The sequence below is a fragment of the Neofelis nebulosa genome, chromosome X, assembly GCF_028018385.1.
Source record: "Neofelis nebulosa isolate mNeoNeb1 chromosome X, mNeoNeb1.pri, whole genome shotgun sequence".
Classification (NCBI taxonomy): domain Eukaryota; kingdom Metazoa; phylum Chordata; class Mammalia; order Carnivora; family Felidae; genus Neofelis; species Neofelis nebulosa.
Genome location: NC_080800.1, coordinates 13,092,318 through 13,380,675, shown reverse-complemented (window position 1 = coordinate 13,380,675; position 288,358 = coordinate 13,092,318). Strand labels below are relative to the sequence as shown.

Below are 288,358 nucleotides of genomic sequence, written 5' to 3'. Positions count from 1 at the left end.
CAGCAATATAGGTCAGGAAGAAATGATACAGTTATAATGAGCCTCCCAACGTTTTAAGTGTCAGCAACTATTCAAGTTTTTAATCTATGGGCACAAAAAAGAAAATGTTCTCATTTGTCCTTATCTGCTTAGATGTTCTCTACTTGTGTTCTTTCTGCTATCATCTCGCTGCTTTCTCAGAGGTTCTTCTACTTTTTATGTGACTTTGTTACTTTTCCAAGGCCTTTTTAATAACTACTCAACACCATAGTCTTATTCACACGCCAGATAGGTTAGCCCCCTCGTTTTAGCTTTGGCACTCCACTAGCAGTTGAATTAGGTGTGCTGGTGGAGCCAGCATATTTGTGTCTTAGAGTTGAGTTGGGGGTTAGCTAGTATGGATTTCTGATTTTAGGAATAATTACATCCTCTTCACAACTGAAAGAGGCCAGTTTTTAATTATTCTAAATCCAAGGTGAAACTTAACTTGCAGAAAATAGTGTTACCATTTTCCATTCCAAATGGGCTTTGAGAATAAATTAATTTCAAGTGGCAACTGAACCCCTATTTTTGTGCTCTCTGGTTATGTTGTATTCTGTTAAAATCTGTTGGGTGTATTAAACTAAATGACTGGTGAATTTTAATCGTAAGTGTATGTTTATTTCTTTCTTCTCACATTAGAATTTGGTGGCTTTGGTTCTGTAACAGGAAAAATCGAATGTGAAATTAAAATTAACCATGAAGGAGAAGTCAACCGTGCTCGTTACATGCCGCAGAACCCTCACATCATTGCTACAAAAACACCATCTTCTGATGTGCTGGTTTTTGACTATACGAAGCACCCTGCTAAGCCAGGTATGTAGTAATGAAATCAGGCCATTGCTCCAATACTTTTGAAACTAGTGTACTCTTTGGTTTTTAAAGGTTTAAACATTTTGGGACTCTATTAACCATCCTCAAAATTCAGTTGATTGAACAGAAGGACCTCCCGGCAGGTTATGCTCCTGGCTAGGGTTTATCACCGCAGAAGATACGGAGCAAAAAGCAGGAAGAAAAGATACATATCAGGCAGAGTCCAGAGAGGTCAGGCGCAGGCTTCTGAGTCCTTCCCCACCAGGGCCATACAGAACGTGCTTTTTCTCTAGCAGCAGACCACAGGGGCATGTGATAAATGTCTCTGCTCAGGGAATCCTGTTTGAGTCTCCGGATCTGGCGTTTTTTATAGAGGTCTGGTCACATAGGCACATCCTGCTCTGACCTGCCATGCTGAGGGAAACTCGGGACCCTAGCAGTGAAGCCAGGTACATCATGAATCGCCAAACAATCCTGCAAGTCTTGACAAGCTGCTGCCGCGTGCCTCACTGCCCTGGGCGTACACAACTTCATGTCAGTGATGACGATTTTTGTGAGGGTCACATTCCTAGGGGGTGGCTAAGGGTCAGTCATGGTTGCGGGCTACCCTGGATACGTGCAAGGGCTGAGCAACCAGACCTGCCGTGTTAACTCTTTCCTCACAAGAAAGTTGTAAACAATTTGATCCGTGGGAGGGTTGCTGCCACTCACATTTCAGGGAACAGCTGTAGTTTTCAGGGTTTTGTGTCGGAGCTAGTACTAGGTTTTGCAGAGGAACTAGTCATTTTATGGTCATGAGTCTTGGTTTGCATTGAGTATTTGCAGTGAAGCACAGAACAGCTTTTCAGGGTGGCTGGGGGTCAGACCAAGTCCTAAGTCGTCATTCATATGTGGTGTTTTCCAGGCATTATAATGAACGTTACGGCTCATTCAGTGAGGAATGAAAATCGCTTTTACTAGTTCTGATAAACAGAAAATCACTTAGTAGTTAATGTGTTTCTTTTTCTCTTTAGACCCAAGTGGAGAATGTAATCCCGATCTTCGGTTAAGAGGCCACCAAAAGGAAGGCTATGGTCTTTCCTGGAATTCTAATTTGAGTGGACATCTCCTGAGTGCATCAGACGACCATGTGAGAAACTTACTCTTCCCAATCTCCTGTCTTTAAAGACTGTCAGGGAGAGTTCTGCACTGCAGGAGGTGTTCTAAGATAGTGCTGCTGATTATTGTGATAACATTTTTACAGGATTTAGAGCAATGGTTATCATATCGCCCTGGTGGAGCCTTGGGATTCCACAGAGCTCTTTTGAAGCAGCCTTAGACTAGAAGGAAGGTGGGCAAAAGGTGTCCCATTATTTAAAAGTATATCTAATGGAAACAGTGAAGTGTGAGACCTGACAAATAGAAATTACATTGAAAAAACTTTTTTATTTAAGAGTACATTTCAGTGGGTTTTAGTATATTCACAAAGCTGTGCAATCTTCACTACTAACTCAAACATTTTCATCGAATGTCACAAAAAGAAACTCTCGACCCATTAAGTAGTCACTCCCCACTTCCCCCAGCTCCTGCCAACCACTAATTTACTTTCTCTATAGAGTTGTCTGTTTTTTTATTTTTGTAATTTTTTAAATGTGTATTTATTTTTGAGAGAGAGCATGAACAGGGGAGAGGCAGAGAGAGAGAGGGAGACACAGAATCCAAAGCAGGCTCCAGGCTCCAAGCTGTCAGTACAGAGCCTGATGGAGGGCAGGGCTCGAACTCCCAAACCTCGAGATCATGACCTTGAGCCGAAGTCAGACACTTAACTGAATGAGCCACCCAGGCACCCCTAGAGTTGTCTATTCTTGATAATTCATATAAATGGAATATGTGCTTTTTTTTCTGTCTGGTTTCTTTTTTTTAGCATAAGTTTTTCAAGGTTGATCCATGTTGAAGTATAGGTCAGTACGTCACTCCTTTTCATGGCTGAACAACCAGTTCATCAGTTGATGGACATTTGGGTTGTTTCTACTTTGGGCTTTGTTTTTTTTTGTTTGTTTGTTTGTTTTGCTTTGCTTTGGGGGTATTTTTTTTTTTCAACGTTTTAAATTTATTTTTGGGACAGAGAGAGACAGAGCATGAACGGGGGAGGGGCAGAGAGAGAGGGAGACACAGAATCGGAAACAGGCTCCAGGCTCCGAGCCATCAGCCCAGAGCCCGACGCGGGGCTCGAACTCACGGACCGCGAGATCGTGACCTGGCTGAAGTCGGACGCTTAACCGACTGCGCCACCCAGGCGCCCCGCTTTGGGGCTATTTTGAATGATGTTGGCTGTGAACATTTTTGTACAAGTTTTTGTGTGGATGTAGGTTTTCATTACCTAGGGGTGGAAATACTGGGTCATATGGTAATTCTGTGTTTAACTTTTTGAAAAACTGCCATGCTTTCCCACGGCAGCTGCATCACTTCACATTCCTACCAGCAGTGTGTACCCCAGGGTTCCAGTTTCTTCACATCTTCCTCAGCACTTGTTATTGTCTCTTTTTTCTTAGAGCCATCCTTGTTGGTGTGAAGTGGTATCTCCTTGTGGTTTTGATTTATATTTCTCTGATGGCTAATGATTTTGAGTATCTTTTTATGTTTTTATTGGCTATTTATAGATCTTCTTTGGAAAAGTATTGTATTCAAATTTCTTGTCGAATTTTAAATTTTGTGGTTTTGTTTCGTTTTGTTTTTTTATTAGAGAGCACAAGCGGGGTAGGGGCAGGGAGAGAGAGGGGGAGACCCAGAATCTGAAGCAGGCTCCAGGCTCCAAGCTGTCAGTGCAGAGCCTGACGTGGGGCTCGAACCCACAGAATGTGAGATCATGACCTGAGCTGAAATTGGACGCTCAACTGACTGAGTCACCCCGTGCCCCTTAAATTTCGGGTTTTTTCTTTTAGTGAGATGTCAGAATTGTTTTTATTCTGGATACCAGTCCTTTATCAGATGAGATTTGAAAAGATTTTCTCCCACTCTGTGGCTTGTCTTTTCACTTTTTTGGTGATGTCCTCCAAAGCACAGAAATAATTTTGAGTCCAGTTTAGTTTTTATTTTTGTTACTTGTGCTTTTGGTATCCTAAGAAACCATTACATATAATCCAACATCACAAAGATTTACATCTATGTTTTCTTCTAAGAATTGCATACTTTTAAATCTTGCGTATAGGTGGGTCCTTTATCCATTTTGAGTTTAGTTTTGTGTGTGGGGTAGGGGTTCATGTTCCTTTTCTGCATGTGATTATCCTGTTTTTCTGGTACTGTTTGTTGAGGAGACTAATATTTACCTATTGAGTTGTCTTGGCATCCTTCATACAAGTATCTTAAAGGTACCACGCAAATGCAAAGTGATCCTGTTATTATTGTAGATCAGTGTTTGTAGCATTCTTTTTTTAAATTTTTTTTTAAATGTTTATTTTTGAGAGAGACAGAGCACATGAGAGGCAGAGGGGCAGAGAGAGAAGGAAACACAGAATCTGAAGCAGGCTTCAGGCTCTGAGCTGTCAGCACAGAGCCCGACATGGGGCTCAAACTCACAGACCACGAGATCATGATCTGAGCCGAAGTCGGTGGCTTAACCAACTGAGCCACCCAGGCGCCCCCAGTGTTTGTAGCATTCTTGCCACCTGCAGCTCCATACATTCCTTCATGGAACCCATACTGTAAGCAAAACGTGTTTGCTATGACTCCCCCCAGAGTTGAGAGTAGACTTCTGGAGCTTTTGAAATCTTTTATAACTTGGCCACAGGTTCTTTGCCTTCTTCCTTAGTATATCCTCCTGCCTAGAACAGGACCTGTCACATCACAGACCTTCTTTATGTTTCTACTGGTCACAATTTCTGTTGATGTTTTTCTAAATATTTAAGGCAGATAATTGGCCCAGTCAAGATTCTTTAGCTGCAGGCAATTGAAACCAACTCTGGCTGATGCAGACAGAAGAGGAATTTATCAGGAGGACATTGGGCAGGGTAGCTCACAGAATTGCTGTAATGGCTAGAAAATGGTCCAGAACAGAGAGGAGAGGTCAGATCCACAACTCAGAGATCAGGCTAGTAGATGTTATACTCCACTCCCTCTTCCCCACGCTTGCAGTCCTGACAACAGATTTCCCTGTTGATGGTCACAGTTCAAAATCCTTGTCAGACTGCTGGAGCTGACATCATGTCCCAGTCACAAGGGAGGCTGGGAAGCAAGGTCTCCCTTAGTTCTCCAAAGGGAGGCTTTCCTCCCCTTCCCTCAAAGTGGGTGTGATAGAGTCTCCAAAACAGGGAGGATGGGTTATACTCAGTAACTTAATTACTAGTGCCTTTTGAAGACACTAGGCTGGGAGTTGCTAGTCATAATAAAAGCTGGCATTTCCCAAGGGCTCTGCATGTATGTGCCAGGCATCTTGCTAATCTTCCCAGGATCCTTCTGAAGTGAGCAGGGGAGGATGGCAAGAGCTCTGCATGTTCCTTTCTCTTCAGTGCTTGTAAATTTTGCATCTGAGTGTGTACGTATCAACAAAGGCTAAGGTGTGTGTATTATGTAAAACTACTTTTTTGTTCATGGGTAAATAGCTGCTACTGGGAAATAGCTTTGTTGCAGAAACTCTTTCAGATAAGAAAGTGATTTTTTTTTAACTTTTTTTAATGTTTATTTTTAATGTTTAATTTTTTTTAACATTCATTTTTTTGAGGGAGACCACGCAAGCGGGGGAGGAGCAGAGACAGACTGAGACACAGAATCTGAAGCAATCTCCAGGTTCTGCGCTGTCAGCACAGAGCCTCATGCGGGGCTGGAACCCACAAATCGTGAGATCATGACCTGAGTCGAAGTCGGATGCTTAACCGACTAAGCCACCCAGGCGCCTCCTCGAAAGTGATTTTAAAAGAGATGAGTCCCATGGCGCGCCTGGGTGGCTCAGTCAGTTAAGCGGCCGACTTCGGTTCAGGTCATGATCTCGTGGTCCGTGAGTTCGAGCCCCGCATCGGGCTCTGTGCTGACAGCTCAGAGCCTGGAGCCTGTTTCAGATTCTGTGTCTCCCTCTCTCTGACCCTCCCCCGTTCATGCTCTGTCTCTCTCTGTCTCAAAAATAAATAAACGTTAAAAAAAAGAGAGAGATGAATCCCATACCAGTGTCAGTGGTATTACTGCAAATATACCTTAATGGACTTACCTTTGTCTTAAATTGTTTGGATGATAATCATTGCCCTATATAGCTTACAATGTTTTTTTCATAAACAGTAAGTCTTTCCTCTTTGTGATGGTTGTCAATAGAAGACTCCACTCCCAGAGCCTGCTGATCTGTGATCTTTGAGGCCTGTGGCCTCTCCTTGGGTTCTGCTGATATTTTGAGGAGTACACTGTGGGGATCTGTCTGCAGGCCCTAAGGTTTGGCCCCTCAAAGTAGCCTAGTTGGGGTTTCTGGGCTATCCACCTGTCTCACTTTCTAATGTGCTGTAGTGGTTTCTGTAGTGGCTTCTGCTGTGAAGTGAGACTTAGCCTCTTTGCTTTTTCAAGAGGCATGTTTTAGTTTTAATTCCCAGTCTCCCAACCTTGCTTGAATTTTTAGGATGTGAATTTCCGTTCAGTAGATGTGGAATGTTGGGCTCTCAGTGTTGCATTGTGTAATCTAGAGGAATTTTAGACACTTGACTTTTAGATACTTGACTGTATCTAGGTGGAAACTCGAATGTGATTGTCTCTTGCTGCCATCATGCTCGGTTTCCCCATCCCTGTTACCATTTCCTTTCCTTGCCCCTGCATCTCAGATCATGGAAGCTATACTACAACCATACACTCTTCTGTTTCTGAAGCTTTACTTTTATTTACATTTCCTCTCCCTTGTGTTTATTTCTACCTCTTATATAGTTAAATAGTTTTCTTAAAGTTTATTTAAATAATCTCTACACCCAGCGTGGGGCTCGAACTCATGACCCTGAGATCAAGAGTCGCATGTTCTTCCAACGGAGCCAGCCAGGCGCCTATAGTTAAATAATTTTTTAACGAAGGTTATTTGTTTTTTCCTTCCTTTAGACTGTCTGTCTGTGGGATATAAATGCAGGACCAAAGGAAGGCAAGATTGTGGACGCTAAAGCCATCTTTACTGGCCACTCAGCTGTCGTAGAGGATGTGGCCTGGCATCTGCTACACGAGTCATTATTTGGATCTGTTGCTGATGATCAGAAACTTATGATGTAAGGTGGAAGGTTCAGTGGGGTCTTCGTATATGGGTGTCCTGTATGAGACCATCAGTGATTCTGGTGGCATGTGGTTTGATTTTTTTTTTTTTTTTTTAAGCTCTATACTGGCGTTAAAAACTTGAGTGAGGTAGAATTGACATACAAGAAGCCATATAATGGCTGTTTTTGCATAAAAGTTACTGTGCTATATGAATGAACATAATTTTTATTTGAAAAAAGAAAATGTAAATGTGAAGAAACGTGCTTGGTAGTGTAGTGGTAAATATCAAAATTGGGAGTCAAGGTGACTTTGAAGATGAGCGCTAAGAATGATTGCATCAGGTCACAGCCACAGGGCTGTGCTCAGTCACCTGTCATGTGTTTTATCTCGTAAACTAATATCTGAGGCTAATATGGCCAGATAGTAAAATTTGACAAGGCTAGGTTGTAGGAATCAAATTATTACATCATTCTCTACGGAGTAGTTGGCGTATGCTTGAAATAGTTGGTAATTAAGACAGGAATCTAATCAACACGAAACCAGGAATGATAGCCCTAGTTTATTTTCCGTAGGTTTAGAATATGTCCTTTAGTGGTTGGAAGTCCGATGGCAGCTCTGTATGTGGTTGGGGTGTCTCTAAAGGGGCGAGCATAGCAGAGATAGGGTGGTGTGGAGCAGTGTGGACCTGGAAACGAGTGTGAGCGTGTGACAAGCTGGGGAGGGTCGGGTGGCTTCCTCTTGTGCTGTGTGCCTTGTACCTTTGTGTTGTAGATGGGACACCAGGTCCAATACCACCTCCAAGCCGAGCCACCTCGTGGACGCTCACACTGCCGAGGTCAATTGTCTGTCGTTCAATCCCTACAGCGAGTTCATTCTCGCAACTGGCTCTGCGGATAAGGTTTCTAAGTTTTTGTATATTTGGTGTTTATGGACCCAGTTGCCTTGTTCTATAATCAGATACTCTAAAATTCTTCTGTGAAGTGGAGAAATGAATTCCTTTTTATTTATTTTTTTCTTCAGACTGTAGCTTTATGGGATCTGCGTAATTTAAAATTAAAACTCCATACCTTTGAATCTCATAAAGATGAAATTTTCCAGGTACGTGACAGTTTTCTGGTGTCTCTGTCAGGTTTTTACTAACTTTTGGATGGGGGATATTTAAAATTTTTTTGCTTTTATAGCAGACATGGTATGTATATATATTTTTAAGTTCCTCTTCTAGGTTAACTAGTGGGAAGTACCGTGGAGCTCTGTGAGATTATTACTTTAGAAGTAGAAAAGACCTTGCAAAACAGGATCAGTTTAAAAATTGAAACCCAAGGATCCTTCAGTTAAGGTATCCAGTGTGGGTGGGTCCTCTAGTGAAAAACAAAACAAAACAAAACCTTGTATGTGGTTTCAAATGGAGATTTGGATAGGCTTAAGATGCACTTCATTGAAAAGTTTACAAGATTCTGGGATGGTTATGGGGCCGAAGAAGTTTATGGGGATTTCTAGCTGAGGTCCCCTGTATTGGGAAGTGCGGTCCTCCTCGGGGGACAGGCTAGGGAGATGGGCCATTTAAGAGCACTTGAAAGGCTAGGACAAGGAAGGAGGGCCGCAGGCCACAGAGAGTATTGCAGAACAGGACATGGGAAAATCTCAAGGATTAGAAACTATCCACAAATGTAGGAACAGATGATTCTTTACACTTTCAAATCTGTATTACTTAGGTCCACTGGTCTCCACATAACGAAACTATTCTGGCTTCAAGTGGTACTGATCGCCGCCTGAACGTGTGGGATTTAAGGTAACTCACAATCTGGTGACGAGAAACTGCAGAAGTATGTTAATCTGGCAGATGACGTAATAATAAACTAGAGCGTAGTTTGCTAACCCCGGTTTAATAAGCCAAATATATTAAAGCAACTTTCATGTACCTTCCTTAAGAGTCTTTCTTCTGTGAAATAGAAATGAATCGGCAAATGGACTGCAAACTAGATTGATAAGATCAGTTTTTTTTCTGTTGATATTCAGGCATGAAGTTGGGGGGAGTGTGTGGTTTTAATATCCAGATAATTGTATTGTGGACACTCTTGCTGTAGAAAGGGGGTGTGGATTAAGTTCTTCTGAGAGAGAGAAAGAGCGAGCGGGGGAGGGGCAGAGAGATGGCGGGAGAGAGAATCCCAGGCAGGCTCCGTGCTGTCAGCGCAGAGATCATGACATGAGCCGAGATCAAGAGTTGGGCTCTCAACTGAGCCACCCAGGCTCTAGTTTCTCCCAGTGTTTAAAGTTCCTTGATTTTTGAGTAGCTATTCTGAGTTTCAGATTCCTTTATTTTTTTTGTCTGAACCTTTAGACCCATTAATAAAGGTGTTCAGTTATATATATTTCTAAGATGTCATTATCCTAAGTTTAAATCATTAAATTACCAAAAGATAACTTGTTTTCTACCTTCACTTAAATGTATTGCTTTGAAGTGGACTAAGTTGTTAGTTTATTAAAACTCAGGCCACCTTAATTACAGAGACAGGCAGGTCCTTCAGTGTAGAGGACATAAACACTGTGGAATACAGTGCTCGTATTCTAAACATCTAATGTTCTGTGTTCATGTGCAACAAACTCTGGCCATGATAGAATCTTGGAAATGTAGACGATCTTTAAAGCAGATATTTGACTATGTTCAGTTTTATTTGAAAACAATTTTAGTAGTAAAATTAGAAACTTAAAACTAGTGGTTGTATGGAGCGATGCAGCTGAATTGTCCCTATAGGTGCCCGTAATAAATTGGCAGGCATCATAAAATTTCTTCTTAAAATTCTTTCATGACTCGCATACTGTTAAAATTACATTAGATAAAATTATGGATTAAAATGGTCAGCGTTAGGGACACCTGGGTGGCTCAGTCGGTTGAGCATCCGACTCTTGATTTCAGCTCGGGTCATGATTCTGGGGTCGTGAGATCGAGCCCCATATTGGGCTCTGCATTGTCAGCATGGAGCCTGCTTGGGATTCTCTCTCCTCTGTCTCTATCCCTTCCCCGTTCGTTCATTCTCTGTCTCTCTCATTTAAAACAAAACAAAACAAAAAAGGTCAGTGTTAGCGATTGGTACTCCTGACTGGAGGATAAACAGAATTGTCTAGCAGTCCCATGTGTTTGGTTTGAGTTTAATGGGAAGAAAAAGAAAGTATCACTTGGAAGGTTGTGTATTTCGGCTGCTTTGCAGTGGTTATTACTAGCTAAGTCCACGTTGGGGCTAGATACCAGGGCTGATATTTGGTGTGTAAAGAGATTTCACTGTTGGGCCTGCTGGCAAATTCTACAAATGGAATTTAAGAGAAGGAAGAAAAAAAAAACCAAACAGCCTTCCCTTGACTGATGTGTTGTTTCACCTTTTAAATCCAATGCAGTAAACAACCACAGTTAAGACTAATGAATTGTATTTATTTGAATATTGAATTGTAAATTAACTTTTACTAGCCATTTCATTGTGGGGTCTTCAGTTCCGAACAGCTCTTAAATCATTTACAGGAAGTAAGCATCCCATCCTTCCACCAGTAATTAGTAGAGAAACCGTCATGGATACGGTATAGAAGTTGTTTCTAGCTTGTGTTTTAAGATGTGTTTTGTGGGCCGATGCTGGTTTTGCAAACATTCTTCCCATTACAAGAATGCCAATAACGAGAGCATTATATTCTTTCTTAATAGCAAAATTGGAGAAGAACAATCAGCAGAAGACGCAGAAGATGGGCCTCCAGAACTCCTGGTATGTTTTGGCTTTGTTATGCAAGATGAAATGTTATGTGCAGATTGGACAATTTGTTATTGATCCATGTATCTGGAAAATAAGTCAGAACTTCAAGCGCTAGCTCTCGAAGAGGATTTCAAATTGGAGGTCTTAAAGGTTATTGTGATTGGGTTTTGACATTTATTGAAACTAGTAAATAGAGCACAGTAGGTTTTTACGAATGTTTCACTCAGAACCAGTTGGGTTCCTGGGAAATAGTGTAATTTCTCACTGATTCCCGATGGTAATATTTCTGAGGGTTTTTTTGGGGGGTGTGGGGGGGTAGGTATTGATACTCAGCAGTACTTCCCACTAACCATATAGACATGTTTTAGTGACCTGAGTTTTTGAGGTCCCTGCCCAGAAAATGAAGACATTCTCGATCTTGTTGGTGCCAACATGGTCTACCATCTCTCTCTTACTCCTAATTGAATCACTTACATCTCCTTGGCCCTTGGGAGGTTTCTGTGGTGTGTCTGTCTTGTCGGTCTTCGTCCTTTAAGTCCCTTTCCTACTAAGCATGGCCAGACTTCACAGTGGTTCGTCCTCGCTCTGAATCCACGTTCGTTTCCACCAGTTACTTGGCACATAGTCACTCATTCCTCTGTAACGTGTTTTTAGTTCCTAGGCCAGTACTCAGTTTTAGTATACTTGTGCTTTGCCCACCACTTTTAAAAGAAGATGCTCACTAGACCTCCATGTTGCACGGACGTCCAAGATCCCCTTACTCCTTGTCCGATGTGTTCCCATGCCCACCAGCAATGGCAGAAAGTGGCAAAGGGGTATAAGGAGACTCTCGCGTGCTAGCATGTTCTGTGTCCTGCTGATTAAAGGATAGCATTTCTTAACAAACTGTTGTCCTAGACAGATGATAGCACCTAAATGGTTTATTCTGTATTGAGTGGCTTAATCTAAAGTCTGTCTTGGGATGCATGGCTTCGTGGTTTTAAAGTATTTTCTAGCTGAGTCGTTGCTACAAGATGTTTTCGCCCAGCTGTTTGTACTTAATTTTGGTAAAACCTTCATTGAGATACAGTTCACCTATTTAAACTGTGTAATTCAATGGTTTTTAGTATGTTCACAGAATCGTCCGACCATTGCCACAGATCAGTTTTAGATCATTTCCCTTTCAAAACGAACTCTGTCCACTCCCGGTCTGCTCCTTTCCTCAGCCCTTGGCAACCAGTGATCTACTTTGTGTCTCTAGATTTGCCCGTTCTGGACAATTCCTAGAAATGGAATATAACGTCTTTTGTGACTGATTCGTGCACTTAGTATGTTTTCAAGATTTCCAGCTATTTTTGGATACCCTGTATCTTCTGGTTCTAGAACAATTTTGTAGTTCTTGAGGAAATCACTAGGATTTTGCTCCTTTGACAAGAGAGCCTGAAATCAAGGGACATTTACTTGTGGTAAACTGGATACTATAATTTTAGTGTAACAGGATCTTGATTTGAGGACTCCTTCTGTATTCCAAGCCTGTGGTCTGAACGTACTTTCTCTTATGTCCCCCTTAACGTGATTTTGAAAAGCTGTTTTTCCTATTGTTTTTAAACTGAAAAAATTATTAGGTAAAATAGTTACCTTGCTTGTAACCTCATTGTCAAACGAGTCAAATCAGACTTGGTCGGGAACTGTGACTTCTTTGTTCAAAATCGTGTATTCATACTGTCCTTGTGAGAATGGTTTCTTCTGATTCTTCTGAGGTAAGGAAAGGCCAGTACTCTCTCATGAGGCTGTGTCTTGTAGGAAGTGAGCCTCTGCCCCCTTCACTTCATAGCAAAGCTCTCTGCCTGGCTTTTCTGGGGCTTTGCTTTTAGAGCCCCCCCCCCCCCCCCGGGTTGGTGGTGGTGGTGGTGGTGGTTCTTAATCCCCACCTTGAGTGATGCGCCATGGAAAGATTGAGGGTGGCTGGGAGGTGTGCCTTTCTTTTAGCAAGGGGAGAAGGGGCACCTGGGGGGGCCCTACAGAGAAGAACCAGGAGACTCCTCAGGTGGGCCAGTTTTAAGAATGTCTGTAATAGAACATTATGGAAATTTATTGCCTTAAATATTGGTACCTAACTACATACATTTCATAATGAGGCTGAATTAACGTTAAATGTATTAGGTATAGAAATGGCAGTGCGGTTGTGTAGGAAAATACCCTTACTTTTGGGTGATGTGTGGCGAATTGTTTAGGGGTGGTTCAGCAGGTGTGTCTGTGTAGGGAAACACACGTATTAACATTAGTATTTGGGAAATGTAGGTGGAGGGTGTCCAGGCATTCACTGTTCTGTTCTGTCACCTTTTCTGAGGGTTTGGAAATTTGCAAAATAAGTGGAGGGTGGGTTTACTAAGCCTGTAAACCCCTCCCTCTAAACCTCCGTTGCAAGACTGATGCTCTGGAAACTTAAGATATGAAACAAAAGCTTTATTTTTCAACTCTTGTTAACAGTTTATTCATGGAGGACACACCGCCAAGATATCAGATTTTAGTTGGAACCCCAATGAACCTTGGGTCATTTGCTCGGTGTCTGAGGATAACATCATGCAGATATGGCAAATGGTGAGCTAAAATGTTTATTTTTCCTGAATGAAAAGGAGAGAGAAACTATTTACTCAAAGTATTTCTATTGTAAGTTGTGCATATCACACCAAATACAGAAAGGAAACAATCTTAAAAGACTTTTGTCCGTTTTAACAACAGTCTTTAGTTCAGTTATGTACCTGTCAGGTCAGGAGAAACCCGTGTGTGTCCCCCCCCACCACACACACACAGCTGTGGACACGGCATCTGGTCGCTCTCCACGACCGTTGCCCACTTCACCTGGGCTCTTGGCATCACTGCTGGATGTCCGGTGTCTGCTGTGTCGTCATAGGCAGCATTTGCAGGGTACTGAGTTAGTTCTCTGGTGAGGAGTACTAAGTACCTGACCTTTCTAAGGCGCTGTTAACCAGCCAGGCTACTGCTTCATCCAAACGATGCTTGAAATACTTTTGGAAAACACTTGTTACAACAGGAATAAGCAGTACGTGGACAGCTAGGTATGGCGGTGCGATTTACACACTGGCGAATAAGAACACCACCTCAGCGTGTCCTCATTAAAGTGTGGGGGGAAAACCTCTAAATTAACCTTAAAATTTCCAACACTGAAACCCATTGACCGGCGAATCCTAAAGCGTAGACAGAATTATCTCATGCTGTTTTAGACAATTTTGTAAAAACGATGAGGCGTTTTTACCTATGCTTTTATTTGGTTGTCCTCTCCAGGCTGAAAATATTTACAATGACGAAGAGTCAGATGTCACAACATCGGAACTGGAGGGGCAAGGATCTTAAAACCCAAAGTACAAGAAACGTTTCTATTGAATGTAATGCTACACGAATGCTTGGTTTATCAAGCGCCAAAAAGGCATTGTATAGTAGGACATGTAAGTGGGATGGCATACGGCGTTCTTTACCTTCTGATTCTAGCACTTTCAAGTGAGCTATTGCGTACTGTATCATATTGTAGCTTTTAGGGAAGAAAGTTATGTTAAGAAAGAACATCACCGTTTTAAAATGCAAGTAGCAGGGTACTGCCTTTGATTCAACTATTTTAAGTCCTTGTTTTCTCAAACTAAGTGCTTGCTGTTCCCAGATATGCAAGAATAACTTTTACACTTTTTCCCTCCAACACTTGTTGATTGGCTTTGCAGAAATAAAGTTTTAAAATAAAGTCTGTTTTATTCTTTTAGAACCTGGGTAGGAGAGTATGTATGTGTGTGTCCAGTCTTGTGAGAAAGCTGGTACGTATGTGCCTTGAACTGACTTTCTCTCCAGGGTACGTGGACAATGTCCTACTGCAAAGGTAGGGAGAAGGTAGGTGTGTTCGTGGTCGATAGACTTGTAAACCCAGTACTACCCTGATCTTCCACGTCTCCCCACCCCCTCCCCCACGAAAGCTTGATTGCTTACATGGCAGGGGTCAGCAAAGCGGACAAACCCAGGTTCGCCCCCCAACCTGTTGTGTAAGACTTGCCAGCTAGGAATGGTTTTTACACATTTTTCTTAAATGTTTATTTTAGAGAGGGGGGGGGGGGGGAACGCAGAATCCGAAGCAGGCTCCAGGTTCCGAGCTGTCAGCATAGAGCCCGACGTGGGGTCAAACCCACCAACCGTGAGATGATGACCCGAGCCGAAGTCGGACACTTAAGCAACTGGACCACCCAGCGCCCTACACTTAATTTTACAAGGTTGTTTAGAAGAACAAAAATTGACTTTTACAAAGACTTTGTGGCCCATTAAGTCTAAAATAATTACTACACCTGACTTGTTTGCTGGCCCCTCTTATATCTGTATGTGCTTAAGTACTTTTTTGCTCGTCTTCATAAATTAGGTAGTTCCTGGGGCACCTGGGTGGCTCAGTCGGTTAAGCGTCTGACTTTGGCTCAGGTCGTGATCTCATGGCTCGTGGGTTCAAGCCCCATGTCGGGCTCTGTGCCGACAGCTCAGAGCCTGCTTCGGCTTCTGTCTCTCCCTCTCTCTCTGCCCTTCTCCCACTCATGCGGACTCTGTCAAAAATTGAAGTTCCTTCTCTGCCTGTTACACCTAATTCTCTTGTTCAAATAGGTACACCCTGGAATGTTCTAGGAGCAGTCAAGGCTTGGAGAGATGCACCGTTTGGTTTTTTTAGGGCTCAACAGCAGCTAAACTTCTAGGATTTTTCTAGAGTCAAAGCTAAGGTACACACGGAGGCCTGCCACACGAAGTGAGGCTTCCGCCCAGTCTCCATCCCTCCCAAGGCCTGAGAAACCAACTATCTACAGCTGTCTTTGGAATTCTCAGACACATTGTTAGACACATGGGGAACAAAAAGACAGAGAAGCCGTGAAATTTATCATACATATTTACTTCATCTATACAGAATCGAGTAGATAAAATCAGGTTCACATTAGTGAAAAATCTCTACAAAATGTCTTTGAAAAGCAAAACAAGACTGCCTCTGAACAATTCGTATCCTCATGAAAGACGTGGGCTGTAAAAAATAAAGCAGTGTGTTTAGCACAAACTAGAAGATCTCTGCATCTTTTTTTTTTTCACAGTTATTTCCATCTACAGTCTGAAAGAGGTAGATTTTTCTGCAACACCTGAGAATTGAATTGTGATAACCAGGTGTAATAAAGGCAGTTGCATACATAACTAAAAAAACACTGGTCTCAAGACTAAGAAATGTACTCCTAACAAGTCTGAGGGTGAAATGGTCCATGATCCAAGTATTCTCTACTCCTTGGGAGTCTACCGCCACTAGAAATAATACACAGCAAGATCCCAGGATGGTGCAACAAATGCAACTGAAGTGAACTCGACACTTAAACCTTTTCTGGACCAGCCTAAGAGCATTACAGTGTTCTAGAATATGGTGGACACAGGGCGTGCTACAAAGCCACAACACTGAGCTGGTGAGGCGACAGCTTGGGGGTGGGGAGGAGATCTCCTCAGAGGGTCCCATTTGTTTTGATTCACAGGGTAAGGGGGGGGGCAAGATTCTGAAAGGACACCTAGTGCATCCCAAGCAGAATCTACCTCCCTGAAATACCATGATCGCATCTAGCTACAAATACATAGTAAGCCAAAAGCAGCAGGCCAAGTACTGTTAATCACATTGCTTTCTTTATAAAGCCCTTGAAAATATGCAACAGGTCCAAGATTTACATCTTCCACACAGGACAAGCACCACAAAGAAACGTGGTGGGCTACACAAATGGCTTCAACAGTAAGAGCTGTACATCCAGCAGAGTTCTTGTGAAACATCATTAGTACTAATTTCAAAGATTATATTTGATATATACCTTCATTTCCTCTAGGGGAAACGAGTCCAACATTTCATCTAGTAGCAGAAAGGAGTATTTATAAGAAGGGGCCGTTGGAGGAGGGGTATTTGTTTTTGCTTCCGACTCCTTTTGACAGTAATGACAGAATGTGCTCTGTGCTTTTCTTTTCCTCCACTGTCTGACCCCTTGATTTCATATGACCGAGGGTGGAAGCTTCCTTTAGACAACTTCCGATTCTCTGAACCCAGTTTAGACTAGGACTGTGACAGGACTTTACAATTTTAAAGAGAAAACCTTTTTAACTAGACAGAACAAACTTCATTCAGTCCAGTGAACAATTTCAGTTTGATAGTTGTGCTCAGTGGAATGTGCTAGAGCATCCATTCTAGTAGAGCCTTTTTATTTCATAAAGTATTTTCAATGCAAATCAGAGCAAAGTCCAAGCTTTCATGGTGCGACCTGACCTCTCATTTGCATAACTCAGCCACACTCAACATGATTAAGAACAAAGGAAAGCCGAACAAATTCAGAAGTGACATGCTTCAGAGGGCAAGTTCCCCCAGTCCAAGCCAATTGCAGAGACCTGGATTAGTTAATACTGGCTTTTCTCTTAAAAGGCAGTAAGAAAAGGGGGTGGGAGAGCCACACACCAAAAGCCTAAGTGATGGATCCTGACTACTTAAAACTCTCTGCCAAGTCTTCCCACAGTTACAAATGTGAGTTCCAGTCTTTTCTGTTTTGGAAATAAAATGTTTCGGTCAGCATGATCCACAATTAAAATTCCCTTTTTAAAAACCTGGAGAACTGCTGTTGGGATTCGCGCAACTAGCTGAACACCAAATTTCAAGTAGCCAGAAGGCAGCAGAGGAGGGACTTCGCTTGATGAAAGCTACACGCGAATTGAACCCTCCCCGGCTTAAAATGACAACTACCAGTGGCTGCTTTCTGCGGGAAGTGGAGGATGTGCACCCAAATCCCAAACAAAGCCAACAAACGACCATATTCCACGGCGGTCCAAGTGTCTAGGTGGTCCAAGTTCAAACACTGGTTCTAGTTCTAACCTGAAACCGAAGCAGTAGGATTGTTTTTAGTCACAAGATTAAGCCTGTTTGTCCGATGATTTGCCTGTATATACTATTTTAAAAGTGACACCTTTATGTACATAATCTGCCGAAACTTTGAATAATTTGAGGCTTGCAGCCATGTCAAGTTGTCAAGTGATATAAATATTATCAAAAAGCTAATCTGAATCGAAGATGCTATGCTGGTTTCTGACCCAACCCTACTTTATTTTTACTTGGCATTTAAATGGACCGTTAAGACAAAGCTAATCGTCTTGATTTCTTTTTGAGTAATATTAATTGGGGGGCCAGGATGTTTAAATGAATATGGTTTTCACACCAAGGAACCATTATCAGAACAAAGTTCCCTTGTAATGATCGGTCCCATCTCGAGTGAAATGAGAATAATTCTGTGCAAGGAATAGGGAAGATAGGACAAAGCAATGGTCACATGCGTTCCAATGTAGGGAAATGAGGCAGATGTGCAACACGGCTGAGGAAAACGTATCGAAGGAAAACTATTCAAAACTGCTAAGCAGCCTCCTGTACCACGTAAGTCCAGTAGTTCTAAGAAAATACAGATATGGTAGAAAAAGTAAGAAAATTTTCACCACAAAACCAATAGTTACTACTAACAGAAAATTATACACAAAATATAGCTCTCGATACAGTGATCATACTTCATTTCAGTCGACGGACTCGATGCCTGGCCCGGCGGACACGGCCGTTCTCTCCTTCGCCGCCTTGGGCGCGGCCTCCGGGGAGACTCCCGGGGCGCTTTCAGAAGCAGTGTTCGGCTCCTTGGGGGACACCGGGGCAGCGCAGGGCCGCGTCCCAGGCAGTGCTAGGTCCGCACCTGCAGCTCTCCCCGAGACCTGCTCCTTCAAGACTTCCACCTTCTCGTTGAGCTCGTTCCGTTCCGTTTGAAGAGCCCTGCACAGCTTCTCTAACCGGTCCAGTTTTATCTGAAAGGCCTTGTACTCTTTATCACGGACAGTTTTCTGTAAGGAAAAATGATTCCTGTGACCTCGTGGAGTACAGTTTACGGGATACAAAATGTGAACAAATCGGAGTCCCGTCAGAAACTACTTGTTTAATCCCCCTCTTGCACGGGCTCCATTTCCTCAAGCACCACCTAACCGTCTAGCCAGCTTCACTACATACCTAGCTACACGCACCAAATGTATTTAACACGGTTAACGTTATCCTAGGGTCCCGAAATATCCAAAATCCACTTTTTACAACATTTTGCGGGGCGCCTGGTGTGTAGCTCAGTCGGTTGAGCATCAGGCTTCGGCTCCGGTCGTGATCTTGCTGTTCCTGAGTTCGAGCCCTGTGGCTGGCTCTGTGCTGACAACTCGGAGCCCGGAGCCCGTTTTGGATTCTGTGTCTCCCTCTCTCGCTCTCCCTCTCTCTCCCTCTCTCTGCCCCTCCCCCGATCACACTCTGTCTCTCAAAAATAAACACTGAAAAGATTTTAAAAAACATTTTGTAGCTATCAACAATTAAGGGAATTCAAGATACTCCTCACAAAGCTAAAGATTAAAAAAAAGGGCCTGGGGGGCGCCTGGGTGGCGCAGTCGGTTAAGCGTCCGACTTCAGCTAGGTCACGATCTTGCGGTCCGTGAGTTCGAGCCCCGCGTCAGGCTCTGGGCTGATGGCTCGGAGCCTGGAGCCTGTTTCCGATTCTGTGTCTCCCTCTCTCTCTGCCCCTCCCCTGTTCATGCTCTGTCTCTCTCTGTCCCAAAAATAAATTAAAAACGTTGAAAAAAAAAATTTTTTTTTAAATAAAAATAAAATAAAAAATAAAAAAAGGGCCTGATTAAAAACAGAAAATGACTCATTTCTACATACATTTCTTTTGTTAGATGAGAACAAGATTCAAGGTCGGAAAAAAAGCAGAAAGAAAGGTACTGGAGTTGTTCTCTGTACTCTACTCCCACACCGGGAGAACCGATCGGTGCTTCTGGAGGTGGGCCCTGCACCGGCAGCCCCAGGAGACTGGTTCGAAAGGCTGATTCCTCAAGCTAGTGAACCGAACTCTGGGTGGAACCTAGCCATCTTGGTCTTAAGACCAAGCTTGTTAACAAGCTGGAATCTGAGGCAAGTTCCAGTGTGAGAACTGACTCCCGTAGAAGAAAGCGAAATCCACATGCTTTCCGGCGATCTCCAGCAGAAGCCTGGACTGACTGAGCGGGTAGTAGGAAATCTGTTAAGGCCTCCCTCGGGGCCCCCCACCTACAACCCCGAAAGACACTTGCAGATTTTGCGAAGCCGTCCCCCTGCCCCCGGTTCTGGCCAGAGCCCTCGACTCCGGCCGTGGTGTCCCCACACGCCCCCTGCCCTGTTGGGGCCTGAGCTCCACGAGTCCCGGTGACAAACACCCCTTACTCACGGGAAACCACCTCACCTCTTCAGCCATTTGCAGAAGCGCTTTGTTGTTGTTTTCCCATTTGGTGCGCCATATTATTGTTTCTTTTTCCAGTTTTTTAATTTTCTTTGTCATCTGGCAATCAACACAATTGCAAATGTAAATTCTAAGTTCCATTTCTCAGCTGTACACCCTGTCCCGCCACAGAAAAGTTTGTTCCGCCCCGCCCCCGTCACTGCACCTGCCTTGCCCAGCTGACAGCTGTGCCTGTCCGTTGGCGGCAGAGCTGATCTCAGAAGCATCTAGGGCGGCAGCAGCGGGAACCAAAGTAGGGGTTTCACATTATGAGACAAACAAATCTAATCTCCTCGATTTCAGAGGCAGCAGCACACGGAGGAAGCGGTCAGACACCACACTGAATTCTCGGCTTAGGCTGGAGCGCGTCTCTCAATCCAGCTGAGAGACCTCCTCCCCAGACTGTACAAAAACATGTCCACGTTAGGAGTCTTCTGTTCATTAAACTAATTCATCTGATTCTTGGAAGCACAGGGGTTTCTACAGCTCCCCGCAAAGAAGAATTAGCGACGTACCGCAAGCCCCAAGACCGTATCAGTTTTGGAACTATCGGCAGCGTAACTTCGCGAGCACTCCAGTGAGAGAGAAGGATGAAAGTAGTTCATCCTTAGCTCTGAGCATCCTCACACCTCACGAGACTGTTCGACTTCAGGTTTTGCTAACAATAAAATGGCTCCAAAAATAAGGGGAACGTTTTGAAACTTGCACTACAGGAACCCAGTTTTCAGAAATTCACAATGAGAGTTATCTGCGCCTGTCAATGAGTCCCGTTTTCGAGATTCCTTCATGCCCTGTTGACCGTGCCCAGCCCTGACCCCAGTGAGGCACTGAGCCAGGCGCCGTTAAGGGAAACAAGGGTACGACAGAGCCAATGCCCGGGGCGGTGGGTTGTCACCCACAAAACGAACACGCAGAGTGGGACAAAGGCCATGCGAAGAGCTCGTGGAAGGTCGAGTGCTGACCGACAGTGATCTCCAAGCCACGAGCGGCGAGGACAGCGACTGGAGAGCCCGTCTTAAACGGTTCTGCCCGAACAGCGTGCTCGGGCGCACGCTGTGCAGAAAGAGCACCCCTCAACTTGAGCCCCAGCTGGGAGGACTGGCAGGCAGAACTGATCCACCGCTCACCAAATTCCCTAGATTACCGGGTCTAAAAATACCCGAAGGCGGTAATTTGAGCGCTTAACATGGCCAAGTACTGTCGGAATTACTCGGCTTTACAGAGGATAGGGATTTTTGTTATTTTTAATGAGGAAGGCACAGCAAGGTTAAACCACCTGTCCAGTCACATTACACGGGACCGGGACGCTGCCTGGAGCACACACTGCCCGCCACTGCACACGGTCCAGTCATAGTCATGACACACCCACCGGACGCTCACAAAGTGCCAGGCGCCGCCGTACTTGTCTCCAACCCGCCACCCTTTTCTAAGGACCCATTTTAAGGGGAATATGCCACGTAAAAGGAGAATGAGTGGACAGACTTAGGGATATATGTGTACATATTCTGGTTCTCAGCTTGGTATCAAGGATATCGCTTTCCTTAATGTGGGCAGGAAAATTAAACAGAAGCCGAAGACCGAAAGGGTTTGGACGAAGGAGAAAGAATTCAGTGGGGGTATAGTTAAAAGAAAACGAAAAGCTAAAAATGTAGAAAACACTGGGGCACCTGGCCGGCTCAGCTGGTGGAGCGTGCGACTCTTGATGTTGGGGTTGTGAGTTCAAGCCTCATGTTGGGTGTGGAGATTACTTAAAATAGATAATTAAATTTTTTAAAAAGGTGGAAACACTGATATATATATATATATATATATATATATATATACACATATATATTGATTACACATATATATATAAATAAAAATATACATAAATGTGTTTGCCTCTCTGTGTAGATATATAAATATAAATAAAAAAAATATATAGATATATAAATATATCTCTATATATAAAATCAACCAACCAAAATGTGTTCTGGGCTTGGATGTCTTTAAAAAATCTCCAAAAACACAGAGCTCTGTGAAGGAGGGGTGGGGTGTCACCTGAGTGAATAAAACAAGACGCAACAACAACAAAAAGAAACCATTTATGTGTAATGACAAATTGTATTTGACAGAGGAATTCACTTTAATAAAGCTAGTATTTAAGAGCACAGAGCTCACTAGCTACACGGACTACCACTCCAAGGGCAAAACGACCACACAGGATGCCACTAGAGGATAAGAACAGGGCAAATGAAGACTGTACCAGAACAGCATCAGCTCGTCCAGGCAGCGATCATGCTTAACATAGCTTCTTCTACTAATTCCCTTTTACGTAATATTCTACTAAAAATACGCAAATACCTTTTCCATCTCCTGCCGGAAGGTTGTAAACAGTTCATTGCTTTTTGCCATGGTAGTCTGGAATTCTTCAAACTTATCCATATAAAGAGAAAGCTACAGAAAAAAAGTATGAAATATTCTGAGTTCCAGGTAAACCATTTGAAATCCCAAAAGACTTTCCAAAAGAACATTCTATGTTTAAGCATTAGTTACTTGTTATAAGTGACAGAAGGAAGAGCAGACACAAAGCAGCCCTCGGGTGCTGGACAGAGACAGCTCAAGTTCCATAACCCACTGAGATCCACTGAAACTTAGCAAGTTTCGTGGACTTAAACATCTTTAGAAGTAAATGTTTAAAATGTACAAATATTTACTAGCTCCAATCCACCAATTATAATAAAAACTGCTGTGGTTGGTAGAACTGCAAATTTCATACAACTAACTGTTCCCGAACTACTCCCTCTCCTTAGATTTGAAAAACTGTCCTTGGAAAAAGAGCATTCTTTTAGAACATCACCTGCACATTTCTTAGCTTGGTATCAAGGACAGCTCTTTCCAGGGGCGCCTGGGTGGCTCAGCTGGTTAAGCAACTGACCCTCGGTTTCGGCGCAGGTCATGATCTCGTGGCTCTTGAGATCGAGTCCCATGTGTGGCTCCACATTGACAGTACAGAGCCTGCTTGGGATCCTCTCTCCCTCTCTCTCTGCCCCTCCCCCGCTCATGCTCTCATTCTCTCAAAGTAAGTAAATAAACGTTTAAAAAAAAAAAAAAAAAGGTGGGCACCTGGGTGGCTCAGTCGGTTGAGTATCCGACTTCAGCTCAGGTCATGATCTCACCATTTGAGTTCAAGCCCCACATCGGGCTCACTGCTGTCAGCCTGTCAGCACAGAGCCCGCTTCTATCTGCCCCTCTCCCGCTTATGCTCTCCCCACAAATAAATAAATATTAAAAAAAAAAAAAAGAAAGATAACTCTTTCCTTAACATATACAGGAAAATGAAACAGAAGGTGAAGCATTGGTTTGGTGGGGAAAGAAAGAATTCAGTGGGATGGGGTTTTTTGACTTACTTGATTTTGACCGGTTTGGGTCTTGAGGACCATGGCTCAAAGTACACTTTAAATACTGGAAACTACCCTGCTTGTAAGGACCATAATACTGTCCCTATTGCATTGTATAATCTCAAAAAGCTTAAAATGCATGTTCACAGCTTTTTTAAAATTCTATTTGGTTTTTTTATTTTATTTTTATTTGAGAGAGAGAGGGAGGAAAAAGGGCAGAGGGAGGGGTGGGTGGGTGGGAGGAGAGGGGAAGGGGGAGAGAGAGAATATCTTAAGCAGACCCCATGCTCAGCACGGAGCCCAACGCAGGGCTCAATCCCCTGATCCTGAGATCACTACCTGAGCCAAAATCAAGAGTTGGGTGCTCAACCGATGCCACCCAAGCACCCCCACAGCCACTGTTACTGAAGATGCAACATCCAGGTAGACTGTCCCATCCGAGAGCTCAATGCTGGCCCACACTGGGTAGTTAGTAAGTGGCAACTACCATCACACCTGGCCTTACATGCCTGGATTACAGAACAATGGGTCAACAAACACCAATTCGACTCTATCCTCAACAAATGCTGGAAACTGACATGGTAAGAACACAGAATGAGACCAACTCTTGGAAAGGACAGCCACATTTAGGGACTAGGAAAAGGAAGCCGTGACAGCAAAGGAAACTAATAATCAGATAACACGACCCAAGGTGACACAGACCGCAAACAGAAGTTACAATGAGAACAGTCCAACAGAATCAGAGCTGCCTGGGAGCTTCACAGAAGGGTCCTCTGGTGCTTTGCAGGGACTCCCACACTCAAGTCTTTTTTCCAGGGGCGCCTGGACGGCTCATTCAGTTGAGCATCTGACTTTGGCTCAGGTCACGATCTTGCAGTTCTAGAGTTCGAGCCATGCGTCAGGCTCTCTGCCATCAGTGCAAAGCCTGCTTTGGATCCTGTGTCCCTCTCTCTGCCCCTCCCCTGCTCGCTCGCTCTTTCTCTCTCTCTCCCTCAAAAACAAATATTAAAAAAAAATTTTCAAGTCTATTTTCCAAAGCTGTACACAGATAGACTTTATATACCTTTTTCATATCAATTCTCTTCTCCACTTACATGGACAGCAGAGTTTATGGAGCTAATAAGGGGTTCAAATTTCCTAGAAGCAATCTACCACAATCCTAAGTTATAGTGGGAAGTTCAAAAGACTTCTTGAATTTTCACTCTAAAAAGTTCACTCTAAAGTTAGTCTAACTTCATAGGAAATGAGTATCAATCACCACACTGTAAAACAGGCCCGAAGACAAAAAGCACTGAAAAAGAGGTGGTCATAAAGATTCACAGCAGTCTCAATGTATCAATGCATTTTGGAACTAATTTAGAGTCCTTACATTAAAACAGGTTTATTATATAATCAACTTTTAAAATAGGTAATACTTTTTTCAACTGAATATAATCTAGTTACTTGGAAAAGGGTGAACTACAGGTAAATACCTAATTTCACCTGTCCATAAAGACACAGGAAGTCTTTTCTCTTTTCTTTGAGTGGGGAGGCAGCGTCTGCTAGCCTTACTCCACAGAAGACAAACACCAAGAGAGGTTTGCATTAGGACAAAACTAAGGGGTCTGGGTTGGAAAATAGGGAAGCAACATAGAAATGCCTTGGCCCACATGGTTTCATGGATGAATTCCACCAAACACTTAAAGAAGAGCGAATGCCAATTCTTCTCAAACTCTTCCAGAAAACGGAAGAAAAGGGACACTCCCCAACTTTTTTTTTTATGTAAGGTCCGCATTTACCCTGAAACCAAAGCCAGATACGAATACTGTAAGAAAACTACAGGCCAAAATCCCTGATGGATAAACTTGCAAAAATTCTCAACAATCAACAAAATACTAGCAAACCAAATCGAAAAGCACATTAAAAAGATCACATACCATAAATCAAATGGGATTCGTCCCAGTGATGATGCAAGGATGGCTCAACATACACAAATCAATAAACGTGATATTTCACATTAACAGAATAAAGGAGAAAAACCATATGATCATCTCAATAGATACAGAGAAAACATCTCACGAAATACGACACCCATTGATGATATAAACACTCAACAAATGGGGTACAGAACGAACATACTGCAACGTAATAAAGGCCATATGTGATAGACCCACAGCTAAAGGTTTAAAGCTTTCCTTCTAAGATCAGAATAAGACAAGGATGCCCACTCTTACCACTTCTATTTAACACAAGTACTAGAATTCCTAGCCAAAGTAATTAGGCAAGAAAAGTAAAAGGCATCCAAATCAGAAAGGAAGAAGTAAAATTATATGTTTTCTGATGACACAATCTTATGCACAGAAAATCCTGAAGACTCCACCAGAAAACTGTTACCAAAAAGAAAAAAAACAACCAGAACTCCTATTTACAATAGCATCAAAATCAAGAAAATACTTAGAAATAAATTTAACCAAGGATATGAAAGATCTACATGCTGAAAACTAAGATACTGATGAAAAAACTTGAAGAACACAAAATGGAAAGATACCCTGTGTTCATGGATATGGATCAAAAGTATAATTAAAGTATCCATACTACCCAAAGCCATCTACATTTAATCCTTATCAAAATCACAATGGCATTTTTACAGAAATAGAAAAAATAATCCTAAAATTTGAATGGAACCACAAAAGAGCCAGAATAACCAAAGCAATCTTGAGAAACAACAAAGCTGGACAGAGAGGCATCACGCTCCCTGACTTCAAAGTATACTACAAGCTAAGTAATCAAAACAGTATGCTACTGGCATAAAATGAGAGACATAGACCAATGGAACAGAGCTGAAAGCCCAGAAATAAACCCCTACAAATATGGTCAACTAATATTTGACAAGGGAGCCAAGAATACCCAATGGGGAAAGGACAGTCTCTTCAATAAATAGCGTTGGGAAAACTGGACCCCTATCTTACACTACTCACAAAAATTAAGGACTTAAACATAAGACCCAAAACCATAAAACTCCTGGAAGAAAACATAGGTTGAAAAAACTCCTCAACAATAGTCTTGGAAATTTTGGTTATGATACCAAAAGCACAAGCAACACAAGGAAAAATTAGTAAGTGAAGACTACACTGAACTAAAAAAGCTTCTGCACAGCAAAAGAAACAATCAACAAAATGAAAAGGCAACCTATGGAATGGGAAAAAATATCTGCAAACCACATACCCAGTAAGAGTTAGTATACAAAATAAGGGAATTCATATAACTTGATAGCAAAAAACAAATATAGTCCAATTTAAACATGGGCAGAGGGCCTGCATAGACATTTTTCCAAAGACGACACACAGATGGCCAACAGGAACATGAAAAGGTGCTCCAACATCACGATTCATCAGGGAAACGCACGTCGACACCACAATGAGATGTCATCTCACACCCGTCGGGATGGCTATTATAAAACAGACAAGAGATAATAAACACTGGCGAGGGTATGAAGAAAAGGGAATTCCTGTGCACTGCTGGTGGGGATGCAAATGGGTGCAGCCACCATTAAATCAGTACAGAGGTTCCCCCCAAAATTAAAAATACAACATATGACCTAGGAATCCTACGTCCAGGTATACTGTATATCCAAAGGAGATGAAATCGCTATCTCAAACAGATCTATGCACTGCCATGTTCACTGCAGCATTATTCAAAATAGCCAAGATAAAGAAACAACCTAAGCGCCCACAAAGAGATGAATAAAGAAAATGCGGTACATATACACAATAGAGTGTTAATCAGCCACTTAAAAAAAAGAAATGTTGCCATTTGTGATAATATGGATGGGCCTTCAGGGCATTATGCTAGGTGAAATAAGCCAGACGGAGAAAAAACACTGTACGATCTCAGTTACATACAGAACCTAAAAAAGCTGAACTCCAATAGAAAGTGGAATAGTGTTGTCAGGGGCTGACGGGAGGGGGATACCTGAATGTGATGGTCAAAGGGCAAAAACTTTCAATTAGGAGATGAGTAAGTTCTGAGGATCTAATGTACAGCATGGTGACTATGCTTAACAATAACGTTATCGTATACTTGAAAAGAAAAAAGCAGGGGGGACCCGGGTGGCTCAGTCGGTTAAGCCTCCGACTTCAGCTCAGGTCATGATCTCGCCCTTCGTGGGTTCGAGCCCTGTGTCGGGCTCTGTGCTGACAGCTCAGAGCCTGGAGCCTGCTTCTGAATCTGTGTCTCCTTCTGTCTCTGCCTCTCCCCTGCTCGTGCTCGCTCTCTCTCAAAAATAAACAAACAATAAAAAAGAAAAAGAAAAGAAAGAGAAGTAGGAAGGACCCCCATGAAAACCACCACCTCCACAGCTCTATCTAGGAGTAGAACTGTATGGTGGTTGACAGCCAGTTTTTAAAACTGCCTGTTACGTGCTCACCGCACAAAATTCTAAAGATTTTAGGTTCACCTATGTGAAATTGCCGTTTTTGTAGGTCAAAGAAGTACCAGCAATTTTGTATAATTCATCTTAATACAAAAGAGCTACAATCTGAAGATTTCTCAGGTTTTCTTTAGTTGGAAATCAGCAGACACACATGGGAACAGACTGGGAAAGGGAGGAAATACCTGGGCTACTGGAAAGGGGGCACTGCAGACAGCATCACCAATTGTCCCCGTCTGCCTGAGACCTAAGTGTTTCCAGGGACACGGGACTCTGAATGCTAAAACCAGGAAAGTCCTGGGCAAGTCAGGATGAGCTGGTCACCCTAAGCAAAGAGGAAAACTCCAGGAGGGACACGTGATCTACTCTCAGTTCTGGCTGGGAATAAGCACGAGCATCTTAGAGAAAATTCAAGATACGTATCAAATGAACCACAGATTTTTCTTACAAACGCCGCTACCCCCTGCTGTCAAGTTACCTGCTGTTTTAGTTGTACTTCTTGCTGTTTCATTTGTTCATATTTGTGCCTTGATTCTGTTGCTTCTTTTAATAACTAGAAAACAGAAACATTCTGGCAGAATACTAATAGTAATTACAAATAGGACTATTATGTCAAATGATCAGAGTCTGGCTTAATCCTTCCACTCATTTTTTTAGCAAAAACTACAAGCCTATAGATAAACTTTGTTACATCAACTGCTCATTACCTATCGTCTTCAATCTGTTCCCCCTGTTAACACTAAGGAATGTTGGAATCATCTTTTACTGCTTAGAAAGAGTACCGCTAGAGGCCTAATAATAGGTTTACAAAACTCAGGGTTAAATTGTTATGTTTCAGGTGAAAAGACAAGTCTGGTATTAGAAAACAGGGCTCAGAATCTTGACATTTATCTAAGTGACTTAGAAAACCACTGTACTCCTTGAGAACCAAGATGAGGCAGAGCGAAAGGGTATGGAGCAAAGCAGTGAAATCAGAGACCAGTTTCTGATCACTTTTTAAAAAGCAGGGGAGAAGTGGATGAGCGCTTTAATTTATATACTTGAGTTTTCAGGAAAATTATATAGCGAAGTTGCATAGTCAACAACTGTTGAAATTCAGTCCCTGAAGTAAAATGTCACACATAGTCCAAATAAGCCTGGAAAAGATATTAAACCAATTACAAAGTATAAACGTGCAACGTAGGCACGTGTGTGTGTGAATGTACAAAATTCATACTCCTGCTTTGGAAATGACAACCGTTTCTTCCATCACGCACAGGACAGCATTATCAGTTCACACAGAAGGATCGTGCTGTATGAAAAATCTCTCTCTCCTAAGCCTAGGCTCACACTCAACATGGTAAGTTCACACCATGAGGGGCACTGACGAACCAAGTCTTCAGAGTAGGCTCGCCTCAACGCCTACGGTACTTCCGCAGAAGCTGGACGGAACAGTCCTCACTGCCATAATCATCTCCCAGTTGGTTGGTTGGTTGATTGGTTTTGGTTAAGCACATAGAGTCGAATTTGCGTGTGTTAAATGTACATACCCAGTGAGATTCCATGGTATTCATAATTACTGACGGGAAATATAGTCTGAACATACACTCTGGGAACGATGCTGAGTGATTAGGTAGAGAGAATTCTGTTAAAATTTTATCAGAATATTATGCCAGAATAAGTAGACAAATAGTTTCCCTACTTTCAAGTTACTTATTTAAAGACAAAATATAACAATATATGAGACTAGTGTTCGGTAAGCTTGATATTAAACTGAACCGCTAAATACTGGTATAATTCTGGAACTTGGTGACTATTATTCTAAGCATGGAAAAGTCAAATGAGTGCAGGTCTTTCCCCTAGTTAGTCTAAACTCTCCAGTGTATCTTCTGTATAAAAAATGGAAATAAAAAGCCAAATGCGTTCTGAGACACACATGCCCTTCTCAATCTAGAACAAAAAACCAGTTAGCATGACCCAGGTGCCGTATTAAATGTCGAATAAGTTTCAATGCTTCAAATGGCTTTGGTCCAATTTCGACAAATTTTTTGTTAAGAAAGAGAACTTACAAACTCTCTCTCTCTTTGATGTTTTTCATCAGCTTCTTTTATTAGCTGTGTCGTCTGCTGAAGCTTGGCATCCACAAGCTGCTGCTGTAACTCCTTATGTTTGAACACTTTATCAATATGCTATGGGAGAAGTAAGATTTCTTCCATCACTTAATGAAACAGGAACACAATGATGGGGCAACAACACAAGTTACGATACCACGCTCACGATCACCCTGCTCTTCCACCACAGCTGAGGACACCGGGTCCACGCGCTTGGAGAAGCGTGTGCCTTACATCACACTGCAGACCCTCCCACACTTGCAGGAAAAGTGCCTTCTGGATACTACCCTGTACCCCTTCCCTTTTGGAGTTGGGCTGTCGAGGAGCCTCATCAGCCTCACACCTGTACTTCCTATTTCTGCCCTACGATGAAAACGAGGCTTAAAGTGTATCAAGAAAAATACAGATAAAGAGATCAAAGTGTTAACGCCGTGCACCGTACACATAATTCCTAGGTATTTTTCTCTGCAAATCTTAAATTTCCCCAAATTTCTCAGATGGAGGCAGCACGCTGTGACGTGGCCCCGGTCAAATTCTGGCTAGTGTGTGGCCCTGGACAAATCTCTCCGTTGCCGAATCTCTGTTCCCTCCTCTAAGCGGGGAGAACCACACTCTGCGGCAGAATTGTAAGACCTGGTGCAATGGTTACACTACGTAAGGTGCTTGGTGCCTAGCACATACTAAAATTTGGTAAAAGGTTGCTATGGTTTCCAAATGAAATTGTCAGGTGGTTATAAAGTCATCAGAAGAACATCCCTTCTCAGATGCAGAAAGACTAACTCCTCCTGACCAAAGAACATCCGATTATATTCAAAATAAGGAAGTCTCACACGTAATGTGATTTAAACATACAGAATTTTCAAGTGTTCTACATCTATAATGTGGCAGACTGTCATATTAAACAAAACTAAAAGAATAATTTTAAGAAAATTGAGGGGTTTATAATCTAACACAAAATTTATTCTCTAAGACAAAAAAGTTCCTTCGATAAACCCCTTAAGAGGAAAAAGAGTTGGGGCGCCTGGGTGGCTCAGTCAGTTAAGCATTGGACTTTGGCTCAGGTCATGATCTCGCGGTTCTTGGGTTCGAGCCCCGCATCGGGCTCTGTGCTAACAACTCAGAGCCTGGAGTCTGCTTCCGATTTGGTCTCTCCGTCTCTCTCTCTCTGCTCCTCCCCCGCCTGCAGTCTGCCCCTCTCTCTCTCTCCCTCAAAAAATAAACATTAAAAAAAAATTTTTTAAGTAAAAAAATTTTTACAAAAAGGAAAAAGAGTGAAAAGGAAATCTTCATGTTACAGACTTGAGACCTATCAACCAGTGAAACAGACTTTATTTAGACCTTGATTCAAATAGCTTAAAAGGGGGGCGCCTGGGTGGCTCGGTCGGTTAAGCGTCCGACTTCGGCTCAGGTCATGATCTCACGGTCCGTGGGTTAGAGCCCCGCGTCGGGCTCTGTGCTGACAGCTCAGAGCCTGGAGCCTGTTTCAGATTCTGTGTCTCCCTTTCTCTGTGACCCTCCCCCGTTCATGCTCTGTCTCTGTCTCAAAAATAAATAAACGTTAAAAAAAAAAAAATTAAATCAAATAGCTTAAAAGGGGGGTGGGGGGCATGGGGGAACCACAGAAATTGAATAATGACTCAATATTAAATGTTAAGTAATTGTTTTAATTCTCTTAGGTATGAAAATGATATTGTGGTTGTGCTTGAAAAAAGCATCCCATGGGGCATCTGGCTGGCTCAGTCGGTTGAGCATCCGACTTCAACTCAGGTCACGATCTCACACTTGGTGGGTTTGAGCCCTGCTTTGGGCTCTATGCCGGCAGCTCAGAGCCTGGAGCCTGCTGTCTCCTCCTCTCTCTGCCCCTGCCCTGCTCGCACTCTGTCTCTCTCTCTCAAAAATAAACAAACATTAAAAAAAATTAAAAAAAAAATAAAAAGCATCCCTTGTCTTTTTTGAGGTACACCGTCAAATACATATGAATGGAATAAACAGGACACCTTGAAGTTGTGTCAAAATAATCCAGGGCAAGGTGATGGGAATAAAGCTGAAACTATGGTTTCACCTGCTGAAACCAGGTAATATACTCTCTACCGTTAAGTGTGTAATTCTCCATTAACAACAACAACAACAACAACAACAACAACAACAACAACAAAAAGCAAAAGGCAGAGAGAGTGATTAAAAAGAAATTCTTTTAGGGGTGCCTGGGTGGCTCAGTAGGTTAAACATCTCACTTCGGCTCAGGTCGTGATCTCACAGCTTGTGACCTTGAGCCCCACATCGGGCTCTGTGCTGTCACCACTGAGCCTGCGTTGGATCCTCTCTCTGCCTCTCCCCTGCTTGTACTCTCTCAAAAATAAACATTTAAAAAAGAAAAAAAAAAAAAAACAGAAACAAAAATCTTTTAAATAACAGCTTCTGAAGGGCTGAAAGTAAGTTAATATGATCTAAAGTTTTGCCTTCAAAACTGGATAAAGTGACCCACAGAGGTGCTCATCTTATTGTTTAATGTTAATCAGCTATTTTAATCTACTTGTTTGTGTAGGGTTACAACACACACAGAAGCACATTTCCCTAACTTCAAAGGCTTTTCAAAGGCTTTTTAAAAGCCTGATGCCTCTAGTCCTGCCCATTTGACCTCCAAAAGTAAGGAACCTTAGAAAACAGGCCATCGCCTATTTGCTTTTAACACAGACAGCACCTCTGAACTTCCCGACTAGCTTGAAAAAGTCTTAGCTGGAGGCCAATGATCAAGATCGGCAGGCATGGATCCTTCCAGTCAATTTTTTACTTTAATGGGTAGGAGAGTTGAGAAATAGGTTCTTTCTTATCCTCTCACATAGTATAAAGCCCCCATTTGAAAAGAAATGTGAGCGGTGCCTGGGTGGCTCAGTGGGTTAAGCGTCCGACTTTGGCTCAGGTCATGGTCTCACAATTCATGGGTTCGAGCCCTACATCGGGCTCTGTGCTGACAGCTCAGAGCCTGGAGCCGGCTTCAGATTCTGTCTGTCTGTCTCTCTCTCTGCCCCTCCCCCCTCACACTCTCTCCACAAGAATGTTAAAAAAATTTTTAATAAAATAGAATAAGTAAAATAAAAAGAAATGTGAGGGGCGCCTGGGTGGCTCAGTCAGTTGAGCGTCCAACTTTGGCTCAGGTCATGATCTCGTGGTCTGTGAATTCAAGCCCCGCGTCGGGCTCTGTGCTGACAGCTCAGGGCCTGGAGCTTGTTTTGGATTCTGTCTCCCTCTCTCTCTGCGCGTCCCCCGCTCACGCTCTCGCTCTCTCTCTCTCTCTCTCCTTCAAAAATAAATAAAACATTTAAAAAAATTAAAAAAAAAAAAAAAAAAAAGAAATGTGAAACACAGGTGTAATACGGTGGTAATATAGACTGTCCAGATTGTCACATATATCTGAGTTACAGCATATTTGGAGGCCAAATATTTATTATTAGTCTAGATAAGGGGAAAAACCTGCATGCTAAAAACACAATCTTCTACTATTACATGGAAGTCAAGTAGTACTTAACACGTCTCCAAGAAATTGCCTCACCTCCCCGAATCCATGGACTCTCCACTATCTAAGTGATGGTCCCCAAGACTCCTGTTCCCATGGTGGTTGAGCTTCTCCCATGAAATGTCCGGCTCCCCCTATGCATACAGAAGTCCCTAAACCTCCTGTGATGGCAGTTTTCCTTCAGTCGTGAATGGTGAAAAATCCTTGCTGATAATGAGCTGTCTACACCCAGAAAATGGCTTTACCTCCTCTCTCAGTGCGTACTGTTCAATGAGCTTCTTAAGCTTCTCTCCCAGTTCGATGTTTTCCTGGCGGAGCTTGGCGTTGTGTATGTCATGTTGTTCGAGCTGTGCTTGGATTTCATTTAAAGTAATTTGGAAGTGTGCGGTGGCTTCCTTACGTCTTTCTTCCTCCTCTCGTGCCTGCTGCATGTTTTCTTCCTTATTATCCAAAATAAGTTCTGTTAATGGTATAGACCTATAGAGAAGATGCTCATAAAAGAAGCTGCTGCCACGGGGGTTCATTTAATGCTACCCTGAAGTATTCCTTCCCTGTATTTGTGACCAGAATGTTCTCATGTAATAAGCCAGCAGCTTTGCCTGAGTAGATAGAATAATTCGCTGTACTGAAAGCTAAGTAAGGAGCTGCTTCCCCACACAGCCAGCTCCCTCCACCCTCCCGGCCAGTTACACAGCAGTATCTGAAACCAGCCTGCCGAGAGACTCCTCCTTGCAGCTTACCTTCTTGGTTACACTACTCCCTAGAAGCCAAGGGACAAAAGAAACCTGTATCTTAAAAAGCTTACTTTCAACACTTGCTAAGATACAAGTGTTAAAAGACTTCTATATGTCTAAACAGCTATCAGTCCAATCAAAATGTTGATTTGCTACAAGAAAAACATACCTCCTTTAATGATTATGTAAATACACGGATTCAAAGGCCAAAAAAACTAACAGCTCCCACAGTAGGTGAAGATCCATTTCCTGAGTGCAACTATATTCTAAGGCCTTGGGCATTTGCTGTGCTGGGGCAGTTTGATGAGAGATCCTGCTTAGTCAAAATCGTACCAAAGCTGTACATGAGGGCAGGCCTGCCTCTCCATGTCTCTGGCTCTTTTTCCTTCTTCCCCTGCTGGCACCAATTCATCTTTGGGTACCTGCTCCGTCTTCCTTTATATTCAGCCAAGATTTGAGCGCTATTCTAAAAGTACTTAGCAGCTGGGTGGGGGGGAAGCAAGGGTGGTTTGGCAATGTAGCTGATTAATAGCCCTTAAGGAGCTCGGCAGGTGTTTTCCCTTCCCAGGCTCAGTCTCTGCCTCAACTCTGTTTCTCCTCAGCTTCTCATTTCACTTCAACTTTTCATACGTGGTAATTAACTACATCAGTGCTCAGCAGAAAACTTGCAGCTCTGAGCTTCCTAGGCCAGGACTCCAGGCAGGAAAGCTGTCGTCTAAATATCAATCTCAATTAGATTCCCCATGACCAGGTATGAGGTTCATTAAGAAGCATCAGGCCAAGCAAAACAGTAGAATGTGGCTGGTATCTGTCTCCAGGCAGAGAGAAGCATTTATTTTAAATATGTACATAGTAATTATAAAGCAAGCTACGTCAGGGTCAGTACCCCTTGAAAAACAGAAAACTTAACCAACTAACCTTTAATGTCTTATTGTGACGCTGAAGTTCCCGGCAAAGAGACTCTAGTTTGCTTCTTGCCAAGATAGCCTTGCTGTGCTCACTCTGCAAATGAACTTTCTCTTTCACGATCTGGGCTTGTTTCTTCTGCAAAATCTTCATTTGCTTCTGAACATTCCTGCTTTCCTCCAGCTAAAATTAATAAGCACTTTACAATTAGGAAGTACAATGAAAACCTTTGATTTATGGCTGGGGGAAATACAGTAAGAACTATGGAACACATTTTCAAACACCAAATATTGTAGTACAAGATTTTCTTTAAATTATTTTTGTGTCATGCTACTCTGCCAACCTTGTCTCTCTTCCAGTTGTGATAGGAGAGTAAGCAAATAATTTAGGGTAGGGAAAAAAAATACATCTTTTTTTTTTTTTTTTTTAAGGTAAACTCTCCCCCCAACATGGGGACTCAAAGTCACAACCCTGAGATCAAGAGTCTTAGGCTCCACCCACTGGGCCAGCCAGGCACCCCTTAATCTAATTTTATTAAATATTTTTAAATGTTTTTGGAAAAACTTTAGAAACCAACACCATCGAGTTTTACTTTTCTGAAAAATACACACGAGCTACTCTACTGAAATGGTTACCCAAATTAGAACAAGCAGCACTCAGGATTTTTTGTGAGTGAGAGGGGAACTGCTGCAATTTTAGGTTTGGAGCAAATGAGTCTATTTCAAGGTTCAATCAACACTAACAGATAAGACAGCAACCTTACGAACCTTTCACAGAAGGAAATGATGCAGTCAATTTCAAGAGCAAGAGCGACACCTTGTGGCCTATCAAAACATACCAAGCATCCTTACAGGCCATAGGCTTACAGCTATTAAAAACAACCTTAGAGAAATTCCTCCAGGAAAAATAATTTTCTTTTTGTAAAATACTTTTGCAAAGTAGATGGACTGTGGGCTGTGACAGTTCCAAGAAGCTTCCAGTCTGCACACACTATCTGTAACTCCACCGTGAGCTGGAAACTCCCCCTGCCCTCCCGGACTCAAGGTAATCACAACAATCCTGAATCCTGGGCTCACAATTCCTTTGCTCTCCCCTCTTTATCTCATCTGTGTGTGGTCCTTAAAGAATCGTTTTGACTTTGTTGTGGCTAGTACAACTGATGTGAATTTTTCATTTTCTTGAATTTAAATTAATTTAAGCTTAAATAGCTACACGTAGCTAATGGCTGCCCCATTTTGGACAGCACAGCTGTAGATTAGATTGCTGGAACTCATCCAAATTGTCTGCCAGCTCAGGGAGCAGCAAACCTTTTCTGTAAATGGCCAAAAGTAAGTATTTTAGGCTTTGTGGGCCACATACTGTGTCTGTTGTGTCATTTTCTTTTTTTAAACACTTTAAAAATGTAAAACCATTCTTAGCTGTGGGCAGTACAAAAACCGGCCTTGCCAGATTTGGCCCACTGGTCACATTCCACTTAAAAATATACCACACACAACATATTTGATCCATTCTCAAGGCAATGGGCATTTGAGTTGTTTCCAGACTTTATTACTTACAATGATATGAACACTGCCCTATGTGTTTCCTGGTAGACACATGCAAGAATTTCTCTGGGTGCAAACCCAGGAGTGGGACTGCTAGGCAGTGATTAATGGTCTATTTCACAAGACAATGCCAAACTGTTTTCCAGAGTGGCTGGCAAATTTATTCTCCCATCAGCGATTTATAAGAGGTTCATGTAGATATAGATGCACATCCTCTCCAAAACTAAGTACAACCAGAATTCTTAAATTTATGCCACTACAATGGACATAAAATCGCATCTCACTGTGGTCCAGATTTGCATTTCCCTGATCACTAATAAAGTTGAACATCTCTTTATATGTTTATGTACCTTTATGTTAAGGCAGATCTTTGAATCTTCATGTTTTTCCACTTCTACAAAATGCCTCTTAAATGTCTCTTGCCCAGTTTTCCATCGGGTTATTTGTCCTTTTTGTATTCATTTGTAGGTATTCCTTAGATAGCCTTGAAACTACATATTCTGTTTGTTGGAAATATATTCTTCCCAATTTTTTAATGTCTTTTGCTGAACAGTAAGTTAATTTTAACAGCCAATTTTTGCAATCCTGTCTCTGATAGTGCTTTTTGTAAGAAATCCTTCCGTTAACCCCAATTTAGAAAAATATTCACTTATTATCTAAATAAATCTAAATATCTAAAATTATTCAAGCTTAATTTTTGGCATTTAAAATCCTTAACCCATTTGGAACTAATCATCGTGTATGGTGTCTAAGAACCTAATTTCTTTCCCATAAGGATACACACTTTTTTTTTTAAGTAATCTCTATACCCAATGTGGGGCTCAAACTCACCGCTCCAAGATCAAGAGTCACATGCCCGACGGACTGAGCCAGCCAGGCAACCGAGGATATATACTTTTTAAATTCCATCTACTTCAGGAGGATGGCGATTCTCCCCCAAATGCACCAACAGATTCCATGAAATGCTCTTCAAAATCCCCAACTGGTGTTTCTTCCCCCAATTTTCCCCAATAAGTTGAACTTAGAATTTTATATAAAGAGCCAAGAGTAGCCAAGATACTTCTGGCAAAAAGAGTAATAAGAAGGATACATACAACACCTATGCCACCAGATATCAAGATTTATTATCCCACTATTAATAATCTACACAAACTGACTAAGGAATGGGAAAGAACAGCACTATAACAAGTACTTAAGAAGTGTGTTGTAAGGGGCGCCTGGGTGGCTCAGTCGGTTAAGCGTCTGACTTCGGCTCAGGTCATGATCTCACAGTTCGTGAGTTCCAGCCCCGCATCGGGCTCTATGCTGACAGCTCAGAGCCTGGAGCCTGCTTCAGATCCTGTGTCTTCCTCTCTGTCTGTCTGTCTCTCCCTCAAAAAAAGAATCGTGTTACCAGCCTAAGCGTATCCACACTTAGCAAGTGAAATGTGAGGATTTCGTGAACCTATGCTATCTGGTAAATGTGGAGGCCACAAGGTCTCCCCAGTGGACAATACCGATTGCAGTGCAACACGCCACTCTACCTGCTCTGCCTTTTCTACTCATCCATGCCACGGGCACCAGTGATGGCAGATAATGCCACCCCCTGAAGGGCAGAGGACAGTGATGGCAAAAGGGAAGGTCTCTAAATAATCCTTAGGAAAATGCTACTCCATTCACGGTCTCACTGCTATACAGCCTATATACCTTTTAAAAGAAATGAGTGTTGTTTCAACAAATAAAACTTCAGTACATTTTCTGTAAACAGTATACATCTCGTCCTTCATAAATTCAGCACAAATCTAAGTCAGGTTACTCACTAGGCCAATCTCCAATGTGTTACGCATCCTGAAATGAATGCAGCTATCATTACTGGTACTTACAAAAATAACCATACCCACCTCCACACACACAAAAGCCACAAATAAAAACACCATAGACCCCTGCTACTTGAAGTGTGATCTCAGGGTTAACGGCATTAACATCATCACCAGCTGGGAGTTTGTTAAAATACAGACTCTCAGGCCCAAACCTGGACCCAGTGAATCAGAATGTGCCTCTTAAAAGAGGTTCCAATGACATGCGTGAATCTGAGAAGGACTGCCGTAGGCGACTACTTGTCCTTTCTTCTTCTAACTTATTCACAGCAGTCTGCCATCGTCACAATACTGGGGCAAGTAGCTAACCCTCTACACTGCTTTTTCTCTTTTCCCTTTTTTGACCTTGTCTTCTTTTCCCATCACTTCTCGCAGGATTCTCATGCGGATGCAACCGACAGCGACTGTCTTCTGCAGACGGAAGCATTCCTTTCCTGAAGCCAGCAATCTGAACACACTGTGTTTTCTGCCATCTTTGCATCTGTGACTGTTCTGGGCCATTTATACTGTCACACAAGGTTTCCTGTTGCTCTGAATAGAAGGTGCTAGGCTGCCGAATGCCAGCTACGTGGGGGAATACACACACCCCTTTATAAATCAAGGGAGAGTAACTAGAATTCTTTGAGTAATAAAACAATTCGTTTTTAGAGCTGGTCAATGACAAAAAGTACTATTTATGACATGTAACAACTGCTTTAACAACAGATGAAAATGCATAAAAACTGTCAATAGTTCACACTAGTTTTACAAAAGGCATTACTTTTAGCATTTATATTACAACTACTCACTCTAAAAGTTTCCCACAACCCTTACTTCAAAGGGTTCTGACTTCCCTATTCTTCAACTTAAACAGGATGGCAGGGTTTTCATGTTGAGACTTCTTTCAAAAATTTAAAAAGAGAACTAATGCTACTTGAAATAACATAGGCACAGAACAAATGAGGTCAGTGTCTTTCGAAGATGGAAAAAGAAATCTCTGGCACACAGATGTGAAATAAAGATTTCCTGAGACAGTATTGTTTTAGTAGACTATTTCATCTAATTCACAATTTCATTTACAATGGGTAGAGCCTTTATCTCTAGAATTCCCTTGGGAAAAGTTAAGTACAGGAACCACTACACCCCAACTAGCATCTAAAGCATCACAACACAGTGCTTCTAAGTCAGCCTTTTCATTCCTAAAACTGAGTTTTAAAAAATCTATGCTGTATCTTAGCATTACAATGTTCTATATGTATCACCTTATAAAATGAAGTCATACAAGCAACAAAAAGCCCCAAGAAACGACAGTCTCCTCTTCAATTTTGGAATACAATATGTTACATCTAAAGCTACATCAAGTACGTACATATTTTGCTGTATTTCATATGAACCTTACTACCTTTATTTAATACTCACAAGATCAGCATATTTCTTACAGAGAGCTGCCAGTTTCTCTTCTGGAGTTGAAAGGGTGTTTAGGGCTTGCATCAATAATAAAACTTCTTTTCCTGATGATTAACAAGATAAGAAATAAGTCCCAGAAGAGTGAGATCAAACTTAACCTGTAAATTCTATGGAACACTTCCTATGTTCTGATAGCCATAGTGAAATAATTTGTGCCTACAACTAGAAGTAAGATTTACCAGCTAAATTAAGAAAGTTATTTTTAAGTTCTGGATTAGCACACAACCCCCACCTACCCCAAATTTCTTCATTCACTAATACCACTAGCTATTTGTAAGAACTCTTGCTGAAGGCTTAAAAATTCCCTTGCTTAACCATTGGTGTCCAAGTTAAGACAAAGGGCAAGTTACAAAGGGCAGAATATTTTTAAAAGCTTCCTCACCAAGTACAAACATAGAAGCAAGTTAAAAAGAAATTTCAGTTGGTACTTTCTATCTGAGATGCACATAATCACTTGTGACATATATCTTTTCCATGAGCAATTAAAATAACTTCTGATGATTTAGTAAAAGCACATTCCATGTGTTAACCAAGTTTAATGTATATAAAAGAATGTCATCATAACTTCTTTTCCCCATGAGAGGCACTAAAAACAGTAATTTTAAAACTTTTTGGCAGGGAGAAGCAGGTGGCTGAGATAGAGGACAAATGGTCTTTCAAAATAAGTGGTAATGTTTTATTTTTAAAATCTTTTTTTTTAATGTTTATTTATTTTTGAGAGAGAGAGAGACAGAGCATGAGTGGGAGAGGAGCAGAGAGAGAGAGGGAGACACAAAATCCAAAGCAGGGTCCAGGCTCTGAGCTGTCAGCACAGAGCCCGACACAGGGCTCGAACCCATGAACCATGAGATCATGACCTGAGCCGAAGTCGGATGCTTAACCGACTGACCCACCCAGGCTCCCCTGTAATGTTTTATTTTTTAAAAAACCATTCTTATTTTTAAAAATGTTTTCTCTTATATGTAGGATATTTCATTTAGAAATATATACGTGTGTGTGTGTGTGTGTGTGTGTGTGTGTTTTAAGTTCATTTTATTTGAGAGAGAGTGAGCAAGCGAGCGAGCATGTATATGTGCTCACGGGAGGAGCAGTGAGAGGGAGAGAGAGAGAATCCCAAGCAGTCTCTGCACTGTCAGCACAGAGCCCGATGTGGGGCTTCAACTCATGAACCATGAGATCATGACCTGAGCTGAAATCAAGAGTCCTATGCTTAACCAACTGAGCCACCCAGGAGCCCCTAGAAATATATATTAAAATGACTCTGTTATGTGGTATATAGACTGCTATGAAGAAAAAATGACTTTGGGGCACCTGGGTGGCTCAGTCGGTTGAGCGTCCAAGTTCAGCTCAGGTCATGATCTCACAGTCTGTGAGTTCAAACCCCACGTCAGGCTCTGTGCTGACAGCTCAGAGCCTGGAGCCTGCTTCAGAATCTGTGATTCCCTCTCTCTCTCTGTCCCTCCCCTGCTCACGGTCTGTCTCTCTCTCTCTCTCAGAAATAAACAAACATTGGGGCGCCTGGGTGGCGCAGTCGGTTAAGCGTCCGACTTCAGCCAGGTCACGATCTCGCGGTCCGTGAGTTCGAGCCCCGCGTCGGGCTCTGGGCTGATGGCTCGGAGCCTGGAGCCTGTTTCCGATTCTGTGTCTCCCTCTCTCTCTCTCTGCCCCTCCCCCGTTCATGCTCTGTCTCTCTCTGTCCCAAAAATAAATAAAAAATGTTGAAAAAAAAATTTGAAAAAAAAAAAAAGAAATAAACAAACATTAAAAAAAAATTTTTTTAAAGAAAAAATGACTTCAAAATGGAACACCTTCCTATCCACAATACCAAAACCTCTCATTCACAGCCCAAGGCCAGTAAGAATTTTAAGAGATGGCTAAACATGATTATTAAATAGGATTAGAAGTAGCCATAATATAACCTGCAATTTTTAATCAAGATTTAAAAACCCATACTCTATCTGGGTTTTCTTATTTTTTGGTTTTTTTGAGATAAAATTCACATACCATAAAAACCACCCCTTTATTTTTTAAACCAATCTCTCCACTCAACATGAGGCTCAAACTCACAACAATGAGATTAAGAGTCACATGCTCTACCGACTGAGCCAGTCAGGCACCCCAAAATTCACCGTTTTAAAAGTGTACAACTGAGTGCATTCACAAAGTTGTGCAACCATCACCACTGCTTAATTCCAGAACATTTTCATCACCCCAAAAAGCAGCCCCGTATCCATTAACAGTCATTCCCTCTCGCTCCCACTCTAAGACCCTGGCAACCACTATTCCACTTCCTGTCTCCACAGACTTGCCAATTTTGAACATTTCATATAAAATGGAAACCTATTATATGGACTTTTGTGTCCGGTTCCTTTCATTTAGCACATTTTCGAGATTCACCCATGTAGGATGTTATCAGTACTTCATTCCTTTTTAGAACTGAATAATATTCCCCTGTACAGATTCACATTTTGTTTATCCATTCATCAGCTGGTGGATAACGGTATTGTTTCAACTTTTTGGCTATTATGAAAAAAGCTGCCATGAATCCTCGTGTACACAGTTTTGTATGGACATGTGCTTTCAACCTTTTTGGGTACATACTTAAATGTAGAATTCTGGGTCACATGGTAACATTATGTGTAACTTTTTAAGACTCCATCTGCTTTCACACAAATAATTGGGGCTGCCAATTTTGAAGAAATTTATTTGTAAGGAATTAAAATTATTTGTCTTTCTATAATAATTTTTAGGTTTTCCAAGTTGGCAGAAAATGGATTTAATAAGGATAATTCAGGGCGCCTGGGTGGCTCAGTTGGTTAAGTGTCCAACTCTTGATTTCAGCTCGGGTCATGATCTCATGGTTTTTTGAGTTTGAGCCCTGGATGGGCTCCGTGCTGACAGCACAGAGCCTGCCTGAGATTCTCCCTTTTTCTCTGCCCCTCCCTCCCTCCCTCCCTCTCTCACTCTTTCTCTCTCTAAATAAATAAACTTAAAAAATATATAAGGATAATTCTATGGAGAAAACCATACAAATCTAACAGTATTAATCTTAGGTATAGTAAGTATAAAAAACTTAGGGGCAATAAGTAAAGCTAAAATAAAAGGGGATTTCGGATTTCCTAACAAGATTTGATGCATTACCTTTTTAGTCCTAAATCTCAAACACAGCAGGAAAAAGAAAACATACCCTTGAAAGCCAGTCTTAACCCACTTTCTGAACTCCAGACATTATGTTTTCTCTAAAGTTTTAGGAGGAGTTTTCAAACAAATCAAATAAATCTACAGTTTTCACAGTAAATTCCAGTCAGACTCCATTACAGATGCAAAAAGGCAAGTCAAATACTACCTCTGTCAAGTTGGCCCCAAATTTTGTCAAGAAAGCCTATTCTTGATTATTTAGGGAAAACAACTTCCTGCTCTTTGTCTCCTACACAAAAGGCAGCAGATACAGACTGACTCCACTGCAGACAAGAGTTGTGTTAGCTAAACAACATGTGTCTCAACACCGGCCATGTTCAAGATCACCTGCACTGAAGAAAGCAGAAGTAAAAAGAGCAGCATGTGAAAATGCCCAATCACTGAGCACAGATTATTACCTAATGTTTTCTCTTTGTTTCTGTTGCATTCTGAATCTTGCTGACCGTCAGGGGGATCTGTTCGAGCCTCTCGCCCAGGAATTTCCTCCCTCGATTCTTGTGTACAGTATGCTGGGCTCATCAAACTCCTGTTCCTTGTAATAAAATCACTGCCTTCATCCTCTTCCAATGAATGCTTGTTACTCGTACCACCACAATTTGAGTCTTGATGTTGAAGAATATCATTTGATTGAGAGTTGCGCAACATGTCTGCTTTCACCCCTAACCCACACATTCCAGCTTCTTCCATTGTGCCAATCACAAACTAGACGGAAGGAGGAAAAAAGATGGAAGAGGGGTTATATCAAATGTAATCAATGTTTACATCTAACGACATACCATAGGTTGACAGCTTTTTTTGTTTCTTACTGATTTGTAAAACTGATATAAACATGGTAATTTCTTTTTTTTTTTTAATTTTTTTTTTTATGTTTATTTATTTTTGAGACAGAGAGAGACAGAGCATGAACAGGGGAGGGTCAGAGAAAGGGAGACACAGAATCTGAAACAGGCTCCAGGCTCTGAGCTGTCAGCACAGAGCCCGATGTGGGGCTCGAACTCATGGACCGCGAGATCATGACCTGAGCCGAAGTCGGCCGCTTAACCGACTGAGCCACCCAGGCGCCCCAAACATGGTAATTTCTAAGTTTCATAGACAGGTGATGTAACTATAAAGTATAAGAAAATTAAAGTAAATCACACAACTAAGTGGTACCAAAAGAAGTGAGAAATGACATTTAGTTGTAAATCTAAACTTAGCTCCATATAAAAATTCACTACTTAAAATAATTAGCATCTTAGAAGTGAAATTCTCCCAAGTTAGTGACCATTAATTATCCTGGTCTTATCCTTGATGAGATGGTGCAGCAGAGATGGCTCACCAGCTATCCAGCAAACACCCATGCTCCTCCAATATCCTGTGGAGCTGGCACTACTGGACAAATGTCCGCCTGGGACTACGTTGCCCAGGCCCCCATATGTAAGTGGAACTCCCATGTGAAGTTCCCACCAATAGAATATAAGACCAAGTAAAGACTGTCCCTTCTGCAACAAGACTTTTATTCTTAGAAGCACACATTCTTTCCCCATCATCTCTTCCCCACTCTGGCTGAATGCAGAGGTCTCCTACGCCTTGACAGATGGCACAGCCACAGGATGAAGTAAGTGACAGTCTAGGCCCCTAAGTCCCATGTACTTACAAGGGAAGGCTGCCCTTCTTACAAAGAACACCCACACTGGATTAGAGGAGCATAAAAATAAATTTCTCTCACATTAAGCCACAGAAATTTTGAGAATAATGTTTTAAGCAACTATCCCTGCCCTAACAAATATAGACAGTAGGCATGGGAGAGAAGGCAGTATTCTAGTATTTTATTCTCAAATCAGTAAAATTTACCTTACTCTCTCTTCTATCCTATTGTTAACCCCATTCATTTATGGGATTCTCCCTCACCCCTTAACACTACTTGGTCATATGATGTGGCACAAATTTGAATTCTATACATTTCCTCTCTGTATGAAGGAGGGCATCTTCCCTTTTTTGAATAATACAATTGAGGGGGTAGCTGTCTAGTGTGTTTCTTTTATCACAAGTGGACAAAGGTTTACCTTCCAGTTAATAGGAGAGCAGAGACTTGTTATTTCAAGTTACAATAGTATTTCCAACTGAACAATTAAAAACAATTTTTTTAAGTTTATGCATTTTGAGAGAGAGAGAAAGAGAGAGAGAAAATGTGTGCCCGTGGGGAGGGGCAGAGAGAGAGAGAGAGAGAGAGAATACCAAGCAGACTCCCCACTGTCAGCTGTCCACGTGGAGCTGACGGAAGGCTCAAACCCAGGAACCGTGAGATCACGACCTGAGCCGAAATCACGAGTCGGACATGTGACCAACTGAGCCATCCAGGCGCCCCTAAAAATAATTTTAAGTATCAAAGTAGCAGGGGATAGGGAGATTATGGGAACTAAATCTTTTGTAACATTGATCAATCAGGTACCGTGCTTTTGGAAGAACAAATTGGTATAGTCACTTTGAAAAACTGGCAAAACGGATACCTTTCAACCCAGTTAATTCTACTCCTAGGATTTTACCCAAGTGTGTACACGTGTGCAGCCAAAGGCCAAGAAAGTTTAAAACAGTGCTATTTGTAATTGCCTCAACATGGAATCAATCCAAATTTTTATCAACAGAAGGGATACACTGTACTATGCTCACGCCATCCAGCACCAGAACTACTTCTAGATGCAGTGACACAGGTAAGTCGTGTAGACCGAATGCTGTGCAGAAATCCATACTATAGTAAACTGGTTATATATAAAGTTCAAAAATAGGCAAGGTTAATCATTTGTGCTGGAAATCAAGTGGTTACCTTTGGGAGTAAGCTCTTCTGCGGTGCTTGGTAATATTCTATTTCTTGACCCAGATGGGGTAACACAGATGTTCACTTTATGAAAATACATTACACCTAAACATTTACAATTTGTGTACTTTATTGAAGTGAAACATACCTTCAGAAAAGTTTATTTTAAAAGGTGCAATTTAGGGACATCTGGGTGGCTCAGTTGGCTAAGCATCCAACTTCAGCTCAGGTCATGATCTCACGGTTCATGAGTTCAAGCCCCGCGTCGGACTCTGTGTTAATAGCTCAGAGCCTGGATCCTGCTTCTGATTCTGTGTATCTCCCCCTCCTCTCTTTTTCTCTCTCTGTCCCTCTCCCGCTCGAACTCTCTCTCTCTCAAAAATAAACATTTAAAAAAAAATTTTAGAAGTGCAATTTGTATACTGTTCAAGAGTTAGGAAGAACCAAAACATTTTCCTCTTGACAAAAAGATTAGAAACGTGCTTTAATCAAAAAGAATGAAATCTTGCCATTTGCAACAACATGGATGGAACTAGAGGATATTATGCTAAGCGAAATTAGAGAAACACAAATATCATATGACTTCACTCATATGTGGAATTTAAGATGCAAAACAGATGAACATAAGGGAAGGGAAGCAAAAATAATATAAAAATGAGGACAAAAGATAAGAGACTCAAATACAGAGAACAAACTGAGGGTTGCTGGAGGGGTTGTGGGTGGGGGGATGTGCTAAATGGGTAAGGGGCATTAAGGAAGACACTTGTTGGGATAAGCACTGGGTATTACACATAGGGAATCAATCACTGGAATCTACTCCTGAAATCATTATTGTACTATATGCTAACTAACTTGGATGTAAATTTAAAAACAAATAAATAAAATTGAAAAAAAAAGCAATGTGTTGCTTTCCATGATACTTTAAAAATAATGTACACATAATACTTTCATTTCTTAAAAAAAATTAATGCATTAAGGGGAAATGGGTTGTCTATTTTCAGAGTTATGATTTGAAACCACACTCTAAGCCTAAATGCTTAGAAATACTGCAAAGACTCATATTCTTTTAAAAAAGGTTTAAAATTCACTTCCATGCATAATGCATTCTGGAGAATGACGTTTCTCAAGTGTAACCCATAGGTATTAAATTTAAACTTAGAAGACATTCATGAAGTTTCAAGAAACATCTTTTGTTAAATTTCATTACTGCAGAAACCTGTAAAGCCACAAATCTGCCCAAATAACATACTACAGAAGTATTACTATCAAACTGAAATGTAAAGTGTTCATTTTAATGACACATTATACATAGAACTACTATTTCCACCTCTACTTTATATCAAATACTGAATTGCCATATACTATTGGGTACATGGATAATGTTAACAGATACTCTCTACACAAAAGCAGTACAGAGGAAAAATAATGAGTGCTATTAATATCATCTTTCCCAACTTTTAAAAAATAATTTTAAACCTGAAAACTATTAGCATAAGAATGGGTTCAAGAAATCACAATATTGGTTTTATTTTTTTAATATATGAAATTTATTGTCAAATTGGTTCCCATACAACACCCAGTGCTCATCCCAAAAGATGCCCTCTTCAATACCCATCACCTACCCTCCCCTCCCTCCCACCCCCCGTCAACCCTCAGTTTGTTCTCAGTTTTTAAGAGTCTCTTATGCTTTGGCCACAATATTGGTTTTAAATACTGATGAAAGTCTGTTAAAAGATAACTAAAATAGGGGCACCTGGGTGGCTCAGTCGGTTGAGTGTCCGACTTCGGCTCAGGTCATGATCTCACGGTTCGTGAGTTCAAGCCCCGCGTCACAGGCTCTGTGCTGACAGCTCAGAGCCTGGAGCCTGCTTCAGATTCTGTGTCTCCCTCTCTCTCTGCCCCTCCCCGACTCATGCTCGCTCGCTCTGTCAAAAATGAATAAACGTTAAAAAAAAAAAAAATGTGTAAAAGATAACTAAAATGGAAGACTGCTATATCTCTAACACGATAGAATTTCTCAGAAGTGTAATAATAATAAAATCCACATAGTACCAGAAAATGTTTTGTTAAGCCACACCAAAAATATGAGCAAGCAATTTGTTCAAAGAAGCGGGGGCAGGAATAATTTTCACCAAGGAAAACCTGAGGCCTCTTCTAGGATCAATTTTAATAAGGGTACCTGAGGAATGGAATTTGTCAATTTCTAGTGTTTGAGTTCTATTAGTGATTTTGCATAACCTTTATTGAGATATAATTCACATATATTTCACCAATTTAAAGTGTACAATTCACTGGTTTTTAGTATATTCATAGAGTTGTGCAACCATCACTACAATCAATCTTAGAATACTTTTGTCACCTCAAAAAGAAACCCTCCCATTACCCCCAGCCTTAGGCAACTAATGCATGGTGTCTCTACAGATGTGGTTATTCTGAACAGTTCACATAAACAGAATCACATAATATGTGACCTTTTGTGTCTGGCTTCTTTCACAAAGCATTTCAAGGTTCATCCATGTTGTAGTATGTTATCTCTACTTCATTTTTCTTCATTGCCAAATAATATTCCATATAGTTTGGATATTCCACATTTATCCATTCATCAGTTGACAGGACATCTGGATTATTTCCAACTCTTGGCTATTATGAATAATTCTGTTACGAACATTAATGTACAAGTCTTTATGTGGACATACGTTTACATTTCTCCAGGGTATATACCTGGGAGTGGAACTGCTAGGGTCATATGGTCACTCTGTTTAATCTTTTGAGGAACTGTGACACTTTTTCTAAGTGCACCATTTTATATTCCCACCAGCAGTGTGTAAGGGTTCCATTATTTCTACATCCTCGCCAACACTTGTTATTGTCTGTCCTTTTGACTATAGCCACTATAGTGTGAAGGTATCTCATCTAATGACTGATGTTGAGAATCTTCTCATGTAGTTATTGGCCATCTGTATACCTCCTTTAGACAAATGTTTATTCAGATCCTTCACCCATTTTTTTACATGAGTTATCTGTAATTTTATTATTGAGTTGTAAGAGTTCTTTATATAGAAAAGACACAAGTCCCTTATCAGAGGTATGATTTGGAAGTATCTATTACTGTTCTCTCGATTTTGGAGAAAAGGTGCAATATATTCACCAATTTCAAAATGTCATCAATGTAATTAAAAGTTACTCTGGCTTTCAGATTAAAAGCAATTACAACTATCAGAGACAGAAAAAAGTTTAAAGACTAGAAAGGCCAAAATGTTTACCTAACTCAAAATAATAGCCGGCGGCACTGAGCATAAATAAGGATGCGGATCTGCAGAGCACACAACCATCACATTCCACAGTGTCCTATTTCAACATTCTCTATTTTTAGTTAATACCACGTTGTTGTTTTTTTTGTTTTTCCAGACACGCCCCCTTCACCTCTCAACTGTCACACATATTACATTATCACTTATTTGGTATGCATATCCTCCTGTAGACAGCAAAAGCTTATGCATAAAAGGTACTCAATTGCCAATTGATGGAGAGCACAAGGAGCCAAAATGGCTACTGAAAACAAGCTATGGAGAGTACCTAAACATTACTACACAGCTTAGAGAAAAATACCACTATTACTACTTTATCTTTAGAAGCAACACAGTATTACATGACAAAACTGGTGCAACTAATTTTGATATATTTTTCACATGTGCTAATGAAAGACTGACTTTGGCTCTAAAGATCTTTTTTGTTTATAAATAAGCCCAGGTCCAGCTGGACTCTTGAAATAGCAGGCCCCAATTTTTCTACCGTAAGGACTATTTGTTCAAGAACTCACTTGGGGTTCTGCACTAGGCCATGGTATGAAGCAAATTCTTAGGCCAACTACTTTATTTATATTGTAAATTATGTCTCAGCCCTCATCTGCTTAAGCAGAGACCTCTATATCATACAGCGAATACAAATTCCTACTCTGCTCTAATACCTATTCTGGATGCCTTTCCTTGAGTATCATCTCCTGTATAATCAATAGCAGCAGCAGCTAGTACTTATACAGCAAATACTACATCTTGGCACTACTGTAAGCACTTTCCTATATTAACTACCTTAATCCTCACAATAATGTCACAAGAGAAGTACTATTATCTCCATTTTACAAATGAGCAAACTGACATGATAAAGTATCGTGCCAAAGGTTACAATTAGTAAATAGCAGGGCAAAGATGTGAACCCTGGCAATCTGGTTTCTGAGTCCACGTGTTTAATCACAATGATATACTGCTTCATGACTACCCTATACAAACACCCTTATCCTGGCCTAGCCACCTTACAGAAATGTATTTAATAATGGGTAAAGATGCTCCCCAAATACTATGTATATAAAAAATTGCAAAACAGTACACACCAATTTTACATACATGCGTGTACATTTATGTATGTGTATACATAAAAGAAAGTATTGGGAGGAGGAGCACCTGGCTGGCACAGTTAGTAGAGCATGCGACTCTTGATCTCAGGGTTTAAGTTCAAGCCTCATGTTGGGTGTAGAGATTACTTAAAAGAAAATAAAAAGAAAGTGCCGGGAGGAAATACATCTATATATTAATAATGGTTATTTTTAAATAGTATAATTATGGGTAGTGCTTCTTTTTCCTTCACTATATTTTCTAGTATTACTACAGCCAATTTTTATTCCCATTGGAATTGAAAAAAATTCAAAAACTACTCATGCTAATAACACGGGAAGCATCATAGAACATATGTAAATGTTATTAAAACTTCTACACAAGTCATTTAAGATAAAAATTAATTTTGGGGGCGCATGGCTGACTTAGTCATGACTTAGTTAAGTGTCCAACTTCAGCTCAGGTCATGATCTCATGGTTCACGGGTTCGAATCCTGCATCGGGCTCTACGCTGACAACACGTAGCCTGCTTCAGATCCTTTGCCTCCCTCTCTCTGCCCCTCCCCAGTTCATGCATGCATGTGCGCACTCTCTCTCTCAAAAATAGACATTGGGGTGCCTGGGTGGCTCAGTAGGTTGAGCGTCCAACTTTGGCTCAGGTCAGGATCTCACACAGTTTGTGGGTTTGAGGCCCACGTCAGGCTCTGTGCTGACAGCTCAGAGTCTGCTGTGGATCCTCTGTCCAGCTCTCTCTATGCCCCTACCCCACTCTCTCTCTCAAAATAAATAAACTTTTAAAAATAAATAGGGGCGCCTGGTGGCTCAGTTGGTTTAAGTGTCCAACTTCAGCTCAGGTCATGAACTCGCGGTTCGGGAGATCAAGCCCTGCATCAGGCTCTGTGCTAAGAGCTCAAAGCCTGGAGCCTGCTTCGGATTCTGTGTCTCCCTCTCTCTCTGTTCCTCACCTGCTTGCACTCTCTCTCTCAAAAACAAAGATTAAAAAAAAAATTTAATAAACATTAAAAAAGTAATTTTTATTTAACACAAATGGATACTCAAAGAATGCTAAGACCCACAACCCAACAAAAATGGGCAAACAATATGAAGCAAAAAAAATCACAGAAAAGAAAATACAAGTGGCTAGTAAACATATGCTTAGCTTTACTCACAATAAGAGAAGTACAACTTAAAACTATCAGATAATGGGGCGCCTGAGTGGCTCAATCAGTCAAGCGTCTGACACTTGATTTCAGCTCAGGTCACAATCTCACGGTTCATGGGATCGAGCCCCTCGTCAACTCTGCATGGACAGTGTGGAGCCTGCTAGAAATTATCTCTCTGTGCCTCCCCCACTCACACTTGCTCTCTCTCAAAATAAATACACATTTTTAAAAAATCTATCAGATGGCATTATTCACATCAAAAACATTGACCACACAATGTGGGAGAGGGTGTGGGGTACTGTCAAGCATTCCTGGTTGGGGGACAAACTGGTTTAACCACTAAGGAGTCCAATTCAGGGCCGGGGATTGTGTGAGAAGGGGCACAAGGAAACTTTCTGGGGTGATGGGGATGCTCTATAACTTGACTAGGATTTGGGTTACAGAGTTGCATGCATTTGTTAAAACCCAGCATGTACACACCTAACATGGCTTCATGGGTGAAGAGACCAATAGATGGATAGATAAATGAAAAAGCTAGTAAACTATCAATGGAAGAATCTAGATGGTGGCAATATGGTTGATAGCATCAAATTCTTTCAACTTTATGTTTGAAATTTTCCGTAATAAAATGTTGAGGAAAAACTTATGCCACATAGCTTTGACCCACCAAACTCATTTCTTCTCAATTTCTCCTATGGACAAACCAATACATCTGCGAAATAATATAAACTTACGTAGCAGTATTTATAGTAACCAAAAAAAATCAGAAATACCCTAAATGTCCATTAATAATGAACTGGACAGTAGTAACTTTGTATGGTGACAGATGGCAAACTGCAGTGGGCATTATGTAATGTACATAAATGCTGAATCACTACATGGTACAGCTGACACTAATATCGCATGTGAACTATACTTAAATCAATAGGGGCTCAGTTGGTTTAAGCATCTGCCTTCAGCTCAGGACATGATCTCACCATTGGTGAGTTCAAGCCCTGCATTGGGCTCTCTGCCATCAGTGTGGGACCCACTTCAGATTCTCTGTCCCCTCTCTTGATGCCCCTCCCCCATTCACGTGTGTGTGCATGCTCTCTCTCAAATAAACTTTAAAAATAAAGTAAAATAAAATGAAATAAAATAAAATAAGACAAAATGACTACATACACCCTACCAAAACAATGGACTGGATAGATCAATGCGGTACATCCATACAGCAGAGTACTATTGCATCTATTTAAAAAAACAATAAGGTAGTTACATAATTACTGATCTGTAAGGATAAGCTGAAAAAGGAAAAAGAAAAATGCCCTGTACTATGTACTGTATGCCACAATTTGGGTGTGGGGGGGTGGAGGGGGGGTGGTGGTGGTGGTGGTATAAGTTTATGATTGAGAATCATATACAATCTCTGGAAGGATACAAAGAAACATACTAATGGAGAGATGGCGAGAAACTGATGGGGCAGGGCTGGAGGGGAACACAAGGCTTTTACAGCATGCCTATTTTTATCTTTCAAGTTAGGGATCATGAGTTACCTTCATAACAGTTTGTTGTTTTTTTAAAAAAAATACCAAGATGAATACAGTTCTCTAACATAGTACCTATCATTAAGAAAAATGAGGAGGAAATGTTTATTGCAATTCCAATCTCAAATGAAAATGAAACCAACAGTAAGTAGTTTCAAGATAAATTTCTATACGAACTTTTCCCTGAAAATCATCAAACATGAGCTATCACATTTTTGTTTTATGAGTCTACAGTCATAAGCAGCACACACAGCTCTTGCAGCTTGAAAGACACTTGAGAGAGCAGGTCCATTTGGCCAGAGCAGTGTTTACTGGAGCCCTAAACCCTAGCAATCCTCCACCCCAGCCAGTCCCCTCCTGTCAAAGGATACGTTTCTCAACCTTCCTTCCATTGTCTAAATACTTGGAGCTAAGATGACTCCTTAAGTGAAGAAGAGATGCCTTCAAAATGATAGCCACCAGTTCACCAATCATTAATTGTAGGAGCAAAGAATCGCTATTGCTAAAAATTTTTGCAAACATGAATACACTGTATTCATCTACTATGTGTAAAAGCTTTTTCCATCAATACATTTGAAACGGAGATCACATGGGAATTAAAAGCCTGAAGAAAAAAATATTTAAATAAATTTCTTTCCCTTATACTCTGTGAATAATAAAGAGAAAGGTGAACAATTTTCAAATGTAAAACTTTCAGTTATGCTCTTTCAAATACTGCTAAAGCTAAAGAACCAGATTTCTTTGGCTTATTTTGTTTCAAGCGCTTAAATGTTTTTTAGTAATGGCTGTTCTTTTAATAAGACTGGTCTAAATAAAAAACTAAAAAGCCAACACCCACATTCACTTCCTAATTATTTCAACTACCATTTGCTTAAATGAGATCGAATGCCTTCAACCAGTGCTAGGCATGTGCTGAAAGCAGAAATCACTCAGTCATTGCCACTGAGGGCTAGGGTGGCCCTTCAGAGGGAGCAGGCGGGGAAGACGGCACATGTATATATTTTCCTGAGGAGAGATCTTAGCTAGCTTCAAGTTCCCAAACAGTCGTGGAAAAATTTATCAAGTAGGCAAAGTGAACCTTCAGAACCTGCAAGCCCCTTACCCCCATTTAACCTTCCCCTCTGACAGGCGGGGCTTATTTTCCCCAATAAGGAAAATGAAACTTAGGGAGTTAAAGTAACTTGCCCACGATCATATTAAAGTCAATAAAAGGAGCTCACAAAATTCAAAACCAGGTCAAACTCAAGAGCCTATGTTTTCTCCATTACACAACTGCCCTCATTTCATACATTAGCCTTGAAAAATGAAAGGTCAAACACATCTCTCATGCAGTTTATAAAATAAGCCTAACAAATTAAATGGATGTCTAAAAATATATGGCATGTTAGATATACTAGGATGAATTTAGGAAAACACTGGGAAAAAGCTTTAAGATTTCTAGCAGTGATTAACTCTGGGACTTAGGGAGGGGACACAGGCCTAAGTCAGAGGTAGGGATATCTTTTTTTTTTTTTTTAATTTAATTTAATTTTTTAAAATTTACATCCAAATTAGCATATAGTGCAACAATGATTTCAGGAGTAGATTCCTTAGTGCCCCTTACCTATTTAGCCCATCCCCCCTCCCACACCCCCTCCAGTAACCCTCAGTTTGTTCTCAATGAGTCTCTTCTGTTTTGTCCCCCTCCCTGTTTTTATATTATTTTTGTTTCCCTTCCCTTATGTTCATCTGTTTTGTCTCTTAAAGTCCTCATATGAAGTCATATTTTTGTCTTTCTCTAATTTCACTTAGCATAATACCCTCCAGTTTCATCCATGTAGTTGCAAATGGCAAGATTTCATTCTTTTTGATCGCCGAGTAATACTCCATTATATATATACCACATCTTCTTTATCCATTCATCCATCGATGGACATTTGGGCTCTTTCCATATTTTGGCTATTGCTGATAGTGCTGCTAGAAACATGGGGGTGCATGTGTCCCTTCGAAACAGCACCCCTGTATCCCATGGATAAATGCCTAGTAGTGCCATTGCTGGGTCGTAGGGTAGTTCTATTTTTAGTTTTTTGAGGAACCTCCATCCTGTTTTCCAGAGTGGCTGCACCAGCTTGCATTCCCAGGAGGTAAGGATATCTTTAAATAATTTTAAGTGATTATTTAAGGCATTAAGGTTTTTGTTATTTTACTTTTTTGTGTCTTAGGATAAACTAAATTATGTCTAAAAATCTCTTCAACCCTAGGTTTCTAATAATTTGCCCTAAGAGTGTCAACTGCCAAACAGGAATGTGAGGACAAGAGTACATACTTACCAGGCTCAGGGCAGGCCAGCAAAGGAAGGACTGCAGGAGGAAATCCTGAAACGTACCAAAGATACTCTGTATCTCTCCAGACATCCACTATCAGCCTTGGTTGGTTTTTAAAATATGAACCTCCTTCCTAAACATATCCATTCTGAGAAGCTTTTACATTTCCAAATACAAATTTTACAAACTTATTAAAAATGTACATTTTCATGTGCTTTTTAATTTTCTTAAATAGGTGGACGGAGTTGGTGGGGGTTTCATGTACTTTCTAAATTAGAAAAGTGATTTTGGCTTTATATAAGTCATTTAAAATAGTTAATATAGTAAAGCTATTTTAGTCTTTAAAAGAATTATTCTGGATAGCAAATTTTTCCACACAGTTAACACTGTATCAATCATTCATCTCAAAATTCTGTTTCAATCATCTTGGACCAAAGCCTTTAAGATATGCATTAGATAACTCGATACCTCCTTTAGTAGATTTACTGTGTTAGAACAAAGAAATGAAATGAAAGAGTTTTAATTTTTAACAGATAAAAGGATATATTACCGTGCACTAGAATATAAGCATATTTTGGTGTACGTCTCTATAGTATGCCTATATTCTTTAAGACGATAAACTCCTAATGTGTCAAAATACAAACTCCCACAGATGAGTCCTTATTTTTATCTCAGGCATGAAATACTTGTCTGAGAATTCCTAATTATATAGCACTGTCTTCCAAAACAGACCGTGCAGAACCATATGTGGGAATTCACTATATTTTTTTAAATGGTGTCATTTCAAATTGGTAAAGAAAATAAAATGATTGGGTTGCCTGGGTAGCTCAGTTAGTTAAGACCTCAGCTCAGGTCATGATCTCACCATTAGTGAAATCGAGCCCCGCTTTGGATCCTCTTATCCTCCTCTCTCTGCCCCTCCCCCCACTCTCTAGTGTGCATGTGCACTCTCTCTTAAAAAAAATAAAAATAAAAATAAAAATAAATCAAACAAAACAACTTTCACCAATAAAATCACTTGAAAAGAAAGGAAAAGAAAAGAAGTGATTTCCGATATTTTCCAAACCATTTGGGAGAAAAAGAATGATATCCTGTAGCATCCCTCCAGATGCACCAAGACTGAAAAAAATGAAAACCACAAAGCACTAGAAGTCCTAAGTGAAATTTTTTTCCATAATCTTGGCATGGGAAAGCCCTTTCTAAATAAATCAAGAAGCACAAAAGTTATTTTATTTTTTTAAAGGAGAGGAAGATCAATTTACTAAATAGTAACTGAAAACATTGGACCAGCCAAAAGGCCACATTTGTACAGGCTTCAAATGAGTCAGAGACCCAATTTGCAAGAGTTTGTGAACAAGCAGATCACAGTTAAAGAACATATTTAACCTCATTCAAGATCAAAGAAATGCAAATAAATAATCTTTAACCTACCACAAAACAAACCTTCATGTGGGCAAACATGTCCCTCAGTACAGTCCTGGGGAGTCTAAATTAGCAGAGTATTCATTTTGTAGGGGTATTTAGCAGTATCTACCTATGTCTGAGTACATATTCACTTTCACCTAGTGATTCCATGGCTAGTTTATTCAAGAGACATTCTCACTCAAAGGCAAAAAAGGCTATTCACCAAATTACTGACTCTTACCATGCAAAACCACCTGTCTACCAGTAAGGAATTGGTTAAATAAATAATGCTCATCCATACAAGGTAGAACTGCACAGCTTTTCAAAAGAATAAGGCAGATCCACATCAATATGCACAGATCTTCAGGGGTGCCTGGGTGGCTCAGTTGGTTAAGCATCTGACTCTTGACTTTGTCTCAAGTCATGATCTCATGGTAATGAGACTGAGCCCCACGACTGGCTCCAAGGAAGATTCTCTCTCTCCCTCTCTCTCATGCTCTAAAATAAAGGAGTAAGTAAATAAAATATGGACAGATCTCCAAGGTATAACTAAGGAAAAAGACAAACATCTAGTGCAGGATGAATGTCTCAGTAGAAATTTAAAAAGTATTCATATATTAGCCAGTATATTGGTAAAAATTTTCTGAGGATATCCTCAAAATTGTTCACAATGGATGGGGGTTTAGAAGCTGGAAAAGAAGGAAGGCTTACTTTTAATTTTGTACTTTTTGGTTCTATTTTATTTTTTATTATGTGAATGTAGTAATTTCAGTAAAAAAAAAAAACTTTGAAGTTGACTGATTTAATTTTGATTAATTTTGGGGTGACATCACAGTATTATACCTATTATTCTACCAATACACCCCACACCCCCAAGATTAGGTCTAAAGATGGCAAGAGTTCCTGTTTCATGTCATCTTTTCCCTTCACCCTGCTCTACACCTCTGGGTCTGTCCCATCTTTATACACACATCTTCTACTGGATTATAGAAGATCTACTAAGCATGAGGCTGGGTAGCAGTTCTCATTTACTTCCTTCTTAAAACAATTCTGAAAATTGGAATATCTCATTTAAACTTGGCCTCAATTTATAACTATGGCTAGGATATCTGCCAAGTCACTTTATAAGTTAAAAAAAAAAAAAAAAAAACTGAAGGGAGTGCCTGGGTGGCTCAGTCAGTTAAGCGTCCAACTTCAGCTCAGGTCATGATCTCACAGTTTGTGAGTTCGAGCCCCGTGTCAGGCTCTGCACTGAGTGCTCAGAGCCTGGAGCCTGCTTTGGATTCTGTGTCTCTCTCTCTCTGTCTCTCTCTCTCTCTCTCTGCCCTTCCCTTGCTCGTGCTCTCTCTCTCAAAAATAAATAAACATTTAAAAAATTTAAAAAAAAAAGTAGAACTACCATATGATCCAGCTATTTCTGTGTATTTATCTCAAGAAAATGAAAATACAAATTTGAAAAGATATATGCATCCCTATGTTCACTGCATTATTTACAATAGCCAAGATAAGTAAACAATCTAAGTGTCCATCAGTGGAGGAATGGATACAGAAGATGTGGTATATACACAATGGAGTTATTATTCAGCCATAAAAAAGAATGAAATCTTTCCATTTGCAACAACATGGATGGACCTAGAGGGTATTATGTTAAGTGAAATAAGTCAGAGAAAGACAAAAACCCTATGATTTCACTTATATGTGGAATCGAAAAAACAAAACTCATAGATACAGAGAACAGATCAGTGGTTATTAGAGAGGAAGGGAGTTGGAGGTGGGCAAAAGGGTAAAGGAGGTCAACTGTATGGTGACAGATGGTAAATAGACTTATTGTAACAATCACTTCGTAGTGTACGCAAATGCTGAATTATTACATTGTACATCTAAAACTAATGTGATATTACCATTTTACCTCAATTAAAATAAACTGAAAAAATCTAAGTCTACTGTTTGAGATACATGGAATTTACAAAACAGGGTTAACATAATATACATAAGGCTAAGAAAGAATAAACCTAACATTTACTAATTGTTATACGCTAAACATTTTAGGTACATTATTTACTTTAACCTTACAGTTCTAAGATAGTGAGAACATCACCCCATTATACAGATAAACTAGGGAGAAAAGTAGGAAGAGGGGAAAAGCCCATTATTTGAGACCTGCATTTACTGAGCTTGGAAGTAATGCTTCTATGGGGGGTGTTCTAAAGAATCACATTTGAAGTTAAGAATCATGACGAATACCCAAGTGTTCACGGACAGATAAATGAAATGTGGCATATAATACATACATTAGAATATTATTTAGCCTTAAACAGGAAAATTTTGACACATGCTAGAACATGGATGAACCTTGAAAATACCATGTTAAGTGAGGGCACCTGGCTGGCTCAGGTGGAAGAGCATGCAACTATTGATGTAGGTGTTAGGAGTTTGAGCCCCAAATTGGGTGTAGACATTACTTAAATAAACTTACAAAAAAAGAATCATCTTAAGTGAAAAAAAGCCAGACACAAAAAGACAAACACTGTATGATTCCATTTATATGACATACTGACAGTAGTCAAATACACAGAGAAAGAAAATAGAATAATGGTTGCCAGGGTCTGGGTCAGGGGGAATGGGATACAGAATTTCAGTCTGGGAAGATGAAAAAGTTCTGGAGATGGATGATTGTGTTGTTTGCACAACACTGTTAACGTAATTGATATAATTTATGCCACTGAACTGTATGGTTAAAATGGTAAATTTTAGGGGCGCCTGGGTGGCTCAGTCAGTTAAGCGTCCGACTCTTGCTTTCAGCTCAGGATCTCACCAGGATCCGGTTCATGAGATCCAGTCCCTGCTCTTGTCCCTACTCTTAGCGAGGAGCCTGCCTGGTGTTCTCGCGTGTGCACTCTCTCTCTCTCTCTCTGCCCCTCCCCCACATGAGCACACATGCACTCTCTCAAAATAAACATTAAAAAATGGTAAATTTTATGTTATGTATATTTTAGCCCCCCCCCCCCCCCCGCGCGTGCACACACACACTCACGAATCATGATGAATGTATTTTGGTTTAGAATGTTCTTTAAGCCTTTAGCAAATAAAACCTGACTTTATATTGGCCATTAGGAATTGTAAAAAAAAAAAAAATTCTGGTTGCTAAGGATTACTGAATTGCCCCCTTAGCAAGATAAAGCACTTGAGTCAGTAATAATTGGGATTCCACATTCCTAGAACAAGTCTTAGGAAAAGACCCAGGAAAAATAAACCTATTCTCTTCTGACAGAATTGTCTTGGGAAACAACAAGGAAAAGCAGAGCCCACTTCCAATAAAACTCATGGACAGTGGTTCTCAAAGTATGGTCCCCATGAGCCCTTCACAGTAGTGTGCAAGCTCAAACATAATTTTCATAGTAATATGGAGATATTATTTGTCTTTTGGTGTTAACATTTGCACTAATGGTACAAAAGCAGTAAATAATACCAGTGCTGCCTTCTTAGAACAAAGTCAACATAGTGGCATCAAACTCTTAAGTCATCATTTTCTTCAACACCGTGTACTCAAAGTTGGGGGGGGGGGGGCGACTAAAAATGCCCTTGAGGAAGCAGTAAAAATTACGAATTTTTATTAAATCTCAACCAATGGCTACACATCTTTTTATCTCTGTGTGACAACACATAAAGCAGACATAAAGCACTTCTGCTGCGTACCAAAGCATGAGTGGATCTTGAAGAAAACCACTAATGCGGTTGCTTGAATTATAAGCCCAACCAGCAGCTTTTTTCATCACCTTTTTTTTCTTTTCTTTTCTTTTTTTTTTTTTTTTTTTAAAGATAACCAACCCGTGCTTGTTTATTCAGACTTGGGTATTTGGCAGATGTAGTCTCCAAAATATATACACTGAGCTTGTTACTTCAAGGCAAACAACTGACAGTATTTATTGCCAATGATAACAATTGAGTTTTTAAGCAAAATTTAGAATTTCTGAAAACTATCTGCTACCATAAGTTTGACAGCTTCCCAATACTTAAGACTTTACTGTACAACATAGGGAATGTAGTCAATAATATTGTAGTAACACTGTACGGTGACATATGGAGGCTACACTTAAGGTCATAAGCACTAAGTAATGTATAGAATTATTAAATCACTATGCTGTACACCTGAAACTAATATAACATTGTTAAAAAAAGACTGCGGAGGACATCAGTGGTGATATTAACAGGATTTTGATATTATATAACAAAATGTGTCAACATTTGGAAAATCAACACAATTTGGTAAACCAATTTTTTTTAATGTTTATTTTTGAGACAGAGAGAGACAAAGCATGAGTGGGGGAGGGGCAGAGAAGAATGCCATTCTTCTCACTTTAATTCCCTTGATCTATTTCACCCATTACCCCACCCACATCCCCTCTGGCAACACCAGTTTGTTCTCTGTATTTAGGAGTCTGTTCTTTTATTGGAAAATCAATAATTTTTAATTTTCAAAAAACATTAGGTTAATATGTGGTAGGCAGCTTCTGACATGGTTCCCAATGATCCCAGTGATCCTCCTCATATTCACAACCTTGTATAATCCCCTCCCCTCGAATGTGGCTAAACCTAGTGACTAACTTCTAATGAAGAATCTGGCAAAAGTGAGGGGATGTCACTTGTATGGTTATGTGACAAAAGACTGCAACTTCCTTCTCTTGTGCTGACATTCTTGCTCATTCTGATGAAACGAGCAGCCATGTTGTGAGATGCAGATGGAAAGGCCCATGTGGCAAGGAACCAAGGGAGGCCTCGATCCAACAGCTCATGAGGAATTGAATCCTGCCAACAATTACAATGAGTGAACTAGGACATGGATCCATCCCCATCAAGCCTTCAGATGACAATAGTCCACAAGACCCTACAGCAGAGGACCCAGCTAAGCCACACCCACACCCCTGACCTATAGAAACAGTGAGATCATAAATGTTGTTTCAAGCACTAAGTTATACAACAATAGATAACTGGTACAACGTTAGTCCATTTTAAATGAATAATAATTTAAAATTTGTTTTAATATCTAATATGTGAAATACTAGCTGTAACCCACAAAAACAAAAGCACCCTGGGGTTCTCAAAAAAGATTCTGAAACCAAAAAGTTTGAGAACTGCTGTCCTGGCTGTGGCAGAACAGGAAGAGAGACAGACTAAAAGGCCAGCTTGGCCAAACCATGGTCTAAGGGAGGTCCTTATCTTGGCACCCTTAACCAAACAGATCCATCTCTAGAGAATATGGCCACAGGACCTAGTGTGAACAGAGAGAGGAGTGCCATTTCCTCTGGCTCATTCAGAAACCTCTCCAACAGTACTTGATACGCTTCTCCTCATTTAATCCTCAGAAATGTCTTACAGGCAGGAATGATGAACAAATAGGCTCACTTGATAAGGCAATTTTAGCTAGTTTGTGTTCAGTCATGAACCTAGGGCTTGGAAAGCAGAGACTGAATTCTTAGTTTTCTCTGTATCATTCCAGAGAATACGTTCTTCCAAGGTTATATTAAAAAATAAACGTGGAGGGGGGGGGGGGCGCGCGCACCTGGGTGGCTCAGTAGGTTGAGTGTCCGACTTTGGCTCAGGTCATGAACTCATGGTTCCTGAGTTCAAGCCCCACATGGTCTCCCTGCTGTCAGTGTGGGGCCTGCTTCGGATCCTCTGTCCCCCCACTGCTCACACTCTCTCAAAAATAAATTTAAAAAATATTAAAACAAAAATATGTTGAGGCACGTGGGTGGTGCAGTCAGTTGAGCATCCAACTTTAGCTCAGGTCATGAGCTCATGGTTCATGAGTTCGAGCCCTGCGATGCTGTCAGCATGGAACCTGCTTCATATCCTCTGTCCTCCTCTCTGCCCCTCCCCTGCTTGCTCTCTCTCAAAAGTAAGTATTAAAAAAAGGGGGGGGGGGAACACTTCCCAATTCAAAAAATAAAATAAATGTGGTGATGGTCACACAACTCTGTGAATACACTAAAAATCACTGAACTGTATCGTTTAAGTGGGTGAATTGTATGGTATGTGAGTTATACTTCAATAAAGTAGTTACCCAAATAATGAATAAATTAAAACATTAGTAAAGCCAGAGAAATGAGAGTTCTGAGGAGGGATAAAAATTGGAGGTAGTAAGTGCTAGTTGTCCCAACTCCTAATTTTTGGCAGCAAAAGGCTCCAGGATGATCTGTTGCAATATGTTTGGAGGACGGGGAGCACATGGAGGCGTTAATAGTAAATGAGAAAGAGGGAAACCAGTGCTGAAGTTAGGATGAGGGAACCTGATTTCCCCCACTGGTGAAGAAGCCAAGAGTGAGCAAACAGATCCGGAAAAGGTCTAGTTGCGACACAGCTTCTGTAGCCTTATGGCCTCCCTGGCAGTAGTGTTACCATCTCCAGTGGTAGGTGCTAACATCTGTATTAGAATGTGCACATCATTTGCCTTTTAAAACAAGGATGATGGAATTAGATTTTACATGTAACTTCTATGGCTATTTATTTTATAAAAATAAAGGGTGCTAGACTCTGATTTGTAAAATCACTTCTAGCTCTAAAACTGTAACCCAATGATAATCTGCAATCTGAGAGATACCTGCATTAACTTAAACACCTATCTAGGCAGCAAAGGTATCAGGAAACCCAAAAATTTTAATGCCCAAAGCTACTGAAATATGCTTGGACTTGACCGATTTTGCAGAGGGGAAGGGCCTGGGTCACAAAATTAGCATCTTCAACCCACAGACTCCTGAGATGTAAAATGATCTCCTACTTTTATGAGTTACCTAAATGGAACACCCCATCCCAATTTCATGAAGTCACACTTCACCAGCTCCACATTTACCAACTATGATGCACCTCTGAACATCAAGCTATTTCTTTTTTCCTGTCCTACTTACCGGACCACTTTAGTTCTTTGTTAACACTGTGTTGTGTGGACTTTAAGACAGGTAATTTAGGGGAGCCTGGGTGGCTCAGTCGGTTAAGCACCAGACTCTTGATTTCGGCTCATGTCATGATCTCACAGTTTGTGAGATCTGCGCTGAGCACAGAGCCTGCGTGGGATTCTCTCTCCCTCCCTCTCTCTCTGCCACTCCCCTGCTCATGTGTGCACGGTCATTCTCTTTCAAAATAAACATTTAAAAAAAAAAAAAAAAAGATAGGTTTTTAAAAAAAAGGACTTTCTAAACCCTCTTTTCATTTGTCCAAATTACATTTAGAGGTGTTTCTGCGGGGAATTAAAGCATTCTTTATCATTTATCTTAAAGTCAACCATGAAACAAAAGCTATGAAACCTGTAAGGCTCAAAACTCCCCTCAAAACTTCCTAGATTACAATAGCTTTTCTATACCCCCAAAGATCCGACCCACCCTTTATAATCTGTTTTCATTTAGCAAAAATTATTTCTCTTTTCACCCACCACCAAGTTTTGCTTACATTTAACAAGGTGGATGTTTGTATTGACTATCGAGAAATGCGCTGAAAACACAAGACATGGCATATGGGTAACAACTTCAGCCCCCCAAAAGCCTGACCTTTGAATATACCACTTACTGTTTCCCATGTAGCCACGAGATTGGTCAACCTCTCAGTTTCCTTATCTGTAAACTAGGGATGTACAATTATCTACCTTCTAGAGTTGTAAGAAGATTAATCAACATAAACTGTAGCACACACAACTGTTATAATAATATCTGAATAAAGATGCATTTGCAAATTATGCAAAATGCCTCCATTCTCACTTTTAATATGGCCCACACGTGGATCCATAAAATCCTTAGCAAAATATGCTTCTAAGCTACTGGCACATCTTCCTCGCCAAACTATTCTACACTGACCTTTCTGAAAGCAGAGGGGAAAAAAAGTGGAAAAGTGCTAGTTTAGCGATATTACTTATGGCAGACTGTAGAATGGGAAGTTGGGGATAATGGGGGGCGTTCTGGGGACATTTTGGTAATGAAACACAATGCAAATCAACACCCTGAGCAATAAATGCTAAGGAAATTATTTTGAAAAAAATATTTTGATAGCACAGGAAGACAACACTGGCCATTTTACTTATCTTTTCTTTCAAGTAATAAAATTTAAGTAGTTATAAGTACCAAGAGAGTTTCAACTAGGAAATAAACTGAATCATAAAAATATACTTTCAGGGTTCAAATCCTTAAAGGGTCACCTGACCTATATTTATTCTCTTCTGGAAATGCTCCACTTGGGAAAAATTTAAACATAGCTAATTCTCAATGCTAATGAATACTACATTAAATTTTTATGTTACTTTATACATTTAAAATACTGTCACATCTGTTATACTAACTGAAAGTTACTGATAATTAGTTTAGAACCAAGCAAAAAAGAATTGAGGGAAGGGAAAAGGACTGGGAAGGGAAGGAAAAGGTAAAGGAGTTTCTTTGGAATATTAGATTAAAACTTGCTAGGTAAGCAGAAACTGTCCATGCAGTAGGGCCTATCAGTTGCACAATTATATATCAACGCTGGGCCAACTTCACCAACTCTGAGCTATGTTATTTAAGCAAGTTTTTTTGTTTTTTGACTGAGTCTCAGATGTCGTATCTATACACCTGGGGATACCACCTACTCTGCAGACACTAGAATGGAAGCACATTTTAAGTCCCAGCACACTGCAGGAAACAGTGAGGACTCAAATTTCTTTCCTTTGAAACACACCTCTCTGTAAAGTGTTAAAACCTGAACAGAACATCTATTGAAAAATCTATTATAGTGAATCCTTCTGTGAAGAATCCCACACAAAAGCAAATCATACACACCCTGTTTCATGACATCTAGATTTGACATATACATTCCTCCATAAAATTTCTCTAATCAACTATATGGCGCTAGAGGGCATTATGGTAAGTGAAGTAAGTCAAAGACAAATACCATGACTTCATTGTATGTGGAATCTAAAAAAAAATAAACAAAAAGCACGAACATATCCATAAATACAGAGACCTGAGGACTGCCGGGGGGGGGGGGGGGGGGGGGGATGGGCAAAATGGGTGAAGGGGAGTGAGAGGTACAAGCTTCTAGTTATGGAATGAATACGTCACCAGAATGAAAGGCACAGCATAAGGAATACAGTCAAAGGTATTATAACAGCACTGTATGGTGACAGAGGGTAGCTTCACTTGTGGTGAACACAACATCAAGTACAGACTTGCTGAATCACTAAGTTGTACACCCGAAACTAATGTAACATTGTGTGTCAACTCTACTTCAATTGAGAAAAAAATTCTCTAGTCAAGACCGACATAAATGAAACACATAATATACAAAACATCTTCCAGTAACATAGTAAACAAATGTGGCATATTAAGATCTAAAAACATGGTATTAGTAAAGGAATGTGTTATATCTGGTCTGCTCTCATTACTGCTGCCTCTTTGGTTCCCCTTGAAAATGAAATTTACCAAAGTTTGATGACAGACAACAATGTTGTCAATAGAAGATCACTTCGATTCTTATTATTTAATCTCTGTGCCAAAAGAGTGGAAATTTAAATCCACAACTGGGGAGAAAAAACAAAATAGTGAAATGGTTTCTTCCTACCCCACACTCTTGCTACACCCTGACTGGACTTTTCCTCATTTCATCTATCACAGAGAGATTCTGGGAAGAGAGAAGAATACAAAGGTTGGAAGATGGATTTACAAAATTAATAGCACACTAAAAGCAAGAGGAATGGATCTTTCATATATTCTCCCTGCCAGATCAAATAAAATTCTACATGCCCAGTCCCAGGACTGTGCTGAACACTCTCCATCAACTGTTACTCTTCACAACAATCCTATATGGTAGGTGTTAGCATCATCATCACTTTACATATGATGCAATGGAGGCTCAGAAAGATCGAGAAACTCACCCAAGCTTGCACAGCTAGTAAATGGCAGAGAGTCAAGAGTCTTGACTCCAAAATCCATACTATTCACCTGGTAGTACAGTACTTATTACCACAGTCTAGATGAAAGGGTATTGGGTTCCAGACTCGGCTTCATCCCTTGGGCAAATTATTAGACCTTGTTGAGTAGTTTGTCATCTTTAAATGAGGGCAACGACAGCTGCCCAGCCTTCTCCATAGCATCCAGTAATGCTGAAAGAGTTAACGTATGTGCAAATGCTGTAAAAATTATGGGGCACTATGTAGATGTAAGATTTTGCTAATTTGAGCCTTGGTTACCTATCTTTATCCTTCCAAATGGTTTACTGACCTAAAAATAAGTTTAACAGTAGTTAAATGATTTTTAATATTCCCAAGCAAAAATCTAGTATTGGGAAAAAAAAAAAAAAACCTACCTTAGACATTCTGGAAAAATGCAAAACTACAGAGACAGTGAAAAGATCAGTGGCTGCCAGTAGTCTGGAGGGAATAGAGGGAGGGATAAACAGCGGATTTTCAGGGCAGTGAAAACTATTCCATAGAATACTATAATGGTAGATACATGACATTATACATTTGTCCAAACTCTCTGAATGTATAACCCGAAGAATGAACCCCAATGCAAATTATGGACTTTAGTTAATAGCGATGTATCAAAATTGACTCATCAATTCTAACAAAAGCACCATACTACTGCAAGATGTAAATAATAGGGGTAACGGGCTGTGTGAGGGAATGTATGGGAACTCTGTAATTTATGCTCGATTTTTCTGTAACCTAAAACTGCTCAAAAAGAGTATGAATTTTTTAAAAATTCAACCTTCTAAAACAAATACTATATAGAAATTTAGAAAGTAATGATCTTGGTGTTCTAAAAAATGCCTGGAGAAAACCGCCAGAAGACTAGCAGAATGGACTCTCCGGAGCCAAGCGTAGACAAGAGGCCCACGGAAGAGGGTAAAAAATGCCTGGAATACATGACCGCGTATATCCTATCTTTTCAGACCAATGTTGTCAAACACAATTTTATGCCATGATGTAAATATTTTTGATCTGCTCTAATACGGTAGCCACTAGCCACACTGGCTACTAAACACTTGAAATATAGCTAGTATGGATGAGGAATGGAATATTTAATTTTATTCAATTTCAATTAATATTTAAACCACCACATGCAGCTAGTGACTATCATCATGTCAGACAGCACTTTAGACAATTCAAGAGATCCCTAGAAATGTACGAGTATTAACTTCAGAAGAAAAGAGTTACCTCAAGAGACTATTCAATGAATGTAGTTATGAAACAATGACACAATTAACTGAGCTGGTGAAGGACTAAGTAGATGGTTCAAACAACTAGGAACCAATAAAGCCCATCTGCAATTGTTTTTCACTTTAAGTCCCATAATGTAACCAAAGTGACCACTTTTCCTTTAATTCTTTCAATATTTTGAAAACATGCCAATTAGTTAAACATCATTTGTGCTTCCTGAAAATAGAGTACAAGTCAAGTTATAATTAGGAATATTTTTTTCAAGTTGATAACCCAGAGAAAATAAAAAAAATTAAGGGTCATAAACAAGTGATTTTTGCAGACACAAGATAGTCACCTAGTTTTTTTTAAACGAAAATGCAAAAACTAATACTTAATCATGTATTTCAATTCCACGTCATAGTCAAGTGGAAATCAAAAGGAAAAATGATGCCCAGAAAAACATGAGCCAAAAAAAAAAAAAAAAAAAAAAAGTACATGAGATAAGTAAACAAAAATGAGACAGTACAGACACACATGACTATTCATATCCAGCTGTAACCCAGAGTGCTGCCTCAAAGGGTCGTTACCTCTTATCTTGGTCATTTAAAATGCTAGTTGATTAAACCTCAGTTCCTAATTCAGACTTCTGGTCCTTATCCCAGTGGCATAAAAGGGAACTTATGTCCTCAACTGTAGTGGCTTTTTAATCGGAGTCCTCCCCTGGGAGGCCTATGAAATCAAACACTGAGATTGGCTCCCCACTCTCAGGGAACAAATGAAGGGTCCAAAGTGACAGTTCTGAATCCCTAGAGTACATTCGGTCCACAGCTTCTCTTTCATTCCTTCAAGTACTGGATCTTTATTTTACAGTACAAAGAGAGGGAGAGAAAAAGAAGTAACTGAGAAGTAGTAACAACCTTATGCAGAAAGACATGAAAATACCCGACCTTAGAAACAGGCCCCCCCAAAGCCAATTCTTGACACTTTGCTCAGATGTAAACCAAACCTTTGTTCTTTTTCAAGATGGTAAATTCGCATTAGAAAAATATTTCGTAATTTCACACAGGGGTGATTTTTGAGAGTATTCAAACACATAACTAAGTAATATTAAACAGCCCCGAGTGATCAAGCAGGACGTCCAACAGGTTGAACGTTTCAGTATGTTCCACTGTAAGGAAAAAGAGACAGGGTTTTCACCTTTCCAGCGCCTTACCCTGCGGATTTCCACTCCTGGGTCCTGAAAGCCCTGTACCCCATTTGTTGTGCAATCTTTTTCGAACTCCACCCACTGACTCCAGAACAAGTGGAATTCTCCCATTCTGGAGGTCTCGATTTTCCTGTATCCAGGGAGACACTGAAAACTCCTTGACGTGAGTCAAGTAAGGCAAGGGGAACGGTCCAGCCTGCCTCCCAGATTAACAGAGACCAAAGGCCAGGGTGGGGGAGGCGGTCAAGTTTCCGTTCACCCCCCCCCCCCCAAAAAAAAGAAAAAGAAAAAAAGGAAAGAAAAAAAAAGGAGGGGAAATAAAGAGCAAGAAGGAGGAGGGAGGCTAAAATGGGAAGACCGGCTATCACGCGATGCTGCCCCCAACTCTGCGGGACCCAGGTCCTCCAGCATCGTCTTCCCATCGCCGGCCCCACGTGTAACCAGGCCGGTGGCGCCCAGAGATGAGCCCCAGGGCCGGGAGCCGAACGGTCCTCCCAGCCCCGCGGCGCTCGCCCGCCCGCGCAGTGGCGGGGAGCGCAGAGGGGGCGGGGGAAGGGGGGCGCAGTGCAACCCCGGCTCCCGCGCGGTTATCTTACTGCGCAACAGCCTCGCCCGCGCCGCCCCGGCGCACCCCGCAGCGCGCCCTGCGCACCTGCCCGGTAAGAGCAGGACCGGCCACTGACCCAGGCAGCCCCCCGACGGCGGCGCCCAGCGCGGGGAACACAGGGAGCACCGAGAACACGCCGAGGGCGGGGGCTGGGAGAAGGAACACCTGGCGCCCGGGGCTCCCCGGCGCCGGCCGCACGTGGCTGTCACACCTGGTGCGCCCCCGCCTCGCACCCCCTCCCCCTCACACGGGGCTGCGCCCCCCGCCCTCTCCCCGCGTCTGCCACGCGCCTCGAAACCCCAACCATCGCTTCCTCCCACCCCATCCATCCCGGTCCCAGTCCCCCCCCCCCACCTGCTCCCACTGTCGTCACCCCCGGGAGGGAAAAGGGCCGGATGTTCGTCCCGTGGCTAAAGGTAACCGGAGAGAGCGAAGATGTGGACCCCGAAAGAGCTAGCCCGAGCATTTCCCCTGCCGGCAACAACGCGGACGCCTCCCACACTGACCTTCTGCCGCGGGCTGCGTCGCCGTCCGCCCCGTCCGGTTTCAATAGCCTCCTCGGCGCCGCCGCCTCTTCCCCGCGCTGCCTCCTCTACCCGCGTCGCCATGAGGTGACGGCAGCAGCCAAACAAGCGGCCCGACAAGGGGCACGGAACCTTTCAGGGCCCCCGCGCCCCGCCCCTGAACCCCCACGGCCAATCGCCGCATGAAAGGCTTGCCACGTGACCGGAGGAGGTTGGCCCCCGAGGGGATGGAGCGGGATGGGGGTGGGGAGCATTGAAGCCTGGGCTGGGCTTTTGCAGGGCCGAAGGGCGAACACAGGCCGCGCGAGCCTGCGCAGACAGGGAGAGGGACTCTGAAGCGGACTGCAAGTCCCAGCAGGCCACGCGGCCACGGCTCACAGACCCAGCTCAGGATTGGCGCATAAGGCGGCATTCTGAAACGGGGAGACTATCCTCTGAGCTGCGCATGCAGCCTACTGGGACTTGTAGTTTTCTGGAATCGATGAATCGGTACCGGAAGGTACTCTTTATTATCCTGAGGGAAAAGTTTAGAAATATTGCAGTGTTGGGGAGGGAGCTGAGTGGGCATACGTTGTTGTGTTTTTGTTTCTGTTGCTCCTCTTCGGAATTGATGCTAAATTATTTAGGGATAAGGGGAAATCGTGACTTTCGCGGCGGGAGAGATGGACTAGCTTTCAGAATTTGAGGTCTCTGGCTGGAACACCTGCCCCGAGTCCTGCTCTTCTACCAGAGCTGTTTACCTGTCCCGAGCTGCGGGGTTGGTGCTGTGTCCTATTCACCTTGACTGAACCGCCCGGTCTTCTAACACAGTTCTCCATACTTAATACATGTTGAATGTATCCTATTTTCTCCGCTAGTCGTTTCGTTATTGAAATTTTTAAACAAGTGGAGTTTGCTGAATCGATTTTATTTTCTTGACAGGATTGGGGCGGGAGGTGCAGTTTTGCTCAGAAATATTCCCTGTTTCCATCTGATGGAACCAGATCTCTAAGGACCGAGTCGCTGAAAGTCACAGACCGTCATGAAATTCTGATAATTAACTCATTATGAAAATTTGTGTAAATCCTTTACCATTTTTTATTAGAGTTGAATACAAAACAGTGGTATCAGACGCTAAAAATTTAATAATAGACCTGAGAGTAAATTTCATTATTGTGGAAATTCCATCTATGAATTTTAATTATTTCTATAAATTTGGGGAAAAGTACCTGTATTTTCTTTCATGGGCAGAACACCTCAGTCCAGCTTTGAGATTTCAAAACTAGAGCAGTAGATAATGAACTCATACCCAGATTCTATATAAAGCTGATGGTCTCAGCCACCATGCCTCACCTTCTTAAAGGTAAAATTCCCAGCAAGATGCATAATAAATATGTGGGTAATGCTTTTTCAAACCTGTTCAGGGAATGGAATGTTAAAATGCACAGTAGTTAAATTATGGTACAATAGAACACCATGCAGCTACTAAGAATGATCAACATTTTTAAAATATGACCTAGAAAATATACATAGCATAGTGAGCTTTAAAAAAAAAAAAAAAAATTCCAGGAGCGCCTGGGTGGCTCAGTCAGTTAAGGTGCCAGCTCTTGATTTCCGTTCAGGTCGTGACCTCAAATTTCTTGAGATAGAGCTCTGCTTGGGATTCTTTCTCTCCCTCTTTCTGCCTCTCTCCTGCTTGCGCTGTCTCTAAATAAATAAACAAACTTAAAAAAATAATTTTTTAAAAATAAAATAAAAATTCCAGGGGCGCCTGGCTGGCTAAGTCAGTAGAACATGCAACCGTTGACCTCCAGATTGTGAGTTCAAACCCCATGTTGGCTGTAAAGCTTACTTAAAAACAAAAACAAAAACAAAAACATTCCAGGGGGGCCTGGGTGGCTCAGTTGGTTAAGCATCTGACTCGTGATTTCGGCTCATGTCATGATCTCACAGTTCGTGGGGGCCAGCCCCACGTGGGGCTCTGCGATGACAGTGCAGAGCCTACTTGGGATTCTCTCTCTCCCTCTCTCTCTGCCCTTCCCCCTACTTGTGCACACTCTCTCTCTCTCTCTCTCTCTCAAATAAATAAACATTTTTAAAAATTCCATTTGGGAGGGATGGGAGATGGGCAAAAGGAGTGAAGGGGAGTGAGAGGTACAGGCTTTCAGTCGTGGAATGAATTACGTCACAGGAATGAAAGGTACAGCATAGGAATATAGTCATTGGTATTGTAACAGCACTGTATGGTGACTTGTGGTGAGCATAGCATAAATGTATAGACTTGTCAAATCATTCTATTGTACACCTGAAACTAATATAACATTGTGTGTCAGTTATACTTCAATAAAAAAATCCATTTGTGTAGAATTGCCTGTATGTTTATAAACAGATATTTAGAAGGATATTGACCGAAATGTTAATAATGTGTTTCCCTGGGTGGTGAGATTTGGGAGTATTTTTACCTCATGGTTTTCTGTATTGTTTGAGTATAAGTATGTATGGGGGGAAAGTCAGTAATTATCTTTGTTAAGAAAACAAGGGGCGCCTGGGTGGCTCAGTCAGTTAGGTGTCTGACCTCGGCTCAGGTCATGATCTCACAGTTCGGGAGTTCGAGCCCTACATCAGGTTCTCTGCTGTCAGCACAGAGCCTGCTAGGAATCTTCAGTCTCCCCCTCCCTGCCGCGCTCTCTCTCTCTCTCTCTCTCTCTCTCTCTCTCAAAAATAAATAAACATTAAAAAGAAAGAAAACAAAAGAACTAACTTACCTCAAGTCTTAAAAGATGAAAAATACTGTATTTATTTTATTTATACATGTTCTTATTTCAAAAGGGATTTAGGTTGCTTGTAAACATATACACCACATGCCACAACACACGTGTGTATGTAGATGTATAGATCTATATCATGTTATTCATTCATTCGTAACTATAAAAGGGAGGGAGGGAAATGAGAATGAAAGTAGGAAAGGAAAAAGAAGATGAAGTCATGGGTGACTTGAATCCATAGAACACATGCCTTGAGGTCTTGTACACAAGCTGGAGGTGAGCCAAATTTTTATTCTGAGCTTCTTGACAGCTGAAAAAAGAGGAAAACACAATTTACAGAGTGATTCACAACACTGTAACATAAAAACAAAGTGGTTGCTCAAGAGAAACATAGCTATTACTGCTCCTGAGAGAAATGTGAATTTTAGAGGATCTATAACATCTTTAATGTAGGCAATGGTGGTTTTTAAATCTGTTCACAGTTCTTTGATGCTCCTTTCTTCAAAAGGTGGAGTTTGATTCCCCTCCTCTTGGGTGTGGGCCAGGCTTAGTAAGTGGCTTCTAAGGAATATAGCATAGCAGAGGTGATGCATAGCTTTCAACACTGGTGAGACAAATAGCTTCTGCCTGGCCCTTTAGGTCTTGGATCATTCTCATATTCCTTGGGTCAGACTAACCTGATTGTTTTCCATATACCCTTTCTTTGTTTTGATTTTTATCTTAAATGTCTTCCAAAGGGTCACTGGCAAGCCTTCGTCGAAAGCTCTATAAAGCACTTTGCTGGGATCCATTGTTGGGGTTATATTGTAGGTTTTCAGGGGCCATCATTTTTTTCTTTCTGAGTCTTAAAAAGATACCCCGTAGTCTGTCTTCATTAATTATTTTCACATTTGCTCAAGGAATTGTCATCTGTTAAGAATTGTGCCTACCTTCGGGCACCTGGGTGGCTCAGTCGGTTGGGTGTCCGACTTCAGCTCAAGTCATGGTCTCACAGCTCACGAGTTCGAGCCCTGCATCGGGCTCTGTGCTCACAGCTCAGAGCCTATAGCCTTCTTCGGATTCATTCTGTCTCTCTCTCTCTCTCTCTCTCCCCTCCTCCACTCATGCTCTGTCTCTCTCTGTCTCAAAAATAAATAAACATTAAAAAAATTCTTTTAAAAGAATTGTGCCTACCTTGGAGCACCTAGGTGGCTCAGTTAAGCATCTAACTTCAGCTCAGGTCATGATCTCATGATTCATGAGCTCAAGCCCCTCATCGGGCTCACTGCTGTCAGCTCAGAGCCTGCTTCAGATCCTCTGTCCTCCTCTCTCTCTGCCCCTTCCTCCATGCATGCGCTCTCTCAAAAATAACTAAACATTAAAAAAACAAAACAAAACTGTGCCTGCCAGGAAAGTGAAGGTCACAAGTTCCTCCTTGGTTAGGGGGTATTCTCCCCAGGTGCCCTAAGGGCTATGTATATAATTTAAATATGGGCCCATTTATTCAGATGTTTATGAAACAGCCATGATTCTGTGGCACAAAACAGTTTTTATGAATAGTAAGTTCAGTAATGCCCCAGCTCTCTGTTGTTTCACATACTCTGATAACCATGCAAGGCACTCAAGACAGACTCACCACTATTACAGAGCAGAGATTCTGTTGGCCTCATAGACATTATCAGGGAACTGGAACCCTTAGAATTCATAGCTGGACACAGGGCCATTTGGAGGTTTAGCCTATAGTATTATCCCTAAGGAAACAGTCTTCCAACTTGTTAGGTTCTAATACCCTGTCATTGCAATGTTGAGGACAGTCTCACATATTCTAAACAATATGTCTTCAATATCATTGATTTTGCCAATTTGAGCCCATCTCTCTCACCTGTTATACTAGCTAATAAACTACTAATTCCACCAATGAAAACCAATTTCTAACCTTCATTTTGCTACCTAGCAAAGCTGTTGGCTTGAGCTGTGGCTGACAGAAGCATCTGTAGGTGTAATATGGCATATGGACTCTCTGATTGATATAGCTGACCACCTGTGGTGTGTAAAGTCCTGAGCAGAGTCATTGGTAGCCCATAATTTAATGCAACACACACACACACACACACACACACACACACACACGCTACTAAGACCACACTTCTTGATGACAGTAAATTACAGACCTCATCATACTGTAAGGGCCAAGGCCAGACTGCCCCAAAATGTGCCACTTTAGTATGCAGATTATTTCAAGCTAAAAATAACCAAAGCCCAAAAATACTCAGGAAGAAACTTTGAACTTCCCCTAACTGCCTAAGAGAACATAGAGGGCCTGCTCCAGAAAGAGAGCTGGCACAGTAGATGACTATGTTATACTGTGGACTAGGTATGGTAGACAAGAATGAACCCAGCAAGGCTGTTTGACCAAATTCCTCTTTGTGTCCCATTGTTTGAGTGGCCCAGCAAACATTCGTTTACCAAACATTTACTCTTTCATCTTTGGGTAAGTTGCTTTCCTTCCCTTTGTGGTCCCAGACCCCTACCCACTTCTCCTTAGTTCTGGAGGACCTTTACACTTCATTTTGCCTCTCATGTCTGTGTGGATTCCATGTACATACATAATTAAATATTATTTTCTCCTGTTAATCTGTCTTTTGTCAGTTTGATTCTTAGACTACCTAGAACAATGTTGAAGGATAGAGGGAAATTTTTCTTCCCCAACAATACCCTATAACATAATCAAAAGTATTGACAAATCTAGAGAAGCAGTGTGTCTATTAGAAGAATAGAAACCTAGGAGCACCTGGGTGGCTCAGTCCTTTAAGCTTCCAGCTTTGGCTTAGGTCATGATCTTACGGTTCAGTTCGTGAGTTTAAGCCCCGCGTCAGGCTCTGTGCTGACAGCTCAGAGCCTGGAGCCTGTTTTGGATTCTGTATCTGCCTCTCTCTCTGCCCCTCCCCTGTTTGTGCTCTCTCTCTCTCTCTCTCTCTCTCTCTCTCAAAAATAAATAAACATTAAAAAAGAGAAGAAGAAGAATAGAAACCTAGAAAAGGGAGAGTCAGGAAAGCCTGGCTCATAAAACCATCTAGGCAATGTTTGGGGGGGAGAGAGAATCCTAGTCAAAAAAGAAAAGAGAACTTCAAAAATAATGGCCCTATTCACAAGCCTAACTACTAGTGTGGGGATGGTGGCCCCATCATCCAAATGTCTTTGAACAGGGAAAACTGTGTTGATGTCTTGCCAAACAACTTTACCATTAGAATCTGGCTCCCTCTGTGGATCTGACTACAGAGAGTGAATGTAAATATGTGTGCATTTCCATTCACTGAACCACTTCCCTTGCTTATTGTTGATAAAGGGACATTTTGACTTTGTAAATCAGGCCCAAGAGCTGTGTTCTGGAAAGAACGTATTGCGAGTGGTCCCTCCGGGAAGCCTCTCTGGTGCCCAGAGTGTCTTAGATGCACCACGTTATCCATCCCTATCAGGCTGTACTACTCATCCCGAGTCAGCCCCACTCTGCAGTATAAAGGCTTAATTGACTCTTTCCCGCAACCAGGTGATAAATGAAGTGAGGGTGAGGACTGTGCCCATCAAACTCCTGTATTACCAGTGCCCAGTAGAATGTCACACTGAGAGAAAGCTCCCATTACATACTTGAGAAAAAGAGCCTCTGAATAGATAAAATGTCCTGATCCCTCATTTTTCTGAACCTGTACAGATGAAGACCAAACCCTCAATCCCCCAAAGTGGTATTCCTTTGTGCAACCTCTTGGGGAGTCTCCTGGTAGCAACACTTCCCCCACCGCCCACCACTACACTGAGAAGACGTCAGCAAGCCACAGGACCAAGATCGGCCCAGAATAAACTTGGTGGCAATAGAAAGTTTTCATTCATCGAGTAAACATTTGGGCACCTACCACATTCTGAGCTCTTTATTAGACACTGGGCATACCACAGTTTAGAATAAGGGCTCCCAGGCCAATACTAGACAGTGACATACACAAATGATGTAATTCATAAGATACAGGTATTGCAAAGGAACTTCTTGAGGGTTATTTTCTACTGCTGGTGAAAAGATCTAAGGAAGGTTTAAGGTAACATCTAAGCTGTGTCTTAAAGGGTCAACGGGAGTTAAATTAACCATGCCAGTTTAACTAGTCCACCTCAGTATTTTCAGAGAAAGAAAAGCTCCTAGTAGCCTATAAAGCCACCAAGAGTATTACTTCATCAACAGTTAAATTTCTTGTGGCACCTGGGTGGCTCAGTTGGTTAAGCGTCCAACTTGGGCTCAGGTCATGATCTCATGGTTTGTGAGTTCGAGCCCCGCATCAAGCTCTGTGCTGAGAGCTCAGAGCCTGGAGCCTGCTGTGGATTCTGTGTCTCCCTCTCTGTTCCTTCCCCGCTCACAGTCTGTCTGTCTCTCTCTCAAAAATAAATAAAGATTAAAAAAAAAAGAGTTAAATTTCATGTTTGTTGGATACTACTGGGGCTGGAGGCAGTGGAAGGAGTATCTGCCTTGTCATAGAACAGAGAGCTTATTGTTTAATTCGATTACCCAATAGCATCCTTGCGAGCTAACCCTGATTTTGGTGCTTATAGGAATTTGGCCAATTGCAGGATTTGCTATACACTTCCACGTTGCTGGCAGACGCTAAAAGATTTAGGCAATGATTTTACTTTATACCCGGATTACTCAAGCATATTGATGGCAGGTCACGGAGTGTACTATCAGACCGGCACACACTGGGGAGCCAGCTCCAGCAGGAGGTGGATACTTCCAAAATTCTTATCATGTCTGGAATATTGGGAGAGTACATGCGTTTCAAGAACTCAAATACGTATATTGCACATTTGAGTATAGGCATTCATGAATTTTTGTTCTGATTTCCCCAAGTCTGAGCTTTAATTATATACTTTCAAAGAAATGGAAACTATGTATATAAAGACAATAAAGAGCACAAAACATTCATGGGTTAGGCTCTATTAAAAGTCACCATATAGGGGCGCCTGGGTGGCGCAGTCGGTTAAGCGTCCGACTTCAGCCAGGTCACGATCTCGCGGTCCGTGAGTTCGAGCCCCGCATCAGGCTCTGGGCTGATGGCTCGGAGCCTGGAGCCTGTTTCCGATTCTGTGTCTCCCTCTCTCTCTGCCCCTCCCCCGTTCATGCTCTGTCTCTGTCTGTCCCAAAAATAAATAAAAAACATTAAAAAAAAATTAAAAAAAAAAAAAAAGTCACCATATAGAGGAGCCCGCTGGCTCGGTCAGTGGAGCATGTGACTTTTGATCTCAGGATAGTAAGTTCAAGCCCCACATTGGGTATAGAGATTACTTAAAGACAAAATCTTTTTAAAAATCCCTCTATAAATATCAACTTTTCCTTGAGAAAATATTCTACCTGAAATATTATCTCTTTTCAATGTTTTCCAGAGTTGGTCTAAGAGCCCCAATTTAAAATTTTCCTTGGATGATAAATTACATATTCCAGGTCTCCCTCCAAGATCTAATTTGGAGAAGAGTGGCATCTTTAGGAATATTTGTCTTTCCATGCATGAATACAGTATATCTTCCCATTTATTTAAGTGTTCTTTAATATCTCTTTACATCGCATGTACGTCTTTTGTCAGATTTTTTCCTAGCTTCCTTATATTGTTTGTTGCTAAGTGGTAAAATAAAAGTAAATGAAATATTTCAGACATAACAACAAACTGTAAAGCAAATATCACTGTCTGCAGGTGATGCATCAGTCCTCTTTTGCCAAAAGAATGTAACAATGTAACCAAACCCAAGTTCACCTGCCGGATGCACAAAGAGTCACTGAGATATGGAGTGGAGTGTGCAGCAAGGAAAGGGTTTGAGAGGTAGCCAAGACAGGAGAGCAAGACTCAAATACACCTCCCTAAAGGAGAGTCAGGGGAATTTATTTATTTTTTTTTTTAATTTTTTTTCAACGTTTTTTATTTATTTTTGGGACAGAGAGAGAGACAGAGCATGAACGGGGGAGGGGCAGAGAGAGAGGGAGACACAGAATCGGAAGCAGGCTCCAGGCTCCGAGCCATCAGCCCAGAGCCTGACGCGGGGCTCGAACTCACAGACCGCGAGATCGTGACCTGGCTGAAGTCGGACGCTTAACCGACTGCGCCACCCAGGCGCCCCTAAGCGGCTGACTCTTGATTTTGGCTTGGGTCATGGTCTCGCAGTGAATTCGAGCCCCGGTCAGGCTCTGCGCTGGGATTCTCTCTCTCTCTCTGCCCCTCCCCTGCTCTCATGTGTGCCCACGCTCTCTCAGAAATAAATACACTTAAAAAAAAAATAAAGGCAAAGGAAAAAGTTCTGGGTAAAAAGCTGCACCTGTGCTTATTAGTCTGCAGCTGCAGCGCGTCCCATTAGCCACATTCGGTTACCAATTTCAACAAGACAGTTATGTCACAGATCAAATTTAATGTGAAGATGATTCATCCACATATTGGAGAGGGAAAAGGGAACCCTGAGGTCGCACTTGCCGGAAACAGCTATTGCTCCTAGGACTGGAGGAAACAGAGAAGTGGGAAGTACTGGGGTGACCAGCGTGGAGGGGGGTCCGCACCTCCGATGAGGGGGGCACTGTCGATACCGGGGTCTCTCAGGGAAAAGCTGCAAATGGGAATTAGCTGCTCCCGTTGAAACTAACGGCAGCCAGGTGAAATTGATGGGGACAAAGCTAGAAACAGGTCCTTTCCAGCACGTCCCATTGGCAGGGCCTAATGGAGAGCAGCTGGCCCAGGAGAACCAAGGCACCTGGAGGGGCGGGTGTGAAGTTCTGAGAGGGGAGCTTAAGGCTCAGCACAGGTCGTCAACTTCTGGCTGCCTGGGGTCCTGGAGGCCCTCGGCTCAAGGTGGCTATAGTGGTGTCAGTGGCTGGATCTTGGGGAAGACTAGGGAGGGGAGTCCTGGCAGAGGGGTCTGAGTGACCCAAAGGGCAGAGGGACATATTCACAGTGTCATTATCAATGCTAAATTTCTTTTTTTTTTAATTTTTTAATGTTTATTTATTTTTGAGAGGAGAGAGCGAGTGAGCAGGGGAGGGGCAGAGACAGAGGAAGACACAGAATTCGAAGCAGGCTCCAGGCTGCAGCTGTCAGCACAGAGCCCGATGTGGGGTTTGAACTTGCAAACCGTGAGATCATGACCTGAAGTCAGATGCTTAACCGACTGAGCCACCCAGGAGCCCCATCAATGCTAAATTTCTAACAATAATTTTTCATCTAATCCAATGTCCAGTCCGTTTTCAAATTTACTGTCTCATTTTTTTTTAAATTTTTTTAACGTTTATTTTTTATTTTTGAGACAGAGACAGAGCATGAACGGGGGAGGGTCATAGAGAGGGAGACACAGAATCTGAAACAGGCTCCAGGCTCTGAGCTGTCAGCACAGAGCCCGACACGGGGCTCGAACTCACACTGTCTCATTTTAGATATATGATACACAATTAATATCTAATACACATATTAGATATAAAATACATACATAATGTATCTGCTATATATTTTTAAATTTATTGAGGTGAAATTTGTATAAAAGTAGCCATTTTATTATGCTTTTTTTGTTTAAATTCAACTTAGTTAACATACAGTAGTCTTGGGTTTAGGAGTAGAACAAAAGTAGCCATTTTACAGTGAACAATTCAGTGGCATTTGATACATACACAACGTCATGTCACCACCACCTCTATCTAGTTCCAAAACATTCCCATCATCCCTGTAGTCATTAAGCAATTTCTCCCCATTCCCTCCCCCAATGAGCAATCCTTGTTCTGTCTCTATGGATTTACCTATTCTGAATATTTCATATAAATGCAATCACACATGGGGTGCCTAGTGGTCTCAGTCAGTTAAGCATCTGACTCTTGATTTTGGCTCAGGTCATGATCTCACGGTTTGTGGGTTTGAGCCCCGCATCGGTCTCTGTGCTGAGCAGCGCCCACTTGGGATTCTCTGTCTGCCTCTCTCTCTCTCTCTCTCAAAAATAAATGGATAAACATTAAAAATAAATACATAAATAAATAAATAAATGCAATCATACGTGACCTTTTGTCTGACTTCTTTCACTTAGCATGATGTTATGTAGATATCTATACATCTATATATATCTCAATACCTTTAATACCCTGAAAGAAAATTTTTTCCCACCAAGAATCATATACCCAGCCAAAGCATAGATAGGGAATGAACTCAAGAGTGGCTATGTAACCTGCTTTGGCTATTGGAAAGTAGGTAGAATAGACAATATCGCTTCTGAGCAGAAGCTTAAGGGTCATCTCTGGTTAGCTACATTGTCTTTTCCTCCAGTTTGACATTGATGTCCCAGCCAGGGGCCTCTCCATCCCCTTGGTCCTGGGAAGGAGAGGCACAGACCTACAGCCAACCCATGAGGGACACATAACACACCTGAGAAAGGTTTGTTGTTGAAGACCAGACAGGTGTTGGGATCATTTGTTACCAAAGCGTAACTTAACCTTGGGTAACATACAAAGGGGTAACTCAGAAAAAAGAAAAATATGAAATCCAGAAAAAGGGACCCAATCGAGCAAACCGGAGAAAGGAGGCCTTGACTGGAAAGAGTGAACAGTCCAGATCAGAACAGAAGGGAGTAGGTTTCCTGGAGGGATGTCTCCTGAATCAGATAAAATGACTCAATTACCTGAGGTGTTAGAATGTATTGAAAAGAGACTGCATTGAATGTATTCGTAGCAGAGACTCTAGAAGAGAACTGGGTCATAGAGGTATAGAAAATTAAGCACATAGGGGCGCCTGGGTGGCTCAGTCGGTTAAGCGTCCGACTTCGGCTCGGGTCACGATCTCGCGGTCTGTGAGTTCGAGCCCCGCGTCAGGCTCTGGGCTGATGGCTCAGAGCCTGGAGCCTGTTTCCGATTCTGTGTCTCCCTCTCTCTCTGAACCTCCCCTGTTCATGCTCTGTCTCTCTCTGTCTCAAAAATAAATAAATGTTAAAAAAAAAATTAAAAAAAAAAGAAAATTAAGCACATAAAAACATAAGGCAATAGTTAACTCAGAGACAAAAAAAGTTGAACAAGAAAACTACTATATTCATAGGGCACTATATGACTAAGTTGTAAATAATATTCACATGGAAATAATGTAAAAAGGAGATTAACAAAATTAAAACACAGTTATGTTTTTATGGGGAAGTGCGTGTGCATGTGTGTGCTTCAAGTTTCTTTAATTGTTTCATAATCTTCTCTCCATTTTGTTTTCTCTTTCTGGACTTCCTCAAGCTAGAGGTTGTACATTCTGGAATGATCCCCTAATTTTTACCTTTTCTCTTCTATTTTTCTGCCACTTATTTTGCTCTGCTTTCTAGAAGATCATCTCAACTTTGTTTTCTAATACTTTAGTGAAGTTTTGACCTATGCCATCATATTTTAATTCTCTAGACCTATTTCCTGCTCTCTGAATGCTCTTTTTCTATAGCATACTGTTATTTTTTCATGGATGCAATACTTTCTAATATCTCATTTAAGATATGAGAGTTTCGGGGCGCCTGGGTGGCGCAGTCGGTTAAGCGTCCGACTTCAGCCAGGTCACGATCTCGCGGTCCGTGAGTTCGAGCCCCGCGTCAGGCTCTGGGCCGATGGCTCGGAGCCTGGAGCCTGTTTCCGATTCTGTGTCTCCCTCTCTCTCTGCCCCTCCCCCGTTCATGCTCTGTCTCTCTCTGTCCCAAAAAAAAAAAAAAAAAAAAAAAAAAAAAAAAAGTTGAAAAAAAAAGATATGAGAGTTTCTGTTTGTTTTAGGTTCATTATAGTTTCCCATCAACCTTTCTTTTTTTTTTTTTTAAAATTTTTTTTTCAACGTTTTTTATTTATTTTTGAGACAGAGAGAGACAGAGCATGAACGGGGGAGGGGCAGAGAGAGAGGGAGACACAGAATCGGAAACAGGCTCCAGGCTCCGAGCCATCAGCCCAGAGCCTGACGCGGGGCTCGAACTCACGGACCGCGAGATCGTGACCTGGCTGAAGTCGGACGCTTAACCGACTGCGCCACCCAGGCGCCCCGACCATCAACCTTTCTTCTAATGGTTTCAGCATCATTGGTGATTATTAACTAAACCCTTACTTCATTTGGCACCTTTTGTATTTATTAGCTGGAGGGTTGTTTGTTTTTTTTTTTTTTATAAAAAAGAACTTTCCCTCATCAATTCTTTGTGTCACTGACTCTTCTTCAAAACTCCATCTATGTCCTGAATATAGTAACCAAAGGGCAAAGAATAGCCAAGACAATTCTTGAAGAATAAATAGTTTGTCTAATCAAAAGAAACCTGGGCTCTTGGAGAATTGCCTGATTCTATATCTGAGTCAGGACATATAAAAGACGAGTAGGAAACATCTTGTGTACGTGTGCATATGCCTGTGTGTGGCTGTGTGTGTGTGTGAGTGTGTGTATCCAGCAAAACAATGAAGCTATATCAAAAGCTACTAACTTGAGTCAAAAGGGCTCCGGGGCCTACTTGTAGAAGCACCTATTGAACTAAGATAAGAATTTACAAATCAGCGAAGAGAAAAACTGTAATGAATAGACACACATCAAATATATTTAAACCCATAAGTTCATACGGATACTTAACTGACCCCTGGTCTAGAACCTCAATTATCCAAGTTGAGGTTTTTGTAATTCTTTGACTTTTCTTTCTTGGTCTCAAGGAGGTCCCTGTAGCACCAGCCATCACATACAGGTTCCAGGGAGCAAGAAGGAAGAAAGAAGGAGGTTGATTCAACTTTTCTGAGGATTCCCCTAAAGACTTTTACTTGCTTCTCATTGGCCACTCTCACTGGCTAGGAATGCTGTTCTCCCATTGCTTGCTTGCTTGCTTGCTTTCTTTCTTTCTTTCTTTTCCCCAAAGCTTATTTATTTATTTTTGAGGGGGTGGGGTAGGGGCAGAGAGAGAGAGAAGGAGACAGAGAATCCCAAGCAGGCTCCACACTGATGTGGGGTTCAAACTCACCAACTGTGAGATCATGACTTGAGCCAAATCAAGAGTCTAACTGACTGAGCCACCCAGGCATGCCCCTATCCCATTTCTAATTCCTAATATTATTTGTGCCTTCTTTTTCATCTTGATCAAGTCTTTCAAAAAAATCGTTTAGCTTCTCTGATTCTTTGTCTTGTGCTCCTGCTGCTTATTATTCTTCCCTTCTAATTTCTTTGTCTTCGCTTATTATGAAATCATTTTATTTTTCTATTTTGTCTTACTATGCCCAACACAGACATTTCTGAAAATATAGACAAAAACAGAGAGTTTTTAAAAAGGCACAACCAGCCTTAACATTTTGGTGTAAGAATCATTTTGGTGTAAGAATCATTTTGGTGTAAGCATTTTTCTATGCACATACATGCGCAATGCACACATACACGTGCGTTTTGGGGGAAGAAAAAAATGTAACCTTATTAAATATATTTTTGTTATTTGCCTTTTATATTTCATCTAACATACTGTGAACATTCTTTCCTGTCAAATACAGACCTCCGACACCATTTTCTTAGGCAGTGAACAAAACGCTTTATCCCAGAGAAATCACACCCAGAGCCTCCATGAACAAACAGATGCAATAGGGTCTGGGCCGACTAGGGAGGGGGCCTTTCTCTGCCAAGCAGGCATCAGCCAATCTGGGGAGCGTTAATCTCCAGGGCGATGACTCAGCTTTGATTTGCATCACCATAGTGCACCGCAGGCAATATATTTTCCGGTTAAAAGCCAAAGGTTTCCTTTAAACCTATTATTTCAAAGAATGAGACTTTTCTTTACCCAAATGGCTGGAAGAGCTGCTGCGGGCTCTCGAGCTGGTTTTAACTTCACCCTCAGAGCACCAGGAGTGACAGCACCTGGCAATCCTCTCTCTAATGGTGCCGCTCTACTCCTGCTTCTCTTCCGATAGTACAAATCTTTTGACTTTCGTTAAATATCTCTGTGGATTGGAAACAAGCTTGAGTATCTATCTTTTTTGAGCCCTTGTACGTGCTGGGCTGATATTTGCGTATAATGGTCGATCTTGTAGCCACGTACTTTTTGCGCGGTTGTGATTTCCTGTCTTTCTTTTTCTGTCTCTCCTAAATTGTGAGAGGGCCCTCATTTTTCTAGTTCTGTAGTATCTGATTTTCATGGTGGTTGTCTTTGTTGTTGTTTTTTACTGTTTACTGTGTTTCAAGATTATGCAGACGAAGTCATTCTGCTCTTTTGGGTCTTGCTTTTTCTGCTCAAACATTTTGAGATTCATGGATTCGTTCACATTCCCGGGTGTAGCTGTTATTTATTCATGTTCTTTGCTGTGGACTCTGGTGTATATTTCCATTCTGTGTTGATGGTCCTTTGGGTTGAGGGCAGCCTGAGGCTCCTAGAACAAACACTATTATGGGTATTTTGGCACATGTCACATTGGATATATCCTGCCATTTATCTTCCATTTTACTAAGTAATGGTAACTTTCTTCATAAGTAGTTATATCATTTTATACTCCCCGGGAGGGGACTTGCTGGTCAAAGAGAAGTGCGTATTCAACTTTGCATTTAAGTAATGCCAAGTTTTGCTTTCCCTCAAAGAGATTGTACCAGTGGACACGCTCGCCAGCAGTATATCGACCGTCCAGTTGTTTGACACACTCCCCAACTTGCTATTTTAAGACTTATACATTTTTGAGCATCTGGTGGGTGTGAAATCCATTACTTAAAATGTTTGCACATCGTTCCATTATATGGATGAGCCGTCACTTGTTCAAACGAAGATTCTGATGTAGAACATATAGGTAGTTTCCAATTTTCCTCTTTTATAGCCAAAGCAGCACTTGTCCAATTTGTCAGGATAAATTCCAAGAGTGAAAATGCTGAACTAAATGTTCTGCACTTTTAACATTTTGATCCATATCATCCAACTGCCATTCTGACGGATTTTACAATTTTGCATTCTCATCTACAGTATTTGCATTCCTTTCTCCCCATACCCTGGTCAAAAGTGGCTTTAAAAAAAAGATCAGGGGGGCCTGCGTGACTCAGTCTGTTGAGCGTCCAACTTCGGCTCAGGTCACGATCTCACGATCTCACAGTTCGTGAGTTCGAGCCCCCGCATCGAGCCCTGCACTGACAGCTCAGAGCCTGGAGCCTGCTTCAGGTTCTGTGTCTCCCACTCTCTCTGCCCCTCCCCCCGCTTACGCTCTGTTTCTCAAAAATAACTAAAACATTGAAAAAAAACTTCTCTTTATAATCTAATCTTAATTTTAGAAGTCAAATGATAAAGGCTTTCAGGAGAGCAGACCCCTGACTTGCCCTGCCCTATCCCCACTTCCCAGGAGTCATCATTTTTTTTTCCATTTATTTGTTTTCCCCCAGGGGCCATCATTTTAAACCCTTAGCAGTTTCATCTGTTTGCTTCTGTAGCTCATAATATGCTCATACCACTCTTTCTTGATTTTTCAGTTGTAAATTGTGGGAAAGGTCTCTCTAGTCGCCTATGCCGATACCAATTTCCCTGTCTTTAGAGGGGGCACACCTTTGGGAATTCTGAGCCTTTCAGGGTTCTGAAACATCAGAATGTCTTCCTCATCATCTGGTTACTGTTGCCTGCTTTCCTGTTTTTGTTACTATGAATTTATACCTTTTCTTTTTACTGCTTTACTGTCATTTAGTGGGATTTGTGGGTGGGGTGGAGCTAAACGCATATACTTAGTCTACCATATTCAATCTCAAAGCCCAAGATATCGTACATTTCAGAAAACTAAAAACCACTTTGAAAACAGAATTAAGGGGCGCCTGGGTGGCGCAGTCGGTTAAGCGTCCGACTTCAGCCAGGTCACGATCTCGCGGTCTGTGAGTTCGAGCCCCGCGTCAGGCTCTGGGCTGATGGCTCGGAGCCTGGAGCCTGTTTCCGGTTCTGTGTCTCCCTCTCTCTCTGCCCCTCCCCCGTTCATGCTCTGTCTCTCTCTGTCCCAAAAATAAATAAAAAAAAACGTTGAAAAAAATTAAAAAAAAAAAAAAAGAAAACAGAATTAAAATCGTATCTATTTTACAAAGGGTAAAAATAGGGTAACATTTAGGACACGGGATGGACTTTGAAAACCATCCCATGGCTGGCTCTGTCAGTAGAGCATGTGACTCTTGATCTCAGGGTTGTTAAGTTTGAGTCCCACACTGGGTGCAGAGATTTCTTTAAAAAATGAAAAAACAAAAAACCAAACAAAAACAGGAAACAGGCAATTCTACCCTTTCATTTTTCTAAGGAAGTAACTCAGCGCTCCCCTGGTTATTTTGCCCGAACAAATCTTTTTATCCCAGGCCTCTTCCCCCTAGGCCCAGAGCTTTGCAAATCGGGCTGCTCATCAGAACGACTCAGGGAGTTCATTAAAACAAAACAAAACAAAACAAAACAAAACAAAACAAACCTACGCCCAGGCTGCATCCGGAACCAGTTAGTCTCTCTGGGGGTGGAGGTTGGACATCTGCATTTTTCAAGCTCCCAGGTAGTTCTCAAGTTCAGGGTCACTGCTCTAGGCCAATAAATCTACTGGCTCAGCCGGTTCTAAAAGTGTGGTACTTCGGACTCTTAAGACGTGCATCCCAGTTTCTTGTTATGAAATTACTTTGTGTGTTGTCAGATTTAATAGTGTCTCTTTTCATGCCTTAATTTCACAAGCACGTGTTCTGTTAGTTCAATTACCAAAGGACACTAATCTTTCTGGTGGCATTTTTTTTTTTTTTTTTTTTAAGTAAACTCTACACCCAATGTGGGGCTTGAACTCACGATGCTGAGATCAAGGGCCACATGCTCCAACTGAGCCAGCCAGGCAGGTGCCCTAATGTATCTTCTGCCACACTCTTTCGGTAGTGGGGTACTCAGTTCTCACATCACATTTATAGCCTACAGTGTCTTCATGAAAGAGTTAATATTGTTGAATGATGTGGCCATTTTGCTGCATCTGGATTTTTGCGCTAAGTGATGGCAGAGAATAATATTATGTTCTTAATGGCTATTTTCATGATTATCATGTGGATGCATCAGTAGTAGTCACCAAAATCCTCTATTACGTTGAACTGATCTGTTCTATTAGGTCACAGGCTTTTTTATTTTCTTTTTTAAGTAAGCTCTAGGGCCAAAGTGGGAAGCGAACTCATGACCCCAAGAGTCGCATGCTCTCCCCGACTGAGCCTGCTGGATGCCCCTGTTAGGTCACGGGCTTAATTTTTTCCCTCAGCTATTTAAAAAAAAAAAATTTTTTTTAACGTTTATTTATTTTTGAGAGAGAGAGAGAGAGAGACAGAGCATGAACAGGGGAGGGGCAGAGAGAGAGGGAGACACAGAATCTGAAACAGGCTCCAGGCTCTGAGCTGTCAGCACAGAGCCCGACGCGGGGCTCGAACTCACGGACCGTGAGATCATGACCTGAGCCGAAGTCAGACACTCAACCGACCAAGCCACCCAGGCACCCCAAGATCTGAGTAGGTTACAATGATTTTTTATTATGAAGGACAACCCACTGCACTTGAGTAGAAGTCTACAGTGAAAGCAAAATGTGTTCTTAAAACTCAGTACTTTCTCAAGGAAGTTTTAATTTTTTTTCCTAATGTTTATTTTGGAGAGGGAGATGAGGGCGAGCGGCAGAGAGGGAGGGAGACACAGAATCCAAAGCAGGCTCCAGGCTGTTGGCACAGAGCTTGATGCTGGGCTTGAACTCACGAACCGCGAGATCATGATCTGAGCTGAAGTCGGACTTTTAACCGACTGCGCCACCCAGGCGCCCCTGGTAGCAGTTTTAATCCTAACACAAGCTTACATACCAGATAACTTTGAAATAACCGCATGTGATTAAAGCTTCATGAATATATATTTGTCATCTGTCATGACTCATTAGTTTTCTAAGCACCATCTTTTTCGGGTATTGTAACATGCATTTTGTAATTTTATTTTCCTATCAACATAGTCTGGAGGTAATCATTTATTAAAAAGGACTGTTTCCCCCTCAATAAAACTGATTATATAAACGGTACCCAAATTTCTGCCACTTATATTTTTAAAAGCTGAAAAATAAATTTGCTAAAATTAAATGCACCTAATTTTCACAGGTGAAAAAGGTTTATCTTTACTTTAAAATGGAGGGAAAAATCTCACTATTACTGGAAAGAACTCCATCAAATTATTTAAATTATATTGGGGCACCTGGGTGGCTCAGTCAGTTGGGCGGCCGACTTCGGCTCAGGTCATGATCTCGCGGTCCGTGAGTTCCAGCCCTGCATTGGGCTCTGTGCTGACGGCTCGGAGCCTGGAGCCTGTTTCCGATTCTGTGTCTCCCTCTCTCTGCCCCTCCCCCGTTCATGCTCTGTCTCTCTCTGTCTCAAAAATAAATAAACGTAAAAAAAAAAATTAAAAAAAAAATTATAGAAGCACATTCACAGTCCTGATTTTTATACCAAAGCTGTCAAAGAGGGAAATGAAATATTGCAAGGTAGATGTGATCATGAGGGGTTTTTGTTGTTGTTGTTTTGTAAACTTTTAAAATGTCCTAAAAATCCTATTTGTAATAGTTTGAGCATGAAAAACCATCTTGGTTACTGTGAGTCACAAGTATAATTGCTGCTTTATTTCCTAAAAGATAAGATTCTTTGGTTTAACTTTTCAAAAATTACAAATGGAGATTTCCCACTTTGTAGAAGTTACCACTCTTGCACAAATGGAGTTCCGACCTTGTAACTGAGTTGGCTGCGGCAACGGTTTTCACCCGCTTGCCATAAACTGCTGGGACTACAAATAAACACAGTGCAAATTTCTGCATAGTAACACTCATGTACCGAAAATTGGCTTTAAAGACATAGGTTGATACTCTACTACCCTTTCGACTATTTTTACTTGATTTCATGTGCATAAACATGCCATACACGGCGCCACCCATCATCCTTTTTAGCCTTCAGGGGACATGAGCCCTCTGATATCGCTCAAGAACCTCAGAGAAAACTCATCAACGTGTGAAGCAGTTCGCAGAGAGCCCGATCTCTGCACTTTGTAGTGTTGTCATTTTCCTCTGGAATGTGTGATATTAGAGATATCTGACTGAACAGGAGTAGTCCTGGTCCCCCTGGAAACCTGGAACAGCAGAGGGGTCTGTAACACCAGCTAGAAAGATACCATCATCCAAGGACGCTAGTGGAAAGGGAAAAGTAAAAAGCACCAACAACCTTGGCTGCCCTGAGTGCCTTAGTACGTTAGTCCAATGTGCCTCAAACTGTAAAGTTCATCCTTTTTCCCCCCAAAGACTTATTTTTAAGTAATCTCTACACTCAATGTGGGGCTGGAACTCACAACCCTGAGATCAAGAGTCGCACGCCCCACTGACTGAAATAGCCAGGCGCCCCTGTAAAGCCCATTCTAATCCCTGAGGATCTTGGTAACGTGCAACCTGGGGCAGCAAATCTGTGGCCGGGCCCGAGACCCTGCAATCCTAGCAAACTCCCAGGGCAGGCCACTGCTGGCTCCTGAGCCGCACTCTGAGTAGTGAGGTATAATCCCCACGAAGAAGTAGGTTTCCATGTCAGCGTTCTAAGAAGCTTGCGTGTTCTTATGCTCAGTATGGCTTGTTGGCTACCCCCAAGGCATGTAATAAATACAAATCTTTCACTAAACACAGTTACAAATTATTTCTCCCTTTAAAAGAATACACTTCAGGGGCACCTGGGTGGCTCAGTCGGTTGAGCGTCCGACTTCAGCTCAGATCATGATCTCACGGTTCCTGAGTTCGAGCCCCACATCAGGCTCGCTGCTGTCAGCAAAGAGCCTGCTTGGGATCCTCTCTCCCCCTCTCTCTGCTCCTCCCCCGCAAGCACTCTCTCAAAAATATTAAAAAAAAAAAAAAAAAAAAGGAATACACTTCAGTTACCTGTGTCATTTATAAAAGCATAAGTTTACTCCTATTTGAATCATAAAAATAGAGCATAACTGTATTTTTATGCTGTGTATAAAATCATTTTATCCTTTTATTTTCATAGAGCAGTGGTAGTTAGGTTGTTTTTAAATGCAATAAGAGTATAATGTAAAGTTGACAGTAATAACTGTAACATGTCTATTGTCATTTTAAGTTTTTTTTACTTTCTCTGAAAGCTTTTTTTCTGTTTATTCAACAATATGAATTCTAGTGCATATAAGAGCTAAGTGCTATCATATTCTGATCTGCTTACATCCAGGATTTTTAGCTACTTAAGGGCATTTTACATGTTTCTTGCCCTCCAGAAAACTTGATTAAAAACAAACAAACCAAATTTTCCCCTCAATAGGGTTATTTTAGAAGTTGCCAATCACAGTCTCTGAACCCAAACTCAGTAATCAGCAACTGTGACACCGCAGTGGAAATCCCTCGATAGTGGGGTCAGTGGTTTCGTAGAGTACATGCGTCCATTGCTATAATCCAAGGGATCCTACCGAGACAGTGGTTCACTCACAAGCGTGTACACCAAGCTCCAAACAAGAGCAAAGCTCTTGGACCCAGTTCTCTCATTGACTATACCTTTGCCAGAGGACCAGGGACTAATTTTTATGGTGTCCACAATATAAATATGTACATTTTTCCTATAAAGGATTGTCATAATCCTCTTCCCTTGTATGAAATAAAGGTTCCTTGCAAAATATAAAAGTTTCAGGAAGTAAATGCCTTGGAAGTGTTGTGACATTAAGCCACCTTGTTCTTTTAAAATAACCATATTCTATGAACACGGGCCTGCTGGTGTGCTGGGATTGAGCAGTGAAGTTCCCTAAGTTGTACTCAGAGGAACACACTTTTATAAAGACTGACAGTTTAATTAAGACAAACAAAGCTGAAACATTTATATGTGGTGATGATTTTCACAAAAACAAGAGACTGTAAGGTGAATGGGCTTCTTGAAGATCATTAATATAAAAAGGACGAAATGCCCCGCTTTCTACAAAAACCGTGATGTGAAATTTAGGAAAGCAAAAATATTAAGTGTGGTATAGTTAAACAAACAAACAAACAATACAATAAGAAAGAAAGAAAAGGCCCCAGAGGGGAAAAAAAAATGTTTTTGCACAGTATTTCTCAATGTCAAATTGTGTGATGTTTATACCATTAAAATTAACAATTATCTTATCCTTAGGTTTCTAGATGGAATTTTAGAAAATATCTAGCAAGAAAATAGTCTTGAAAGTGCTTCTTTTTAAGTTCTTTGGTACAATTTGGTCATTTTGATAGTTATCAATCCGTTAAGTACTGTAACATACATGTAGCAATGAAAATGCAACAAGAAGTACAAATGTTTAGAAAACCACAATTGAAGAATAAATTATAATTCTGACCTCACGGAAAAGCGTTTCTGTGGCAAAGATACCATCCTGACTACATGAACATCTCTAACTAGATTTATATTAAAGAAATATTACATAAAACATCTCTTTTTGAATATTAGAATAACTGTCCTATGTTTTTTTTTTTAAAGCAGAAAAGGCAAGTTTCAGCTTGAAAAAAGAATAATTTTGAATTTCATAAAGTTATACCAATCTTCTCTGCCTTCTAATTCAGCGAGCGTCATCATCTAGAATTTAATGTCAGTTACAGAATGTTAAGGATTATTCTTTTATTTCAGGAAAGAGCTAATTTTCCTCCTGCAGCATTTTCTCTATTTCCTTATCCCAGTTTTCATCTCGTTTCTCTGATTCTGTCACCACTTCATATTCTTGCAATTCCTGTTGTAGTTCTTTTTCCCAATCTGCAGACTCCTCTGAAAGAAACAATTGAGAAGGTAAAGATTCATAAGGCCAGTTTTAACAATTCGGTCGCGTATAATTACCTGTGGAAGTCTCTGCCATGGTAACGTTTAACATCTCAGGTTTCCTCACTGCGTGTGCTCAGAAAAGTGGACCAAATTTTAACAATAACCAAAGGGAAATAGGATTAGAAAGATAAACTTGTTAAGAGCCCTAAGTTCAGGTGTTATTTTGCTTTACTAAAACCTCTGCTTTTCCTTATATTTAAGTGGATAATTGATAATTAATATGCGGTTGCAAATTGAGTTTTACTGCTATCAATGATGACGATGGCAGAAAAAACAGCTAATGTTTCTTGAGCACTCAGGGCCAGGCACTGTACTAACTGCTTTCTACATACCACTTTTTTTCTTTCACCCTGAGAACAATCCAGGGACTAGATATACTGCTGCACATTTTACATGGTGGAAAACAGAGGCTTAGAGAGGTTAAGTGGCTTGCCTAAGAACACACAGTTTGATAGCAACAGACATACAGACGGAGGCAGATCCGGAGGCTTCAGTCTCTGTGAAAGCACGTTAGCAGTGGTCTCCCTAGATCGGCAACAATTACCAGAACCTGAAGTCAGGAGGTCTCCTGCTGAAGCCTGGCCCCTCACACTGGGTTTATTCCTCTTCCGAGCCAACATTCAGAACTGCAACTTTCTGCTTGGACATTCAATATAGGTAGGTGTGTGTGTGTGTGTGTGTGTGTACGTACATGCATGTATGTATGTAGAAGAGAAGGCATCTGCTATGTTGTGTTAAAAAACAGAAAACAAACAAACCAGCTATTTAAAAAGCAAGGCTAAAATTGATTTCATTTTTAAGTGATCTCCTATGGCCAACATGGAGCTTGAACTCACAACCCTGAGATCAAGGGTCACATGCTCCAGTGACTGAGCCAGCCAGGTGCCCCCATTTTTATTTTTTAAAAACAAACCTTAAACTTAGTAGCTATAGAGAAAAGAAAAACCAAAACCAAATTTTTAATTTTTTTGGCAGCAGGACCTCAAGGGAAAGGACACAGTATGCTGCTTACCGGGTGCCAGACTCCATGTTGGTGGGGTACCGTGGGGATAACAAGAACAAGGTGTAACTCCCTTGAAGAACTTACAGTTTAGGTGCGGGGGCAAGATAATGAATATGTATAAGAATATTACGTGGTCCAAATTAAAAGTCGGGCAGGAATTCAGTGAAAGAACAGATTGCTCAGAGCAGCCAGCCAGCACCTAATGAATCCTGCTGCAGGGAGACTTCCAGTTTCCTGTGGGGCCTCTGCTACCAGCCATCACCGGCAAAAAGGGAAGTGGTGCACAGCCTGCCCTGGGACTGCCTACAACACGCGGGGCTCGTGGGGCTCTTGCGCGCTGTCCTTGTGAGGGGTCCGGCAGCCAGCTTTATCAGAAAACAGATGGGGGTGGGAGGGGTCTGAGGCACCTAGTGAGCCCGAGTTTTCACTTCCCCTCTGGCCTTCTCTTTCCCCCAGAAGCTCTTCCCTCCTCCTCCCTTCCCAAGCCTCTCCCCCAGAGTCCCTCCGTGGTGCGCAAACAGGGTTCCAGTTCACCTCTGGGAGGCTACTTTTCTCACGGGTGCTCTCTGTACAACCGGGTGAATAGCTGACTCTCTGGGTGCATTTGAAACCTCAGAAGGCTTCATAAACACTCTTAATGTGATGATGATTAACCTGAGCCTTTGCTTTTCATCCAGTAGAAAGCCAGTCGTTCGCCCTGATGTGCCAAAGAAAGCAGCCTCCCCTCCTTCCACTTGTACTTTGTCTCGAAATTCTTTTTGTTTTTTGAAAGCAGCCTGCTCCTTCCCAGAAGCAATGCTCTTGTGGCACGCAGCAGTGAGGAAAAGAATCTTCTATATGTAAGTATAAGCCCAAGCAGAAGGCTGGAGGGCAGTGTCTCTAAGTGAAAGGGCATGCACTGTCGCCTGTTGCTGTCCCCATGTTCTTGGGGCTCAGGTGCCTTGGACCAATCATATAACCTCTCTGGGCTCAGTTTCTCCTCTCTACACTCCGGTGCATGCTTCAGGCAGGGGAATGTGAGGTCTGGTCACACTTGCCAGAAGCTACCTTCTAACGGCAAACAGAGAAGCAATTCTGATGCAGAAGTTACAGTATGCCTGTAGATCTGCTTCAGAATGACATTTTCTACAACCAGCTTTGGAACTGGAAAAGAGCACAGCTATTTGCTTTGTTTGGTACCTTCTACTACGGCTGTCTCCTCCTCTTTTTTGTCAAGAACCAGTTGCTCCATTTCCTTCCTTAGATCCTCCTGATTTAAGTTACAGCTATCAAAGGCATCGCTGACAAACTCAGAAACCCCTGGGCTGGTAGAAATCTCCTCTTCATCCTGAAATGCAACAAACGAGCTTAGAATGGTTTTCTACGTGGCATTTAGCACAACATCACTTTCATGTCCTTCCTCCACTAGTCGGATGCTCGCTGTTCTCCGGCCTTCTACCCTACACGGCTGCATGGGCATCAGATGAGCTACCACCTGAATCCACTGTGCTCTCCCTCAGTTCGGGCCACTCCAGTCATTAGGTCCAATTCCTGAGAGCACATCTAGAATGACCGATGCCAAGGAACCGCCTTAGGTCTCAGCTACATGTCCCTAACTGTACAACTGCTGGAACCCTCTTCAAAACAGCTAAGACCCGTATTCATAAGTAGTTTCAAATGGGATCTGAGACAGTTAACACAGAGTTACTTCACTTCCAGACATCAACTACTAGGTACAATGTAAAACCGTATTACCTCTTGAGTTTTAAGCTGAGATTTGATTACGACAGGCGGTGTTTTGGGCCGTACTGCCTCTAAGAAGTGAGAATAAAAGAGATAAAAATGGCTTGATTCAATTCTGAATACATATTATAGTAACAACTAAAGTAGCCACAAATATGACGATACTAAATAATTTTCATAAATGAGCTTTTATGTTATGCTTTTAAGAAAAAGCTAGGTGACACCATCTCAACCTCTTTCTTTTGGGGATATTTTTACAGGTCATCCTATTTGATGCACCTCTTTTAAGATTTCCAAGCAAGAAATAAATTTTGACCTCAGTGTTAGCCGAAGTCAAATTCAGCAAGAGTTATACTCCTTCTTTTAGGATAATGAGAATTCAGTTATTTATCAGATTTTCCTTTTGTCATGAATGCTAGAAAGCACAAAGCAAAGTGCAATGCTCAGTCACAGCATTTTCTACCTTGTGAACCTTACTAGGTGTATAGTCTTTATCGAACCCTGTCTTAAGCCTGTTTTGTTACACAGGCAGTATTTGGTTACATGGCATTTCCCAATAAAATTAGTGAAAACAAAAAGCAAAGAATAATAGGGGCGCCTGGGTGGCTCAGTCAGTTAAGCGTCCGACTTCAGCTCAGGTCACGCGTGGGTTCGAGCCCCGCGTCGGGCTCTGGGCTGACAGCTCAGAGCCTGGAGCCTGCTTCCGATTCTGTGTCTCCCTCTTTCTCTGCCCCTCCCCCGTTCATGCTCTGTCTCTCTCTGTCTCAAAAATAAATAAACGTTAAAAAAAAAAAAAAAGCAAAGAATAATACACAACTGGGATTCTTTATATGCAAAATGCCAAATTGTGCTGTGTAGAGCAACCTCATTCCATTTCCCTGACCCTAAATGCAGTGTCAAGTTCTTTTCTAGTGGTCTGTACAGCCTGTGCCTTAGGATACATGGTTTTGCTTAATTATTTAAAATTCTATGAACAGGTAAGTCTCTAGTTGTAATTAGCACCTATACACAGGTGTTCATTAAACGTGACAAATGTGACATAAAATACCATTCTTATTTTAATTGCTATTACAGATCTTCAATTGTTGCTAATATTTTAAAACACTTCCCCAGCAATGAGGGGTCAATTGTCCCAAGAGTGCAATGTGCAACGGGATGGTGCCTCGGTCTGAGTCAGACACTGGCAACCTGGAGTGGAATGGAGCTCTACAGATTACAGTACTAGGAGAACACCAGCTTGAACAGAAGGCAGAAAAACCAAGAAAAGCGATGGCCTGAATCGGTGGAGGACACAGGGTATGAAATGCTATGCGGTAAAGGGCCAAGAAAGAGATGGAAAGAGGACTAGTGACTAAGGGAGAAATAAAAAGGAAGAGATAAAAAACCCGAAGAACAAGAAAAAGAAAGCGAAGGAAAGGAGAGCTTGGGGGAAGACGTAGGAGCAGGGTCAGAGAGAGGGCAAGGAGAATGACTCTTTCCTCGGGAAAGGAAAGAATTTTCCAGAAGATGACAATGACATTTTTGGTATACACAAGATGACAAGCTCATGAGAGTCTCTGAGTTAAAAATATTTTTACAGTAACTCTTTGTTTTACACCGAGTCAAGTCTTCTCCCAGCATACCTGTCATTGGCAAGTCTTCGTCTCTGCCGTGGCTCTTCTCCTCCTTCCCGGCAGCCTGCTGCTGGGCGGCCAGGGCGGTGAGCTGGGCTGACTGCTTTATCAGGGAGACGCGGTAAAAGTAGTTCCTCCAAAACACTTCTTCCCTCACGCTTTTCAAGACAGACAATGACACATTTGAGAATGCACGCAACACATACAAACACATGCAGGGGATATTTGTTTCAGCAGAGGTGGGAAGAGATGTTTAGGGGCGTTACTTGTCTGCATGTGAAAATCACCTGGCAGGGGGTGCTGGTGACCAAGTCTTGTAAGGTAAGGGTCCACGTGGGGGTGGCGTGGAATGGGGAGTGACAGCCTGAGCTGGGAGAGGAGTATGTCTGAGCAGGGAAGGGGGTGGTGGTGAAAATGGAAGACTGGTTACACGGAGGGGGTTGATCAATTAAGTAAAAATATTAAGGATAGTCGGAACCAAGTTTCTCACAGTCAGGAAAGGGAATGAGAAACATTGAAAGAGAAAGTTCTAGAGTGATCCCTGTTGTGAGGTAGCACTATGAATACATAGTTTTCATTTAGTAGAGATGCAAATGAGTATATGTGTATATACATGAGCACACAAATATTCCCCAGCTCTGTCCACTGAGTGAACCAAGGAGTAGTGACACCTCAATAGAAATGAGCATGCCTAAGTGCTCAGATCTTGGTGTCTATACACCATTTTCCACTAAAATGAATCAGAGTTTTTTGGGTAAATAGCCAATTCCAGGGTTACAGCAGGGAAAGAACAAGATGAGCCTAGACTACTTCATACCAGAAAGTAAGAAAGCACTCAAAAAATGAGGATGAGTCAAAAAGACACAGAAACCAACTTGAATGGGCTCCCACTGGCCAAGTTGGTGATAATTTGAGCATCAAAATAAATAATGATAGCAACAGATTATATCCATTGCATAAAACAGGACCATGAGTCTATACAGATACAAATAAATACATGAATACATTCAAAGTCTGATGAGGAATGCAGTATTTTTAAAGAGTTTCAAAGTACCTCCCCAGAAAATACTTACTGATTTCAAAGAGGAAAGAAATAACTTTATAGTCAAGAAGTCTGGCAGAAACCACCTTCATCTAGTGACCAAAGTGTAGACAGTAATGGGACAAAATGGCAGCGTACACCACTTGATAGGATGCAATAGATTGAAGGAGACCAATGAGACATGAAAACTAAATGCAACAAGTGAGCCTGTACTAGATCCTTTTGCTAGTACAGAGGACACTGGGACAAATGGTAAAACCTGAATGCAGTTGGGTGCCTGGCTGGCTCAGTCGGTAGAGCATGTGACTCTTGGTCTCGGGGCTGTGAGTCCGAGCCCCATGCTGGGTGTGGAAATTACTTAAAAAAAAAAAAAAGAAAAGAAAAGAAAAGAAAAAGGTAGATGGTGCCTGGGTGGCTCAGTTGGTTAAGCACCCGAATCTTGATTTTGGCTCAGGTTGCTGTCTCACGGTTGTGGGATGGAGCCCCGCGTTGGGCTGTGCACTAGGCATGGAGCCTGCTTGGGATTCTCTCTCTCCCTCTCCCCCTTCCCTGCTCACTCTTTCTCTCAAAAAATACCCCCCAAAACAAAAAAAACAACCCCATGAAACTTGAAAGGGGTCTGAGAATCAGAAGGTAATAATGCATAAGTGACCATTTCCTGATTCAGGTGGTTACAAGGTATTTATGCAGGAGAAGCCTTATTCGTAGGAAACAGACATTAAAGCATTCAGGAGTGATGGAGCATTAGGTCTCAAATGAGTGAGAAAAAAGTTTTCATGTTATACATCCAAGCTTTCTATATAAAGGTGTGATTGTTTAAATAAAATAATAATAAACATTGATGAGTATGCTTATCTCAGAGCAATTAAAGATCTCGAGGGTGGAAGGCAGAACAAAACTCAACAAAAAAACATAAAATGCACTCCCCTCCCCACCAGGTCACTGAACCAGCAACGGCTTTGGTGACCCGCGGAGTTGTGCAGGGGCACACGTACTGGAGGAGTCACGCATTTTGTGTTCCCAGAACATGTTGCTACAAGTCATAAAAGGGTGGGAGAATGTGTCTCTATCTCCCGGTTTACTAGAAGGGATGGATGCAGGGTCTTAGAATGGGGAGAAACCTGAGGAAGAAAGTATAACTGAAAAAGATTTTGAAGGAGGAGAAGAGTATCAATGAGAACTAAGAAAATTCTGAGACCCAGGCTTACGGATGAGGACAGGACCTGCCTTAGGGTTGCCACATCTGTGACTGGTGAAGCTGGGCCAGGAGACGAGCTTTTTCAGTGACTGGGGCAAAATACAAGATTAGCGACACGAGCTGGGGTAGATAAGAAGCTGACGTGCTGCTAGACGCAGCCCATCTTTTCTTTCATTAATTCCACCAATGTTCACCGAGTGCCACAGGCATCAGACCCCGTGCCAGGTGATTCAGGGACGAATAAGCCAGATTATCTGCCAACACAGATGGTCACAGGAATAATGACCTCTTACTTGTTAAGTTCCTACTCGATGCCAAGTTAGCATGTCCCAACCTCGTGTGGTCTCACAACTCTCTTTTTCTTAGAACATCTCCTGGAAGTAGTTTGGCGGGAGGGAGACCCAGCTTAACAGCAGTTGGCGCGGGGTTACAGTCAAGCACAAGTTTACCTGAGCAAACAACAGTATGCTGCAGCCGTGAGAACAGCTAACAGAACCTTAGGTGGCACTACAGAGCGACCCAAGGTACACTCTAGTGTGCTCTACTGCAGGCAGACAGCACTTTACATTCCTTTCGGAGGACTCACTTTTGGACCGGTAAGCACCTGCATGTTGAGGGGATACAGAGATGAAGACACCTGGGGAACAAAGAAAACAACTGGGGCTCTTTACCCAGTTAAGTTAAAAAATCTTCAACTGTTAACATCACGTTGAGACAGAAGGGAGCTTAGCTACCCAGGAGGTAGTGAGCTCCCTGAATATCTTCAAGGTCACTCTTAATTCTGACCTCTATGAAAAGTCCAAAATGAAACAGGTATGCTGGCAATCTACAACAGATTACGGGCAATCTTCGTTCTCTCAATAAAGCTAAGCATCTGGAGTTTTCTTTCCCAGACCCTCTCCCTCTTGATGGACGAGGAAGTGGTCACGGAGGCACACTATAGAAACACTACGTGACCCTCTGGAGAGTCACAATGCAGATGACATATAAAGGTTCTGAGAAGCTCTGTGATAAACAAAACCACGGGAGTTAGCAATTCCCAAATGTCTACTATCTGATCACTTAGGCTTTCATGAACTATTTTCAGGCACTAGTATGCTGTGAATACCCTCTGGGAAACAATGAGCATAGGTCACAGTCCAAGGCCGGAAAGGACTTGTGATTTCTCTGCTTTGTCAGAGTAAAGACCTCAGAGGGCGTCTGTGATGCAAGAGCAGGGCCCATCTCATGCCAGCCCTGCTGTCACAGGGAAGCGTTAACACACTAGGAGGCATTTTGAAATACAGAGCAAGTTTGTTTTGATTTGTTTTCTAAATTGTTCCCCGGTTAGTGATGGCTTCTGCTTAGAAAAAGTGTCTCAAAGGACCAAAGCAGGAGTCCTAGATTTGTGTGTGATGGCTCATGTGTTTTATTATGGAAATTTGAACAAAAACAAAAGTGGAGAGACTAGGACAAAGAAGGCCCCTGTACCTGTGACCTAACCAGCAATCACCAGCATTTTGCCAATCACACTTCATGTCTGTCCCTCTCTTTTCCACGCATGCCCTTCTCTGGGTATGGGTTGGAATATTTTAAGGCAATGCCAGATATCACATCCTTCCATCCACAAATATTTCAGTAAGCATTTCTAACGGGTAAAGACTTATAAAAAATGATAACCCTAATTTCTAAATGATCCCTAACAGAATTAGCAATAGGAAACTGGAATTATATTACTCAATAGACCATTTAACTAGCTAGCAACAAACCAGAAATACTACTTGCCAAATACCAATTCTCCCAATCTTTTCAAGACTCTAAAATTACTGTCAGCAGTAAGAAGGCATCCAGAATTGTCACTAACCAACGCTGTGGACACCTAGCCACGTGCCTGCCATGCGTAACCCTGGGCCACATGCCCCACTGCCTCGGGGTCTCGGGACTGTCCTGAGAGCATTGGCAGAGAGCCCGCTGTGTGACCTAAGGTGATTTGAATGGTCTTCAAGTTGATGGAGCCTTCAGGTACAAAGCCCACCCAAACCCCAGAGCTTTGCTACTCTTCTCTCAGAAAGAGGCAGTTATTCAGAATAGGTACAACCTCGGGGCGCCTGGGTGGCTCAGTCGGTTAAGTGTCCGACTTCAGCTCAGGTCAGGATCTCGCGGTCCGTGGGTTCGAGCCCCGCATCAGGCTCTGGGCCGATGGCTCAGAGCCTGGAGCCTGCTTCCGATTCTGTGTCTCCCTCTCTCTCTGCCCCTCCCCCGTTCATGCTCTGTCTCTCTCTGTCTCAAAAATAAATGTTAAAAATAAAAAAAAATAAAAAAAATAAAAAAGAATATGTACAACCTCAAATTCCAAGATGAAAGAGCTTCTATCAGATATATACACATGAACTGTTCAAAAGCCAACTCTCAGGGTTTTGTGAGCATAATAGTGAAAAAAAGATCAGTTGATAATTTTTTTTATATATTCTTCACTAAAAATAGCTACTTTATCTATCCACCTATCTACCTATTTATTTTTAAGTCATCTCTACACCCAACATGGGGCTTGAACTCACAACCCAGAGATTAAGAGTCATGCCAGCCAGGTGCCCCCAAAATAGCTATTTTGGACACAGTCTAAGGATTAGATTTGTAATGAGATTTGAGCCATTCTAAAATAATAGAAAAGGAATTAAGTAAATCAAACCCCCCAGGACAGAGAGAACTGGCGAGGAAAGCACAGTGGAAGGGGAAAGGCTGATGGGCCAGCAGCAATCTACTCTGTAGACCGGAGAAAGCTGTGGTAAGCCGCCTGCAGGAAGGGCGGCTGGCGAGAATGGGCCGGTTCACCCGGGGTGCGCTCGGACAGAGCCAGGGACGGGAGGCACAGGCATCTCTGAAGGCCGGGTGCAGGTCGGGCTCAAGACAGGAGGCATGGTGGTGAGGCCCCAGAGGAGCAGCGAGCTGGCTGACACCCTCACCGCCCCTTCCAGCTGGGGACTGTGCTTCCATGTGACAGAGAGCCACAGTTCACTGTGAGCTGAGCCACTCCACACTAAGGCAGCTGGCGTGGCTGAGACTGGTCAGGCAGGAGGTGGAGTCCTCTCAGGGAAGCCACCCTGCCCGAAAGGCCTGTGGGAACACACAGTTCTAAGTGCCCTTTCCGCAGGGTGCCTTCAGATACGAAGAAGGACGGATAAGGAAAGCCTGCAACATGAATCACAGAGCCCAAAACAAACACAAAAATTCAAGAAAAGCACCGAGACAAAAGGGTATTTCAAGAAAACTAGGTTCTCAGAGACCAGGAAGATACTGTACCCATCCAAAAAGAATAGAGTGCTATAATAATGGAAAGTTCACGGAGTAAGAAAGACCATGGACTAAAAATGCTATAGATTCAAAACAAGGAATTGGAATTAAAAAAGGTGAGCAAGAGCCCATGATGGCAGAGGGGAAGGGAGGAGACCCACCCACCGTGGGGGGCCTCTGCTGATCCTGGTCAGGGCTGTGTCCCTGAAGACATTATGCTTGCACAGGAACTGAAGGACAAGCAAGACTTTCGGAGGAGAACAAGGCCTGCGGGCAGAGGAAAACTTTGGGTGGGAAGGAGAACAAGAACACTGTTGCTAGAGAGCAGAGCCAGAGTGTAAAAAGGTGGTGGGCCAGGTCCTAATGAGCCCCGGGGACCTTAATTTTATTTGGAAGACACAGCACGTTGGTTGTTTCTATCGGAAACTGTGTTTTAGCTTCTAACTGGGGATAAAACAGCGCATCTTATCTCCACCCCAAATTTCCTGTTAGGCCCACTCTCAGTTTCGATTCTATGGCTGTGTGTGTGTGTGTGTGTGTGTGTGTGTGTGTGTGTGTGTGAGAGAGAGAGAGAGAGAGAGAGAGAGAGAGAGAGAGAGAGAGAGAGAGAAAGAGAGAAAGAGAGAAAGAGAGAAAGAAAGAGACAGCGCATGCACACCAGCTGAAGGGCCACAGAGCCTATTTTCATGAAGACGGAACAGGAAACTGCTCTGGCCCCCACTCCAGGATTCTGCCCCGACACTCTGCATATGACCAAGGCCACTAGAAAATGCCAATATGTGCTGTGTGAGCAGCGTAGCTCTGGCTCAGGAACACACTGCTTACTTACAGTTTAGGAACAAGGGCAAATCTCATCCTACTCAGCAGCTCGTCCTCTTGGAGCATGATCAGGGCAACAGGGTACATCTGATCAAAGTCAAAATTAAACTGCACTCCAGCTGGAGGGTCACGAAGGAAATTCCTCTTGTCCTTTGATGAAAAGGGGAAAAACATGGGGAAAAATGTAGACAGCAATTAATATGTAACAGTGCATCACCAGTTTGACAAATATTCAATTCTCCTAAAGATTTCAGCCACAAAATCCACTGAAGTATCATTAACCTGTCTGCTTAAGAGAGAGTGGAGAATGACCAATCCTGTCATGTATTTATTATTTATTTTTTTAAGTTTATTTGAGAGAGCAAGTGCACACACAGGTGCACACATGTGCACGAGAGGGAGGAGGGGTAGAGAGAGAAGGAGAGAGAATCCCAAGCAGGCTCTGCCCTGTCAGCATGGAGGCCCCTGAGATCATGACCTGAGCTGAAACCAGGAGTGGGACACTTAACTGAGCCACCCAGGTGTCCCCTGTCATGTATTTTTTTTAACAGTCTCCACTGAAGAGAGCCTTGTGGGAGGCCAGGAAGTTCAATCATGCAGTTAGTTGAAATTACAGAGTTTCAAATCATATGAATGTACATTTGTTCCAGTGAGTATCTTTATGTGAAAACTACTGTAAAATAATCTTAGAAAATTGGCTGCTTAAATAATCTTAGAAACTGGCTACTATAAGCATCAGTTTCATCATATCTTGCCCGTGTTAGATTTTAACCATATTTTTGGTTTTTGAGATGCCTACATCAATAAAGAACAAATCTGAACCTAAATAGGGTTTAGTTATTTTACCTTCTCATGTAAAAATTTCAAAGTCTAAAAAAATTGCCGTATCACGTTTCACCTGGATTTCTACAGCAGCCGCTGAAGGGGCAAGTATCTCCAGTCCCATTTCTCCCACCCAGAGCAAGCAACTTTCTACCCTGTCCCAAGGAAAACGTGTTTTATTGGTCACTAAAACCCTTAAATGACTCGTTTGTCGCCTTTGAGATGAAACCTAAACTTACCAGAATGGTACAGAAAGGTCTTCATGATGTGGCTCCATATCCACACCTCCACCTGCACCGTGCAGTCCAGTCATATCCGAATGCTTACAAAACCCCCTACCTGAATGTCAAGCCCTGCCCCACATCCCCCAAACATCCTCACACCCTCCTCCCAAGACTCATGACTCCACTCCAACGTCATCACTTCTGGGAAGCTGCCCTGAGATCATCCTCTTCCCTCTTCAAAATCAGGGACATGCCGCTTTCCTTGGTGCTTGGGTGGGTGTCCCGCACGACAGTGTTCAGCATGGGGGCGATGCTATGTGTGACTCCACTAGCAGATGTCCAGTAAGCCTTCGGGCTCTGGAGGGCAGGTCTCAGCCACCTCCAGGCCCAGGACTAGGCTGGCCCAGGGGAGGTTCTAAACACAATTTTCTGAATTGCATTCTCACAACTACCTAATGACAGCTGTACTATCAATTTCTTTTTTATGCATGATGCCCTGAGGGGTGCCCCAGCACGAGAAACTTAGAGGTCTACTCTGCTATAGGCTCTGAATTGTCCCAACTAGTGCTTGGCAAGTAGGAGAATGTAGCAACTCTGATGGAGAGACTGCTAATCATCTCCCAGTATCCCTTCCTCCCTCCCTTCCAGGATCACAACTCTTGAGTTCCAGCTGGGCATGTGGCCACCCAGCCAGAGACTGGATTTCCCAGGCTCCCCAGCATTAGAAGTGGCCATGTGTCTAAGTTGCCAAAGGGATGTAGGCCTGAGGGATAGGTGCAATTTCTGAGTCTCATCTTCCAAATGGTCTGGTGTACCCACCATCCTCTTTCCCAGTTCCCACAGGCTGGAACACAGGCACGGTCATGAGAGCTGACTTAACCGCAGAGAAGGCAGACAACAGTCTAGGGGCTGGCATAGGATAAGATTAAGACAGGAAATACTTGGGTCTATAGATGAGTTCGTGGGAAAAGCACACCTACGTGGACCATCTACCTCTAGACTCTTACATGAGGGGGGAAGAGGGAGGGAAAGTCACAGCTTGTTGTTTTTTTTTTGTTTTTTTTTTAATTTTTTTTTTTTAACATTTATTTATTTTTGAGATAGAGAGAGACAGAGCATGAACGGGGGAGGGTCAGAGAGAGAGACACAGAATCTGAAACGGGCTCCAGGCTCTGAGCAGTCAGTACAGCTCGAACTCACATACCGCGAGATCGTGACCTGAGCCGAAGTCGGACGCTTAACCGACTGAGCCACCCAGGCGCCCCTCACAGCTTGTTTAACCTACTGTATTTTTTTATTTCTTCACTATAGCAATTTAGTCTATCTCTTAAAACATTCAGAAGCCACCATAAAGGATGTACTGAAGATGGTTCAAAGCCTCTGGGTCATGCTGGTATCTTGAGTGCTCTCTTGCAGGCATGTCTGTGTGCAATGTTCACTGCATCATCCATTCAGCAGATGCCCACTGAGTACCTGCTGTGCCCCAGGCACCGTGCCACCTGCTCAGCAGGGCACAGCACAAAAGGAGTCCCTCCCTGCCTGCACAGCGTTTCCATTCCACTTGTGGGGTGGGGGAGTGGGAAGAGACAGACAAGGGTTTAGACTGCTAAGGCTATGAGATGGGGTGACTAGTAGAGGGCTGAAAGGGTGGCGAGGGAGGTGACCTTTGAGATGAGATCTTGTGGAATGGTGTAGGGTGGGCTTCTAGGAAGAGTGGACAGCAAGCACCAGGCACTGAAGCAGGACAAAGCTTGGCTCACTTGTGTTCCAGAAAAAAACAGTGGCTGGAACACTGGGATGCAGGGCAGTGGGGCACGAGGGAGGTGAGGGATGCAAAGCCAAGGGCCTTCGAAGCCAGTGGAAGGGGTTTAGATCCTAGCCCACGCGAGACGAGATGCCATTAGAAGGCTCTATGTGGGAGAGTGACACGAAGGGATTTACATCATAAATGGGACCCCTGTGGTTGCTGTGAGCTTGTAGGGAAAGGGGTAAGGATAGGACGGTGGCTGGGACGCTGAAGGCAGGAGATGATGGCATTGGGACCGCTGTGGTGGCAGCAGCAGTGGAGAAGTGGTGTAGAGGTATATCAGGAACATAGCGTTCAGGTTGCAGCAGGCCCAGGCGGGGTGGGGGTGGGGTGTGACTGAAGGAAGACTCTTGGGTTAGTGACTAGAACAAACTGGTGGATGACTGGAGTCTTATTTTGAGATGGAGAAGATGAGGACAGGAACAGGTCTGGGGGACAGAGGAGCTATGAGGACTTACTTGACTGTGAGTATCTGATGTCTGCCCTCAAATGACAGTCTCACTGTCCCAATTCTCTTCTGGAGATAAGCATTATGTGATGTCAGCATCAAGTTTGGCCATAACACAGTAAACAAAACACATGGTGTTCATGCTGAACTTGTAATGGATGCTCAGGCCTTTAAAGGGCTTACTAATGGAGGGGCACCTGGGTGGCTCGGTAGGTTAAGCATCTGACTCTTGGTTTCCGCTCAGGTCATGATCTCACAGTTCATGGGATCAAGCCCCATGTGAGGCTCTGTGCTGACAGCGTGGAGCCTGCTTGGAGTCTCTGTCTCTATCTCTCTCTCTGCCCCTCCCCTGCTTGCACTTGCTCTCTCTCTCTCAAAATAAATAAACTTAAAAAAAATCTTTTAAGGGGTTTACTAATGAAAAAGAAAAAATCTTAAAAATGCCCTGGGGGAGGACAATGGAAGCAAAGTAAAGCCCAGCTCTATGTCTGTTTTCTAGACTGAAGTTCCATTTATGACTTTGGTTAAAAAAAAAAAAAAAAAAAAGAGTAGATTAAAAACAAAGCTTGAAAACCACTGATACAGTCAAAGCCCTATTTGCTGAGTCCCCTGCCAGGCAGGCTGCTAGGTGCTGAGGACAGAGATCAAAGCCAGTCTCTCCACCCACTAAGAATCCACAGCCCAGTGGAGACACATATAAGGAGTGAGTGTCACATTTGGGAGTCACAGTCATCACGCCTGCACGACGGCAATAAAAGGCCCTACCTACCTCATAAATGTACAGTGAGGCTTAAAGGAGATAATGGGTAAGAAAGTTCTTTCTGAAAGTGTCAGGTACTGTACAACTGTTAACTGGTATCACTATGTTCCCTCTGAAATCCCAAGAGAAATCTTTGTAGGCCAGCAAAGAAAAGTTTATTTCTTTCAATTTCATTTTAAAATACATATGATAGTTAAGGAGAAAATTTAGAATACAATCTTTTCACTCATATAAACTAGAATGATATCTAGAAACTTTGTATGATAGCATATCTCAAAAGATTATCTTAATAACATAAAAGAATCCTTTTAAGGCTGAAATAATTATTTTGTGTAACGGATCATACTTTTCTGTTAAGAAAAAAGAACTTAAGGAGAAGTTAAAACTTGGCGGGAGGGGGAACTTAGGGGGAAAAACCAGCGAAAGTTGATGTGTACAGTTCTAGTATCTCAAAACATTTTAAATACTATATAGAAGAAAAACATTCTATGGATAAAGTCATGATAGGAAGAAAGTATCTCTATACAGGGAATCACGAGGTACTTACAGCAGATAAGGCCAAGATTTGCTGTTGAATTGTTTCTTCATCATTACTATCAACCCATGGTGGCACTGCTGCTTCTAAAGGTTTTAATAATAAAGAAAAAAAGAGAAAAACATGTTACAAAGGTTACACTGCAATCGTGGTTTGAAAGAATAAGTTGCCACATAATCAATGTGGCAATTTATTAGTGAGTTCCAAATATGAACATTCATCATAATTCCTAGACTTAAGATATGAATCTAAAGCATGTACGCATTTGGTAAAAAATTATTTGAATTATATGGTAGAGAAATTGGACAACACCTTGACCAAGTGACCCAAATGATCATCACCAATGAAAAAGAGATGGTCATCGTAGGCCTCCAGATGGGCTATCCTGAGAAGGACACAACATCATCTATGTAGTATTCTGGCCAAGAATGCATAATTTGAATCTAATCATGAGGAAATATCAGCCAAAGCCCAACTAGGAAAGGTCTATTTAAAAAAAAAAAAAAAAAAAAGGAGGCCAAGGGGGCGGGGGCAGAATATCCTTTGAAAACATTAATGTCCTAAAAGACAAAGGTCCTGGATTGGTGCAGATTAAAAGAGGCTAAGACACATGAGGAAAGCTATGCTGCATGCTGTATTGAGGGGGAAAACATACAAAGGACATTACTGGGTCAATGGACAAAATTAGAATATGCACATCGTATCAGTGTTCTTTTCCTAAAGCTGGTAACTGTCTGGTCAGTGATTATGTAAGAGAATACCCCTAATTCTTAGGAAACACACATTGAGTGGAACAAAAAGACACACACAGAGGGAGAAAGGGTGTAAAGGACAAGGCAGTTGGACTAAAACCAACAATCTAGGGAGAGGGGGTATGGGTGTTCTCAGTACTCCCTTTTTTTTTTTTTTTAATAAATGAAATTTAGGGGCGCCTGGGTGGCGCAGTCAGTTAAGCGTCCGACTTCAGCCAGGTCACGATCTCGCAGTCCGTGAGTTCGAGCCCCGCGTCAGGCTCTGAGCTGATGGCTCAGAGCCTGGAGCCTGTTTCCGATTCTGTGTCTCCCTCTCTCTCTGCCCCTCCCCCGTTCATGCTCTGTCTCTCTCTGTCCCAAAAATAAATAAAAAACGTTGAAAAAAAAAAATTAAAAAAAAATAAATGAAATTTATTGTCAAATTGGTTTCCATACAACACCCAGTGCTCATCCCAAAAGGTGCCCTCCTCAATACCCCTCACCCACCCTCCCCTCCCTCCCACCCCCCATCAACCCTCAGTTTGTTCTCAGTTTTTAAGAGTCTCTTATGCTTTGGCTCTCTCCCACTCTAACCTCTTTTTTTTTTTTTCCTTCCCCTCCCCCATGGGTTTCTGTTAAGTTTCTCAGGATCCACATAAGAGTGAAACCATATGGTATCTGTCTTTCTCTGTATGGCTTATTTCACTTAGCATCACACTCTCCAGTTCCATCCACATTGCTACAAAAGGCCAGATTTCATTCTTTCTCACTGCCACGTACTCAGTACTCCCTTTATACTCGCAACTGCTCTGTAAATTGAAATTATTTCCAAATAAAAAGTTCTTTTGAAAAAGTCACTGTACTTGATTCATGACAAAAGGTGATAAGCAGTTAGGAACTGAGAAGAGGGTTGTCAGGAGTGAAAGCAAATAAACGGGCAAATCAGGAAGTAAACAACAGGGCTGGGATCTACAACAGACATGTTGTCTTTGGTGCTCACAAGAAGAAGGGGATTACAACTCATCAGGCTTATACTGTTGGGTGACAAATGCAGCCACTGAGAGGTGAGTCCCAGGGGTCTTCTGCAGAGACCTGGGAGGTGATCTTGGTCTAGGAGGAGTTCAGTGCTGGGTGTGTGTAGGGGGTGTTCAGAGGGAGCAGCAAGTAGGAAATAGTGGAGACAAAGCCAGTGAGCATCCGAACTGGGGCTACCATCTGAGCTGGGGCTGTGGAGATGGGAGGTCAGCACAAAAGATACATGCAGGGGGTCCTAGTATTTTCAACAAAACACCCCTGCCCTTTTCTGTCATGTGGCAAAAGTCCAATGGAAGAGACATCCTATTGTGTACCAACTGATAGAAAAGTTATGTGTATGTGTGGATAGACATATGGACAGACAGACACCTGGCTCATTCTTAGGCTCATCTTAAACAAGCAAATGGTGGCAATTATAATCCAAACCCTGTTAAATATAAGATAAAATAAGCATATTTTCATACTTAAAAAAATTGGGGTAAAGCCCCTTGAAAACACTATTTGCTTTAATATTCTGGCCTCCAATTTAAGTCTATTCACCTTGGGTGGCCTCTCCTGGTACTACTTAACCCTCAGATGAGGTCCTCTCAAGGCTCAACCTACCGGTATGGATGAGACACTCCCTGCCTCCCTGTTCCTCTGAAACTGCTCTTTTTAGGGTGACCAGTAACCTCCTGGTTGTCCAACCCACGGACAGTGCTTAGTTCTTTTCTCTCTAGGCCCAGTTTCCTTCTTTGTGAAATGGAGATAAGAGTAAGTACTTCTGAGTTTCTGTGACCGTTAAATGAACAAATGCACAAGGAACACTCACATGGTGCCTTTCCTCATGGTCCTTGTAAATGGACTTCTTAGCCGACCTAACTCTCCTTGAAATTCTCCCCTCTCTGGGCTTCTATTGCTTCTCTCTCCTAGCTGTTGTCTCTTGGTAAGTAAACGGGCACTGGTTTTGATGGCAGATTTGTTTCATCACTTACCAGCTGAGCAACCTGCAGCGAATTAACCTTGTTGATCCTACCTTTTAGTAAAGAAGATGTTGCATGTAAACATCAGGCACTCAGGAACTGTCAATTTCTCCCATTCCTTCCTTCCTGCCAACACTGTTAGATCTCTGCTCAGCTCTCTTCATGCTCGACACACTTCTCACTGAGCTCACCTACTCTCATGGTTTTTACACAAATTGACTTCTAATCTGTATCAGTAGATGGAATTCTTCATGCATGCTTCACACAGGAATCAACTGCTCCTGTTGGACCCCGTTCAGTTAATTTAGAGCAGTGCCGACCAACAGAACTTTCTGCACGGATGGAAATGTTCTAGGTTTGCACTGTCCAATACGGAAGCCACTAGCCCCTTGTGGCTATTGGGCCTTTGAAATATGACTTGTGCAACCGAGGAATGGAATTTTCCTGCATTCCCTTCCCTGCCTTTGTACATGTTCCTCTCACCTGGGGTCTAATGGGTGTCTCAAAACTGAAAGTGCCTCTGAGCCTTTCCCCTGCTCACTCAAAGTTCCTATCTCAGAGGCCCTGACCAGCTCCTACCCCAAGTCTCCAAGCCAGGATCACTTTCTCTGCTATCCTAAGGTAGGCTAATTTGTATAGATTTTTTGTCCCCAAAGCTGCTTTCCACTTTGAGTTGCACAGGACTAACTAGCTCTTTTTGAATTTGTGGCACTGCTCAAACTGATGGAATTGTTTTACCCTTTTGCCAAATTCAAAGACAAGAGGCCGGTTTTGTGTTTGAGTACATCCAAACAGTAAAAGTAGACATTCTGAGATCCTGTAACTGCAAACATTTAAATAAGCATTTGTCAGTAATGAAATGCACTAACTTCCTCAAACACTCCATGACTTTTCATGGCCCTCTGTCACTCCTCTAGAAAGCTCTTTCGTTTTTATCTCCTGAAGAGAATGGGAAGGGAGCCAACTTCTGCTAAGTGCCAATTATGTGTATATCACACAGTGTGTTGGCCATGTTATAAAATGAGAAATGAATGCTCACTCTGTCACAGCCAGCTCCCCAGAGGGGCTGTCACCAGTTCCGTGGGAACAATTTCCTCCCTTCCTTTAAACCCCAAAGGTTTATGAGCTTGACTTCCCCACTAGTCTTTGTGCTACCTGAAGGATGGGGGCTGTTACACATTTTTGTATTCTCAGCGCCTCAGTGTGGTGTCTGGCACATTAATAGGTGCTCAATAAAATTTGGTAGGTGAGTCATGTATAAAAACCGATATCATACCTGACTTTTTGGTATGCTGTTCCTCAACAAATTTTTTCTGTTCCTTCTGAAAATCTCCTATAATGGTCTGTTAAAAAATATATAAAGAGTCAAATTACTTCGAGAAGGTTATTACATGTAAGATTTGTGAAGTCATTTGAGACATTTTATTAATTTTATTCAAATAAAAAGGTTAAAAAAGTGATACTTCACCCTTTCTCCACCAAAAGGGAAAATCAATTCAATAGTTTTGAATTTTAAGTATACAACCTTTTTTATGATGGATTATCTTTTCAAATGCAAAGATAAAATGAGTCAAAAACTGAATTTTTGTTTTATCCCAAAAAACAATAAAAGCCAGGTCAAATCTCATCCTAACATGTAGTACACACAGCAAAGCAGCTAAATAACAAGCTATCTGAAGTTTAATTGATGGCCTCCTTAGTTCAAATAATTACCAACATAAATGAAATTCCCCAGGCCTACACCCTACCACTGCAGGAAATGAACAAACTCATTCCTTAGAGTCTGAAAATGTAATTCCTAATGGGACTTTAAAAACTTAACTGAATGATGCCAAGGCATAAATATTTGGAAACAGTTACAGTTTAAAATTAAACTCACAATATAAAAAGTTCAGTATTATGCAAAAGTATCAGTGTATTTCAGAGTATATTAAAATTAAAACCAAGGTTATTTAAATCATTGCTACTTCTTATACAAAAAGAAGAAAAAAACCTCCAAGAGTCTCAACAATTAATATTTTTATCAGAATATGATATCCTACTTGGATTAATGACGTTCATAAAAAGGGATAATTATATTTAGCTGCTAATCAATTTGAAAAGATGTTGAAATGTACCTTATCAATGATGTCATCTATCTTTCCTTCTTCTACTGATTTCTTTATTGTTTGTGCTGTTTCAGCAACTGATTCAGTTATCTTTTTTGTAGCAGCAGTTGCAAAGCTAAATAGATAGTCTGTAAAGAATAAAAGACAGTCTATGCTCCATTCAAGTACAATGGTTATTGTATTTGTGATTCTTCCCTTAAAGAGCTCTCATGCGAATCTTCAACCATAGGGCATGTTTCTTGTTAACTAGGACGTGAAACGAGAACCACTGACAGTACCCCACCTTCTGGGTGGACCCGCCGGCCATCCATACCCGGCCTTTAATTCATCTCTTGCAAAGAGCATTACGCATACGCCTCCCTTCTCCCCCAGTAGTCTCTAGTTCTAACTTATCTCAGCAAGTAACCTCCCTTCCAACTTCACAAATAAGATCAAGGCTCCTTTTCACTTTCCTTCCTTTCTAGACCCTAAATATCCTATTTTATTTTCTCCTTCCCTCTTGTTCAAAGAAAAAATGTCCCTCCCTCCCTAGATTAACCCATCTCGTGATAAATCTGGGGGAATTTTTAATAAATAGAAATCTTGGCAAGCCCTAATATAAATATAAGTCCTTCTTAACTAATAATAATGAGCAAATATGTAGAATAAAATTAAAACCGGAACATATAAACTTTCACCTTTACAAAAGCACAAAATTAATGTTTCTAAAGACCCGAAAAGACATTATGTATCAAAGCTCTATTGCAACCGCAACATAAAGGCCTGTATGTAAACAAATATCATTTTGAAGTCCACAATGTATACAACATAGGCTGCAGGAAGCAACCTCAGGCAGGTCCTGAAGCTGGACCCGCTGGGGGGATGCTCCTGGGCTACTGCCTTCCAATCTCATCTAGTGGGAGATACTCTCTAAGTTAGGGCACTCTTGCCTCTACTACTTGCACGTGCTGAGGGGCAGGTGGGTTGACTCCTACAACACTCAGGGAGAAAACCCAGATAAGAATGGCAAAGGGAGCTTGGCACACCAGATTAAATCCTCACTGGTGGCTGGTATCACTTCCAGAGAATCAGGTAACTTGTACCACTACCTGGGAGCAGCAGTACTATCTCCCCATCTGAATGACCTTCTCTTCCACTTTCCATGGCCTTTACCATAAAGAGTCTACTTTCTCCCATTGCGTCTGGTGGCATTCACCTGTCCATGATGTCAACACCCCATTGTGACTATAAAACGGGACACTACTTGCCTATGGTCTCCTTCTCACCATTCTTCCCCCTCCTATTCTACATTCATATGATCCCAAGAAATTCTTGAGTATCTCCAAGGAGGTTTCAGATACATTATTCCTAGGTTTGAAACACCTTTATCTTCCCTCCTTTTATCTGGCTTAACTCTGCATATACTGTGCATCTCCACTTACATATCGCTCCTCAGGAAATGTTCCCTGGCTCCTTGACTGGAGTAGGAGCTCCTGAGATGTGTTCCCTCAGCACCTGTGTTGCCCAACCAACAATATTCATGACACTCTATTGATTACTTGGTGGATCTGTCTTCCCAGACAGACTCAGGGCCCATCCTAAGTTCCACTGGGGCAGGGACCAAGGCTGTCTGATTCACCACTGTATCCCCAGTGAGTGACCAATAAGTCCTTGTTGAATGGACAAATGGGGGGCAACACAGTAAGTTTTAGGGAAGGGTTTTAGGGAAGTCCCTCATTTCTGTTTGTTTATGATTAGTCTATTTACAATAAATTGGGTAGACAGCCAGATTATTTTGTAACAATATTCTTTGCAGAGAGTCAAAGAAATCTGAAGTTCTAAAAGAGCAGGGTTCCTTTTAAGATTTTCTCTCAGGGGGGCGCCTGGGTGGCGCAGTCGGTTAAGCGTCCGACTTCAGCCAGGTCACGATCTCGCGGTCCGTGAGTTTGAGCCCCGCGTCAGGCTCTGGGCTGATGGCTCGGAGCCTGGAGCCTGTTTCCGATTCTGTGTCTCCCTCTCTCTCTCTGCCCCTCCCCTGTTCATGCTCTGTCTCTCTCTGTCCCAAAAATAAATAAAAAACGTTGAAAAAAAATTAAAAAAAAAAAAAAAAAGAATTCTTTATTAAAAAAAAAAAAAAAAAAAAAGATTTTCTCTCAGGAAAATGTTAAAAAATTTTTTTTGATGTTTATTTTGGAGAGAGAAATAGACAAAGTGCAAAGCGGGAGGGGCAGAGATAGAGGGAGACCAGAATCTGAAGCAGACTCCAGGCTCTGAGCTGTCAGCACAGAGACCAACACGGGGCTCGAACCTGTGAACCTCAAGATCATGACCCGAACCGAAGTTGGACACTCAACCGACTGAGCCACTTAGGCGGCCCTGAGCCACCTAGGCAGCCCTCAGGAAAATGTTTTTAATTAGAATCATCATTTTTATGGGGCGCCTGGGTGGCTCAGTCAGTTGAGCTTTCGACTCTTGGTTTCGACTTAGGTCATGATCTCATGATTCATGAGTTTGAGCCCAACATCCCGGCATCAGGCTCTGCATTGACAGTGCAGAGACTGCTTTGGATTCTCCCTCCCTCTCTCTCTGCCCCTCTCCAACACAGACATTCTCTTGCTCTCTCTCTCAAAATAAATAAAACTTTAAAAAAAAAAAAAAAGAATCATCATTTCTATTCCAAGGAGTACTGCCATTTAAAAACGGTATTTTAGGGACGCCTGGGTGGCTCAGTCGGTTAAGTGTCCAACTTCGGCTCAGGTCATGATCTCATGGTCCGTGAGTTCAAGCCCCACGTCGGGCACTGTGCTAACTGCTCAGAGCCTGGAGCCTGCTTTGGATTCTGTGTCTCCCTCTCTCTGACCCTTCCCCAGTCAGGCTCTGTCTCAAAAAATAAATCAACACTAAAAAAAAAAAATAATAAAAATAATTAAAAATAAATAAATAAATAAATAAATAAAAACTGGTATTTTAGGGGCACCTGGGTGGCTCAGTCGGTTGAGTGTTTGACTTCGGCTCGGGTTGTGACCTTGTGGTTCGCGAGTTTTGAGGCCTGCATTGGGCTCGCTGCTGTCAGTGCAGAGCCTGCTTCAGATCCTCTCTCGCCTTCTCTCTGTTCCTCCCCTGTTTGCTCTTTCCAAAATAAACATTTAAAATACATAAATAAATAAAATCTGGTGTTTTAGCATAAATATCTCAATTCTCAGATTTTAATGAGGTACAGTACACTGAACACAGAGAACACTGGAGAAAGTATAGTTCTCGCCCTCAAGGAATGCCCATTTCCAACCAAATAAAAGACTCAAAGACAAGAGGAGCAAGAATAATCATTAAACAGAAGCACTCAGAGAAGGGAGTAATTAGAGAGTGGTCTGGATTGTGAAGTCAGAGGGAGGGGGGGCATGGGAAAGCATGATAGGAGATTTTCAGGTAAGAAAGCTCACGAAGATGAGAAGTGGCTTATTAGTTTTGCAAATTAACATATCGGCTGACACCAAGTTAAAGGCAGTTTTAACTACATGGTTAGAAAAAGTTGAGACTAAGATAAGAGTTAACAGGAAGTAATAGGAGTACAATGTCCATTTCGAGAACACAGGCATAAAGAGAAGGTCTCAAGTGAAGCAGCAACCAAAGAAAAGGAAGACTAAATAAAATGTGTCCAGTGAGCAAGACTAAGCAACCTTATGAAAGGAGGGGGCAAATTTCAAACACTGAAAGCAGTCATTTTACCTTCATTTTAGACTCATAATCATCCTGGGAAGAATAGGTGTAATCTGCCCAGTTTACAGATAGGTAAGCCAAGGCTCACAGAGGATAAATGATTTGCCCATTAAGATAGTGGCAGACTCTGCTGATGGCCTAGCCAATGCCTATTCCCTTCCTCCTTGGCAAAACAACCCCAGTTTGGTGGGAGCTTATCAAAGCTGGGGGTGGTCTTGGGGACTTCCGACACAATCAAGGTGGTTTTATTAAGCCTCTGTTAGATTTTCCGTAATTTGCAGCTGACTTTTCTGTAATTTGCAACTGATATCACAATAAAGACAATAGTACAGAAAACTCAAACACAGGCTATCTGCTTCTAACTGGCAAGCTTGTGCCCCAAATCCCACACTGCCTCATGTCAGATGAGCAAGTGACAAGGGCTTGAAGAACTAAACGGAATGATAAAGTGGGGGGCGCGGAGTGGCTCAATTGGTTAAACGTCCAACTTTGGCTCAGGTCATGATCTCACAATTTGTGAGTTCAAGCCCCACATCAGGCTCTATGCTGATAGCTCAGAGCCTGGAGCCTTCTTCAGATTTGTGTCTCCCTCTCTCTCTGCCCCTCCCCTGCTCGCATTCTGTCTCTCCCTCTCAAAAATAAATAAACATAAAAAAAAAAAAGATAAAGTGGGAAGGTTCTCAAAGGTTAGAAAAAGCATTAAAATTATCAGAAGAAAGAGAAGAAGGTAGAGTTTGCTCGCTGCTAGAACAGGAAAGAAAATGAGCAGATAGTGATTTCTAAGGCAAAGCTTTAGAAAATTAATATTCTTAAGGCGCAAAATACTGTATTTCATAAAATTTTAGAACCTTCATGTTGGAGGACTTTAGAGGTTACCTAATTGAACCTCTTATCCATGTAGCCCCACTTCTAGGGATAGGGAGCATGTGACTTCAATGGGTAGCCAATTATTACTGTTATCCCCTCTAATTAGGAAATCTTTTCATTTGCCTTGTCATTCCTACCTCTCAGACTTAGATCTGTCCTTTTAACTAACATAAAATGACTTTTCTATGAAAAAAAACTTTCAGAATTTTGAGCAATGCCCCTAAGTTTCTTCTTCAAGCCAAAATCCCCAGTTCTGTTTAGTATTGATCATAAGCCATGGGATCCAAGCTCTTGACCATTTGTACTGTCCTCTTCATGGTAAGCCAGAGTTTGTCATCAGCACTGAATTGGTTATTTTACTTCTGTATCAAAGCAGACGTATATTTTCCTACATACACACTAATTTTTGGAGCCCTTTTAGTCGTACACTAAGCAAGTTAGGCACCTAGAACTTGAAATGCACTTTCCCTACAGAAAAAGAGGATAGCCTAATTAACATAGTTCCACTGCAAATATTAATAGCATTTTTCTTTTTTTAAAAAAAATTTATTTACTTTTGAGAGAGAGAGAGAGAGAGAGAGAGAGAGAGAGAGAGAGAGATTGAGAACAGGGGAGGGGTGGAGAAAGAATCCCAAGCAGGCTCTGCGCTGTCAGTGCAGAGCCTAATGCAGGGCTCAAACTCACCAACTGAACCATGACATCATGACCTGAGCCAAAATGGAGTCAGACGCTTAACTGACTGAGCCACCCAGGCACCCCCTACTAATAGTACTTTTCAAAGGAGAAGAGATGATGGCCCTTCCTTCATTTCTGGGCATGGACTGACCTTAGGGATGGTTTTGAAAAAGCCAAAGCTCATTTTTGGCCACTCTCCCACTTGTTTAAACTATGCAAACGACTCACGTATTGAACGTTCTCAGAGGTATGGACTTTTCTTTAAAAAAAAAAAAAAAAGTACAGGGGCGCCGGGGTGGCTCAGTCGGTTGGGCTTCCGACTTCGGTTCAGGTCATGATCTCATGGTTTGTGAGTTCGGGCCCCACGTCGGGCTCTGTGCTGACAGCTCGGAGCCTAGAGGCTGCTTCTGATTCTATCTCCTTCTCTCTCTGCCCTTCCCCTGCTCTCACTGTGTCTCTTTCTCAAAAATAAAATAAAAACATAAAAAAAATTTCTTAAAAAAAAAAAAAGTACAGATAAACCTTCAATTTGGTCGACTTCAACAAAAACCAAACAACCAGTTTGTACTGAATAATAAGTTACTTTGAGGCATGAGGCCTTCAGGGAGGTTGGGAGGCACTTTTCAGTGAGTTCCCTTATCAACTGTCTCCTTCTGAAGCAGGTGATCCTAGGAGGCTGGAGTTTATCAGGAGGGAGGACCAAGGATGGGAACGTTTGGTTTTAGGTGACGGAATGGAATGTAGGCCTTGGGTGTCCACCACTTGTAACTGGTGAGTTGCCTACATTTACAAATAGATCACCATGAACCAGAAGTATTTAGAGTCCAGCCCTGAAGGCAGGCACTCAACAAATGTTTACAGAACAAATGGGGCTCCCAGGAGAGTCCGTGTAGATTTTAAAAGGCTAAAGAAATGAATCTACTCAGTGGTTGTCAGGCTGAGAGGTGTTTAACTTCAGGTTTTTTAAATTTTATTTTATTTTATTTTATTTTATTTATTTTTAAAAATACTTTTATTTTATTTTTGAGAGACAGAGCACAAGTGGGGGAGGGACAGATAGAGAGGGAGACACAGAATCCAAAGCAGGCTCCAGGCTCTGAGCTGTCAGCACGGAGCCCGATGCGGGGCTTGAACCCACGAACCATGAGATCATGACCAGAGCCGAAGTCGGATGCTCAACCGACTGAGCCACCCAGCCGCCCCATAACTTCAGGTTTTTTTTTTTTTTTAAAAATTTATTTATTTGAGAGAGAAAGACAGAAGGAGAGAGTGGGAGAGGGGCAGAGAGAGGGAGAGAAAATCCCAAGCAGACTCTTCGCTGGATCCCATGAACATGGAGATCATGACCTGAGCTGAAATAAAGAGTCTGACACTTAATGGACTGAGCCACCCAGGTGCCCCTAATTTCAGTTTTTAAAAAATGAGTCTTTTTAAAGACAACATACCTTTTAGGATCAGTACGTAGAAATAAGAAAATATCTGATCATCTCTCTTATCTTTCTGAAGGTTTGTGTGTAAACAAGAACCTTTACATCTTTTTAAAATCACATAAATTTCAGAACCAAAAGAGCTCTCTTATTTGGAAACGACATTTGCAATGTGCCTGTGGGTGGGGAAGTTGGGATTCTCTGTCTTCCTCGTTCTCTGCCCCTCCCCTACTCTTTCCCTCTCAAAATAAATAAACTTAAAAAAAACCCAAACAAACATGAAATTAAAACATCTCTGAGCCTGACTCCCACTTGGGTAGATTCATGGTAGTACTTCCAGCTAACCTTAGCTTCCTCAAACACCAAGAGTCTGGTGAGGAAAGAAAGAGGTGGGAGCATTAGGCTCCAAAGTAGACATCCATATTGAAAATAAATCTATTTTAGAATATTCAGGACTTTGTTACTAAATATAAACATGAAGTTTCAAGTTGATGATAAAGTCCTCACTGTTTTTAATATAATTTATTGTCAATTTGACTTCCATACAACAGCCAGTGCTCATCCCAACAAGTGCCCTCCTCAACGCCCATCACCCATTTTCCCCTCTCCCCCGCTTCCCATCATTCCTGTTTGTTCTCTGTATTTCAGAGTCTCTTATGGTTTGCCTCCCTCCCTCTCTGATTGTAACTATTTTTTCCCCTTCCCCTCCCCCACAGTCTTAAGTTTCTCAAGATCCACATATGAGTGAAAACATATGGTATCTGTCTTTCTCTGTATGACTTACTTCACTTAGCATAACACTCTCCAGTTCCATCCACGTTGCTACAAAGGGCCATATTTCATTCTTTCTCATTGCCACGTAGTATTGCATTGTGTATGTAAACCACAATTTCTTTATCCATTCATCAGTTGATGGACATTTAGGCTCTTTCCATCATTCGGCTATTGTTGAAAGTGCTGCTATAAACATTGGGGTACATGTGCCCCTATGCATCAGCATTCCTGTATCCCTTGGGTACAAGAGTCAGACACTTAACCGACTGAACCACCCAGGCGCTCCCAGCATGTGACTCTTGATCTCAGAGTTGAGAGTTCAAGCCCCAAGTTGGGTGTAGAGATTACTTTAAAAAAAAAAAAAAAAAGTGACTTTTAAAAAAATGTTTATTTATTTTTGAGAGAGAGCATGTGGGGGAAGAGCAGAGAGAGAGGGAGACAGGATTCAAAGCTAGCTCTGCGCTGCAGCAGAGAACTCGATGTGGGGCTCGAACTCACAAACCATGAGATCATGACCTGAGCCCAAGTCGGAGGCTTAACCAACTGAGCCACCCAGACACCGCAGAAGCGACTTTTGCTAGTTCCCTGAAGATCAACGAAAATGGCTCTCTATGTTGTATGAAATGGAGTAAACACCCATACCCTGCTTTTCCTAACATGGTCCCACTTGTATCCATGTCAACTACCTAACATAGCCTCTCTAGTTCTAGTCCAATTCATCTGACATCTTTTGAAAATGGCAAGTTTGTTTCTCCTCAATTTTCTACACAGGAAACAGTTATTCCCTCTTTAGAGATTTTGTTGTACAGCACTTGGTTTTATTTCCCTTGTGCACTGTTTGGGGGCCTTGAGCTGAGGTTCCGTAGTGCCATGATTTTACATTAGATCTATTTTCCCTGCCCCTTCCCCCAAACTTTTTGAATGTTACAGCCTTTCTTTCTTCTTTTAATGTTCATGTATTAATTTATGAGAAAGAAAGAGAGAGAACAAGAGAGGGTAAGCATGAGCCGGGGAAGGGCAGAGAGAGAGAGAGAGAGAGAGAGAGAGAATCCCAAGTAGGCTCTTTCGTGTCAGCAAAGAGCCTGACTCGGGGCTTGAACTCACAAACTATGAGGTCAGGACCTGAGCTGAGATCAAGACGCTTACCCAGGTGGCCGGTTTAGCGCCTTTCTTATTCTAACATGTGTTTCTCCACTTTCAGACTCCAGCCTCCCCTATGCTCTTCTTGCCTTTTAGCAGATTCTTTAAAAATGCTTGCTAAATTTACTATCTACCTTTGCCACAGTTCTCTCGCTTGTAGTGCCACCTGCTTTAGGACTCACCTTCTCAAGGATGTTTTCTTTGATCATTTAAGCCCGCCAAGGTCTCCAGAATCAGAATTACCAGAGTGATGTGTTTATTTTTCAAGCCTACTACTTTCACTGTCCTCCCTAACTAGACTGTGGCTCGCAAAGGGTACGGCCTTTCAAATGAGACAGACCTGGGTTCAAATTCCACTTCTACCATTTGCCATAGCTTTTTTTTTTTTTAAATTTTTTTTTCAACGTTTTTTTATTTATTTTTGGGACAGAGAGAGACAGAGCATGAACGGGGGAGGGGCAGAGAGAGAGGGAGACACAGAATCCGAAACAGGCTCCAGGCTCCGAGCCATCAGCCCAGAGCCTGACGCGGGGCTCGAACTCACGGACCGCGAGATCGTGACCTGGCTGAAGTCGGACGCTTAACCGACTGCGTCACCCAGGCGCCCCTTTTTTTTTTTTTTTTTTTAATTTTTTTTTTTTTTTTCCATTTGCCATAGCTTTGAGCCAGTAACTGTAGGCTTGTTCTCCCAACTCACAGAGGTGTTTAACAGATTAAATGAGAAATCGTCCACAAGCCATCCGGTACTGAAACCTGCATCCCAGACAATAATCGACAAGTACTTTCCCGCCTTAAAAAAAAAATTCCGCTGCACCTAAACCAGCCTGAGGGACGCCTTCGGTAACTCTTCCCGCAATTTACTTCAGACAACACACTCGGCGCTACAGACGCAAAAGGGCACTTTTCCAACCGACTGAAGCTCCCCAACGCCCCCCCGTCCTGGGGGTGGGGGGTGTGGAGGTGAAAGCTCAAGAAATGAATAAAAAAGATTCCCTGTCAAACCTAAAGACGTCGAGCCACACCGCTTTGCGGAGGCCCTGGCTCCCAATGTTTACACACCTCGTAAGGCGGTGACCTGTCACCAGGAACTTGCCCACAATCTGACTGCTGGATGAAGCTCCAGCCTTGCCCAGATCCTCACCAACCTTTCCCGTCCCAAGAGGACCCACAGACACACCTTCCTCCCATTCCACCCGCTCCACACCCCCCAAGCAGTCGGGCCTGCGCCCCGGGCGTCAAGAGGAGGGAGCGGGCATCCCCCTACACTCTCTGGTCCCGAGGGCTGGAAGAGACTCACTGCCGAGGCCTTTCGCCTGGTGAAGGAGCTCCTGGTCCCCCGCTTGCTGCGGCTCCCCCTCCACCGACTCGGTCACCGCTTCGGAGCAGTTCTGGGGTGGAGAGTCTCCCTCCAGCTGCCTGTCTCCCTCAGATTGCCGGCCACCCGCCGCCGGCTGCTCCAAGCCAAACCAACTGCTCAAACTCCGGAACATCCCGCCCGCGGTGCCGCTACCGCGGTCCGGGTCACCGGAGACCCTAACTAGCACCGCCGGCTAGCGACTCCACAACGCTTGTCTCCCGGGGAGATGGCCAGAAATGCGACCCGCGAGCAGCCTGTCTACCCGTCTCCCAGTCTCTATGGCAGCTCCGCCGCCGGCCGCGCGTGCGTCACTTCCACCAAAGGCCCCGCCCCCGTGGGCTGTTTATTTCAGTAACTTTATGACGTGCGTGGAAAGCGGACAAAGGTTTTTCCCAGCGTAGTCCCGCCCTGTCGTCTCTCCTCCTTCCCCAGCGTTTCTAGGTGACTGACCCTGCCGTGTAAACGGGTCTTTGTCACTCTAAGCAGCTTGGCTGCGGGCTCAGCCTCGCTTTGTCAGGCCACGCTGGGCCGTCCACGCAGAAATGGAGGTCTTTAGCCCCTTTATGAGTCCGAATCAAAATTGGCCCCGGGCCTCTAGGTCCAACGACCAATTTACAGGGAATACAGCAGACTAAGGAAAGCGTTAGAGGACCCCATGGGATGCGGGCAGCAGAATCTAAACTGTGAGAAACCACAGGACAAACGACCTTGTTTCTTCAAATAAATTGCAACAGAGGGGAAGGGGAACCTATAGGTTAGAAATGAATTTAGAGACATAATCCATGACAACCAGTGGATTTTATTTGGATACTAAGTCAAGCAAACATTGGGAGAAAAAGTATGACGTTTATAAGAATTGGAAATTTGAGCAATGGATAGTTGATGAAAGTAAGGAATCGTCACATTAAAATTTTAATTGTAGAATACACATAAAACGTATCATCTTAACCATTTTTAAGTGTACAGTTTAGTAGCGTTAAGTGCATTCACATTGTTGTGCAACTATCTCCAGAGCTCTGTGAGTTGCAAAATGCATTAAACAACTCCCCATTCTTTCCTCCCACCAGCCCCTGGCACTCACCAATTTATTTGTCTCTTATGAGTGTGACTACTCCAGGAACTTCATGTAAGTAGAATTATACCGTATTTGTCTTTTTTGTGACTGCCTTATTTCAGTTAGCAAATACCCTTGAGGTCATCCATGTTGTGGCATGTGTCAGAATTTTCTTAAAATTCTGCCTTAACAAAAGGCTGTGTTAAAAAAGGCTGAATATTTCTTTGAGAAAGAGAGGGAGAAAGAGAAAAAGAATCCCAAGCAGGCTCTGCATTGTCAGCATGGAGCCCGATGTGGGGCTGCAACCCATGAACCATAAGATCATGACCTGAGCAGAAATCAAGAGTCAGATGCTTAACTGACTGAGCCACCCAGGTGCCCCATACCACTGTTTGTTTATCCATTTATGTGTTGATGGACATAGGGATTGTTAATCTTTAAATTGTGGTGGTAGTATTGTGTGTATTTAAAGGAGTTCTTATATTTTAGAGAGTTGTACTGAGATATTTACCAATGAAATGATAGGATGTCTGGCATTTGCTTCAAATTAATACAGGATGGGGGGAAATGGGTAGGGATATAGGTGAAACAAGCCTGTCCAGGGGTTGACAGTTGTCCAAGCTGGTGGTTATACTTTATGTCTGCTGCTCTATACTTTTATTTTTTCCCATAATAACATGTAAATAAACAAAAAAATGAGTCAAGTAAACAACTACCCCTCCAAACAATTCATGAACATATTTCACAAGCACAGTCTCAAGCAATCCGTTGGCAAAGGACACCCATGATTCCTCCTCCCACCATTCTGAAAAGAGTAACTTAGTTCCAGTGACTTGTGTGAATACTTGGGGACAGATTGTGATAGATTATGATTCTGATTTCCCTGCTCTCCAGTTTTCCAGCCTGAGGTATATTTACAATTCAGGTCCAGGACTTTAGCTTAATAAACCCAAACAGCTTTATTGAGATATAATTCACATACTACGTAATTAATGTGTTTAAAGTGTACAATTCAATGGTTTTTGGTATATTACACTTAATTTTTTAAATAGTAATAAAATATATATTAAAAAATCTGCCATTTTAACTATTTTTAAAGGTACAATTCAGTGGCATTAATGACATTCCTGCCTGTTTTTAGAGTCAGACCTCTTAGGACGAATGTTTTCTAGGATTTGTGTCAGTGAGAACCTGAAGGTGGTCAACACTTTATTGAGAAGGGATATTTGGTTCAAGTATGATAGAAATGAGCCTAGAATTTCAGTCAGGAGCTTACAGGAATGAAGATTCTAACTTCACCATCTACTAAATGAATAACCTTGACTTGTTATTTGTCCTTTCTGCCCTTCAAGTTTCTTCACCTGCAAAAATATACAGCCAGGGGCCGGGGGGGGGGGGGGGGGCGTTGGGCATTCAGTAAGCAGAGGTAGGGCCCAGCCTATTCCACTTTACTTTTGCTTTATCTCCAGGAGCACCCAAAACCACAGTGAAGGCTGTGTTTCCCAGGGAACAGACAGTTTTACAATTGTTCTGAAAGGTAGAATTCTTCAAAATAAAAAGACTGTAAAAGAGCATGAGCCATCTACTTAATGGCAGACTTCTTTATCATCTCTTTTTTATCCTTATTGCTATGCTGGTAGTAGGCCGTTAATAAACACTTGTTGAATGAGGATATTCTTGTCCCACCCAAATCAGTCAATCTGAATCCTCTTATCAAATCTGTTTTTCTGCTAGATCCACTCCCCCCCCCAACAATTTTGGATTAATGATACAATAGTTATCATAGTAATCCCTTTGTATTCACAAAATATCTTTTATCTGTTAGCTACATAGATGAATAGACTAAGATAAGGATAAGACCCCACATCTTGTGGTGAAGAATCTGGTTTTGGGGGTAAATGTTTTACAATGACTTTGCCACTCATATTAACTAATGTACCTTTGGTCAGGAAACTTCACATCTCTAAGCCTCAGGTTATTCATTATAGAAAGGGGATCATAGTAATTGTCCTGGTTATAAAAAGGGAATGAAGTGTTGAAATGTGGAAGGAAGTCTTACATATGTGGCAGGTAAGTATCACCATTGATGTCAACCCATTTCATAAATGTTCTTTCCACAGGATCCTCTGGGAGACTTGTTTCATAACAAACCTCTCCATGCCTCCAGCCTTCAAAGGTGTTTCCTCCTTTTCAAAAAATGTATTTATTGGCTTTCATGAAGACTTTGGGCTTCCATACAGTTCCTACTGAGTGGAGCCTCTGTTTATTTTTCCAGAAGGTGACATCACCGTCCCTAGCTCCTTCCTGCTTCTTCCTTGACACTACTCTGTCATCCTTGGTGGAGAGAAACTCCCCTTTGCTTTGAAACTCATCTAATTTTTGCCATACAACCCTCCAACCATCCTTGTTGCTGTCATCTATTAGCTTTGGGATCACTCATCCACATTCGCTGAAGATTTGGTTTCTTGGCCTCCATTGGCTCATCCAAGTTCAAAGCCCTCCCTGTCCCGCACACCGGCCTGGTGGGTGCTAGGTCCAATTTCAGTGGTGCCCATCTCATTTGACTCTGTTTTAGCTGTCAGACCCTAAACTGTATCATCTCCTGGAATTACTTACCCTTTGAAGTCTCCAATGCCAACCCCACACTCTGGTGACAATGTGCCAGCTCCCTTATTCCCATAGTCCCTTTGTCTTTAGTTCTCTTTTCTTTCTTCTAGTCTGTCAGCTCCACATTGCTGTCAGTCCTTCCCTGCGTGGACTAGACTCTTAGTGCATTACCATAATCAGATTTTCTCAGGCCCTTAACTGCCTCACTCTTTTTCCCTCTACTCAGCCCACAAACTGCTTTAATCATAAATATCCATATTTATAGCTCTACCTATATAGCTGGCAAAATCACAGCTGGCCACCGTTACGCAACAGTGGTTATGACTCCTCTAGGTCTTCAATGACACTTGTCTCACTTGGCACTCTAGTGACTCTCACTGATTATTCACAATTTTCACCACTTTCCTAACTCTTCTATCTCAATTCCCATCCCTTCTATTGTCCAGTTAGATCCTTTCTCCTTCAGCGGTTTGTGTTCCTCCCTTTGCCTTAAAAACGTGTGTCCTCTCCCAGCCCCAGCCAGCCTCCAAACACTTTTTAAAAAATATTTTTTATGTTTATTTTTGAGAGAGAGAGAGAGAGAGAGAGAGAGAGACAGAGCACAAGTCGGGGAGGGGCAGACAGAGAGGGAGACATAGAATCCAAAGCAGGATCCAGGCTCTGAGCTGTCAGCACAGAGCCTGATGCAGAGCTCGAACCCATGGACCTCGAGACCATGACCTGAGCCCAAGTCTGAAGCTCAACCGACTGAGCCACTCAGGCGCCAGAAATCCTCCAAATACTGTTAAACAGTCTGGAAGCCCTGATTGTCCTTTCCCAACCCAGCTTCGCCCCCTCTCCCCTTCACTAGTAGTGTTTGAGGAACTTTACTGATTTGTTTTATTAAATATTTTATTTAAAACTTTAAAAAATGTTTATTATTTTTGAGAGAGAGAGACAGAGGGCGAGTGGGGGTGGGGCAGAGAGAGTGATACTCAGAATCCCAACCAGGCTCCAGGCTCTGAGCAGTCAGCCCAGAGCCTTGTGCAGGGCTCGAACTCAGGATTGTGAGTTCATGACCTGAGTGGAAGTCCCACGCTTAACCACTGAGACACTCAGGAGTCCCCAAAATTGTATTCTTAAGTAATCGCAACACGCAACATGGGGCTGGGACCTACAATCCCCAGATCGGGAGTCGCAGGCTCCACCCAGCCTGGCGCCCCAAGGAACTTTAATGATTTCAATAGACGTGTCGAGCTGCCTCCAGACTGCAAGCCCCTCAAAGGCAGGAATCGAGTTTTATTTGCGTCCTCTTCTTAGCGTTCCTGCAGTTCCTGGAGTGCAGTAAGGGTTCCACAAACGTTTGTGACAGCGTGAAGCTCTTTACAGTGGTGAGAACTGGACGGGAGGACCCAAGCCAGGGTGTCGCCTTGCCTAGAGGCAGGGGCTCGCCGGGAACGTGGCGTTCACCCGCGCTTCCGAAGTGCCTCTGCTAAGTGAGCCACGGAGGGGAGGAGCAGTCCCCGGGCTGAACGAGGCCTGGGGCCAAGTGCATCCAGGGCGGAGGGTGGCGGGAAGCTGTCTGTGCCTGAGGAGTCACTTTTTAGGTGCTGGTTTTGGAACATTGCACAAACGCGGGTGCAAACCCCAAGCTCACCAGCGTGAGTCAGCGGGGCCGGCAGCAGCAGGAGAGGGAAAGGTGGGCGAGGAGGGCGCCGCGCACCCCGAGGCCCGCGCGGGCAGCGGGAAGGACTCGGTGGCTACAAGCGACACCCCTAGCGGCGGCCCCTTCCCCAGCCCTACAGGTGAGCGCGGGCCCGCCGCGGGGCGGAGCGCGCCGTCCCTACTGGCCACCCTCCCGGCGCCACCACCACCGCCGCAGGTAACCCCCCTCCCGGACCTTCCCCGGACCCCCAGGGCCTCCGAGCCCCCAGCCCCGGCGCGCACGTGGGGCCGGGCGCCTTTGTCCGCTCGCCGATGGCGCCCGCGCCGAGTCGAGAGGGGCCGGCAGCCGGGCGCGTCCCCGCACCCCGCGCACGCAGACTGCCGGCGGACGGCGGACGGGCGGGGGCCGGGGCTGCCCTGCCCGCGCCCAGTGCCGTCGGAACCTGCCGTGCGGCGGCCCCGCGATCCGGCCTCCCGAGCGTCGCGTCCCCTGGGTGCGCTTCTCCCCGCACGGGCCTCGGAAGGGGGCGCAGGGGCAGGCTGCGCCCCGGGCTCCATTTCTCCCTGGCCTCGGGAGCCGGGAGAGCCCCGAGATGGCGTTGGCGGAAGTGAAGCCCCGCGTGGAGTGAAATGGCCTTTCTGTCCCCTCCCCCGCCTGGTGCACTCCTTAAACAACGACCCTAGCATTTTCCCCAGAATAGCTGCTAAGGGCGCACTGTGGCTAAGTACGCAGCTGTTACAAAATAGCTTTCTTTTTGCAGCAGTTTTTACGGATTTGATGTGTAATTTACATGCAACGAAATGCACCCATTTTAAGGGTGCAGATCAGGGATTTGACAAATTATACACCCGTGTGATCGCTACCCCAACTTTGACGTAAACCATTTACATCACCCCAGAAAGTTCCCTCGTGCCCCTTTCCAGTCAATCCACCCCTCCCCAACCTGCCTGATTTCTATAATAGCTTAGTTTTGCCTGCTTTAGAACTTAATAAAATGGGATCATTCAGGAAGTACTCTGTTTGTGACTAATACGTTTTAAATGGCTGTCACTGAGAAGGTGTGTCTTGGTGCTTCTGACATTTTTAATTGCTCAAGGCCCGCAGCTGTCCAGTGTGGCAGCCACTGGCCACGTGTGGCTCTTGAGCGTTGGAAATATGGCGAGTCTGAATTGAGATGTGCTCGAAGTACCAAATTTTGAAGACTAGTACAAAAAAAAAAAAGGGTTGTAAAATACCTCACTAATGAATTCTGATATTGATTATATGTTAAAATGATACTATTTTGGATACATTGGGTTAAGTAAGATATTGTTAAATTAACTTCATCTATTTCTTTTACTTTTTAAATCGGCTACTACTACTAAATTTAAAGTTACACCGGTGGTTCCTGTAATGTTTTTATTGGACAGCAGACAGAGCAGCTCTACACACTCCTGTTTTACAAACTGTTTTACAAACAGTTCCGTTCACTGCATATTAAAAAAAAAAAAAGAGTAAATGAAAACTTTAGTCTTCAAATGGGGAAGAACATATAGATTCAGGGAAGTAGCCTAAAGAGCCTGATTTTTCTTACAGTTTTAAAACTTTGCTTGAAACTTACTGCCTTGCTTACAAGTCGAAAGGAGTAGGTGTCTCTTCGATATTAAGTTACATTTTCAAGAAGAACATTGTAAAATATCTGATGTGCTTAAAAAAGGTTATCTTGTGCCTTTGAGAATATAAAAAAGTAGTAATTGCCTACAGCCCAACCACCTAAGTATTAAAATTTAGCTTTTTGAGGTACTTTTGATAAGTTTTCATTAAAAAATATAATTGAGATCATGTATTCGATTTTATATCCTTGTATATAAGGGAATTTTTTATGAAAAATTCTTAGGCTTTTTGACAACCACATAATGAGACTTCACATGAATGCACTCTTGTTTTCAATGGCATTTTTTGATTTTGCTAACTTTCACAAATAGGAAGTCATTTATTTTTATTTTTATTTAAAAATATTTTAATGTTTATTAAGTTTTGAGAGAGACAGAGCGCAAGCGGGGGAGGGGCAGACAGAGAGGGAGACACAGAGTCTGAAGCAGGCTCCAAGCTGTCAGCACAGAGCCCGACACGGGGCTGGAACCCAGGAACCACCAGTTCATGACCTGAGCCCTGAACTACAGAGGGACCCCAGGAAGTCATTTTAATAGTGTCACAGTGCAAGTATAAGTTACAGTTACAGCAGTGCTCATTTTGTACCGGAACCAAATGAAACTTTGTTCAACCCATGCGCAGCAAGCCAATAAAAACTGACACTGAGCTTTTTGCAGTAAAGGAAGATAGGCTATTTATTGGTGTGATGCTACCTAGGAGAACAGGGAGCTAATCCTCTAAAGTTCCTAACTCCCTAATGGTTTGCAAGTGAGGGATTTTAAGGGCAAGATTTGGGGCAGGGTCGACTAGTTTTAAGGTGGATGCCATGAGATCATGCTAACAGGTGCTCGGGTGCTCCTTCCTCTGACTTTGTGTTTATGTTGGAGATTTCATTAGGTACACCTGGTAATTACGTCTTTACTTGTAAGCGAATGGAGTTGCAATCCTATGGGTTCCTTGGATTGCTATTCCTAGTCCAGCTGCGGCTCGGGGCGATATGACCTCTAGTATTCATTCTTTCCTCTCAACTGACAAAACGCACGCTGGCTTCAATTTGCCCCTTAATCCCATAGGAAAGGTGAAGTCCAAGAGGGCAGGGGTCTTGCCTTTTTGTTCATCCCCATAGCCCCAGGACCTGGGAGCATGTCAAGCATAATAGACATTTAATAAACACTTGTGAGCTGATTGAATGGTGAGCAGAGTGCTGTGAAAAATGCTAACGGCTAACTTTCATTGAGCACTTGGGCACTCTCTTTGTAAATGCCCACATGCCCGTATACCGCGGGCACTATTATTATGTCTGTGGACTGCACAGGTAGGGAAATTCAAGGTTTAGAAAAGCTGAAAAAGTTGCCCAGGGTCAGAGTTGTAAATAACAGAGTGAACATTTGAACCCGGGCTGTCTGACTCTAGAGGAGGGGCACTTATCAAAACAGAAGAAATCAACAGAGGAGTGGGTAAGGGAGAGCTGTGAAGAAATTACCCCTATAATGACCACCTGGGCCAGTGGGAGTGGAAAGAGGCGAATATTCAGATGTATTGTGGATCCACAGGAGGACCGTTCTGGGTTTGGACTGATTGTGAATCTTTTATGCTAAATTTAGCTGCAGTCAATGGAATGCCAGCTGGCTAGGGAAGGGGAACAATGGCACTGGATGTGATCACCTGTAGTGTGTAGACAAAGGTAGGTCCAGGGACTTAGGGAAGCCATTTGGGATGGGACATATGTGTATAAAAGTATATACTTATATGTATGTGTATATCTATATATCTATATCTGTATACTTTTTTAAAGTTTATTTATTTATTTGGGGCAGGGAAGGAGAAGTGGGGGAGGGAGAGAGAGAATCCCAAGCAGGCTCCACACCATCAGCACAGACTCTGATGCAGGGCTCCAACTCATGAACCGTGAGATCATGACCTGGGCCAAAATCAAGAGTCAGATGCTTAACCGACTGAGCCACCTGGGCTCAGTGTATTTTGTATGGCTTCATATGTATTTTGGATGGCTTCAGTTTACTTGCCTTGACCATGGTCGACTAGTTTAAATTGAACTCAGAGCTCTGAAGTGAGGTATAACCTTATACACCTTCAAATCATGATAGTTTGTTTTGAAAGTAAATTACAAAATCAGAATGGGCATCAGCTGACCTCTAATCTATAGCTCATTCAATCCTCACAACCACCTATGAGATTTTTTAAAATGTTGGCTTATTGATTTTTTTAAGAAAACAGACTTTGTGTTTTTGAGCAATTTTAGGTTCATAGCAAAACTGAGCGGTAAGCACTGAGTTCTCATATATCCCCTGCCCCCACAGGCATAGCCTTCCCCACTGTCAACATCTGGAACCAGAGTGGTTCATTTGTTACAACTGATGAACCTACATTGATACATTATTATCATCCAAAGTCCATTAGACTACATTGGCGTTTGCTTTTGGTGTTTTACATTCTGTGGGTTTGGACAAATCCATAATGATGTGTATCCACCATTAGAATATCACACAGAACAGTTTCACTGCCCTAAAGATCCTCTGTGCTCTGCTTATTCATCCTTCCCTCCCCCTAAACTCTGGCAACCACTGATATTTTTATTGTCTCCATAGTTTTGCCCTTTCCAGAATGTCAAATAGTTGGAATCATACAGGATGAATGTAACGTTTTCAGATTGGCTTCTTTCGCTTGGTAATATGCATGGCAGTTTCCCCCATGTGTTTTCATGGCATGATAGTTCATTCCTTTTTAGTGCTGAATAATGCTCCAAGGAACTGCTATTTTTTTTTAAGTTTATTTATTTATTTGTGGGGGTGGGAGGAGTGGAGAGAGAGGGAGAGAGCATCCCAAGCAGCCTCCATGCTGTCAGTGCAGAGCCTGATGTGGGGCTCGATCTCACGAAAACGTGAGATCATGACTTGAGCTGAAGCCAAGAATTGGATGCTTAACTGACTGAGCCACTCGGGCGCCCTGGGACTGGTATCTTTTATCCTATTTCACAGATAAAGAAACAGGCACAGAGGGGATTAGCAACTTGCCCAGATACAATCAGTACAGATCAGTTTGATTATAGGTCCTTGTCTCTTCTGGGGCAGGTGGGTGGCTCAGTTGGTTAATTGTCCGACTTCGGCTCAGGTCATGATCTCGTGGTTCATGAGCTTGAGCCCTGCGTCAGGCTGTGTGCTGACAGCTCAAGGCCTGGAACCTGCTTTGGATTCTGTGTCTCCCTCTCTTTGCTTTCCCCTCCCCCTCCCACTCCGTGTCTCTCTCTCTCTCTGAAAAATAAATAAACATTAAGCAAAAATTTTACCATGCCTCTGAATTCCATGAAAATTTGGTTTCTCGTGATGAAAAGCAAGAGTTTTTCACGTGACAGAGTTGGGGTAAATGGAAAATCGGGGCAATGGAGCCAGCCACTTTGCTTGCAGAAAGTTTCCACAGCTTCCTGCATATCGACGAAAATGGAAAACCTAGAAAATAAGATTTTGTTTCAAAAATTTACTTTATATGGAAAAATGCTGTCTGCTTTTGAAATTCTGGTTTAACCCCCTCCTGCTTCACTGGTTTGAGAATATGTTTCTCTTCCCTGACCCTTAATTTTATTATCTTTCAGATTATATCTGGGTGCTGGCACCTAGCCACTCATCTCCCAATGAAGTACATTCTGGTCACTGGAGGGGTCATCTCAGGCATTGGTAAAGGGATCATCGCGAGCAGCATTGGAACGATTCTCAAATCATGTGGACTCCGAGTCACTGCCATCAAAATTGACCCTTATATTAACATCGATGCAGGCACTTTTTCACCTTATGAGCACGGTATGAGAGAATAATTTCCCCGTCTTATAAAGCATGGGGTTAAATTGCAGTTCTTTCTTGTATTTTGGGTAATTTCTTTAGGATAGAGTTCCAGAAGTAGAGTTGCTGGATCATACATTATGAACATGTGTATGAGGATACCATTTTGATTGTACCTTTTGCAGTACAAATTATGTTTTTTATTTTACAATAAAGGTAATATACTTCTCTTAACATTTCATTGTTAAGAGAAGTCAGACAATATAGATCATATTGACAGTTATATTGACAATATAGACTGTCATGAAGAAAATAAAAATCATCCATTTCCCACCACTTGGGGCAACTATTAGTAATGTTGACATTTGAGTATATATGCCAATTACTTTTTAAAAGATATTAGCACTTACATACTTTATTTTTTTTTTACTATTTATTTATTTTTGGGAGATAGCGCACACGAGCAGGGGAGGGGCAGAGAGGGCGACAGGGGATCCAAAGCGGGCTCTGTGCTGACAGCAGAGAGCCCTATGTGGGGCTCAAACTCGCAAACTGGGAGATCATGACCTGGGCCAAAGTCGGCTGCTTAACCGACTGAGCCACCCAGGAGCCTCTAGATACTTTCTTTTTAAACTTTTTACATGCAAGCAGGAAAGTGCATAGATTGTAAGTGTACCACTTGATAAGATGAACATACTGTGTAGCTGGCCCCCAGATCAAGAAACAGAAACCCCTATTTGCTCCTTCCATCTTTCCCCACCAGAAACCACCAAGGTGACTGCTATCCTGTCTTCTAACACCATAGATTACTTTTGCTTATTCTTTTTAGCTTTATTCTTTTTTTACTTTTTCATCATATTTTTATTACGTATTACATAATACACTGTGTGCTGCGTAACCTACTAGTAGGGATGAGCATTAACAGAGTTATTTTTCAACAATTAGGAAAATGCTTCCGTAATGTTCTCTAAACTTTTTGACACATCGTAAAGATTAACTCCAGACATTACTTTTGCTTTTTTTTTGAACTTTAAATGAATTGGATCTTATAGTCACACTAGTTTTTAATCTAATTTTTACAACAATGTAATGTGGACATTTATATATATTTTATACTCTTAAAGGCTGCACACAATCTGTACAATAATAGGAAATAATTTCCAGTGTATCGATATTATAAATAACACTGTGATGGAAATCTTGAAGTCTTATTTTTTTAAACATAAATGCCTGTGTGCAGAATTTTTGATGTCACATATGCTTTTCAGGCTTTTGGCGTATGATGTATATTACCAAAGGTTTTTAGGCTCATGATCCCTTATCTATAACTCTAAAATCAAAAAAGTTCTGAAAACTTAGAATTCTTCATAAGTTTGTGGTTATTTATAGTCTTTTTTCAAAAGTTTTGAAAATTGAAAAATCTTCATAAAGGTGTGGCTATTTCTAGTCTTTATTCTACTTGGAATATGTTTTGATTCTTTTTTTAAAAAAATAAGGTTTATTTATTTATTTTGAGAGAGAGAGAGAGAGAGAGAGAGAGAGAATGAATCACAAGCAGGTTCCACGCTGTTAGCACAAAGCCTGATGCAGGGCTTGAACTCATGAACTGTAAGATCATGACCTGACCTGAAATCAAGAGTCAGATGCTTAACTGGCTGAGCCATCCAGGTGCCCCTGGAATGTGTTTGATTCTTTATTTCACTTGGAATGTGTTTGCATTTGAAGTGTTTTCTAATATATAGAGTGTTTTCTATAGTACCTTTCCATAATCTGAAAAACTTCAAATTTCAACTTCCATCTTGTTTCCAAGAATTTTCTGATAAAGGCTGTGTATCTGCACCAATTTATATACACATCAACTGCATAAGAAGACCTGTATTTTTATATCCCTGCTGAATATTATTCTTTTTAAACCTTACTAACCAGAGAGAAAACCAAAACACAAAACAAAACAAAAAGTATCTCATTGTTCTAATTTGGATTTCTTTGATTTTCATTTTGTCTGTGGAATGACTTATTGAAGTCAATGATAGATTATATTTTTGTTTGAAACCATTACACAACTTCCTTCTGTGGAGTAAATTTCCTTGTCCCATTGACTTTGGACTTTGGTCATGTACAGTGGTTCAATCGTCCAGGTCTGTTTGGAATTTTCGTGGTTTTGAAACTGAAAGTCCAAACCCTGGGAACCCTATTAGTCCTGGGTAAACCTGAGAGATTGGTCACCTTATTTGGCCACGTGATTAGTTTTTCCCTAGGAGACATTAGTGAATGTGACATCTGCCTTGTTGAAGCAGAAATTTTCGGTACCGTGGCATAATCTGGCTCTGTCTCTTTGGTGCTTCTGCTCTCCTCCCTGAGAACTGCCTGCCCCGTGTAGGTCTGGGTCTTGGAATGAGATGGAGTAGACACACAACTGCCCCACAGCCCCCATGTAACTCAAGGGAGAAATCAATAAGCATTTTGTAAGTCACTAAAATTTTAGGGTTGTTTGGTGTGCAGCAAAATTGGCTAATGCCATGTGCTATGCCAATTTTCCTTTGGATTTTTTAAAATGATTTTCAAGAATACTTTATGTAAAGTGTATTAACATATATATATATATATATATATATATATATATATATATAAACCATATATATATGGTTTTACTCTATTTGAAATTTGCTTTAACATTACCTCTGTTTGTCACTGATGAATTTCAACTTGCCATTTATGTGATTAAATATATCAACTGTTTCCTTTATGGTTTCTGCCTTTGATGTCACTTTAGGCTTCTCTGCCACAGGAATATTTAAATACTCATCTATATTTTCTTATGGATCTATATTTATAGTTTCATTTCCTTTTGCTTTAACATTGATAACACATCTGGAATGTATGAAGATGTAACATAATTTTTTTTCTTTTTTCTTTTTCTTTTTTTTTTTGTTTTGATTAGCCAACTATTCCTAATGGCATTTCTCAAAGATTTCATCCTTTTTGTGCTGCCTGGAAATGCCACCTTTTATTATATACTACATTTTTGTCTCTACTTAGGTCTATCTTTGTCCTCTGTTCTGTTCCGGATTTCTGTGTTTATTCCTGCCTATCATTTTAATAGCTGCAGCTTTTTATTATCAAGTAGGTCAGAGCTCTCCATATTCCTTTCTTCTTCCTTTGTTTTTTTTTTTTTCTGAACTCCAAAATGTTTGTTGTGTACAGAATTAACTTAGGAACCATTGTGTTCAACTTTACAAGAAGTTGCGTCGGAGTTTTTGACAAAAAGTTCTTTAAATTTATGCATTAATTTGGGGAAGAATTGAACACCGAAAATATTGACTGACCCATTCAGGACCTTTAGAAGCAGCTTTCCTTATTTTTATGCCTTCTTTATTTGTCTCTGAAGTAAGGTTTTTAAGTTTCCTAAATATAGACCCTATGTTTCTTTGAAGTTTATTTCTGAGTGGTTTATTTACTTTGATTTTGTGATGCTGCTCTTAGGTTTTTTATTATTATTATTTTCAGGTCCTATATTAAATTCTTTTATGTAGTAGGGATCTTTTGGATATTTTGATTCTGTACATTTGTGGATGTTATCTTATTCCATCTTTATATATATTGGAATATAGGTATGCATATGTATTTCGATCTTCCTTTACTCGCTGTTATTCATTACAAGGGCTTTTTATTATTTTTTGTGTGCTTTGTTTTGGTAATCACCTGTTTTTCTAGCAAATTAACTTTAGGGTCACCCTCAAGTTGAAAAATTATGTTGGAATTTTTATTATAACTACACTAAATCTAAGAACCTGTTTTGTTTATTTTTAAATTATTATTTTTTAATGTTTATTTATTTTTGAGAGAGACACAGACAGAGCACAAGCTGGGGAGAGGCAGAAAGAGAGGCAGACACAGAATCTGAAGCAGGCTCCCAGGCTCTGAGCTGTCAGCACAGAGCCAGACTCAGGGCTTGAACTCACCAACTGTGAGATCATGACCTGAGCCGGAGTTGGATGCTCAACCAACTGAGCCACCCAGGCTCCCCAGAACCTGTTTTAAAGACTTGTCATTCACGTTTTCTCTTTCTCTCCTAGGAATATAATGCGTATGTACTTTTAACTTTTTAGGAATTTAAAATTTCAGGACTTTAAAAATTCAACTGGGTTTGGCCTGAATCAACTAAAGAGATTTCAGAGATCTTCCCTTATGTGTCAGAAGTTAAGATGATCAAAGTAAAAAGACTCCTATAGATTGGTGATTCCTCATTAACACGAGACAGTGGAATTTGGAGTGGAAATGAAATCTGGGGAATGTGAAAATAGTGCTATTTCATTAGTTTGGTCTTTTGTTCTTTAAGTTAGAGATCTTCCTGACCTCACGTAGGTACTTTCTAAGGTAGACATGAATGAAGGTATAAAAGGTTTCTGAGGAGTGCCTGGGTGGCTCAGTCGGTTAAGCATCCGACTCTTGACTTCGGCTCAGGTCATGAGCTCACAGTTCGTGAGTTCAAGCCCCGCATACGGCTCTGCAGTGCAGAGCCTGCTTGGGATTCTTTTTCTCTCTCTGCTATTCCTCTGCTTGTGCACTATCTCTCTCTCAAATTAAATAAACTTAAAAAAAAAAAGGTTTCGGTTTCTGTTTATAAGCTAACCAACCTTCTTTTTTTGGTGTGAACATCTTGAAATCGGAGTAAATGATACAATTTCCTTGATCAGAGAGAGGTTCAATTCTTACAAGGTGGTTTTTGAACACTGGACTCCCAATCAGTGCCCTCAAGCAACAGCGGAGACCTGGAGACATGCCCAATAGTTAGCACAATCATCCTTGTGTGATTAAGTCTTTATCTCTGTCCTTTTTCAGGTGCCGTTGTGCAGGTGGCTGGTTGCACACACTGGCTTTTTTGCCTCACTTTAACTAAGTTGCCCTGTTGGCCTGCTGGGGCCCTGCTTTCCATGTATTGTCTGTTTAATTGTGGCTTAAGATTCCTGAGATGGGAATTAAAACGTTCTTGTGCCAATTCCAGAATCCAGGACACTCATGCTTTGAAGTAAATTGCTATTTACCTAATGTGGGGCTCGAACTCACCACCCTGAGATCAAGAGTCGCACGTTCCACCAACTGAGCCAGCCCGCCGCCCCGAAAGCAAATTTGTAATATTTACATTGCCTTTTTTTTTTTTTTTTATCTTAGGTGAGGTATTTGTCTTAAATGATGGTGGAGAAGTTGATTTAGACCTTGGAAATTATGAACGGTTCTTGGATATTAACCTTTATAGAGACAACAACATCACCACTGGGAAGATATATCAGCATGTGATCAATAAAGAGAGGCGTGGTGATTACCTGGGGAAAACAGTACAAGGTATTCTTTTCCATAAAGGTTAGCGAGACCTGTGTGCTGAGCACCTGCTCAAAATAGATGTGAAGATGAGAAGGTCCCCGAACTCTACAAGTTCCAATCCTTTTCATATCTCTGCTTTCTTTTCCTCTTTGTTTTATTCAGAGGTGTCTACTTCACCCTCCATGTTCTTGATTGTATTTTCATCAGTCTTTTTGTTTATTACTAGTGTCATTGTTTTTCCTAGTCCATATATCTGTCTTTAGCTTTTATGTATAAAATCCATGGAGAACCATATTCATCACTTTTACCTGATTGAGATGCAGATTTTTTTGGTTTGTTTTTATTTTGTCTGTCTCCTTTGTTCTTGTATCTTTGCATGGATCATACTTACTCCACTTTGAAGGACAGCGTTGGGGATGCACTGGGGGATTGAACTGGAGTTCAATGGCTGGTTGGAGTGGCTGGTAGTATGGTCTGACCCTTTTTTCACCAAGCCTTTTCCTGAGTGGTAGGATTCTCTTTTGTCTTAAGAGAGACACCCTGTCCTCCCTTCTCTCCCTCCCATCCCCACCAACTCTAGTACTCATACGTTCCCACATGGTAAAGGTGATAGTTCCCCATCTCCTTTAAATCACTTACGCTTTGGAACCAGCTGAGAAGTAGACATGGGGGTTGGATGGATGGACATCAAAAGATCAGCCGTGTTATTACTGAAACTGGATGGTGTGGCTTAGGTGTCAGCTACGCTTGTGGTTTCTAAGTTTTCCCCCTGAGTGTAGATCTTGGGAGGACCCATGGGAGGGAGCGTTGCTGCACGTATGTGGGTTGTTCCAGATGTACCGGTTGGTGACGACTTCCTGCCACCTCGAGGGAGCAGCAGGTGTGAGGTAGAGCAGGCAGCAGATCCTTCCTTGCCTCAGCTTCCCAGAGGGCGACGTTCCTGCTTCGTGTAGCCCATTAAGTTAGTTGGCTGTACCCGAGAGGATGTCGCCTTTCTGTCTCTTCAGCAGAGATCACTAGCTGCAGGCCTGCTCACCACCTAAGGGACCTCTGGGCCTCAAATCCTTGCTGGGCCATCACCTTTTGGCCTCTTCACCTGACGTGAGCAGCCACAGGCCCCTGGTCAACATGAAGGTCTCATCTACACCCTGAGCAGACCCGTCCCCACTGGCTGGTGGGCTGTGGGGCCGGACCACTGTGTGTCTTTCTTCCCCGTGGGGTCCAGCATACAGTACCCTTGACAGCCCTCCCTGCAGGTTTTAGTTGACATTATGGATGTTTCTAGTTGAATCAAACACGGCATTTCTCTTTTCTGTTTCTTGTTCTCCGTGGTCGGTCAGTTTCAATAGAAATGACATACATTTAAGTGATTAAATCTATATTGTGCCTATAATATTCATTTCAGTGAGATGGATAATAACATGAGAAATGTAATTTGTCTCATTTGCCAAGTGGCTTTCAGGTTATTTGGGAGGTCTAAAGACACAAATACGTTCCTTTCTCCTTGATAACCATGAAATAAGCTTTTGTGCTAATTATTCCTTCTTTCTACAGTTGTCCCTCACATTACTGATGCTGTCCAGGAGTGGGTTATGAATCAAGCTATGGTGCCTGTGGATGGTCATAAGGAAGAGCCCCAAATATGCGTTATTGAGGCAAGCATAGAAATTTTTGTTTTGTAAACTTATATCCTGCTGGGTTTTTAAGCATCTAGCCTTCATTCATTCAGCACATATGTATAGACGGCCTCCCATGTGCTAGACACTGTGCTAGGAGGTGGGATTACAGCAGGGAATGACATGGATGGTCCCTGCCCTGGTGGTCCCAGATCAGTGGGCAAGATGAGCACTGAACACGGTGAGTACTCTTGGGATCGGTGCGCAGCCACCTGCATGTGGAGAGAAATCAGTTGCATGATGCATTCTGGTGAGTGCTCTTTGAGTACCGTCGACTCTTGAACAACTTGGGGATTAAGGTCGCTGACTTCTCCCCTCACCCCCAGTTGAAAATATCCCTGTATATCCATGTGTAACTTTGACTTCCCCCAAACTTAACCACTAACAGTCTACTGTTGACCAGAAGCCTTACCAATAACATACACAGTCAACGCATACTTCGTATATGTATTATGTACTATGTTCTTATAATAAAGTAAGCTAGAGAGAAGAAAATGTTATTAAGAAAATCACAAGGAAGAGAAAATGTGTTTACAGTACTCTGCTGTATTTATTTTAAAAAGCCATGTATCAGTGAACCCACACCATCCAAACCCATGTTGTTCAAAGGTCATCTGTATTTACAAAGTGCTCTGGAAGTAGAAAGAGACGGAGTTAGGGAAATCTGATGGTGGTGGCAATCTGGAAGTGAGAAGTGAGTATTAGCTGCTTGAAGAAAGAACACAGTATTTGAAACCTATTATTTGTTTACTGTTTCCCTTCCTCTCCCATCCAAGTACTAACCAGGCCCGACCCTGCTTAGCTTCTGAGATCAGACGAGATCGGGCGCGTTCAGGGTGGTATGGCCGTAGACTCCCTTCCTCTCAATGAATGGGAACATGCATGTACTCCTTATCTAAACGTCAGTTGACCCAATTGCTAGGCAGGACAGCAGAATAATGAACCATTTAGTTCCTATGGACCGCCTGCACAAATTCAGATTTCTGTTGTGACTTTCAAGTAGTATATAGCTCAGTGGTTAAGAATCTGGACCCAGGTGGCTTGGGTTCATAGCCAAGCAGCGCCACTTACCAGCTGGATGACCTTGGACAAGTGTGCTTCTGTGTGCCTCAGTTTACTCATCTGCTAAATAGGGATAATGTTTTGAGGCTTAAATAAGACACTTAGTAGTTAGAATGGTGTCAGATCTATAGTACGTACTCAAAAATTACTGGCCACTATTAAGATGCCTGTGTGACTTTTGGCAAATTATTTCTCAAAGCTTCAATGTACTCATCTATAACATGATAATTATGTAATATTGTAATACAAACCAGATGATATTAACAGGGTTGTTGGGAGGATTAAGTGCAATTATATAAAACACTTGGCATGTCAGGCGTTCACATTTTGTTAACAGAGCTGATAAACTTAACATAAATGTGCCGTGCTATCATTTATTAACCATAGATCATACTACCATAGTAGCATATGATTAAGTATGTTAAACTTCATATAAATGTATAAGTGTGCTATGCAAAAGTTTCTCTCTCTTGCTATTTCTTCCTTCACAATTGATGAGGAAAAGAGAGGGTGCTTTCTTTAGAATTTTTTTAAAATTGGAGTATCAGACACAGACACAGGAAAGTGCACATATCATAGGAATATAGCTTGATGAAGTTGTATAAACTGAACATACCTGCATAACTAGGCTGGCTTCTCTTAAAACGTATTTCTTTTTTTTTTTTTTAATTTTTTTAAATTTACATTTATTTATTTTTGAAAGACAGAATGAGACAGAGCATGAGCAGAGGAGGGACAGGGACAGGAGACACAGAATCTGAAGCAGGCTCCGAGCTGTCAGCACAGAGCCTGATGTGGGGCTCAAACCCACAAACTATGATATCATGACCTGAGCCGAAGTCGGACACGTAACTGACTGAGCCATCCAGGCGCCCCAAAACATATTTCATATCTAATACAGTGAATAGTTTGCAAACAGATTGAGGCAATGATAAAGGCAGAGTGTAAGACAAGGGAAAGGCAGATAAAAGCTCCAGGAAGAATAGCATCTGATATGAGAACTGGGACATAGCGTGACTCTTCAGTGAAGGAGACTTACGCAGTCAGTCTGTTATATGAATTTTCAGGTTTTAGAATCGATCCCCAAGATGCATCAGAGAAGGCTTCAAAGCAGGGATGTAAATGTCATCAGCTTTGAAAAGAGGATTTGTGAGGTGGAGACGTGGCGGGTGCTGGAGAGGGAGGGAGGGAGAGAGGGAGATAAGAACCTCATTTTCCATTGTGAGGCAGCTGCAGATAACTGGTAGTGGTTGGCAAAAAAAAAAAAAAAAAAAAAAAAATAGACGCAAAAGTGTCTCAGGTTAGGAAAGTAGCCAATAGAAGTAACGATTGAGATTGCCGCCTGGGGATGGGGCGGCAGAGAGCTTCGGCCTCATCCGTCACAGGAGGAAGTCGATTTGTGTTTTTATAGAAGGTGTCTGAAATGGGCAAGTTAAGAAAGAGTCAAGCGAGATGGTGTTTAGAGATGTGGAAGAAACCAGCAGAAGAAATCGTGAACGAAGGAGTTAAAGCGCTTGCCTTGGAGAATCTGGATTTGGGAGAGGAAGAGGTGGGGCACAGGACTCCTGCTTTTTATTGTATGCTCTTTCGAACAATTTGATTTTGTTGGGGCACAAGAATTCCTGTTCCCTTCGAGGTCCTTGTGGCTGAACTAAGAATCAAATTGGCATGAGACAGAAGAAAACCAAATTAAAATTTTTTTTTCAACGTTTTTTATTTATTTTTGGGACAGAGAGAGACAGAGCATGAACGGGGGAGGGGCAGAGAGAGAGGGAGACACAGAATCCGAAACAGGCTCCAGGCTCTGAGCAGTCAGCACAGAGCCCGACGCGGGGCTCGAACTCACATATCGCGAGATCGTGACCTGGCTGAAGTCGGACGCTTAACCGACTGCGCCACCCAGGCGCCCCTAGAAGAAAACCAAATTTAATAGCGTACACGTGGGCAATCCGCATAGACATGGCAATTCCAAGAGGAGTCCGACACAATGAAGTATATATGTCATCCTGAACTGAGGAGAAGGGGGTAGGTGTCTGGGTCTGCAAAGGGAAGGAATGTAACCTTCAAGAAGATGGAAAAGAGAAAATGCTGGGTTAACAAATGTTTACATTTGTTACACTCAGAAACAGCGAGACACAGAGAGGAATTTGATCAGACTTTGCTGAGTTCCTCCCTGTCTACCATAGTTCGTATCAGGATATAGTTATCTATGGTGATAGCTCTCTTCCTGGAGCAGGTCCTCTATCACAGTTCTACTTAGGGTTGGTAAGGTAGGGTTGTAGGGTAGGTAAAGAGCTTTTTCTGAATCTACTGGGTCTTGATTGCTTTTAACTTAAAATAATCTTTATGTCAGACTGGCCCATCTTGGGGTGGCCTGCCTTTGGCCCCTACAATTTTTTTTAAGTAATCTCTTTGACCAACATGGGGCTTGAAGTCACAACCCCTAGATCAAGAGTTGCATGCTCTACTGACTGAGCCAGCCATGCACCCCAGGCCCCTACAATTTTTAACCACGTGCATGACTTTTGACTTTTAAAAAACTACTTATTAATGTCAGCTTGAAGATGCCATTTAGCAATTTCAGTATCTTAAAGTTCAGCCCAAGGATGATTTCATTCAAGCCTGGAAGAAGGTAGGACAAGTCCTCACACCTCTGGTTTATGCAGGTTACCTCGTTGTCTCCAATATGGTAGCTGCTCGCCCCATGAGGCTGTTCAGCACGTGAAATGTGGCCCATCCTAATTGAGATGTGCTGTGAGTTTTAAATACACACTGAGCTTCAAAGACAGCATAAAAAGAAGAATGTAAAATACCTAATAACTTGGGGGTGCCTGGATGAGTCAGTTGGTTGAGTGTTTGCCTCTTGATTTTGGCTTGGGTCATGATCCTGGGGTTGTGGGATCGAACCCTACCTCGGGCTCCATGCTGAGCATGGAGCCTGCTTAAGATTCTCTCTCTCTCAGGGTGCCTGGGTGGCTCAGTCAGCTAAGCGTCTGATTTCAGCTCAGGTCATGACCTCATGGCTTGTGGATTCAAGCCCTGCATCAGGCTCACTGCTGTCAGCCCAAGAGCCCGCTTCGGATCCTCTGTCCCCCCCCCCCCTCTGCCCCTCCACTGCTCACGCTCTCTGTCTCTCAAAAATAAATAAACATTAAAAACAAAAGAAAAAGAAAAATGTTGACCACGAGTCAGTGATCAGGATCAATACTTTCCCCCTCCATCACTTATACTGGACATGCTACACATCCCTCCCATTTTGTTCACTCCCAGAGATGCACAGCTTCCACTTTGGTAGTAGCTGCTGTTCGCTGCTGCTTGGCTGCCTATGCAATGCTTGATTGGAAATCACTGGAATTTTCCAGTAAAACTTGGTCATATCCACTCATGTTGCTCTGGCCACCATGGCCACCTCCACAACCACCACTCAGCCACTGACTGGCCAGGCCACCATAACTGGACTGGTTTGACAAGCCCATGCCTCCCATCGTTTGGCTACCATAAGCCCCCACCGCTTGCTCCCGCTGTAGAATTCAAGAAGAGTTCTACATATCTGTGTTGCGTATTTGCTTTGTCTTTTGACGTAGCTGCCACAGCATCTTCACGAGTTGCAAACTCGACACCTGCTTCACCAGCGACTCTGCCATCAGAACCAGCTTCAATACGTACTCTCACAGGGTTGAGTGGTGAAAAACAATCATAAATGTTCTCAGTAGCTGTGTAAGATAATCCCCGCGTGTGTACACAATGTCCTGTTGTGCTCTGGAAAGTAGAGCCACCCCTCCATTATCTCTGATCAGACATTCCTGAAAAACAATAATTGAGGTCTCTTCCAAATCCGTCTGACCCAAATCCATAGCCATCATTATAGCCATTATTTAAAAAAAATTTTTTTTATGTTTATTTACTTTTGAGAGTGAGAGAGAGAGAGCGCAAGCAGGGGAGGGACAGAGAGAGAGGGAGACGCAGAATCCGAAGCAGGCTCCAAGCTCTGACCTGTCAGCACAGAACCCGTGGGGTTCAAATCCACGGACCGCGAGACCATGACCTGAGCCGAAGTCGGACACTTAACTGACTGAGCCACCCAGCTGCCCCCATCATTATGGCCATTATAATCATCATAGCCTCCGAAGCGTCCACCGTAAGCCCCTCACCTCATCTGTTTACAGCCAGCTCCCCTGCCAATGCCGTGATAGCCTCTGCCAGCTCCAGGTCTGTGGTAGGGACCTGGCTGCTGCATGGCCACAAGCCTTTGTGGTGGATCATAGTGAGTTCTAACTTCAGCTCGACTGCTCTTTAAGATTTTGATACACCTGTGCCCCATTCTTCCGTTATGTTTCTTTAGAGCCTTTTCAGCTATGAAATAACATTTTGGCTATATTGGGCTACATAAAATATAATGTTAAAATTAATTTCTCCTGCTTACTTTTGTTTGCTCTTTTGAATGTGGCAGCTAAAAACGTTAAAACATTGGGCGCCTGGGTGGCTCAGTTGGTTAAGCTTCTGACTTCGGCTCAGGTCATGATTCATGGTTTGTGAGCTCGAGCCCTGCTTCGGGTGAACTTGAGCCCCACTTTAGGTAAAAACGTGAGCCCCTCCTCTTCGGGTGAGCCCTGCTTCTCTTTCTCTCTCTCTCTAGCTCTTTCTGCCTCATCCCTCGCTTGCACCCTCTCTCTCTCAAAAAATAAAAATAAAAAAACCAAATTTTAAATATTTTAATTTTTATTGGAGAGTGCTGTTCTAGCAACAGGAAAGGCAAAAAATAGCCTTTTTTTTTTTTTTTTTAAGACTATTAACCTTAATCACAGGAAAATTTCCAAATGGTCATGTGTATGCATGTTTTTGCCTCTGCTCTTTTTAAAAAGATAAATTATCATCACAGAAAAGGAGAAGGGGTAAATCTATTTTTTTAATGTAATTGAACTGCCTTTGAACATCATTAACATATAAGCCCAATTTGACCTTGAGAAGAGCCTTCTTAACCCTTCTTTTTCATTTTGTCTGTTTTTTAGCTATTGCTTAAAAACAATTTTTTTAAAATTTTTTAATGTTTATTTATTTTTGAGAGAGAGAGTCGGAGTGCAAGTGGGGAGGGTCAGAGAGAGGGAGACACAGAATCTGAAGCAGGCTTCAGGCTCTTGTCAGCTAGGAGCCTGACGTGGGGCTTGAACTCACGAACCACGAGATCATGACCTGAACTGAAGTCAGACGCCCAACAGACTGAGCCACTCGAGCGCCCCTAAAAAATTTTTTTTTAATGTTTATTTATTATTTTTGAGAGAGAGAGACAGAGTGCGAGTGGGGGAGGGGCAGAAAGAGAGGGAGACACAGAATCCGAAGCAGGCTCCAGGCTCTGAGCTGTCAGCACAGAGCCCAACACAGGGCTCAAACTCACAAACCATGAGATCATGACCTGAGCTAAAGTCGGAATAAGCCACGCAGATGCCCCTTAGCTATTGTTTTTTGAGAATCATCCTTGAAGAAAGCTTTTCTGTTTCCTTCTGGGGCCAGCACACCTGATTCTCTTTGTCATCATTTTACAAAGTTGCATACTACAGATTTAGACTCTAATTGTTGAAGATTCCACTTGTACAGTAAAATCAAGAATTCTCGATGACATCTCAAACTAAACTGAAATTTCCATCCCATCAAACAACAAGCAAACATTTTAGGCCTGTACTTGCATATTGTTCTTTTTTTATGCCTTTGTTCTTTTTATTAATTTTTATCCTGTTCTTGAATTGATTGGTTTGGCTTAAAAAACATTAATTTGGCGCTTAATGGGCACTGGTCCCAATGCTAGCTGCTAGCCATAGGAAGGCAAATATGACCTGAGCCCTGCTCTTCAGGAATCCTCGTCTTCGTTTTTAATTTCTTGGAAACAGAGAAACTGTGACAAGTTTTCCCCAGCAAAGCTCCTTCTTCATATAACCCTGACATTCATATATTTGCTTAATGGACACTAGATCAGGCAGCCTTTTGGGCTCGTTTTAAGTTGTGCTCAACATTTGTGTTTGTGCACTATTTAAGCTTTTGATAAAAAGACCACCAGGCTGATTTTCAGTTTTAAGCGTGTAGAAGCTGTTGAAATGTCTCCAAAGCCTTTTGGTGAGGCTCTTACTTCTCAGACCCGTGGAGCTGACAAGCTTTATTTGTATTAGTCCAGGTTATCTCCACATACACCTGAAATAATTTATGCCTGGCTTAAAGGAATAAAAGGCTTCTTTCTTTCTCTCTCTCTTTCTTTCAAAAAAGAAAATCCTTTCCTTAAAGGCAAAACAGACATTGCACATCTCATAAATTTGCTGTTGCTTTGATTTCAACTTTGGATAAGTCTTAAAACATTGTTATGGGTGATATTTTCCTGGTTGTGTGGGGGAAATAATGAACTTAGGAGTATTCTAGTAATAATACAGAAGGTTTCTGATGACAATGATGGTACTCGGGAGCCAGAGGAGTGGTCATGGGATCTTCCAAATTGGCTGAGACTGTGCAGTACCACTGTAAGCCATGTGAGGGCAGAAGTGGATAATGTTTAAAGCTTTTTGCCTCCGTTTTCAGATTGCCCTTAAATTACCAGAGTACACCTATGAAAAAACAGATGTCCCTATATGGTTTAGTTTCAGTGCAGACCTTTTTTTTCCCTAAAATATTTTCCCATTAGATTCTGGTACCTTGCAGTTGGTGAGCACTTAAACCCCTCACCCCCTGCCAATTTCCTGATTGCATGTGATATTTCTAGGATTTTCATAATTAAGTTTGTCATTCTCCTACAGAAAGGTCATATATTTCTATCTGTGCCACACCCAGAAAGCTTGAATTTTAATTGTGTTTTGTTATCTGACTTAAAATTAATAAAGAATCATTTTCTTTTCTGTAACAATGTAGTCTCGAGATTTCTTAGTTTGATTCCATTGCAGTTATGGTAACAGGTACTAGAATGCTGTTACCTAGGGCTTATATTGAATTTTGAGACCCTTCTGCCCTGAGATGACTGCTAAGCTAAACCCTGTTGGAGAGGGAAAATTTTACTGTTCCCCTTCAGTGTTCTTCCAGTTGGTCTAAGAATCCAATTGACATGAAACAGATTAACTGGAGAAGATCAAAGGCTGTATTACATACGTAGAGAAAATCCATATAAACATGAGAGATTCCCAAGCAATCAGGCGAAATGAGGCTTATATGACACCCTGAACCAAGGAGAGGAGTAGAGGCCTAGGGGATACAAAGGGAGGAAGGCCATTTGCAGGGAGACAGAGAGGATGTTTGGAAAACGGACTTCCCTGTTATGCAGCTAAGTTTCTCAGGTAAAGGGGATCTCTGGGAATAACATTCTTCCCGGTACAGGGATCCCGGACTACCCAATGTAAATTTAGGCAGTTGAGGGGGAGGTAAAGAACTTTTCCTGAATCTGCTGGGTTTTGATTGCTTTTAATTCAAAATAATCATGGCAAGGTGGCATATTTCTGGGAGACCTGTCCTGAACCCCTTCAACCCCAGTGCTGTGTGCAGGGAGCTGGGCTTATGCCAGAGATAGGGTAGGGAGCAGGGCAGGTATGTTCCTACTCTCCTGGGGCTTATAGCTAGTGGCAGGAAACAAGTGCGCACGCGAAATAACAGCACCTGGTGCTGGGTTAGTAGGAAGGGCACAGACAGTGCTATGACAGGGAGCAGTGGGAGGGAGGCTACTCTAGGTGGGTGGCAAGGTCTGGCTTTCTGAGGAAGACATAGCCTTTCAGGCTGAAGGATAAAGAAGAGATAGGTGTAGATAAATAAAGAAGGAGGGTAAGAGAGCTTAAGGGGCAGGAAGGAAGAGAGCGGCCCATCTGAGGACCTGAGAAGCCAGTGGGGCTGATGCACAGGCAGGGTGTGTGGGGAGTGGGGGGGGGGCGGGGGGAGGGCGGCGAGCAGGGGCGTGAGATGAGATTAGAACCCTAAGCAAAGACCAGATCATGTAGGGTTTTTGTTGGCTGCCTAAAGGAATTTAGATTTTATTTTTAGTGAAGCAGTGAGCTACTGAGGGTATAAGCACAAAAGAGATATATTGTGAGGTTTTGTTTTGTTTTAATATTCTGAGTTTTTATAAGGTCACTCTGCTGGTGTGTGACAGATGATTTAATTGTAGGATAGGAGAGGGGAGAAGCTAGGAGACCATTTGGAGGGGGAGGGGGGGCAGTCAGCCAACTTTTTCTATAAAGGGCCAGATAGTAGATATGTTTACCTTTGAGGGTCAGAGAGTCAACTCTGCCATTGTAGTGTGAAAGCAGCTACAGACAGTATATAAATAAATGGGCATACCTTTGGCCAATCAATAAAACTTTATATATAAAAGCAAGCAGTGAGGCTGTAGTTTACCACCCCCTAGTTTAGATTATTGCAATAATCCTGGCAAAAGGTGGTGTTGGCATGAGTGTCTAAGGTGGTAACGGTGGGCATAGAGAGCAGGGGAGAGATTTTCAAGAGGTTTTACAGGTATGACCCACTGGACTCAGTTGGATGAGGAAAAGTGGAGATCAAGGATGATTTCCAGACAGCTGGCTTGAAACAGTTAGTGGGAAGAGACGCTTTTGCTGAGATGAGGAGACACGCGGAGAAACAGGCCCAGGGGTGAGGGGAGTTCGGTTTGGGACACGGTAAGTTTGAGTAATTGTTGAGCCATCCGGGATGTTGAGCCCTCCTCAGCGTCCGGATCATTCCAGTTAGTGTCTAAGTTTTACTCTTGATTATTGTTCTTTACCTCTGCTAGATTTTTGTCGCTAAATTCTGAGCTCCTGAAGAGCGCATTGTCTTAAATTCTTCTCAGCACCTCATTTATAGTGTTGAGCATGCAGTAGATTGTCACATGCTAAAGAATTAATTTTAAAATCCAGGTGATATCTTTAAGTATTTAAATATGGTGAGGATGCGTAGGTTAAGGCAAATTTTATCCTAAAGTAAATGCTTACTTTAAAATGCCTTACTTGTTGGAAGCACATTGTAAATTAAGCTAACATTTATCAAAGGATTACACTGTCAGGAATATTCTTTCGGCACTACCTGATTCAGAAAGCCAGCATGTTTTAATAGCAGTTGTTTAATTCTAGTAATATCACCATCGCAAAAAGAAATGTTCAGCTGCATGCAGGGGTGTGTGTGTGTGCGTGTGTGTGTGTGTGTGTGTGTGTGTGTGTGTGTACACATGAAAAGGGGGAGAGAGAGTGAGAGAGAAAGAGAGAGAGAGAGCACAAGGTATTTCACCCCTAGGAACTAGCTGATCTCACTCCTCAGTGGCCTATATTGTGGATCTTTTTATCTGCTTATGCATTCCCTTTTCTTAAAGCCTTCTTTTTTTTTTTTTTTTTTGTAAACATTTAAAAAAAATTTAAACTTTTTTTTCAATCTTGGTGAGATGAAGCGTTGACAGCTTTATAATGGTTCCCCATTTTTTTGAATGGGGGGATTTACTATCTGTAAAGTGAATCAGTAATAGCAGAATTCATTTACTTAACTTAGTCTCTGTCTCCACACAACAGGATCTTATAACATGGGAATCAGGTCATTCTTTATTCTTTTACATGTTTTATTTTTTTATTTTTGAGAGAGAGCACATGAGCAGGGGAGGGGCAGAGAGAAGGGGACAGAGGATCTGAAGCAGTGATCTGTCTACGCTGTCTACGCTGACAGCAGTGAGTCCGATGTGGGGCTCAAACCCACGAACTGGGAGATCATGACCTGACCTGAAGTCGGATGCTCAACTGACTGAGCCATCTAGGCACCCCAGGAGTCAGGTCATTCTTAGAGCCCTCCTTGACCTCGCTTTCTTCCTCCCCCCTCCCTTTTTTTAATTTGAGAGAGAGAGAGGCAGGGGGAGAGATAGAGAGAGCAAGCCTGGGCAAGGGACAGAGGGAGAGAGAGAATCTCAAGCAGGCTCCACACCTAGTGCAGAATGGGATGCAGGCATCGATCATGAACTGAACTGAAACCAATAGTTGGGTGCTCAACCAACTAAGCCACTCAGGCGCTCCGTTTTCTTTTCCCTTCGTGATGTTCTCTGCTTATTCTCTTACCTGTTTACCTGGTTATGTTACACTGTATCCTTTCTTCTTAGTTTACCTTCTAGTTTCCATTTTCTCTTTCCTTTGTTTCATCTCCTTAAATGTACGGTGCTTTTCCTTTTCATATCAAACAGTTTTAGTGAGGCTTAATTTATATATCATACATTTCACTTGCTTTAAGTATACAATTCAATGATTTTTGGTATGTGTATAAACCTCTGTTTTTGTGCTGTTTATTTTTTAAAGTTTATTTATTTATTTTGAGAGAGAGCGCACGTGAGTGAGGGGGGGATAGGGGCAGAGAGAGAGAGACAGAGAGAGAGAGAGAGAGAGAGAGAGAGAGAGAGAATCCTAAGCAGGCTCCATGCTGTCATCACAGAGCTCAACCCAGGGCTCAAACCCATGAACCGTGAAATCATGACCTGAGCCAAAATCAAGAGTCGGATGCTTAACCGAGTGAGCCACCTTGGCGTGCCCTGTCTTGTGCTCTGTTTATTAATAATGTTTCTGTTAGTCTATATACTGTGGAAGATCACATGTGTTTTTGGTTTTTTTTTCCCATTCCTAGTTGGGTGGCACCATTGGAGACATTGAAGGGATGCCGTTTGTGGAAGCATTCAGACAATTCCAGTTTAAAGCAAAAAGAGAGAATTTCTGCAATATCCATGTTAGCCTAGTTCCACAGGTGAGCTTTCCAGATAAGTATATAGACAGCAAATTCTTTCTTTTTTCTTTCTTTCTTTCATCTTTTTTTTTTTTTTTTTTTTTTAATTTTCTGATAGAGAAAGAGAGCGTGCACATGTGTGGGGCAGGAGCAGAGAGAGAGGGACAGAGAGAATCCCAGACAGGCTCCACGCTGCCAGCACAAAGCCTGCCTCCGGGCTCAATCTCACAGTTTGTGAGATCATGACTTCAGCTGAAATCAAGAGTTGGACGCTTAACCAACTGAGCCACCCAGGCAGCCCTGTGGACAGCAACTTCTAAAAGTCTTCCTATGATATTCTATTTGTTCCACATTTTTAAAAAGGAGATAGAAGTTTATTGAATACACTGCAAGGGAGCAGTGGGCAGGACAGCAAAAGAGAAACTCTCTGCCTATTTATTCCATATTTTAAGCTAGGGAGCCATTCATTATCCAGAAGAGGTAAATATCCAATATACTGACAGTGACCCATCTCTTTTCAGCCCAGTGCTACTGGAGAACAAAAAACCAAACCCACACAAAACAGTGTCCGTGCGCTGAGAGGGTTAGGCCTGTCTCCTGATCTGGTGAGTTAAGGAGAGTGAGTAAATTTCTTGGAATAGGACCTCCGTTTCTTGATCTATAGCATCATCTAAGTCCTTTCTATCTCTCAAATGGTTCCTTTGACATTGAACTTCGTGTCTCTGGGGGCCAGGGGAGGGACAGTCCCATATCCTCGAGGGTAGCTTCACACATTTGTAAACTGGCGCTCTGTTCTCCTCAGGGTCCTCATGTGATTGGCCACATTGACAGCTGAGCAAGTGCAACATCTTTTCATTTTTATGGTCCTTAGGTCTTTTAGAGTGAGGTGGGACCTTTGAGATTTTCCTGAGGCCCACTAGGGTGGTCTGTCACTGCTCTTACTTATAACAGGTCATCCAGTTATCACCAGAATAGTCTAGATCAGAGGTTAGCAAATAAGGGCCTGCAGGCCTCCTGCCCATAAATAAAGTTTTATTGGAACATGGTATCATCTGTTGCTTACATTTGTCCACAGCTGCCTTCGTACTGCACTGCTACAACTGAGTAGTCAGGACAGTCACTTCTTGACTTGCAAAACCTAAAATGTTTACTCTCTAGCCGTTTAGAGAAAAAGTTTGCCAACCCCTGGTCAAGCTCTGTTCTTATATCTAAAGAAGCAACATTTGTGAGCCTTCCCTCTTGTTTACTAGAGACGCCTGGACGTTTTGAGTTCTTACTGGTAGATTTGTGTTGAGTTTGATTATACTGGCTTATATCAGTGCTCAGGTGTTTCTATGAGTCCGGTGGAATACCCAGAATGAACAGGTACATACTTGGTCAGGTCTCTGGTTGAAAGAAGAGATTAATATAGCATCCTCCTGAAAACTAATGGTGGGACGAACAGCTGGGTTCCTGCTTGCTGACCTGTGCAAAACTGACTTTGACAGATTGTCTGCCGGAGTTCAACGCCTATCGAAATGGCCGTGAAGGAAAAGATTTCAATGTTTTGTCATGTGAACCCTGAACAGGTTAGTGCTGCTCTTTCGATTTTATTGCTTTGCAGGCACTTCTGCTGATGCTAATGTTTTGCATCTCTTCAATTATCATATTACTTTTCATGGCATTTATGAAAGCTTTGGGAGATTCATATCCGGCCACAGCTCCCTTGCCCTGAAGTGAACAATGTGAGAGACTCCTGATTCCTTAGGTAGATCACATGTTTCTTTGCATAATCACTCCTCAAGTTACAGGTACAAAGCCAGGTGGGCTTTTTAACTTACAGTCAAACCTCTAGAGAGAGAACCATGTGAAGCCTGCTCATCGTCTGTTTATCTTGTCTTTCCGGGACACTTACTGCTTTCACTGCGATTTCTCCTTTGTATGTGTTACAGCTCGCTCCATCCAGACCACACGTTACATTGACATTCACACTATCACTTCTGATTACATCAGTGGTCTCAGTTCAATTCATTGCTACAGAAACTGTATGGTGATTTGGGCTCACATCCTCTGTCCTGCAGGACTTTCCATTTGGGTATCTGAGAGCTTTTTCTTTTTTCTTTCATTCTCTTATCTGTCTCTTGTTTGCAACGAGGCTTAGGTGTAAGGGATCAGAGTTGGCTATAGTTTACAAAGTGATATGAATGGCACTCAGGAAAAAGGTGAGGTTTGGCAGGAACCTTTTGTTTTCTTCAGATTAGCTCTGGGTTCTTTGAAGCCTAAAACCCTCTAATTGGATTTCTGTATCTCTGGAGGCAGTCTCGTGCACAGCCTCCTGTCTAATGCTTCAGGGTCAGCACACATGTCTGAACTATTTTGAAAAATGTGAGGGGCGCCTGGGTGGCTCAGTCGGTTAAGTGTCCGACTTCGGCTCAGGTCATGATCTCACGGTCCGTGAGTTCGAGCCCCGCGTCGGGCTCTGTGCTGACAGCGCAGAGCCTGGAGCCCGTTTCAGATTCTGTGTCTCCCTCTCTCTCTGCCCCTCCCCTGTTCATACTCTGTCTCTCTCTGTCTCAAAAATAAATAAACGTTAAAAAAATGTGATGGCAGGTTTGAAGGACTCTCCTGTATTTGTATGTCATCAAGCCACTTTGGTTTTGTTCTGTTGTTTTTTGTATCGTTCCTACTGGTACATAGTACTTTGTGTCTGTGTTGTATAAATACAACTTGGTTACTGAAATGGAAGGAGGATACAGTTTTCAGAGTTGGGTTACTGAGAACTTTGAGAACAGAAGAATGCAAATTTCTGACCACACAGAGCCTGTTTTCTACAGGACTATAGATTCTGAAGAATGCCCTATCCTATCAGTCCACAGGCTAGTTTATTAGCCATTTTTCAGCACGTTATTTTTTCTGATGTGAGTTAACGCTCCCATTTCTTTGTTCCAAGTGAGGCCCAAAAGTCCTCTAAGTACCAAGTTGGTGATGTCCAAACAGCTTAGGAACCCTTGGGTGGATTTGGCAATGGATTTGGGGAGACTGAACACACAGAGTTAGAAGAACATTTCTTTGGCATTGACTTAGAATGTGGCAGACCCTTAAATGCCTGCCAGCAGCCCCTCACATGTACTTAAGAGGGGGATGAAAGTTCGTTAGGATAGATGTGAAAAACAACCATAGCACCTGACATTTAAAGGAGCCATTCTCCTCTAACAGGTGTAATTAATTTGACTGGGTTCAATATGTACTTGGAAATGTATCCAAATGAAGGGAGTAGACAAAAGCACTACACCAGCAGCAACAGCAACAAATGAATGCACAAGCGAACCACATACCCACATTTAGAAGACACAGTGTACGTGTTCAGTGTTACTGCTTTAGCCTAGACTTAGAAGGTGATGCCTTGGGCCAGATGTCTTAGATATTGACACATAAAGCATCCGTGTTCCAACACCAATTCTCTGACACCAGCTGGGGTCCTGCACTTCAACTCTGACACTAACTACCTGCAGTGAGCATCAGACTCCACAGATTTGAGGGCTGAGGTTTTTTTTGTTTGTTTTTTTAAAAAAATTTTTTTAATGTTTATTTTTGAGAGACAGAGCACAAGCAGGGAAGGGGCAGAGAGAGAGAGGGAGACACAGAAACAGAAGCAGGCTCCAGGCTCTGAGCTGTCAGCACAGAGCCCGAAGCGGGGCTCGAACTCACGAGCTGTGAGATCATGACCTGAGCCAAAGTCAGACGCTTAACCGACTGAGCCATCCAGGTGCCCTGGGGGCTGAATTCTTTACAAGACTTCCCCCCCCCTCCCCCCGACTTCAGACACCAAAGTTTCCAGTGTCCCCAAGCCACCTCCACTCCTGCCTGGTTGACTGCTAATTTGGGGCTTTCCATAACCCCTTCAGGTTCGATAATTCTCTAGAACGATTCATGGAACTCAGGAAAATGCTATACTTACTATTGTCATTTTATTATAAAGAGTGCAAATGAACGGCCAGATGAAGAGATACGTAGGGCAAGGCCTAGGAGGATCCCAAGTGCAGAAACTTTTGTCCCCATGGAGTCAGGCTGTGCCACCATCCTGGTACATCTGTACGTGTACCAACCAGGACAGCCCCCTGAGTCTTGGTGTCCAGAATTTTTTTAATAGGGGTTTCACGAGATAGGCTTGGTTGAGTAAACCATTGGTCACATGACTGAACTCATGCTCCAGCCCCCTTGCTGTCCTCGGAAGTCAAGTGGCTGAAAGTTCTAGCCTAACTTGGTTGGGTTTTCTGGTGACCAACTCCCATCCTGAAGCCATCTAGGGGCCACCAGGAGTCACTTCATTAGCATAACAAAGATAACCCTACCCCTGTCAGGAAATTCCGAAGGTTTTTAAAGCTTTGTGCCAGAAATTGAGAGCAAAGTCTATATATATATATATAAATATATATATACATACTACCACAGCATCCATGTTTCCCAATTTAGAATAAGGAGTTCAAAGAGTTTCATGATTAGATCAAAGTAAGCTTGTATTAATTCTGCCTCTTGTTTGGGTCACTGGGCTCTTGCTTTTCCTCAATCAATATAAATGAACTACCATGTCTCTTGAGTTCTGGCTCATTCTTGAGGCATATTTGAGGTGTTCCATTTAAATATGGTGTTTTATCATCATTAATCAGGTCATATGTATCCATGATGTTTCTTCTACCTATCGAGTACCTGTGCTTTTGGAGGAACAAGGCATTGTCAAATATTTTAAAGAGAGATTGGATCTGCCCATTGGTGATTCTGCAAGTAATTTGCTTTTCAAGTGGAGAAATATGGCTGACAGGTACGTGAAAGGAATTACTAATGTAATCTTGAATAATTCTTGGGTTTCGGGGTAGGACTGAGACATAGCTTGAAGGATGTCTATGTCACATTCCGCTTTCTGTCTGTATATGTTTTGGTCTGGAGTTATCTAAAGCTTCAACACATTGTTAGAGTGTTTTGCTATATTCTTTGAAGATTTCTGGGGCTTTTGATTTTTTTCTACTTAACTGAAAGTGAATTGAAAGAATTTGGATTCTGGAATGATTTTTTGTTGTTGTTGTTAATTCTGGAAGTATTTGGATTTATTAGTTTATTTCTTAGTTTTCTGAATACATATTTTATATTTTTAAACTTTTTTCCTTTTTTAAAAATTTATTTATTTTAAGAGAGAGAGAGCATGAGCAGGGGGGCAGAGAGAGGGAGAGAAAGAATCCCAAGCAGGCTCCATGCTGCCAGCACAGAACCCAACGTGGGGCACGAACTCACGAACCATGAGATCATGACCTGAGCCGAAATCAAGAGTCAGACATTTAACCTCTGAGCCACCCAGGCACCCAGTTTCTGAATATATGTATTTTTTCATCCCTGCCTCCCCGTTTCTGAATATTTTAAACAGGTTTAAATGTCACAGGTTTTTGTTATTGTTGTTTGTTTTGCTTTGCTTTTTAAGTTTATTTATTTTTTAGTAATCTCTACCCCCACTGTGGGCCTCGAACTTAGAGCCCCGAGATCAAGAATTGCATGCTCTTCTGACTGAGCCAGCAAGGCACCCCAAAAATCCCTTTGAATGAGAAGTTTAGGCTATATCATTATTGTTCCCTCCTGCAGTTATTAACTATCAGCATTGTTATCAAAACCTCAGATAGATAGGTTCTAGCTTCAAGACAACGGTATTCATTTCAGCAAGGTTTGTCTCATTTGAAGCCATATGGAAATTAAATCCCTATCACCTGTTTGTTTTACTAGATGTAGACAAGGCCTAACTCTGTGAAGTCCTGACTGCTGGATTTTTGTGCAACTTAGGTAGAGGCAACAGGTGCAGCAGTGACAAACACACATACACAAATATTGAATCATTATGTTGTATACCTGAAACCAATATAATGTTATATGTCACTTATATCTCAATAAGAAAATGTAAGCTCTGGCATCAGGCACTCTGCATTCAGGCCCCAACTTTTCCTCTCGCTAGCTGCGTGAGTTTGGGTGGATTACTCAACCTCTCTGGACCTGCTTTCGCATCCATATATAACAGGGGGATACTAGTACCCACATTGAGATAATTATGAGAGAAAACACATTAGACCTTAATCTCGCATTGGGCCCTGGGTATTGGTTCCTCGGTGTTACTGAGGTTGGTAACAATAACTAAAATGGTTTGATGGTGACAAAATGACTGCCTTTGGTACATGACCAGTAGTTTGAAGTTCTCTTGCCCTCTCACTTAAAACTTTAAAAAGAGTTTTAGAATTACTGGGGCAAGTAAAATCAGGAATAAAGTGCAGTTTTGGAACTCAGGTGCTCTACTGAATGACGATACAGTTAAGGAATCAGTCGCTTTACAGGAATTTTCTGAGTAGCTTGGGGCTGATCCTCTTTAAGCACTAGAAATTTGAATGTTTAACTCTTTTTATTGGAAATAACTCTAAATTACTCTATGCTGCTGTGCTTTTTAAAGCCAGGGTTTGGTTTTCCTATTAGTTTCCTGTGGCTGCTGAAACAAATTACCACAAACTGGGCTGCATAAAATATGAGAAATTCATTCTCTCACAGTTGTGGAAGTCAGAAATTCACAATCAAGGCTTCAGCAGGGTTGGTTTCTTCTGGAGGCACTGAGGGAGAAACTGTTCCAGCTTCTGGGGCTGCCGGGAATCCCTGGTGTCCCTTGGCTCATGGCCACGTCACCCCAGTTTCCGGCTCTGTCATTGCATGGCCTTCTCTGTGTCTCTCCTCTCCTTCTCCACTTCCTCCTCTTCCTCTTCCTCCTCCTCCTCCTTCTTTTTCCCCTCCTCCTCTCTGCTTGCATAAGGATGCTTGTCTTTGGATTTAGGGCCCATCCTAATCCAGGATGATCTCATCTCGAGATCCTTGACGTAATTGTATCCATAAAGACCCTTCTTCCAAACATGGACACTTCCACAGGTTCTGGGGGACATATGTCTTTGGAGGCCACCATTCAGCTCACTGCGGTCTTTAAGCAAAAGGGATACTGAGCATCGGTCCCTTGTGGTGCTGTTGGTTTATTGGTAATGGTGGTATGTAGACAGCTATAAGAAAGCAAATCGAGGTCACAGGGCAGGCTCATTCATGGAAGTCCAGTGCTGCTCAGAGGCCAGGGGTCCCTGGCTGAACTGGATGGCAGAGCTCGCCTGGGACCTCCGCCCAAATTGGAGGTGGCTTCGCCTCCCCGGGGACCTGCCTGTGGGGTGAGCCTACGGACTGGCTCATGGCAGCCTCTGTGGCTGGCCTCTCACACCTAGTTAATGGCCGAGTGGAGAGCATGTGGGAGCTGGGCTGGTCTGGACAGGGCTCCGGGAGCCTCGTCTGCAGCCCCAAGAGGGAAAGAGTATGAGGGGAGTGGTCTCAGGATACATATCCTTTCCCAATGGCAGCCCTTCTCCCTGGGACGGATGGCCCAGTGGACTTCCCTGTCTCACCCAGCTGCCGAGTGACTCCTCCTCCCCCGGATAGACCAGACTGAGTGACTAGAAGGAGGAGCTGGTAGTGTTGACCCCAGTCCTGCTTCCTTCCCGGGACTGGAGCCAACGTCCCTCCTTCAATAGAGGGGTGAGACCCAAGGGTAAGGGCTCAGCCCGGCCGCTGTGCTCTGATGGGGTCACGATCGCCAGTTCCCTGGGGCCAAATCTGGCGCGGGAAGCGCTTTCCTCTGACTTGGTATCAGAATCTTGCCTCGATGCCACTTGCTTTGTCACCTGTGTCCTTTCTGCAGCGATGGGGTGAAGCCCGGGCAGCCACGCAATCTCCAGAGCGACATAAAATTCAGGAGCGAGGTACAGATTTAGTAGGCTTTTCCCAGGTGCTTCAGTCACCTTCCCAGAAAGCCACCTTTACCGTCAGTTTTGACTCCTTAGCTTCTTAGGCATTTTTCTCCTCCTCACCTGCCTGCGATCACATTTCTCTGGCACACTTAGCAGATGTTGGTAGGAAAGAGGGCTACTCCCGCTCATGGCAACCTTTCTCTTCTAAGGTGTTTGGGGATCACCCTAATCATCTTCAGCCCCTAGATGACATTTCTACGTACGTAGTACCAGACCAAACAATTTTCAGGTTCGTTGAACAGATTTTGTAACAAAAGCAACAGTAAACGTCGTGTCTTTAATGGTAAAATGTGATTGAGCATCTTATGTAGAATGGCATTTTCTCATAAAACTGATCTAAATGGCTTGTAATATTTTAAAGAGTTCTCTTAGTGCCATTCTTCAGGCATGCCACGAATAACCTGGCTTTTGTGGGCCAGCTGGGACTGTAACCATTTTTAACATTAGACAGTTTGAACGCATTTTCTTATATAATGTCACCTTACAAAGTTAATATTGAAATGTTTCCTGTTGACATTCACAATGCATTTTCTTATACAGTGTCACCTTATAAACGAATTTAAGGACAGCTCATGTTTATGAGATGGGGAGAGCTTTTTTATTTTTAATGCTTTTAGCTTTTTCTCTGATGCTCTTTCCTTGGATTTATATCTGTGCCAGCTTATGTAGGCCAATATTGGGGTTTCTTATGATTTTGCAATCTGTTGGCACACAGATTTTCATTCATTGGGGGTGGGGTGGGGATTTGAGTCAAGTACATCCAGTTCGAGGCTCATCTGCCCTTAAGGTTTTTAAAAAGTGCCTTGGGAAAAGAACAGTGGCTGTCATTGTATTTGTGATGTTATATTACATGCATATAACCTTTAAACTTGTCTTTCATCTCAGGTATGAACGATTGCAGAAAACGTGCTCCATAGCCCTGGTTGGCAAATACACCAAGCTCAGGGACTGCTACGCCTCTGTGTTCAAAGCCCTAGAACATTCTGCTTTGGCCATCAACCACAAGTTGAATCTGATGGTGAGCCCCAGCTGGTCTTCCATATATTTCAGTCATTCGCTGTGACATCTCGTGTTTCAGAGGCAGGTTGTGTCGAAGGATCCCCAAGACAGCCTCCAGGATTGATGTCACCAGGAGGACTCACAGTACTCAGCACATAGCTGGACTTGTGGCTAAGATTTAATACAGTGGAAGGAGAGAGAGCAAAGTCAGCAAAGGGAAAAGATGTATGGGAGGTCTGGGGGAATTCATATTTGCAGCTTGAGTATATTCTTTGTCTTTGTTAGATATGGAAGTTGTACATGCTTAGTGTAGGAAATTTAAATAAAGCGTTGTATGAAAGGCAGAAAGTAGAAGGTCCTTCCTTCCTGAAATCCTACTTCTCTCTTGTACCTGTCATTACCAGTTTAATGCATATCTTTCTAGACAAATACACACATATGGGTATATTTTTCTAGATAAATACACACATACATATATATGCATATATATGTATGTATGTGTATATATCTATCTATATATATGTTATACTTAATGATATTCTATACAGTTATACTGTGGTTTAAGCAAGCGTTATCTTGATTTAAATGGTGAACCTTTATATAATGACCAAAAAGATACATTTATACATCTGAGAAATTTCATAACTTCCATCTAAGGACCTATGTGACTTTTCTCTCACCTGTCTAGCCCCTTCCTTTCATGATCACTTTTGATTTGTGGTTTTCCAAGGAATACTTCTCTTCTTGCTCTTCCTGCTCATCCAAGTCCCCCACCCCCTCGTAGAAAAAAGAAAACAGCAAGAGAAAAATTGTTAGACAGCAAACTTTATAAAGCCTTTAAAATTTTGTATGTTAAGATATATTCAGATAGTAATTTTTACAGAATAAATACTAGAATAGTATAGGTCTCTAGGGACTGTTATGTACCTAGGAGTAGTTTGTACGTGATTTCTCGGTTGACAGAATTTATTGACATTCGCTTCTGCGAAGTACCGTTTGAATCATGGTCTTGCCATAATCTTTTCAGACCACTTTGCTTCTGTGTTTACCTTGCCTGGCTTCCCGACGGGTTTGCCGTTTTCCCTCCATTTTCCACATTGTAGCACAGTGATCCTTCTAAAATCCCTCTCTGTTCTCTGTGTTCCTTAAGACCTTCCAATGGCTTCAAGTGTCAACTTCTCCTCTCCCTCAGTGCAGTGTCTTTTGAGGGCCCCAGAGTGACCACCCCTTTCTGTCTTTACTCTGAGGTTTCATACAAGCTGTTCCACCCCCACCCCACCTCCCCGTGTCTCCCACACACCTTCCTGATGGCCTCCCAAATTGTCTGCGCATGCTCATCCTCCAGGGCTGAGCTTCTTGGACATCAGCCCCCTAGAGACTTTCCCGATGGTGCTCCTTCCCATCTTTCCTGCAGTGTCTGGGTCTAGATTAAGTGCGGCTTCCAGTTATTTCCACAGCATTCTCTTTTGCATAAAAAGTAGTTATTGAATAATTGGGTCACAATGTTAGATGCCTCTAGTATTTTTGAGTATCACTTTTCTTAAATGTTCTTTTAATCTGTTGGATGTTTTTTAGTACATAGACTCCTTTGATCTGGAGCAGACCACCGAAACCGAGGACCCGGTGAAATTCCATGAAGCTTGGCAGAAGCTATGCAAAGCTGAGTGAGTGCTGAGGACCATCCAGGACCAGTTAGCAGAATGCCATTGTGCTTTTTCCATAATGATTGGGTTTACCTCAATTCCTAATTTTGGTGCAGTTTTTTAATTAAAAAAAAATTTGTTAATGTTTATTTTTGAGAGAGAGAGAGAGAGAGAGAGAGACAGAGGGAGCAGGGGAGGGGCAGAGAGAGAGGGAGACACAGAATCTGAAGCAGGCTCCAGACTCCAAGCTGTCAGCACAGAGCCCGATGTGGGGCTCGAACTCATGAACCCCGAGATCACGACCTGAGCCGAAGTCAGATGCTTAACCAGCTGAGCCACCCAGACGCCCCTAGATTTTATTTTATAAGTAATCAACAGAACTTTGGGGGGCAGCACTGTATTGTGAGGGTAGCATGACCGTCTCAACTATCTCTTGAATTCTTGTCTCCTCAAATGAGTGTTTGCCTAGAAGGTTTCTAAAATATCTCCTGGCCAGGAAATTTTCATGTGCCACTATTTAATTAGCAGTTGAAATCTTGAGCTGATTTTACCGGTTTAGCAGTAAAAGATGCAAGAGATCATCACATTTTTATAATAGTACTTTTTTTTTTTATTTTTTTAACGTTTTATTTATTTTTGAGACAGGGAGAGACAGAGCGTGAACAGGGGAGGGTCAGAGAGAGGGAGACACAGAATCTGAAACAGGCTCCAGGCTCTGAGCTGTCAGCACAGAGCCCGAGGCGGGGCTCGAACTCACGGACCGTGAGATCATGACCTGAGCCGAAGTCGGACGCTTAACCGACTGAGCCACCCAGGCGCCCCTATAATAGTACTTTTAAAAGAACCTTAACCTATTTTTATTCAGACAATTCTCTCAGTGGCATTTTAAAGCGAATTGAGTTTTCTCAGTCACTATGTATGCTCACAGACCACCAAGACCTATCAGAAAATATAGATTGAAGTCAGTTGTGAAAAGTTATTCCATCTTCTTCATAACATTGGGAGGATTTCAAGAAGAAAGTTCAGGACATGATGAAATCATGTCATCAATTCTGAAAATAGACCTCAAGCATATTCTCTAGCAACCATGGCAAGTGTTGGACTTGGGATCAGTAAACACGAGTGGCTGAGAATAAGAGTTTTAAAAATAAAGACAATGTCAAATTCACCCTCGTCTTGTATCGATTGCAGTGGCGTTCTTGTGCCAGGAGGCTTCGGAATCCGAGGAACGTTGGGAAAACTCCAGGCAATCTCTTGGGCACGGACAAAGAAGATCCCTTTCCTGGGTAAAACTCATGTTTATGGATCCTAACTACGAGTTTATTAGGTTGTTGATATCTAGTAGGGCTAACATTTCATAGGGTTTGTTCACGTGAAGGGTGTGAACTCGGATTTGAACATTCAAGTAGCAAATAGTCGGCCACAGGGCCCAAATCCGTGTTTTCACTGCTTGAAACTAGAAAAGATAATACAGTCAGACCATCCAACGTCACAGGAAGAGCTCTGCTAAAATTTGGTAGAGCGAGCGAGGTCTTTTTAATGCCTTTGCTCAAATTGCAAAGCGTGGCTTCTGGACCAGTGAACCCAGATGAATTGGCCCCTCGATGGGGTAATGGCAGCCGTGCAGCTGGGAAATCAAATCGGGCAGGGGCTAGGGGTTGTGGGAAGGAAAGTGGGGACAGGCTGTGTTTCACCCCGTGCTTGGCTGTACTGGTGGGTTTGTGACCGTGTGGACTGGCTTCGGTGCCTTTTATATCAGCACATTGTTCATTTTCCCCACTGCCTCCTGTCCTTTGAGTGGCTTCCTAGATGCTCTCCACTTGCAATCCGTTTTCAAAAGAGAAGCCAGGAGTAGTCAAATACCCTGATACCTTGCTCTGTTGGCCCAGTCTGAGCTCATGTGGGCCACTGTTTTCTTCTGAAGTCATCTTGTTCGGTTTTTGTCCAAACGTGTTTAGTGTTATTCAGATTTCACTGCATAGAATAGTTTGCAACTCTTTAGCTTTCTCTTTACCACAGTGTCTCTTTATGTCTTAGCCATATGGAACTTTCTGAAGTACCCCCCCCACCCAATGCACCCAGCTGTTTTATGCTCACCAACTTTCATTCTGGTGTGCCAAGTATGTGGATTGCTCTTCTCTGATGAGTCCCTTGTATACCTTAGATGTGTCTATAATGACATCTGGAGTGTTCCTTGGCATTCGTTTAGTGGACAGAATTGGTGGATGCGGAGACAGGTGAAGGGCCCATCCATGTGACAGCTTGGAGCTACACAGGTGTCTGTTTTTCTCCTCATCGAGCTCTCTTGGCTTCCATTGTGGATCTCCCTTCCCTGCTCTCCACTATGTTCCAGCGCGCCTGGAGATGCCGGTGTTCGGCGGAGAGGTTATAGGGCTGTTCTGGGCCCAGCAGCCTGACACAGGCTTCCCACTCCTCAGATCCCTGCCTGCTGGCCAGCCTGAGGCTGCCCTCCAAGAAGAGGGAGTGTGAAGTCTCCCTCTTGAGTCGGGGTGTTGTTAGATATTCTCGGAAAGAATCAGGTGCTCTGGCACAGCTGTGCAGCCCACACCTATGCCTCTATTTAGAGGCCTCTGGAAGGAGGCAGATTTGCCTTTGGACCTTGCCCTGTCTTCCCTTGCCCTTTTCTGACCTTGAATTCCTTCTTCCTCAAGTCCAAGTCGTCTAATCCCCCTTCCTGCCTCTGCCACAGTTGTTCTGAGTGCAGAGGGTACAGTAGTGAACCCGGCAGGCAGTCTTGCTCTCTCGACCCTGCATTCTAGATGGAGGAGACTGACAGTAAGCAAATGAATGGGAAATATGAAGCAATACAAAATATGTTCATCCGTTTTATATATATGCTTTTTCAAATAGGGATTTGCCTCGGGATGCAACTAGCAGTGATAGAGTTTGCAAGAAACTGCCTTAACTTGAAAGGTAAGCCTGCTGTTTGCTAATAACCGTAAAAATTTTTTTTAGTGTTTATTTATTTTTGACAGAGAGACAGAGCGTGAGTGGGGGAGGGGCAGAGAGAGATAGAGACACAGAATCTGAAGCAGGCTCCAGGCTCTGAGCTGTCAGCACAGAGCCGGACTTGGGGCTTGAACCCACGGATTGCAAGATCATGACCTCAGCAGAAGTCGGACGCTTAACCGACTGAGCTACCCAAGTGCCCTGCTAATAACTTTTATTAAAAGAAAAATCTTACTACTTAAACTGTTTTTCAGCAATATTAGTGAATTATTGAACTCATTTCTTAATCTTCAGATGCTGATTCCACAGAATTTGAGCCAAATGCCCGTGTTCCTGTGGTAAGTGCCTTGTTTATCTTTCTGGGTTGGGTCACTGTCATTTTGTTTCCAGCTCTGACCTAAATTCACAAGGGGCTATTATTATTATTTCTTCCTTACAACATCAGGACATTTTTTTTTTTTTAACGTTTATTTATTTTTGAGACAGAGAGAGACAGAGCATGAACGGGGGAGGGGCAGAGAGAGAGGGAGACACAGAATCGGAAACAGGCTCCAGGCTCTGAGCCATCAGCCCAGATCCTGACGCGGGGCTCGAACTCACGGACCGCGAGATTGTGACCTGAGCCGAAGTCGGACGCTTAACCGACTGAGCCACCCAGGCCCCCCAGCATCAGGACATTTTAAGTTAGATACGATTTTATTATTATTATTACTACTGCTACTATTATTTTTGTATCAACCTGCTTTGTTCTCAATAGTCCCTCTTGTCAGCTGTGCCTTGAAGAAAGACACAGTCCTGGACTGATCTCTCTTTGCGTCTGTTTTCAAGCTTAATGTTTAGGAAACGATGAAATCGACTGTGACAACAATTTATAACAGCTAATATAAATAAATGGGCTGTCCTGTCTCTGGACTCCTCGCCCGTCTGTCTAGTCTCCACATTGGCAGTCATCGGTCTTTCTGAGGCAAACGTGACAGTGTTTTTGCACTGCTCCTCATCTTCCACGGATTCCTTTTCCTAGGAAATATTCAGTCCAAGGTTCTTGGCTGGGACTGAAGGCCACTGTGCTGTGTCTCTGCAGCTTTGCTATAGCAGTCCCCCCTTATCTATGGGGGACACGTGCCACGGCCGCCAGGGGCTGCCTGAAACTGCGGACAGTCCCAGCCCTGTATATGCTTTATGTTTTCCTATCCATCCATACCTGTGATAGTTTATAAATTGGGCGCAATAAGAGATGAACAACAACAATAATAAAATGGAACGATGATAACAAGGTACCGTAATGAAAGTTACGCAAATGTGGTTTCTCTGGCTCTCAAAATGTCTTACTGTGCCGTACTCACCCTCCTTCCTGTGAGGATGTGAGCTGCTAAAATGTGTATGTGAGGCGATGAGGTTAGGTGACTGACGCAGGTGCTGCGATGTAGCTATACTGACCCCTGACAATACAAAACCATGGATAAGGGGGTGCTGTAATTCACGTCTGGTGTCCCCATCCCTTCTGCACTTGGGGGTTTATATTTGGACAATCTAAATGATTTTTTTTAGATGTATTCCCTATACCTGAGATGTCCCCCTTCCTGCAACCTCCCTTCCCATGGGATCTCACTAAAACCAATGAAAAATTTAATTAGAAAAGTAAACCAAACCTGATGACTGACAACTTCCTATTCATCCTGGGAAGTGTATCCTGACCTCCTTTCTTTCCTTGCCTCTGCCTTCTGTGCCTCGTACCCACCTCTGTGAGAGTGCATACCTGACCATTGTGATCGCTTTTTTTTTTAAGTTTATTTATTATTTATTTTTAGTAATCTCTACATCCAACATGGGGCTTGAACTGATGACCCTGAGATCAAGAGTTGCATACTCTTCCTACCGAGCCAGCCAGGTGCCCGTGATTGCTGTTTTCAACAGTGTTGCTGAGATACAGTTTATATACCATAAAATTTAGCCGTTTGAAGTGTATGACTCAGTGGCTTTTATCATATGCACAGATCTGTGCAACCATCACCACAGTCAATTTTGGACCATTCTCATTACCTCACAAGAAACCTCATACCACTTAGCTGACACCCCCAGGCTACTATCACCCCTAGCCCTTGGCAGCCATTAATCTCTTTTCTGTCTCTATGGATTTGCCTCTTCTGGATACTTCATGTGAATGGAATCATACAATATGTGGCGTTTTGTGACTGGCTTCTTCCACTTAGTATAATGTTGTCAAGGTCTGTCTGTGTTATAGCATCTATCAGTACTTTGTTTCTTTTTAGTGCAGAATAATATTCCATTATATGGACATAATACATTTTATTAATCCATTCACTCATTGATGGCCGTTTGGGTTGTTTCTACTTTTTGACTATTGTGAGTAATGTTGCTATGACCATCGGTGTACAAGTTATTGTGTGGATGCATGTTTTCATTTCACTTGGGTATATACACGTAGGAGTGGAATTGTAGGTCATACGGTGACTATATGTTGAAGCTTTTTTTTTTTTTAATGTTTATTTATTTTTGAGAGAGACAGAGACAGAATGAGAGTGGGTTAGGCAGAGAGAGAGGGAGACAAAGACTCCGAAGCAGGCTCCAGGCTCTGAGCTGTCAGCACAGAGCCCGACGTGGGGCTCGAACTCTTGAACCATGAGATCATGACCTGAGCCAAAGTCAGACGCTCAACCGACTGAGCCACCCAGGCGCCCCAATATATGTTGAAGCTTTTGAGGAACTGTCCCACTGTTTTCTAAAGTGGCTGCAACAACTTACATTCCCACCAGCAGTGTCTAAGGGTTCCAATTTCTTCACAGCCTCAACACTTGTTATTGTCTGTCTTTTTTTAAAAAAAGATTTTATTTTTAAGTAATTTCTACACCTCACATGGGGCTTAAACTTACAACCCAAGATAAAGAGTTGCATGCTACCAATTGAGCCAGCCAAGCACCCCATTACTATCTGTCTTTTTGATTATAACCATCCTGTGAGTGTGAAGTTGTATCTTGTGGCTTTGATTTGCATTTCCCTGATGGCTAAGGATATTGAGCATCTTTTCAGGTGCTTATTGGCCACTTGTATATCATCTTTGGAGAAACGTGTATTGAAGTCCTTTGCTTGTTTTCAAGTTGGGTTATTTGTCTTTGTATTATTATCATTAAAAAAATTTTTTTTAATGTTTATTTCTGAGAGAGAGACAGACAGAGTGTGAGTGGGGGAGGGGCAGAGAGAGAGGGAGACACAATCCGAAGCAGGCTCCAGGCTCTGAGCTGTCAGCACAAAGCCCGACGCAGGGTTTGAACTTATGAACCGTGAGATCATGACCTGAGCCCAAGTCAGACGCTTAACTGACTGAGCCACCCAGGCACCCCTTGTCTTTGTATTATTAAGTTGTGAGAGTTCTTTATGTATTTTAAATACAAGTTCCTTATTAGATATATAATTTGCACTATTGACATTTTGGGCTGGGTTATGCTTTGTTGTGGCGACGGGGGGTGGGGGGGTGGGGGGGGTGGGGGGGGGCGCTGTCCTGTGCACTGTAGGATGTTCAGGAGCATTCAGGGCCTGTACCCACTAGATGTCAGTACTACACTCCTCCCAACTCCCAACTGAGACACTAAAAATTCCTCCAGACCTTTCCAAACATCTCCTGGGGACACAGGCAAAATAGCCCCCATTGAGAACCACTGATTTTGAGAAATCCACTTCTGTTCCTCTCTCCTCCATCCCATTCCTTCCCTTCCTTTATGGTAGTCATTAATTTTTTTTAAACATGTTTTCTTTTCATTTACAAAATACAAGCAAACCTATATGTCTACTTGTAACCCCCTCTCCTTCTTGGATCAATGGTAGCATACTCTGCCCAATTTTTTGTATCTTGCGTTTTTCACTTAACGCTATATGCCAGAGATCACTCCACGGAAGGATATAGAGATATTCTTCACTCCTTTTTATAGCTTGCAATTCAGACCATAATGAACCATAACTTCCCAGCCAGATGGTACTTTTAAGTCTTATGCTCAGAAGACCTAATACTAGCGAAGAGTTCCTTATGAAGCTTTATTACAAACATATTTCCTGGCTAATGGCTGAAATGGCTGTGCAGGCAAATCATGGGTTTTCTTTCCTAAGGTAATACTTTGGGACAGGAAGTGATCTTACCAGTAGGTGCCACTATTACATAGCTTTGGCAAGGTTAATTCTTTGTCGACTATTCTTTGCACCGTGTGTGTGTGTGTGTGTGTGTGTGTGTGTGTGTGTGAGAGAGTGTGTGTGTGAGCACATATCCCCATATACCCACACACATATATGGTTATGTGCTTCCTTTTCAACAAATCCATTGGCTAGCATGCTTGAGCCACTGTTCCCCCTTGCTTTTTGTACTTATCACTCCACATCAGTGCACAGGGAACTTCCACATGCTTGCCCTGTTATATGCGTCTTTTATTTAACCAGTCTCATATTGATGAATATTTAGGTTGTGTCCATTATTTTGCTACCCTAAATCATATTGCAAATTAGGATCCGTGTACATACGTCCTTGCACCACACATGCACACTTCTATGGGATGAGTTCCTAGAAGAATTACTAAGTCTGACGATCTGTGCATTTTGCATTTTGATAGCTTCTATACTCATAAGTGAGATGGGAACAATAAAACCTAATTGCTACTGAACATCTTTACGGCCAGCAATCAGTTTGTTGGAGAAAAATAGCCTTAAGAGCCAGCATTTGTGATGATGGTGAGAAGTCCTATTAAAGAAAAAGGCTAGGGTAATAGAATCACCAGGCGGCAGACACCAGGAAGCCTGGGGAAATCACTGAAACTTGAACAAATAACAATGACTTACAGTGGGTAATGGTCATTCTGGCCCTTCTGGCTGAAAAAGTAAATAATTTGGAAGCCAGGAGCCTCCTCTGGGGTGTATTTGCTGCTAAAATCTGTTTCATAGGTGTGGAGGAGGAAAAATAATTTTTACTCCTCTCTTCTAGGTTCTTGGCTGAGGCCTCCCTGTAATAAAAGATTAACAGGACAAAAGCAAAGAAAGCTTCAGAACATGTATGCTTCCTGTATACATGGGAGAGACCCAGGAAAACTGAGTAACTCCCCCAAATGGCCCAAGCCATCATATTAAATAACTTCTCCAGCTAAAGACAGATGTTGGGAGTGGGAAGCCGGTAATGGGGGGTTACCCAGAAAAGCACGGTAAACAAGAGCATGATTGTTATGCAGATTTAAATCCATGCTTTCTCCATTCATATGAGTTTCTGGAGATTTAGTCGTCCTCTTCCTGGTGTGGAGTGGAAGACACCCTTACAGATGGAGATTTCCCTTATGCATGTAAATGTCTCTTACCTAGTAGAGACACTGGCACCCAGGAGAGGTATTTAAGAGGAGGTATCTGTTACACACATAAAAGGAGAAGTAGATTTTTCTCTAAGAACGAAGGTAGACTCTGAGAGTACCAGGAGAGAGCGGATAAAATTTATTTTATTGTGTCATCTCTGCTTAATCCACAAGGTAAGCCCGAAGGCTATGTGAATTTGCAGAATATTTAGGATTCTATAGCAAGTCTGATTTTTGGCTGCTTGCTGACACCCTTGACCTTGAATTTGGCTTCGGATCTCTCCAGTTCACGGCATTGTGTACTTTTTATATTTAGAATATTTTTGGTTTTTGAGACATATATGAGAAGAAGGATCTCATTCCAATATTTAGGTATGTGGATATGCTTACGTTTTAGCATTTCTTTTCTGTTTGTTGAAAATAGTAACTAAAACAAACCTGAATTTACAGAAGATGTAACATTCTGAAAACAAATCCATGTTCCTCCTTCGAACGTATCAGTGAACATATGTACACCTGGACAATGGTATTGGTAAGGGAAAGGGAGAAATTTGAAGCATTTGAAGCAGATGCAAATGGACGTTTGCGACTGTGGTGTCTGATATATTTCAATTTTAGTTATCATGTATACGACCTATTTTACCCTTGTTTGATCCAAGGATTTTCAAAGTCGAAATGAATTTCACATCTGACACAGTGGATTTGTGGAATAGTTACACATAATTAAAAGTCGATTCAGGTGAAGGGTCGTTTGTGTTGTACATTAAGCATAATTAATGCATAATATTTTCCTACCTCTAGATGAAGCCCTCCCTGTTCGAGATATTTTTTTTTCTTCCATGTTATTTTTCAACAACTTTACATGGAAAGCAAATTAAGAAACATTAGAAAAAAAAAATTCAGCCAGCCACCGAGAGAAACCTTTCAGGCCACTTGTTATTACTTCGAAGACTGCTTGGCATTTAGAACACTGAGTGAGTGTCTCCCAGCTAACAAAATCGCCTTACAGAAGTCATTTGGAGCTTAGTTTGGGCTAACGAACTTTTCTTGCCATCAAAGCAGCTGTCAAGAAGGCAGCTATACTGTGGGTAAAATAGCCCTTTATGGACCAGTCTGATAGCCTAATAGTCATTTAATCCAGTCTCTGTGGGGGCAGTAGGTTCAGAGTTGATATTAGGCTGTTAGCCATAGAAACTGATTTCTACTGGGAAAGAAAAATTCTTCTAGGCATGATGGCTGCCGTCCAATGGCAAGGGCATCTTCTTCACCCGACCCTCCCCCATACTCGGGCCTATTTCCTGAAAGGAGACAGTGTGGGTGCTTGGAATGAGCCCCCATTTGTGAATCACCAGGTTAGTCTATAATTTTAACAATAAATGGCTAAATGAGTACTTCAAAGCTAATGTGTTTGAGAGCTTTTGTACGTTGAGCTCAATGGGAAATGCTTTAGGAATAAGTATTTCAACCACTTAAAAGATTTTTCTGCAGTAGAAATAACTGGATGCTAGTGGAAAGAGATTATTAAAAAGAAAAAAAGTCATTGTGCATTTGGAGCTTGTCCGCTGAAGTGCAGTCCCAAATATAGTGTATTGCAAGCTTAGCTGGGGCTTCAAGACATAGACTGGCAAAACAGATAACCAAACATACGGGCAGTGTGTGCGTTAATGCTAGCAAATGCTGTCGACTAGAACTTTCTACCATGGTAGAATGCTCTGGGTTTGTGCCATCCAATATGATAGATGGCCACTAGCCACGTGGGGCTATGGAGCACTTGAAATGTTGCTAGTGTGGCCCAGGAACTGAACTTTAAACTTCATTGAATTTTAATTGATTTAAATGTCCGTGGCCACGTGATCTAATTGTTACAGTATTGCACAGCACAGGTAGACCTTAGATACTTAAGAATTCAGAGTCAGGGGAAAAATACTGTGGGTTATAGTAAGAAGAGATGGTTGTCAAAGGCTTGGAGACTTTATAGAGAGGAGGGGAAGGTTAGGCTAGGCCGGAATGTCCAAGATTTGCCTATAAAATACCGAGTGGGTTGGCTGAAGCATATGGCTCCCATAGGGAAGTGGTGGGAAGTAGGGGAGATTGGTGTGGATTTGTGGGGGTCCTTGAGTATCAGTGTCAAAATTAATCCTGAAGGCAATAGGGAACCAGTAGCAATACCTGTCAACTTTGACATAGTATGCAAATACCGTACTCGTAGCTGAAGGCTTTCCAATAGAACGAGTGCTTGAGAAAGATTCAACTGTTGAGAGAGAGAGAGACAGACAGACAGACAGAGATATGAGAGGGGAGAGAAGACTCCAGACACAGTACCTGGTTGAATGTTAAGGCAGCCTCAGTCTGCGATCCAAGGAGCTGGGTTGGAGCAGGAGTTAGAGTAGAAAGGTCTGGCTGGCAGAGCAGCTTTATGGAATGAATCAATGAGATTTAGTGACTGGATACTCAAGAAACATTCATTCAGCAAATAGCTATTGAACCTATCCCACATGCCAGGCTCTGAGCTAGACTTGGGGATACCTCAGTGAAAGAACAGATAAAAATCCTTGCCCTGGTGGAGCCTACAGTCTAGTGAAGATTGATGTTTTGTGGTTGACAAGCTGGTACTATTGATTCAAGAGGAAATTCAGGGACACCTGGGTGGCTCAGTTGGTTAGGCGTCTGACTTTGGCCCAGGTTATGATCCCGTGCTTCATGGGTTCGAGCCCCGCATAGGGCTCTGTGCTGACAGCTCAGGGCCTGGAGCCTGCTTCCGATTCTGTGTCTCCCTCTCTCTCTGCCCCTCCCCTGCTTGCACTTTGTCTCTCTGTCTCCCCAAAATAAATAAATATTAAAAAAAAAAAAAAAAGAGGAAATTCAGGTGAATCCTGTTGGATGTGGGAGATGAGCTCACTGTTGGAAACCGGGCCAAGGAAGCCAATGAAATAGACATGTACACCCATGCTACATACAACCCTTCATGCTTTTTCACCCTTCTTGAAGACTGTCAGACGATAATTTGTCCAAGTCAGTAAATCTTAGCCAGGTAGAGAAGGTATCTCTACCTTGCGTTTCCTGTGCATTGCCACCGGGAGGCCTTCCCAGCTTGCCCCATCTGCCCTGGAGGCCTCCTGCCCAGCCCCAGCTTCCACCCTGCTGACACCCCCCCACCCCTTGCAACCTCTTTCTTGCTGCCACCTCATCTTCCTGAAGCACATTCACATCACTTTATGCCTCCTACACCCTTCCTCTCCCTTTCTTCTGACCTTAGTTTATCATGGCAACCAAGGACTCTCATGATCTAAAGCCCTCGTGTCCTCTAATTCCTCGTAGCTGGCTTTGCACCCAAAATGTAGTATGTGTGTTTCTGAAACTGCCTTGAACTTGCACATGATGTGTTTACTTGGGGTGTTTTCTCTCTTTTTGAAGCCCAGTGCTGCCGCTTCCCCTCAAGGCTCTTCCTGCAAATACCAGCTGGAAATACTACCTTCTCGATTAAGCCTTTCCCTGACCTGATCCCAGACTTACGGACTTAGGATCTCAGAGGGCTAGAAGTTTATTTCTCTGGCATCTTGTGTAATGTCCTGTCCGTAGTAGTTGCTTTATATATGTTGGAGTTGAAAGAGATTACGTACATATATTCTGTGAGGGACAGATTGAGAGCCACAATTCAGGCTAAAATGGGAAGCTGGCATGACCTTGATATTAGAAGTCAACAAAGCACCGCTAACAAAAAATAAAACCCCGAACTATAGACTAATGTTGGCTATTAATAAAGATGTGAAAATCTGAAATAAAATACGAGAGTGCCCAATTTAACAATATTACAGAATAATTGAGCATGTTTAACCTGGGGGTTGAATTGGTTAATGTATTATATTGATCAGACAAAACAGAGAACCCCCATGTCTCCATAGATGCTCAGTAGGCAATCTATAGAACCCAAACCTTCCTGCTCACAATCTCTTAACAAACTAGGAAGAGAAGGGGACTTTTTTTTTTTTTTTTTTTTTAAGTAGGCTTCATGCCCAGCACAGAGCCCAATGTGGGGCTTGAACTCACAATCCTGAGATCAAGCAAGAGCTGAGCTGAGATCAAGAGTCGGATGCCACCCAGGCGAGCCACCCACTGTAGTCTCCAAGGTGGCACCCTACTGAGCCACCCAGGCGTCCTGAGAAGGGGACTTCTTAAACAAGAGAAAGATTATCTTTTACAAACCCATATCCTGCAGTAAAGTCAATGGGGATCCCTCTGAAAACTAGAAATGAGTAGAAGATGTGCACTATGGTGACTAATGAAGTTGTTAAAATGAGACCAACTAATGCTGTCTGGAGATTGAAGCTGGCGTTCTCCTACCTGTTTGTAGATTTCCGAATCAATACAACCTTTTGGAAAATCAATTATGTGGTCTATTTCACAAACCATAAAAATATTCATACGCTGTAACTCAGACATTTACTTCTCAGAAATTCTCCTAAGGAGGGAAATATGGTGTGTTGACAGAGGTATGAACAGTTACTCATTAGTATAGCATTGTTTAGAAGAATCAGAAATGACAACAGTCGAAGTGTCCCACAATGGGGAAATAGGTGAGACTATTATGGGGTATCCCTGCAGTGGAATATAATTAGTCATTAGAAATGTTTGAAGTTTTTGGTGCAATGAGAGTGCTCTTGTATTGAATTAGAATGATACAAATTGTATTTAAACATTTCCTCACTGTGTATAAAAATCTGCCTTGTTTCTTGGTAAGGTTAGAAGTCATTTTTCTTTTCTTTGGTTAAATTCCCCAGCAACACTCCCCCCCCACCCCCCCACCTCCACCGCCTTCCCCCAAGCTGTTTCTCAGATCCTCAGAGTCCCTGCAGCACGGGATGCCAGAGCTGGGAGGGCCCTCTGTCTTCCTGTGCCTTTTATTTTACACATTACATACCAGAACCAAGGCCGCCCCCTCAGTGATGGAGCAGAACTGACTCTTGGTCCTGTAATGCTTCTGCTCCCGGAGAGGGTCATTGATTCAAAAACCACAGCAAGCGCCAGAGGTGACTTTAAGACAAGTATGTGTTTTTTGAAGTCTGCTCCGCACTAGCTATTGACTAGAGTGAAATAGGGGTTGGAACTGGAAATGATGTGAGCCCTGAGTGGCTGGGGAGGGAGAGCAGGAAAAGGGTTCTTCTGGTGGAAGACTGGAGTAAGGGCCCTGGTTTGGCATGTCAGAGTTCTTTCCAAGCCTCCGATGCCATGTTTGTAGTCTTTGTGAAGATCGTGGAACTCTTCTCAGCCTTTAAAAAAAAAATCTATATAATTATATGCATTAGACTAAGGTTATTTCAAATCTATTAAGCCATGGGGGTCAGGACTTGACAAGGAGAGACATGTGTAAGAATTTCTTTATTAACAGTAATTGGCCTTCACAGCCAAACCGTTATAATTGCAAAGAATTGACCAGAGACATTAGTGATTCCATATAGAATAGGGCCACATCCCAGGCGCTCTTCTTTTGGAATGATACATTGTCTTGTTTTTTTTCCTTCACTGGGATATCTTCTTGACTAACACCTGGAATTCTTCAAAACTAACTTCTCCGTCTCCATTCTTGTCCAGTTCTTGAAACAGGTCATCTAGGGTGCTGGGGCCCTGGTTTTAGACAAGAAGGATGGGATAGGGAGAGGAGAGAAAATAAATCAGTTACTGCTACACATTTTCTGAAATGAGAGACACTGGGTCTGTGTCCCAAGAAGGCAGCTAAAGTTTCAATTACACGGTTGGAGGTGGAAAGACCAACTTTAGCTGCAGTCATGCTCCCTGTCACTGAACTGGCTATCTTTTTATTTTTTTTCCTATATCACACATTTATTATTTTAATATTGATAATGTGCATTTTAATATACAGTTGACCCTTGAACAATGCAGGGGTTGGGGCACCAACCCCCCACACAGTCGAAAATCTGAGGATAACTTTTGCCTCCCCGCAAGACTGAATTACTAATAGCCTACTGTTGACTGGAATCCTTACTGATAACATATACAGTTGATTAACACATATTTTGTATGTTACATGTATTAAATACTGTATCTTACAATAAAGGAAGCTAGAGAAAAGAAAAGTGTTATTAAGGAAGTCACAAGGGAGAAAAAATACATTTATAGTACTGTACTGTAAAAAATCCTCACAGTTTGTACCCATGTTGTACAAGGATCTACTGTAATTGGTTTTCTGTGCGATCTATTTTTCTTTCTGCCTCTAAAAACATTCCTTTGAGAAGGAATCTGCGGCTTCACTGGACTGCCAAGGAGCCCACGGCCCACAAACACTGGAGGGTTCGTGCCCCAAGTTTTCCTGGGAGCTAGTTCTGTGTCTGGCTCCCAGGGCTGGGCCAGCATATAACCTAGACAACACTGTGCCGGGTCTTTCTGTAGCTTGTTAAGTGCTCCCCAACCGCCCCCTGGAGGAGATCCACTTTACAGATGAGGAAACTGGTGCTCTGAGACAGTTGCTGATTTGTTCTACAGCTTGTAAGTAAAGAGAGGGCTTGAGGCTCAAACATTGACCCTAGAGCTTAACCTCTTAACTGCGAATCACACCAGTTTTTCCCAAGCCCTGGGCTGCAGCCCACCTCTACGCTGTGCAGGATGACTGGAGCAGTGGTTCTCGCACTTTGGCGTGCATCAGAGTCGCCAGATGGGCTTGCTGACCTTAGTAAACACAGATGGACAAGTTCCCACTCCCAGAATTTCTGATTCACTAGGCCTGGGGTGGGGCCTGAGAATCTGTATTTCCAACAGGCTCCCAGTTGATATTGATGCTGCTGGTCCAGGACCCATCACGTTTGGAGAACCACTGCTTGAGATGTTACAAGAGATCATGTTAAGCCTGACTCCTTTTTGACTACTGGCTCTGTAGTGTCTTCTTTTTTTTTTAATGTTTTAAAAATATTCGTTTATTTTTGAGAGAGAGAGAGAGAGAGAGAGAGAGAGAGAGAGAGTGAGCGGGGGAGGGGCAGAGAGAGGGAGACACAGAATCCAAAGCAGGTTCCTGGCTCTGAGCTGTCAGCACAGAACCCGATGCGGGGCTCAAACCCACAAACTGTGAGATCATGACCTGGGCTGAAGGCAGAAGCTCAACCGACTGAGCCACCCTGGTGCCCCCTGACTCTGAAGTGTCTTATGCAGACTTAATTTTTGTCTCTGCCCTAAAACTCCAATCTTAAAGCCATTATATTTCTGCCTTTCAGGTAGGAGTTTATCTGTGGCAAAATAGTACCAAGGAAACTCATTGAAATAACAGTTTAGTTTATAAATCAGCTTCAAAAAATTTTTTTTATGTTTTTTTTGAGGGAGAGAGAGAGAGAAAGAGAGAGAATGGATGGATGCACACAGGGAAGAGGCAGAGAGAGAGAGAGGGACAGAAGATCTGAAGTGGGCTCTGTGCTGACAGCAGAGAGCCCAACGCGGGCCTTGGACTCACGAATTGTGAGATCATGACCTGAACCAAAGTCAGGCGCTTAACCGACTCAGCCACCCAGGCGACCCCCGTCCCCTCAATTTTTTTTAAATTGTGGTAAAAAACACACAACATTTACCATCTTAACTATTTTTTTTAATGTTTATTTATTTTTGAGAGAGAGAGAGCACCAGCAGGGTAGGGGCAGAGAAAAAGAGAGGGAGACACAGAATCCAGAGCAGGCTCCAGGTTCTGGTTCTGAGCTGTCAGCACAGAGCCTGACATGGTGCTTGAACTCACGGACCGTGAGATCATGACCTGAGCTGAAATCAAGAATTGGACGCTTAACCAACTAAGCCACCCAGGCACCCCTATCTTAACTTTTTTTTTTTTAATTTTTAAATGTTTATTTATTTTAGGGAGAGAGACCGAATGTGAGCAGGAGAGGGGCAGAGAGAGAGGGAGACACAGAATCCGAAGCAGGCTCCAGGCTCCGAGCTGTCAGCAGAGAACCCGATGCAGGGCTTGAACCCATGAACCGTGAGATCATGACCTGAGCTGAAGCCAGATGCTTAACTGACTGAGCCACCCAGCCGCCCCCCTATCTTAACTATTTTTAAGTGAACAGTTCACTACTCTTAAGTATGTTGACATTGTTGTACAACTGATCGCCACATCAAAATATGTTTTAACCCCTAAGATTCCTATAGACATTTGGTACTTTGCTGCCATCAGAAGACTAAACTAAGTTAGTTACTCAGCATTTGTTGTATAAATACCAAACGCTTTTCCTGAGGCATTTACTAGATTCTAAACCATGCAAGGTGATGATGGAAAGACTGTAGCTTGGAAAACCTTAGTAATCGCTATGAAAATGTAATCAGGTACATGACTTGGTAAGCAGATTCCTACCTTTATCAAAATTGTAAGTCATGTGCTTTTTGTAGTAAAAACATAAACCATAGGAAAATATAGAAAAATCCCCTGCTCTTACCTTTTATTTTTTTATAACTGTTTATTCATTTTTGAGAGAGAGAGTGAGCGAGTGGGGCAGAAGCAGAGAGGGGGACAGAGAACCCAAAACAGTCTCTGCTGACAGCAGAGACCCTGACACAGGGCTTGAACTCGGAAACCGTGAGATCATGACCTGAGCTGAAGGTGGACACTCAACCGACTGAGCCACCTGGGCATCTCCCTCCTCAGTCTTAACTTTTAAAACCACTTATTTGAGTAGGTTGCCTAGGCTTTCCTGATTATTATTTTTCTTTTATTATTATTCCTTCCTATTACAATTTTTCTTCCTTTTGGAAAAACTTCAGAGTGTTTTTTAGAATTTAGTCTTTCTCAGGGCGCCTGTGTGGCTCAGTCAGTTGAGCATCTGTCTTCAGCTCACGTCATGATTTCAAAGTTCATAATCTCCGGGTTCGTGAGTTCAAGGTGGGCGTTGGGCTCGTTGCTGACAGCTAGGAGCCTGGAGCCTGCTTCAGATTCTATGTCTCCCTTTCTCTCTGCTCCTCCCCCGCTCTCTCTCTCTCTCTCTCTCTCTCAAAAATAAATAAACATTAGAAAAAGGATTTTAATCTTTCTCAAAGACCTTTGTTTTATTTTTTTAAGGTTTATTTTTATTTTTGAGAGAGAGAGATCTTGAGAAGGGGAGTTGGAGAAAGAAGGAGACAGAGAATCTGAAGCAGCCTCCAGGCTCTGAGCTGTCAGCACGGGGCCCGACATGGGGCTCGAACCCATGAACCATGAGATCATGAGATCATGGCCTGAGCTGAAGTCGGACGCTTAACCAGCTGAGCCACCCAAGCGCCCCTGTTTTAATTTTTAATTAAAAAGTCTCCTTTACTGGGGCACCTGGCTGACTTGGTAGAGCATCTGACTCTGGATCTCAGGGTTGTGAATTCAAGGCCTGCGTTGGGCGTAGAGCCTACTTAAAAATAAATAAATAAAATAAAAATCCAGAAAGTTAAAAAAAAATCCCCTTTTCTGCTAACACCTTTAACTGTTTCTGAAAGTTACTTTATATTTTAACTGTAAGAAAATGAGGCAAGATTGGATTATAAGGTCATTGAATTCAACCACTCTTTAGTACTAAAAACAGAAACCTCAGCAACTACAGTGAGAACCTTCTCACACGTCATACTGGCAGAAGGGACAAAATCTGGGCAGCAAATGGTTTCTTCTGAAGTTACAGCTAAATAGTAACCAAGTCAGATGAAACAGTTGTGCTTCCATTTTGAAGATCCCTTTTAGTTGCGAAGGAAAGAAAGTATTTTGGAGCAATGAGAATCAGCCTGCCTCTCTTCTTTATTGCCCCAAGATGCACTTTGATTTTGACAACTCTGCAACAGTTTTGACAAGAAACTGTAGGGCTAAAGAGATTTAATCCCTTCCTGGAAGTTGTTTAGCAATGCATGGCTGCCTCATTAACACAGATTTAGGTGCTTAACACAAATTAACACAAATTTAAATGCTTTTGAAATATAAATGGGTGTTGCCAGATGGCAATTTGTCAGCGCAAAGTGGGTTTTCTTTTCAGATTGCCAAATAAGCATTGGTCTTCTTGACAGATCCTACCTATAACAATGAAGCACGTCCAAGGCCAACCAATGATGTTTTTGCAGACCTCTTTGTTTTCCTGAAGCCTGGCACAGAGGTGCTGAACCCAGGGTGACATGGGGGTCCTGTAGGTCTAACTTCATGAAAATGCGATTATTGCTTCCTTTTACTCTGGCTGGTCATGGAGAGTTCTGTGCCAGGCTGTGGGGCATAGAAGGCTTGGAACCTGCTTTCCAGGTACTTGCCTTCTGAAATGTGGTCTGCCATCAGGGAGGGAAACACGTTCAAGTGCCCTTGCTCAACAGATGCCTGCACCTTGTCTGCTGTGTGCTCTGGCCTAGACCCAGCTCGGATAGGTATTGCATTCCTCAGCCTCTCCCCTCCCCTGTCCTCTCTTGTCACCATCAGAGTCCCCGTTCATGGGCTCTGTGGTTGTGCACTCACTTTCAGCAAACTGGGGAATTCAGTCTGAATCAATAGCTTCAACTCCTCCTTCGACAGCTGGTCTGGATCACCTTCTTTGGCTGCGTATTTTGCAAAAATGCTCTTCAGTTCTTCAGGAGACTTTTTTGCACTCATTTTGGTGTCCTGTAAATCGGGAAAGGAATGAGCTCACCAGAAAGCTGAGCTGGGGTTTTATACCGATGATTGCCAACACTTCAGTGCCTTTGGGCTCTTTCCTTGGTGTAGTAAAAATAATCATCTTAGTATGTTCAGTGTGTATTCTTAGAGTACATCTGTTACGAGATAGTCCCTGGAGCCTTACACTTTGATTAGTAGTTGTGACATTCTCCACATTTTATGTACCTGGTCTGTGCTCTGTAGGCTGTGGCCTTGAAGAAACCTGACCACAGCTTTTAGCCTCTAAGTTACTGGTAATATCTTTAGATGGCACAAACCCACTTTCTCTCCTGACCTGTATCTTTGACAACCATTCTGAAAAGAAGCAGAAAGAGCTCCAGGAAGTACTAAAATCACACTTACCTGGTTGCCCAGCAGCAAGGCAGCTAGAAGAATCAAATAGGAGTGCGAAGAGTTGAGCAGGATCGTGACTTTTATAGTCTTTACGGACTCACCACCCTGATTATGAAATTTTCCTTTTGTTTGCCATTTAAGGGTAATTATTAATGGTTTTTGAAACCCAAGCTTGAGACTGCATGAACCTCATAATTAAGGGCAAGATCCAATAAATGGCCACCTTAACAGTTGCTTCATGGTTCAGAGTCCCAAGAGTAAACTTGGATTTTTTCCCCCCCTTACATTGTATTTTCCCTCCAATGTGGCATTGGCATTACTGTATTTGCTGAGTGTTCACATTTTGGAAAGCTTAACTATGGAGAGTTGTATATTTTTCAATTTGGCCGCATATTTAGGCTCGAAAAAGTAACTTTCTTCATATGCAGAAAAAAATGCTATCGTGGGTGGTCAATACTATATAGTCTAAGAAATTGCAGCGTTGCTGTGGAAGTCCCTGTGGTGTTTTGTACAGATTAGGTCCTTAAATACTTGAACAACTGAATGAATGAATGGACGGAAGTATCACTGAGAAGCAGACTTCAGAAACAAGGAGAAGATACACAGTAACTTGTGGTTTTTTTTTTTTTTTTAAATTTTTTTTTTTCAACATTTTTTATTTTATTTTTGGGACAGAGAGAGACAGAGCATGAACGGGGGAGGGGCAGAGAGAGAGGGAGACACAGAATCGGAAACAGGCTCCAGGCTCCGAGCCATCAGCCCAGAGCCTGACGCGGGGCTCGAACTCACGGACCGCGAGATCGTGACCTGGCTGAAGTCGGACGCTTAACCGACTGCGCCACCCAGGCGCCCCTAACTTGTGGTTTTATTTGGCAAAGCAAGGTTACCAAGTCGCATGATCATTTTTCAACTCTTCTATTATTTATTGGTCTCATATCTGCTTTTTTTTTCTCATTACTTCTTTCCTTACCATATATACAAAGTTTTTTTTTTTAATCGAAGCACAGTTGACACGCAATTTTACATTAGTTTCAGGTGAATAACTATTTTTCCCCCAATATATTTTGTTAATCATTCTAAAAACTTGTGAAAATACTTGACTTACTTTTATTCAGTTGGAAATACTTCAAACTTGTGGAACTGCCAGGATTTAAAATTGGAGACTAAATTTATTTCTACTGGAAAGAGTTCTATGAAAGAACAAGGACGTTTTCAAAGGGCATTAATCTAATACTGATTATAACTCGCAATACAGGGTTTCAGATTGACTTTAAGAGTCCTCATCAGGTTTTAAATACTTGCACACTTCCACGCTTGTATAATTTTCTCTGACCCTTCATTATATCATGTATAAATTGAGCATTGAGCTATTGGACTGTATTTTTCTCTGACACTTTTCAGTTCTAAACTTCTAGGGCCTTATTTACCTTGGAGAACAAATGTGAAATCTTATAGCTTCTTAAGAACTTCCCAGCAGTCCTGAGCATTTATCACTCTATGTGCCTTCACTGTCCTTGTAGATGTTATTCTTGTTTTTATTACAGATTCTTTGACTTTGGTACCCACTGGTATTGAATATATATGAACTCACTTCTTGGAGTAAAGATAAGCATTTTGGTTTTAGTTGTAAGATTTTATGCAAAAATATTCTGATTTTGGCAATGCATTTTAATGAAGATTTTAGAGAATTTCTAGTGTTTTTATGCTTATGCTCTGTTTTACTTGGGAGGAAGTCAGCTTTTGTTGAACAATCACAGCAAAAAAAAATATCTTTTTCTTCCAATAACTTAAAAAAAAATTTCAAATCTACAGAAAAGTTGCAAGAGTGGTCAGTGAACACCCAACCTACCTTTTGCCCAGATTCATTTGAGAATCAGTTGCAGACCGATTTCTCCTCTAAATACTTCAGCAATCTTGTCTCGTAAGGACAAGGAGATTCTTCTACACAACCACAATGCCATTATCACAGGCCAAATTCAAATCTCTCCAAATGTGGTTAAAAACATCTTAAATCATCGGTTTTCTTAAATTACCGCCTGTGAGCTAAAATCAACGTGGCGATTGTCATATTTCTTGAGTCCATATCAAAGAAATGATTTTAATAACTGTATGATATACAACTATATAATTTTAATAACTGCATATTGTATGACAGATATATGTTATGTATAGCACATGGCATATGTTGTATATATAGGGTGTGTGCATATGAAATTAACCCTAAGAGAGACATTTGGAACAGTGTTGGTTAACAGTCTCTCAGGCTACGCATCTATAGTTTCAAGGGAGGATTTCTGATTAACAGAGGCCCAGTGCTGGGATGCCTGGCTGGCTCAGTCGGTAGAGCATGCAACTCTTGATCTCAGGGTTATGGGTTTGAGCCCCACGTTGGGTGTGGAGATTACTTAAAAATAAAATCTTTAAAAAAATAATAAGCGAGGCCCAATGCTGTTTGTTGTCAGAACTTATGCGTGTAGTAAACACTAACAGAACTTGAAAAACAACCCATAGGTCTGAAATGTCCACTTGTTCCACTCTGCCAGGCCCATCTCTCGTCTCTCATGTGTCTCTTTACCTGTGTTCTCAAGTGTGAGGATAAACCCGCAGTGAGAAACATGAAATCCGCCACTAGATATTCTCATGAAACATTAACTAAAAATACATGGAGACGGGTGATAAACACAGGGTGTGTTCAAAAGAGTGCATTTTGAAACTAGAGAAGGGGAAAAAACGACAAGGCACAAGATTGGTAATGGAAAAATGGAGAGGCAAAGGTTATTTATCACCTCACCATTCAATTGCTTGATCTTTGGACAGACTTAAGTGTTTCCTAGGGATGCCAAGAGTAACTTATTTTAAAAGCCCCTGTACCGTAGGCTTCCTTAGCTGTGTTATTCGACTCGAAGCCCGCAGCAGGTAGTGCCTCGAAAAGCACCTCTGGGAGGAGAGTCAGTGTCGGGCCCTGCAAAACAAAATGGGCAGGCAGTGCTATCCTGGGTTCGTGTTGTCTTTGATCCTGAGGGTTTGAAAAGAGTCTGACCAGCAAAGCACAGCTTTGCCTCACCAGCCTACTTGGTGCACTGCCGCAGAGTTCACGTTCTTTTCCACTTCCGACCTTTGCCTGGGCCCTGCGTCTCCCCGGTTTGGGGCCCGCCTGTGCTGAGGTCACAGAGGCCTCCTGATCACATAGCCCACGCTTAGCTAGGGCTGGTCCTTCCTGTGGCTGAGTGCTGCCCTTGGCCGACCCTGGCCCTTTACCTTGATCAATCCTCACAGCACCCCCCGTGAACTGGATACCACTGTTACCTGCAGTCTCCAGAGACGTTCAAGGACCAGCTAAAGGTCGCAGCACTGGGCAGTACTAGAGCTGGGATTCTGGCCCAGGCCGAGGCTGCCCCCTCAGCCGCCATGCTGCCTGCCCCCCTCAGGAGGAGGGCTTCTGTGAGGAGAGCTGGTCGACGTTAGCGTGAGGCCCAGAGGCAGGACTTATGTGTTATGTTCACACCTGAAGGTATAAGAATGTTTTCTTTCTGATGGAAGTAACACAGGTCTTCTTTTACTGGTGGAAAATGAGTTGAAAACACTGGAAAATATAAACGTACTTATGGGACTGCTCCGTGCCTTCACCCTGGTGGATTCCATCGTCCCGCTGCTGGTGATGAGGCAGGCTAGGGAGACAGACAGGGCAATGTAACAGTCCTGCATTGGGTAAGAGGTTTGCTTGGGCTCAGGGGTGCCCTGCTTCAGAGCGGGGCACTGTTCCTCCCCTCCCTATGCTGAAACCATCCATCTGCGGCTCAGGACCGAGACCCTTCCGTTGCTCTTAGGCTGCCCACTAGCCCCTTCGTTGCTCTGCTCGTTTCTGATAGAAATCCAGGGAGATTTCACTGTGGAGCCATCAGTTGGAATCTGACACTGTGTCGGACTCTGCTGGAGACAGAGAAGAAGCTCCAGTCCTTGTGCTTGATGAGCCTACCCTTTAGCCTATGAGAGGAGGCAGGTAAGGAAATGACGGAGGAGGCTAAGGTTGTATACAACGAAGGACCGTATTAGTATCCTATGGCTTCTGTAACAAATTACCGCAAACTTAGTGGCTTAAAACAACACAATTAAAAAAAAAACACCCCCCCAAAAGCCCCCACAGGTTGTTTTCTTACAGGTCTGGAGAAGTATAAAGTGGGTAGGCAGGCAGGGCTGCCATTCCTTCTGGAAACTCTAGGGGAGGATCTGTTTCTTTGCCTTTCCAGCTTCTAGAGGTTGCCTGCTCATGGTGCCTTCTTCCATCTTCAAAGCCGGCAATGTAGCGTCTTCCAGTCTCTCTCTCTCTCTCTCTCTCTCTCTCTCTCTCTCTTTTCTCTCTGACCGCCACTGTCATCTATCTCCTTCTCTGATTCTGACCCTCCTGCCTCTCTTTTATAAAGACCCTGTTGTTACATCGGGCCCACCCAGATAATCCAGGACAGCCTTGCCATCTCAAGAGGCTTAATATACGCATGTCTGCAAAGTCTCTTTTGCCACGTATTATTTATTTGGTAGGGTTAGCATAATAACATGGCGTTAATCATGGGTCAGTAAGGAGAACTGGAGGGTGCCCGAAAGCATGGGCCCATGTGGAATGGGGGGGGGCAAGGCATTTTAGGAAAAGTAATGAAGAGGTGATATAGGTGTAGAGCAGTGGTGGGAAGGGGAGCAGAGGAGCCATCAGCAATGGACCTGTCCATCCAAGGTAGAAACCACAGGTTAGGACGCTTTGGGAGAGCTTAGCCAGACTGGGTTCCCGAGTGAGGTGGGACCTGAGTGCCATGTGCAGAAGAGTATAGATTTGAACATCACTTTGTTCGTACTTTGTGCACAACTTGAACATGAGTCATCAAGAATCGAAATCAGAAGCAGGCTTGAAAAAAAAAATGATCAGGAAAAATTAATGGACGGGAGGAAGGGAATGGGTTGGGGAAATCCTTGTAAAGAATACTTGCGGAATATAGTAGAAAGTCTGAGAAAAATCACTGTGTGTTGCCTGAGAGACTGGAAACAGCTGGCTTGGGAGAGTAGGCTCCTTCAGCGTCCCCAAATGAAATGTCCAAAGGCAAGGGACGTGAGGGAAACTGACCTAACCAGGGCTCTGTTGGGCCAGTCAGTGTGCTACCTCGTATGCTGGAATTTCATCTTTGATAAGAGAGCATAACTTCCCTAGACTCTGTTGTTAAGGCATCTGGGACGCATGAACCCAGTCTTGAACCCATTACACTTTTATTGTGGGCTGCGGAAACTTCGGTAAAGGTTAATCAGGGCTGTATTTATCCTTATGTGGTACTTTTACATCTAAAGCTTTATCACCACCGATATTCGTTACTTATTGATCCTTTTTTATTTTTCTTATGCTATATGGCTGGCTCAGTTCCAAGAAAGGACAGCTCTGTAGTGGGGATCAGACAACAGCCAGTATTTCGGCAAAATCAGAGCAGGCCAAGGCAGTCCTTTTGCGGTGGAAGAGGCATTTTCCTCTTAGATGCAAATGTAGGGTATTTTGGAAATGTTGGGATTAAAACTAACGCATATTTGAGTTTGTTTTTTTTTTAACTACTCCAGTCACGATAAAGGATATGTTTTGAAACTGATGTCTCTCAGGCTTTTTGTGGAGGGAAATACCAGGCACAGAGACGTTTTCCCGAATTTTGTTGCTGAATCAGGCTGCTTATAGCCCAAGAGGCAGTCCTACTGGCAACTTTCGAGCTCATCGGAGGCGACTGTAACTGAAGGCAGCTGGTTGGGCCTGGCTTGTCCAGAACTGCCGTGTATTCTCTACCCTCCCCAACCTTCCCCTTGGTGTGTTTGGATTCCACTGGCTTGTGCCTGGCTTCCATCAGAAGACTGAGAATCCCCAGATGTGGCCATCTTTTCTCTAACCTTTTCTGTGCCTTCTCCTCTGGTTTCTGTGCTAGCGTGTTTTAATCAGAGGATCACTGTGGCTGCTGTACCTTGGGATTTCTTTCTGTGCTATCATGTTCAGAGACGGTTGTAGTTATTGCTTCTGAAAACAGCAGGGATAATGTGAACTAACACCCTAGTGGAAGGTCTAAATGATAGATTGCACTGTTTGGGCTTTAAATTTGTGTTTTCATTAAAAATAATACTACGTACAAAGTTTGAAAAGCCAACTCATTCCAAAAGGCCTATAATGAAAATATTCAGTAATCCTTACCCCCTCTCTGCCACCCTCAAGTCTTCCAGCTGGTTCTCCTGATATTTACCTCCAAGCTTTTATTATTTTATTATTTTTATGTATGTATGTATTTAAGTAAACTCTACCCCCCAACGTGGGGCTCAAACTCAAGACCTCAAGTTCAAGAGTCATGTGCTCTACCAACTGAGCCACCCGGGTGCCCCTACCCCCATGTTTGTAAATAATATTCTTATATTGCTCTGTTAGGGATTTCCAGACTTCCCTTTACGTTGGAGGAATATTTAACACCCTTAGGCAGCCCCTGTGCCCACTGTATTTTTCTTCTGGAGATATGATGTGGTCTTGTGTCTGTCAAGATCATCTCAAGTAAGCAGTAAGGCAGGTTTCCTGTTCTCAGGTGGGTCATTTGACTTTTCTCAGTGGTTCACAGCGGAACATTTCTTGAAAACCAAACATGCCAATAACTACACAAACTACGGTAAAAGACTCTTCCTGGGCTGAAGACCCCAATACAGGAAGTAAGAGTGGATTGAACAACCAGAATACACCTCTAAGAAGCGGGGGTGGGGGGCGTTAGGGGGGTCATCGCTGTGCTCTTCCTACATGGTTCAGGTTGTCTTGAACTGCAGTGAAAATTGAGGCTGTGGTGGATAGCGCAATCTTATCTGCCTTTTCCTAGAAAATACATAAGGGGCTGGGCATTTATAAGCAGCTCAGCTTTGAGAACTGGAACCTAATGCCCTCTCTCACCTCACTCCAGTAATACTTAATCTAGCCATAATTAGCCAACCAGAGAAGATAGGAAAGAGATGTCAAGGTCTAGAGCACTTCAGAACTGAGCACTCCATCCAACAAGGGGAGTAATCAAGTTTTTTCTCCACCCCTTCCCCTCGGTGACTCTTGGAGTGCACTTGGGACGCAGGGTTCAGATGGCTCAGAAAGTTCTGGGGCGCTGATAAGATCATACAAGTTCTGGGAAAATTTTTACCTCAGGAAATTCTAGTTGTCCAGGTTTTCTATAGAGCACTACATGGCATTTAATGTGTGTGTGGGGGAAACTGAAAGGTTTTATGAGAGGGAAACCTGAGCAGTTTCATGAGAACACGTTAACTTGCCTGACTGTAGTCTGTTCTAACAGCTTAACAAAACAATAGGTGAAACAAAACCACGAGATCGTAGCGAACAGAACGGAAAAAACAGAGCAATGACTAACAAGAACAGTCTTTTCATAAAAATCATGTTTTGGAATTTCTATGAAGTAATCATAAAGATAAATCTGAAATTATTTGGTCTGAGTTCATTCATTTATTCATTCATTCATGCATGCATTCATTTAGTATATACCATGCGCCAGTCCCATATACGCAAGGGGCCAGGAATGCAATATAAGGAGAGATAGCACTGGCCCAGCCCTCAAGGCTGTATAGTCTCACAGGCAAAGCACTCTACAGACATGAACAAGGGAAGTGCAGGGGTGGGGAGGGCAGAGATGGGGGTCCTCACTAGGCTATGGTGCCTGAGAATATAAACTCCTGTAGGAGTTCATGTTGGATAGTTGACCTAAGGTCTCAAGGTTGAGGATGGTTTCATTTAGGAAAAGAGGGTAGGGGAATGGGAGATGTTCTGGGCAGAGGAAACAGCGTGTGCAGAGTTCTCATGGCAGGAGGGAAGAAGATGCACTGGAGGAAATGGAGGAAGGCCACCATGACCAGAGCTCAGGGCATGAGGGGAAGGTCATGGGACATGGGGCTGGAGGGCGAGGCTGCACTGATATCATGCAGTCAAGGATTTCAAGCAGGAGAAATACCACAACTGCTTTGCCTGTAGTGTGCAGGGTGGACTGGGGTCACGTGAATGTGGAGCTCTGGCTATAGCCTGGGTTGAGGGGCTGTGGTTTGGGTGATGGTTGGAGCCATGGATGGATGCAGGAAGTCTGGAAGGGGTTAAATTGATAGGACTTGACAAATGAGAGATGAGGCATGAGGAAGAGGGAGAGATCCAGGGTGGTGCTCAAGTTTATGGCACAGAGAATGTGCTAGAATGGATAACATTACCTTTTTTTTTTTTTTAAAGGAATCCTAAGGTTTTCTAGAAAAAAGTCTTTTTGGTGTACTTCTCCATAAGGATGGACAGATTTGCTTATGGAGAATCTTTAGGGAATGAAATGGGCGGTAGGGGAGGGATGCAAATACCAAAGTGAGTGGCCCTAGAAGTCCAGAACTTGAAGTGTGAACATTGCTTGGAATTGACATCTTGAGTAATGACAGATGGAAGGTCATAAAGACGGTCCTGACACATTTTGTACAAGTAATTTGAATGAAAGATTAGAACAGAGACGAAAAGGAAGCCTACTGTGAGGAGTGTGTAAAGCATGGCTGTATTTGAATAAGAAAATTGGAAGGAATTATCAGGTTTTATTGTCTAGGGAACATTGTTACCCAAACAACGAGCGTTACTTTAAAAGTAAAGCTTGAAATTTGGGAAATTACATTTGTATAAATGGCAAAACCGGACTTGTTTTGTTTTCTAAGGTGATTGATATGCCCGAACACAACCCTGGCAATTTGGGAGGAACAATGAGACTGGGAATCAGAAGAACTGTTTTCAAAACTGAAAATTCAATATTAAGTAAGTGTCTACGATCGTTTATTCTCTCAGAGGTCGGGGCGGGTGGTTCGCGTGGCTCTGTGCAGACACAGCCACAGTCAGAGTCCTCTGGAGCCCACGCCGCCCCTTCCACCTCTCCAGCTTCCCTTCCAGTAGCTCCAGGTGCTGTGACTCTTTATCCCACCTGTCCCATTTGCCTTTGCTGCTCCTCCTGCTTTCCCCCTAGTCTCCCCGGAAGGCTTGGTAGAAAGCCTGTGAAGGCCCCTTCTTATTTGACCGCCACGACACCGGGCCCAGCGGGCTGCTCTGTGATTTACCGATGCTCTGGAGATGACCTTGCACGGGGAGAGCCCTGATTCACCCACTTCTTTCCAAACCACAGTTTTCTCCACTACAATGAAACCAGCTCCCTGTTTACTTCTTTGATGTCTGACTGGTGTCAGCTACTAATTTACAAACTTCTTAAGGAGTAGAGCAATTAAGTCTGAGAAGTATATTTCTCTGTTCCCCCAGCAGCTTTAGGTCGGGGAGAGGAAAATATGATGTGGCTTGCCATCTGATATTTGCTCATCTTTCACTCCCAATAACGTTACTCTAATTTCTGTGGAACTTATTTTCATAGATTAACACATTATATGAGACTAACATAAAGCAAGAAAAACCCCAGAGCCCTGAATTCAGTTTAATAAAGACATCTTGAGTGCCTACTCTGTGCCATATGCACTGTGCTAGATTCTGCAGATACAGTAGTGCCCAGGACAAATATCAGCCCTGTCCTCCCCCAGGGCCTCAAAACAAGTGGAAAGAGTGTCATGAAAGGGAACATGAAAGGTGCTGAAAGGGCCGGAAGCAGGGGAAGGGAACCCAGGTATCTTGGGTGTCCAGCATCATTCCCATGAAGTTATAAGCATATCTTAGAAAAATGACTTCTTAACGAAGAATAAGACCAGAAATAGGAGTTCCTCCTTTATGGATGATAAACAGCTTCTTTTAATTTTTTTAAGTTTATTTTTTTTATAAAATTTTTTTTTCAACGTTTTTAATTTATTTTTGGGACAGAGAGAGACAGAGCATGAACGGGGGAGGGGCAGAGAGAGAGGGAGACACAGAATCGGAAACAGGCTCCAGGCTCCGAGCCATCAGCCCAGAGCCTGACGCGGGGCTCGAACTCACGGACCGCGAGATTGTGACCTGGCTGAAGTCGGACGCTTAACCGACTGCGCCACCCAGGCGCCCCTAAGTTTATTTTTTTATTTGGGGGGAGAGGGGCACGGAGAGAGGGAGAGAGAGACTCCTAATCTGCACCGACACAGGACTTGATCCCATGAACCCGTGAGATCATGATCTGAGCCGAAATTAAGAGTCCCGCACTTAACCGACTGAGCCACCCAGGTGCCCCAGTGATAAACAGCTTCTAAGGAATATAAAGCTTCCTAGTAAGAATGAAATTTAAAAAAGAAAAGTTTCAAGGCACATTTCTTTACTCTCTCTGGATAAGAAACCATTGTTCTCTAAGTGACTTTTTTCTTTAAGAATATAAGAGTTTTTTCTCTCTGTGGATATTAGTAGTGATTCTTCAGCTTTCAAATGTTTTCAAATACTTTGAAACTTTGTTCAAATAATTGCCTAAGAGACAAACAATGGTTAGTGAGAAAGTTAATGTTTTAGAATTGTATGTTTTATGTAAAAGATTCACTGCTAATTGTACTAAGCTTCTAAAAGAGAGCATTGTCTTCAAAATATTTTAAATTTTGATCTGTCTTGATAGAAATAAGACTGATTTAGGATTTGTTTTTTTTACAGTAGGCATAAAAGTAATGTCGATGATTTTTATGAATCTTGAATACAACAAAGCTTTACAAAAGTAATGGGCTGACTAGAGAACAAAAATCCTTGCTTTTAATTAATATCTTTTGCCTACTTTGAAAAAAAATTGTAATAGCTTTATTGAGATATAATTTACATACCATACAATTCAACTGCTAAAAGTATGTAGTTCACTATTTTTTATTATATTCACAGAGTTGTACAACTACCACGACAGTCAATTTCTGAACATCTTTGTCACTTCAAAAAGAATCCCTGTTTCCTTTTAGCTATGACCGGCCCCCCTCAGTCCTAAGCAACCATTAATCTACTGTCTCTACAGATTTGCCTGTTAGGAACACTTCATATAAGTGGAACCATATGACCTATGACATTTTGTGTTTGGCTTATTTCATTTAGCATAATGTTTTAAGGTATATGTACATTGTAGCACGTATCAGCACTTCATTCCTTTTTAGGGCTGAACACTATTTCATTGTATGGTTAGACTACATTTTGTTGATATGTTCATCAGTTGATGGACATTTGGGTTGTTTCCGTGCCTGCCTTAATTTTTTTTTTTTTAAGTCTATTTTATTTATTTCGGAAGAGGGAGAGAGAGAGTGCAAGAGTAGGGGAGGGGCACAGAGAGAAAGGGAGAGAGAATCCCAGGGAGGCTTCTCGCTGTCAGCGCAGAGCTGGACGCAGGGCTCAAGCTCATCAACCATGAGATCATGACCTGAGCCGAGATCAAGAGTCCAACGCTTAACTGACTGACCCACCCAGGCTTCCCAGGCCTGCCCTTAAATTTAAACTGTGCTTCATAGTTTGCAAATGTCATATGAGTGTGTGAACCTGTGAGCCTCAGGATGCATAAGGTTTTGCCCTTGCACTTGTGTCGTGTTGGAGATGAGAGATACGAATACGACCACTGGCCATGGCTGTATTGAGTGTCATAAAAATATAAAAACAAATAGCACCATAGTATCTTGCGGATTTCTTCCCCCTAATTGGCATATTTCTTTTGCAGCATTTTTTCTCTAGTCAGCCCATTACTTTTGTAAGGCTCCCCCCACAGCCCCCTCATCAGCATATTTCTGCAAAATGGAACAAAATACATTTGCTTACATTGCCTCTGAAAATAATTTATAGTTTTGATGGAAAGCATTTGATGCTATTCATTCATTATTTAAATTTGATTTCTGGGCCTGTGATTGCAGTGCTCTGGGTTGAATGGAAAAACAGAAAAGTAAAGGTTTATTTTTGTTGTTGTTGTTTTGTTTTGTTTTGTTTTTTAGTAAAAGAGAATACTTTGGAATAGGACCAAAGCCTAAAGATATTGGTGGACACAAAGGCTGGATTACTAAAGTGATTCTGATTTTTATATTCATCAGGAACAAATTCCTTTTTTTTCTTAGAGTCCTTAGTTCCCTAAGGTTCATGAAAACTAGGAATTTGATTTTTCTTTTTTCTTTTTTTTAACCACTTTATTGAGGCATGATTGACATACAAACAGCCATACCTATTTCATGTATGCAGCGAGATGAGTTGAATTTGAGTTTTTGGAAGTGGAGACTATAGGTATAAATTGATTTGGACCAAAGTACTACTAATCATCATTTGCTCTATTTGTAAGAATTGTGTTCCCAGAGGTTCACTCCTGTCCTGCGTTCTGTATGTGTGTGTTGTCCTTGTCTACAAAGGCTTTTGCTTATTAAAGGACTAATGACAGTGTGGGGGGAAATTAGCAAAGCTGGTTCAAAGGTCTTCACAAACAAGATATTTTTCTAGACTGCATTTCTCTAACACTTCACCTAAGTATTAATTGCATATTCATGATCTTTTCTTTTCTTTAAATGTTTATTTATCTTGAGAGAGAGAGAGCACGTGCAAGCAGGGGAGGAACAGAGGGAGAGGGAGAGAGAGAATCCTAAGCAGGCTCTATGCTGTCAGCACTGAGCCCGATGTGGAGATCGAACCCATGAACCATGAGATGATGATCTGAGCTGAAATCAAGAGTCAGATGCTTAACTGACTGAGCCACCCAGGTGCCCCTACTGATTCATTTCTTACTTCTAAACACTTCAGGATGTTTCCAGCATTTTGTTAGAAAAATGGTAATGTGTACATCTTGACACAGTGTTTATGTTCTTTTGATTGTTTCCTTAGAATAGATTTCCAGGACTCGGACTATTAGGTCAAAGGGTGTGAACACATTTATGACTGATAATTCTGCCAGATTGTTTGATGGAAGAGGTGAACCAGTTCATAACGATGTGAACTACACTGTACTGTTCTTGCTTTCTCTAATCGCTTTGCTAGGGTTTTTATCATTTGTCTTTTTGCTTTATTAGCAGAACAAAAAGGACCCTTTATTATTGTACTTTATGTTGCATTTCTTTTCATTACTACATTTCTTTTTCATTTTCTTTCCATTACTACATTACTGCATTTCTTTCCACTACAAAGTGGAAAGTTCCCCCACCCCAAAATGTTGGTTTATTTGTGTATATGCTGTCCGTGTTCCCATCAACACTTAAACATGGGAAGGGAGAGATCTACGAGCCCAAAGTCTATTACCTAAATGGTCTAAACCAGAGGTTAATAAACTTTTTCTGTTAAAGCCCAGAGAGTAAATATTTTCAGCTTTGGGGTCACACGATCTTTGATGTAACTGCTCAACTCTGCCATTGTAGTGTAAAAGCAGCCAGAGGCACATATGTAAAGGAACAAGTGTGGCTGTGTGCCAGCATACCTTTATTTATGGGGGCTGAAATGTGAATTTCATGTAATTTTAATGCGTCATGAAATATTCTTTCGATTTTTTTCTTCCACGCATTTGAAAATGTAAAAACCATTCTTCATTCGAGGGTTGAACATAGTCAGGGGATTCCTGGTTTGCCTCAGAGTTGCCATGGCTTGCCAAATCCTAGTCTATACCAAGAAGCACAGGCCAAACGTGGTGTAAGACCCAGGCAGTAAGGCTGTTACCCTCCTGGGAAGTACTCAGGGTATCTCCCCACTTGTCTGCTTGCCTGCCTAAATATACCACGTAGTGGCAGGATAAGGCTCATGGTCAGTGGGTGGTCAGAACAGGCCTGGACCACTCTTCTCACATAGTTTCTAGTCTTCTACTGGAATGGGTGGCCCTGACCTCACAGCCCACCACTATAATCACTCTCCAAAATGCAACTCCTAAAGCATGCATTTTAGGGTGCCCGCGTGGCTCAGTCACTTGAGCGTTGGACTCTTGATTTGGGCTCAGATCATGATCTCACAGTTTGTGAGATTGAGCCCTGCGTCCGGCTCTGGGCTGACAGCTCGAAGCCTGCTTGGGATTCTCTCTCTCCCTCTTTCTCTGCTCCTCACTCACTCACTCTCTCTCTCTCTCTAAATAAATAAATAAGTAAACTTAAAAAAATGTTAAAAAAAACATGCATCTTACCACTGGTGAATTCATTAAACAGCTCTATATACCCTTCAGATCTGTAGATTTCATTGCATGTAAATTACATACCCTCAATTTTTCTTTTTTTTAAAATTTTTTTAACGTTTATTTTTTTTTTTAATTTTTTTTTTCAACGTTTTTTTATTTATTTTTGGGACAGAGAGAGACAGAGCATGAACGGGGGAGGGGCAGAGAGAGAGGGAGACACAGAATCGGAAACAGGCTCCAGGCTCTGAGCCATCAGCCCAGAGCCTGATGCGGGGCTCGAACTCACGGACCGTGAGATCGTGACCTGGCTGAAGTCGGACGCTCAACCGACTGCGCCACCCAGGCGCCCCTAACGTTTATTTATTATTGAGAGACAGAGAGACACAGAGTGTGAGCAGGGGAGGGGTAGAGAGAGGGGGAGACACGGAATCCGAAGTGGGCTCCAGGCTTCAAGCTGTAAGCACAGAGCCCGACGCGGGGCTCGAACTCACAAACCACAAGACCACGACCCGAGCCGAAGTCGGACGCTTAGCCAACTGAGCCACCCAGGCGCCTCACACCCTCAATTTTTCAAAACCACATTTTGTCTGGATACATAGATGGCAGGACTTGTCTCACAGTGACATGCTTACTTGGTTGATTAACTCATTAGATGACACCTGAAAAGCAGGGCGAGATGGTGCAGAGCAGGTTAAGTATTAAGTGGAGTGCTTTGAAGAGTGAGAAATCAAAAATGAGGCATGACTGGAGATGGAGTGGGTCAGGGCTCAGGTGAGAGAGGAACCAGGGAAAGCACCAGGGAACTTTTTTATGAGAGGGTTTTAAGACTCCAAAAATAAACTTTATCGTTTTGCTTGTGGCTCTCAACTGAGCGTGAGAGATGGGGACGTAGTAAAATACAAAGCAATTCAGACAAGGTTCAGAGCTCATTAAGGGGACGGCTGACAACTTGTTTGATGGTTATAGTTTCCAAAATATTACCGTCCCCAGGCTTCATTTTTTTAGTCAGGTCCCAGATATGTTGCTGAGGCATCCAGGAAAGGGAGCATGTCTTTGTGCTAAGTGTGTTCTTCAAACCAAACTGCCACCTACCAGAAAGAACGTGCTTTTCGGACTGTGCAGGTAGCATGTTTTAATACTGCACAATCTGGGGGGCGTCCGGGTGGCTCAATCCGTTGAGCATCCAACTCTTGGTGTCAGCTCAGGTCAGGCTCTCACAGTTCGTGGGATGGAGCCCCGCATTGGGCTCCGAGCTGACAAGGAGCCTGCTTGGGATTCTATCACCCCACCCCACCCCTCACTCTCTGTCCCCCTCCCCCACTCTCTCTCAAAATAAATAAATAAACTTTAAAAACTACTGCACAATCTGGTGTGTGTATGCACTGGTGGGGATGCTAGAGTAGACTCAGTTTAAAGCAATCCCGTATTTGATGTGCAATTTGAGAAACTCTGTTCTCCAAACCAACACCCAAATGGTCAGGGAGCCCTTGGTTTTAGAAACAGGAATGCTGTAGGGGTAGAAGGGTGCAGAGCAGACCTGAGCACTTGAGGTGGGGTGGGGGGTGCGGGCAGAGGAGGGAAAGGGCCACCCCATGAGCACAGTGCTGGTCGGTGGGGTCGTTAAAAGCAAGTGGATGATGGGGTGCCTGGGTGGCTCAGTCGTTTAAGCGTCCAACTTCTGCTTAGGTCATGATCTCACAGTTCGTGGGTTCGAGCCCCACATCGGGCTGTGTGCTGACAGCTCAGAGCCTGGAGCCTGCTCAGATTGTGTCTCCCTCTCTCTCCGCCCCTCCCCCACTCATGCTCTGTCTCTCTCTCTCTCTCTCTCTCTCTCAAAAATAAATAAACATTAAAAAAGTTTTTTAAAAAGCCAGTGGCTGCCATTTTGCCCTGTAGGGGTGTCCAGTGCAGTGGAGAATGTGGCACATTTTGAGAGGAATTAGAAGCCCTCTGCAGTGCAGCCTATCCAGCTGGAGACCAGGTCCTGGTGATTTCCCATCACAATTCTGAGAAGATGACCCTCATCGTCAGGGCAGATGACAAGGGACGGTGAGACTTGACACAGCTGTGTCAAGCTCCTGAGCATGATGTTGGCAGCAAGTGGAAATTGAGTGCTTTAGGAACAGACTCACTTCCTTTTGGGGATCTTCTTTGCATTTCGTCAGGATGAGGAGGAGGACTTGACTAAAATGCTTGGCCCTGCTTCACTCTAAGGGAAAAAAAGGTTTTGTTCGGAGAGAACAGGCAACAGGCCAACCAGGAAGTGTTGAGTGAGTGCCCGCATTAAGGATCTGGGCTAAATACGTGGCCTTGAAGATACAGAGTGGTCAATCTCCAATTTGAAAGCACTGAAAGGCAAGGGGATAAGGTGGAACAAATTTTCACCGGCTAGACAAATTGCTTTTGCTTTCTTATCTCTTATCAAGGCATTGATAGAGAAAAACAGCTTCTAGTTCCTGGTGTGGTTAGATTGTTAGGAGGTTTAGGAAAATAATCACGCCATACAAAAAGCTTTGGCTCGGTTAATGAGGTGATTTACAAAACAATCTAAAAGAAGTCACCCGGGATTTAGGGACGTTGCAAGTCCATGGCACGGTAATTTGTCGTGCTGAGACCAATGGGAGCATGCCAGCTGGCGAGCCTCGCTGCCTCCCTGCTGGTGGTCCACGCTGCCGGGTAGCTCTCTCCCCTGCTCCTTCCTGCCTTTTGCTGGGGAAACCATTCGCTAGCGTGTTTGTGGATATGGGGACTCACAGGTCTGGGACACAACAACAGAAGGCATTTATGTGACCCTTACTGGACTGGCTCTGTGCCCAGCACTTCACCCATGGGAACCAGTGGAGAGGGTAACAGCCCCGCTGCAGGAGCCACACTGCCCCATCGGAGGCCCCCCCAGCCCCAGCTCTCAGTACCTGGCTGTGTAGGTGCTTACACTACAGTTTCTGCATCTGCAAAATGGACATCAGAATGCCTCCTGCCTCAGGGGGTTCTTCTGAGGGTTAAATCAGTTATGCATGTGGGTCCTTCAGTGCCCAGCACAGAAAAGGCACTATTTCAGTGTGGCTGTTAGGATCGTTAACGTGAAGGGGGTGTTGTCAACATAAGACCTGCATGTCTCTCAAAGTTCTGGATATGACCTAATATATATTTTTTAATGTTTATTTATTTTGAGAGGAAGGGACAGAAAGAGAGAGAGAGAGAGAGACAGAGAGACAGAGAGACAGTGTGATTGGGGGAAGGGCAGAGAGAGACACACACACAGAATCCGAAGCAGGCTGCAGGCTCTGAGCTGTCAGCTGAGAGTCAGAGGCTTAACCGACTGAGCCACCCAGGCACCCCTGGGTATGACCCAGTATTAAGAATGGGGGGCCCCACTACTGGTATAGCCACTGTGGGAAACAGTATGGACGTTCCTCAAAAAAAATTAAAAATAGAAATACTGTATGATCTAGTAATTCCACTACTGGGAATTTACCCAAGGAAAATGAAAACACTAATTCAAAAAAATATATATACACCCCTATGTTTCTTGCAGCATTATTTACAATAGCCAAGATATGGAAGCAACCTAAGTGTCCATCAACGGATGAATGCCGAAAGAAGCTGTGGTACATTTACACAGTGGAATATTACTCAGACGTAAAAAGGATGAGATCTTGTCGTTTGCAGCAATATGGATGGACCTAGAGGGCATTATGCTAAGTGAGATAAGTCAGACTGAAAAAGACAAATACCATATGATTTCACTCACAATGTGGAATCTAAAAAAACCCAAAACAAATGAATAAACAAATGAAAAGCAGAATCCAGACCTATAAATACAGAGAACAAACTGATGGTTGCCAGAGGGGATGCGGTGAGGGGTTGGGGAAAATGGCTGAAGGGGAGTGGGAGATACTGGCTTCCAGTTATGGAGTAAGTAAGTTATGGGAATAAAAAGTATAGGGCATATATATATAGTCAATGGTGAGTGAGTCAATGTGGTGAGCACAGCATAACATAGAGATACTGAATCATTATGTTGTACACCTGAAACGAATATAACATCGTATTTCAACTATATTCCAATTAAAAAAAAATTTTAATGAATATACAAAAAAAAAAAAAAAAAGAATGGGGTCCCGCGATGGCAGTGGGAGGGGAGAAGCAGTGAGCCTAGGGTGAGGACGAGCAGACCTCCCCGTCGTTCTAGTCTCTCTGCTTCCCACCTGCTAATATGGACTAGCAGAAGCATAAAGAAAAATCTAAGAAAAGAGATGTTAAAAATAGGATAAGAATACTAAGTGGGGTGGAGGGGAAGAGATTCGAGCAAGGAAAAAACTGTAGAGTTAAAGGCAAGGAATCACATTTCAAAAATAGAAAATTAGCATTTTTATAGTAGCAAATTGAGGTAAAAGATCATGAAAAACAAAACTAGGGAAAGAGGAGGAGTTTAGATACTTAAAAGAAATGAGATGTTTTATAAAAACTAAGGAAGCAGTGTAGTAAAATCTAAAAGTAATAAGTAAAGAAGGACAAAGATAGTGGCTGGCCCTGACTGCACACTTTCTAAGCATCAGTAATTAGGACGTCATGCGCATGATTTCAGTTATTTGTTTCAACACCCCTAGGACCCAGGCGAATTTTGCACGAGAGAGAAAGGCATCTTAGCCAGGTTATTTGTTAGAAAGTCACTCAGCTGATTTCTGAGCCTGAGCTCTTGACCACCTCACTATACCAAATGGCTGGACCTTAATTAAAGGGGGAATAGAAACACCCAAACAGCTTGTGGAGCTTAAAGCTGCCTTGTGCTGAGAGACCCAGGACAGGATTCCACAGCTTTCCGGAGTGTCTTGTGAAAGGAGAGCAGGGAGAGCAGGAAATGTAGACCCCACTCTGGCTTCTGAAAGCCAGTCTGAAACCACACGCTTGGCTTGAGGAGGGACACACACACTGAATCAACATAGGGCTGAGCAGCTGGGCCAGTAGGACTGGGCTGGGAATGTAAATGAGTCAAACAGCCAGGTATAAGAGATGCCACAGCTTAAGCTCAACAATCAGTGGCAGCTAAATCAGGCCTTAGAGTCAGAGAGGCAGTAGGGAGTGGTGGGGACTGGGGCAAATTGACAAGGACTTGATCCATCAAAGGAGTACTGCTAAAACTGATAGTCACATGAAGGACTGTGCATTCACTGTTGCCAGTCATCTAAATTTTCAACAGAATCTGGAAATCTGGAGTTTCATGAGAAATCTCATGGTTTCTAAATATTGGCAACGTATTTAAAGTTTTAAAACACCGTGTGTCCGCCAACACTATGCAAGCCAAACACACCACGTATCCACACCCTGAACAACCTCTTCGTTGGACAAATACCAGCAAACACTTGCACGTACACAGAGAGTTCTAGCTCCTGGTAGTGCCTAATTAGCACAGGGCATGGTTCTGGACAGTCTTCGAAGTGACTCGAATTAAGACACTCGTGCAGCAGTTAAAAGCTATTTGTGCAAAGGCAAGGCAGTGCTGTCAAGAAGAAAGAGGTAACAAAACCCATCAGGTAGCGATTTTACCTTTTGTCCATGCCATGGGTGATTTCCTCCAGCCCCCTGGAAATAGGAGCCGTGGAGCCCAGGTGAAAGGGAAGGATCAGAAGGTACAGAATGTGGGTCAACAGCATATGGGTGATGGCTTTTAGGAGTGAAAGTGGGGGAAGAAGGGAGGGTACAGCTCTGGGCAGGTGTCTCCAGTTGAGGATAAACAGCTAGTAAACGGGGCCAGCAGAAGGCACAGAGGAACAGAGGTCACAGATGGGGAAAGGGGGAGTTACTGTGGTCCCAACTGAAGACAGATCTGCTGGGTTTTTGAGAGCAGTTCAGTAAGATAGGTTGCAAACAATGCAGATGGGAGGTTTGGATAAAGGGGAAGTTAGGGGAAGAGGGAATGGTGGGGGCAAGAATGGGGCTGTATAAATTTCAGTTTAAAAAATTTTAATTGTGGGGGTACCTGGATGGCTCAGTCAGTTAAGCGTCCGAGTCTTGATTTTGGCTCAGGTCACGGTCTCGAGGTTCCTGGGATCGAGCCCCAAGTTGGGCTCTGCTCTAACAATGTGGAACCTGCTTGGGATTCTCTCCCTCTGTCTCCTTCCCCTGCTTGTGATCCCTCTGTCCCTCTTGCTCTGTCTCAAAATAAATAAATAAACTTAAAAAATACTTTAATTGTGGTAAAATGCGTGTAACATAAAATTTACCATCTTAACATTTTTACGTGTGCAGTTCAATAGTATTAAGGATATTTACATTGCTGTGCAACCAATCTCCAGAACTTTTTTATCTTGCAAAACTGAAACTCTGTACCCATTTAACAACGTCCTATTCCCCCTGCCTGCAGCCCTTAGCAACCACGGTTCTACTTTCTGTCTCCATGAATTTGACTACTCTAGGGACCTCGTATAAGTGGAATCATCCAGAATTTGTCTTTCTGTGGCTGGCTTATTTCACTTGGTGTAATAGCCTCAAGGTTTATCCATGTTGTAGCATGGTCAGAAATTCCTTCCTGTTTAAGGCTGAATGATATTGCATTGTATGCATGGACCATTTTTGTGTATCCATTTTTCTGGCCATAGACATTTGGTTTCCTTCACCTTTTGGCTTTATATAGCTTTTGGAAGGGGGAAATTTTGGCTCTGAAAAGGAGCGAAAAATAACTCAGGTTCAGTTGCTAGGATTACTAACACGAGAGTGGGAGTGGGCAGGATCATGCATAGATTAAGAATATATTTTAGGGGCGCCTGGGTGGCGCAGTCGGTTAAGTGGCCGACTTCGGCTCAGGTCACGATCTCGCGGTCCGTGAGTTCGAGCCCCGCGTCAGGCTCTGGGCTGATGGCTCGGAGCCTGGAGCCTGTTTCCGATTCTGTGTCTCCCTCTCTCTCTGCTCCTCCCCCGTTCATGCTCTGTCTCTCTCTGTCCCAAAAATAAATTAAAAACGTTGAAAAAAAAATTAAAAAAAAAAAAAAGAATATATTTTGGGGGCACCTGGATGGCTCAGTTGGTTAAGCCACTGACTTTAGCTCAGGTCATGATCTCGCGGTTTGTGAGTTTGAGCCCCACGTCGGGTTCTGTGCTGACAGATTGGAGCCTGGAGCCTGCTTCGAGTTCTGTGTCTCCCTCTCTCTCTGCCCCTCCCCTGCTCACACTCTGTCTCTGTCTCTGTCTCTCTCTCAAAAATAAATAAACATTTTAAAAAATTAAAAAAAAAGTATATATTATGTATCGGGGCGCCTGGGTGGCTCAGTCACTTAAGCGTTGGACTGTTGGTTTTGGCTCAGGTCATGATCTCAATGTTTGTGAGTTTGAGGGCAGAGACTGCTTGGGATTTTCTCTCTCCCTGTCTCACTGTCTCTCCCCTGCTCGTGCACCCTCTCTCTCTCAAGAAAGAAGGAAAGAAAGAGAGAAAAAATAATATGTATGAGACAGAATTTACCCAGTAGCAAATTAGAGAAGGAGATGGTGTAAATTGGCAGTGTTTTTGTTTCTGAGAAACCTATTGTACTTATTATTGGTGTCTTGCTGCCTATGTTGGGAGCATTTTATGGGTTTTAAACTTTTATCAGTTGCTTTTCTCTAAAGCTTTGCTGGCACTTGGTTCTTTAAAAAAATTTTTTTTAATGTTTATTTTTGAGAGAGAGACAGACAGAGCATGAGTGAGGGATGGGCAGAGTGAGAGGGGGTACCCAGAATCAGGCTCCAGGCTCTGAACTGTCAGCACAGAGCCCGACATGGGGCTCGGACTCAAGAGCCACAAGATCATGACCTGAGCCGAAGTTGGACGCTCAACAGACTGAGCCACCCAGGCGCCTAACTTCTTAAGTGAACCTTAACCTTATGTGCACTTAATCTCTGTTGCATTTGATTTTTTTAATGTTTATGTTATTTTTGAGAGAGCGAGAGCGAGCATGAACTGGGGAGGGGCAGAGAGACAGGAGACAGAGGATCCAAAGCAGGCTCTGCACTGACAGCACAGAGCCCAATGTGGGGCCCGAACACATGAACCACAAGACCATGACCTCAGGTCAAGTCAGATGCTTAACCGACTGAGCCACCCAGGTGCTCCTGTGTTGCATTTGATTTTGTCTCCAGAAAGACTAGAATTGAAAGGAAGGCTGTTGTTTTGTGGAGGGTTTCCCCTGTGGCCAAGATCATGCCATGGTGTGTGTGCGCTTGATAAATCCATCTGGAGAACCGCTCTTCATAACATGGTGTCTCTACCCCTCAGTCTTTTCACTCCACACCTAGATACCCTCCACATTCAGCAGCAGCTAGCATCTTGCCTTGTCATTGACTGTCCTCCTATAGCACTTTCAGTGACAGTGTGGATCAGTGGTTCCTAGCCCGGAACGCACAGGGAGGAGGCACTTTGTAAAAACCCATATGCCCAGGCACTCTCCTGAGAGTGACCAAATCAGAATCCCTGGGGCAGGGCCCCAGAATGAGCATTCTTGGTTTGATTTTGTTTTTAAGGTGTTTTCTTTCTTTCTTTCTTTCTTTCTTTCTTTCTTTCTTTCTTTCTTTCTTTCTTTCAAGATTTTATGTTAAGTAATCTCTACACCCAATGTGGGGCTGGAACTCATATATATATATATATATATATATATATATATATATGAGAGAGAAAGAATGCTTCATTCATTAAACAAATATTTATTGGTTACCTGCTTATGTGCTAGACACTGGTTATAAGAATTGAAGGGACAAGTCCCCATCATGTCCATCATCTTCCTGCTTGGATTTCCTAGTCTAGAGATAACAATAGCAATCACATGATTTACTTACAACAGCCCTATGAAATAGGACTATTGTAATTCCCATTTTACAGATGAGGAAGCTGGGGCAGAGAGGTGAAATAATTTGCCCAAGCCACACATTACACATTAAATGACATAGAGGACTGGTGCAGTCTCTGTTGCAACTATTCCACGCTGCCATTCTAGAGGGAGAGCAAGCCTAGACAATACATAAATGAAGGGGCGTGGCTTTCCCAATAAACCTTTATTTATAAAAGCATATATATAAATATATATAATGCCTTATATCGTAATGTGGAGATTTTTGCCATTTTCCTCACCATCTGTCAATATTGGCAGGCTCTGTTATTGGATTTCTAGGTCATCTGTTGTAATGGAGAAAGCAGAGAGGAAATTTTGGCCCACAGGAGGAAAAGATCGATCACAAAGTCAGAGGTCATAAGGGAATCAGGATCCTTTCAAAGTTAGGTCCAGAGCATTCAAATGGTTTCTCTTGTAACTTCACAAAGATACATACGCTTCTTCTTCTTTTTTTTCCCCCCAACTGGGCATTATTGTGCTATTAGTTTCCATTTTTCCTTTCATTTTTATGAACCGATAGTTTGAGTACAAAGGCTCTGTCGTGAACGAGCCCCCTCTCGGTGGCATGTCGGAGCTCTCTCAAAGTAGCTCCCTGTGCGCACCTATTTCCGATTTTTCTAAAACACATGTGGTAAATATTCACTATCATTAACATCATCACCAGTGAGCTGCATCTATAGGGACAAAATCGCAAATAGAAGTTCAGTCGTGATAAACGATCATATATCAGTCATGCGAGAATACAACTGAAGTGCACTTTATCTGAGTCAAAAATCTCAAAGGAGGCACGAGGCATTTGGTCTGTCTTGGTGGGAACACCCTGCCCGCAGCCTCGTGACGTCTTGGAGAGTCTGGTGACCCCCTGCCTGTTGAACTGAGCACTGCCGGCCATTCTGTTGTAGTTGGACGATGCGCTCCAGCACCATTGGCGGGTCTTCTGTGTGTGCCGGGGGTCTGCGTCATGATGGCTGGCGCTGAGGGGGTGGCTCTTGGCCTCTCCCGCTGCTCCAGTGTTAAAACCCGCTTGGTGCCAGTGCCGTCCTGCTTCTGCACATGATCCACGGGGGCCCGTTCTTGAGAGGGGTCTGGTGACGGATGCCACTGCTATCCGCCTGACACTGCCGTCACATGTGATTGTGAGCCATGCACTCCTGGTTAAGAATTGTTGACTCTTGGTTTCAGCTCACGTCATGATCTCTCCGTTCATGAGTTCCAGCCCCGTGGTGGGCTCCCCGCTGACAGTGAGGAGCCTGTTTGTGATTCTCTCTCCCTCTCCCTGTCTCTCTGCCCCTCACCTGCTTGGGCTCTCTCTCTCTCTCAAAATAATAAATAAATTTTTTTAAAAATTTTTTTTTTTTTTCAACATTTTTTATTTATTTTTTTTGGGACAGAGAGAGACAGAGCATGAACGGGGGAGGGGCAGAGAGAGAGGGAGACACAGAATCGGAAACAGGCTCCAGGCTCCGAGCCATCGGCCCAGAGCCTGACGCGGGGCTCGAACTCACGGACCGCGAGATCGTGACCTGGCTGAAGTCGGACGCTTAACCGACTGCGCCACCCAGGCGCCCCTAAATTTTTTAAAAAACTTAAAAAAACCCAGAATTGTTGGTATAGATGTGCTCTCATTTAATCCAGCAGTCCTCTATTCCTGACTCTGGGCTTGTTTCCAATTGTCCGCTGGTAAATAATGAAGCAGTGCACATCTTCATGGTGAACTCTCTTTGTTTCTATTTTCTGGGGTAAATTCTTACAGGTCAAATGTTTTAGAGTCGAAGGACAGGCTTATTTTTAAGGCAGAGTGCAAACCAATTTGGCCACTACACTGAGGTGGCTGGTGTGGTGGAGAAAGCATGGACCAGGTGCGGGGGGGCCTGGGCTCAAGGCAGAACTGTGCTGCCAGCGGGGTGGGGCCTTGGGCAAGTCCTTCAGTTTCATTTCCGTTCCTTCGGTTTTGTTTTGTTCTTTTGTAAAATGAGCCCTGTTATGAATCTGCACAGGAGGGATGGTGCAGACGTTACTCCCCCTCTCAGTACTGCAGGTAGGTGTATAAAAGGAGGGCACATCTCTTGGACTCCACGGTGAACTTGTCTAACAGAGAGCTTCCCTTTATGTAATGGTGATGGTGTACTTGAGAATTGTTTTAGGGTTTTGAAGCTATTCCTATTCTGTACTGTAAGAGAAGAAAATCTAGATTACTATCTGGAGTCCAGTTAATTCTTGGGCCTCTAACCTATGGATAGAGATCAAAGAGATGTCCCCCATACATATGCTATCGATGTGATTCCAAAACTGATTACTTTGATTTTAATTTCATTCTTGTATCTTTATAGGGAAACTTTATGGTGATGTTCCTTTTATAGAAGAAAGGCACAGACATCGGTATGAGGTATGGCCCACACACTAAATTACTATGGAATGTAGATGCTTAGTTAAAGGAACTCCGGTGATTACAAGCAGACCTCTGGAAAAGGTGTCCAGCTCTGTGTTATCCATTGGGCTCAGCCCTTCTTGGCTTTTCAAAGGCAAAATCTTTAAGTATCTGCACAAGGGACATTATCAGGGTTCTATGTTACCCTAACTGTTGTCTCCTAGACCAAGGTAAGGTCATCATCTTTATCCTTAACCCCCTGCCCTTTATTTTGGAAGGTTTGGGTAAAGGGAACTTACATCTTCTGAAACGTATGTCTCTCAGGTTAGGGATGCATCTCTGGGTATCACATAATGAGTTCTTGGTTTGGGAACCTCTTTGGAAATCTACATTGAGCAAGAGCCTTAGTGTCACATGATTACTAAGAGTGACTGTTGAGATTATCACATGAGAAGCATAGGTTCCCCAAGATGCAGACTATCTATACCAGGATTAATTGGTGTATCAATTGTGATGCTTTTGGCTGGGAAGAATCAAAATCCCTGCTTGTTATTTACTCAAACCAACCTCAACAGTAAAGAAACTAGTTATATCAGATAATAGGTAGTTCAGAGGCTGGGCAGGCTCCAGGCATGGTATAATCAGGGCTTCTACTATCCCTGGGATTCTCTTGGCCTTACCCTTTTCTGGGTGTTTACCTTGTCCTAGGCTGGTTTCCCTCATAGGTGCAAGATGGCTACCAGCTGCACCTGAGGCAACACGCATCTCTCCTAGACATGGAAGTTTTTCTTCAGTCTGATTGGATCAATACAGATCACTTGCCCACCTCTGAACTAGTAACCATTCCAAAGGCCAAGCTAAACCAGGTTTAAACCTGAGTTCTTGGATCATTCATTAGCCAAGAGGGATAGGCTTATCATGTTGGCTTAGACCAGTCAGGACCAACTTTTAGAATGGGGGAGATGGAATCCCATGGGTCATGTGGGGGTAGAGTAGATGCCAGGACAAGTCCACGGTTCTGTTTTGAGGGAAGACCGCTGGGAGTCGATGCCGGGTAGGCTATCAACAGTGTCACTACGATTAGGGAACACTTTGCTGAGTATAGGCCATTTTTGGTCTTATTTCCATTGGGAACTGGCCTAACTGGTGGGACAAAAACTATTGAGCTGCTTTGCCTAAGTGGTAGCTAGAAGGTGTGAGAATTACTGTGCACACAATACTGTGGCCATCCATTCCTCCATTCTTCTTGTGCCTCTGATATGCACTGGAGATGGGAGGGGGAAGCACACACACGGTCTCTCTCCTGATAGGGAGCTTACATTCCAATGGACAGGATTAAAAAAAGATAATAGAAAATATATATCAGACAAGGTCCTTATATCTAGAATATATAAAGGATTCTTAGAACTGGATAATAAATAATGGCAAGGATTCTGATTAGATATTTCTCCAAAATAGATATACTAATGGCCAATAAGCAAATGAAAAGATGTTCAACATCATTAATCATCAGGGAAGTGCAAATCAAAACCACAAAGAAATACCACTAGGTATGGCTATAGTCAAAAAAGATGGATAATAACAAGTGGTGGTGAGGAGACACTGTTGGTAGGAATGTAAAATGGTGCAGCCACTTTGGAAAATCATCAGGCAGTTCCTCAAAAAGTTAAATGCAGAGTTACCATACGACCTGGTAATTCCATCCTTAGATATATAACCCAAGAGAAATGAAAACATACATGCACAAAACTCATATACAAATGCTCAAAGCAGCATTATCCATAAGAGCTAAAAAAAAAAAAAAAAAAAGGAACAACCAACATCCACCAACTGATGAATGGATAAATAAGACGTGGTATATCCATACAATGGAATTATTTGACAATGAAAAGAAATGAAATATTGATGCATGCTACTACCTAGACAAATCTAAAAATGTTATGTTAAGGAAAGAAGCCAAGAAGCCAGTCACAAAAGACTACATACTGTATGGTTCCATTAACATGACAAATCTAAAGAGACAATATGGATCAGTGGTTGCCTAGGGCTGGTAGGGAGGTGATGAGGGTATTAGGGGATGATGGTTAGAGGGAATAAGGTATATTCTTGAATCAATTGTGGTCATAGCTGAAATCCTCTGTGAATATGTTAAAAATCATTGAATTGTACACTTTTAGTGGGTGAATTGTATGGTATGTGGATCGTATGTCAATAAAGCTGTTAGAAAAAGGAAAAATAATTACAAATTATGAGAACTAACCTAATGTTAGAAAAATAACATAAAAGCCTATGGGGTTAAGATTGAGGACGATAGGTGGGACCCCACTTTGATTTTAGGTGAGCAAGTGCTTTCTGTGGAGAGGCTGAAAAGTTTCGGGAAGGACTAGGGATGAGATGAACGAGGAAAGGGGCTGTGTGCGCCAGGTCATCAACCTGTCATCTGTAACCAAAATTCTAGCAGAAAAATTGCTCTAAGCTTCTCCTTAGAGTTTTTATGTAACTATACGTAGAGAAAGCATTGGGGTGAGTCTCAAGGGAAATAAGATAGTTTTAATCCTCAAGCAGATTTGTGATTTGAGGAGAGATACTTAATTACACATAACTCGAAGAAGCAAATATGGTGACAGCTATAAATAGCTAATCTCAAGGCTCCAAGTCAGAAATCTGCATCACAGTCCTTTTTGAATCTCGTCTTTGAGCAACAGAAGGTGGGCTTCTCAGATTTAGGGGCTATGATTAGCCTGTTTCTCAGGTTCATCATGAGTTTAAAAATAGGCTTTGGGAGCTGGGTATAGAAATGAGCTACTAGTTAAGAGCATCACTGAAATGGATGGACATTTTCATAAGCTGATACTTCTGTATGGCCCTGCTGCCCAAAGACACTTAATTTCTTGTTTTTCCAGGTGAACCCAAGCCTGATCAGTCAGTTTGAGCAGAAGGACTTAAGTTTTGTAGGTCAGGATGTCGATGGGGAGAGGATGGAAATCATTGAACTGGCAAGTAAGTGGGCTTTTTGTTTTTAAAAATTCTCATGGTAAACTAATGTCTATTTGTTATATACGAAGATACAATTTGATGTTGTATGTGAAGATATAAGTTGAGATTTATTTTCTTTGCTGTCCTTTTCCCCTCTCCTTGGAAATAAATACACAACTAAGCATAAATAATATGACTAAATATAAATTACATGAGAAAACAGACCTTGTATAGTCCTAATCATTTTGGGGCCCAGTAGTCTGAATCTACCATAAAATGATACATTGTTCTGAGTCTACCAGTTCCACTAGCAGTATGCTTCCTTAACCATCCCTGGCCCCTTTCTGGGCCTTCTCCGGTTGCTAGCCTCTAGGTCAGTTGCTCTGGGAAAGGCAGGCAGCTTGTTATTGAGTAACACTTTGCTTTCTTCCTCCTTTGAGGAAGAATGACCCAGCGCCCTCCTCACTACTGGTGACTGGTGTTGACGTCTGTTGTGTTTGGGACGTGGGCCCCTCGTTGTACCTGGAGTCTGCCTTTCTATATTGCTCTCTGTGGTCAAGTGTGGGCCAGTCATTTGACTTTTGAACACCAGTCGCTGTATCCACGGAAGTTCTTAGTAAGACCAAACAGCACAGAGGGATTAGACTTTCGTTGAGGGAGATCACTGAAGAAGTTGTTTGTGTGTGGCCTGGGACACCCTCGAGAGCATAGGCACGAACCATACACCATTAACGATGAGACAGAGGACAGTGTTCTCATTCAGAGCTGCGAAGATATAGTAAGCCCATGCTTACGGCCGATCCCTACTCTTTCTCTAAGGTTACTTCCTACCTGGCCCTTTACAGAAATGTTTGCCAACCCCTGTTCGGGACTCACACGTATATACTTCATTTAACTAACTTGAACCTAACATGTTCAGTTGCCTGCTTGACCTGTTTATCTATCTGGATATTCTCCTAGGACCTCTAATTCAACTTATTTAAAATTAACTTTACATGCTTCCAAACTAGTTCTTCCTCCTGACTATTTCTGTTATCATCAATCTCCTTGTCCAGTGTTTCTCTCCCTTGCCACCATTGACATTGGGAGTGGGATCATTCTTTGTGGTGGGGGCCGTCCTGTGCACTCTATGATATGTGGCAGCATCCCTGGCCTCTACCCACTGGCTGCCAGCAGTATCATCCTCACCTCCGAAAGTTGCAACACCCCAAACCATCTGCAGACATTGCCAAATGTCCCTGAGGGACACACCCGCCCCGATTGGGAACCACTGTCCTAGACTATCAGGCTTAAAATTGGATGCATTTAGTCTTTCTTCCCTTTTATACTCCCAACTTGTAATCAGCTATCAAGTCCTGTAGATTGCGTCTGGAGAAAGAAAGACCGAGTTTGGGATTTCATTCCCATCCCTCCCACCCTGGGCCCAGTGTGTGGTGACTCCAACCCAGAGTGGTCCTAAAGCTTCTCCCTGCCTCCAGGCTCTTCCCTCTGCAACACCTCCTACCGAGGACAGGGCTGTGACTGTGCAGTGCGTGTGACACTAATTTGTTGGATAAACCAGTCTCATTTATCAAATGCTTAGTTGGTACAGGATACTCTGCAAATGGTAACATGACATTCTAGAACCTATCGTTTCAACCTATCAACTTAAAAAAAATTTTTTTGTGTTTATTTATTTCTGAGACAGAGACAGAGCATGAGTGGGGGAAGGGCAGAGAGCGAGGGAGACACAGACTCCGAAGCAGGCTCCAGGCTCCCAGCTGTCAGCACAGAGCCCGACGCGGGGCTGGAGCTCACAAACCGTGAGATCATGACCTGAGCTGAAGTCGGTCGCTCAACTGACTGAGCCGCCCAGGCGTCCCCCAACCTATCTACTTTAGGCTACAATATTCGGGACTACTTACTCTTCTAAATGTCCTACTTCTTTTACCATCTTAGCCCACGTCACATTCCTCTATTTCAGATTCCTTCTCTCTCTCCCTTTCCTTTTCTGTCTCTAATCTGTTCAGGTATTTCAGGAGTCCTGGGCAGGGAGGAGAATTAAAGTTGGCGAAGGCTTCTTTGAATACAGTAACATGTTACCTGGACCTCAAAGAGGGAAAGCAGTGGACACTGCATGCACACTCACTAGATGCTTCTCACTCGACCCCTTGCTAGGGACTCTGCGTGCATTATTTAAGTGACAAGGCAGGTGATGTTATTCCCACTTTTCAGAGAAGGAGATTGGAGTGCAGAGAGGATAAATAACTTGCCCAGGGCCATCCAGCTAGTCACAGGCAAGGCTGGAGCCGAACCACGGCCTGTGACCACCTCTGTGGATTTTATTGTTCCTCTTGTTTTCATTGGACATTCCACTTAAGATTATCAGTCCGTGCCTGAAGTTTTGAATTAGGGTATGGGGATGTATTTCCTGTAGTCTTTCTGATGGAAATGCCTATCATTTAGAATTTTTATAGGGTGGATCACTCTTTGGGGTTGAATTCTCTTAAATCTTTCTGGCATGTGAGAGGGCAGAGAATTTCTTAAGCAGATAACTATTTGTTTACTTCATTCAAGTACGTACTTTCTTTTAATTCTCCTGGCTCTCATTATTGTCAGCAAATTCTTAGATGCTTCTTTTATCGCCTGGATTTAGGTTCCCGTTGATAACTTGCAAATCTCGTGCATGTTGGAAAGGAAATGAGAGACGCTGTGAAATCCTGCAATTTTTAAAAGTTGATTGCAAAGAAATTTATCTTATTAAGGAAAATTCCCCCCAAAGATTCTGATCTTAGCTACCCCTTAGAATCATATCCATGAATCTCAACGTTCCTAAAGGGGTTCTAAAAGGAAAAACAAAGCTTGAGATTAGTATAACGTCAGAATGTGATTCAAAGCAATTACGAGCACTATTTAACAGATATTTTACCTGACTGATATAGAGCATCATGAAAATAAAAACTTTTTAGGTTCTTTCCTCATTTTGGCATAGGGGATTTTTTTTTTTTTTTTTTTTTTTTTTTTTTTTTTGAGAAAGTGATTCAGATCAGTGGTCCATTCATTCAAATATTTTGTCCCTGGCTATGACAGACTCATTGCTTGGCTTCTGTATGTAGTTGTACAAAAAGCACAATTACTGTCTGCTTCTTTCAAAGACATCCCTACATGCTGTGCTGTAAGAGTCATTGCATATTAAATTTAAAGCTACATTGCTTAGTTTCTTTTCTAAGAATGGATGGTTTCTTCTTTTCTTGAGGGGACACATTCCTGGGAGAAGGTAGCATTCTCCTCACCAAGCTTTCTTACCTGAATGTCCCTGTAATTCAAGGAGGCTTCTTCCTAGATGTGATGTAGAGGATTTCTACACTGGATTTTTCTGGACTCAGAGCTGTCCAATTAAACTTGCTGCCATGGTGGCCTATTCTGCCCTGTTCAGTATGGTAGCCACTAGCCATGTGTGGCTATTGAACATTTGAGATGTGCTCAATTAATTTGAATGGATTTAAATAGCCACATGTGGCTGGGAGCTGCCATGTTGTATAGCAAAGCTTTAAATGATAACCTTACAAGAGTGGGCATTTCTGTTCCATCATCATTCCTCACTGTTGTAACTTTGGGTCTCCGGTGGTAAGTGATGGAGATTTGTGATTTTGAATTCCATACTAGATTTTTATTTATTTTTTATTTAAAAAATTTTTTTAATGTTTGTTTATTGATTGATTGAAAGAGAGAGAGAGAGAGAGAGAGAGAGAGGCAGAGAGGCAGAGAGAAAGGGAGACACAGAATCTAAAGCAGGCTCCAGGCTCCAAGCTGTCAGTGCAGAGCCCGATGCAGGGCTCAAACTCACGAACTGTGAGATCATGACCTGAGCCGACTGAGCCACCCAGGTGCTCCTAATGTTTATTTATTTTTGAGAGAGAACACAACAGAGCATGAGCAGGGGAAAGTCACAGAGAGAGGGAGACACAGAATCCCAAGCAGGGTCCAGGCTCTGAGCTGTCAGCACATAGCCTGATGTGGGGCTCAAACTCATGGACCATGAGATCACGACCTGAGCTGAAGTCGGACGCTTAACTGACTGATCCACCCAGGCGTCCCAGATTTCCATACTAGAATTTTAGTTCATTTGATAAAGCATCTTGTTGAAAGCTTTAAAGTTATATTTACTTCCCCCTATAAAACTTATATTCTGGCATCTTCGGTTTGATATATATAGCAATTCAAATAATTAAAAATTATTTTTAATGTTTATTTATTTTTTTTGAGAGAGAGAGTGCGAGCAGGGGACGTGCAGAGAGGGAGACACATAATCTGAAGCAGGCTCCAGGCTCCAAGCTGTCAGCACAGAGCCTGATGTGCGGCTTGAACTCAAGTGCTGTGAGATCATGACCTGAGCCAAAGTCAGGTGCTCAACTGACTGAGCCACCCAGTTGCCCAAGTTAAAATAATTTTTAAAGTAGGGAATATAGCACTGACCATGTTCTGTACTCTAGTGATTATGGGATAAGAGGGTTGCTGGATTTCTAGAGAGTTGCTTGATTAGGAACTGCTTCCTAATCGGGGGAAAAAACATAGTTTTTGAGAATTCTGATAGGGGAAGGAATTTGCAATTCTGTACAATTTCTACCGAGATTTGGAAATGTTGCCCATTTAATTTTTTCCATTCTAAAACAAGATTCGTGTATTTAAAAGTAGCTGGTAAAGCTACTTTTCTCTTCCTATTACATCTAAGAGAACTTGAATTGTTCGTGTGGGAGATTTGACAACCCTTGATATGAAAATCGATTAATTTCCCCTCCACCCCCCCCCCCCCAATGATGTAAGGAGCATATGCTCATGGAAAAGTTTCACATGATAGGGAAAAGTATAAGGAAGAAAATAAAAATATCTTGACCTCTTACCACCTGGAGCCGTTACCACCATTAACACATTGAAAGGCCATCCTTTTATCACTCTGAGACTCATAGTTGCAGGAGATAAGTTGGCATAGGCTAAAGTAAGAGTGTCAGTTCAGTTTCATGGTGCCATCTCTGATTAATACCGCAAGTACTTGCTGCATTCCCCCCCCCCCCCCACTCTTCCCTTGGGAACGGTAAAGACCTTGTAGGAAATGGCCTGAAGCCAGCTAAGAGACAGAATGACCTACAATTAGCCTAGAGCGAGAGGGATTCCATTGAAATGGAGCCAAGGTAAGTCAATGAAGTGCCTTCAAAAAGCAAGCGGACTTTGGGCAAGCAGGATTCATCATTCAAAAGTTTGGCTTGATTTTGCTCATGCTAGCACCTTGCACAGATAAAATGCCAGATCTCTTATTAAGTGAGATGTGTTTTGCCGTGTGAAATTCTGCTGTGAAGATGACTCATGAAAGTCACTGGCAATGATAGCAGGTTAATTGTCTCACTGTTTGATGTGTTTTCTTGTGAAAAGATAAGACCTTGAAAGCAGCTCTCGTGTTTTTCTGCTTCAATTGCATCATGATTATTCTCATTTCAGATCACCCCTATTTTGTTGGTGTCCAATTCCATCCTGAGTTTTCTTCTAGGCCGATGAAGCCTTCCCCTCCATACCTGGGACTATTACTTGCGGCAACTGGGAACCTGCATACCTACCTGCAAGAGGGCTGCAAACTGTCTCCTAGGTAACCAGCTTACTACTCCTAGCCCCATCCCAAGCTGTGCTTACCTATGTCTTGGGCTTGTTCTTCGTCTTTTTTTTTTTTTTTTTTTTTTAGGTTTCTCATGAAATTTAATATCATTACAGGATTTTTTTTTAAAGTGACGAGTAATTTTTTCTTTCTTAACGATCATAATTTTTTTCTCTGAATGAAAATGATTTCTTCACATCTACAATGGTAGCATGTCAGCTTTCCAGATCATGCTGATGCTGGGTATTATTTTAGAAATTTGTGTCATTTTGATAAGTGAAAAATGGGGTTTTCTTGTGTTGACTCTTTGATTAATGAATATATAAAAATGTTTTGTGTTTATTTGCTTTTTTAGGAATAGCCTGTTCATATCCTCTGCTCTATTTTTTCCTTTTGCTATTATATCCTTTTTCTTACTGATTGGTAAGCTCATTATATATAAAGGACATTAATCCTTTCTTAGGTTGCAAATATTTTTTCAAAGTGGGTTTGTTTGACTTTTAAATTGTTAATGGTAGTTTTCATTTTCCCTAAAGAGTATTCAATTAGGACTTTATATAGTCTTTATTTGTGTGTGGTTTTTTTTAAGATCCTATTTTTTGGGGTGCCTGGGTGGCTCAGTTGGTTAAGCGTCTGACTCTTGATTTTTGGTCAGATCATGGTGTCATGGTTCATGGGATTGAGCCCCATGTTAGGCTCTGTGCTGACAGCATGGAACCTGCTTAGAATTCTCTCTCTCTTTCTCTCTCTCTCTCTGTCGCTCTCTCTACCCATCCCCTGCTCATATGCTTGTGCATGGGCTCTCTTCCTCTCTCAAAATTAAAAAAAAAAAAAAAAAAAAGATTTTATTTTTCAGTAAGCTCTACACCCAACATAGGGCTGGAACTTATAACCTTGAGATCAAGAATCACAGGCTCTACCGACTGAGCCAGCCAGGTGCCCTTACTTACATATTTTTAAAATTTATGTAATCAAATCTTTAACTTTTATGGATTCTGCCTTTAGTATCATGCCTAAAATCTTCCTTTCCCTATCAAAAATATTATATAAATAATGGCCCATTTGTTTTCCACTGGTATTCTTATGCTTTCAATTTTATAGTTTAAATCTATAATCTATATGTACTTTATTATTGGTGTATTACTTAAGGTAGTATCTGCACCCCACCCCCATGGTTAGTAAGCTGAGTAGTTCAGATTTGTTGCAGAGATTTCTGTTTTGTTCCATTGATGATTTCATCTCTTATTTCTGAACCCTTACCACCCTCTTCATTATCATAGCATTATTGTAAATCAAGCCCTTATCTACCCTACACCCGTTATTCTTTAACATTTTAAAAAATATATTTTGCCATTCTCCCAGATGAATTATACAATGATTTTGAAAATGAGGTTCAAATAAAAAAAAAATACCTTAGGGATTTTCATGAAAATTTCTTTACATGTAAATATTAGTTTGGGGACAATTCATATCTTTACTCCTTCTCATGCAAGAATATTGGATACAATAACTTTATGGACCTGGCCAGAATCAGAGAGCGGTTAGGTAGAGTTAGTACCACAGTAGCTGGATATGTGTTGTTTAGAAGATTACTGTCACTGACCCTCATCGTGGCAAATAACCCTCGTGATGTTGCAGTTTAGAGTGCCAGGATCAGTGTCCGATGTGTGTGTGTGTGCCCGTGTTACCCAAGCCTGCTTCTTTGGGACATCACCTACTAGGAGAAGCTCACGGCTCTCTATCATTTCTTTTACCCACATTTTGAAATGGGAACAGCTTTACGTATTTCCATGTTGGGTGTCTTACTGACTTAATGATCATTCCTCATACTCTGGAGCCGGCACACTGGTTTTCATACTGTGCCCTGTGGAGCTGGATCTGGGCTGCTGCGAGGAGCAGGCTGAGGGGGCTCCAGAAGCTTCCCTGCTCCAGCTGAGCAGCTGCACTTAATCAGGCTCATGTGATATGGTTCCGTGTGAGATCGTGCATGGAGAGAGCGTCCTGTGTTCTGATACCGCATGGCTTATGTAGCAGATTGGAAATGCCAGTGTGGTCCCATGTCACATGTGCGCTGTGACCCTTCTCAGCCACTTTATAGTCTCCATTATTTCAGGTGCCCACATGTAAAAGGAGAGTGACAGTGGAGGAAGTTACATGGCTGAGAGAAATAATTCATGCAAAACTGGTTGTTTGCAAGCAGTGGCTAGAAATAAATGCTACCTAATTTGTGGGGACTGCCCACCTATGTGTTGGATGGCCTGCCGATTCCCACATGGGGGATGGTGGTCTCTGAGTAAAGCTTACCAGCAGTTTCTGAGAAAAATGGTTCCTTGCTAGCAACTTCTGAGCAAGATTCAGTATGTCTCAAGGAGAAGGAAAGACTTCTTAATATAACTCTGATGCTGGTGTTGGAATTACAGCTGACCAGCGTGCTTCCATGGTAGTCAGACAATTCCTACATATCAGCCATAAATCGGTACGTTTCTCTCTCTCTCTTTTAGTTTGTTTGTTTTGAGAGAGAGAGAGAGCGTGGGATAGGGGCAGAGAAAGAGGGAGAGAGAATCTCAAGCAGCCTCCGCACTGTCAGTGCAGAGCCCAGTGTGGGACTCGAACTCATGGACTGCGAGACCATGACCTGAGCCGAAATCAAGAGTTAGTCCCTTAACCGACTGAGCCGCCCAGGCTCCCCAACCAGTGCATTTCTTAAGGGCGGCGAGCATCTTATTTATCTTTACCTCCCTGGCTTCCCAGCAGACGAGGTTGTTTCGTACCACCTTGTTTGCTAAAGTAACAATTCTAGGTAGCACCGGAGGATGGATACAGTGTAGTCTAATTCTGACACCTAAGGGGGTTTTCTGACTAAGAATGGCACCCATGAGTTAACCCAGTGACAGACACCAGGATTCCAGAAGAACCTTCAACTTCAACTTCTCTCTGCCCAGCTCCATGGTGTCAGTGAACATTGAAAAGCAGACAGCTGCTTTGACGGCCAGGCTCTAATGTGAGCTGAGTTGGGACTGTATTTCTGTCAAACAAGATTACCGACTGTAATCAACCATAAACAACCATAACAAGGAATATGAACAGTGGAATAATGACTTCCTTTCCCAGAAATTGGCTGACGGTATGTAATTACATGGCACATGTGCAGCTGACATCTTTAAAGCCCAGAATGTAAAAAAAATTTTGGCTTTGTGCACGTACACCTGAGCTATAACCTCTGCATTCTGCCCTGTGGAGAAGAGTTCTCTTTTAGTGCCTAGGAAGTTGCAGTGAGAATATTATTTGGGGATCTAGAGCTAGTGTGCTAAGTTTTTGGCCACTCTGTTATCTGTAGAGTGGCAGCAGTTATGAGGACCAGTTCCATCTGGTTTTCAACTTGGAGTCTTTTGTTCAAGAGGCATAACAGCTGTAGGATAGTGTTTTTTCAGGTTTATTAAATTTAAGTTTGATTTTTATTTATTTTGAGAGAGAGAGCAGTCAGCAGAGGGGCAGAGAGAGAGGGAGACAGAATCCCAAGAAGGCTCCACACGGTCAGTGCAGAGCCCCATGTGGGACTCAAACTCACGAATTGTGAGATCATGACCTGAGCCGAAATCAAGAGTCGGAAGCTTAATTGACTGAGCCATCCAGGTGCCCCTTTTCAAGTTTTTATAAGCTACTCAAAAGTACATGCAAAATCAAACTCAAAGTCTTTGTTTTAGCCCCAAGACAACCCACAAGTGTGATGATTCACTAGAAGGAAATCTGAATACAGTTGTACTCATGGTTGAAATTCACTACAGTGACAGAGTAAGTTTGCACAGCTGGATCAGTAAGAGGAAAAGATATAAGTGGAGTCTGGAGAAATCGATTTGTAGGTTTCCTGTGCCCTCTCCCTCCCGTGAAAGGTCACACACAGCTCACCTTCCCCCTGCAGCAATGTGTGTGGTGTTTATGCCCATTTGAGACTCAGAGTTTAGGGTTTTTATTGGGGCTGGTCACATAGGCATTCTCTACCTAGTAGCCACTCAGATTCCAGACTCTCAGAAGGAAAGCAAGCATTCACCGTAAATCACATTGCTTGTACGTACAGCCTGCACCAAGTGAAACTGGCATTATCAGTTAGTAACGGATAAAACATTCTGAAAGCCAAGTTCCTGAGTTCCCTGGCAAGCAGGACCCTCCTTTTTTTTTTTTTTAACGTTTATTTATTTTTGAGAGACACACAGAGAGAGAGAGAGAGAGAGAGAGAGAGAGAGAGAGAGAGAGGCAGAGAGGGAGAGGGAGAAACAGAATCTGAAACAGGTTCCAGGCTCTGAGCTGTCAGCACAGAGCTCGATGCAGGTCTCGAATGCCACTGATCATGACCTCAGCCGAAGTCGGACGCTGAACCGACTGAGCCACCCAGGCTAAATGTAAAGCACTTAACACAGTGTCTGGTCTATGGTGGGAAATTAAATGGGATTTTTTTTTTTTTTTAAGTAAGCTCTATGCCCCACATGGGGCTTGAGCTCACAAACCCCGAGATCAAGAGTCACACACTCTACCGACTGAGCTAGCTAGATGCCCCTAAATGAGAATTATTAATTTTACCTTAGTTCTGCTCTCCTTCATCTCTTGCCTACTACAATGCTTCCTACCTGGTGTCTATACCTCCAGCTTTCCTCTTTTCAGTCCATCTTCCTACATTATTTTGGAGTTTAAAACTCTCAGTGGCTTCTCGACTTCTAGAATAAAATGCACACAAATCCTTAGGGAACAGCTTGCAGTCCCTCGATCTCCCCAGAAGATTTCAATGCTTTTGCTTCAGCTCACACCACTTTTGTGGCTCTTGATATACATTCCTAAACCGCTTAGTGAGAGGTGAGTCTGTATCCTGCCAATCTGTATCCTGTTAGGATGCTAGTTGGAGGAAAATCATTGCTGACCGGTGGTGGGGGCATTGGAGGTGGGTGTGGCCTCTCTGATGTACATTTTCTAGCACTATTTTAAACTTGGAATCGTCTTGCCTATTTTTTTTTTAAATTTCGGTCTGCACGGTTAGTGTGGCCAAGGGCCATTCTTACAATATATGGTGTGTAGGAGCCAAGGGCAGGCCACCGCAAGATGGGCCACTTTGGCATAAAGATTATTTCGAGTTTGAAGGGGTTTGGGACAAGTTCCCTCAAAATATGCCACTTTGGCACATGGACTATTTTTTGTTTAATGTTTATTTATTTATTTATTTATTTATTTATTTATTTATTTTTAAATTAAATCTATTTATCTATTAAAATTTTCATTTATTTATTTGTGTGTGTGAGAGAGAGAGAGAGCACGAGAATGAGTGAGGGACAGAGAGAGAATCCCAGGAGGTGTAGAGAGACAGAGAGAGAGACTGTGGAGCTCCGAGCAGGGCTCGAGTTTACCAGTCGGGGCTCAAACTCACCAACCATGAAATCATGACCTGAGCCTAAGTTGGATGCCTAACTGACTGAGCCACCCAGGCACCGCATTAAGTGTTTATTTTTGAGAGAGAGAGAGAGAGAAAGAGAGCAAGTGTGGGAGAGGCACAGAGAGAGGGGGGGACAGAGGATCCGAGGCGGGCTCTGTGCAGACAGCAGAGAGCCCAATGTGGGGCTTAAACTCACAAACGGTGACATCAAGACCTGACCTGAAGTCCGTCGCTTAAACGATTGAGCCACCCAGGCGCCCCTGGCGCATGGACTGTTTTTGAGCTGAACGCGATCAAGACCCTGCAGGCTCAAGAGAAACTTTTGCCTCTTCAATTTTCCCCTATTAATCTGTCTAATGTCACTTTGATTCTTAGTCCAGCTAGAAATACCTTAGAGGGGACAGGTGCAAATAGTTTGTTTCTTTGGGGACAATGTGGATGCATAGAGCAGGTGCTATGGATTTGACTTCTGGGTTTGCTACCTACGGGGTACTTTTTTCCAAGCCTACTCCTAAATCTCAGGGTCTACATCCTTTCTGGCTACTGCTATCAAGAGGTACTTTTTCCCCTTTATTACATTTCAAGGAAAAGTGACCTGGAAAAAAAATGATTCTTTTTAAGCAGTTTTTAAAACACCTTTTAAAACAGCGCCCCCTTCCCTGCCCCGCAGTTTGTCACCGACTCCATACCTTGAGACTTTTTTTGGTAAAGTACTGTGAATAAACCACATTTGAGTACACCTTCCCTTAGGGATTGAATGTTGATTGAAAGGTGCTCTTTTATTGATGGTGGTTCACTGCAGTGCTGATGGTACGGGTGCCACCAGGAATGAAGTTCCTAGTACTAGAGACTACTGTGCTTTTAATGCCCTGCCTGGCTTGTAGTCCACCATTTACTATTCAATGCAAAAGTCATTCACAGCATACCAAGTTTTCATTCCATTGCTCTTATATTTTACGGCTTCCAGGGGCTCTCTGAAAAGGAAGTAAGTGTAGCAGTAACAATGCTTTGGAGAAAACTGTGTGCCTGGCAACCTGTTTTAAAACATGCTTGTTCCACACAGAATGGATTTTGATCTAAAGTATTGTGGGAACTCATGTAGGCTGGGAATCCTCAGTATGCCGTCAAAAAAAAAAGGTTTTTTAAAATTCCAACCACCTCTTTCTATTAATGGAGAATAAATGGTTTAACGGCTGCCCCTGGGGTAGCATAAAAGGTGGGATATATGAGGCATCGTATATCTTGTCCTGGTGCCTTGGAATATATGTTTTCTTACATTGGGAATTTATTAGGAACCAGGAATCTTTGACAAATGATTATGACAAGCCTTTTATTTGTCAAAGAACCACACAATAGACTGTTGCAGTCAAGTCTGGTAAGTCAAGCCAGTGTTGTTAGGATAGAGATTCCCATGAGTCGTTGCTGGTGATTTTCATTTTGTCTTGTAAAAAATAACATAGGGGCACCTGGCCAGCTCAGTCGGTAGATCATGTGACTCTTGACCTCAGGGTTGTGGGTTCAGGCTTCACCTTGGGCTTGGAGCCTACTTAAAAAGAATATAGTAAAAAACTTTTTTGAAAAAACTTTTTTGGGGGCATATGCATGCACGAGAGACATTTGCCATGATTTTCATTAACTGTAGATAGCCAGGTCTTAAAAAACATTTTTTTTTTTTTTTTAGGGAGTGACAAGGAGATGATCATATTTTTTAAAATCATTATTCATTTGTTTTAAAATAAGTGCTATCCAATAGAACTTTCTGCAATGCAATGATGGAAATGATGGAAATGATGGAAATGTTCTATAATCTGCACTGCCCAATATGACAGCCACCAGTCACACATAACTTTTTGTTAGGTAGTTAGTTAACTGAGAGGGAGGAGGCATAAAGCAGATGCTGGCCACACCCTCAGAGCCATCCCCCAGGGTTAACGGCCACACTTTCAGAGCCACCTCTGAGAGCTAAGGGAACAGGAAAGGCCTAGCCCCACAGCTGGCTCAAAAGCCACAAGGCGACTTCCACGAGCTGAGCATGTGCCCACAAGGTGCAGCTTGCCCTTAAGGTCACAGCAAAAGCTCATTAGAAACTCATAAATATATAATACACAAATAAATACAATTATAACAGGTGCATCATGGGTAGGCACTTGCGCAGAAGCCAAAATGCACTATAACCACCAGCTGTCAATCAAAGCCAAATTTGCATATGCAGAAAACAGGTTTAAAAGGGTGCAGCTAGAGCTTCTTGGGGCCATTACCACTTTTGCTCCAGCAGTGGCCCCCTTTCTTTCTTGAAAGTGTACTATACTTATCTAGTTAATAAACTCTATCTCCCCATTCTGGTCTCAGGTCTCCAATTCTTTGGTGCATCTGGGATAAGAACCAAGTGACCCAGTAACATAGTGAACACTTGAAGTGAGTGAGGAATGGAATTTTCAGTTCAATTTGATTTTAATTGATTGAAATTTAGATAGTTTCTGTGGCTTGTGGCTTCTATATTGGGCAGTACAGGTTTAAAATTTCCCCTCCACAAGTGGCGCCTGGGTGGCTCAGGCCGTTAAACATCCAACTCTTGATTTTATCTCAGGTGGTGATCTCAGGATTCATGAGTTAGAGCCCCCAGTTGGGCTTTGTGCTGGCAGCACTGAGGAGCCTACTGTGGATTCTCTCTCTCTCTCTCTCTCTCTCTCTCTCTCTCGTCCCTTCCCCTGCTTGCTTGTGCGTGCTCACTCTCTCTCAAAATAAATAAACTTAAAAAAAAAAAAAAACACTTCCCCTCATCAAATATATCAAGATACACACAAATGAGTCCATATTCTGTGACATTTCGTAGAATTTAACATGTAAGACCTGAATGTCTAATAATTTTCCCTCCTGAGAAACATGTGCATGGGTACAGAGAAGATTATTTAAAAAGATGGGTTAGCCTTAAGATAGAGCTGTGATGTCTCGAATTAAGTGCAAATGTACCCAAATAAGTATATCTTATGACTTCTTTAAGTTTGTTCTGTGTGAAAGCAAAAAGAACCCCTAAGTCATATACGGCACAGAGTAGCACCCGCATTTTATGGAATGTGCGGGAGCCATTGCTATTCTGCGTGTGGTGATGATCTACGTTTTATTTCTAGCACTTGCTTTTTGCTGGCACGTGAATGCCCTAAAATCAGCACGTTTCACAGCAATGCCCATTTTGATGATTCTGTTCTTGAGGGCCATGGCTTATTTCATCGTCCTACCTCTGGCCAGTGACACATGTGAAAGAAAATGAGTGAACCCACTCATTTGCCTGGGACGTGAATAAACTCAAGCTGAGTCTCGCTTTGTTAGGCTCAGCCTATGCCATTTTGTTGTGTGGTCAGAGTTTGGTGAAGCCAGCCATCAGATAGAAATGAGAGCCATTAGCTTACAAACAGATCCACCCAAGTCTGCTGGCTAACGTGAGCAGGGAATTACTCGGTACAAGAAACAATTCTGAAAATCATGCAATCGGCAGTTTTTATGACCTTATATTTCCACGACTTGTTGAGAGCTATCATGTTATAAATATGTAAATCCCATAAATAGCAATCACTTATATTTTTATACAGTCTCCAGAGCACATGTATGCATTCTCTTTCGGCCCTCATTACATTTTGGTGAGGTTGTAGGTATTGTTACTACTTTTTCCCAGACTCTCAGGAGTCAAGTGGTCAGTCCAAAAGTATGTGGCTAATAAATATTACAACCAGGGGTGTGAGGGGGAAGATGTGGGCGCACCTTACTCTTCCCTGGGCTCAGAAGTAGGGAAGGAAGCAGGTATAAAATCTGATGCCTTCTCACTTGTGGAGTCAGAGGACATGTGACTGCTGGCACATTGTAGCAGTTTAGACTTGAGCTTGTGGCCTGGGTTAGCATCATGGGGATTCTGGCCCCACCTTGAATGAGCTGTGTGCCAGATGAATCACTGCAACACCCTGACCTTCATTTCTTCTCCCAGAGAAAGTCGAGTGCAACTTCCAAATCCCTTTTTGTTGCACAGAACCAGGAAAGAGTCTACATTTGTGTAGTGAGACTGCATAGATAAGGAAGGGGCAGTTTCTGAAAAAACGTTCTTCAGTTATTCCTGTGTTTTCTTTACTGGAAACCCTCTTGTAACAGTAGAACTGATTTTCCTGATTTAAAATCTAAGTAGGAGTTTTCTTCTATTTGGTTAAGGATATGTTCATTAAATGCTTCTCTAACATGTCTTGTATCCAATTCTTTTTTTTTTTATTTATTTTCAAAGACAGAGAGAGTGAGGGAAGGACAGAGAGAGAGGGAGAGAGAATCCCAAGTAGGCTCCACGCTGTCAGCGCAGAGCCCATCTCAGGACTCCATCTCATGAACTGTGAGATCGTAACCTGAGCTGAAATTGAGAATTGGAAGCTTAAGCGACTGAGCCACCCAGGCTGCTCTCTTCTGCCAGTTCTTAATCTTTTATCTCCCGTCCATACTCTAGCCCCGCCCCTGCAGCCTTTCCAGTATTTTGTTCAAAAGTCATGGAGGAGAGTGGGCTTGTCTTTCACATTTTTGTTTATGTATTTATTGATACTTGCTCAATATATTTAGAGTAAATCTTTGTTTCCTAACCTGTCAGCATAGGGTTTCTTCAGTTGTTCCCTTTCCTCCTTAAACAAACAAACAAAAAGTGGATTTTCACCTGTTATGGAATTGAGATTTCTATTGCTATAAGTCAGCAAAAAAAGTTGGTCAAGGTCAGGATTGGGTCACACATAAAATACTTCCTGGCAACGTCATCTCCATAGATCAGTAGAACTCTTGTGGAGTTGATCTACTTGCTGACTTATTTGGAACCGAACAAGAGGAACCCCACCCTGAGCTCATGGCTCAAAACAGAACTACAATTTCAGGGCTATCTCCTGGAGAAGGTGCACTTCTGAGGGAACCCAACACGGCAACATCTATGTCAGTAATTGGTCCTGTTTTGAATCCTACATGTGACTCGAGGGAGTAGGAACATGCCATAAAGTTTCTAATATGAAAATAGCATAATTGTGCAAATTATTTCTCAAATCCTTGGATGTCTGAGAATGTTGGAATGGAAAACTTTCATGCTACTGATCTTTATTAGCAGTCTTCGGAAGGTTATGAATGGTAATCTAAGTTGAAATGATTTTATCAATTTTCTGATAAGTTACCTCCAACTTAAGATGAAAGCAGGTGATCAGCTCATCTGACAAAAGGAGATCACCGTGTGCAATTGAACTAACCTCTTTCTGTAGTGCCTAGAAAGTGACGGTAGAATATTTCTTAGCATTTTCTCTGAATGGGGATTAATTATGGAAAGTGTTCAGAATTGGAAGTAGAATAATGGTCCAGGGTTGTTTTTTGTTTTGTTTTGTTTTGTTTTTTTTACACCTTGCTAAATTAGTTCCTCTTTTGATCTAGTGATAGATACAGCGATGCCAGTGATGACAGCTTTTCAGAGCCAAGAATAGCTGAGTTGGAAATAAGCTGAAACTAATACATGACCTGGAATGATCAGGACTTCCTGAGAGGGTAAGATGGAATCCTCAAGTATTATCTGTTGGTCTTACAGATAAGCTGTTGTCCCGTGGAGAAAGTAGCATCGTAGGACTTGCCTTGTAGGATTTTGCTCTCTCAGGATGCTCTTATTTGACTAACATAGGTAGCAAACAGGAGCATCCCAGGGCATAGTTAGGATAGGCCTAACAGCCGATCATGCTTTGGGGAAACTGGGATGCACCAGAGAAAGCTCTGGTGAAAATGGTTAGCAGGGAGAAAACGGAATGCACCTGGGGCCAGGAACAAATATGTAAGTGCACTTACAAATGTGTGTCTGGGGGCGATAGTGGTTAGAGTAGTAATAAGTCAGCAAACTTGTTCTGTAAAAGGCCAGATAGTAAATATTTTAGGATTTGCGGGCCGGGCAGTCTCTGTTGCAACTATTCCACGCTGCCATTCTAGAGGGAGAGCAAGCCTAGACAATACATAAATGAAGGGGTGTGGCTTTCCCAATAAAACTTTATTTATAAAAACAGTTTGCTGATCCCTCGTTTAGGTCCTTCAGGGAAAAGCAGATTTCCTTGGATTTGTATAAAATAAAATTGTATTTTATTTCTTTGTAGGAAGATGCCAGAGACGGGGTTGGCTTCTGAGGACAGCTTATTTTCTCCATGGCTCTTTTAGGCTTTATTAGGGAGGATCGCAGTCTGGATAGCTTTATTAAACTCAAGCTCAGAGGCAGATATTGCCTGGGACAAGTCTAGTGTTATGGCAGGCCTTGAAGTGAATGAGCAGCTTTCCTTAGCAGGACAGAAGCTTCTGAAAAGATTATAAAGAGTTAATTGCTCTAGTATGAGCTCTCTTCATATTTCACTTTGGGGTGGAATATTCATGTTCACTAGGGAAAGCATATCTCTCTCTGTTTAGGTTTACCTCAAACATGGAGACCTTTAGTACCAAACCAAAATGGTACAAAGGCTAGTTGGAGGTATTTTAAGACTTACATTATTCAGTTTCTGATGTTGCTAATACTTATATTCTTTCTTTCTTTCTTTCTTTCTTTCTTTCTTTCTTTCTTTCTTTCTTTCTTTCTTTCTTTCTTTCTTTCTTTCTTTCTTTCTTTCTAGGTTCTGATGTAATTGAAGCCAGGATGAATGAACTCTCTGAGGAAATCACCATACTCTTAAAGATTTGCTCTGTTTTCCACCAAACATGGATGTAAAGCCTCAAAGGGGATCTAATTATAGATGAACCAGAACCAAAAGGCTAGTTTCCATTTCACTCCAGAGGCAGCCTTTGGTTCTCACAAATTTCTGTAAGCCAATTAAACTTTTCCCAATGACCTCATGGGGGAGAAAGTGTGTTTGTGTTTTGTCTGGCGAGTGGTGCTGTTCTGGCAGGGAGCAAGGATCCAGGTAACCCGGCCTTCACTGTGATGTATGAGAAGGCTGACAGGGCACATGCGATAGTGATTTTCGAGTAAAAATGGAGTCATTCTGTGAGCTGGAACTCAACCACAAGTTTGGGTGCGGCCCAAGTTTCTTTCAGTTTGTCACCCTGCTTATTTTTAGTTACAAATAAAATTAAACAAGTCCAAGACTAGGGATGGCAAGTAAGGCAGGCGGGCAGAATTTAAGGGGGAATAAAAAATATATATGTATAGATTAATTGAGCTGAAATTCACATAACCTAGAATTTACCAATTTAAAGTGAACAGTTGAAGGGTATCAGGTATGCTCCTGTTCGATGTCCTTGAGAGGACAGCTGTTGAGCACTGGAGCTTTCTGATACTGATTTAAATATTTTAACTGCTCAGTTAACTTTCCTTGTGTGTGGTTGTCTTTGGCCCTTTAACTTTTTCCTCTTAGTGCTGTGAGGTGTTACAGCGTTATTTTGTAAGACACTACAGAAAATTCATCCTGCAAACACAGGCAGAAGTGAAAGAAGTAATTCTGGTAAATAAAAATATTAAAGAGCTTTGGGGCTCCACTTGTGAAAATTACAGCTTGAAGATCACAAGAGGCTCCAAATGAAAAGCCCACAAGGTAGGTTTAAAAGCCGGAATGGGCCTCATAGAAAGCGGGACTTAAGCACGGGGGTGGGGGGCAGACTTTAACATCACAAAGGGGCGGGTAGTCTGGCTTAAATGGAAGTTTTCAATTGTGATGATTATGATTTCTAAAGTCACTTATCACTGAGTGCTCTCACCGGGGGTTAATGATGCATGTAAATAGGACCGGAAGAAGGGCGCTTAAAAACCATAAACTAGTCTTTCTGTCGTTGCTCAGTGAGGTTTTTCTCTTTTGGAGACACTCCTTGAACCTGGAATCCGTTGAAGGCTTGGTGGTAGGTAGTAGTAGCGGAGCAGTTGTGGGACCTGAACACATAGGAAGTTATTATAAATCGCTCATTTAAGAAATCTGTCTTGAACCCCCAGCATGAGCCACACATGGTGTCAGGTGCTGGGGGAAATGAAGGCGAGCAGAATTTGCCCCTGTAGGGGCCCAGGGCAGGCTGCCCCAAGATGGGCCACTTTGGCATAAAGATTATTTCTAGTGCAAAGTAATCCAAACCCAGCAGATGTGGGAAAAGCTCTCTGCTTCCCCTCAACTGCCAAAATTCACATTGGACAGAAGAGCACTGTTAACAGAGACCCCCTTTTACCTAAAAACCGTATCTGCATAATAGGGCAACCTTGTTTTTCAAAACATCTCCTTTTCCTTCCCGCTAATGGTCTTTCTCCCCTTTGTGTCCTCAGGCCCCTCCTTTCCTTAGCTAAACTTCAAGTTGCCTCCTTATCTTTGGAATTTCCATGTCTGTGTGGATTCTTACGTATGCCATTAAATTTGATTTATTCCTGTCAGTCTGTCTCATGTCAGTTCGATTGTTAGTCTGGCTAGAAGGACCTTGAAGGGCACAGGAAGGTCTTCCTCCCCAACACCCCCAAAATATGTCTCATTGGTATAAGGATTATTTTAGGCTGATTTTAAAGAAACAGCAGACATAGGAAAAGCTCTGAAAACTGAGTAGTAGTTATCTTTTGTGTACTGGAGGTATACAATGTTAGTAAACTGTTTGTTTTTCTCCTATTAATCTGTCTTTTATTACAGGGGCTGTCTTCCAAACCAGGCCTTGATGGAAATAGAACTTGAACTGGGTGAATTGCTTTTTGCCACCCAGCTTTAGTTTTTAAGGTTCATGTCCACGAAGACCTCTAAAACATGGTGGCAAATCTATGGATGCCATTCCGTTTTCTCTCTTCCGAATGGGGCTCCCTTTCCATCCTGGTAGCTTCCTTGGTACTACCTTCTCCTCTGAGAAGAATACTGGTGACAAGTTGGGGAATCCAGGTGGCACCATGTGGTGATGTAGTGCCTTATTGTCAAGTTTGAAACTTCTTATCTTTTCCTTGAACAAGAAATTGTCTTGAAAATAGATGTATTGCTTTGATTCATTTTCCCTGGGAGGGACTATGCTTTCAGTTAATACTCTGGGAGCATTTCGATATTGAGAGTAAGGTAAAAACCTAGAACATGGGAGCCCCTGGGTGGCTCAGTCGGTTAAGCATCTGACTCTTGGTCCCAGCTCAGGTCACGAACTCGCAGTTTGTGAGTTTAAGTCGCACTTTGGGCTCCGCGCTGACAGCACAGAGCCTGCTTGGATTTCTCTCGCTCCCTCTCTCTGCCGCTCCTCTGCTCACTCTCTCTGTCTTTCTCTCTCAAAATAAGTAAATAAACTCAAAAAAAATTTTTTTAATTAAAAAAAAAAGAATGAAGAAGGAAAAAGCATGATGGCACTTTCTTTGTTGTTCAAAGGAAGCACTATCTAAAGCAGGGGGTGGCAAACTATAGGTGTAGGCTAAATCCCAATCTATTTTTGTCAATAAAGTTTTATTGGCACATAGCTGCGCACACTTTTTTTTTTTTAACTGTTGTCTGTGGCTGTTTTCCTGCTACAGTGACAGAGCTGAGTAGTTGTCGGAGACCCGTAAAGCCTAAAACATTTACTATCTGCTGCTTCACAGAACCAATTTGTTGACTGTTATCTAAAAGGAGTGCTGCGAGAAAACTTCTTTACAAGTCTCTGATGGAGTCGCAGCTTTCAAAATCTTTTTTCTGTATAGTGAAGATACGTTCTTTCAAACATTTTAAAAGAATTCCTGACATGAAGTTCCACGTTGAAACACTACAGAAAAATCTCTTAAACTCCCGTCTTCAGCCACCTTGTTCCCTTCCCTAGAGGCTATTGTATCAAATGGTTCTGGGTCCTTCCTGCTACATACCATGCAGAGAGGATTGTTTCACCATAATGTTTAAACAGCATTCTTATTTCAGAGGAAACTATATTTCTCTATTTAGTGGAGAAAGAATAATTATGAAATACCAAGAAACATACAAGGGAAGGGTCCGTACTCGGTTCAGCTTGTGACAGGTATTGTGCACGCACTGTGGGCCCAGCCCTGAACTGATGCAGCAGACAATATGGAAGACCTATAAGATGTGGTCCAGCTGGGCAAGGGCCTAATACAGTGCTTGAACCGAATCCTGAAGGGAGAGTAGGAGTTGACCAGGTGCATCTTTGTTATCAACATTAGCGGGACCAATCATTGGCTACCCCAAACATTTCCTAAGGATGCTCCTGAGACACAGTGTGAGCCCACTTCCTCAAATAACACTGCTCAGATTTGGAGCATCCTGAAAATTGTGAGTCATTGTGAGGCCACTAACAGGGCAGAGATGCTTTGGTGGTGAGAAACCCAGCTTCCCACCCCAGGTTTTAGAAGAACTCCACGACCTTTTTTCTCTTCCCTTCTCTACTCCAGCTGCCTATAGACCAGCGCTATCCCAAAAATAAAACATGAAAAAATAAAATAAAATAAAATAAAATGTGAGCCACATGTATTATTTGAAATTTCCTAGTAGCCATATTCAAAAGTAGAAGCAAGTGAAATTAATTTTAGTTGCATGATATTATATAAACTTTAGTAGTATATTATATTATACTACTAAATATATTAATTACACAGCACAGCTCTAGATTCTATATAAAGAGGATGTACAGATCTACCACTCGCTCATGGCAGAATCCCCGGGTATATGTCACAGAGCACAAGTATATATATTAATATCTCAATGCATCTCATGTTGGGTTATGCATATTTTTGTTTGGGGTGCAAAGGGGTTCAGGAAGGCTCCCCCAGAATGTGCCACTTTGGCCCGTGGATTATTTTGAACTGAAGTCACTTGAGACCCTACAGACTCCAGAGGAACGTTTGTCCCTCCCTTAACTACACAGAATAATCTAAATTGGGGGGGAGGTCTTTCCCAGAATAAGGGTTATTAACAGAGATAAGTTTTATCTGAGTGACCCAGGTGTCTGGCAGGGCAAACATCTAATTAGCAAACATCTGCTCTTATTGCCCTGTGAAGTGCATTCCTTTCCTCTGAAGTCTCAGAACCCTACCCCTTCTCCTTAGTTTAGGGTCACATACAGACCTCATTTTGTTTGACTGTCTTTAGCAATTTCCATGTCTATGTGGGTTCCCTGAATGTATGTCTATTAAGTTTGGTTTTCTCCTGTTAATTTGACTTATGTCAATTTGATTCTTAGTCCAGCCAGAAGGACCTTTGAGGGGACAGGAATTCCTGCTCCCCAACAAGGTGAAATCAGTATAGTGCAGTCATGTGTGAGACTCACTATAGGATTTGCTATTCTGCCTTCTCGCTGTGTTTGTTGTTGTTGTTGTTGTTGTTGTTGTTGTTGTTGTTTGTTTGTTTTGGGGTTTTTTTGGTGGCTCCCCAGGTGCTCTAGCCCCCCTACCTTTGCCTCTGGATTTTGAGAAAGTGCTTCCTTCTCTCTTCCTTAGAATTCTCCAGATGCCATATAGAGTTCTTTTTCTTTTCTTTTTTCTTTAAAATTAGGTAGCTAACAGTGCTGCAATACTGGATTTCAGGAGTGGAATTCAGTGACTCATCACTTACATACAACACCCAGTGCTCATCACAAGTGCCCTCCTTACTACCTGTTACCCATCTAGTCCATCCTCCACCTGCCTCCCTCCATCTATTCTCAGTTTGCTCTTTATCATTTAGAGTGTCTTGTGGTTCAAGGGCTCAGTTGGTTAAGCATCTGACTCTTGGTTTGGCTCAGGTCACGATCTCACAGTTTGAGAGTTTGAGCCCCACATCGGGCTCTGCGCTAACATTGCAATGTTAGCTCAGAGCCTGCTTGGGATTCTTTCTCCCCCTCTCTCTCTACCCCTCCTGCTCTCTCTCTCTCTCTCTCAAAATAAATTAAATAAATAAGAGTCTCTTGTGGTGTGTTTCCCTCTTTCCTCTCTGCTTCCCATATGTTTATCTGTTTTGTTTCTTAAATTCTGCATATGAATGAAATCATATGGAATTTGTCTTTCTCTGATTGACTTATTTTGCTTAGCATAATACCTTCTAGCTCCATCCACATCACTGCAAGTGGCAAGATTTCATTCTTTTTGATGGCTAAGTAATATTCCATTGTGTATAGACACCACATCTTCTATATCCATTTGTCAGTTGATGAACATTTAGGCTCTCTCCATAGTTTGGCTACTGTTGATAATGCTGCTATAAACATTGGGGTGCATGTACCCCTTCGAATCTGTATTTTTTTTATCCTTTGGGTAAATACCTACTAGTGCAATTGCTGGATTGTAGGGTAGTTTTATTTTCAGGTTTTTTTTTTTTTTAGGAACCTCCATACTCTTCTCCAGAGTGGCTGCACCAGTTTTCATTTATACCAACAGCTCAAGGGGGTTCCCCTTTCTCTGCATCCTCACCAACACTTGTTGTTTCTTGTGTTGTTGATTTTAGCCATTCTGACAGGTGTGAGGTGCTATCTCATCATGGTTTTGATTTGCATTTCCCTGATGCTGAGTGATGTTGAGCATCTTTTCATGTGTCTGTTAGCTATCTGGATGTCTTTTTTGGAAAAGTATCTCTTCATATCATCTGCCCACTTCTTAACTGGGTTGTTTGTTTTTTGGGTGTTGAATTTGAGAACTTCTTTGTAGATTTTGGATGCTAACCCTCTATCACATATGTCGTTTGCAAATATCTTCTACCGTTCCCTAGGTTGCCTTTTAGTTTAGTTGATTGTTTCCTTCACTGTGGAGAAGATTTTATCATTATAAAGTCCCAATAGTTCGTGTTTGCTTTTGTTTCCCTTGCCTTCAGCGACGTGTCTAGTAAGAAGTTGCTGTGGCTGAGGTCAAAAAGGTTGTTGCCTATATTCTCTGGTAGGATTTTGATGGTTTCCTGTCCCACATTTAGTCTTTCAGCCATTTTGAATTTATTTTCCACGTAGAGTTCTTAAAGAGAGAAAAGACACAGGTTAGTTGGGTTTGCTGTTCTAGCATTTGTCACTCCACCCAGAACCACTGTAGGGGAAATTTACTTGGTATGTTCTTTCAGATCCCCTTAAGAACATTTGCAAGTAATGGATATTTTTTTGCATTCAAAGGTGAATAACACTGACAGTAAAATCTACTAATTGCCAATATAGTACTTCTACATTCTTTTTTTTTTTAAGTTTATTTATTTATTTTGAGAGAGAAAACGAGCAGGGGAGGGGCAGAGAGGGAGGGAGAGAGAGAATCACAAGCAGGCTCTGCACTGCCAGCACAGAGCCCAATGCGGGGCTCGAACTCACGAACCATGAGATCCTGACCAGGGCTGAATTCAAGAGTCGGATGCTTAGCTGACTGAGCGACTCAGGTGCCCCTGCATTCTGTCTTTGAAAAAAGTTATCTGAATATAGTTGTCACACAATGTTATATTAGCTTCAGATGTATAATACAGTGATTCAAACATTTTTGTCCTTGATATGGATATAGTTTAGAAAATAGCAGACCCCCTTGCAAACTTAAGGTAGAAGCTACTGGTGACAAGCAAATTTGGTCTTTCTAATCATTAGGATGAGAGAAAATGGAACTTTTAAAAAAAGAATGCTGAGACATATGGATAATTCAATTCCTCAAACATTAAAAAAAATTTTTATGTGTATTTATTTTGAGAGAGAGAGAGAGAGAGAGCACGAGCAAGGGGCAGAGAGAGAGAGGGAGACACAGAATCTGAAGCAGGCTCCAGGCTCTGAGCTATCAGCACAGAGCCTGACGCAGTGCCCGAACTCATGAAACGTGAGACCATGACCTGAGCCGAAGTCGGGCACTTAACCGATTGAGCCCCCATCAAACCCCATCAAACATTTTTTTGAGTCAACTTTGCCAGTAGGGGGCTAGGCAGTGACTTGGAGCCCGGTATGCAGGGAATTCAGTCTGATGTCAAGGGCAGTTAGGAAGAGATTCGTAGTTGCGTAACATCTGATTCTTTCAAGTGCTTCAATGGAGAGATCGAATAATGTCATGGCATCTTATTGGGGAGGTGATGACATGCATGTAAGGCTTTCTATGTTACTGAGACAAGCTGGCCACACATGTGGATGTGTACAAGAATGATTTGCTCTAACCTAGAATAGAGTTGGGAAGATTTATGGAATTGTGACATGTTTTATGAAGGGATTCCATAATAGCAATAATGGGACTTTCAGCTGTTGGATGAACAGCAGGAAATGCAATCATGCTGTGCAGATGGGAATTTAGTAAATTCGTAAATTGCACTAGACTCCCTTTCCACAGCTCTCCTGATTCCTGCCTGCTTCCGGCTTGATAATAAATAATTGTGGGGCACCTGGGCGGCTCAGTTGGTTAAGTGTCCGACTTGGGCTCAGGTTGTGATCTTATAGTTCATGAGTTTGAGCCCCATATCAAGCTCTGTGCTGACAGTGCACAGCCTGCTTCGGATCCTCTGTCTCCCTCTCTTTCTGTCCCTCCCCCAATTGCGCTCCTTCTCTCTCCCCCCAAATAAATAAGCATTAAAAAAATAAATAATTTTATATTAGTACAGTTCTTTTCTAATCTAAAAGCCATCATGAAAAATGGCTTGTAGCAGGTGGGGAGCCCCTAATGCTAATGACCAATCAAAGTGGTTTTAAAATGTCAGTTAACAAAGGCAAACCATAACAGTACGGGAGAAAATCCTTTAAGTGGCTATGTAAAGGATGCCTTTCTAATGGCTATGTAAATGATGTTTTTCTTAATTTGGAAGTGAGATTTAATGTTTCTTGGACATTTGTTTCAAATCTAGCATTTCGTCTAGTCTGTTGATCTCAACAAGTACATTTCAATTCAGACTAACCCCGTTTTAAGTGCTCAGTCGTGGTTCTCTCTGGCATGCCAGACTCTGTGGGTGGGGGCACAGAAGTAGGAAGCTTGGTGTCCAGAATACATCCTTAGTAAAAGTGTACATAGGTTACTTCTGTCTTTAGCAATGAGAGGAATATGAGGACAAGACTAACCTTAATTTACTATTTGTATCTTGCAAAACTAGGACTCGCCAAAGAGTCAAAGTCCCCTTCATGGAGAAGGCACACCTTTTTATTCAAGAGAAAATGGAGCTGAATTCTCAGAGTAAACTGCCTGGCCAGGGGTGGTCTCCCTGAAAAACTACTGAGCTGAATTAGAAGGCAGCTTCCACTATCACAGCAACTTCTTGATCAGAGTGTGGTAGGGTTTTTCTGAATCCATTTTCTCTCTGTTTAATCCGGAGCCAGACAGTATGGACTGGCTAGTTTTGGAATAGCAGTTATTTGCTCTTGGCATCTTTCCAGTCTTGTAGCAAAAGGCCAGCTTAAACTCAATTCAACTCAGGCAGAAAGAATTCAGAAAACAAAGGAAAAATAACATATAGCCTAGAACATCACATGGAAAAACAGCACAAGTCAGGTAAATGCTTGAAGTATTTTTATTTTGTTTTATCTTGCTTTCTTTGTTTTGAATTTTTTTAAAATATTTATTTATTTTTGAGAGAGGGAGAGACAGAGTGTGAGCAGGGAGGGTTAGAGAGACCTGGAGACACAGAATCTGAAGCAGGTTCCAGGCTCTGAGCTGTCAGGACAGAGCCCGACGCAGGGCTCGAACTCATAACTGTGAGATCATGACCTGAGCTGAAGTCGGATGCTTAACCAACTGAGCCACCCAGGCGCCCCTAATTTCTTTTATTTTTTTAAGAGTTGTCCATAACAAGTCAGTACAACATTTCATTTTTGTTATTTATGTAATTAAAAAAATTTCTGACACTGAGATCTGTGTCATTATGCACCTCCACTGGTGGCTCACTATCTTCCATGGTCATCAAGGCACCTGATTTTTTTAGACCTCACTCCAAAAATGTTCTTAAAAAGGTATAACAAATCCCTGAAACATTGGCAGTGCTGTTTTGTGCGTGTGTTTGTGCCAAATTTATACAATTGGCATTGTACTGCAATTCTTTAAAAAAAAAAATTTTTTTTTTAATCTTTCTTTTGAGAGAGAGAGAGAGAGAGAGAGAGAGAGAGAGAGACAGAACATGAGCAGGGGAGGGGCAGAGAGAGAGGGAGACACACAGTCTGAGGCAGGCTCCAGGCCCTGAGCTGTCAGCACAGAGCTGGACGCGGGGCTCGAACTCACCAACCATGAGATCATGACCTGAGCCGAAGTCGGACGCTTAACCGACTGAGCCACCCAGACGTCTCTCTGCAATTCTTATTCTATAGTTTACTGCTTTTGTTCAACACCATGTTTTTAAAAGTCTATCCCCACTGCTGTATGTACATTTAGTTCATTGCTTTGGGCTTCTGAGTAGTATTCTTTCCTCTGCATCCTTCACATTTACTTATGTATTTCTTCGGTTGCATCCACCTTCCGGCTACCACAAACAATGCTGCACAGAATGCCCTTGAACATGTACCCTAATGGAGCTATATGGACGTTTTTCTGGAACGCACGTATCCAGGAGTGGAATTGCTGGGCATTAGTGAATAGGCACGCTTAATTTAGCCAAAACTGGCCAGGTTGCTTTTCTGGAAAGTGGCTGTAGCAGCGTGTCCACATTCCCATGGGCAGGTGAGGATTGTGCTAGGTCCCACTGTATTTGTCAAGTATTATTCACTTTTCTACGTTTTGCCCATTTGCTGGGTGCAAAGTGGTATCTCATTGTTCTTTTGACATTTTCCTGATTATTTGTGATGGTAAACCGTTCTGATTTCCACCTTTGTGGATTGTCTCTTTTTAATCTGTTTTTTTTTCCTTTGATATATATATATATATATTTGAGATAACATTTGTATACCATAAACTTTACCCAATTAAAAGCATTCATTGGCTTTTAGTATAGTCACAGTATTGTGCAACCATTACCACAATCCTTTTTTAGAACTTTTTCATTGGCCCGAAAAGTGGCTATTCCTTTAGCTCAAGGAGAACATTTAGGTTGGGCACTCCCTGTGACCTTGCAGGTTGTACAGGCCTGGACAAGAGGTCCGTGGACTCTGACTGTGCCGAGGCCCTGGTTTCTGCCTTATACAGCATGGCTCAACTTCCTTTGAAGTATGTGAACTTCCTCAGTGTCCTTCCCACGAATTCTTCTACAGCCCACGCCCTCACTTCGTGCTCGTTGTCAACATTGGTTTCTGTTTGCTTGCAATCAAAAGAACCTAAACTAAGTCAGAAATTTAGGGTTTGCAAGCAACAGACCCTAGAATGTGGAACTGATTGAGTTGTAGTGAATGGCAGAGCCCTTCATCTTTTCTATAATAAAGGGCAGCATGGGGCACCTGGGTGGCTCAGTCAGTTAAGGATCTGACCTTTGGCTCAGGTCATGATCTCGTAGTCCATGAGTTCGAGCCCTGCGTCGGGCTCTGTGCTGACAGCTCGGAGCCTGGAGCCTGCTTCGGATTCTGTGTCTCCCTCTCTCTCTGCCCCTCCCCCACTTGTGCTCTGTCTCTTTCTCTCTCAAAAAGAAAGAAACATTAAAAAAATATAATAAAGGGCAGCAAAACTGTTGATCAGATTATGATTCGTTTCCTCCTGGGACTGTGTATCTACTTGTAAAATGTCTAGATGTTTCCCAGGGTGAGCTACTTTTCTGCTTTCTTGAGGTACTTTGAGAGGGAGAGCTAAGCTTTGCTTCAAGATGATCCAGCTGAAAGTAGAGAACAGAGCTGGTGCACAGCTTCATGAAGAAAGCGTACGCCCTGGCCAATGATCTGATACGTCACAGGTCTGTCTGCCAGGCTCCCCTAGGAAGTGGGCCGCTATGATGGTATTGTACTCAGCAGGGGAATCCTCTTACTGCCCTTTCTCGCATGGGGTCTGGAAGACACCGGGCAAAGGAAATCCAAAGGGCACCACCTCAGTTATTCAAGGACCTCTTTTCACTGCTGGAGAAGCAAATCAACAAGTGGACATTTACAAAAGATGATCCAGGAAGATCATGTCCATGCTTGAGATGTTGCTTTTCTTTTTTCCTTTTTATTAAATATTTTTGGTCTCTCTCTTCTCATGTAGTATATCAGATATCATGCAGGCCACAGATTGCAAGACCATAAGACATCACATCTCATCTTTGCCTGAGCCATGGACATCACCAAGAGATACTTGACTTGGTAGCTCAGGGGGAAGACCAGCTTTAATTTTTAATTGTCTTCTAATGGGGAAGGGGGGTTTCAGTTCATTTTTGGTTTTATGTGGAGTAACTGTATTAAGTTAGGTGGTACCATTTAAAAAATGTGTGTACAAGAATAAAGGTGTGTGTGTGTGTGTGTGTGTGTGTGTGTGTGTGTGCATATAAACTACCAAAGATAGACTGTGGTATACATTTATTATTTTGTCTTCCCAGAGCAGGGAAGAAGACTGCATCAGTCAGGTTTCTGCTGTGATAACGCTACATAACAACTACCCGCCCCATCCCAACGGCTTATAAAAACATGTACTTATTTCTTACTCACGGGGCAGCCCTTGGCTTCTAGCTGCGGGTTGGTTTCTGGCCTGTTCCATGTATCACCAGTGGCTACTCAAGGCACGTTCTTGCCATTGCCAGTTGCAAAAGTGCAAAAGAGGCCAAGCCAAACCCTGTGAGCACAATGAAAGCCTCTGTTTCAATTCCATTAGCTAAATCATTGAGGGTTGCAATTTATTCTCTGCCCACAGTAAAACCCTAGTAGAGGAGGGGAAGACAGGAAGAATTGAGGACAAATAATTCATTCTACCACATTCCCTTTTTTTCTGAGAAGTCAACCGTGTGGCCTACATGTGTTTTTGCTCTCATCCAAAAATAATGGATACGTTTATTATCTATTCAGTTGCTCATGTTAGAAGCCTGAGCCATAAGAGAAGGTCCAGATTGGGAAGGGAGGAGCATTTGCTTAACTTCAGATATATTGAGTTTGAGGTGATTATGGGATAGTCAGAGAAATGACAAGACTGTTGGCTATATAGATCCAGAGCCAAACCATTCTGGTTGTCTACATTCCTACTCAAACTCCTCCAGGTTTTATAAGTGGGGCTGCTGATGAGTGTTAAGAGTTTCTTAGAGTCCTCTCCACTAAGGTGTCCTTATGATGTAACTCTCATGGAGTTATTCTGGATTTTGAGCCAAGATTGGTCCCATTGCCTTTCATAAATAATTCTGTGAGTTACTAAATAGCAACATCAGGGTCCTCTCTGTGAAATTCCCGTGCAGATTTTTATTACTTCAGAGAAGTTTTATGACTGAAGGGCTTTGGCAAGTAATATTTTTCAATCTAGACCTGCTTTAGTCCACCATTTGTAAAGATGCTCTGGAAAAAGAAGTTTCAGTCATCATATCTTGTTCAAATTGTCTGTATTGATTAATGGTCTCTTGTTTGCTTCCTTTTGCTTGTTGTATTTATAGCTCACATTACTTATAATTGTTGGACAACATAATATGGACCAGATGGCTTCATTATTCTATGTTTCACATTTTGAATTTTAAATGTTGTGTTGAACTGCCTGTCTGTGGCCAGCTGTGTCCTGGAGGAGATATGGGGCCAAACCATAGTTCAAAGATCCCAGGCCGGATATCATGGACAATAAGTGCTGTTGAGGTGTTAGCATTTGAGGTTTCCTCTGATCCCTCTGCCCTTGGAAATTCAGACTGGAAGGCCAGGGGGAGAGAGAGACTGCATCAAAGGCCTTCTGAATCACTCAGCCGGCCTATGATTGCATTGTGTTTGAAAAGGCTCTTGGGGCACCTGGGTGGCTCAGGTTCAGCATTTGACTTCGGCTCGGGTCATGATCTCACAGTTCGTGAGTTCGAGCCCTGTGTCAGGCTGTCTGCTGTCAGCACAGAGCCTGGTTCAGATCCTCTGTCCCCCCTCTCTCGGCACCTCCTCTGTTTATGCTCTCTCTCAAAAATAAATAAACATTAAAAAAAAAGAAAAGAAAAGGCTCTTTACCAGTAAGCTCACAAAATTTATTATGCGTTAGGAATTTTAAGTATAGTTACTAATATTTTAAGATAAGAATATCAGTCAGGGACTGAGCAGGAAACAGATGATACACTCAAATAGGATAACTGAAGAATGGTTCCGTAAAGGACTATCTACAATAGTATGGGTTAAGGAAAAGAAGGTACAGTGAAGTAACAACAGTCTTTTCTGGCCTCAAATTCAGGCTAAAACATTGGCTCTTCTTGGGTTATGAGCCTACTGGCTTTTGTAGTGGAACTTACCTCATCAGCTCTCCTGGATCTCAGGTCTTCAGACTCAGACTAGAACTATACATTAGCTTTCCTGGGTCTCCACCTTCTCCAGCTTGTTGACTCATCCTGCGAATCTTAGGACTTAGTCTCCATAATTGTATGAGCCAATTCCTTATAATAAAGTGCTCTCTCTCTTTCTCTCTCTCACTTGGTCTCTTCCTTCCCCCCCCCCCCCCACGCATGCACGTGTGCACGCGCACATGCACACAAAGTTTGGGGGCACACACACAAAACAAAAACCTGGTATTTTTCAACAGTACGCTCAGTCTACAACACAAATTCAGAATGATTTTACAATGCTTCCTTTCTTAATACAAAAGATGCCTATCTTGGGGCGCCTGGGTGGCTCAGTCAGTTAAGTGTCTGATTTTGGCTTAGGTCATAACCGGTCATGACCTCACAGTTGGAGCTCTTGGGCTCTGTGCTGACAGCTCCAGATTCTGTGTCTGGAATCTGCTTGGATTCTGTGTCTTCCTCTCTCCCTCTCTGCCCCTCCCCCCACTCACACTGTGTGTGTGTGTGTGTGTGTGTGTGTGTGTGTGTGTGTGTCAAAAAATAAAATGTTCAAAAAAAACCCACAAAAGATGCCCATCTTGGGTGTGTGTATATATACATATACATATATATATTTATTTATTTCATTCGTTTACTGTTGACTTATTTTTAAATATGTTAGTGTTACTACATTCAACTGTTTCCTGTGTTTAACAGCCTTTCCTTTTATTCATCTTCATGTGTCTAGCTTCCACCCACCAAAGTTTCAGGTCCGCAGGCAGATGGGTGACTTTATTCTATGTGAAACTGAATGCAGTGGTTTTAAACGCTGTCCAGAAAATGTTTGATTGCCATTTCAACACATGAAAATAGTTACATTGATGCCTAAATTGTCATTTTCTGCAAAAAGCTGTGCAGTGCTGGTGTTAAAGACTAGGCAGTCGCTCCTCCCAATGGCTGTTGCAATTTTCTCATCAATAGATCTCGGAGTCGCTTCCCAAGCCAATCGCCGCCTATCACCATTTAGTTCAAATCTATAAGCAAAATTTTCAGCTTGCTTGCGTGTTCCTATCAGCTGTGCGATTGCAAAGAACTGCTGGTGACCGTCGTAGTTTTCCTCTTTCTCCAAGACCAACAAGAAGTGAAAACCAAAACAGGACTGCAGCATCACCCAGTCAACAGCACCAGGAAGATTAATTTGTGTAGCAAGGAAAACGACTTCTTCTCCCTCTAGGGTTATAATGGTCTCACGGTGATGCATCAGATGGGGCATTACAGTATCCAGAGAGCCTTGCCATTTACAGGAAGTACCAGGGCACGGGCACGGATAAGGCCTATACTTACAGAGGTCTTCGTGGTCTGCTTTTGCAGTGTGTCGCAGAGTTTCCTCACATCCAGAAGAGGCATATTTACAAGGGAATAGCAAGGAATCGCCCACTTTCTCCAGAGCCAAGTTGCGAAAGGATCCTAACTGGCTCAGGCAGATTGGACAACGTGTGAGCTTTGGGCGACAACTGCCACAAACAAGATGGCCACCCTGACACTGAAGAATGGGTGGTAACACAACGTCAAAGCATTCCTCACACTCAAAAAGACTCATCAACTCATTATTGGTTGCGGTTGTGCCAGCCAGGGCAGGCACCTTCTTGGGCGGCGAAGAAGGCGAGGCTCCAGTAGGCGTGGGTGCAGCCCTGCGGCTCATTTCCGTCGGCAGAGAGCGCGCCTCGGACCCCGGTCCCGGCTCAAACGCGCTCCATCGCCGCCGCGAACTCCCGCCACCGCGGGCAGCGCCACCGCCTCTTCCCAGTGCCGGCACCGACGGGATGCCCCGGGCCGCCGCTCAAGAGCGCGCCCCGCAACGACTGGCTCCCCACCGGCCGCCGCAGCCGTTGTCGTCGAGGCGCGTTCTCGAGCACGCCGCCGCGTTCAGGCGCGTTCTCGAACCTGCCGCATTCTCTAACCACCACGCACTGCGGTGGCCGCCGCGAGGAGGCGCGGCCCCGCGCCCGCAGCCCGGGAGTGGGGGTGGGGGGGGCTGTTTTTGGAAGAATTGACCCTTGTCTTCCATCCCAGAAACATGTTCTAACTTTCCATACATTCAGGACACCTTCCCCCGCCCCCCCCCCCCCCATAAGTATAGATAACAAAAGCCGCCTGCAGTTATGTTCAGTATTCTATGCCTTTTATTTGAATATCTGGAAGTAATATTCACTTTATTATGCGACTTAAGCAGCAAATAGTGCTCATTTAATCACTTAGTAGTCTAAACGTTTGCAACATTCCAAATATGTGGTTTTGAATACGGAAATTCTTTTTGCTCTGCTCTGAGAATTACTGAAAACCTCTGATTCATAATTAGGTTGAAGAGAAGGAAAAGTATTAAAATTAGATTAATCAATTTTATATATAACTTACATAACAGACAGTCATGTGTAACTTTTGCATTTGATACGTACCATTGTCGCTTTGACAGAAGCCCCCTCCCAGCTTTTGATTTCATCATGTAGCAAAGACTTGGAGGGGATGGGTTTGAGATTTGAATCAAATTGTCTTCATAATTTCTGGGTGAGTCAGGATTATATGTTCAATCCAGAGTTACTCAACAATCAGTAATGAAGCTGCTTGGATATCTAATATCCTCCAGCACCATTCCCCCACAACCACCACCTCAATGCTTAGAGAGGAAGAAGACTACTTTCAAATAGTAAGACTCCCAATGAATAAGAATGATCGAAAGATGTTATCAACATTCTTTGTTGTTGTTGTTGTTGTTGTTGTTGTTGTTGTTGTTGTTTTTCATGTTTTAATGAGATTTTGGTCCAGTGGCGTAAGATAGCAGATGCCATTCCAATTTATTACTTGGGTTCCCCTGCAGAAATGGTTCTGGAAACACCAACAGGTTTGTACCGTTACATGAGGCAGAGGATGTTTGGAGATGAATCTTGCAAGTGAGAGACAGGGAAGGAGAGAGCACTGATTAGTTTTCTGTCTTCAGTCTGGGTCAGCAGTCACCTGCTCCTTTGCTTTGTTTTAACCTCTCCTCTCTCTTGCCAAGGGCAAATCTGGTTTTATTTAGAGAAGCCGTGTCCAAACCAGAAACTACATAACTGCGAAAGATGCCTATTTGGGGGAATTATTTTTCTTGATACCTTTATCTAAAATGAAGCAGATGTGACAATGTGAAGAGAAAGTCTCAATGTGATATGTTTGGGGGAAGGGATGACACGGTTAATTTTCAGTATATTTTAATTTAAGCAAGATGTGAGTTGGCTCTAGTCACATAGGTGGAATGGGGCTCCTTTGTGGCAGTGGATATCAACCCAGGCTACACATTAGAATCACCTGGGGTGGTGTGGAAAATGCTAGTGCTTCAGCCCAACCCTCAAGAAGTTCTTACTCAATTGGTTTGGGACTGAGCCTGGGCTTTTTTTTTTTTTTTTTTTTTTTTAATTTGAGAGAGAGAGAGAGAGAGTATGAGCAGGGGAGAGGGGCAGAGGGAGAAAGAGAGAGAATCTTAAGCGGGCTCCACACTCAGCACAGAGCCTGATGTGGGGCTCAATCCCACGATCCTGGGATCATGACCTAAGTGGAAATCAAGAGTTGGATGCTCAACCGCCTGCGCCACCCAGGCGCCCCAGGCCTGGGTCTTTTTAAAAGCTTCTTAGTGATTCCTTAGGGCAGCCAGTGTTGTGAACACTGTTTGGGGGAGATCACCAAGGGTCTAGGGGGATCAGATTTTTTAACGACGTGTGAAGCAAAATCAGCAAGATTTGGCAAGGGATTGCAAAATTGTGTGTCACTAGTAGACATTTATTTTAATATTTTTTTAATTAAAAAAATTTTTTTAATGTTTATTTATTTTTTAAGAGACAGAGAGACAGCATGTGAGTGGGGAAGGGGCAGAGAGAGAGAGGGAGATACAGAATCCAAAGCGGGCTCCAGGCTCTGAGCTGTCAGCACAGAGCCTGATGCGGGGCTCGAACCCATCAGCGGTGAGATCATGAGCTAAACTGAAGTCAGACGCTTAACCGACTGAGCCACCCAGGTGCCTCAGTAGACGTTTATTTTAAATCATCTTGTTAGGTAACACCCAGTGTCCAACTAGTTAAGTTTGTGGGGTTAGTTTTTTTCTAAACTGACTTTTTCATCCTGAAATAATGTTTCCATTAAGTGAAGTAGAGTGTCATTATCTCGCATGTGTTTTATTTAAAGTTCCGTCTTGACCTTCCGAAATACAACTGTTTAGAAAGACCTGACACAGCACGGTCAGCTTTCAGATTGTGCAGCTATGCATGCCTGCCACTGTTATCAGGTGATTACTGCAAAACGTGATCTGAAAAATAGTCATTTTTGGGCCTTCTTTCCTTCCTAAAACATACATGACCATGTTAGTTGTTTCATGAAAAAATTGTTGGCTCTTATTTCAGCCTTAAAGTTATAATTTATGTTGGAAAACAAAGGTCATTAAACCTTTTGGGACTTATTCAGTTGTTCATTCGTAGGGTACAGGGGATTACAGATATTTCCAGGGCCTGCTAGGCCTCTCATTTTCCCCAGCTTCCAAAACAGTTCTGCTTAAACATGTGCAGATTAAGCCAAGATTAAACTCATGCTTCTGATTATTCTTTATTATTGTTTTTTAACTGACAAGTATTACATTGGCTATGTTTTTGTCACTTCCCTCTGATGTTCCAATTACCCAGTCATCAAAGATCATAATGAAATAAAAAGAAAGGACAACGTTAAAAAATGATTTCTATCACACTAGGGTGTTGACATATGGTGATAAAACTAGTGTTCCAACCTGGGAATGAGCCTACATGATTCATAGGTCCTTCTTTCCTATGAGAATTGAGTCAAATTAAAAAAAAAAAAAAAAAGGAAGGGGTTGTGCCCAGCTGGCTCAGTCAGTAGAATGTGCAACTCTTGATCTTGGGGTTGTAAATTCGAGCCCCATGTTGGATGTAGAGAGTACTTAAAAATAAAATCTAAAAAAAAAAAAAAAAAAAGGATGATGCATCAGTTGGGATTAGTTTGACTGTAACAGAAGCTCCCAATAGAGCTTTGTGCTTCTCACTTTAAAGCCCTAGAGGTGGTCCTTCCAGGGCTTATGTGGTGGTTCTGTTCCACAAAGTCCTCAGAGGCCCAGGCTATCTCCAACTCTCTCCTCTGCTATCTTTGAGGTCTGACCCTTATCCTAATGGTTCAAGATGGAACTAGAGCCATCACATCAACATGTTAAGCAGCAGGGTGAAGGAAGAGGTGATGGGAGGCAGGGTAGGGGAAAGAAGGAGCAAAGGTGAGCTCTTGCTCTTAGGAAAGATCCTCAGATAAGATCATACAATGAGATCACATTTATAACTCATTGGCTAGAACTTAGTCATATGGCCAACCTAGCTGAACAGGAGTCTGGGAAATGGAGACTTTAACTGATGACTGTGCGCTCAGGTGAAAATCAGCAGTTATAAGACTCAGAGAATGGACATTAGAATTGGATCAACAGTCTATGCCTTAGGTGGCTTAAGTTGGATTGGATCGTCTCTAGGAAGTTATTTTCTGAGGTTGAATTCTGCTCTACAAACTTTTAGTTTTTCTCGGAGACTCCCCTGTACACACAATTACTATTCAATAACTTTTCAGGATTTCTTCTCTATCTGCTTTCCTGTGGGACCACCATGGAATAAACAAATAGAAGTTCATAGAAATCAAATTTAGAAGACACCATCCTGCAGAGAAGTGTATTTTCATTCCAACCTACCTTTTCTTCACATAGACAGTTTATTCAGTTGTCTCATGATATGTATTTTTTAAAGATTTATTTAATTTTGACAGGGAGAGCACAAGCAGGGAAAGGGCAGAGAGAGAAGGGGACAGAAGATCCGAAGTGGGCCCTGTGCTGACAGCAGTGAGCTTGATGCAGGGATCGAACTCAGAAGCTGTGAGAGCCGAAGTTGGACGCCCAACAGACTAAGCCACCCAGGTGGCCCCTGTCTCATGATATTTTTATGAGAATCTTTCTGGGACTGATATCACGAGATGGACAAGGTGGTAACCCAAATGGAGGGATTTGAGAAATGTCACTAAAGGCCTTCCTACAAAAAAATAATCCTACAGCTTTCCCAACACATCACCTAAGATCACACCGTTAATAACACATTGCTTTCTAAAATACAAAGTCTTTTGGGGGAATTATAAAGCATTAAGCTTTTTAGCTATTGATACTTTAATATGAATTAGTTCATTATATACATGAGATCCAGCCGGAATAGGAAATTTGAGACGTGATACGGAGGGAGATATAAATTAGGAACATGACAGGAAGACCTGGGCGAGGCCACAAATCTCTTCATATCTCCTAAGTATCCCCCATTCCAATGTATACCATTGCTTTCTACTGAAATACAAGGACACTGGTGGGAATGTTAAAGGGGATTGCCAAAAGAATGGGAGATAGCAGAGCAAAAAAGACAAATATCACCACTTCAGGCTCCAGTTGAAAAAGATGTTGCATACTTAGTTTTACTTGGTGGAAATCATGATTTCATGATCTAACACTCATATACACTTAAATAAGAGTAAATCACGTTTTGAGACCAAGATTTTGTGAAAAAAAAAAATCATACTGCATTACTGGAGACTCTCACTTTGCCTGAAGCCAAGGTATCTGAATTCAATATCACTTTCACAGACATTTCCTTTCCCGATATTGGATTTTTCCTTTACTTCTGTTGATCAATGGGAATTTGTTTGTTAGCCCAGACTGAAAGTGATAAAGTTCATTGAGACAAGTAAGCTGTCAAAATGGAGGGAAGAAGCATTGGAATTAAATGTCATCTACTATGTCAGCAAGTAGTGATACATATCACTTGCATTTCACTGGCATGTTTATTCTTTGCCTTCTCTGCTTATGTTCATTAGGTTATAAGGATCCTTCTGAAACCGTTCCCAGAGAACAGAAGAAGCCAAATCAACCATGCTGGGTGATTTGAGAGCAAGTTAGTTGTCCTATGCCAGGTGGATATTATAGAGGACTAGCACCACCAGGGGCTAGTGCAGAACAGTGTGGGCTGGAGAGGTCTAGGTTATTTGTCATAGCAGATGAAGTTAGTGCACCCCCTACAGCCCTAGGCACTCCCCATTCCGGTACCCACCAGTGCTAATGACTTCTTAGTGGGAGCAGGTTTGCGCTTTAGCCCTGTGCAAGGCAGGTCAGAAGTGGCAGGGACCGAAGGCCCCTGTGAGCTACCCGCAACCAGTGACGAATGGGGTTGATGGATACATGTCTCAGCTTCCCCATCTGTTAAGAGGCCTGTTCAATATCATCTCCCTGAGATCCTCAGTAGGATTAAGCCTTTTTTGCTCACAGTAATAAGCTGCTCATGAAGGCATTCTATTTTGTTTTCCTTCCCTTTTCCCTTTTATGTTCCCACTACCCCACCCAAGCTTCCTAGGATCACCTCCCAAATTAGCTACTCGCATTCAAATCCCTGTCTCAGTGCTTCCTTCTGGTGGATCCCCACCTGAGGCTTAGGCAAGATAAGTAAGTGATAGAAAGCTGAAGAAGACATACAGCATATCAGTGGTAGAAGCTGGACTTTAGCATGTAGAAACCAGGCGATGCTTTACATAACTTACTCCTCAGGAACTTCAGTGAAGGATTGTGAGAACAGTAGTAGGAGACATGTACTCTAAGTTCAGTTAGATCGATGGACTTAGAGATAATTTTAGGCATCAAAGTTCTTCACAAGAGCACTATGGTTGTTTGGAAGTCTTGCTTGTGGTAGTCACTGAGACTACTGTCCATGGAGATTACTGTACATGGGAGAAGGAGATAGAGAGAAAGAGAGAGAATGTTCTACATGACTAGGTTGAAATTCGGAGCCAGAGAGTGGGGAGATGATCCATTCAGGATGAAGAAGAGACAATCACACATGTGCACAGGAGAGAGAGGAAGAGATCGGGGAGATGGGAGAAGCCTTTGCATTCTCATGTATGACCTCTTCTTGCAAGCTCTTCAACCTTGAAAACATTATATTAATCCCCCAAAGTGCTCAGGATGAGTGGATGCCTTGTAGGAAGTGGTGACGGGACTATGCATCCGGGGAGACTTGGGACAGACCAGAAGTGGTACAGCTGAACATTGCAGCTGAACATTGCAGCCTGAACGTAGAAATGCCAACTCTGGGAATAAGCCGAGACCACGGGGAGAATTTAGGACTGTTCAGGCAATGACATTGGCTGGGGTTCGTGCTCCTCTCTCTCTGGCCTCCTAGGTGCCAGGGGGCCACAGCTGACATCTTTGAGATGAGTTGAGCATCAGAAAGGGGAACTCGGGAGGTGGCAGGAGTTCCTCCAAAAACCTTCAGCATTTTTCTTTTGAGTCAGTTAACTATTGTTCCTTCCTGGAACAGATAATCGGTTTAAATGGTTTTTGGAATTTCCTCTGGCTTGATTTATGACTCTGTGAAAGGAACCTGAAGTTGTACAGTTTTTGGTGACTTGGAAGTTTTTATTGAAAAATTCTAAAGAAATAGGTTTTAGCTGACTTGGGGTTCTGTTTTTAGCATTTCATCCAACAACTGTCTAATTCTATTTTATCTTCCGTATAATTGTTAAATATTCATTTTCTTCCTGTATCTGAAATTCACGCGTCATATTCTTTTCTGCATTTTCCAGGATTGATTCTTATTTTCAGCCTGAAGCGTCCTTTTCTTTCCTGTTTTTCCTTTCCCAAGAGCCTTCTTAGCACTCAAGTTTTCTCCACCCCTGAGATCCCAACAATCTGCGTGGGTCCTCTAAGACCATGGCTATAGAACTCTGCGGTGTTCCCGGTGGGCACAGTCGCTGTCCCAGAGCCCGGTTTTTCCGCTCGCGCTGTCAATCAGACGCCGCCCACCACGTGGTCAGTAGGCAGATGCTCCTCCTTCTGACGCATCCTCCGAGGGGCAGGGCCGTATAGTCTGACGCTGCGTCGCGTCGCCCACCGTCCCTCACCGCGCGTCGTTTCATCACGCAGGCGCATTGCAGCACCTCACCTCATCGTAAGAGGCGGAAGAAGGGTGAGTACGGTACAGTAACACATTCTGAGAGAGAGCGAGAGCAACAGACCATAGTCGCATAACTTTTGTTACAGTACATTGTTGTAATTGTTCGATTTTATCATTAATTACTGTTGTTCATCTCTTACTGGGCCTCATTTATAAATTAAACTCTCATAGGTATGTATGGATAGGAAAATCATAGTATATATAGGGTTGGGTGCAGTCCACGGTTTCAGACGTCCCCTGGGGGTCTTGACACGTATCCCCCACGGATAAAGGGGAGACTGCTGTATTGTTTCTACTTGATTTGATTCTGGACTCCAAAAAAAAAAGCATTTCTGTTCAGAAATGTGGAGATTTCCTGATGCCGCCTCCTCGCTGGTTTTCTTCTGACACAGAGTCCGGAAAGTCTCAGGTGCTCCGTCCTGGGGACGCTGTGCCCCTCACCTCCCTCATGGTTGCAGAGAGCTTTTCCCAGAGCTCCCTCCGTCTCATAACCCTAACCCTTTCTCAGTCCTGGCTGTGGACTGCCTCAGAAATTGAGCTGGGATGTATAGTGGGGGTAAAAAAGGAAAAACCTGCGAGCTCACTTCAGGTCATCCCTTAAGACCTGGGTTCCTTACCCAGTCCCCTTGCTCTTTATTCACTGTAGTAAGTGAAATAATGTCTCCTCCGCACCCCCCCCCCCCCCCCCCCGCCAAGATGTCCACCTTCAAAGACTTGGAATCTGTGAATACGTTACCTCACATGGCAGAAACGACTTTGCAAACCTGATTAAGTTAATGATCTTGTGATGGGGAGATTATCCTGTCTTATCTGGGTGGGTCTAATGTAATCACAAGGGTCCTTGTCTGAGGGAGGCAGGAGAGTTGGAGTCAGAGGGGATGTGATGACAAAAGCAAAAGTCAGAGTGGATGTGAGGAAGAGACCATGAGCCAAGGGATTCAGGCAGCCCCTAAAAGCTGGAAAGGGAAGGAAAAAGATTCTCCTCCAGAGCCTCCAGAAGGAACACAGCTTTGCAGACCCATTTTAGGTTTCTGACCTCTAGGACTATAAGATAATATGTTTGTGTTGTTCTGAACCACTAAATTTATGATAATTCATTTCAGCAGCAGAAGACAGCTAATATATCCACCTTGCAGAATCTTCTGGTAGTTGCTTTATGTATCATGTCTAGAGTTTTTTTTTTTTTTTTTTTTTTTTTTGTTATAATCAAAGAGAGAGATAGACTGGAGTGTCCTTCATCTTGAGTGGAACCAGAGGCTGTTATTCTTTTTTTTTTTTTTTTTTAATTTGTTTAATGTTTATTTTTGAGACAGAGAGAGACAGAGCATGAACAGGGGAGGGTCAGAGAGAGGGAGACACAGAATCTGAAACAGGCTCCAGGCTCTGAGCGGTCAGCACAGAGCCCGACGCGGGGCTCGAACTCACGGACCGCGAGATCATGACCTGAGCTGAAGTCGGCCGCTTAACTGACTGAGCCACCCAGGCACCCCCAGAGGCTGTTATTCTTAATTTTCAAAATTTTATGTCTGTGGACAATAGGAGCTAACTTCTGTGTCTTGTGGACCCCACCTATTAATCTTTGAAAACTTCCCTGCTTTTTGATTTGCCATGTTGTCTTGTCACTTTCCTGCTTCAGACCTGGAACAGCCATTTCTCTGAGGAAAGGTTTAAATTAGTGAAAAAAGTATTAAGATGTGTTATTGAATTCTTAAAAAATCATCATTGAAGCCCAGCGCTGTCCTGGTTCCCTTCTTACAACCACAGGGCAATATGGGGTTCCACCATTCACATCGCTGAGCCACCTGCTTCGAGGGACCTCCCTCCCTCCCTCTATTTACATACCAGCTGAGGGACTTCTGGGGTTTTTCCCTCAACAGCCACCGCCACCCTAGGTGGATGCCTACCTACTCCGTGAGGCTCAGTGAAAAGCTCAGTTGGGTAGAAGTACCCAGTGTGGGAGACAGGGACAAAGCCTGTCCCCAGTTGCCCAGCATCCCTCTGACTCAGCACAATGTTTTGCCCACAGAAAGGGCTAAATGCACAGGTATCTAATCAAAGCTGACGGATGTTCACAACCAGCTATTCAAAAATACACAGATGTTGCAGAGTGGAGACTGAGGATGAATACATTTAAGTAAACAGAAAGACTTCGGTTTTTTTAAATTTTTTTAAAAAATATTTATTTATTTTTGAGAGAGACAGAAACAGAATGCGAGTGGGTTAGGGGCAGAGAGAGAGGGAGACACAGAATCCAAAGAAGGCTCCAGGCTCTGAGTTGTCAGCACAGAGCCCGACACGGGACTCAAACTCAGGAGCCTTGAGATCATGACCTAAGCCCAAGTCAGACGCTCAACCGACTGAACCACCCAAGCGCCCCTAAACAGAAAGACTTTGAAAGAACAAGCCCCAGTCAACAATCATGGTAGACACACAGCTCTTACAACACATCACTTCTGCAGACCCTGCCCAGCGAGGTATTATCAAGCCTGTGTACTGGGAGATGCAAGGAATGTTGGCAACTGGTTTAGCGAAGGCAGGCAGCCTTTTTCACATTCTGTGGCATGGGGTGTGGAATTTGTCTTGGGGAAAGACTACTTTTGTTTGGGAGAACATTTTGAGGGGCTTTTTGGCTATGCAAATGAAAAGACCTAGAGGTGGGTCTGGTGAGAGAGTTTGAGAAAATGGGGAGCTAGATTGCTCCTTAGAAGTCTGTCTCCTTAAGGAAAGGCATGTGTCCATGAAAAACATTTTTTTGTTTTCGTTTGAAAGAATTTTTTGTGAAACATGGAATACTTAGGGGGCTGAAACTAGGGATGAGGAGACATGGGGAAAGATGTTATGTCCCGAGCGGGTAGGAGTATGAAGGCAGTTCAGAGTGACGGCCAGGACATATACACATTCCCTGAGAATAGATAGAAGTATTCTGGAGATACCTGGATCTCCTTTGCCGGAAGGAAAAGTGCTAAATTCTCCAGCTCCGGCATGCCCTCAATGTAAAGGTGGAGAAGGAAAATGGTGATGGAGGAGTAATGGCAGCACTTATCTGAGTGCTGACGAAGAGAAATAGAATGTGAGCTACATACGTATTTTTATATTTTCTATCACTCTCACTAAAAAAAGTAAAAGGAAACAGGTGAAATAAAATTTAGTACTATATTTTATTTAACCCAATCTATCCAAATGGTTATTTCAACATTTAATGAACATAAAATATTATTAATAAGACATTTTACATTTTTCTGATATTACATCTTTGAAATCCAGTCTGTGTGTTACATTTAAAGCACATCTCAACCCAGACTAGCCCCATTTAAAGTACTAACTAGCCTTGTGTGGTGAGTACTATAGTGGACAGTGCAGTTCTAACTCTTTATACTCTGTGATTACTAAAGTAATTTCAAAGCCTTTAAAAAAAACCAAACAAGCAGAACTTGCTGTAAGAGCCTGCTTATCTCAGTGACTACATTTACCTTTGCCATAAAAACAAAAACAAAAATCTATTATAGCAAACACAGTCTCTTTATTTCAGAACACGGTCTTTACAAAAGGCTCATGAATTGCTTATGACCATGGGTGACTTCTGAGTGGGTGGACAGAATTAAGCCCATAGAGGAATGAAAAATGGATTGATGTAATCACAAGTGCATTGAAAAATAAAAATATTACAGCCACGTCAGTATAATGGTTACTTAGGTGATAAGTCTCTGTAGGAGCTAGCTTAAAAAATGCACCTCCTACTTAATTCATTTTCAGAAGTCTTCTGAGAAAATGCCATGTTGTAAGAAAGGAGGTATTAATTTATTGGAATGAAAGCAAAAAGTACTTTTTTCGTTGAGGAGAATGGCTATATGACTCACCAGCCTCTTTGTCTCTGCTGTTTATATAACTCAAGCATCTCAGCCACATTAACCTGGAGTTTGAATAGGTCAGGGCAACAGCGACAAAACTCATACACTTTGTATAATTCAAAACCTATGTAATTCAGGTGAATATTCTAATAGGAACATTATTCTGTTTTTAAGTTTATTTATTTTTGAGAGAGAGATTGAGCACGAGCAGGGGAAGGGCAGAGGGAGGCGGAGAGACAGAATCCTAAGCAGGCTCTGCACTATCAGTGCAGAGCCCAACTCGGGGCTCGAACTCACCAACCATGAGATCATGACCTGAGCCGAAACCAAGAGTCGGACGCTTAACCTACTGAACCACCCAGGCGCCCCATTATTTCTGTTTAATAGCTAACATGGCTGTGCCATGTGAAAATAGGATCAACTCAATATGAAATTCACTTGGTCATGCAGCTTTGGAATTATGAGATTCTTGAATTAAAATCATGGTTGAATTATTCACATTTCACATATAAAGTTAGACTTCATTAATCTTTTCACACTGTAACATTACAAATCTGCTTAATACAAATTGACAGAAAATGAGAACACACTTATAGTCCCAGGCTCTGCTTACACCTTCAGCACTCTGTAGGAACTCAGGTCTCTCAAATTTTTTCCAGATAGTCTTGACAGGCTCAAAGAAGTATCTCATGAAGACTCCAGAAACTAATTCCCTTGACTTCCCTGTGACACCATGTTATTTATTTGTTTGTTTATTTGTTTGCTTGTTTGTTTATAGTAATCTCTGCACCTAACGTGGGGCTCGAACTCACAACCCTGAGATCAAGAGTCACATGCTGTCCTCAGCCAGCCAGGTACCCCATGTGACATCCATGTTTATCTCCTCCTCTGCTCTTTACCTTTATAGGAAAGTCTCTACATTGCTAATGCCCAAGATGGCAGCTGGTTCTCTATTGGTGGTGTCCAGAGGTGAAGGCCAAAGCTGATGTTTGTCCTGAAGCTGCACAAGTCCCATGCTGAGGGCACTGATGTCTGCTTGGAAGGCACAGTTTCCCTTTGCTGCAAGAGCTGTGGGCAGTGGGTTCTGTTGCCCATGAATGGAACTGCCACAGTTGACACCTGGGGGTTCAGTTCTTGTGGGTTTTGCTTGCTTTTTTGCTTCAGGTCCCTGGTTCTGGGACTGTATCATCAATCCAGACAATCTGAAGACCAATCTCTTTCTTTGACCTTGTCCACTGTTCTGGTGCTGAAATTATTCCTTATGATTCTCTTCCCTTAAAATGAGTTTCTTTGAAAAGTACATTTCCATAAATGATCGGAGATTTTTTAGTCTGCTGTCCAAGCCCCTAACTAAACCTGATTTCTGTGGTGAACCAAATTTACATTCAAGCTCAGTTCCCTGCTATACTGAAGGAGAATATTCAAAATTACATTTTCCCCTCTATTTTGTCCTCCGTAATAGAGTGGTAAGTTGCCCAATGAATAGCATCAATTTTAATTTAATAATGAGCTCCTTGAAGAAGGTATGGCACAGAATAGGTATTCAGTGGATATTTGTTGAGTGAATAAGAGTTTTTATTTGCAAGGAAATCTTCATTTTGAGAACAAGGCTGAGTCTTTTTTCTTGGTTTCCTAATCAAGGTCAAATTTGAACCTTTGTTCCTTTTAGTATTTGTGTCAGATGTCTAAACAGGGACAAGGAGAAGCTAACATAGCAGAATAGTTACAGTTAGGCAGACCTAAAGCTGCATAATGATTGGAGAAGTTAGTTAATCTTTCTAATTCTCTTTCCTTACCATGTAAAGGGAATAATATCTAAGCATAGTATTGTGTGAGGATTAAATGAAACAGCACGGCTTTAGCATTATACCTGTCACATAATATTTGCCAACAGATGGTAGCTATTAAAAGTATTATTGATAGTTTTAGACAAGGAAAAAGAATCCCAAGAGTTTAAATATCATTTGAGTTTGTCACTGCTGTCTCTGAAACCGTGAAACTTCAAATCTTATGCAAAGGCAGTGAAAACGTTCCCCAAATTGAGCACCCTTCATATATTTAGATAGGAATAATATTGCAGCAAAATAGTTCGTAGCTCATTGTATAAGAGGGGTTGGTGTTTTCTTTGAGTCCTCAGTGTTTCTGTTTATGTTATTATTATCTATCTGTCTTCCTGGGGGCAGAAGCTATTTAGTTTTCTTGATCTCTATACCATGTGTATGTATATAGTGCCAGGAACTTAATAAATATCCGGGCAATGATGACAGCAAGGAACTCCATTTCTGAGATCCTGTTTTGCCTATTAATTGTAGATGAGGAACAAATAGAAGTCACTGCAAAATTATTGTTCAGGAGAAACAGTAGTTTGGCAGTTGTACTATATAAAAACTGCTCAGCAATAAAGTCTGTAATTTTTTAAAAGTATTTACACTAATATTTGAGTGTCAAAAAACTACATTTTTAAAAACACTTTATTTTTAAGTAATTTCTACTCCCAATGTGGGGCTTGAACTCAACAACTCTGAGATCAAGGGTCGCATGCTGCACCAACTGAGCCAGCCAGGTGCCCCTGAAAAGCTACATTTAAAAAAAATTTATGTATTTTGAGAGAAAGAGTGCACACATGCAAACGGGGAGGGGGCAAAAGGAGAGGGGAAGAGAGAATCCCAAGCCAGCTCTACAGTGACAGTGCAGAACCTGATGTGGGGCTTGAATACATGAACTGTGAGATCATGACCTGAGCTGAAATTAAGAGGGCTCAACCGACTGAACCATCCAGGCGCCCCCCAAGAGCTACATTTGTAAGTACATTGTATGTAGAGTTAAAATAACCAGAAGAACTGACGTTATTGTTGTACCAGATTAATGAGTTGGTTCAATAAGTTTTCCAGATTGCCAATCTCATATAATTGACTGTGCAACCCAGTACCTACTCTTGACTTTCCCTTAGATGCACAGCTATTTTGAAGGTAGAGAAATATTGTTTGGACCAAACCCAGTGTGAGTAAGTTTTGTTTTATTCTTCAGACAAATATTACAATTGAAGAAAGTGTAGAAATAGTATGGAATAGAAAGCACAGAATAACAGGTCAGAAATAAACTCAAATAATGGTGTTTCTGCCATAATATATCATATGTGCATGAAATATCTTACCTTCTGTGAAAGCAGACATTAGAAATTAGATAGTTTAAGGGGAAAATAAGGCAAAGAAAGATTATAATATTTAGCCATAGACTACAATAGCCTATAATACCCAACCAGAGAAAATTATGGAGGGACGTGAAAAGATCGCATAAACATATAATTGCTTAAATTCGCGTGGCACGCTATCTTTAATAAAACTAGCTTGGTCTTAATCAAATATCTGATGGCTTGTTGTTCATGCCATTCCACTTACCTCTATTAATATATATAATGACAGCATTATTTATATTCACAGCATTGTAGCCAACGTGGCATGGGCAGGGTGGAGGGAGGAGTAAGAACTCAGAGAACCAAATTACTCATGAGTCTTCCCCCAAACCCCACCGTGAGAGTGTGTGTGTGTGTGTGTGTGTGTGTGTGTGTGTGTGTGTGTGTGTGTTCAGCTTTATTGTGATATAATTGACAGCCAAAATGATAATATACGTTTTTTTTTTTTTTTCTTTTTGATGAGGGCACATCCCCAAGTTCATCTTATTTGAAATGCAAGCATAGGGAAGAACTTCAGGGAGATTGGAAGCAATTTCAGATGTTTCTGTGAGATTGGCCATTTCAGAAAGTTCGTGTGCACTTTTCATGTTGAGACAAGGGAATGAGGATGCGTGTTTGCTTCAGGAAAACAGACAGAATGGTGTTACATTTAATAAAAAAGAAACATTTTGGAGAAAATACAAGAGTGAGCATGGTTTTGATCTGAGGTGGTGTTCAAAAAACCTTTTTGGTACCTTGCTGTTTTATTAGGTGGCCGTGCAGGGGCAACTCCAAGGGAGTACGAGCCTGTGATGATGGGCCACAGCCTCAGGGACCAGATGGGCACTGGGCATTTGTCCACTGGGTGGCAATACTGCCCAATGGAGTGGCATCTTCCCAGCTGAGGACTGGGCCTTCTCTGGCTGGGAGGACGCATAAAGGTGGACACTGGTACATGGGGGTTGTTGGTGGGCCAGCTGGAAGGCCACTGGGCACCGAGTGTCTGGGCAACACCCACTTGGGGCTCTCCAGACCTGGGGTGCTTCAGTCAGTGTGAGAGGGAGGACTCAATGGGCTTGGGGAAGCAGGTATTTGCCAGTTGGCATGGGAACATCTCTGAATTTAACAACCCGGTTTCAATATCTTGGTAGTAAAATTTTTTTTTTTTTGGTGAAATTCCTAATTTCTGTAAGGAGAAATCTGTAACAACGAACAAAGAAATTGATGAATAGGAGGGCAAGGGGATTATAAGTCAGGAGCTAATACATGGAGTTAATCACAGAGGTAGAGCCCAAAGCACTTCCTGCAGATGGCAACTTCCTCCAGCGCTTCTCATAGTCCCTTTGTCCTTGAATTACTTTACATTGGTTTCTTTGGTTCTTTTCATTTCTTTTCTTTGTTGACAGTTTGACATACCTCCTCACTCTCAAGTTGCTTTGCTCCTACAGAAGATTAAAATGCTTTCCCAGAGAGCAAAAATGCCCACTAACCAGGATGAATTGTAGTTGCAAGCCTAAGTGTGTCTTATTTAGTGTTAGCCTTCAAGGTGGGGGTAGTGGTGTGCATGAAAAATCGTCTGCAAAATTAATTTATGTAAAGAGATAAATTCCTTGCGGCTGATTATGTTTTCAGAGATAACACTTTGGAAAATGAGATCATGATTTTGTGAATGCTCAGTAAAAGATATTTTACTCCCAACAAAATGTATTGCTGCAAAAGAGTTCCGACTTCAGACAGGCAATGAAAAGTAGTGCTTCTTATCATATACTGTGAAATTGGCTAATTTATATGGTAGAATGGATTTGGATTTGAGCTTTCCAAGTCTTTTTTTTTTTTTTTTTTTTTTTGACATGGAATTGTCTGCCCCTTGAAGTTTCTGTCAGCTGAGCAATTACTTATGTTGGCAAGACATCACAGTTCAACTTAGCTCCAAGATTCGTGCCATAATGTGGGACACACAAATGAGCCCTAGACTGAGAGCCATAACCCTCGGCTTCTAGGCCCAGCTCAGCCACTAGGTAATTGTGGGTGTTTGTGACCTTTGTGTTTCAGTAAGAATTCAGATGACCTTGTACACCTAGTACACATGCTCTCTTGACCTGCATGGGCTTTTCTGATTGATATAGCATGGGATTTCCAAGTTAAAAGTCTACAAAATATTTGATGTAGGAAATCACCACATACATGTCTTCAGGATTCATGGGGAAGATTAGCATGTGTCAAACTTGCCAGCCTTGTCAAATTATAATTTCCTCTCAGTATGTACAGAGATACCAGGTGGTAGGGAATCATAAAATTCAGTGGATTGCATTTAAATGTCCATTTTTAAAATGTTTATTTATTTATTTAGAGGGGTGGGGAGGGGCAGAGAGAGAGAGAGAGAGAGGATCCCAAGCAGGCTCTGCACTGTCAGCACAGAGCCTGATACGGGGTTTGGTCTCATGAACTGTGAGATCATGACCTGACCCAGGTGCCCCTAAATGTCTATTTATTGGAACATTATGGGCCCCAATACCATGTCTGTAAAAGATTTCACTGCCCAGTGCAGAGTTATCCAAACAATTGTTTTCAAAATAAATTGATGTTGATGAATCTAAATAGTAATTTGTAACTCTAGAGCAAGAACACAGCAATAAAAAACTCTCACCAGCCTTGAGACACTCTGATAATATACCAAAACAAAGTATCCTTCCTCAAAACTGGGGGGATGTCATCAGCCTGTACATGTGTGCAAAGGGATTTGCTGTGTTCCTGGGGGTGAAGACAAGGCCTTTGCAGGAGAGATTACAAGTTGCCACGAAACTCAGGTAAAGGAGGAGGATTAGGGTATGAACACCAGATTTTAGTAACCTTATCAAGGTTGCCAGTAAACAAATAGCCTTTCATTTAAATGAAAGAATGAAGTCTTTGGAGTCACTCTTTCTTCTTCTTTGTTTTTTAATGTTTATTTATTTTTGAGAGAGAGAGAGACAGAGCATGAGCAGGGAAGGGGCAGAGAGAGTGGGAGACACAGAATCCGAAGCAGGTTCCAGGCTCTGAGCTGTCAGCACAGAGCCCGACGTGGGGCTTGAAGCCACGAACCGGCTCAGATCATGACCTGAGCCGAAGTAGGATGCGTAACTGGCTGAGCCACCCAGGTGCCCCTCTCTTCTTTAAGAATGGAATAAATGATTGCATTTCTGCAGCAGTGCTTTTCTTATCTCTGGGTTTTTCTAATCATTTATGTGTGAAGCTCAGAAAACCATTTTACATGTATTGCCTCTTTACCCCTCATAGCCACCCAGTGAAGTAGATGCCACTCACATCCCTATTTTAGAAACGAGGAAATGGAGGCTCAGAGGTGTTAAATAACTTGTCCAGGGTAAACATATCAGGGAAGGATGCTTCTCAGGCAGTCTCATTCCCAAGCTCATGTTTCTGACTTCTAGGCAACACAGCCTTCAGAGGCTCCTGGGCCACACTTTGATAACCACTGGCTTCAGTAAAATTTGTAGGGATGACCGTAAGGGTTGGAAATGGTTGACCTGAGTCTGGAAGACTGGATGGTAGGTGAGGGATCTGAAGCACCATCTGCTGGGATCAAATCCCAGCAGGCTCTGCCCACTTTCCTCCTAAGTAAGCCACTTCCACGGTCTTGACACCATCTGGAAGCAATCTTTTTTTAAAGGCTTAAGCTTCATTATCCCTCCTGTGAACACAATCTCCTGGCCTGCCTAATCTTACACTCCTTTTTTCCTAGAACGTATGCTCTGCCGTCTCATTGGCCACATCCCTTTACCATTCCTTTTCCTGGACTCCCTTCCTTTCCTCTCCAGTGTAGACTTCATAGCACATCACTTCAACATCTTCCTACCACTATCTTCAATGCCATCTTCCCCTTGTCTTTCTATCTTGGCCTGCCCTACAAAGCCCAGACTAGGATAAATGCAGCCCTTGTTCTCCATCTGTCCACCTCAGTTGTTGAGGGCTCCTGAAGAAAATCCTCTAACTCTGCAGATTTGCACCATGAAGGAACCACTAGAATACCAGTGGTAAGGCCTCAAGGCTCATCCCACCTCGCTACAGTATTGGTTAAAAAGGCATAATTTCAGAACTGAACTGGAAATAAGAAAGGGAAGTTACCAGATGTCAGAAAGAAAGAAAGAAAGAAAGAAAGAAAATGTAAGAAAGGAAGGGAACTCAAAGCATCCAAGCTTTTGTTCTGGTGGCCCAAAAGACTGGATATAAACCCAGCTCTAGGGGTTAAAGTTTAACATCCACAACATAGGAAAAGATTCAGGTTCCTAAGCCCTTGCTGCCATCACAAAGAATGTAGACAACCCTACGCTAGGGCCACAGAAGGCTAGGACTGTCCACCAAAAAGAGGTGTCCTTGGGTCTGTGTGAGGTGGGGAGCTGGAATTAGAATCCTAGACTACATCTGTCCCCTAGGAAAGGCTGCACCTGTGTGTAAACTAGAAGCTTCTGCCCATGGGTCTAGGAAAGAAGCAGTCTTGTCCCAGGTGTGGTCTAGGGTGAGGAAAAATAAATCTCCTGGAGAAATTAAAACCCCAAACCTGTATCAGAAAGGTGTGGAGCCTGAATTTATAGTCTCTGCATGGTGTAGGAATGCCTGGCCAAAGAATTAATGTAAGCCCAGCAGTAGCCAATGGTGTAAGGCAAATAAATGAGAGGCACAACTTTTATAAAGGAAGAAATGAAACTTATTACTTATAGGTTCCATGATTGTGGATCTAGAAAATCCAAAAGAATCCCCAAACTATTAGGATTAATAAATGAGTTTAGTGAGATCACTGTATATGTATATGCAAAAACAAAAAATGGAAACAAAACTAAAATCTTTGACTCATGCCTCAAACCCACTGTCCACCCCATCACTCAGCAATGATCTTGTCTTGTACTACATAGAGAAAAATGAGGCTCTGAGGTTTGAGCTTCAACAGTTGCCCAATCTTGTGACCTCAAACTTTCCTGTCAGTCCCACACTTGTCTCCTTTCTATATTCATAGGGAGCACCCCTTTCCTTTCTCATTTTACAGACACTTTTCTCTGCTTTTATAAGTACCATCCCTCATATCTCCCCTGGAATAAAGATAAGCCTTTCTCCAATATTTCTTTGTCTTAGGGCATCAGCCTGGCTCTTTCCCTGTAGCCTTTAAAGATACTCAGATTGCTGTCATCTTAAAAAAACAAGCTTGGGCAGAGCCTCAACCCCCCAAACCATCTCTAGGCTATCACGTTTTCAAAAGAACAGACTAAACTTCTGTATCCCTTTCCCACTTCTTAAAAGACTGTTGTTTCGATCAGATTTCCCTTTCTATTACTGCTCTGAAATGTTTTTTAAGTTTATTTATTTATTTTGAGAGAAAGAGAGAGAGCAGAGAGAGAGGGAGAGAGGATCCCAAGCAGGCTCTGCACTACTAGTGCAGAGCCTGATGCGGGGCTCGAACTCATGAACCGTGAGACCATGACCTGAGCTGAAACCAAGAGTCAGATGCTTAACCTACTGAGCCACCTAGGCCCTGAAATGTTTTTCTTTTATCAAAATGACCAAATGGACTTCCTAACTGCTCAATCCAATGGATACTTTCTAGTCTTCTGGCAGCCACCACTGGATTGCTCATTTACCCTACCTGCACTTTGGCTATGAACTTCTGGGTGCTGGTATAGATCTGATTGGTTCCTTGACTCTGTCCTTTATACTCACACAGTCTTGCTTCAGTTCTTGTGGTCCTAGTCTAGGGTTGTTGTCTACATTCCTCATGGTGGCAACAAGGGCTTAGGAATTTAGATATTTTACTAGGTGAAAGTGTGGAGTCAGAGCAGGCAAAGGTCTGAGATGTCACATTGAAATCAGAACAAGACTATGGCACTGTCATTGAGACAGCCTCTAGGGGCAAGGGAGTTTTTTCTGGCTCTTATTATTCACTGATGAATAGGAGGCAGGAAGTAATTGTAACTCATAGGTCATTGGACTTTTCAGCTGTAACCACTGCAGACAAGTGATTGATGACTGATTTGGTTGTAAAATGTCCCAACCCACGAGGAAGGGAGGGGAGATGGGCACAAATGATTAAGACTGGATTTACTGCCAGCCAGGAGGAACTAGGGCTCAGAGTCCTATTTAGGTTGACTTAAAGACAATAAAGAAATGGGAGTTTTCTTGCACAGTTAAATTTGTTAGCTGAGATCCACACCTGTTTCCTATTAAAAATGTCTAGTAATTGATAGCTTTTAGTGTAGGGAATATCCATAATTCTAGTGTAGGAACTAATTCTAGTTCCCTGAAATTGGCACACTGTGGGACTCAGCTGTTGAAGCAGAAATGGTCTGATGCACAGATTTCCAGGATCGATATGGCTACTTCCTGCTGCAGAGCAAGCAGAGAAATAAAGATAGTTGTGTTGAAGAGGTGCACTTGTAGGGTTATTTTACCTAAAGAAGGGCACTTGAGGGACTTGTGATTTTGTGATGGGTAGAGGCTGAGAAAGACATTTGGCTGTTAGAAGCCCTGAAATTTATTTATTTATTCTAAGCAGCATTTCTGCCCAAGTGCATTAACTAATGCAAGGACAAAATTTGAAATTTCACCTCATTATCATTCCAGTTTTGGGAGCATAATTTTCCCTGAGGCTTTTAATTCTTTCCTTGGAGTCTTCTATATTAACTTTGAATCTTCGATGTGTTTTCAAATGTTGACTTAAAGCATCACAGGTTGTTATTTTATTTAAGTGAATAAATTGGCCATCTAGATGTATCCTATTTAATATACGAATGCACACTTTCATGCAAGTAAAACAACTTCCATAGGAAACTGTTTTTGTTATCAGGTGTCATAGGAAAGTCATGCATATTTATTTACTCTCAGAGTCCTGGCTTTTTGATTATGTTATTGTTAAATCATTTATTTATACTATACTATTACCTTGTTAGTAGTGGGACTAGATGTCCTGAAGCATTTCTTTTCTTATTTTCCTTATACCCTGTATCACACACAAACAAATCTTTAAAAGAAAATCCTGGGGCGCCTGGGTGGCTCAGTTGGTTAAGCGTCTGACTTTGGCTCAGGTCATGATCTCACGGTTCGTGAGTTCGAGCCCCGCATCGGGCTCTGTGCTGACAGCTCAGAGCCTGGAGCCTGTTTGGGATTCTGTGTCTCCCTTTCTCTCTCTGACCCTCCCCAGTTCATGCTCTGTCTGTCTCAAAAGTAAATAAACGTTAAAAAAAAAAAAAAAAGAAAATCCTGTTGATGTACAGACAGGAAGCATTTTTCTAGCCCTAATGATCCCAGTGGCAAAGTATCCTCTTCTATATACTTTTATTCCACGCATCTCAGTCTTGTGACTTCCGAATTTCTTAGCACTGGACCATTGAACCTTTATTATATTGTAAACAACCTTCCTCTGTTTTCAGGCAATGACAAAATCGAAAGTCTAGAAGGTACTTTTAGAGCATTACTACTCCAAGTGTGGATCACTTTGCCCCGTGTCTGTTAATGTTCAATCTCCGTCTCTAGTGGGAATCAGCTGTGCCCTAAGTGTGCTGGGTATGAGTTTGCAGTAGCTTTTTGGATATCTCTGTAGATGTCAGCTAGTCTATGAGAGTCAACATGCTTAAAACCCAAATACATGCATTCACATGACCACAGTCAACTCACGATTACCCCCTTCATGTGCAACCTTTTCTTTACTGTTCTTTTCATTAATGACATTACCATTTTCCTGGTCATCTCAACTGGACATGGAAAGAACCTTATAACATTTCTGTCTCTTTCTCAATATTACCCCTCAATTTAATTAGCCCATAAATGCTGTTGATTTAATTCCTATCAGGCTGTGGGCATAGATCCTTTCTTCCCCAGTCATCATTACTGTTCTAATTTACATTTTCATGGTCTCTTGCCTTGCCTAAGGCCAATTCTCACTTATCTCTCTGCCTTCTCCAGTCTCTCTTCCCTCTAAGCCATTTGCATTATCTATTTGTGCATAACATATTACCTCAAAATTTAAGGGCTTAAAATGATTAACTCACAGTTTCTACAGGTCACAAGCCCGGGAGCCGTTTCGTTGAGTGGTTCTAGGTCAGAAGCTCTCTTGAAGCTGCAGTCAAGGTGTTATTCAGGGCTGCAGGCAACCGAGATTCAGCTGCCTCCACGCTCACTTCACAGGATTTTATAGCATGCTGTTTCTCACCACTTGGGCCTCTCCACCAGGCTGCCTGAGCAAGAAGAAGCTGGCTTCTCCCACAGAGATTGATCTGAGAATGAGAGAGACTGAATGCTCTGCCCAGATGGAAGTTGCAGTCTTTTTATAGCCTAACCTTGAAAGCAACATCCATAACTTCTGCCATATTTAATTCATTAGAGGAGAGTCACTAAGAGCAGTACACAGTCAAGGGAAGAGGAATTGAGTTCCATCTCTTGAGAGGAGGAATATCAAAGAATTTGTGGTTGGATCTTTAAAGCCGCCACAATTTGTCCTCTGGCCACAAATTATTTCTCTTTCTCCCACATGCAAAATCCATATCAAAGACTTTGTAGACATATCTTTAAAATTACCACCCCAGGGGCACCTGGGTGGCTCAGTCAGTTAAGCGTCTGACTTCCGCTCAGGTCATGATCTCACGGTTCCTGGGTTCGCGCCCCGCGTCGGGCTCTGTGCTGACAGCTGGGAGCCTGGAGCCTGCTTCGGATTCTGTCTCCCTCTCTCTCTGCCCTTCCCCTGCTGACACACTGTCTCTCTGTCTCTCTCATAAATAAAATAAGCATTAAAAAAAATTAAAAAAAATTAAATTACCACACCACCTTACACTTCACAGAAACCAGGATCTTGAGACACGTCCTTGTTCTGAGTATTTTTATGGACTCCACTTTACATATACAGGAGCACCTATGCTTCCCAGGTCTTCCACCATCTGGTCCTAATTACATATTTTCCATCACTTGCTTATGAATCCTGCATGTAGTCAAGCCAAATGATTCACCATTTCCTAATCACACCCTACATCTATCATTCTCTGTACCTTTATGAATGCTGTTGCCTTGGCTGGAAGGTACTCCCTTACCTCTTTCTTTTCAAATTCTCTGCAAAAGCCCTAGTCTTACTTTCATACATTACTTCTTTCATAGAGTGTGACAGCTGCCCCCAGATAGAATATATCCACTCTATTTGATTGTAAATCCCTAGAAGACAAAAACTGTACCTTGTTTGTTTCTAGATCCCTCAAAACAGGAAGATTTCATTTGCATCCAACAGATGTTCTACAAAGGATGAGTTAAATTATATGAAGATAGCACTTCTGCAACTTAGGCAGAGCAAATACTTTGAGCTGTTTGTGTCCACGTGGTACACTGTCACCATGATAGCATTTTCTTTGTTGCATACAATCTGTCTTTGAAAGACACAATGCCAAAATTGCTCTGTGCGGTTGCACCGCGACAGAATTGGTAGAATTTCCTAATTATATCAACATCTTCAAAGTGATGGGGTTTTGGGGTGCTGGTGGGGTTCGGAGCCAATGGCCAAGAAAGAATTCTTGAAGATGTCTTTGGTGCAAAAAGGTGATTTTATTAAAGCACAGGGACAGGACCTGTGGGCAGAAGGAACTGCACTGGGGTTGTGAAGAGTGACTGATTATATATATACCTTCAGGTTGGGAGGTGGTTAGGGACAGCGTAAGTCTCTAAGGAGTTTTGGAAGCAAGGTTTCCAGGACCTGGAGGGGCTAGCTGTTGTTAGGAAAACGTCATTTATTACTGTCTAGTAAAACCTCAGTTATGACACCCTTCAGATGTGTATCAGGGGCCATATACTTGGAGTTTAATTGCCAACATATACTTGGGGGTTAAAGATAAAGAAGGTTTGGAAAGGAGTTTTTATGTGTTTAAGGAAACTCACAGGATCCTGGCGTGGCGGGGGGGGGGGGGGACGGTCAGGATAATGTTAAGCCAAGATTCCCTTTTGCCCCTAGCAAAGTGTCATCATCGAGGCAGCTGAGCTTCTAGAGGGAAGTCACTCTGCCTGTTTCAAGGACTCGTCACTGGGCTGTAGGCAGTCAGGGAATTTCATTTTTCATTTGCCTTTGTTTCCCACGTCACCATGGCAAGCACTTAAAAACCCCTTCCATCTTGATGAGGGTGATATTAATGATGAGGTTTTTGGGGTGAGGGGGGGTGTTCGGAGCTGACAGCCAAGAAAGAATTCTTGAAGATGTCTTTGGTGCAAAGGGGTGATTTTTTGTTTTTGTTTTTGATTTAGCTTTAGTTTTTATTTTTTAAAATTTGCATCCAAATTAGTTAGTATATAATGAAGCAATGATTTCAGTAGATTCCTTAAAGCCCCTTACCCATTTAGCCCATCCCCCCTCCCACACCCCCTCCAGCAACCCTCAGTTCTCCATATTTATGAGTCTCTTCTGTTTTGTCTCCCTCCCTGTTTTTATATTGTTTCCCTTCCCTTATGTTCATCTGTTTTGTCTCTTCAAGTCCTCATATGAGTGAAGTCCTAGGATTTTTGTCTTTCTCTGACTAATTTCACTTAGCATAATAGCCTCCAGTTCCATCCACGTAGTTGCAAATGGCAAGATTTCATTCTTTTTGATTGCCAAGTAATACTCCATTGTACATATATATACACCACATCTTTTTTATCTATTCATCCATCGATGGACATTTGGGCTCTTTCCATACTTTGGCTATTGCTGATAGTGCTGCTATAAACATGGGGGTGCATGTGTCCCTTCGAAACAGCACACCTATATCCCGTGGATAGATGCTTAGTAGTGCAATTGCTGGGTCATAGGGTAGTTCTATTTACTTTTTTGAGAAACCTCCATGTTGTTTTCCAGAGCAGCTGCACCAGCTTGCATTCCCACCAACAATGCAAAAGAGATCCTCTTTCTCCGCATCCTTGCCAACATCTGTTGTTGCCTGAGTTGTTAACAGGTGTGAGGTGGTATCTTATTGTGGTTTTGATTTGTATTTCCCTGATGATCAGTGATGTTGAGCATTTTTTCATGTGTCGGTTGACCATCTGGATGTCTTCTTTGGAGAAGTGTCTATTCATGTCTTTTGCTCATTTCTTCCCTGGATTATTTGTTTTTTGGGTGTTGAGTTTAATAAGTTCTTTGTAGATTTTGGACACTACCCTTTATCTGAGATGTCATTTGCAAATATCTTCTCCCATTCTGTTGGTTGCCTTTTAGTTTTGCTGATTGTTTCCTTCGCTGTGCAGAAGCTTTTTATTTTGATGAGGTCCCAGTAGTTCATTTTTGCTTTTGTTTCCCTTGCCTCTGGAGGTAAGAAGTTGCTGCGGCTGAGGTCAAAGAGGTTTTTGCCTGCTTTCTCCTCGAGGATTTTGATGGCTTCCTGTCTTACATTGAGGTCTTTCATCCACTTTGAGTTTATTTTTGTGTATGGTATAAGAAAGTGGTCCAGGTTCATTCTTCTGCATGTCACTGTCCAGTTTTCCCAGCACCACTTGCTGAAGAGACACTCTTTATTCCATTGGATATTCTTTCCTGCTTTGTCAAAGATTAGTTGGCCATTCATTTGTGGGTCCATTTCTGGGTTCTCTTTTCTGTTCCATTGATCTGAGTGTCTGTTCTTGTGCCAGTGCCATACTGTCTTGATGATTACAGCTTTGTAGTATAGCTTGAAGTCTGAGATTGTGATGCCTCCTGCTTTGGTTTTCTTTTTCAAGATTGCTTTGGCTATTCGGGGTCTTTTCTGGTTCCATACAAATTTTAGGATTATTTGTTCTAGCACTGTGAAGAATGCTGGTGTTACTTTGATAGGGATCGCATTGAATATGTAGATTGCTTTGGGTAGTATTGACATTTTAACAATATTTGTTCTTCCTGTCCAGGAGCATGGAATCTTTTTCTATTTCTTTGTGTCTTAAAAAGGTGATTTTATTAAAGCACGGGGACAGGACCTGTGGGCAGGAAGAGCTGCCCAGGACCCTGAAGAGAGACTGATTGTATACTTGGGGGTCAGGGGAGGTAAAGTCAAGAGGAAGTTTCCAAAGAGATTTTCATATGCTAAAGAAGACTCACAGGATACTGGAGGCCTAGTCAAGGTTGTTTTTCGCTCTAGTAAAGCATTACTATTAAGACAGTGGGCAGTTCCTAGAGAAATGTTTTACTCTGTCTGCCTCAAGTATCTGTCAATGGGATGCAGGTTATAAGAAAATTTAATTCTGCCATTTCCTTCTACCTTTGTTTCCCACATCACTGGGGCTCTAGGAAACAGAGTCCATAGGTTTGTGGAGATTAGGCTATGGATACGATTACCTTTTTCTTACAGTTTACAAAGTGATCCCTAAACTCAAGGAGACTCCTGTCCTGCATGACTGTGATCTCTATCAGTCAACCATTTGTTTTCTTTCCTTTCCTTTGTTCTCGGGCAGCCAGGAGTGTCCGAGGAATATCACCTGTATCCCCGTGGTGGTGGTGGTGTAAGCCTGTACTTTGCCCTCAGCTTACCCTGTTACAGCAAATACTTGGCGCCTAAGAAGAGACAAGCGACAAACACTCTAGGAATCAGAAAAGACTGTTTATTTCACCCCAGTGCGGGCCCAGCGGAGTCACCTCCAAAGGTTGAGCATTTGGCTCAGGTTTTACTGGTCTTTTATACCTATGTGCTTCTGGGTTGGGTGGGACTAGTATAGTCAAGCTTCTGGTTCCTGGCTGCTGGCCAATGCAAGAGGCAAGCAAGATTGCAGAAGCCAAAAGCATACAAGGGGAGTATTTGGCCTTGGACATCTGGTTGGTGTTTACCAGCTTTCTTTCTCAGTCCCACTCTTCCCCATCCAAAGTACCAGCCTTCTGCTGCTGTTTGGAAGGCCAAGAAAAGTTCACTTACCAACATGTTGCTGTGCCGTGTGGATCCCACAACATGGGGATTGTGGAGCTGTGCAGCTTGGCTGCCTTTAGCTATGCTATAGGAGGACATCTCCTGGTTCCTTCCTTTCTTTCTTTCTTTCTTTCTTTCTTTCTTTCTTAAATTCTTTTTTAATATTTATTTGAGAGAGAGAGAGCGCGAGCGAGCATGAGTGGGGGAGGGGCAGAGAGAGAGAGGGAGATACAGAATCTGAAGCAGCTCCAGGCTCTGAGTTGTCAGCACCGAGCCTCACACAGGCCTTGAACTCATGAACCGCGAGATCATGTCCTGAGCCAAAGTCAGTCTTAACTGACTGAGCCACCCAGGTGCTCAGTCTCTTGTTTAATTTCTGAGCTCTTGTCTCCCTCCCACTCCTTTCTCCCCTCCTTCCTTCCCTTGCTTCACTCTTTCCTTTCTTCTGTTCTTCCTGCTTTTCTGCCTTTATTTCTTCCTTTCGTTGTCCACATCACTTTCTCATCTGACCTGTCCTTGTTATTTTCTCCCAACACTCTGGGGGTGGGATGGGATTACTGTCCTTGAAATTTAGTCAAATGGAAGTGCTCTCTTTGTTAACAGCTTTATTGAGGCATAATTTACACACCATTAAAGTCACTCATTTTGGGTGTACAAGTGAATGATTTTTAGTAAATTTACAGAGTTGTGCAACATCACCACAATCCAGTTTTAGAACATTTCCATCACCCCAAGAAGATCTCCTGTGCTAACTGAATTAAAAACAATTTTTGTGCTTTTTTCTCTTCATAAAAACAATACAAAATCACTTCAGACAGTTTAGAAAATATATCAAAGCAAAAAGCAGAAAATAAAGATTATGTTCAGTCCACAACCACAGTAATCATTGCTATTTAATCCCTGTCTCTATTTATCTACATATTTATTCATATCTTAGAAAAGAAGGTGCTATTTAGGGGATGCTGAGAGGTTGATTAGCTCTGGGGACACAGCAGCTACATATGAATAATTTAAAAATAGCAGGGAAGAACTCTTCTTATCTTATTGATTTTATTTTTTTCAACGTTTTTTTTTTTTTTTTTTTTTAATTTATTTTTGGGACAGAGAGAGACAGAGCATGAACGGGGGAGGGGCAGAGAGAGAGGGAGACACAGAATCGGAAACAGGCTCCAGGCTCCGAGCCATCAGCCCAGAGCCTGACGCGGGGCTCGAACTCACGGACCGCGAGATCGTGACCTGGCTGAAGTCGGACGCTCAACCGACTGCGCCACCCAGGCGCCCCTATCTTATTGATTTTAAAGAACTTCACTGAATTTTTGACTTTTGAACTACCACATTACATATCTGTCTACGTGTGAGGGTGAGAAGCCAATTAAGGCAATGCTTAGGCCAGCCTGTGGTGGGATTGCAATGCGGTTTTACTTTCCCTGTGTGTGTCGGGGCGTGGGGATGGTGAAGGGAGAAGGGGATACAGTGATTATGTCACTGGCTGGACCCCAAGACCTGGCCTTTACTGCCAATTGTTTGTACTCGTTAATCTTTGTCTTACATTTTCCCCCTAAGCTCTTCCAGCTTTCCTCCTGACTCAGGCAAATGAAACCCTAAACCACCCCCAGGTGACTACCTCCTGCAGGCCCAGACCACCCAGACCTTTTGAGCTAAACCCATATTTTGCACTTGTGCAGATGGACTGTGGAATGACCGCTGGAATGACTTACAAGCACCTTTATCTCATAATAATACTAGAATTTCCGCTCAAGGATGAACCTCAGCCTCATTTCATACCTTCCAACCTATGTATAGACATGTTTCCTTAAGTACACGTGTGACATTATGTCCGCCTCTACATCTGATGACAGGGCTTCCCTACCTAATATTCATCCTAACCCTAAACAAAAGGAACCCTCTCTCAGAGCCTTGGCTTTGGAAGCCATTCCCTGCCATCTCCTTATTTGCTGCAAATAAGTTTTCTTTCTGCGACAGCTCCACCTGGTGCAGTTTCTGACTCACCAAGAGTGAACTTGTGTTGATTGGGTTACACTTACAGCACAGAGGTATCATGGAAGACCCGAAATGCCGCAGTCGTGAGGTGGGGTGGTGGGAGGCTTGCTAGCATGAGAAAATTGGAAGAAATTTTGTAAGGAAAACATAAGTTGGCCTTCAAGGGTCTGCTCCCAAACTAAGGGTTCTTGGGGAGTCCCCAAAATTCCTTTGAAATGGGAAAATGGGGAGAAAGTTGAATTTAAACAGGAACTATCTGTGATGATGCAGTAGGGAATTAGCATGTCAAGGGGTTTCTGATTAGCTTAGTTTAGTGCCTTTCCCAGAGTAAGTGTCAAGGAGCTTAGCAGTAAATGAGGACTGTGAGTAACAGTGCCCATGATGAAGTTTGAGGGGTGAGGGTGGGGTTCGGAGCCAACATCCAAGAAAATTCTTGAAGATAGCTTTGGTACGAAAAGGATGATTTTATTAAAGCACAGGGACAGGATCCGTGGGCAGAAGGAACTGCACTGGGGTTGTGACGGGTAACTGGTTATATACTCTCAGGTTGGGAGAGGGACAGGGACAGTGTAAGTCTCTAAGGAATTTTGGAAGCAAGGTTTCCAGGACCTTGAGGGGCTAGATGTTGTTAGGAAAATGTCATTTATTACCGTTTAGTAACACCTCAGTCATGAGACTCTTCAGATGTATATCAGGGGCCATATGTTTGGAGTTTAATTGCCAACATATACTTGGGGGTTAAAGATAAAGAAGGTTTGGAAAGGAGTTTTTGTGTGTTTAAGGAAACTCACAGGATCCTGGCGTGGGGGGGGGGGGCGGTCAGGATAATGTTAAGCCAAGATTCCCTTTTGCCCCTAGCAAAGTGTCATCATCGAGGCAGCTGAGCTTCTAGAGGGAAGTCACTCTGCCTGTTTCAAGGACTCGTCACTGGGCTGTAGGCAGTCAGGGAATTTCATTTTTCATTTGCCTTTGTTTCCCACGTCACCATGGCAAGCACTTAAACCCCCTTCCATCTTGATGAGGGTGATTATTAGGGCTCCAGGAAACGGAGTCTATAGGTTTCTGGACATTAGGCTTTGGGTAAGATTTACCTTTTTCTTGCAGTTTACTAAGTGATCCGTACACTGAAGGAGACTCCTGTCCTGCAGGACTGTGATCCCTATCAGTCAACCATTTGCTTTCTTTCCTTTCCTCTGTTCTTGGGCAGCCAGGAGTGTCCAAGGAATATCACACATGTCCCACCTGGTGGGGGTGGATATCACACATACCCCACCTGGGAGGGGAGAATATCATACATACCCCACCTGGGTGGGGGGTTGCTTTTAGCCTGTACTTTGCCCTCAGCTTGCCCCATGCTCCCTCATGACTAAGATGTGGAATTGGATGATCAAGATGGGTGTAGGGCTGTGGGGATTCTTTAGTCCTGGCTGGGGAAATTGGCAGTTTGTTTTGTGTTAGCAAAGAAGTTGGTTAAATTGTTGTCCATGGCATCTTGGTGATGAGGCACCTACCATAAGGCAAGCAGAGGGCCAAGCATAAGCTAGCACACCCATCCCCAAGGTGGGATATGTGTGATATTCCTTAAGCACTCCTGACTGCCCAAGAACAAAGGAAAGGAAAGAAAACCAATGGTTAACTGAGAGAGATCACAGTCATGCAGGACATGAGTCTCCATCAGTTTACAAATGTCTTAGTAAATTACAAGAAAAAGGCAATCTTACCAATAGCCTAATCTCCAGAACCCTATAGACTCTGTTTCCTGGAGCCCCAACATCACCCTCCCCTCCATAGTGAAGTGGGGAACTAAGGCAACAAGGGAGTGGCAGGTAAAATTAAATTTCTTTCTTTTTTTTTTTAAATTTACATCCAAATTAGTTAGCATATAGTGAAACAATGATTTCAGGAGTAGATTCCTTAATGCCCCTTACCCATTTAGTCCATTCCCCCTCCCACACCCCCTCCAATAACCCTCAGTTTGTTCTCCATATTTATGAGTCTCTTCTGTTTTGTCTCCCTCCCTGTTTTTATATTATTTTTGTTTCCCTTCCCTTATGTTCATCTGTTTTGTCTCTTCAAGTCCTCATATGAGTGAAGTCCTAGGATTTTTGTCTTTCTCTGACTGACTAATTTCACTTAGCGTAATAGCCTCCAGTTCCATCCACGTAGTTGCAAATGGCAAGATTTCATTCTTTTTTTTTTTTTTTTTTTTAAATTTTTTTTCAACGTTTTTTATTTATTTTTGGGACAGAGAGAGACAGAGCATGAACGGGGGAGGGGCAGAGAGAGAGGGAGACACAGAATCGGAAACAGGCTCCAGGCTTCGAGCCATCAGCCCAGAGCCTGACGCGGGGCTCGAACTCACGGACCGCGAGATCGTGACCTGGCTGAAGTCGGACGCTTAACCGACTGCGCCACCCAGGCGCCCCAAGATTTCATTCTTTTTGATTGCCGAGTCATACTCCATTGTATATATATATATATATACCCCATCTTCTTTATGCATTCATCCATTGATGGACATTTGGGCTCTTTCCATACTCTGGCTGTTGTTGATAGTGCTGCTATAAACATGGGGGTGCCTGTGACCCTTGGAAACAGCACACCTGTATCCCGTGGATAGATGCCTAGTAGTGCAATTGCTGGGTTGTAGAGTAGTTCTATTTTTAGTTTTTTGAGGAACCTCCATGTTGTTTTCCAGAGTGGCTGCACCAGCTTGCATTCCCAAAATTAAATTTCTTTATAACCTGCAGCCCATTGACAAATACTTGAGGCAAATACAAAGTATAACCTTTCTCCAGGAATTCCCAACTGTCCTTTGTTAATGCCTTGCTAGAGGGAAAACAACTTTAACTTGACAATAGCAAGGTCTCTGGTATCTTTGAGTCCTCTTTAGCATATCAAAGTCCTTCTAGAGGCCTCCCATTTGGCTTTGCCTCCCCCAACTCCACAGTATATAATCAGTCACTTTTCACAACCCTAGTACAGTTCTTTCTGCCCATAGGTCCTGCCCCCCTGCTTTAAAAAAAATACCTTTGTGCACCAAAGACTTCCTCAATAATTCTTTCTTGGCCGTTGGCTCCAGACCCCCACAGCCCCCACTCCAAAACCTCATCATTGGGACTTAGACCTTATAGGTACTGAGGCTAAAGCTTTGGGGGAATTGATAAGAAAACAAGTCAGGGTGTTAGAATATGCTGGTGACGTTCTGTGGCCTCCAATAGTTCTTACAAGACAGAGAAAAGAATCTCAATTTGGGGCTATTTCAAGACTTTACTAGCTTTCTGCTAGTAATCCACATTGTCTGAGAAGATATCATGACCCATGCAGGATTGGAAAAGGCGAATTCTTTATTAGAGGCTAAAAAATAAGAGAGGTAGGAAACACGGAAGGTAGTGAAATTGAGTCTGGGAAATGCTCCATGTTGCTGCTCCTTCTGGCCACCTTCTGCAGTGTGTTTCCTGCCTGATAAAGATTTAGAACATGCAGCCCGGAGTACCTGTGCCTCCTAATTCTGCTACTGTTTCGCATTTCTCTGAATCAGATGTCAAGATGGACACCATGAAACTGAAGGCTGGAGGCTAGGCAAAGCACTAAGACAGCAATTTTTAGGTTAGGGTCTAAATTCATAGAGTGTGACTTGACAGGATCTCTGACTTTGGTTGTTAGCTCAGAAAATTGACCAAATGCATATAAGCAAAAGACTTCTTAAGCTTTTAAGAAGGCTGTGTTGCAAGAGAAACCCTACATCTGGTGGGCAAAGGTTTGTGGTCTCCTGTTTAACCGAGAAGGTTATTTTCAGTCTCCCAAACCTGCAACAATGGGAGCCAAGCTGCTAAAAGGTACAGCCCCCTAAGAGGGGATTGATTCTCCCACCAGTGCCCATCTCAGATGCAGATGCACACAAGACAGCGATTAAGGGGGCTTCTGTCAGAGAACAAAACAAGAGGCAGCTGGGTTTCTACAGCAGGGTGTTGTTGATATTCCTCTCAAGTAGGATATACTGCTCATGATCATTGTGTTTTTTTTCCTCTTTCCTGTTTTTTCTTCAAATGGGAATTGTTTTTCTAATAGTGTCCTGTTTTCCACTCTCTTCTCCCCCCAGCCTTTGTATACTGGGCCTGTTGGGGTGGTTAAATATTCTATCCATAGATGTCCAGGCAACAAGGAACTGTACACTTGTCTGGGAGATAGCACACAGATATCTTAAGTAGAATAACTTCATGAGAGTTAGTATTGGAGTATATCCTTTTGGGAAGCAGGCAAGTGCAATTTTGGTGGTATACTGAATAGTTGCATAATGTTGGGAAGATACATTTTTATTTATTAATTATTTTTTTAATAATTCTTTTTAACGTTATTTATTTTGAGAGACACAGAGACAGCGTGGGTGGAGTGGGCACAGAGAGGGGGAGAGAGAGAATCCCAGGCAGGCTCCGCACTGTCAGCGCAGAGCCCAGTGTGGGGCTGAAACTTACAAACCATGAGATCATGACCTGAGCCAAAACTGAGAGACTAAGAGAAAAATTACCAGGTATACTCACAACTGCAAAGAAAAGACCCCCCCCCCCTTCCCGGAACCAGCCAGGGCGTGCCCGGTTGTGGTCTGACCTAAAGGCGGGAACCAATCAAGTTCTGCTGAGTGGTTTGAAAAAAAAGGCGGGAACCAATCAAATTCTGCTGAGTGTTCAAATTTAAATGTCAACCAATAACAGCTCTGTAACCGCAAAAAATCCCTAACTTGTTTGTGCCTGTCTATAAAAGAAGCTGTAAGATCCTCGCTCAGGGCCTCTTAGCGTCACCGGCAACGAGTGCGCGGAGGACCGGGTTCGAACCTGCAATAAACGACCCTTGCCGCTTGGCTTTGACTCTGGACTCTGGCGGTTTGTTTTCGGGGGGTCTCTCGAATCGGGGCATATCAAAACCAAGAGTCAGACACGTAACCGACTGAGCCACCCAGGTGCCCCAGGAGGATGCATTTTTAAAACTATACCTAAAGAAAGGTTTAGGGGGCGCTTGACTGGCTCAATCAGGAAAGCATATGACTCTTGATCTTGGGGTTGTGAGTTCTAGCCCGAGGTTGGGCACAGAGCCTACTCAAAAAAAAAAAAAAAAAAAATCAAGAAAGGTTTATAGATGTTTGGAAGTCAAGGCATGGACTGTAGTGAGCCCTGATGCCATTGTTTGACACAACTGTGACTGAAACTAGTTTTCAATTAACGAAACCAATAATTTCTCTCTTTATTATAAATGAGTTTGAGTTGGTTTTATTATCACTTGCAACCAGAAATGTCCTGACTGACGGAAAACATATATATTGAATACATGTTGTCTTATAGGGAAGAAAAAAATGATTTTTCTTCTGCCCTCTAGGTTCTTGGCTGAGACGCCCTGCAATAAAAGACAAATTAACAGGAGAAAAACAAATAAGTTTAATAACCATGTATACCTTGTATACTTGGGAAAGACTCCAGAAAACTGAGTACCTCCTGGAGAAGGCCCAGGTCAGCATGTTAAATAAATACCAGCTTCATCTAATACAAAAGAAAATGTTGGGGGTGGGGAGTTCGTTATGAGAGGTTACTGGGTGAAGCACAGTAAACAGGGGTAAGGTTGTGACGCAGATTTGAGTCCTGCCTGCTCCATTGGTAGGAGTTTCTAGAGAATTAGGGTCATCTCCTCCTTTCCGGTACTGAAGGAGATACCCCTACAAATGCAGATTTCCCTTATAGATGTAAATGTCTTTTTATAGAAGGATTAACTTCTACTCAGTTTTTGGAGCTTCACCTTCGGTTTTCAAAGTCTGCTGTTTCTTAAAAATAAGCAGACCCAGGGGCGCCTGGGTGGCGCAGTCGGTTAAGCGTCCGACTTCAGCCAGGTCACGATCTCGCGGTCCGTGAGTTCGAGCCCCGCGTCGGGCTCTGGGCTGATGGCTCAGAGCCTGGAGCCTGTTTCCGATTCTGTGTCTCCCTCTCTCTCTGCCCCTCCCCCGTTCATGCTCTGTCTCTCTCTGTCCCAAAAATAAATTAAAAACGTTGAAAAAAAAAATTTAAAAAAAAATTTTTTTTTAAAATAAAAAAAATAAGCAGACCCAAATGATCCTTATGCCAAAGAGACGTATTTAAAAAAAATTTTTTTAACGGTTATTTATTATTGAGAGACAGAGAGAAACAGAGCATGAGCATAGGAGGGGCAGAGAGAAGGGGAGACACAGAATCCGAAGCAGGCTCCAGGCTCCGAGCTGTTGTCAGCAAAGAGCCCCAAGGGGGCTCGAACCCACGAACCACGAGGTCATGACCTGAGCCAAGGTCGGACGCTTAACTGACTGAGCCACCCAGGTGCCCCCAAAGAGGCATATTTTGAGGTGGCGAATATTCCCCTTCAGCCTCAAAGTCTTCTATGTAGACAATTTACAAGGAAAAATGGTATTAGCAACTAAGAAAGTAGACATATAAATACATCAACTTATTTTTTCAAAGATAAACTACTTTTTTACAGATTTGTCCTTTGAAGGGAGGGAATATTTTTCCTCATGTTTGCATCCAAGCATCTGATTAAGTTAATTCATGGGTAATATATTTCTCAGATTTTAGTTTATTGCCAAATCCACATGTGGGTTTTAAACATAAGGGGATCAGATAATTTGTTATGGTATTTAAAAAATTGTGTTTCATTACTGGTAAATACATTTGGGGGTTATAATCTAATCTTCATGATCATTTAAAGATCCTTGGCCAAAAAAATTTTACAAATAGTTTCCTAAGCTGTGAAACTTGCCTATGCAATTCACAGATGTCTAAAGGTATTTGAATGATGTATTAATGCTGACAGAAAGATAATTGCTTTCACTCGTAATTAAATTAACATTTTCTGATAATACATTAAATATTACTTCTCTCTTCAGACATTGAAGACTTTGTTCCACACCATAGACCATTTCAAGTGAAATCTAAATGGAAAAATTGAGGTTTCCTAGCCTATTCATTAAAAATCACTATTAATAGTATTATTTTCAAAGAGCTCCTCCAGTAACGTGGTTGTTATTTTCCCCAACTTCCAAAATTTTTATGTTGTTTTCTCCTCTCCTTTACCTCAACTTAAAAAAATGCTTCTTAAAAACAAAAAAAATCCCAGGGGCGCCTGGGTGGCTCAGTCGGTTAAGCGGCCGACTTCGGCTCAGGTCATGATCTCGCCGTCCGTGAGTTCGAGCCCAGCGTCGGGCTCTGCGCTGACAGCTCAGAGCCTGGAGCCTGTTTCAGATTCTGTGTCTCCCTTTCTCTGACCCTCCCCCGTTCATGCTTTGTCTCTCTCTGTCTCAAAAATAAATAAACGTTTAAAAAAAAAAATTGAAAAAAAAATCCCTTCTTGGGGTGGCTGAGTGGCTCAGTCATTTAAGCATAGGACTCTTGGCTTTGGTTCAGATCACTGTCTCATGGTTCGTGAGTTCCAGGCTTGTGTCAGGGTCTCTGCTGTCAGCTCAGAGCCTGCTTTGGATCCTCTGTCCCCGCCTCTCTCTGCCTCTCTCCTGCTTATTCTCTCTCTCTCTCTCTCTCTCTCTCTCTCTCTCTCAGAAATAAATTTAAAAAAACATTAAAAAAATCCCTTCTTGATAGTTTTAGTGTAGTTTGGGGAAGAACAAAATTGGATATGTTTTTTATCTGTCATTTTAACTTGGAAGGTCCCACTAGATATTTGTCTGGCCCAGAATGGGTAGACACAAAATGGTAGCTATTATTGTGGGAGGTGGCAGGGGTGGGGTTCTTGGAATCAATAGATATGTTACCTTTATTCCTATATATGAAATTGAGCTTTTCATAAATTTGGATGAGCCTATTCTACCTGGTACATACCAAATGCACATATTTCGGGGCGCCTGGGTGGCTCAGTCGGTTAAGCGTCTGACTTCAGCTCGGGTCATGATCTCACAGCTTGTGAGTTCCAGCCCCGCATTGGGCTCTGTGCTGACAGCTCGGAGCTCGGAGCCTGGAGCCTGCTTTGGTTTCTGTGTCTCCCTCTCTCTCTCTGCCCTTCCCCGCTCACACTCTGTCTCTCTCTCTCTCAAAAAATAAACATTAAAAAAAATTTTTTTTAATTAAAAAAAAAACAAAATGTACATATTTCTTATGCTTTCGTGGATTTTTGTGTTCTTTGTTTCCTCTTAGTTTTGTCAGAAGTATTCAATTTAAATTCATTTTGTGAGAAACACAAGGAAATAACATCTCCTTAAGCATGTTGGTATTTTTGGTGGGGGTCTTTGTGGCCTGAGACTTGGTCCCTACCATTTCTTCTGTTTGGTATCAGTAGATCCCTTAGTTGCGTATTTACATATTCTTTCAAATTCCTTTCTTTATACTTTTGTTTTATTGAATTAATTTCATCATTGTGGTGATAAAAATATGGGGCTGGTGGAGGCCTCAGCTTTGGTCCACACTAAATCATATCAAATTCTGTGAACATTTACTGTTAAGCATCTTGCAAATGCAAAGACTGATAGGAGAAATGTCAGTATGAATGTGTGATTTCTGACCTATGGTGTCTAAAATTCAGTAGAAATGATAAGATAAAATGCACAGGTTACTAAAATAAGACAGAAGATAGCGTGGGATGCCTGGGGGGGCTCAGTCTATTAAACATCTGACTTTGACTCAGGTTATGATCTCACAGTTCATGAGTTCAAACCCTGTGTCGGGCTCTGTGCTGACAGCCCGGAGCCTGGAGCTACTTTGCCTTCTGTGCCTCCCTCTCTCTCTGCTCCTCCCTGGCTTGTGCTCTGTTTCTCTCTCTCTCACTCTCTCTCTCTCTCTTTCTCAAAAAATAAATAAACATTAAAAAAAAAAAAAGAAGATAGCAAAGTACATACCGTTATATAAAGTACTTATTCTGTGAGTCACTCTTTTAAGCACTTTAAAAATAGTTAATCATACAAACTGGTGCAGCCACTCTGGAAAACAGTATGGAGGTTCCTCAAAAAATTAAAAATAGAACTACTCTATGACCCAGCAATTGCACTACTAGGTATTTATCCAAAGAATACAGAAATGCTGATTCGGAGGGGCACATGCGCCCCAATGTTTATAGCAGTGTTATTGACAATAGCCAAAGTATGGAAAGAGCCCAAATGTCCATCAACTGATGAGTGGATAAAGAAGAAGTGGTATATATATTCAATGGAATATTACTCGGTGATGAAAAAGAATGAAATTTTGCCATTTGTAACAATGTGGATGGAACTAGAGCATATTATGCTAAGCAAAATAAGTCAGAGAAAGACAAATATCATATGATTTCACTCATGTGGAATTTAAGATACAAAACAGATGAACATAAGGGAAGGGAAGCAAAAATAATAAAAAACATGGAGATAAACCATAAGAGACTCCTAAATACAGAGAGCAAACTGAGGGTTGCTGGTGGGGTGTTGGGTGGGGCAAAGGGCTAAAGGGGTGAGAGGCATTAAAGAGGTCACTGGTCGGGATGAGCACTGGGTGTTATATGTAAGTGATGCATCACTAAATTCTATTCCTGAAAAAAAAATATTTTGATTAAAAAAATAAAATAAAAAGTTAATCATTAGAACTTTAAGCAATTATTATTACTTTCATTTTCACATGGAGATACTGAGACACATAGCAGTTAAAGTAACTTGTGTAAGTTACAAAAGTAGTAAGTGTCAGATCTGGGATTTGATCCCAGATAGTCCAATTCTAGAATCAGCATTTCTGTGTTAAGCCAAGTGCTATGTACCTATTAAGTGAGTGATCCTGTGTGTGTATGCATGAGTGTACATGTGTGTATGTGTGTTGTGTACACGTTTGTGCAGGGAGCAGAATGGGAATTAAAGAGGCTGTGGAGGGGCATCTGGCTGGCTTAATCAGTGGAGCCTGCGACTCTTGATATTGGGGTCGTGAGTTCGAGCCCCACCTTGGGGGTAGAGGTTATTAAAAAAAAAAAAAAAAAGATGTGGCATTTGAACTATATCTGTTTTCATGTGCTTCTATGTTCAATTTGCCACATCTTGATCTTTTCTTAACTTTCCAGTTATACTCTGCTTGAAACCCTTCAAAACTCCTGGACCTCTGATTTCTCCCAATAACTGCCTCAATCTAATCAGGTCAGAACTTTATGACTTTGGACCAAAGCCTTTGTAAAAGTTCTAGGGCAAAGTAAAAGTACATTATGTTCTTTAGAAAAGGTTATAAAATTTCAGACAGAACAGAATGGGAGTCACTGAGTTTATGACCACACGTTATAGAGCTGGTTTTATGATGGGAATTAGCAGACCAACTCATCACCGTATCCAGTTGATTTCAGTTCTGATTTTTGAGGTCAGCTGAATAAAGATAGGAAGTGTGGATGATGTGTATATGTTTATGTTGGATAATAAGTGAAGCAAGGATCCCTCCTTGGGCCTAAGCTATGACCAGTCCTGTAATTCACATATACTTGGGAAGAGATTATTAATGGGGCATCAAGGGTCGTTAGACAGGAAGGTTTGAGGAGGAATAAGAACAAGAGCTTAGGGATGATTATGAGAGAAGACTATGGGAAGGAAAGCATGGTGTCTGTCTTGGAGATGCTCTCCACAATGGCCCCATGGGCTCATGGTTGAGGTTTGTGGTTGGAGGGGTTGCAGGCAGCAGATTCCAGAGGAGCTTTTCCACAGAGGGTATATGTACCTTAAGAACACAAAAAATGCTGTGTGGTTGCCCATGTGACAAAGTATGACCAAGGTAGGGAAGGGAACATTCTTCTCCCTTCCTGGGGAGCCCAGGGCACCTCAGTGTGTCAACAACCCTGGGGAAGAGATGGTGACCCTTAGTGGGGCAGGGGGCAGTGGTAGGGACCTGATAGAGTGGTTTACAGCATATGGGAGACACATTTGGGAGTTCCTGAAAATAACTTAGAGGGGTCTGGAATGCAGGGATAGGAGACAGTGATACGTGGCTCACATTCTGCAGAGTACCCACTAGCTAGTGCAGCCCAGAAAATGGATGATATAGTAACTTATCTTTTACAGACTAGTTCTTGAATGAGTTCTATTGCGTGAATTCATTGGAGTTAGATGAATCCAATACAGTTTTGCCACTGTTCTAAATTCATAGGCCAGGCTGTTTTCATAGTGTGGGTTCCCCTAAGAAGGCCTTGAGACAAAGATTCTATGCAAATAGTTCATTGGTGAGTTAGTCCCAAGAAACACTGATGGGACTGGGGAAGTGAGACAGAGAAGAGAAGCTGCCAGTAAAAGGTGGGTTATTAAGCCAGTTACTACTGTGGGCAACCGGGGACATTCTCACTGGGGAAACCCTGGAAAACAATGTAGAACACACATCTCAGAGTTAGCTCTCCTGAGGGGTAAGGGGACTGGGGTATTTATCCACCCACTCTTGTCAGACATTGGTAGAGGGTTGGTCCCGGGGGATGTCAGTCCCCCAGTACTTCCACCAGAGAAAGCTGCTCTAGCAGCCAGAGCATAGGCAGAAAGTGGCAGGTGCTGGCAGTTGGAAGTCAGATTAGTGTGCATGGAAATTGTAAGTGGGGGGTGTGGGTGAGATGCAAACAGCACCTACTACTGCTATGGCATGGAAGGTCTTCTAGCTTGTTAGTTGTGCTATTTGACATTGTTTTGGTTGTCTAATGGATTTCTCTGCTGACCCACTGTCTCCTCTGTTCCTACTTCCATTTGGCATGACTCTTCCTCTTTGTCTTTCCACTTTACTCTGTTCATCACTATTTGGCCTGGGTTTTGGCAGTAGAGAGCTGTGGAAAGTTATTTCTTTTTCTGAGTCTCACTTTTTCTAATGTTTAATATAAGAATAATTCTTTTTAGAACTGTTGTGTATATCGAGGAATGATTTAACATACAAAAAAGCACATGTCATAATATGATTGAGAAGGGCAATTTCTCTTTCTATGGCCATACTTGTTTTTCCCTTGGCAAAGCCAAAATTTGGGGACCTTATCTTTCTGGTACCTTCAAAAGCAGACATATATGGATAAAGGCTGGATTTGTCCTCTAAAAGAAAACTGTGGGTTTTGTTATTTTTCTAATTTTTTATCTGAGTTAATTTGATTGCATTTAAAATTTTGGTATTTAGTGGAATAATGCAAAGCATACTTCACTGATATCTGAGCAAATTGCCTTTGTTTTGTTGTCTTTCATCACTTAGCTTATCCCACAACTAGTTGGGATAGGAAATGGGGACTCAGTTTTATGAAGCCACAGCCATGGCTCTGCCCTGATCTTAGGCCAGTGTCAGAGCTATTTATTGCCTCAGGAGACTGTGGTCTTTTATATTTCTTGCATTTTGTGTCCTGTGGTATCTATGTTGGCTGTTGATTTGATGGATTACTTACTGCCTTTTGCTTTGAATTATTTAGTATGGAAGGAGAGAGAGGGAAAAGGAAAGAGAGAGTGGGGAGGAGGAAGGAAGGCTGGTCTTGTTGGCTTCTGAGTAAGTGGTAATTATTACAGTGATACTTTCATACATATATTTGTGCTGTACATGATTACAAAGTCCTTTTACAAACATTGAACGTCTAATCCTCATAGCTATTCCATAGAATGAGCAGGAACATAAAGGCCCTGTCAATAACAGGTTTGCACTAATCTTTTGGAGGAGGCAACCATGAAGAAAAGGAGACTTAGAAAAAAATAGGATGCATGTATCAAGGCAATGAAGTCACACCTTTTGTTTGCATAGACAAGAAAGAACGTGCCCAGTGGGGTTTACGTGAAGGTCTTTATTGCTTTATAGGTGTGGGTGTGGGGAAGGATGGCAGTACTGAAATTTGAATGGGTTGTGGCCCTAGAATTTCTGAGATGAGTCGTTTTGAGAAAGACCTTTGATCACCATGAGCCTTGATTTCCTCTTCTACAAAATGGAGATAAAAATACTTGTATGATATACCACCACATGAGGTACTTGTAAGAATTTAACAAAATGCGTGGAAGAGGACTATGCAAGCTGTAACAACTGTGCTGATATTTCCCTGATGATGGAGATGTGATCCTGCAGGTCAGAGGAGTACAAAACACTAAAACTAAGAGTTGACTTTTTTCTTTTTTTCATTTTATTTAAATCCAAGTTAGTTAACATATAGTGTTATAACGGTTTCACTGTTACAGCAATACTCGGCACACAGGAAGAGACCAGTGACACGCATTCGGAGAATCAGAAAAGACTGTTTATTTCCCACTGGTGCCGGTCTAGCAGAGTCACCTCCAAAGGCTGAGCCTGGGTTCTGGCACTGGCCTTTGTTTATGGCTAGCTTTTGGGTACTTGGAAACTTGCTATCGGCTGCACAGGTGGGTGGGATTGCAGGGGCTCAAGGGAAAAAAGGAGGGGGGCACTATCGGTTGTGTTACATGGGCAGTTGGCGGATGCGAGAGGCAAGCAAGATTACAGAAGCCAAAAGCATGCAAGGTGGGGTATCCTGCCTTGGACATCTGGCTGACCTTCTTTATGTTCTCTTGCTGGTTTCACTTCTCATCAGGAGTAGAACTTAGTGATTCATCACTTACACATCACACCCATTGCTCATTCCAACAAGTGCCCTCCTTAATGCCCATCACCCATTTCCCCCAACCCCCAACCCAACACCCCTCCAGCAATCCTCAGTTTGTTCTCTGTATTTAAGAGTCTCTAATGGTTTGCTTTCAAGAGTTGACTTATTAAAAGCATTGTTAGAGAGATCCAAAGTTTACTTATTTGGAGGTTTAAGATTTGTCTTGTAGAAAGTTTTTTGGTATTTGTTTATATTTTGTTTGTTTGTTTGTTTGTTTATTTATTTAGAGAGGGCACAAGTGAGCGAGGGGCAGAGAGAGAGAGAGAGAGAGAACCCCAGGAGGGGCAGAGAGAGAAAGAGAGAGAAGCAGGGCTCACCCGAAGTAGGGCTCAAGCTCACCTAATGTGGGGTTTAAATTCAGAACTGTGAGATCATGGCCTGAGTTGAAGTCAGATGCTTAACAACTGAGCCATCCAAGCACCCTGTTGTTTTTAGAAGATGACAACACCAGTTTCTTTGCCCAATACCTTTATTGAAAGTGGAGGGGTAATATTAGAACAGCATTTTGGAGGCACTTTATCCAGATATTTTGGATAAAGTAATGCTTATGCAATATAAAATTGTTACAGATTTTCCAGGTAATGGCAGAAACCTCCACTGTGCTGGGTTATTGGAGTTTGAAAGATCTAGGTTCAAATCCGTATTCAGCTACCTAGTAGTTGTATGACCCAGGACGATCTATTCTGTTTTTTTTCATTCATCAGAAAAGCTAAACGTTCTCCTAGGGATCATTGTGGGGATCAACTGAGACACTAGGTTAGAAAATTCTCTGAAAACGATAAATGACTCCATAAATATAAGGTGATATAATTATTATCATTACTCATGTTTAAAGAAATGAAACCAATAAGCAAATATTTAATAATACAAGTTAAAGAGAATCAAGCCAGAAATTAATGAGGTATGGTCAATATGGAGACACAGATTGCTCTCTGATGATTTCTTTCCATATGGTTTTAGTATGGGATGCTTACTGGTGATAAATGGGGAACTATGCAGATGTGATGCATGTGCACAGTTCATTTCAAGATTCATAAGTTACCTTGCTGGCAAGCTATGAACTTCTGAGAGCTTAATTTGAACCTGTTCAGTCTATTGCCTGTTTGAAATTTAGTAGATTGTTAATAAGTTTGACTCAGGCTGCAATAACTCTGTAAGAAAGCCATAGGGATAACTGAACTCCAGGTGTCAGAGGGTAGTTCTAACTCTGCAGGAGGGGGTCACCTGGGCAGAGCTGGGTGGCTGTTCAGGCCAGGTCTCCATAGGATGCCCTTAATGTAGTGAATTTGCCAGAACTCACCTTCTGGGTGTCAGCATTGTAGGATATGAAATCCATGTTTGTCATCTTTTGGAGTAGATCTTTTTTTTTTTTTTTTTTAATTTATTTATTTATTTTGAGAGAGAGAGAGGAAGAGGGGCAGAGAGAGAGGGAGAGAGAGAGAATCCTGAGCAGGCACTCTCTGTGCAGAGCCCAATGTGGGGCTGAAACTCATGAACCACCAGATCACAACCTGAGCTGAAATCAGGAGTCGGACACTTAACCGACTGAGCCACCCAGGCATCCCGATCTTTCTTTTTGAAGTGGACTCACATTATCCCTACTCATCACCTGAAATTTAAAACCTAAATTCCAATTAATTTTCAGTGGGAAATATAGTTACCAAGAGGCCCCAAGCTTTCTAGTTAACATGTGAGAAGCCAAATTACAATGAGAAAATTGCTTGGTGAGCTTAGTATGGAAACAGGCATCATCATTCACTTGATTGGAATGTGAAAGGGTTTATCAGTCAAGTTTCCTGGGTGTAGGCAACAAAATTCTCTGTTGACTCACTTCACCAGAAAAGGAATTCATTGAAAGTTCTTGAGTAGCTCCCAGAAATGATAGGCAGCCTGGAGAACCAGGCTCAGAAAACAACGGGAACCAAGAGAGGCTACGAATGGAGAACGTGGTGGGGCATGCTGTAGTCTGTTTAGTGTACCACTGCTGTCCCACGTCTGAGCACGTGATGTTGCTGCTAGCTATGGATTCCCAATGCTGAAACTACTGCAGGTCTTTTGAAAATGTTCACACGACCGTGCATACCTTCTCAACTGTCCCTGCATCTTTGTTGCTCTCCTTCAGGACTCAAAGGCCCAGATAGGAGCATCTGGTTGTTGAATTTAGGTCATGTGCATCTACACAGCTAGCAGTGTGCTGGGAGAGGAAATACATGGTCCCAGACTGTGCTTCTCAAAGTGTAGTCTACAGACTTGGTTCCAGGCTGTGGACTAATTGTTTTTATTTTGTGATGAGGCAAAGAACTTGTGCTAGAATGTAAACCACTTTAGTGCGCTCTCTATTGAGAAAAAGTATCTATGGAAAAAGTGTCAGCTTTATTAAACGGTGTGCTACCAAGTAGAGCAGTACTTCTCTAGACTTCATGGTTGGAGGCCAGGACCTGTCAATC

At 42.4% G+C, this 288,358-nt stretch overlaps 6 protein-coding genes and 1 pseudogene across 13 annotated transcripts in view; 2 read left to right on the top strand and 5 right to left on the bottom strand.

Moving 5' to 3' along the window:
• RBBP7 (RB binding protein 7, chromatin remodeling factor) overlaps window positions 1–14,481 on the top strand; it is a 24,724-nt gene extending 10,243 nt beyond the window's left edge. Inside the window, exons 4-12 of one of the 2 annotated variants that reach the window (XM_058714287.1) lie at window positions 688–834; window positions 1,845–1,960; window positions 6,868–7,028; window positions 7,786–7,912; window positions 8,035–8,112; window positions 8,727–8,803; window positions 10,703–10,760; window positions 13,218–13,328; window positions 14,034–14,481. In XM_058714287.1, coding sequence (XP_058570270.1) covers window positions 688–834; window positions 1,845–1,960; window positions 6,868–7,028; window positions 7,786–7,912; window positions 8,035–8,112; window positions 8,727–8,803; window positions 10,703–10,760; window positions 13,218–13,328; window positions 14,034–14,102 — 944 coding nt within the window. In that variant the 3' untranslated portion in view covers window positions 14,103–14,481. Of the gene's footprint in view, window positions 1–660; window positions 835–1,844; window positions 1,961–6,867; window positions 7,029–7,785; window positions 7,913–8,034; window positions 8,113–8,726; window positions 8,804–10,702; window positions 10,761–13,217; window positions 13,329–14,033 lie in introns of both variants that reach the window. The other variant, XM_058714286.1, reaches the window with a different exon arrangement.
• A 1,154-nt stretch (window positions 14,482–15,635) lies between these two features.
• TXLNG (taxilin gamma) lies at window positions 15,636–70,372 on the bottom strand. Of its 4 annotated transcripts, none has more exons than XM_058714283.1 (10): window positions 70,216–70,372; window positions 43,558–43,861; window positions 39,914–40,005; window positions 35,128–35,298; window positions 33,721–33,915; window positions 29,920–30,039; window positions 28,350–28,424; window positions 22,427–22,519; window positions 20,048–20,143; window positions 15,636–18,638 (listed from the first exon to the last, which is right to left on the bottom strand). In XM_058714283.1, the coding sequence occupies exons 1-10, from the start codon at window positions 70,315–70,317 to the stop codon at window positions 18,324–18,326; spliced, it is 1,563 nt and encodes a 520-aa protein (XP_058570266.1). In that variant the 5' UTR covers window positions 70,318–70,372; the 3' UTR covers window positions 15,636–18,323. The 4 variants fall into 4 exon arrangements, with proteins under 4 accessions (XP_058570266.1, XP_058570265.1, XP_058570267.1 ...); XM_058714282.1 differs by lacking the exon at window positions 70,216–70,372 and adding an exon at window positions 69,109–69,305; XM_058714284.1 differs by lacking the exons at window positions 28,350–28,424; window positions 70,216–70,372 and adding an exon at window positions 69,109–69,309.
• Window positions 70,373–90,851: 20,479 nt separating this feature from the next.
• Window positions 90,852–123,076, bottom strand: SYAP1 (synapse associated protein 1). Its single transcript, XM_058714405.1, has 9 exons — window positions 122,728–123,076; window positions 112,861–112,979; window positions 112,020–112,086; window positions 108,028–108,101; window positions 103,430–103,569; window positions 97,100–97,248; window positions 95,490–95,548; window positions 94,935–95,082; window positions 90,852–92,698 (listed from the first exon to the last, which is right to left on the bottom strand). Exons 1-9 carry the CDS (start codon window positions 122,918–122,920, stop codon window positions 92,571–92,573), a joined length of 1,077 nt encoding a protein of 358 aa, XP_058570388.1. The 5' UTR covers window positions 122,921–123,076; the 3' UTR covers window positions 90,852–92,570.
• Window positions 123,077–123,241: 165 nt separating this feature from the next.
• On the top strand, window positions 123,242–228,149 carry CTPS2 (CTP synthase 2). 4 transcript variants are annotated; one of them, XM_058714403.1, is made up of 20 exons: window positions 123,242–123,675; window positions 123,855–123,913; window positions 133,333–133,537; window positions 138,689–138,859; window positions 140,393–140,493; window positions 152,176–152,292; window positions 152,793–152,876; window positions 153,759–153,839; window positions 156,918–157,069; window positions 160,995–161,127; window positions 162,684–162,772; window positions 163,943–164,037; window positions 165,623–165,685; window positions 166,016–166,059; window positions 190,739–190,835; window positions 207,245–207,300; window positions 210,186–210,282; window positions 215,731–215,875; window positions 226,725–226,835; window positions 227,930–228,149. In XM_058714403.1, exons 3-19 carry the CDS (start codon window positions 133,372–133,374, stop codon window positions 226,792–226,794), a joined length of 1,761 nt encoding a protein of 586 aa, XP_058570386.1. In that variant the 5' UTR covers window positions 123,242–123,675; window positions 123,855–123,913; window positions 133,333–133,371; the 3' UTR covers window positions 226,795–226,835; window positions 227,930–228,149. The 4 variants fall into 4 exon arrangements, with proteins under 4 accessions (XP_058570386.1, XP_058570387.1, XP_058570385.1 ...); XM_058714404.1 differs by lacking the exons at window positions 123,242–123,675; window positions 123,855–123,913 and adding an exon at window positions 127,695–127,818; XM_058714402.1 differs by lacking the exons at window positions 123,242–123,675; window positions 123,855–123,913 and adding an exon at window positions 128,126–128,232.
• On the bottom strand, window positions 144,836–145,927 carry LOC131503062 (heterogeneous nuclear ribonucleoprotein H-like; annotated as a pseudogene).
• S100G (S100 calcium binding protein G) lies at window positions 176,415–182,139 on the bottom strand. Its single transcript, XM_058714407.1, has 3 exons — window positions 182,033–182,139; window positions 181,493–181,636; window positions 176,415–176,679 (listed from the first exon to the last, which is right to left on the bottom strand). The coding sequence occupies exons 2-3, from the start codon at window positions 181,625–181,627 to the stop codon at window positions 176,575–176,577; spliced, it is 240 nt and encodes a 79-aa protein (XP_058570390.1). The 5' UTR covers window positions 181,628–181,636; window positions 182,033–182,139; the 3' UTR covers window positions 176,415–176,574.
• A 13,703-nt stretch (window positions 228,150–241,852) lies between the features above and the next one.
• Window positions 241,853–243,297, bottom strand: LOC131502465 (E3 ubiquitin-protein ligase SIAH1-like). The gene has a single exon (XM_058713237.1). It carries the CDS (start codon window positions 243,129–243,131, stop codon window positions 242,286–242,288), a length of 846 nt encoding a protein of 281 aa, XP_058569220.1. The 5' UTR covers window positions 243,132–243,297; the 3' UTR covers window positions 241,853–242,285.
• Window positions 243,298–288,358: the final 45,061 nt, after the last annotated feature.

Coding starts and splice junctions, on each gene's coding strand:
- TXLNG (XM_058714282.1), bottom strand. CDS start 69,213: ATGGGAGAATTCCACTTGTTCTGGAGTCAGTGGGTGGAGTTCGAAAAA. Junction 28,425..29,919: donor ATCAAAGAGAGAGAGAGTTT/GTAAGTTCTCTT, acceptor TCTGTTTTCTAG/TTATTAAAAGAAGCAACAGA. Junction 22,520..28,349: donor AAGTACAACTAAAACAGCAG/GTAACTTGACAG, acceptor TTTTTTCTGTAG/CTTTCTCTTTATATGGATAA.
- SYAP1 (XM_058714405.1), bottom strand. CDS start 122,920: ATGTTCCGGAGTTTGAGCAGTTGGTTTGGCTTGGAGCAGCCGGCGGCG. Junction 103,570..108,027: donor AAATCTTGGCCTTATCTGCT/GTAAGTACCTCG, acceptor TTTTCATCAAAG/GACAAGAGGAATTTCCTTCG. Junction 95,083..95,489: donor CTCAGCTTAAAACTCAAGAG/GTAATACGGTTT, acceptor GTTGCATTTCAG/GATGAAGAGGAGATTTCTAC.
- CTPS2 (XM_058714403.1), top strand. CDS start 133,372: ATGAAGTACATTCTGGTCACTGGAGGGGTCATCTCAGGCATTGGTAAA. Junction 165,686..166,015: donor AAACTGCCTTAACTTGAAAG/GTAAGCCTGCTG, acceptor CTTAATCTTCAG/ATGCTGATTCCACAGAATTT. Junction 166,060..190,738: donor CAAATGCCCGTGTTCCTGTG/GTAAGTGCCTTG, acceptor TTGTTTTCTAAG/GTGATTGATATGCCCGAACA.
- S100G (XM_058714407.1), bottom strand. CDS start 181,627: ATGAGTGCAAAAAAGTCTCCTGAAGAACTGAAGAGCATTTTTGCAAAA. Junction 176,680..181,492: donor AATTCCCCAGTTTGCTGAAA/GTGAGTGCACAA, acceptor GTCTAAAACCAG/GGCCCCAGCACCCTAGATGA.
- LOC131502465 (XM_058713237.1), bottom strand. CDS start 243,131: ATGAGCCGCAGGGCTGCACCCACGCCTACTGGAGCCTCGCCTTCTTCG.